The following is a 288358-nucleotide window of genomic DNA, read 5'->3' as shown; positions in this document are numbered from 1 at the left end:
GTAAATAAAGGCCTTCTGAAGTGAAATGATGCGTTTGTGTCAGAAAAATATCCATATTTAACAAATTATAAAGTAAAATATCTAGCATCCACCAGACCACCTTCCGTATTCTACTTACTTAGGAAGAAAGTGTAACACCTCTCGCTTTCGTATTCAACTTACGAAAAAAGCGTAACTGATGCGAAGAAAGTCAAATACACCTAGGATGGCTTGAAGGTGAGTAAATCTGGTGGTAATTTTCATTTCAAAGTGAACTAATCCTTTAAAGTCTGCTTGAAATGGAAGCTGCAATAGTCTTTTCTGCCTGTTGTGACATGCATATTCAAGTGAAACAACTTCTCAAAAAGAAAAAAAAACGTAGGCTGGGACTTGATATTGTCCATTGGGTTTTTATTGGATGGTTGTGGTTTGCTATTGCTGTGATCTCATGTGAATGACAGGTTGTCCTCACCCTCGCATCAGTAAACACGTCATCAGAGAAGAAGACAGTGTAAAACTGTTTGTAAAATAAAATTAACATGACATTCCATTGATTATTTGAGCTTTAGCTGAATAAAAATGCTCATTTTAATGTAATCCATGCTGTGAGAGTACCTGTTTGTACTGTGATAATTAAGCTATTCTAAATTTAAGGTATGTGAACCCAGGGTGAAAAACGTAGTGAAATTCCCTGTCTCATAGGGCCGCAGTGGCAGCTCGTGTGTACAGTGTGTCTTTGTGCCGACCTCAGGGTATTTCTCTTATGCCCCAGCTTAGCCATGGATTTGCCCCCTACAATGCACTATGGCGACAGTCTCTGACCCTGACACCAATGACTGCTGACACACTACACGCACACAGACTCACTGCCCTCGAAATAACCCTTTGGTCCAAGATGAAGTTTCATAAAATTAATTACTTTCAGAAAGGGTGTATTAACGTGTGTATTGTGTATTATGTAATGTGTGCTGATGACAGTTCCACCAGTACAAGAAAATACTCACCTCTCTGAGTTCTTGCACCAGGGCGTTGAGACGTTCGGTCTCCGCTTGGGAGTTGGAGGCCACAGAGCTGCTCAGTTTTAGCTGGGTTTGAAGGTCCACCAGACGTCCCATGTAATAGGCCTCTTTAGAGGCAGACTCCTGCAGCAACGTCTCTTCGTTTGTCTCACCATCCTCAGCTACTTTACGCTGGTTGGTGTATGCCTGACCGAACGCCTGGAGGAAAATCAATGACAGAGACAGGAAAAGAGGGACATCAGTGTTCAGTTTAAATAATGTCTACAAAAATTATGGGTATGTTAACAACAGCATACTACCATATTACTAGTACTATTTTTTCCCATATGCATACTACCATTCAAAAATTTGGAACCCGTCATTTTTTAAGAAAGAAACACTTTTTGTTATACTGGTTGAAACTCTCTTCACATCCTGATAGGAATCAATAATAGAAGTGGTCTAACATGTACATATATCTTCTGTGGAAGTCTCAGGACTAAAAAATGTTCATCCAATCATTGAATTCGGTCCAAATGCAATGATACAATGTCCTACATGCCTATCAACATATGCATTTCTATACCTCCGCTCACCCTGCTCGCGCAGACATCACACATCATCAGCCCGTTTCATGAGGCTATGCAGAGTTGTAGACAGACAGTCACCGAGCACCACAAACAAACAGCAGCCGCCTTTTACTGTTCCTCCTGAACCAAAACAATGAGCTTATGCTGTGTTCACGCCATGTTGTAACTGTAATTACGAGATGGCAACCCGTGACGTTCTACCTGGAGCCGACGTCCTCAGATTAGGATTTATGCGTTTCTGTGTCAACACTAGGGCTGGGCGATATATCGCATGCGATTGTCACGCGCATTTCGTCAGTAAAGCTGGTTCCCTGGTTCCCTGATTACCGCTAAATAGCCATCACTTGCTTTCAAATGGAGCGGCATTTAATAGACAGAACCGTAGATCACTGACAAGCTACGCAATATCACGTTCATTATCGCAGAGGAATCGCCTTCGATTGTGAACGCGATATTGCATAGCTTGTCAGTGAACTACGGCTGTGTCTATTAAATGCCGCTCCATTTGAAAGCAGGTGATGGCGATTTAGCGGTAATCAGGGAACCGGCTTTACTGACGAAATGCGCGTGACAATCGCATGCGATATATCGCCCAGCCCTAGTCAACACTATCAACGCTGAAATTAATCTGCAGCAGTCAGGTGGTACAAGTAAGAGCTCCATAAGTTGTTTACGTTCATTATTATTGCAATGTTATGTGCTTTGAAAAATGAGGTAATTTAATGCTGTCTCTCATCTCGTGACGCTTTTGTGTTCGTTCATGTGTTTTGGAGAAGGCGTGGCTTTGGAGGGTAGGATCTCATGCTTTCAAAGCTAGCATGCTATTGCTAGCCTCTCTGAAATTGCCTACCCTACCTTTTAAATAAATGCTGTTCTTTTGAACTTTCTACTCATTAAAGAATCATGAAAAACGTATCTACAAAAATATTAAGCATCAACTGTATTCAACATTGATAAATCTTGTTAGAATGATTTCTGAAGGATCATGTGACATTGAAGACTGGAGTAATGACTGCTGAAAATTTAGCTTTCCCAACACAGGAATAAATTACATTTAAAAAATATATTGAAATAGAAAAAAAAAGAAAGAAATTGTAATTTTCACATATTTCACAATACAAAAAGTCTACTATATTTGCCAGAAAGTGTTGTATAAAATCAGAGTCACAAGATACTACAATATATCCGACAATACAATGTGCTCAACTTAACCATTAAATATTATTATTGCAAAAGACCCAGAAGCAGTATCATTAAATTAAACAGATTTTTTTCAAAGACTCACATAATGAATTTGTGTAAACATTGTAGCAAATTACTCTTTGAAACATATCTCTGTATGCTGCACATATTTTTTAAATTAGTACACAGTATGCAGTTTGCTTTATACTAGTATTCCATTATGAAACTATTTCAGAAAAAAAACATAATTGGGAACTCTCAAATAGAAGATTTGCAGATAGTCTTTGCATATTTTAACATTGCATAAGAACATACTGAATTAAGACAAAATGATCAAACAATTAACACACTGATGGACATGTGCCATTAGCAAGTGTCATGAGCAATTAAGTGACTCTCTGAATAGACTAATATGCTAAATGACAGCAAATGAACAAAACCAATAATGTGATCTGATATGACAGACTTGATCTTGCTCAAATTTGACTGAGATGTCAGCACTCAAAAAAACTAAACAAAACAAAAAAAACCAACATAAACAGCAAGGTATGTCACAACATTATAGCTAGATGGTACAATATGTGATGCGTTTGTTAATGTAAGTTTAATTTCATTTGAATAATAATAAAAAAAATGCTTCCAATGTGAAAAGTGCCCACATTTCAACATCACCTCTTCGCTCACATCACCTGCCCAAGTTCTGCACTTCAAGGTAACAGAGATAATATTTCAGCTGCTCGCTCTGATCAATAGAAATAGTGTTCCGATTCCCCTGACACAGGTTTTCACACCATGCAGATCCGGCGTTTCATGACTTAAGCATCCTGTCTTGTTTGGAAGATGACAGTAGACGATAAACAGGAAGGAGGAATGAGCCAGGTATAAAAGTCTGTTTTGAAGAGTTATCATAAGGCTCTCACAACTCAATCAGTATAATGAGGGTTATTAAAAAAATGAGTAAATGATTAAATAATTAAATCCTCATTTTATGATTTCTTTACACTACATGTACATTAGCACATGTGCAGTACATTATGGTGCATTTTAAGCAATAAATCAATAAAGCACATCACAGATCATAATCTGTTGGTGCAGGTTATAAACTGTTTCTCTGTGATGTTCCCAATACCTGGATCCATTATGAGCAAAGCATAACTGGGATGAGTACCAGCAGAGACCTTCCATCAAAAGAGAAAATCAATTGAAGATGCACCAAAAATCAATTGAAGCACTGGTAGATGGCACCTTGCAGCAAATCTGACTGAAGAGTGGAGGTGGTTAAAAAATTGCTGACGTGGATTTTGAAAATACTGGAATTAAAGCACTTAATCAATTCCAGTCATTCCTAACTTACAACAACAGATTCACATGCATCCATGATCAAAAAACACTTTATCGCAGCATCACCTCTGTCTCCAAACTTCTTTCTGAGAGCCTACTCTGCTCTGATTGGTCAGATCTGTTGCCCTGTTGTGATTGGTCTACTGCCTACAGCATGTATTGGAAATAAAATAGCCGTTACATATCTGAATTTCTGCTTCCAGAGGCTTCCTTCAGCACTTGTATACTCATTGATATGAACAGTAACAATGGAATTGATTTTACCGTATCAATTTGAGCCAGAGTTCTGAACCTTTGGAAGTGCATGCAAAGTGGATTTGCTTTCACAGCACAGAAAACAGCATCTTCTCGAAATGTTGACAACACAAACCAAAGTCTTCCAGGCCTCAGCTACAACCACTGTGTTGAAGGGTGGGTCAAAGTGTACGTTGCTCGTGGGCAGCCAATGAAGTCCATAGGAGCATAGTCCATTATACAAATTTGTTACAAATCTGAGCAGGTTCGTGCAGGAAGTAATACTAGAATTACTGATTGAGACAGTTTAGAATTTGGTTTTTACTCTTTTTTTGGATGGGGTTGACAATAACTCCATTTGTCAAGCACTTTGGTAACTTTATTACAAATGTTTTAAGGATCAAAGTCAAAAAGGTAATATCTGAAAAAGCATAATAGGGGCACTTTAAGAAAGAAATATTTTAAGAAATACAATATTTCAAAAGGTTGTTTGGATAAATCCAAAAATGGAATTATATGTAAATATATGTACATTGCACGCATATATTTATAAATAAAACAGAATATAAAAACATAAAAAAAAAAATGTATTACAGTAAGGAGAATTTAGGTGGACAATGTTTTTAGTTGTCATGAAAATGTATAAACAAATGCACAATTAGTCATTATTTATCACATAAACAGTTTGGTCTTATGAGCAAATATTGCCCGCATATTAGAGTGTAAACAACATTTAGTAGAATTCTTTTTTGTAAGTGCCTTTGTAATGGATCAGTGTATTGTCTGTTGTGACCACAGGCCATTTATCATACTTGCCCATTTCATGAACATGAATAATGGAGATGTTCCTGCTACATAAATATTTTATTATTGTCAGGAATTTGATTTACGATGCACTTTCCTCAGGTTCTATTCAATAACCTGGCTTTAGTTGTTAACAACTCACTGCCACAAGATTATCAGTAAATAATGAATTGCATTTTGGTCTACTTCTTACTTAAAGCTACTGTATGGCTTCAGAAGACTAGTGAATATAGTGCAGAAGTTCTATGAATCATTTTTGGGTGTGCTACCCCTTTAACAACTTTTCAATTTTTTCTTTCCTTTTGATTGCTGAACTCAAGGCACAAAAGTAAATGGATACACCGCTTTCATTAATTCAGTGACAGAAGTGTGAATAAGCTCTCATTGTGATTTAAAATGAGGGCCTGTCAATGTCCCAGAATCCCTGCTGAAGGCCCTCTGCCTCCCAGCTGCACTCTGAGAGAGAACAAGAGAGAGAGATGTATAGGAGTCACGTGTAGGACGTTGCTAAGACCACAGAGACTGCTTCTTTGCTGTATAATGTAGGAGGCAGATGGTTTGTGGAGAAGTGTGTCCGCAAAGCCGACTTTCTCCATCTGGTTTCTTTTATTTAGAGTGGGGTGGTCAAAATATGATGCCCACTCAAGAACTAGTCTCTGAATTTAAAGTTTATGAGAGGATGCTTTTTTGATATATGACAGACATGTTTTTGACAAATTTTGTGACAATCATCCACTAATATTTATTTTTGTTGTTTAATTTTAGATTTACCTGCCACTAAACATCCCATTAAAAAAAAAAAAAAAGTCAATGATCACTTGATAATATCAATCGGATGACCCGTTACCATCTAAATGTTTTTTGGTTTTCATTTACATGCAAGCATTACTGTAACTGTGCCTGGGAACGGTATGCTTTACATTGGTTACAACAACAGGAAGCCTCTGAAAGCGCAAGTGTCAACAGCAACAGCCACGATAACATTAAACATCATCTGTATAAATTAATATGAATTCATTCACCACTTTCACATGAATGTACGTGTGCATGGGAAACAGAAAGAAAAGACAAGAGTGGGAGAAAGAGAGAGCTCAGAGCAGTCATCAGTCAGTGCTGTCAGTGATTTGTTCGAGACAGTCGTGGTCGCAGCATCTGCATGTCAGTGACAGCAGGACAGCAGTCTGTTTTGTAACACTGCCAGCACGATCCAGAAAATCCTTGTTGTTTTTCTATAACAGGGCCGCAGTCCAACCTTGCATCATGTCTCATTCATTCAAAGGTATTGGCGGTTAGTCTTGTGTATCTGAGTGTAAATAAAATATGCTATATGGTATCAGCTGAATTTGCAAGACCTTGCAAGATTATTGTATTTGAAAGTAAAAAAATGTATTAATCCAAGTATGGCAACAATATTTAACTGCATGCGACAACAAACCTTCAAGCAAATAAGAAATAGAGAAAATAATTGGCAAACCAAATTTCTGCACACTCCTCCTAACTAAGCTCATGACTCTTCTCAAAAATACACCAAAGATTATGTAAGCAAAAATGAATCTAAACATAAATCACACAGTGATTTGAATTCTGACATCAGCATATATGGCCAAAACAATGTCTTAAGCAAAGATTTAAGCAAAAGCAAACTCATCGCATTCATTTTCGTTGCTACATATATAGTAGCCCTACTGTAATGTGGGTGAGTTGTACAGTATGTGGGTGTACACTGACTTTTACTGCTCACAAAAGTTTCAGTTTTCTGTCTTTTTAACCTCCTAAGTCATCTACAGCTCAACCTGGCTAAGACTGAGCTTCTCGTTTTCCTTGCCAATCCGACTCTAAATTATGACTTCAGCATCCAGCTAGGTACATCCTCAATTACCCCATCAAATTCGGCCAGAAATCTTGGAGTAATCCTTGATGACCAACTGAACTTCAAGGACCACATTGCTAAGACAGCTCAGTCATGCAGATTTGCACTTTACAATATCAGGAAAATCAGGCCCTTCCTAACAGAGCATGCAACTCAACTTCTGGTCCAGGCCCTGGGCAGCGTTTCCTAAAAGCATCGTAAGCCTAAGTTGATCGTAGCTCCATTGGTTTCAATGGAGCTACGATCAACTTAAGCTTACGATGCTTTTGGGAAACGCAGCCCTGGTCATTTCTAGGCTTGATTACTGCAATGCTCTTCTGGCTGGACTGCCATCATGCACAATCAAGCCTCTACAAATGATTCAGAACGCTGCAGCACGTCTCGTCTTTAACGAGCCCAAAAGAGCCCACGTCACGCCTCTCTTCATCTCTCTGCACTGGCTACCACTTGCTGCTCGCATCAAATTCAAGGCGTTGACGCTTGCTTACAGATCTACCACAGGCTCAGCACCCTCCTACTTCCACTCACTCTTACAAGTCTACACTCCTACCAGAAGCCTGCGCTCATTAAAGGAGCTTGTGGTACCATCACAGTGAGGCACGAAATCACTCTCCAGAACATTCTCATTCACTGTTCCTTGCTGGTGGAACGATCTTCCTGCCTCCATCCGGAATGCAGAATCCTTGGCAATATTCAAAAGACAGCTGAAAACTCATCTTTTTCGTGAGCACTTAACCTCATCTTAAAAAAAAAAAAAAAAAAAACTTCTTATTCCTATCCTTTCACTTCCTCTAATCCTTCTCTATTGTAGTTTATGATACTCTGAGCACTGCCTAAACTTGTATTGTGAGCACTTCTTGTGTCTATTTGCCTCGTCATGACGACTTGCTTGTTGTGTTCCTCACTTGTAAGTCACTTTGGATAAAAGCGTCTGCCAAATGAATAAATGTAAAGTAAATGTAAGTGCATTTTTCCCAAGCACTTTATATTTGAGGATCTGGGATCTAGAATTGTAATGCCATTCTTTAGTGAGAAATGTGTATTGGAACCATTTCCAATATTTCAGTATCAATACATATCGAAAAATCTATATTTTTGACATATTTTTTGTATATATATTTTTTATACATATTATATACTATTACTTGTCAAAAATATTGATTTTTCGATACATATCGATAATAAAATATCTGAAAGTCCCAATATACATTTCCTACAATACCGATAAACTCTCTTCTGCTACATCAAGTTGACACACAAGCCTCTCACTCACTCATCTCATTCGCTCCAGTGTTACAGGACCTGAATTTGGGCGTATTTTTCTTATTCCCACAGGTTTTCTCATTCCGGCACACATAATGCCACCTCTCAAACAGCTCGGGGAGTTCTTTTTTGTGGCTTATTGCATTTAAACACAAAACGAAATTACGTCAATTATTCACGTAAACACAGAACAAAGAAAACACATGCAACAGTAAATTGGATCTGTGCATCAGCTCTTAAAGTGACAGCAGCCTAATAAACCTGCAGCTGCCTGTTAATCAAAGAACAAAAGAAAAAGAGGAAATCACTCACTGCACTTGACTGAATAACTTTCGTAACTTTAATTGTAAGAATCTGTATTTAATTTTTTACAATGTAGACTATCCAGTGCTATTTTAGATTTGATTACTTTATTCAATTTCTGTACTATTTCTTACATGAATACTACTTTTAGATCTACCTGACAAACTTTGTGCTACAACTTATTGTTTATTTTAAATTTGTTTACATTTCTTTTTTGTGAATTAATTCCAAAGTTTGAAATCAAACTTTCTTGTGCTACGTGAGCTATTGCAACAAAATTACCCCACAAAATGCATTGAATGAGCAAACATTTAGGTGTTATATTTGATCAATGTTTATATTGAATTAAAATCTGCTTATCATATAAAGTGATCGTGTCTCTTCAGAAGACTTGGATTAACCACTTGATTCATATGGATTACTGTTACGATGTGTCATACTTTAAAATGTGTCAAGCTTAAAAATATTGACTGACTAGAATTTCAATGGATGGACAAAAAATTATGAGGTATTAAATATGTGTCATGTGCTGGTGAGGATAAGCAACACACACAAACAAGGAATACAGTCTTTAATGATAAACACAGGAAGTACACAACAAATTACATAATGATAATAACCGACAGAGGACAAAACTGAACAGGGAGTATATAGGCAGGGATTAACAAGGAACTAAACACGACACAGCTGATAATTATAATTAACCAATAACCATGAGGAACTAATAGGGACATAATCAGAAACCAAGAAAACCAAAGTAGGGAAACAGGAACTAAGGGAAACAAAACACCATATTAAAATAAGAGTCCATAGAACTAAACATAATTATGACAATATGGCAGTATGGCATTTATCAAAAATTGTATTGAATATCGATAACTGTCAAGGTATCGTATCAAAGTTAGAAATTCCAGTTTGGTGACAAGACTAATACATATATACACACACATACACACACAAACATTTCCTGAATGTAATTTTGTAACTGCTCTTAAATCAGATTATTCTCTGACAGATTATCCATTTTTCAAAACCTCAACATAACCTCAATCATAGCCAGAGGTATTAGGAAAACAACTGCTGTACTGTAGCAATAGTCTCACCCTCATCTGTATCTTTAAAGACTAACATATTTGTCTGAATTACCTCAAGGCAAAGTCCTCAGAGGAAAAGACACAAGAGGGCTAGTGGTCATGCTGCCAGTTCAGAGATTCATCATCATGACTCAGACAGAGATAGTGTGGGTGTTTCACAGGCTTCCTGTCAATGTGAAGGAATATAAATGGAAGCAGATACATTAGCAAGCTAGCATTATGGAGGTCTCACACCACAATATATTTGCAATGGAGTCACATAGAAAACAGGAATCTCAAATAGTAAAAGCTTTGCAGTAAGGCATATTAAAGCAAAATTGCCATACCAACTGCATTGATATGTACTGCTTGACAAATACAACATTACTATGACAAAATAATGAATACTTTACTTTAACTGGCTTCAGTACTGGCCAACAGTACTGATGAGAACAGTAGCTACAGTTCACAATCAATGCAACAGCTACACCTGGGGCTTGTTGAGTTTTGGTGGGGATCTAATCGCATACGCAAGGTAATTTCCTGTTGTTTTTTTTTTATCAGGTACCACCAGGGTATGTTTTCAGGTTTCAGGAAAATAGGGCTGTTTTCACAGTCTCAGGTGGCTTATAAATCCAGGGTGGAGTCTGGCTAGAATGCTTTCCTTAGCAGTGAGAGAAAGTGAACAACACTACCTTCGTTCTAGAACTAAACCTTGCTGAAACACCAGCTTACACCTGCATAAACATCCATACTGGTAAATTCTGGATTGTTGCTGATCTAGCAGGTGGACCAGCACAGCCAACAGCAAAATTGAGGCCGGTTGACCAATTTCGACTAGTTTATAATGGTTTTGTATTTTAATTATTTTAAAATATAATTTATTCCTGTAATGGCAAAGCATATTTTCAGCAGTCATTACTCCAGTCTTTAGTGTCACATGATTCTTCAGAAATCATTCTAATAGGCTGATTTACTGCTCAAGAAACATTTCTTTCTGAAACAGAAGTAATTTGTCACATTATACATCTTTACCTTCATTTTTGAACAATTTAATGCATTCGTGCTGAATATGTAAAAAAATGTACTGATTTTGATCAACATTATAATATTTTATATATGTAAAAAGTAAAACATGTTATTATTGCATGATATTCAAAACTAAAAATTGATACAAGGCGACAATATTTAACTGAATACAACAAGAATTTTTTTTTTAATACGGGTACTACACACTGGAGAGTCGATGAGAACACGAATTTTTGCATGGTTCTAATGAAGCATATATAAACATTACATTCTCAAATGCTACATCATATTTTGTTAAGAATTAGCTATTAGCTATTTATTCCACATCATTACAGACCCATTTCAAATCTTACATTTATGCCTAAAATACTAGAAAATGTTGTCACTCAATTGTGCTTTTTCTTGAAAAAAATTATATCTATGAACATTTTCAGTCAGGATTCAGGCCCCATCATAGCACAGAAACTGTGCTTGTTAAAATTACAAATCACTTACTTCTAACTTCTGACTAAGGTTGCATCTCAGTACTAGATTTACTTGATCTTAGTGCTGCATTCAACACTTTAGATCATGACACTCTTAGATAGATTACAAAATTACACTGGTATTCAGGGACAGCGATTAGACGGTTTAGATCGTACCTATTTGACTATTACCATTTTGTTTATTTAAACGGGTAATTATCCAAGTTAATGTCAGTTAATCATGCAGTGCTGCATGGGTCTCTTTTAGGCCCTCTGCTATTTTCAATATACATGCTGCACCTTGGTAATATTATTAGAAAACATGGAAGTTGTTTCCACTGTTATGCTGATGATACTCAGTTATATATTTCATCACCACCAGATGAAATCTCTAAACTTATCCAAGTTGACAGAATGTGTTAAAGATATAAAATATTGGATGACCAGTATTATTTCTTATTTTACTTATTTGACCAAAAACCTACACAAAATCTCGAAGAATACAATTTGCATCTAGAAGGATGTACTGTTACTTCATCCTCTACAGTTAAAGACTGTTTACTTAGACAGCAACTTGTCTTTCGAAAATCATATTTCATATGTTACAAAAATAGCCTTCTTCCAACTCAGAAACATTGCTAAGCTATGGAAAATGTTTTCTGTTTCTGATGCAGAAAAGCTAGTTAATGCAATTCATGACCTCTAGACTGGATTACTGTAATGCATTATTAGCTGGTTGTCCTGCATCCTCAATAAACAAGCTACAGTTGTCCAAAATGCAGCTGCTTTCTTACCAGGTCGAAAGAATATGATCCTATAACACCAATTCTATCATCTCTGCATCTATAAAGTTATATATCGATTACAAAGTATTGCTACTGACCTATAAGGCCCTAAATGGTTTAGCTCCTGTGTATTTAACCAATCTTCTATCATTCTACAATCCATCATGCTTTTTAAGGTCACAAAACTCTGGACTTTTGGTAGTACCTAGGATATCAAAGTCCACTAAAGGAGGGAGAGCGTATTCACATTTGGCTCCTAAACTCGGGAAAAGCCTTCCTGATAATGTTTGGGACTAAGACACTCTACCAGTTTAAATCTAGATTAAAGACACGTCTCTTTAGCCAAGCACTAACATAATGCATCTCATATCCTTGTACTCCTATTATAACAGATTAAAAGAATATGACTTTGTATTACTTACTCTCAGAAAAATGGTACAAAAGCTGTCACTTGGACGATACCCTTTAAAAAAGTTCTAATATGTACCATTTAGGTACCAATATGTACCTTTGTGGTACTAATATGCACTCTTTAGGTACAAAGGTGTACCTTTTGAAAGGATACCGCCCCAGTGACAACTTTTGTACCTTTTTTTTTCTGAGAGTGTACCTTGGGATGCCCATCCCAAGGTAACTAGATTACACGAGCTCCAGTTTGGATCCAGACTCTTATGAAGATTTCAGATTAACCCAACACCTGTGAAGAGATGACAAAAACCCCTGCCAGGACTTCAGATGATGCCAAGTCTGAATCTACATGTACCACTGCCAAAATGTCTATATATTGCAATCATTACAATCACAACTTATAAGAATTGCTTTAGCTCATTGTTTCATGAATACATGATATTCGCTAACTGTAGAACTGTACATTTTTGACATATAGACATTACTTCGACAGTCACCTCTGATAACAGATTACTCTAAATTGTAATGTAGAAACCTGCATTTTCTTTAAAAATTCTTTGAAATATGTATTGTGAACAGCGCTATATAAATAAATGTGAATTGAACTGAATTACACACTAAACCAGAACTTCCTGGTGTTTGTATAAAGACGACGAAGGGAGGAGAAAACACAATTCTTCAGCTAAACACCTTTGCAGCAATGCAGCACTTCTAATTCTGCAACACATGTTCAGCTGATAATGGAATGCATGGCGAGAATAATAGAGGACTGTATTACTCCAAATCACCCTTTAGGGTAGAAGTTGCCTGGGAATTAGGAGCCTCAATAAGCAGGAAAGAGGCTTTTCTTATTCATTATACCTTTTTGAAAGAGATAGGCAGAATTTGATTATGTTTGAGACTGAAATTTACAGCATGCATAATAACAAAATAGACTATGAAAGAGCCTCATCTTTAGTTGAACAGAACCTCTTAAATTTTGTGTAAGCAGCATTAATTCATATGAGCACTGCGCGCTGCCAATAGGGTTGTCAGTTAATGTGTAAATTATCTGCAACTTGTATGGCAGTTCACTTCAATGATAAATGCATAGCTCATCATACTAATACAGCATTAAATAATAAACAATAAATTTGCTGCACTTCCCAGGGCAATGGAAAACAAGCCCATTCATCACATTTAAAACAGTATGAGCCAGTATGATATGGTATCTCTTTTGCTGTCTCTCCTTTTTGTCTCTTTTTCAGAGTGCACAGACTAGTCCAGGTCTGGAGTCTTTTAGGGCAGTAAATTGTCCTGTATAGGGAGGTTGTATTCCAGTCCTCTGCCTCAAGCATCTTATAACATCATCACTTAGTAGCTATCCTTTGAGAGTAAGCGTCCTATATACATGCTGGGAAGTGAACTGAGACAGGGCAGGGTCCCATTTAATTAGCACACAGGTCAGGAGTCATGGGCCACAACCACCTGAAAATACAAACACTGAAGGACAGGAAACTGTGCCACTGGGCATCATCCAAACAGGGTGTAATGGATGGCTGAGTCTGCTTTTAACATGCTGACATAGAAATAAAGTGGTGGTGGGGAAATGAGATTTAGCGGCGGATTATACTGATATAATCATACATGTCTGATGTCTAATGCTGTGTCTACACTGGAAGCATCCAAGGTGCATGTTGCCTTAGAATGTATATTTACCACAGATCAGCTGTGAATCAAGACTAGTGATGTCCCGATCACGTTTTTTTGGCCTCGAGTCCGAGTCCGAGTCATTTGATTTTGAGTATCTACCGATACCGATACCGAGTCCCGATCCGATACTGCTATAATACATAAAAAAGAATAAAGAAGAGCGAAAAAACAGATCCAGGATCCAGGAACAGTGCTTTTCAGGTTTTTCAGGTATCTAACAGTAGTTTTCACGTAGCCTACATAAAATGGATAAAGTAATCAAATATAAAATATCACTGCATATTATCTTTACTGTATAAAATAAATAAAGATGAATCATTATTGAAGTTACAAAAACTATTCAGTCAAGAGCAGTGAGTGATTTCTTTGTTATTTGTTGTTTGATTTAACATTAAAAACAGGCAGCAGGAATATTTTTTTTTCCCTATAAGACATGCACGATCCAGTACATATACTGTTACACATGTGCCTTTCTTTCTCGACTAATATACGTTCACTTAAGACATAACCGACTATGTTTGCTAGGATACTCGCTAAGACGGGCATGTTGACATAATTTTTGTATGAATTTGTCCGCTGAAGCGCAAGACTTGAAAGAGAACTCAGTATTTGCGCGCTGACTGAAATAAGCGTGTGCGCGCTTCGGATGAGCGCACACAAATCTTCTCACAGCGCGCGAGCTCTCTTTCGCGTTTTGTTCTTGAAGGTTTAAATCAGCAAGGCTTAAATGAGTTAGTTTAAACACAGATAGCAGCGTGTGCTGTTCAGGTCTCCCCTGCGCTCGTGCTATCAACGGCGATGACGGCGTAAATGACTGGACATTAGAGCATACGGCACTCGCAGTTAACAGTTTACAAAGAGTAACTGTTTTGTCCACGCTTTCTGATTATTGTTGTAACGTTTTGCGCATCCATCGACTGAAACATACATTATCTGAACTCTGTCTGTCTGTTTTCCACGTTGCATTTTAAACAAACCATATTAACCAATAGATGCGTCGTCATTCGAGATGGAGCGCTGTGCAAGTGCGTACCGAATTAAGTGGAGAACCGTACGGTTCGATTTTTTACAGAGAACCGTTGCACCCCAATACATATATATCCGAGTCCTGATCGGGAGGTAACGTCCGATTCCGATCGAGTCTGAAACCACGTGATCGGGCCCGATTTCCGATCGCGTGATCGGATCTGGACATCCCTAATCAAGACATCAAAATAAAAATCACATTTAGTTTTTTTACAGAAATAAATGGAAATTAAAAATGGATGGGTTAAAATGTTTGGCATTTTAGTAAAACAAATTCATGATGTATGGATGGATGGATGGATGGATGGATGTGTATTTGGGTTTCTCTCAATGATGAACTAGCAGTAATAAGTGAAAAACTCTACAAAGCAAAAGGAGTACAGAAAGTGTGTTGAACGTGATGCACTCTATCAGGCAGCAAATTGATTTGTCTTAGTGAGAGAACAATTGAGAGATATAGAGTCTATAGTCTACAACTGCCTGAAACATTCATAACTCCTCTGTAAGAGCAGATACTTTATTCATTTCATTGTCAGAGCCCACAGTTTCTTTTACTGCAAGCATTGAAGTTGCAGTCTAGAAAGCTAAAGTAAAGCAACAATCAATACACACACCCCTGGGTAAAGCAGACGGGCTCTTTCCCAAAGTCTCATTGCAGCAGAAATAAACACAGTGAAAAACTGTGCAGGGTTCTAGGCAGTTTCTTCACTGAGAGATGAAGAGGCACATGTCTTCATTGCTTGATAAAAAGGTACAGGCCCAAAGCCACACCAATTCTGTACAGCCACAACAGTTTGATATTTACAAATCCACTAGAACACTCAGTAAGACTAACTTACATTTTAAGGTCAAGCTTTCCAGTAGGGCTGGGCGATATATCGCATGCGATTGTCACACGCATTTCGTCAGTAAAGCCGGTTCCCTGATTACCGCTAAATCGCCATCACCTGCTTTCAAATGGAGCGGCATTTAATAAACAGAGCCGTAGTTCACTGATAAGCTACGCAATATCGCGTTGAACGCAGGGAACCGGCTTTACTGACGAAATGCGCGTGACAATTGCATGCGATATATCGCCCAGCCCTACTTTCCAGCCTTTCAAAGTATACTCTACTGATCACAAGACCATACAGACATACTTTTTTTGGACTGCTTTGTAATACTTCACCTGACCTGCAGTCAGAGGACAGCACACTCTTTCAAACTTGAGACCTCCTTGCATCTCAACTGTGGTCACTTCACTTTCATAATGGCAGAGTTTGAAATCGCGTATTTCTTTCGAACAAGTATTTTGCAACCATTAAAAAATATGTTCTAGATACTATATGACTGTGTGTAGTATGAATCCACACATACTACATTTGCCATGTTGTCATTGCAGTAAATTAATGTTTGTTCAAAATTATCTGTTCTTCAATAATTTCTCAAAACGTTAGCTCAAAAAAAAAAAAAAACTTTATATATTGCTCATGGAAAGTTTTTTCTTTTTTTCTGAAACATTTTAGATTGATTACTACTGTGTTTGTTTCAGAAAGTTTAGAGAACATTCAAAAGTAACGTTCCCATAATGTTTACAAAATGATAATGTTCCCTTAACTTTTGTATTACTACGGAAGATGATTAGGGCCAAGCAATAATAAAAAAATAAAACCATCTCGAGATTAAAGTTGTTAAATTTCGAGAAAAAACACGTTAAATTTCGAGAAAAAAGTCGAGATAAAATGTTGAGAATAAACTCGTTAAATTATGAGAAAAAACTTGTTAAATTTCGAGAAAAAAGTCGAGATAAAATGTTGAGAATAAACTCGTTAAATTATGAGAAAAAACTTGTTAAATTTCGAGAAAAAAGTCGAGATAATGTTGAGAATAAAGTCATTAAATTATGAGAAAAAAGTTGTTAAATTACGAGAACAAATTCGTTAAATTCTCGTAATTTAATGACTTTTTTCTCGTAATTTAATGAGTTTATTCTCAACATTTTATCTCGACTTTTTTCTCGTAATTTAATGATTTTTTTCTCATAATTTAATGACTTTATTCTCAACATTTTAACTCGACTTTTTCCCCGAAATTTAATGAGTTTTTTCTCGAAATTTAACAACTTTAATCTCAAGATGGTTTTATTTTTTTATTATTGCTTGGCCCTAATCCTCTTCTGTATATTACCAAGAAAACTCGTTTTTAAAACATTTTAAAAACTGTTCTGTTCAGAGAACATTCAGAAATAATATTTTTATAATTGGAACGTGAACGTTAGCAAAAAGCAAAATGTTATTAGAACATATTTTTGTTAGCTTGGATACTATTTTTTCACATACAGTTTTGTACTAGGTAGTAGTAAATTCAGATACAGACTTTCTGGTGTTTTTATTTTTATTCAGGTTTAAAATTATTCTTTGGCTAGTTCACTAAGTAGGCACATCAATTGGAGTCTACTCCAGCAGGGACTTATGACATTGATAGGTCACTGCTAGGGCTTTCTAGATGGTTGCTAAGTGGGTTTATTACTTGCCCAAGTCAAAAGACGATATCCCTATTTTATCGTTTATCATGTGAAAATTATCAACCAGCTCAACCAGATGCATAATCTGAGGTATCATCCATCTCTGAGTTATGCACCACCAAAGATTACATTTATACATTTGGCAGATCTTTTATCTAAATACCTAACCTTAAGGATGAGCAAAGAAATAGTGAATTCCGTAGCAAGCACCAATGATATATAATTAATTAAGTCTAATAGCACTGAAAATGCTGTTTATTGGTATTAATCTGGAGAATGGTGCTGGTGCACAATGCAACAATCATTTGCATCAGAGACTTAAATCAATATCTCTCACCTCTAGGGGATCTTGAGATGAGGTCCTTTGTGCCAAGAGGTTAGGCTATGGGGGCTGGGCAGAAAACTAGGGCCTGTCAACCATTCTTTATTGATTAGCTCCTTGAACCTCTGCTGATGCTGTGAGGGGGTGGTGAGGCTTCCTTTCTACCATGTCCTTCTGTCTGTCTCTTACTTCTCTTTTCTTTTTCTTCTTCAGTCTAGGGCAGGCAGATTTATGACTCCATATGGATAACCTAGAAATGCTCTATTCCCTTTTGTGAGTTAAAAGAGGTCTAGAGTCTAGACTTAAAGAGTTCATCAGATTTCCTACCATATTCCAACCCTACCTAACTCCACCTTTCGGTACTTACATTCTTTTCGTACATTCTTTGTTATATTCACTAGATGCTGCTTGTGTACTTAAAGTTGCCGAAGAACATGTTTTTAAAAGATGTAATATAAGTCTAAGGTGTCCCCTGAATGTGTCTGTGAAGTTTCAGCTCAAAATACCCCATAGTTGTTTTTTATTAATTTTTATAACTGCCTATTTTGGGGCATCATTAATAAATGCGCCGATTCAGGGTGTGCGGCCCCTTTAATTCTCGTGCTCCACGCCCCAAGAGCTCACGCTTGCCTTAAACAACATTAAAAAGTTCACACAGCTAATATAACCCTCAAAATGGATCTTTACAAAGTGTTCGTCATGCAGCATGTCTAATCGCGTAAGTATGGTATTTATTTGGATGTTTACATTTGATTCTGAATGAGTTTGATAGTGCTCTGTGGCTAACGGCTAATGCTACACTGTTGGAGAGATTTATAAAGAATGAAGTTGTGTTTATGAATTATACAGACTGAAAGTGTTTAAAAATGAAAATAGTGACGGCTCTCGTCTCCGTGAATACAGTAAGAAACGATGGTAACTTTAACCACATTTAACAGTACATTAGCAACATGCTAACGAAACATTTAGAAAGACAATTTACAAACACCACTAAAAATATCATGATATCATGGATCATGTCAGTTATTATTGCTCCATCTGCCATTTTTCACTGTTGTCCTTGCTTGCTTACCTAGTCTGATGATTCAGCTGTGCACAGCCAGACGTTCTGCCCTTGTGTAATGCTTTGAACATGAGCTGGCATATGCAAATATTGGGGGCGTACACCCCGACTGTTACCTAACAGTCGGTGTTATGTTGAGATTCGCCTGTTTTCTGGAGGTCTTTTAAACAAATGAGATTTATATAAGAAGGAGGAAACAATGGAGTTTGAGACTCACTGTATGTCATTTCCATGTACGGAACTCTTGTTATTCAACTATGCCAAGATAAATTCAATTTTTGAATCGAGGGCACCTTTAAACTTTATATTAGTCTAATTTGTTTATTTTATACTTTGACTATTTCATAATGCTTATTGTGATTTCTACACTCAACTGTTTATTTGAGCAAGATTTATTCTTTCTAAGAGTTTTTGGTTATATTTTATTTTATTTCCATTGTGCTTTTTGTATGTATTCCTGGTTTATCACCTGTATGAAAAGACAGAACGATGTTATCATCGCAAATTTTAAGGTGTTTCTCTCTATGACTATAAGTCATTGATAAGAAACTTCAAGATACAACCCCCTCTCTTAGCTCACAAGCAGGCAAAAGTGGTATGTGGATATATTTTCTGTTTATGATTTTAAAGGCTTATGTGTGTTTTCCATTTAACTGATTGTATGACTGATGCTTGTTTTATATGTCGATTAGTGCATTAAACATCTGTGAGAAAACAACCTCAGCCTTCACATTGTGACTACTTGTGTGTAGCATATTGAGTCCCTTGAGGATTATTTAAAGCCTAAAATGACATGGTATAGACCTTATGTAGCCCCGTCCCTTTTCAGCGCTGCGCTCGTTGTCTTTTGACTTCCGGCTTGTATTTCCACAGCGATCTTATGTATTTATGAATGAAGTCCACTTCACCAGCTAATTATTCTTCAACAACTATGCCATAGAAATATACAGGGCTACCGCTAAAACGGAAGTTCAAAGACAATATTCTAAAGATGGCAGCGCACTTGTTTCTCTGGAAAATAAGGTCTATAGTTTAAAAGCTAATTGCGCTAGAAAGGCCAAGGATATGGGTTTGATTCAGAGAATGCATTAACTAATCAAATGTTTAGTTTGAATGCATTATAAGTTGAAAATAGCATAGAATATAAACTTTCAGCTGCATATTAGATGTGCAGCATCTCCAAAAAAATGTAATTTCTCCTGTCTTATCATTGTCCTTTAGATCAAGTCAGATCAAGAGCATTTCAGTGGAAACAGAACTGCAGGGCACTACATTGTTCAAGTACACACAAACACCCTCCATTTGTAACCATAAAACACTCAACAGTCTGTGTCCTGACTCCTGAGGGACTGAAAAACATTTTGAGCTCTATTTGCTGTTTACCACAAGTAGATTAAAAAAACAAACGCAAAACAATGAATCATTTGAATTCTTTTGTGGATGAAGATTTATTAAAAAAAAAAAAACTAACAAGTTAACAAAAACTGCCTGTGAATAGAAAACATCTTACTATTGAACTTAAAGGGATTCTGCTAAAATTGAAATTTTTTCATCCGAATGTTTTTCTCTAGAACACAAAAGAAGAAATTTTGAAAAATATGTTTTTCTCAGTGTTTCTGGTCCATACAATGAAAGTCAGTGGGGTCTAACATCTAACATGAGGGCAAGTAAGTGATTTTCAATTTTAGGTGAACTATCCCTTTAAGCAGGGTTTTGGGTTAATACAGATAATACATTTAATAAACTAATGGTACTGGCCTGTTTTCCAATGGCTAAATTCTAATTATCTTGTTCTTTATGCTCCATTTAACAAGATAATCAATTAAGTGATGAGTTCTAATATCAATTCTGACTTTATGAATAGGAAAAATAACCAACCAACTGTGTGCTAACTAAAATATGGAGACAGGGATAGCTACAGGTCGGAGTAATGGGCGAGCCGAAAGGTGAATTGCAAAAACTAACACCTAACCTCACCCCACACCCTGACAGACAGCTTTCACGACCAATGATAAAGACCTTTATCCATACCCCAACCTTTCGCTATGCCCATTACTCCAACCTGCATATACCCACACTTGAAAATATGTGCATTTCATTCACTGTAGAAAAAAAAAAAAGTATACCCACAGTTATGCTTAACACACAAAAGAGGCAAATTACAGCAATAATTACAAATTGCAAAGTTCTTACTAGGATATATGGGAACAATAAAACATTGTTAATACAAATATATATATATATGCTTTTTTGCAGATCCGAGCATGACTGCCATGTTCATATATGCCTAAATGAACAGAACTAAGAGAGAAAATGCACCAGATTCCGAAACAAACAATCCAAATGAACCATGTGTGAAAATGACCTGAAATTGTCCTCAGAAATTGGTATATCTCATATGGTATTTCCTTCTCTTGCACATTCAGAGAATCTGATTTGCAAGTAAATTCTGGGAAAACTCTCAGAGGAATTGCCCAAAAGCAAATGGTGCAGTGTGGTCTTTTATATTCGGTTTAATATTCATTAAAATAAAGGAGGAACAGAGATAGATAAAGAGAAGAAAAAAAAAAACACCAAATACAGCAAGTCAATCCTTGAGACGAAATATCACCTCCAGCACTCGTGCCCTTCACAAGACTATCAGCCGCAGACAGACTCTATTATAAACAGCACAGATGCTTTGAACAGAAAGAGAGATAGAGATACTATTCGAAATCCAAGGACCCAAACAGATGTGCATTATTGATCGTATCATGAACCCTAAGATAAATCTGCATTTGAACTGTGTGGACTTTCTGTACTCAAAGCTTTCCTAAATAAAAAAGAAAATGCATTTTTTATTTTTCTGAAATTAAATCTGTATAGATAACACACATTTACCGCATTGCAAATAACTAACAGATGCTGCACAGTTCTATGCAATTCCAAACTAATTGATACAATGAAGGTAAATTATGACCCCAATTTTTGGCTGGCTTGGAAAGACAAGCTGTATCATGATTTGCATGATAGAGTTAATTAAAGACAAGCCCACGGGGCAGACTACAGTAGCCAGAGGGGGAGCTGCCACGAAAAAATGCAATTACTGACACAATTTCATGACAGTTATTCACTGCAAATGACTCACTGCTGTCAGTAAATAACTATAAATGTCTGAGATAAGCATTCATACACATTGTCAAACTAAACAAAGACCCATTAGTTATAGTCATTGCTTTACTTCAGGGGAATTTAGGGGTCATTAGGGTAACACAGTGACACTCATAAAATAATTAAGATTCATTCTTTGAAATAAAATGGGTCCAAATAACATCAAATGATATTTCTATGTGACTTTAAAAATGTGAATTTTTATTTGAGCTAGTCTTTATTTTTTATACTACACTGAAAACACCAATGAAGACAACCTAAACAAAGGTCAAAAGGTCAAGTTACTCTGCTTCAATGGCGGTCATCTTTTCCGTTCAGTTTATATAAGCAACAGACACTATTGTTTAAAAGTTTGGGGTCAATAAGAATTTTTTAAAAGAGATTAATACTTTAAATTGATCAAAAGGATCAGTAATGACTTTTATAAAGTGTTCTAAAGATTTATATTTCAAAGACATGCTATTTTTGAATGTTCAATTCAACAAAAAATCTTGAAAAAGCATCAAAATTTCCACAAAAATATTAAGCATCACAACCGTTTTCAACATTGGCATTAATGAAAAATGTTTCTTGAGCACCAAATCAACATATTAGACTGAAGGATCATGTGACACTGAAGGATGTTGTAATGATGCTTAAAATACAGCTTTGCCATCACAGGAATTACATTAAAATATATTCAAATAGATTATGTAATAATTGCAATAAAATTTCAAAATATTACTGTTATTATCAAATAAATACAGCCTTGGTGAGCAAAAGAGACTTCTTTCACAACATTTTCAAAACATTAAAAATCTTCCCAACCCCAAACCTTTGAACGGTACTGTAGTTAATACAACACATCACATGTATCCCTACCCCTCTTTGTCATCAGTCACACTGTGCAGCCACAGTCCCTGGATCACTGCAGCAGTAAGAAAATATCTTGTTCCATCTTTTTATTGTCATCAGTTTTCCTCTGTTTCTCTCCTTTCATCCCTATCTCTTCATCATTTCACTTCTCTAAAAGAGTCCATTTGTCCCAGATATGTTACAGTGTGGTCAGTTGAATACAGCAATGGGTGTCCACTTTAGATGGTTACCGTTCACTCCATTTGCCTCATTGTTCTTAACATTAAGGATGTAAGAAAACCAAACAATGAAAAAAAGCATGGACTGAGAGTGAATATGATGTTTTATAAATAGTTTTGAGAGAATTTTTATAATAATAAAAGTATATACAAATAGCTTCACACATGGCATCACACTTAATAAGCCAACAACATGCTATTGAGTAAACATATTGCTGGGATTCAGACAGAGATACACAAAAAGAAGACAAAATTTCCCAGCAGAGATAGACTTTATGGGCCAAAGATTCTTCATAAACCTATGAAACCAGAATCAATCCTCACTTGAGCAAGTCTACAATTTACCTACAGCACAGCAATGACTCAATTTCTTTCAACAATATTTCAAAACGTATAAAAATTGCTGGGTTAAATAGGGACAAACCCAGAGATTGGGTTGTTTTCAACCAGCCATTTTTTTCAACCAATTTTGGATTTATTTATTTTTTAAGCCAGCAATATAGTAATATAGTAAAAGGCATGTTTTTGCTCACCCCCAAATAGGGGCAAAATTTGTGGGGTATTTTAAGCAGAAACTTGACCAGACCATCTTGTGAAAGAGGGCATAATAGGTGCCCTTTAACCCAACCTGCTGGGTTTGTCCATATTTAACCCAACTTGGGTTGCCTTTAACCCAGCATTTTTTACTTACAAAACAATAGGCTACCATGAAAATTCTTTGGTACTGTTAGTGACAGGTTAAAATACATATCAAATATTATCATGAATCCTGTCATTTACAGACATTTATATTGTTCCAGACCTATACACATATACATAGCCTACATATCAGACCGTCGAAGCTATGTTTACCTCCTGCAGCTGCTCTAACTCCTGTTTGAGAGCCTCCTGCTCGGTCTCGAGCTCCGCGTACTGCTGCTTGAGCGTCTGGTTCTCCTCCAACACCACCAGACCGCATTCCGCAGCCCGAATCTTCTCCCGGTTCGCTTCTGCGAGCTCACGGGTCAGCCTTTCCACCTCTGCCCGGTACTGATCCACCGATTCCCCGCATCCTCCCCCGGCTGCCATCGCCTAATCTCTGCGTCCTCCGTTCCTGTCACTCGCGCGCTCTCAGAGAGGCGGAGGCTGATGAGGAGATTCAGGTGAATGCTGCAGTCCGTCCGTCCCGATGCGCCTCCTGTTTGCCGATGATTAAATGATGTTTAAACGAGTGACATGGGCTGGACTCGATTGTTTCATTGTAAGCAGTGCTGTGATAAACTGCACCATTGTTCTATCTATCAAAAACACATTTTTTACTTAAAATTTTATGAAGAAAACCGGCGCCATCTACCCGGAATGCAAAGTGTGCAGAAGTTGAATCTGTCTCTCAACATGTGACGTCACTCCCTCTCCCCGTCCCTCATCGTTTATTTTATTAGATATTAGTATCATTAGTAGCCTATATTGTTAGTAGTGGGCCTATATGTAGCCTATACAGTTCAGTCGAAGAGAGAGTGCAATTATAATAGAATTAGTAGTCTAATATGTAAATTATAATAATCAATTCTAATTCGACACATTAATTTAGCCTATTATTATTCAGTGGGGTATATAATGTACAGCAAATAGGCTAAATCTGATCCTCGGGGGGAAAAAAAAGTGATAATTTCTGAGATTTTCAGATTAGGGCTAACCTTACTAGAATGCTATTGTGATTGAGAACAAGAATCTTATTATTAAATACCATTCAGCCACCTGCTGGAGAAGAACGTACATTACACGCTTAAAGAGAAGTGGTTGAAATTATGAGCAAAAATACTAATAATATTAATAATGCTCAATTGCGCTTTTCTGGAATGGAAACACCATGGACCATTTCTAAAGTGACCATATTGTCTAATTATGCACAGCTCTAAAATATGTAATCAGCAAAATGCTCTTTGAAAGTGCTCTATCTCTTTAAATGATATTTAAAAATCCAGTCATCCAGAACGACTGGACAAGTCATGCAAATTCATTGTTCAAAATGAGTGGAAAGGTTGTAGAACTCATTATGTATCATAGCCATAATCTTGAGCATTGACTAGTTAGCCAACAACTTGAAGGCCACTGACATCACAATCTCATTTCCAAAAGAATGTGCTTTGAGTCTTAAAGCTGCTCTGAAGATCAAATTCATGGCTATAACTAATGATATAGTTGTGTAAGTGTAAATCACTGTGGATCTACTGCCAATGAAACAATTAATGCTTAATGTAACACTGAATGTGACACGTTCCAGATCCAGAGAGCACTAGAATGAAGCATGCCTAAGGACATTATATGAAGAAGAGAACAGGCTGAGAAAAAGACCTCATGACACACTGTACTTCCGGATGTCTGTTCTTCACCAGACTGCATGTGATTTCATTTTCTCATATACTGTGTGGCACAGGTTTCAACTTTTCAAATGTTAATTTGATTGGCCAGGAAATGGCAAGCACGTCATTATAAATAATAAGTGAAAAAGAGGGTGAAAGATCACATGTGTATTATCTGGAAAACTTCCTTGACTTTCATAATCATTAACTACAGGATGGCACAGTCAAAACAGTGAGATTCATTTCATCTGAGGAAAGTCCGTTAAGGTAAGTAAACGGCATGTTTAACATTATCTAATGATCTAATGAAAGAAATCTTCTCATGTTAACAAGAATCTCTAAATGGGCATCCAATTGGGTTGATTTGATGAGATAATGATTGGATGATTAGGTTTGTACTGTCACTATCTAAGATAAATCTGCAAAATGAGAGACATGTGATACATAGTTTTGGGAAGTCTTGCATTGGCTTGGTTGTGAGAGCTTTAATGTAAAACCTTTACAAGAAAGAAAGGGGATATTTTTCAGAGTTTACTCCAAAATGTTTATTTTTGAAAGTCAGGTTTTTATATATAGGCACATAAATTTAAGACTGAGCAAAAAATCTACTACTCAGGAAAAAAAAACCCAGTTCATTATGTTCACACGTTGTCATGCCATATGGGTTAAATTGGGAACCTGCCATCACATGAATACTGCCAGTATAGTATCACAGGTTTTAAAAATAAAATTAATATCAAATAATTGCTATAATATGAAGGATAAAAGCATCTGGCAAAATAATGAATGTAAACAAACTGCAGTGTAAGAAAATCTTGCAGGAAAACAATTTCAGCAAATCATGAACTTTATGTGAATAGAATAATATAAAATATTTGTAATGTGGATGTTTGGGTTATTTCATTTTTTAATTTATTGTTATACCCTATATATATATATATATATATATATATATATATATATATTATTGTATTTTTCATTTTAATTAGTGTTAATTAAATAAAATAATGAAAATGAGAAATGTTGCTCTAGCAACTGGCTGAAACAGAAAAGTTTACGGTTAACGTTTATGTTATTTTAAGTAACAAAAATGTAATGGTTTTTAGTTAACCCTGCTCCAACCTAGCAATCATTCAGCAACATAAAATGACCTTTGCTCTGAGAGATGTAATGTAAATTTTTTGCTATTGTTTTTGATTGAAAGAAAGATTTCCAAAGTGCATTGCATGGCGATTAACATGCATGCAAATGCATTGGTGCATATGCGCACATTTGTGTGTTTGTGTCAGTGTGTATTCTTAAGCCAGAAAGAACTCTGCTCCAGCAGCACGTGGCTCTGGTCAGCTGCCTGCAAGTTGTGGTGTAATTGAGTTCACATGAGCAGCTGATGGGTCCCATAGCATTTACAATCAGCAGCAGCATCCCCAAACCCAGTCCCGTGTCTCTGTTTTTTCCCCTCCTTTCTCCTCTCTCGTTTCTTCTTTATTATGCTGTCCTTAACTAGCTCTTGCCCTCTCTCTTATTAGAATTTCCATTGAGAATTCTATACTGCCTCCTGTCTCCACACTCATGGCTCCAGAGAAGACCAGTGATGGGCTGGACAACTATGCATTTACTGTGAGTAATTAATAAATTGTCCATTAATAGACAAGAGATTTGATGTAGAAGTACTCGATTCTTTCTTAAATTAGTCTTAGAGCTTCTAAAAATGGACAGATTGAATCCAGGGACATTGAAATTTGAATGTACTATGTAATCATGGGTCTTGTTTTCATTGCGTAAATCTACAACTTGCGTCAGACTGCAGTTATAAGATCCTTAAAATCACACAGTTGTAAAAATCTATGGTGTGTGGTAATTTCTTTTTATGACCGAAGATTCTAATCACCCAAGATGATTCAAACATTACTTATGTGTTTGTTATTGTGGTCATGCTCTGTGTTTTAGTGATTGGAATGTGTAACTGGAGCAATGTGTGTGTGTATCACTCAGCCCATATAATGCTTCGGTTTTGATATATAAAATCATTAAGTTATTATTTAGCATAAAGCACCAATTTATTTGATGCTTGTGTACATTTTGATGGAGATTGTTAGACATTGCAGTCAATTTTATTATAAAAAACAGCAATACAAAACCAAGAGACCCATCTCTCGGGAGCGAGGTGCATTGGTTTTTATTTACAAATCCAAATGAATGTAGAGGAAGTGAAAAAATATTTACATGTGCCATGTGATATTGACTGAATTAGGAAAGGTTGATGATTGACAACTGCTGGATCAGAAACTGTTTAATCTTTTTTGACTTTAGGTTGATGGTGTTGACCGCTTCTGTGAGTTACCAGAAAATATGAACGGAAGAGGTAGTTTTTCAGAGGAGGGAGACAGTAACAAGCTAGCATATTGTGTCACAGATATTCCACCATGGTACCTTTGCATCTTCTTGGGGATTCAGGTAAGCACTGTGCTCACGTATTTCTGTGAACACTGATTTATTGCATATCATTGGACTCACATAAATCAATTCAAATTTATCAATCTCAATTGGAGTATGCACTATGAACAGCACAGTATTCGTCAGTACCAATAAATATGTACAGTTCCAATATACAGTGTGGTCCAAAAATCTAAAACTACATTGACAATCTCTGAGATTTTCAATGCCTGCACATAAAGAGAAAGATCTTTACCCAAAGGTTATGACACAAAATGAGTAAGACATAATTAACCCTATAAAGCCTGACATATGAAAAAAGTCAGAAAAATCCTTTTATTTTTTTTAAGGAACAGTTTTGTGAGACAAAATATAAAAAAAAAGAAAATCTACAGAAAGTTTGATACACCTCAGTTTTATTCTGAGGCCCAAACTGAGCAAAAATATGCAATTTGGTGCAAATGTTATTTATATGGACAAAAAGTAAGGAAAATTCTGATTCATGTACCAAATATAATACTTTACAGGGTTAAGATTCAGCACTATTTTTAATTAAATAAGAAAATTTGTGACATTGATCATGAGAAGTCTTTTGTACAAATGGTCAAGTGTTTTTGGGGTCATTCTCAAATCATGCAGGAGAACAAGAGTTGTGCAGCTGACATTGAAGGACAGGAGGAACATAAAATCCATGCTAAAAAAAATTCCTATTCAACTTATATTGCTATGGTGACTATATAAACATGTTGCATTAAAGGGTTAGTTCACCCAAAAATGAAAATTCTGTCATAATTTATGTACCCTCATGTTGTTTCAAACACATAAGACTTTAGTTTATCTTTGAAACACAAACAAAGATATTGTAATGAAACATGAGAGATTTTTGTCCCTCCATTGACAGTCCATGTAATTACCACTTTAGCCGCTTTTCCATGAAATTACACGGAACAATTTGTCCCAGGAACTTTTTTCCAAGGAAATTTTCCCCCCAAACCTGTTGCTGTCTGCGTTTCCATCGCGGTCTAAAGTACCATGAAGATTAAGTCTGGTGATGGAGGACTGCGCGCGACTTTCCAGTTTCTGCTGGAATTCATCCTCCACATATAAGCTTAAAGGGTCATGAAACACCCCTGTTTTACCCTGGTCGTTCACACCTCAAAGCTCAGAAAAGTCAGTTAAAATGGGCGTGTGAAGCTCTGGAAAAGTGGAAGTGTAGAGGGGGGAGAAGAGGGGAGAGAACAACCAATGAAGCACAGACATACAACACACTCATTATACAGAATAATAAATATTAATATATGAGCACGGAGAAAATGACAACAAACTCCCAAGCACAAGGGAGAAATGCGAAATAATATTTAATAGGGCTAATAATAGTCTACTTTGATTACATTTACAAGCACTGCAGGGTCAAAATCAGTCTTTTGTCTATTAAAATAATCGTGTCGTCGCGTTCAGATGCTACACCACTGTATCAGTGTCCAGTTTGCACATATAATTCATTTGAAGAAGACTTGATGGAATATGTGCAGGAGAATGTGTGAAATAAAAACTTTAAACACAGATATGAGCTATGTGGCACGTGGCTAGTGTTGTTAAACACAACGCGAAGCTCCGCGCTGAAACCGATCATATGCGCGCTCCGCGTGTGTAGCATAACATATTTTTCATGTGTTCGTATTCAAACTCCAGTTCTGACTGCATCGCAAGCAAAATACAAACAACACTCACGTGCTTACTGTGCTGAGGGAAACATACACACGGCTCGCGTGTTTGAACGCAGCTAGAGCAGGCAGAGGTGAATGAGCCGCACTTTTGTGACATTTGAATTCTCCGCTGTAATGTGATCTCACGCGAACATATTTTCCATTTGTGCTGGTAGATTACAGCAAAACAATCCACATGCACACAAACCTCTGCTCTGGTCGCGTCTCAGGAAAACACATTGTGTTGTAGCACTGAGGAAACGAACACCAACGATATGTCTCTGAATGACAAGAGACCGAGGCGAGAGAAGTGATACTTCCTCATGCATAATACCGCAATTGTAATCTTATGCATACTACAGCGCAGTGATTGGATTAAATGAGCTTTATGTCATGAATATATGTCGAGAATCGCTCGAAACGGTCTACGTCAGCATATTCGACCATGCCCATACTTGGGCGAAAGTACACGAAGACGTCAGATTTTGTGACTTTGCTCTGACTCAGCTTTTCAAACCGGAAGACAGAAATAGCTCTGAAAAATGCAAAAATAACTATTTTTCACTTATGAATAACATTAATGAGTACCTTTAGTGTTTTCAATGATGTGCAGCCTAATCTGTTTACATCTAAAAAAAAAGTGTTTTGGGGTTTCATAATAAAGCCTGAACCTTGACGTTGGTCCATCAGTCGTATTTTTTAAACTTCAGACTTTTAAAAATGGTGGTTGAAATAAAATGCTGCGTGGAGTCAACCAATCAAAATGCTGCGTGAACTCAACCAATCTGCATGATTAGCGCTCAAGTCCCACCCCCAAATGTCCCTGAACTTTGAAAAAGTACTACCTCGTGAGCAGGGACTTTCTGAGGGAGAAATTTTTACTTAATTTAGACTCTGGTTCCAGCGGTCAAAACACACCGAGTACCACCCCTAGTTCCTAGGGAAAGTTCCTGTGGTGGAAACACAGCTTATGACGCTTCAAAAAGTTCATAAAGTGAGCATAAAACTAATCTATATCAATTGAGCGGTTTAGTCCAAATTTTGAAGAGACACAATCGCTATAATGAACAGATACAATTTAGGCTTTTATTCACACATTCATCAACACACACGTCAGATATGGTAAACGTAATCTCAAGTATGCTTGCTTGATGTGCGAGAACCACTGAGGTTCTTTGGTTAGGCAGCATGTTTGAGTTTACGCAAAAAAAAATTAGGTTTGTTCTCGCTCATCAGGCAAGTACGGTTGAGCTTCTAGTTATGTTTTCTGATCAATGTTGGTAGTTCTGTATACTGTCAATGGAGGGAAATAAATCTCTCAGATTTCTTTAAAAATATCTTCATTTGAGTTTTGAAGATGAACGAAAGTCTTAGGGGTTTGGAAAGACACAAGGGGGAGAAATTGATGACAATTTTTTTCTTTTTTTGGGGAGTGAACTAACACCTTTAAATTAATAAATTATGCAAAATAAAAGCATTTTCACTAGTGATCTCAGAATTTTAGACTTCACTGTACATAGAATGTGTTTAGTAGGTTACTGAAAGACACACATAACTATTTCTCTCCATCTCTCTGACAGCACTATCTTACAGCGTTTGGTGGCATCATAGCCATTCCTCTGATATTGTCTCAGGGTCTTTGTCTACAGCATGACGGCCTCACACAAAGTCACCTTAATCAGCACTATTTTCTTTGTGTCTGGGTTGTGCACCTTACTGCAGGTCACTTTTGGAGTGAGGTATGGTTCATTATATCACTCATGGCAACATCATATGTTTCACAGGGAAACCTCATGAAAAATTGCACAGCAGAATTCAAAATAGTGACAGAACCAAGGCCAAAGTCAGTGTACTGGGTGGGAAGTTAGATAATGATGTGTAAAGATTTTTTATAGATGAGGTGTTGGTTAAACAACGAAACACTGAGAGTGTTTTGATCATTGTCATAAATCAGTGTTGTGTTGTGGTTACTGAGACACAAGGGACTTTCTCTGTGAATTATTTAACCATGTGTGGTTAATTAATGAAAAGCTGTTTCTCTTATAGCAAATAACTGCAGATGCCTTTACACTTGGAGTGAATGTGTTCCTTGTTTAATTATAAGATTACCTGGATTTTGTGAGGTATGTTTATGATGCTATCCAATTTGCAGGGCATAAGTTTTTATGTATTTATTTTGACTGTTCTTCTGAAGACTCTGAAAAGTTACTTATGTTCCAGATAAACCAGCTCCTGAGGGCAACAATCCAAATATTCAGTCCAAGGGTTCATTGACCTAGGAAAGTGTGAATAATGTAGACTTAGCAATGTTTTCACAGTCTGATAAGCCTCTGCATGTTTTAGACTGAAATCCATTGTGTTCTTCTGCTAGGGCTGTTTTGCCTGAATAACAGGCCAAAGAAATCCTGCAATGCTAACTCTACACTACAGACCATAAGAACTTCGAGAGCATTAGCATTTATGCTAATCACACATGATGAATTTGTAAACAATCCATAACTGATGTTACAGCAGTTATAATATGTGGGACATTGGTCAGACTGCTTCCTGCAGTAGCTGAAAACCATAATAGGATTAGGAATTTTCCATCTTAGCATGAAGTTCAGCACATTTTAAATCCTCATTCCTCAGGCCTCTCAGCTGAGGAGCTCCCTTTTGTGTGAAGCAGTAGGATTGTTGTATAATTAGTTCAAGAAAATTTGTCTTAGCACCCCTAAAACTATCTAAATTACCTTTTGTAGGTGTAACTGATATTGTGAAAGCTTGCAGTATAAATGCATAAAATGGCTCTAGATGTTTACTTGTAGGAACGTTGTAAAATAAGTCATTATATAACATTTAATGAGATTTTTTTTTAGTTTTTTAGCTTGGTGAAATGGATTAATTAGGAATCAGTAAGGGTTATGAAACAGCATGAAACGGAAGTTGCAATAGTCTATTCTTCCCTATTGTGATATACATATCAGAATGTAGGACGGGACTTGATTTTGAACATTGGGAACTGATTGGATTGTTCACTATTTCTCTGCACTTTTTTAAAAAACAAAAATAACAATCAAAACCACAAGAGCTAGATTTTTGGTGACAAGGTTCTTCTCTTTCCTAATGCAAGGTTACCCATTCTCCAGGGTGGAACGTTTACGCTCCTTTCGCCCACCATGGCTTTGCTTTCAATGCCTGAATGGAGCTGTCCAGCCTGGACACAAAACGCCAGCCTGGTCAACACCACTTCACCCGAGTTCATAGAGGTTTGGCAAAGTCGAATGCAAGTGGTGAGTATCTCAGTAACTGATAGACCCCGCATATATGTACACTGCATTCCAAATTATTATGCAAGTGACATATCAGTAAGATTTCAGTAGAATAAACATTTAGATTTTAGTTTTTCTAAGAAAATGTTTGTTTGTTTATTTATCCATGTCTTTTTAGATAACTGGTATCAATCTCAGACAAAATAATTTGCCAGGTCTATGGAAACCCTACTTAGAGGTTGTTCCACATTATTAAGCAAGTCACAGTTCTCATGCAATATGGGGAGGAAGAAAGATCTTTCTGAAGATGAAAAGCATGAAATGGTGCAATGTTGTGCAAAAGGCATGAAAACAACTAATATGTTGTGAAAACTAAATGGAGATTATCAAATTATCATAAGATTTGTGAGTGATTAGAGCACAGCATAACTCGGTCAGATAAAGGCTTATTAATGAAAGTTCCTGTCAAAAAAATTAATTGTATTAAAAGGGCAGCTATAAAAAAGCCAGTGTTGAGCAGCATTTACAGTGGGTGTAGAAATACATGAAGACTCATTTTTAAATAGTTTGATTCACTGACTAATGCTGTACTACAATAGATGGTCTAAACGGATGGATTTCTGGATGGTTGGTGAATGGCCACCATGTTCCAACAAGACTGCGATGTCAGCAAGGAGCTGGCGGGTGATAATTTGGGCTGGAATATTGCGAAGTGAGATGGAAGGTCCCTTTAGGGTCTCTGAGGGTATTAAAATGACTTTTGCAAGATATGTGAAGTTCATAACTGTCCATTTTCAGCTATGATATAAAAAAAGAGGATAGTGCCTTCTGAAATACAATGCACTATGCACTATCCCATGCTGCAAAAAAACACCACAGCAATAAAACTGCTTTGAAAATGTATTTCTACCCATTGTAAATGTTTCTCTTTGTGAGCTTTGGTGTGGAGTGGCTGAAATGCATCTTTACGCACAACTGCCAGCCTGCATGGAGAGCTTCTTGAGACTCCAGAGACACCAGCAGCTTCAAATACCTGTTTGCTGCTCAACACTGGCTTTTTATAGCTGCCCTTTTAATACAATTAATTTTTTTTGACAGGAACTTTCATTAATAAGCCTTTATCTGAGTTCTGCTGTGCTCTAAATCACTCAGAAATCTTATGATAATTTGATAATCTCCATTCAGTTTCACAAAATATTAGTTGTTTTCATGCCTTTTGCACAACATTGGACCATTTCATGCTTTTCATCTTTAGAAAGATCTTTCTTCCTCTCCATATGGCATGAGAACTGTGACTTAAGTAGACCTGGCAAATTATTTTGTCTGAGATTGATACCAGTTATCTAAAAAGACATGGATAAATAAACAAACATACATTTTCTTAGAAAAACTAAAATCTGAATGTTTATTCTACTGAAATCTTACTGATATGTCACTTGCATAATAGTTTGGAACGCGGTGTAGAGTAGAGTAGTCCTAATTTTTATTTGCATAGTTAAAGAAGACATGAAATGGAAGTTGCGATAGTGTTTTTCTTCCCTATTTTGACATATATCTGAATGAAACGGCTTCCTGAACAAGATAAAATGTAGAGTGAGACTTGACTTTGTCTGTTGAGAATTGATTGGATGATTGTGGTTTGCTATTACTGTGATCTCATATGAGTGACAGGTTGTCCCGCCCTCGCCCCAGTAAACACGTCATCAGAAAAGTCATTATATTAGATTATATTAGAATCTGAAGCAAAAAATTGTCAAAATGACACTTTTTACATTTACAAATAAAATGGCTGTTAAAAAATGGACACTTTCTGGATGTCAAATTTGTAACATGTTCATAGTTAAAATGATGAAAATGATACACCTGTGGTCCTTGAGGGTCACCCCTGTGAACTTGAGGGAAACTCACTCCACTAAAGTGAGTACATTCACTAAAAATGACATCATTGCAAAAATAGTTAAATGTGAGAAAAGCATCGCTTGTTTGCAAGTTGCTTGATAACACGTGACTTAAGTAAGGAATAATTGACAACGGACCTTTGAATTCTTAGAAAATAATGTTGAATTCTTATTTTCTAAGAATTCAACGGCCCGTTGTCAATTATTTCGCTTATAAGTTACCACACCTCAAGTCACTGATCCGATGTTGTATTTCAAGACATTTGTCATGTTTTTGTCCTTAAAACACTCTTGTGTGTCGGACTAATTTCTTACGCATCTCATCCCAAGCCTCCGTTGCTAATTCCAAACGGTTCTGTATGAGTATGTGTCCGTACTACAGTATACAGTAGGCTACGTGTGTACGTTTGAAAGAGAGAGAGCGTGTGAGAGATTTTGCCCTTTCAGGACACAATAAAACGTATTTTGTGGCGAAAACCATGACAATTATTTGTCATTTTCATCCTGTTGTTTACTATATTTATTTGCTTGGTTATTAGCCGTGCATTTCCCTGAAAATAATTGCACTACTTAGAATGTTGGTCAACCAATCAGATTTGAGCATTCAACAGACCCGTAGTATAATATATAACCCAATGAAATTCATACTTTTTGGGCCACTGCATATTTAAATAGATGGAAAGGTAGAGGTAAAGATGTTATTTAACAGAAGATATACAAGATTATCTTGTTACAGCAACACAACATCAACACAATTCTGTTTCTGTTGTCTTCACAGCTCCAAGGCTCAATCATGGTGGGCTCCCTATTCCAAGTGCTGGTGGGATTCTCCGGTCTCATTGGCATCTTTATGCGTTTCATTGGCCCTTTGACCATCGCACCTACTATTTCACTAATCGGCCTATCGCTGTTTGACTCCGCTGGCATGAATGCAGGACACCATTGGGGCATCTCTTCCATGTGTGTACTAATTAATCATCATTAATCAAAATTTGAAGCAGGTACACTATAATCAATACTGTTTGGATTTTTTTTTTTGTCACTTACATGAAATGGTTACAGGTAATGCTCTTTTAAACTTAAAATGACACAGAGCCATAACACAGTCTTATTGTCCTCCACAGGACGACGTGTTTGATTGTGATATTCTCGCAGTACCTCCGTCATATTGCTATCCCTTTCCCCAAATACACCAAAGCCAAGAAATTTCACACCACCAAGATTTACATATTTCAGATTCTGCCGGTAAGTTTTATATCTGTTTTCTAAATATGAATGCTTCATAAAAACTCCTTCATAAGCAAGGTTTGTTTCCTCAGGTCCTGCTAGGAATCACTCTTTCTTGGTTGATTTGTTACCTGCTGACGATCTACGATGTCCTGCCCTCAGACCCTGACAAATATGGCTATCTAGCTCGGACTGACATTAAAGGAGACATTACCAGCAGGGCGCCTTGGTTCAGATTTCCTTATCCAGGTTTTACAACCAGCACAATTAAGACCAATAAAGTATTTTTAATGACCATTACTGTATCTTTACAGTAATCATAATGTATTATTGCTGTTGTATTATCACATAGGCTATTGACATCATCAATATAAGTTTTTATAGATATCTAATTCTTTTTCCAGGTCAATGGGGAGTGCCAACTGTTAGTCTGGCAGGGGTTTTTGGAATCTTGGCAGGAGTCATATCCTCAATGATTGAATCAGTGGGTGATTATCATGCCTGTGCCAGGCTATCTGGTGCCCCACCTCCACCTAGACATGCCATCAACAGGGGCATTGGCATTGAAGGCATTGGGTGTCTGCTGGCAGGTGCCTGGGGCACAGGCAACGGAACCACCTCCTACAGTGAGAACGTAGGAGCCTTGGGGATCACCAAGGTACAAAGTTTCACTTTTTTTTAATGATTGCAAAGGCTTACAACACTACTATCCACTATCTAACCCCCCCCACCACCCACCCAAAAAACAAAACAAAAAACAAATTAGATTGTGAGAGATTGTTTGGAATAATTTTCTGTGAACACTAACTGAGAGGAAACTTTCCTCTTTGCAGGTTGGTAGTCGCATGGTGATTGTGGCCAGTGGCTTTGTAATGATTATAATGGGAATGTTTGGGAAAATTGGAGCCATATTTACTACAATACCAACGCCTGTCATTGGAGGAATGTTTCTGGTCATGTTCGGGGTCATTATGGCTGCTGGTGTTTCAAGTCTACAGGTAAAAACCGATTTGTTAATGCAAAAGCTTCACATTAGGTGCTCATATTGTACCTACATACCAGTCAAAAGTTTGGGGTTAGCAAGAAATGTACAGTGGGTACGGAAAGTATTCAGACCCCCTTAAATTTTTCACTCTTTGTTATATTGCAGCCATTTGCTAAAATCATTTAAGTTCATTTTTTTCCTCATTAATGTACACACAGCACCCCATATTGACAGAAAAACACAGAATTGTTGACATTTTTGCAGATTTATTAAAAAAGAAAAACTGAAATATCACATGGTCCTAAGTATTCAGACCCTTTGCTGTGACACTCATATATTTAACTCAGGTGCTGTCCATTTCTTCTGATCATCCTTGAGATGGTTCTACACCTTCATTTGAGTCCAGCTGTGTTTGATTATACTGATTGGACTTGATTAGGAAAGCCACACACCTGTCTATATAAGACCTTACAGCTCACAGTGCATGTCAGAGCAAATGAGAATCGTGAGGTCAAAGGAACTGCCTGAAGAGCTCAGAGACAGAATTGTGGCAAGGCACAGATCTGGCCAAGGTTACAAAAAAATTCTGCTGCACTTAAGGTTCCTAAGAGCACAGTGGCCTCCATAATCCTTAAATGGAAGACGTTTGGGACGACCAGAACCCTTCCTAGAGCTGGCTGTCCGGCCAAACTGAGCTATTGGGGGAGAAGAGCCTTGGTGAGAGAGGTAAAGAAGAACCCAAAGATCACTGTGGCTGAGCTCCAGAGATGCAGTCGGGAGATGGGAGAAAGTTGTAGAAAGTCAACCATCACTGCAGCCCTCCACCAGTCGGGGCTGTATGGCAGAGTGGCCCGACGGAAGCCTTTCCTCAGTGCAAGACACATGAAAGCCCGCAGGGAGTTTGCCAAGATGGTGAGAAATATGATTCTCTGGTCTGATGAGACAAAGATAGAACTTTTTGGCCTTAATTCTAAGCGGTATGTGTGGAGAAAACCAGGCACTGCTCATCACCTGTCCAATACAGTCCCAACAGTGAAGCATGGTGGTGGCAGCATCATGCTGTGGGGGTGTTTTTCAGCTGCAGGGACAGGACGACTGGTTGCAATCGAGGGAAAGATGAATGCGGCCAAGTACAGGGATATCCTGGACGAAAACCTTCTCCAGAGTGCTCAGGACCTCAGACTGGGCCGAAGGTTTACCTTCCAACAAGACAATGACCCTAAGCACACAGCTAAAATAACGAAGGAGTGGCTTCACAACAACTCTGTGACTGTTCTTGAATGGCCCAGCCAGAGCCCTGACTTAAACCCAATTGAGCATCTCTGGAGAGACCTGAAAATGGCTGTCCACCAACGTTTACCATCCAACCTGACAGAACTGGAGAGGATCTGCAAGGAGGAATGGCAGAGGATCCCCAAATCCAGGTGTGAAAAACTTGTTGCATCTTTCCCAAAAAGACTCATGGCTGTATTAGATCAAAAGGGTGCTTCTACTAAATACTGAGCAAAGGGTCTGAATACTTAGGACCATGTGATATTTCAGTTTTTCTTTTTTAATAAATCTGCAAAAATGTCAACAATTCTGTGTTTTTCTGTCAATATGGGGTGCTGTGTGTACATTAATGAGGAAAAAAAATGAACTTAAATGATTTTAGCAAATGGCTGCAATATAACAAAGAGTGAAAAATTTAAGGGGGTCTGAATACTTTCCGTACCCACTGTATGTTCACCAAGGATGCATCAATTTGATAAACAAAAATAATAGTTAAAAATACAGTAAAAACAGTAATATTATAGAATATAATTACATACATAGTTGTTTTCTATTTTGACTTATTTTAAAATGTAATTTATTCCTGTGATGGCAGGAATCAGAATTTTCAGCATCCTTCATCCTTCTAATATACTGATTTGGTGCTCAAGAAACATTTCTTATTATTATTAATGTAAAAAACAGTTCTGTCATGACCACTCTCGGAGTGTTCGGCATATCAAGGGGTATGACAATGTTGATATGTTGGTCTTGGTGCTGCTGTAGGTTATTGCTGCTGCTGCTGCAGAGCAAGTACAAAACTTGATACTGTCAATTCATACATGACACGCTGCTGCTGTACAATATAGCGTACATGAATTTCCCGTAGCAGATCAATACAGGTGGAGCTGGGGAAGGTGGAGGGTTTCTGAAGCGCACTGCACTGCTAAGGCAAATGCTACCTAAGTATTTTAAGTTTGAGCAGTGAGCTCATTGGCTACTTATACAGCAGGAACTAATCAGCTGTGTCCTATAGATAACAATGTGATTACGAGTAGGTTGAGTTAATTGACCTATTAGCCTGCGCCATCTAGAGTTTCATGACAGAACTTTGTATTTGTGCTGCTTAATATTTTTCTGAAAAATATGATATTTTTTTATTCAAGGTTCTTTGATTATTAGAAAGTTTAAAAGAACAGATTTATTTGAAATGGAAATCTTTTGTAACATTATAAATGTCTTTACTGTCACTTTTGATAAATTGTATGCATCCTTGCTGAATAAAAGTATTATTTTTTTAATTTTCTTTCTTCATATGTTTAATATGATATATTGTTAACATGACTGATTTCTATTATTAATAGTATACAGACATGAATTCTTCACGGAACATCTTTATCTTTGGATTCTCCATGTTCACTGGGCTTACTATTCCTAACTGGATAATGAAAAACCCAACATCTATAGCAACAGGTATATAAACTTTGATCGGTACTGGAAAATCACATGCTACAAACTCTTTAGATAAAGACACATTTACAGTCAACATCCTGTATGTATTCCAATTACAAATATCTTGTGCTTTCTTTTTGTATTAGGAGTTGTTGAACTGGACCATGTACTTCTAGTGCTTCTGACAACCAGTATGTTTGTCGGAGGATTTTTTGGATTTCTGCTTGATAACACGATACCTGGTGAGTTCTGCTAATAATCTGCTTCAGTAACTGTACCAATTTTAACATCTGATTCATCAAGTAACTTGGCACCTTTGCAATAACAGTCTGTTTAATGTTCCCGCAGGAACGAAACGCGAACGGGCATTATTGCATGGAACAAGGCCCACCAAAATGAGTCAGACAACACCTTAGAAAGTGATGACGTGTATGGGCTTCCCTTTGGAATTACTACCTGCCTCTCTTCCTTCACATGGACCAAATATGTGCCTTCTGCCCTACACACAAAGTCACCACACAGGATGACCCACCATCCAGTCTGGATTCTTTGGACACCAAAGAGCCTAACAAAGATGATGCACACATCATAGCGGGGGTGGCATTATAGTCTATGATGGAGACATCCATCTTAAATCAGAGACAATTTAGTCTAAAGTAGAAAGGCTCCTAATTCTGTGATATAGTCATATTCAGAGTCATATTCAATTCTCTGTCATATTCAGAGGTATGGACTGAACTGGAAGGCAGCTACCCCCATATTCATAATTTAATATCTAATCTGAAGCAGTACTGTTCAAATATATCTCTCTATTTTTATCTTTATGAATTATCTGTAAACATAATGAGTAACACTTCACAATAAGGTCTTATTAGAAAATGTTAGTAAATTCATTAACTAACTTTATCTTACAATGAGCAATACATTTGTTACAGGATTTATTTTTTAATGTATTAGCAAATGTTGAAATTAACATTAAGATTAAAAAACGCTTTACCTTTTTTTTCATTGTTAGTTCATGTTAACTAATGAATTAATGTTAACTAATAGTACCTTATTGTAAAGTGTTACTGATTAATATTTTCTTTTCTTAATGGTGCTCTAGGGGTGATTTCAAATAAAGATGAGAAGTGCAAACATTTATTCATGTTTTGTTTCTTTTTAAAATGCTCATAATTTTAAATGGAATGATTATAGGCCTATTGCTGTCAAACTGTATTGTGTTTTGTACACGTTTTGTTTATAATTAAATAAAATCTTTATAAATATATCTTTATATATATATATATATATATATATATATATATATATATATATATATATATATATATATATACAGTACAGTTCAAAAGTTTGGAACCCACTAAGATTTTTAATGTTTTTAAAAGAAGTTTCGTCTGCTCACCAAGGCTACATTTATTTAATTAAAAATACAGTAAAAAACAGTAATATTGTGAAATATTATTACAATTTAAAATAACTGTTTTCTATTTGAATATATTTCACAAAGTAATTTATTCCTGTGATGGCAAAGCTGAATTTTCAGCATCATTACTCCAGTCTTCAGTGTCACATGATCCTTCAGAAATCATTCTAATATGCTGATCTGCTGCTCAAGAAACATTTAATGTGTACAATTGTACAAAATATTTGTGTACAATATTTTTTTTCAGGATTATTTGATGAATAGAAAGTTCAAAAGAACAGTGTTTATCTGAAATCTAATCTTTTGTAACATTATAAATGTCTTTACTGCCACTTTTGATTGATTTAATGCATCCTTGCTGAATAAAAGTATTCATTTCTTTAATTTCTTTTCAAAAAAATAAAAATAAAAATTCTTACTGACCCCAAACTTTTGAACGGTAGTGTATAATGCTACAGAAGCTTTGTATTTCAGATAAATGCTGTTCTTTTGAACTTTCTATTCATCAAGGAATCCTGAAAAAAAAAGTACACAACTGTTTTCAACATTGAAAATAATCATAAATGTTTATTGAGCAGCAAATCAGCATATTAGAATGATTTCTGAAGGATCATGTGACACTGAAGACTGGAGTAACGATGCTGAGAATTCAGCTTTGCATCACAGGAATAAATTACTTTGTCAAATATATTTAAATAGTACACAGTTATTTTAAATTGTAATAATATTTCACAATATTACTGTTTTTTTCTGTATTTTTAATTAAATAAATGTAGCCTTGGTGAGCAGACGAAACTTCTTTTAAAAACATTAAAAATCTTAGTGGTTCCAAACTTTTGGACTGTACTGTATATATATACATACAAACATAAATGATAGAGTACAAAATATATATTTTACAAAATAAACTTTTGGAATTCATGTGATGTCACTGAAGCTTTTTATTACGCTTAAAGGAACACACAATTTATAGATAATAAATCTGTTAACTGCTCTGTGGAGATCCTTAAAACACACCTGATGGACACATGCTGAAATATTGTCTGTATTTAAAGGGTCCTCAGAGACTCTAAACCCCAGATAATGAGGCCGTATAAAATATCTTGCCGTTGTAGTGTTGATTGACAGTGTTGAGGTGGCAGAGATAGTTCAGTAAAAGTTCCTAAAAAGATCCAAATACAAAATGAAACTGTAGCATGACAGTCAACAGGATTTAAAGTAACAAACGGTTTACAGTAAATAAGCTTTGCTGAGACAAGATTGTAGTAAGCTATTAGGCTGCAGTTTTTCTCAATTTCTAACACACAATTCATGAAACAATTCACCATTTTCTCAAACTATAAACACAATCTCAGAACTGCACACCAACTTGTACAAACCCCAAACTGTACCTGACTTTACCTACCATAGGCAGTAATTTCCTCAGTTTTTGCAAAAATACAGTGGGCTATGTGTAAAAAATGGCTACTAATTTAAAATCATGTGTTTGAGGGTGTACAACATGTGCTTTACTGTACATAGAATAGTGACATTTACTGTACTGTTACTGTGTATTATAATTATTCTGTGTAAGTAGTATAAAACCCTGTAGATGGTTCTTTCAGCTCTCTCACAGAGTCGCAGTGTTAGGATGCATTTTCTAAAGCACAATCACATTTATCCTGAGATTCTGATTGGTGTGCCATCAGTTTTGCCATAATGTTACTCATGGATAAGTGTGTGCTATTTCAGTTTACATTCTGCTGCTTAAATTAATTATATTATGTGTTTGTGTTTTATAAATGAGAAAAACTAAATGTTTTAATATCATTATTCTGCTTTTTTTCACTTGGCATGTGTTTTTTTTTAACCCACAAGATGGCGCTAAAGAACAACAGTTGACACACACTTCCTTTCAACACATTTTGGAGCTCCAATTTTCTCTATATACTACATTGTCAATGATCAGCTAAATTCATACCTTTGCAAATAGATTATGAACCATCATGGAAGCTCTTTGGTTAATCCAAAATCTTTTTTGCACTTTTGAGACCCCCTTTTTCCCCATTGAATCTGGCTATGGAGTTGCTGTAAGCATTTGCTATAAACGCATACCTACTTGTCTAATTGTCAAAATCAAGCCTAAGTGCATCAGCAGCAGATGTTCCTCTGCATTCCATTTGAAGGCGTTGCTGTTACAAATGCTCACATAAGTAATACAGTGTGAAACACACCCAAGGTGCATATGATTGATTTAGTGTTATGGAGCTTGGAGTGGAAAGCAGTGGTTTGTGAAAAACTGTGGTAGGTCTACTAAGTGCCTTATTATATATTGCATTTGAAAATCCTGGTCTGTTCTGTAGAAGAATCTGTGAAATACTGAGCACTCACATAAATCAAGGTCTCTTTCTACAGATGTAGAAAGAGTAAAAACCTGACATTATGTAAAGGTCAACATTCAGTGAATATATATATATATATATATATATATATATATATATATATATATACTGTATATTTTGTGTATATATATATATATATATATATATATGTATGTATTTTTATATACTGTATATTTTGTGTGTGTGTATATATATATATATATATATATATATATATATATATATATATATATATATATATATATATATATATATATATATATATACACATTTTTTAAACAATAAAAATAGCATCTCTATGTCAGTAACATTACCCTATCTGACGACCTGCATCTCATGTATTCAATTTATTATTTTCTTATTGTTTTTTATGCATCTGCTATTTATTTAAAATAGACATGCATATCTGTTATGCATTGGCCAATAACTTTAGTTTTAAACTGGTTTTGCACGATGACGTCTATCACTTCACAGGCGTGCTGAAAGGCAAAAAGGAATGAAAACCGCATTTTTTGTTCATCTTCCATCCTGCTGAGTGCATGATTCTTGGCACCTGTATATCAGTTTCCATTGAGAACAGAATCCTGTGGAAGCCATCTGTTGTAATCTCTCCATCCTCAGGCTTCTGGTCCAATGTTCCTCCCTTTCCCTAAATCACTAATACATGAGACTTTGTGATTAGGGCTGGTGAAGCTGATTGTCCTAACCACAACTAAGCTAACATACTCAGGCACGACCATCAAACTATTACCTCTCATAATCCGCCTGCAGATCACGCTAATCATCATCATCAAAGGGAGAAATAAATATTACAGGAAAGACTAAAGTACTTTCACTAAGAGCAAACCATTTTTTCACAGTAGAAGCATCTTGATATTGCAAAAACTAGCAATTGAGGGAATATTTTGGCATATATTTAAAATACTAGATTAAAAGTTGTGTGAAATAATGTTTAAATGACAATAAATTAGCTTTTTCATGCAGTTAAGCATGTTTTTGGCTATATTTTGTGACTGAGAAATAATATACAGTAATTAATTACTGATTTAACATTTTAAAAAAACACAGCTAAAATGCTGATGGTTCTGATTGGTTGCTAGGCTGTTGCTGGGAGTTTACTACTTAATAAGGTGTTCTTATTGGTTGCTAGATGGTTGCTGACTGGCCCAAGGCAACAGAAGCAACTGTGTATATAATAGTGTATTTCTATCTTGTTTTAAAGGCCATGCTGAACTTTTGCCATTTGTTATCTTAGCAAAAAATATTTTTGCAAAAATTTTGAAAACTTTAGCGATTTTTTTTTCTCTCTATGTCATAGTCAGGTAAGCTCTTATGTGTGAAATTATAACAAGTCATACAAATACAAATTGACTTTCTATGTAATAATTTTTACTTAGTATGTCAACTTCGAATTTTCATAAATATGACTTTCTCATGAATATGACTTATGACTTGAAAATCTCATAAATATGAATTTATGTCATAATTTTTTATGTTGCCTTTTTTCATAATTATGGTTTACTAAAACATGAGTTTATTTCTTGCATGGCAGTCTAATCAGTCAATATTCAAACAGCTAGTAAAGTAAAGGTTTCATCTCTACTTACCTTCATGGGAATAAAACCTTTTGATTTTGCAGATGATGCCTGAGAACTGCAGCATATTGTTTCCTCACTTCTGATATTCAGAGGCATCTGGGGCTTGTGATCGTGATCCCTGTGGAGAAGATGATTCTAGTAAAGTCTGCTGGACATCCTGGTCTCCTCACTCTGGCCTCAAGGCTTTGTCCCTGGAGTGTTTGATGAGGCAGCTCTGGTGCCAGACGACCCAGCCTGAATCTCTCTAAAGCAGACCTGAGACACAAGCATTCAATGTGGGCTTATAATCCTGCTTATCATCTCAGTCCAAAAAAGTGTTCTTCCAATGGAACCAGTTTTATGTTCACTCCCTTGCGTGTATAGAAGAGTATTGATGAATAGAAAAGAAGAGGTCACGAGTACAACAGGGTGTAGAAAGACCAAAAACATATGTATTTGAGAGTTGTCCAATAGTTCATCCTTTAAAAAGTGTCAGGATTGAGAAGGCAAGGCTTGTGCTGATAAGCAGCTGTCACAAACTGACACTGAACACATTGTAAACATATCCGTTAAAGTGAAGTCTGAGGTTACAGTAAGTTGAAACTGAAACCATTTGGAAAGTGTTTGGAGGCATGAACTTCGCTGATTTTAAGTGGCTATGAATGTCACTCATATCATTGTGTGCATGGGCTCACCCACAAAGGGGAGATAACAGGTAAAAGAGTTATATATTTTAACTATTTATTTACATTTATGTTTTTAGATTAAAGTCATGAAATAAATGCCCTCTTATCTTACTGAGAACACGTTTTTTTCCCATTCCGCTACTTTTCCATTGTTTTACAATGTAAACACATGTGAGACGGACATCTTTAACCGTTGTGCTCGCATCTTTCACAGCATTTTGTGCATAAAAATGCGGTGCTGCAGTTTATAAAAAATGTGTCCATAGACTTTTTGCGTTTTTTTCATTCCACCGAACTGTCTCGCATTTTTAAGAGCAAAAACGCATTCTGTGTGAACCGGTGTTGTTCTGAATTTTGACCCCCTGCCAAATTATTACCCCCCTAGTATTGGTAGGTTTAGGAAGTAGGTGTGGGGTTAAGATTAGGCAATTAGGTAGCGACTTTAACGAGGGGGGTAATAATTTGGCAGGGGGTTGAAATTCTACACAACATCTATAGGCTTACTCTTAAAAATAAAGGGTGTTTTTGCAGTGATGCCATAAAAGAACCTTTCAGTGAACAGTTCTTAAATGAACCATTTTTTTCTTGTGTGAAGCACATTTTAAAAGATAGTTAAAAGAACCTTTTCCCATTATTCAGAATCTTTTGTGCATTGGAAAGGTTCCAGGGATGTTAATTGTTCTTTATAAAACCATCCATCTTGTCTAAGAATGATACACTATTTTATTTTTCAGAGTATGTAAAATAATGTAAAATTTAAACAACTTTAGTTTTTTTTTTTTTTTTGGGTTAAAATATTCTTATTTTCAAACCCTCCCTATGATAATATTTGGCAAATTCTAAATGAATATATTCACATAACTGACTAGAAAGGACTTGATAACACCAAGGACTTCAGCAATATGGCATTATAAATGGAAACTGTGTTCCTTTATGACCACCTGTCATATAGAGTGCATTTTCACAATCAATTCTTTTGAATAAAATCGAAATCCACCATACATGTTTACTTGTTGAATATCCAGCTTTATTTAGAAATAGGCCTCATTACATGGCTTACACATACACTAACAAAAGTTCAAAAGTTTGAGGTCTGTACATTTTTTTTATGTTTTAGAAAGAAGTCTCTTAAGCTCACCAAGGTATTTATTTCATTAAAAAAAATAGTACAGTAATATTGCAAAAATAGTATTACTATTTAAAAGAACTGTTTTCAATTTTAATATATATATTTTTAAGATTTAACATATTCCTATGATGGCAAAGCTGAATTTTCAGCAGCAATTACTCCAGTCTTCACATGATCCTTCAGAAGTAATTCTGAATTTTTTGATGAATAGAAAGTTCAATAGAACTGCATTTATTGTAAAATAAAAGTCTTCTGTAACATTATAAATGTCTTTACTGTCACTTTTGAATTTAAAGGTGCCCTAGAACTTTTTTTTAAAAAGATGTAATATAAGTCTAAGGTGTCCCCTGAATGTGTCTGTGAAGTTTCAGCTCAAAATACCCCATAGATTTTTTTTTAATTCATTTTTTCACATGCCTATTTTGGGGCATAATTAGAAATGAGCCGATTCAGGGTGTGTGGCCCTTTAAATCTCGTGCTCCACGCCCCAAGAGCTCGTGCTTGCCTTAAACAACATAAAAAAAGTTCAAACAGCTAATATAACCCTCAAAATGGATCTTTACAAAGTGTTCGTCATGCAGCATGTCTAATCGCTTAAGTACAGTGTTTATTGTGATGTTTACATTGATTCTGAATGAGTTTGAGGCTGTGCTCCGTGGCTAACGGCTAATGCTATTGGAGAGATTTATAAAGAATGAAGTTGTGTTTATGCATTATACAGACTGCAAGTGTTTAAAAATGAAAATAGCGACGGCTCTTGTCTCTGTGAATACAGTAAGAAACGATGGTAACTTTAACTACATTTAACAGTACATTAGCAACATGCTAACGAAACATTTATAAAGACAATTTACAAATATCACTAAAAATATCATGATATCATGAATCATGTCAGTTATTATTGCTCCATCTGCCATGTTTCACTATTGTCCTTGCTTGCTTACCTAGTCTGTTGATTCGGCTGTGCACAGATCCAGACGTTCTGCCCTTGTCTAATGCCTTTCATAATGTTGGGAACATGGGCTGGCATATGCAAATATTGGGGGCATACATATTAATGATCCTGACTGTTACGTAACAGTCGGTGTTATGTTGAGATTCGCCTGTTCTTCGGAGGTCTTTTAAACAAATGAGATTTATATAAGAAGGAGGAAACAATGGAGTTTGAGACTCACGGTATGTCATTTCCATGTACTGAACTCTTGTTATTTAACTATGCTGAGGTAAATTCAATTTTTGAATCTAGGGCACCTTTAATGCATCCTTCTTGAATAAAAGTATATTCAAAGTTGCAAATAGACAACAATGTCAACGGCAAATACCCGCTTGCTACACTTTCCACCGTAGAGAGGCAGCTGATCTAAGGCCCAGCTTCAATATCTTTATTTGCCATTATTCTGTGATAGAAAGGTGCTGAGATTGACCACTCAGTTGGCTTTAAGGAAACAGCTCTTGTTCTGATTTTATCTCCTGCTGGGTTCCTGGCCACAGGCCCATCACCAGGCGCACTGACCTGAAAGGATATCCCTTATTTAACAGCCGCCTGGAGAACTATCACATAACACCGGGGCCAATACATTCAGCCACAGAACAGTCACACCTAACCAAGGGTCATCTGTCCCACAGAGCTTTGCATTCATTAGCACAATCTTCTTCCAAGGCATGTTGGTTTGCAAAACCTCTGCTCATAATTTTCCTTTCAGGTTAATCAGACAGGTTTCATATACTGATTATCAACCTTTGAATCTGTAAATGTATGTGTAATAATATGCAACATGAACACTAGCATACATCATGCTGTGGCGGTGATATCAGTGTCTAAACACTGTAATTAGTATTCAATGAACAGATTTGCATAGACATGTTGCATTCAGCTATGCATGACTACATACATACAATGAAGAAAGGAGTTCTGCTGTTTCCTTCCAAGAAATAAATGAAGGTAATGTGATGTTTTAGGTGTGTTTGAGCCGTTAACTGATTTGCATAATTATAATTCTGATGCTGAAACAAGCAGACAGTACATATTAAAATAAATAAAGCCATCACTCTTAGTAATATATATATAAACCAAACCACACACACAGTAGTATTAAACTCGAATTAGTATAATTTCTGTTACTGAATCTAAGTCTTTGCTGGCTTTACCTAGCAATAGCTTGATCTAATTTCTTAGTTAGGATTCAAATTAAGGTCAAGGAACTGCTGCCTAAAGCAGGCTGATTCAGAAGATTCAATCTTAAAGAAACTGGGCCATTAATTTCAGAGCAGATTATGGTTATACTGCACCATATTAGAATAAAGGGTAACACTTTAAAATTCAGTTCCGTCATTGATGAATAACTACACAGGAACAAATGAGTAAATTAATATTAACATCCTAACTATTAACTAACTAAATTAATTAGTAGGCCTAAGTACTAGCTAGGTAGTTCACTATTAGCCAATCAATAACAACTATTTTTTCATACCTCCCAGAGGACTAATAAGAACTACATAAAGGTTCATAATTAAAGTGAATAATGTATAATTAATTCTAAAGTGAAGATCATGGTAATGCATGATAAGCACAATAACTCTAGACCAGGGGTTTTCAACCTTTTAGTACACGTGCCCCCCTACATTTATCTAATTTCATAATTAGATCTAATTACATCATTCATATATAACTTGATGTGTTCAAACATCATTGCTATATGTAAGCAATAAGTGAAGGGCGTTGTTAGGCATGACGTGAAGCAACCCCTTCAGCTGTGACTTATTCACAATGCAGCACCAGCCTCGAGTACTTTATTGCTTTTATAAAATGGCTACCACACAAAAGAAATATTACAGCCAAAAAATATATGTATCAATGCAACTTTCATAAAGTAAAATCACTAAAAGCATTCCTTCCGCCAGAAAAAAATAGTCCCTGACTGTGAACTGCAACAGAAGTTATATTTTTACACCATAAGATGGCGGCAAAGAGTGTGTCAGGCTTTATGAGTGTGTCAGTCAGTAGAGAAGACTTTTATATTGAAAAGACTGAATTGTTGTGAACACGGAACAAGACACAACTGACAAATGCTTTGACTATTGCTGTCAGTCATGGGAAAACCCCTTAACTGTTAAAAGGACAAGATATTGCAGTTTACGGTCAGCGATTTTGTGCGTTGCATCACGCTGCTCATTAGTTAAAAACTGAAACATTAAAATATAAACAGCTTAAATGATTAGCTGGGAAAATAGCCCCCTCTAGTGGATGACTAAAGATTTGTTTGTAAAATCTCACATTTACAGCTGTTTCATTCGACTCGAGTGTATGGTTCTGAATTAACAGGTGCTGCCCCACAGTGAACTCCTGCTCTACAAGTCATTCACGTTTACTGTTTTTGTAAGGTTTTGGATAGTAATTGCTTCTGACGGATCTGGTATTAGTAGGTACGTACCGTGGTCTGTGCTTTAATTGTTCCAAATAATTAATAATTCCTTTAAAGTTTAACACTGTGTTACTATCCAAAACCTTATGAAATTAAAAGCTACAATGTAGTTACTGGGAGCTTATGCTTTGCTTTTCATAGAATAGCTGCTCCATTAGTAATTCTCATTTGTTCTTGAGTCTTGTTATAGGTCATTCTTGAATTAATTATACATTGTGCATTACTCTAATTAATTATGAACCTGTAAATAGTAGTTCTTAGTAGTCCTCTGGGATGTATTAAAAAAATAGTTTTTGATAAGCTGACAGTGAACTACACATTCAACTGATCGCTATTACGTATGAATTAATCAAAGTTTCGTGTTAGTTAATAGTAGTTACTGTTAATATTGCATTACTCATTTGTTCCTTATTCATTAATGACGGAACAGTAAAGTGTTACCAAATAAAGTGATAAGCTACTTGGGACTAGTGATTTACCAGGGTTAAGGGGTGTTCTTAGGCACAAGTGCTGTTATATAAAACGTTGGCAACAGCAATACGATAAAAGACCAAATTTATAATGATAAAAATCATAATAATTTTAATGGCAAGTAATATAGTTAATTAGGCTGTTTGTGGATGCCAAACAATGCAGCAGTAAAAATATCCAGTAAAAATATCTAAATATCCTAACAAAAAGGTAAATTTATTTGAGAGAAAAACTTGTAAAAGACATTAAGACTTTCATAGATTTTATCTTGAATATTAATTATTTTGTTTTACTGCTCTGGCAGATTTTTTCCGCTTGTTTTAAGTATAAACAAACTTATACATTTATATTTAAGTATAAATAAATGGGTCTTGTTTCAGGAATTTTGAGATATTATATTTGGAAAATAAAACAAATACAGGATTTGCAGTGCTGTATAAAGGACTTACATGCTGTAAAACAACCTTTTTGTGTCTGGTAATCTATTTTGAGTTGTATTATGATGTGTGAAACTGTTTTCAGGGTGCAAAACCATATCTTGACTGTATGCACTGAGTTTCACCCAACTGGCAAAGGTTTATCATATTATCTTTACTGGAAGAAAAGTAATTTTCATAGCAGACCTATTAATATTAATCTTTCTTTAGACAAGAAAATATGCTTACTGCACTCTAACTACAAGCCAATTGACTCTTTCTGTCCTGTGCACACTTGCAAGGTCTTTCATAACATCAGGACAGCATCTCAATGGTTCGCTCTTTCACCTCTTAGCTCCACTAGAACAGACCTTTCATCTGTCTATCTGGTTCGCTTCCAGGGAAATGCTGGCACAAATATACACACAATTTCACATACACTCACAAAGGAACATACATAAGCAGGTGTGAGAAATATGAAATGATTTTCTGCTGCAAATTGTGAAATCCACTTAAACAGACTGTTTTCACAGCTGTGTGATAGGCGCCAGTACTTAGGGCCAGACGAAGCAGCGCATTTAAAAAAAAAATAAAAAAATCAAGCCTTAGGGAAAGATACACTCTTGAAGAATGTTTTATATTGCAATGCTTCATTATGGTGGTTGAGACAGTGACCAGTGAGGAAGTGGCATGTTTTGTGGTGCATTTTTCCACTGCACTGGTTGTCCATAGCTATGTACAGTAAAATACACATAGCTCTTGTATACTTAAAGGATTAGCTCACTTTCAATTGAAAATTACCCCAAGCTTTACTCAGCCTCAAGCTATCCTAAGTGTATATGACTTTCTTCTTCTGATGAACACAATCTGTGATATATTAATATCCTGACGCATCCGAGCTTTATAAGGGCAGTGAACAGGGGTCACGAGTATGAAGATGAAGAAAGTGCCTCCATTCACATTCATCCAACATAAACATACTCCACATGGATCCGAGGGGTTAATAAAGGCCTTCTGAAGAGAAGCGATACGTTTCTGTAAAAAAATATCCATATTTAACAAGTTATGAAGTAAAATATCTAGCCTCCGCCAGACCACTTTCCATATTCAACTTACGAAGAAAGTGTAAAACTCTCGCAGTTCAAAACGCTTACACTACATCCTACACCTTTCCTGTTCAACTTATGGAAAAAGTGTAACTGACGCAACACCAGTTCCGTTTTTTTTGTAAGTTGAATTACAGAAGGAGTATTCATACTCATGACCCCTGTTCACTGACATTATGAAGCTCGGATGCGTCAGGATATTTATTAATATATCTCCGATTGTGTTCATCAGAAAGTCATATACACCTAAGCTTGGGGTAATTTGAAAGTGAACTAATCCTTTAACATGTTTGAAAGCTGAAGAGCTTCTGTGCTCCTATTGGTCAAAGAAACCTTTGTGGAGGACTGAAAAAAAGTAAACATGCTAGTCTTTGGCTGCATCTGTAATCACATACTTCCCTAATATATAGTAGGCAAAAAACAGTATGTGACAAAAGAAGTATATCCGAATTAACAGCACTCATAAAAGAGTACACAGTAAAAAGAATGGTTGGTTTAACTTAAAGGTCCCGTTTTTCGTGGTTTTTTGAAGCTTTGATTGTGTTTATAGTGTGCAATATAACGTGTTCATGTTTCACGTGTAAAAAAACACAGTATTTTTCAAATAATTTACTTATCTGTATACCGCTGTTTCCACTGTCATAAAAACGGGCTGATGACTTCCTTGTTCTATGAAGTCCCTCCTTCAGAAATACGTAACGAGTTCTGATTGTGCCAGCGATTCCTGTGTTGTGATTCGACAGCAGTTTAGCGCATCTTGCCCGGAAAGGTCACGCCTCTTACCATAACGTGGAGATGCACGCGCTCAGTGTTATTGTAAACATGTCTTTAATTTTACCCTATCAATTTGAGCCGGAATCAGACCCGGTGATTGGACTGCGGGATGAAAATAACAGCGTTTCGACGACATGGCGACAAACACACTCTACAAACGCAACTCTTGTGTATTCCTGTGGGCGGAGGTTAGTCAAAAAACTGTTTTAGTGACGTCATTAAAGAAGGAAGTAGAGGGATGTAGTCCAAACTGGCCGTTCGATGTAGGCGACTTCTGTTAAATAAAATATCTCGCTTGGCATTGAACTTTGAGCTTTAAAATTTTACAGATTTTATTTATACTCTAACAACAACATTACACACTAACTAAAGTTTGAAACATGGGATCACGAAGAACGGGACCTTTAAAAAAGTAAGTTACCTGGTTGCCTTTAAATTTTGAGTTCATTGAGATTAAAAATTTTAGTTAATACAATGAAGGCAATTGGTTTAATCAAAAGAAACTTAAAATATTATGTTATCTGAACCACATTAATTATTGATTTGAGAAAAGATAAAATGTTGTGATAACAAATCATGAATTTTTTTTTTTTTTTTTACAGTGTTGGCAAAAAGTTCCCAGATAACCTGGTACTTCTGGCAAGATTCTGAAGTGTCCATACGATGGACACTTTAATATCCCATGAGGCCATGGGAGAAGATTTGTGAATGGCAGTAAAGTGATGCAACCGATGCTGGTAGGTCACATGACAGTAACAACATGGCAGATGTAGTATGTCCAGATTACATTCATACTATACACTAAGTACCCACTCAAGAGAGTATGCGATTTCGGACACAGCCTTTCTGTCAGGACATCGTGAAACCTTAGATGTGGCATTTATTGTCCTCCAATATGACACTATACAAGATAAAATGATTGATTCTTGCGTCCCGAGGCCCTTTGTTATTTACAAATCACAACAACACTCAACGTCAAACAGATCATGTCATAATCGGGCTCATATCGTGTAGTCTGAAATGAAGAAGAAAGAAGCCGAGATTAGAGGTGTGTTCATTTCATGGCGTAATTACCGTAATTATGAGATTTCAACTTGTAAAAAGTGTTCAAGGCCTCGTAGAACTCGTAATTACAACTTGTTAGCTGGGAATTTTCTGAGAGCTCCTACTTGTACCACGTGACTGCTGTACCAAATGACCGTTTAGGCGTTGATAGAATTGCCAGAGATGGTCTTATTATTGGGAGATATGAGGCTCTACCAGTGTAGAACAGCTAACTTGGATCACGTTTGCCTTCATAACCAATCACATTACAGCCTTGACGTCATTGAATTTCGTTCAGAGTTGTGTGACAGTCAATCAATGTTTGTGGATTCCATTGAAATTAATGAAAAGTGCCGTAAACTGAATCGTGCAATTGTCTATGCATATATAAGAATCCTCTCCTCCAATGACATCCATTAAAAAAACAGTCTCTTGTCCAGTTCCTTGTGTACCGCAACAGCAGGCGTTGCGTTTTTTTTATTTTGGCTAAGGTTGCAGGGCTGCCTTCAAGTGGCTTTGGCATTACCATAGAAACGCATAATTCCCAGTCCGAGGACATGAACAGCTCTGAATAGAAGTTGTCATCTCGAAATTATGGTAATTATGACATGGTGTGAACACAGCAAAAGTCAAAATGAATTGGCTGACTATACTTTAAAGGGATAGTTCACCCAAAAATGAAAATTCTGTCATCATTTACTAACCCTCAAGCTGTTTCCAAAATAAAATGTTACTGTGCCAGTCAAGATGAGGGGACTGATTCACTCTTTCATTCACTCTGTGTCTGCTTGTGGTCCAGTCAACATGTCAGTGATGTCCAGGTTTACCGGCTGATTTAAGTCACAGTGTGGTCTGCCCCTGCTGACTCAGAGGGACAAAAGGGAAATAAATCATCAAAGCCACATCTTACAGTGCTGCCCACCCAGTAAGGAGAGGAGTTCAGATCTCAGACATAAGCATTCTGCAACAGCACTCCTCTCCCATGAGTCTCAGTGAGTTGTGCTGGGCAAAACCAATGTTTGGAATGAATAATTGGTTGGTTAGTCAAAGATCTTTCCTTTGGTCTGTACGAAGTTGAACTGTTTCTGTGTTTATTATATTCAGAAATGTTGTAAAGTGGAGGAAATGTTTATATTTTACATGTGGTTTGTTTTTCAATGCCACACACAAAATATGATAAATGAGAAAATTGTTTATTTAAAATAGTCTAGGCGTTAAACAGTACAGTCAGCCAGTCATTATCACAAAATACATCCTGACAGAGTTTATTTTGTAAAAATGTCTTACAGTATCCTGCTAATTTAATAGCTGGATACTTACCAAATAAATAAATACATGGACATAAAATATTCAGCAGAACTATATACACTACATATATTTCTCAAACTGTGCTAGAAGTATATACAGCGAAAGATATTTGACTTGTAACCAAGTTCATAGCTACACTGTAAAAAATTATTTTCATGATTTGTTATCACAACATTTTTTTCTTTTGTCAAATCAACTTCAATAATTAACGTGGTTCAGATAACATAATATTTTGAATTTCTGTTGATTAAACCAATCGCCTTCATTGTATTAACTCAAATTTTTAATTTCAATGAACTCAAAATTTTAAGGCAACCAGGTAACTTATGTTTTATGTTAAACAAATAATTTTTTTTAGTGTAAGAAAAAATATGTTCTAAGAACATTTTCCTAACATTCCCATTAATTTACAAAAACTCTATTTCTGGATTTTCTCAGAACATTCAAAATGTCTTTGCAAGTATTATGGGAATGTTACTTTTCAGTGTTCTCTGGTCTAAAATGTTTCAGAAAAATGTTCTATAAATATTGTATAAATATGCTAAAGTTTTGATAGCATAGCTGGGTTTTGCCATCTTCATTTCATTAAATGATTAAAGTACTTCACGAAATGTTTTGCAGTTCAGTTGGTTGAGCTTATTGTCCTGCAAACACATTCTAAAAAATAAAACATTGGTTCAACAAAAAAAAATATGTTAACGTTTTCCACTAGAATTTTTAACTTAAGCCAATTGGGAGGATTACATTAATTCAAAGCAATATTTTGAGTTGATCCAACATAATGTTTTAAGTAAGGTGAAGACGTTTTTTTTTGCCACAATAAAAACACATTTCTAAGTAACATTAACTTAATAATTGTCAACATGAATGCAACTATTTAAGTTGATCCAACATAATGTTTTAAGTAAGGTGAAGACATTTTTTTGCCACAATAAAACGCATTTCTAAGTAACATGAACTTACCAAGCATGCACCGCTTGTCACCATGATGGTAAATCTCCAAAAACCCACATTAACAAAAATTCTTCTAAATTAGCATAACAAAACAGTAATTACTGCTAAATCTCCCTTACCATTAATCTTGTGCAAAAAAACATTATATAACACTTAATTTTAGCATTTACTCTCCGTTTCAAGTGCCATGGGCAAAGCATGATGGGAAATATAAATCCCAGCCCAGTTTCACTTAACTTAAGTTCGTCTAAATTAAAAGAAGTGTTCATACAACTCAAAACAATGAAACACATTTACACGTCATCAGATTGTATTTTACATTAACAGAACTTAAAATTAAATACATTTTTGATTAATTGAAAATGTTAAACTATGACAAGTCATGATAGTATATCGAATCAATAGGCATAATTTGTGTGTCATCCAAGCTCAATAATATAACAATTACAAGTAAAAAGTCTAACAGTATTTTAGAACTTGATTTTTTATTTCACAACAATATATGTATATTTAAGTAATGACTAAAGGTCCCCTGAATTAGTTTTAGAGTGTACTAAGTGAGGAGCACTTTATTAGCAAAATCAATATGGAAATGTTTACTAATAACGGTATGTCCATACGTATTTTATGTGTCTGTATATGTTCTGGTGCTCGTGACACACATCTAAAATTGAGATCAGATGAAATGTAACACAGAACTATTATGGGTACTACTTTATTAAACTCAGACTGTACCCAAGCTTTATGAGGCTGACATCAAAATTTACACATTCGCAAACCTGACAAAGACTTTTCCATTGTCAGCACAGATCAGTGATGTCTGGAGATGATATAATGGGATGACATAATGGAGGCCTTCCATGAAGGGTGAAAACACCACAGCGAAGAACACTGAAACTTTCTGGTTCTGCACAGAGATGTGTGACAGGGTTTTTAAAGAAATAAACACCCATGACCATAAGTTTCTGAAAAGATGGTCTTTAGTTTTAATAAAACATCTGAGACGGAACAGTTCTTCCAGATGCATCAATGTTTTACTAAGTTTTCACACTCTGTAGGCCTTAAAAGTATATAAACCATTATAATTACTGTGCAGTTTAAAGGAAATGAATGTACTTAACAACACTTCATGAGAAACTAGAAATGTCCGCAGTTACCCTGAAAAAGACCATTCGTGTCCTGGATGAACTGGCAAATGCTAACAAGATTTCCCTCAATTTGAGGAAAATAACTCTTAAGTGCTTCTTGAAAGCTCTTCAAAGCTCTATGTTAGTTAGGCGATGTAAATAATGGATCCCAATTCTGAATGTTTTTGGGCTAAATGCCTCTGAGGGGAAAATGATGAAGGTTGAACTTTCCAAGTTCTTGAGAGACCAAAGGTTGTTATTCTTTCTTAGCTAAAATAAACGGAGTGTGTATTAATCACTTTATCCTTGGTTTTCATCATTAATACATGCCCTAAATACATTTGAATTAAACACACCAAAATTAAATTTAAACAGACTCACAGCAGGCATGAATTGGTATGCATGAAGAGCTCCAAGTGAACATTTGCAAGTTCTGATGAAGGAATATAGATGTACTAATGTTGTATATCTCTGAATCAAACGTTTTCTTATAAATAATCTTCAAATTTAATGCTGTCATGATCAACAGAAAATTGACAAAAAAGTTTAGTGCATCATTAATCGCACTTGGCCTGTTTTGTTAAAAAGACACAGTCTATAATAATAAGCATAATTACATTTGAAAGAGCGTTTTAGCTTAATTTGTGTTATGTTATGTAGCACATAGGTAAACTTGATTGTGGTTATACAGTAGTAAATAAACTACAGTTATTCTTTTTAAATTCTGTACACAAAAGGGCTTTTTACATTTGAAATAGTTAACCCTGCGTCATTCTAAACCCCTTATCTGCATATTTGCGGTGTCAGTGTCACTGACTGGACAAACGCAGCACGTGACCTGATTCTATAAAAGCTGCGTCCTCATATTACACATTGCTGACAGTAGCCTACCTAATATCAAGCTTTTTTCTGAGTTAACTTTTCGAACTATAAAGGTAAGAATGACGGTCTTTTCTTCACTCCAGTTGTCGCGTTTTCCATCGCCGTTTGACATTGACCTTATGTAGCCCCGCCCCTTTTCAGCGTTGCGCTCGTTGTCTTTTGACTTCCGGTTTGTATTTCCACAGCGATCTTACATTTATGAATGAACTGCTCGTTTTAAAATCCTCCGGGTCTACTGACATTTGTTAAGACATCTGCTTTAAATATAACAATGCTCATGATAACTTTCATTAACTCTACAACAAGTAAATCCACTTAACCAACTAATTATTCTTTGACAATGATGCCATAGAAATGTACAGAGCTACCGCAAAGCGGAAGTTCAAAGACAATTTTATAAAGATGGCGGCGCGCTTGTTTCTCTGGAAAATAAGGTCTATAGGCTGAAACGACTGTTTAAACATCGCGCGGTGTTTCCGTGACTTCCCAAAGCGCGTGAATATAGACCTTATGTAGCCCCGCCCCTTTTCAGCGTTGCGCTCGTTGTCTTTTGACTTCCAGTTTGTATTTCCACAGCGATATTACATTTATGAATGAACTGCTCGTTTTAAAGTCTTCCCGAACTACTGACATTTGTTAAGACATCTGCTTTAAACATAACAATGCTCATGATAACTTTCATTAACTCTACAACAAGTAAATCCACTTAAACAAATAATTATTCTTTGACAGCGATGCCATAGAAATGTACAGAGCTACCGCAAAACGGAAGTTCAAAGACAATTGTATAAAGATGGCGGCGCGCTTGTTTCTCTGGTAAATAAGGTCTATAAGGCAGGCGATTGGTTGTCGGTTGCTAAGCATCTCTATTTGTAACATTCCAACACCGCATCGTTTCACACTGTACAAGTTTGGCACCGCAATGCGGAGTTAACACCGCAAAAGACACATCAGACAGGGTTTCATAACCCCGGGTAAAAAGCGGTGGTAACACCGCATAATTACAAGTGTGAAACGCTCCTTTTCCCGGGGTTAAAAGCGGTGTTTAGAACGACGATAACCCGGGGTTAAGCACAGTGTGACAAGCCCTAAAAAATGTTTAGAAAATTAATCTAAAAAGCAATTCAACCAGTGTAATAACAGAGAAAAGTTGTTTCTCTCTTCTAAATAAGGTTACAGAAAATGTTTTGTATCTTTTTTGACATCTCTATCAGTCAAGTGCAGAGCCGGCCCCCCTATAAGCAAACTAAGCAGCTGCTTAGGGCCCCGCCGCCACCATGGGGCCCTCAAGAGCAAATAAAACATGCGCTTTTTCTGAGCGCGTACACCTGAAGCGCGTGCGCGCACACTAAAAGCCTTGATTGCACTAATACTGTCAAATACACACAAGGTTTACATAAACACAGTTGGTTATGTCTAAAGTGAAGGTAATCAGTTGAGAGAAAATCGGATGCGTGTCTGTATTTTAGATGTGTGCAGGTCTTAAAGTAACAGCCGCCTAATAGTAAACATGTTGCCCTTGTCCTTGAAGGGATAGTTCACCCAAAAATGAAAATTCTGTAATTATTTACGCACTCTCATGTTATTCCATACCTGTATCTTCTGCTGAACACAAAATAAGATATTTTGAAGAATGTGGGTAACCAAACCAAAGAGTTGGTGACCAGCAACCCACATTCTTCAAAATATCTTATTTTGTGTTCAGCAGAAGAAATAAATTCATTTAGGTTTAAAACAACTTGAGAGCGAGTAAATGATGAGAGAATTTTTATTTTTGGGTGAACTATTCCTTTAATGTTAATACATTTATTATTGTTATCTTCCTACAGGTCCATCTGAACTGTTAATTTATGTCATTATTTAAGTATTTAATTTATTTTGTACATTTTGTACATTTACATTTATTTTTTATATACTGTTTATCTTAAGTTATTTTAACCGAGGGGCCCCCAAATAAAATTCTGCCCCATAAAAGCTTGGGCCGGCCCTGGTCAAGGGAGTAGTGATTCTTCTTTCTTTAACCTAATAATCCAGCGGAGCTTTCATCCACTTAGTGGCATCATTTATTTTGCACTCATCAGTTGCACAAAGAGAGTGTCTTTTTGTAGTAAATTAGAAATACATCAAGACTAACTTTAAGTGAAATCCATCTTTATTTGATATTTACAGCATGACGCCAATCTAAATCTAATTTGCATCATGTGAACTCAGCCGCAGCGGGTGAAACATGAGTGAAGTGAAAGCCCCCTCTTTTTCTCCACACCTCACTGCATTTCTTGTATCCTGGGGTTGAACTTGTACACCTCTGTCCCACCAGCCTGCTTACACTCCCCAGACTCAGCAGGCTCCTGATAGCAGCACATTTATCTTCATTAAACAAACTATTACATTGCCAGCAGAGATCTGTACCCTTTAGGACCATCAGAGAGCCCATCAGAGATCAACAGAGAAGAGGAAATCTCCCTCTATTCATTTTAAATCAATTTATTTGAGGAACAATACAGTAAAATCAGTAATATTGTGAATAATCTCTTTAAAACAATTGTTTTCTATTTTAATATATTTTAAAATGTAATTTATTCTTGTGATGGCAAAGCTGAATTTTCAGTCTTCAGTGCCACATGATGCTTCAAGAATCATTATAATATGCTGATTTGGTGCTCAAGAAACATTTATTATTGTGGTTTATATTTATTTGTGGGTCAGTAAACTTTCTTTGGGGTCAGTAAACTTTCTTTTCAACTTTCTATTCATCAAAGAATCCTGAAAAAAAAACAAAAAAAAAACAAAAAAACCCATTGTTAATAATAAGAAATGTTTCTTGAGCAGCAAATCAGCATTTTAGAATGTCTGAAGGATCATGTAACACTGAGGACTGGAGTAATGGCTGCTGAACATTCAGCTTTGCCATCACAGGAATAAATTGCATTTTAAAATATATTCAAATATAAAACTTTTAAATTGTAAAAATATTACTGTTTTTACTGTGTTTAAATGCACATGAGCAGAAGATAATTCTTTTCTATTATATGTATTCTATTACCGATCTAAAAGTTTTGAACATATATATATACAGTCAAACCAAACTTTATTCAGACACCTTGAACATTTCATTCATTAATACAGTTTATTATAAGTAATAAGTCATATTAGAACCCATTTTCTCAGTGCTGTATGTCAGAAGTAGAGCTCAATATGTTAGTTGTAAAGTTTTACTGATTTTTCTCTGTTTTATTTGCAACATAAGTCTGTGTAACACATATGTCACCCCCTCACACATTATACACACATTCCAGTGACTTACTGGGAGTTATGACTACACCGTATTCCAGAATCTGGGAAGACCTCTATTTTTGGCCCAGCAGACTACAATGGAGATGGTTTCTGGTTTACGTTGAACACTTGTTAAAGTTGCTCAGATTCAGATTTTCCCCAGACCTTTTCAGAAGGTGTTTGATGACAGTGTCACTGCACAGGACAGTTTGATTTCATACGAGCAAACAGAGCTCATCTCACTGGAATGTATCACCTCATGTGTTTTACTGAGCATCGTGAATCTGACCCGTTTTGTCCTAGAAGAAAATCCAAAGAAAGTGCACAGCTTCATGCAGGGGAACCAGGTGGAAATGGTTCTCCTCGTCCACTTGCCAATGAGTAGAGTGAGCAGGGTTGCCAGATCTGGTCGACAATTACCAGCTCATTTAAACAAAGAAATTCCAAAACTTAAAAACACGTATAGCAGAAACAATGACAGCTTTTATTCAATCTAAAATTTAATTTACTGCAATGAATAAAATCTCTGCAGAAATGCATCTTTTCTTAACTGAACAGCAACATAGGATCAATACAATTAAACATAAATGCAACTTTAAAATTCTGTAATCGTTTACTCACCCTAGTGATTAAAATGGACAAAATACCATAAGTACCATAATTATGTGCAATATTTCAAATCTTCTGTAACCATGATAACTTATATAACAAAATGTATGTAGTTATTTGATTAAAATCGTCTTCTTAGCTGTAATTCTCAAATCTCTTTTGCATGCCACTTACCAAGCTAAAATGTTTTATATTAGTGTGGGAAAGGCTATTTGACATTAGGTAGTCACATAAATGTTTTTCCATGTGATCAAAAGTAGCCCATCTGGCATAAAACTGAGAGTGAGTGTTAAGTAATCAAGCTAACGCTTCCCACATTTTGTCTTTTATATGTTTCACGTTATATCTTCTTAATATGGTGCTCAAATTGTCTATATATATATATGCCATGCCAAGACCCAGCATGTATTTTCCCTTTTAAAATTCCCCAACCTTTTTGTTTTCCGAGTGTTTATGAGGTATGGAAAACCGTATACAGCGGTGGGGGACAAACATCTGTTGCAGTCAAACATCCCACTGGAGACATTTAATTTTGCACTGAATGGAGGGGCTTGGCAGAAAATTATAGCTTCTTATGGAGACAGGGACAAAATACCAATTTCCAATTTCGACCCAAACCACAAGCTGACAAGAAAAATACAGCAAACTCTGTGAATTTATAACTTTTAATGAGAGAGTTGCAGTTATATAGATAGAGTATGGGATTAATGGAAGCATTAGTATTGGCTTTGAGTTACACACTGTGCATATATCATACAAGGTCAATGGGGTTTGCATATCAACGCTCATCATATGCGTGAAATGTTGCCCTGTCTGTCTCCACTCTCTCCTTTTCTCTCTCTACCCAGCCAGCCAGCACAGCAGCTGTTTGTTCTGTGATGCCATCTGGACTTTGTCAAGGTGGAACCATAGAGAAACCGATAGAGAGACAAGGGCCAGAACACAGAGAACCAAGCAAGCTACTTTATCAAACTGTGCATGCCTGTATATTTATAGTAGACAAAGTGTTCAGAAGGATTAATGATCTGTGATGTTAGATTGTGGCAATATTCACACAATGCCTACCTTAGAAAGAACGTTAGCATTGTTCTGCATACAATACTGGAAAATAGTACACTGGCAGCAGATATTAATTGAGTAAATGGCTTGTATTCTCAAAATGGGCTAAAAGCCTCATGGGGTAAAAGACCATTTCGATTATAAAAGCCATAAAGCAACCAAAAACCACCATAGAACTTTCCTAAACAGCTGTTTTTTTTTTGTTGTACACTGTAAAATTACCCTGATTTGAGAGGTCAGGAGCACTGTAAACCCAAATAAGTTGGCAAAACTCAAATTTCAGGTAATCAGTTACATCAAATTTTTTAATACATTTAAAGTTCAAGTAATCAGAACTGGCAGATTTCAGTTTTGTACTCATATATTTTCATCATAGATTTTGAGATAAAAAAACAACAACAACTATTTCCTTGTTGTATCCCAACCCAGTCTCACGGCAGTTCATGACATAGTCACAAAATTTAATCTTTATTTAATTTAAAATTTTAAAGTTATCATTCTATTTGTCTGCAATTCATGCGTAAGTAATAATACCACTGAACGAATGTGATTTTACCACAGTAACTGTAGCTTGATCCTAAAGCCCAGTGACCTCAGCACTTTACATATATTTTACCATAGTAACTGTAGTTTTACTGTGGTATTTGTAGTTACAGTGGGTACGGAAAGTATTCAGACCCCCTTCAATTTTTCACTCTTTGTTATATTGCAGCCATTTGCTAAAATCATTCAAGTTAATTTCTTCATCATTTAAGTACACACAGCACCCCATATTGACAGAAAAACACAGAATTGTTGACATTTTTGCAGATTTATTAAAAAAGAAAAACTGAAATATCACATGGTCCTAAGTATTCAGACCCTTTGCTGTGACACTCATATATTTAACTCAGGTGCTGTCCATTTCTTCTGATCATCCTTGAGATGGTTCTACACCTTCATTTGAGTCCAGCTGTGTTTGATTATACTGATTGGACTTGATTAGGAAAGCCACACATCTGTCTATATAAGACCTTACAGCTCACAGTGCATGTCAGAGCAAATGAGAATCATGAGGTCAAAGGAACTGCCTGAAGAGCTCAGAGACAGAATTGTGGCAAGCCACAGATCTGGCCATGGTTACAAAAAAATTTCTGCTGCACTTAAGGTTCCTAAGAGCACAGTGGCCTCCATAATCCTTAAATGGAAGACGTTTGGGACGACCAGAACCCTTCCTAGAGCTGGCCGTCCGGCCAAACTGAGCTATCGGGGGAGAAGAGCCTTGGTGAGAGAGGTAAAGAAGAACCCAAAGATCACTGTGGCTGAGCTCCAGAGATGCAGTCGGGAGATGGGAGAAAGTTGTAGAAAGTCAACCATCACTGCAGCCCTCCACAAGTCGGGGCTTTATGGCAGAGTGGCCCGACGGAAGCCTTTCCTCAGTGCAAGACACATGAAAGCCCGCATGGAGTTTGCTAAAAAACACCTGAAGGACTCCAAGATGGCGAGAAATAAGATTCTCTGGTCTGATGAGACCAAGATAGAACTTTTTGGCCTTAATTCTAAGCAGTATGTGTGGAGAAAACCAGGCACTGCTCATCACCTGTCCAATACAGTCCCAAGAGTGAAGCATGGTGGTGGCAGCATCATGCTGTGGGGGTGTTTTTCAGCTGCAGGGACAGGACGACTGGTTGCAATCAAGGGAAATATGAATGTGGCCAAGTACAGGGATATCCTGGATGAAAACCTTCTCCAGAGTGCTCAGGACCTCAGACTGGGCTGAAGGTTTACCTTCCAACAAGACAATGACCCTAAGCACACAGCTAAAATAATGAAGGAGTGGCTTCAAAACAACTCTGTGACTGTTCTTGAATGGCCCAGCCAGAGCCCTGACTTAAACCCAATTGAGCATCTCTGGAGAGACCTAAAAATGGCTGTCCACCAACGTTTACCATCCAACCTGACAGAACTGGAGAGGATCTGCAAGGAGGAATGGCAGAGGATCCTCAAATCCAGGTGTGAAAAACTTGTTGCATCTTTCCCAAAAAGACTCATGGCTGTATTAGATCAAAAGGGTGCTTCTACTAAATACTGAGCAAAGGGTCTGAATACTTAGGACCATGTGATATTTCAGTTTTTCTTTTTTAATAAGTCTGCAAAAATGTCAACAATTCTGTGTTTTTCTGTCAATATGGGGTGCTGTGTGTACATTAATGAGGAAAAAAATTAACTTAAATGATTTTAGCAAATGGCTGCAATATAACAAAGAGTGAAAAATTTAAGGGGGTCTGAATACTTTCCGTACCCACTGTAAATAAGAGTAACACAACACCATGCTTTTAACACTGTGGTATCTGTACAACATTTACCATGCTGCAGAAACTGTGGTTTCACTGTGTACTATTTGTAAAGCACAGTAACACAACACGTACCATGGTATTATCACAGTTACTGTAGTTTTACTGTGGTATTTGTAGTTAAAGCACAGTACCACAACACTTGCCATGGTTTTACCATAGTAACCACAACACTTGCCATGCCATTAATACCATTTTGTAATGTAATTGTAATTTAATATTTTTTCTGTCTTGCAGTTACTTCAGATCACATACTCTTCCATCTCCAACTCCCACAGCAATCTTTATTCCAACAGCTCTTTTAAGAAGCCATCTCTTGCAAAAGCCTACTTACTGCCCGTCTGTCTGTATGTCTGTCTCTCTTGTCTCAAGTCTTGTTAAACCTGTCTTGTTTGTGGAGAGGGATGAGTTTGACTATCTTGTGCATTTACAGAGAAGACAAAAAGCTGTGAAGGCAAACCTTTCCAGTGGTATGTCTGTGTTGGTCTTTATGCTTTGAACGTTACTGCAGAAACATTTTGCACAGCATTTGATATTATGATATCTTTGACATATCCTGTTGTATGCTTGAAATTTGCAAATGCTCTGAGTTCTTAGTGGAAAGCAGTTTTATTTTATTACATGCTGTTTTATGCAAGAGATTATACCAGCGGGGTGGTTGACATTTCAAGACTGCACTGCTGCTGGGTTTTACAAATGTTTTAGACAAAGGCTTTTTTCATTAGCTGTCGAAAAGCTCTATCACTGGAGATGGCGACAACTGTAATTACAGTCACATAAAAAGCCATTATGTAATGCTCTGTTCCATATTATTAACTGCATGAGAAATAAATAGCATTTTTTTTTTTACCTCCGTGAGAGCTCTGTCACACTTTCAGCATGACAGGAAAACATACAATTAGACACAGCAAATCCAAATGATGATAAAATAATAAATGTACAGTTTAGTCATTTTTATTTACATGATTTTGACCTTTCAAAGCCTCCTCCCAAGACCATTTGCAGGTTAGTAAATGTATAAAAGTTTATAATAAAGTTTTCCTAGATCTGTTTAAAACTAATTAATGCTTTTGCACATAAATTAGCTTTTTGCATATGCCAACAGCATGACTGTATGTCTTCTAAAGAACATTTAAAAATTGCTTATCAAGTATTCATGCAATGCTATGCTGGATTCCCTTCTGTAAAGACTTTCTCTTTTTATTTCATTAAACAGTATAGCATAAAAGTCAAATGGATAAATTCAATGACTGAATGAAAAAAAGAAAGATTAAAAGCAGATTTATGACAATACAACAAAAGTGATGATTTTAGAGAACTGCCAGGAAATGATGAATGCAACATGAAAACATCACAAGATCTGATTGCATATCTTAAGAAACAGCACAACTGAGCAGTACTTTGCAAGAGTCTACTGCCTGGTGAGTTATTAATTTCATAAATTATTGATCATAGAGCCTTTGCTTCAGTCTGGAATACTGACTATGATAGCGGAGGATGGAGTGGCAATCTGGTGATTTATTCTTAAACCACAAAACTAATAAAACACACGAATATGTTTATAAAAGTAAAAAAGGTTAAAAAATATCAATACCTTGAAATGTCAATAACATTTCTATGTGCAAGGGAGATATTGAGGGTGAAGAGGATAGTAACAGCCTGTGTTGGTGGTAATGTGTTACAAGTAACTTGAGTTACGTAATCAGATTACTTTTTCAAGTAACTAGTAAAGTAACGCACATTACTTTTTTCAGTTTACAACAAAATATCTAAGTTACTTTTTTCAAATAAGTAACGCAAGTTACTTTTTCACATTTATTGACTGACACCTCTCCTGTCCCGATGTTGAGAGAAATAAAGTGCAGAGGTGTTGTGTGCTCTGTGTGGACATGATGGTTAATGTGAACATGCATTTACTCATCTCACTTGGAGGATAACATTCAGTATTCCTTAAAATGAATAAAAATAGTGAAAGGCAATCTTAGAATTTTATGCAAACCTGTAGTAATTAACTATATTAAATTACACAAATATACTTTATGTATTTAATCTCACTTTATTATCCAATGTCTTTGCTGTAGACCTTCAATGATCTAATTCAACCATACTAATAAGCAAAAATTACTTTAGATTTAGATATAATAGTGTTTAGATATAATAGAACTTCCTTCTCCTGTATCCTATTCTTCTTTAATCCAGAATGGCAGCACAGCTGAAAGGTTTGTTTGAGCTGCGCCCTCTACTGTACAGGTGTAAATGTGCATTTCCTTCAGCCTGAGGCTTATTCATTTCACTTTTTGTGTGAAAGGGCTGAAAAACTTTTGCCAAAAGTAGAACTTTTTTTGTTGTTATTAAAAATCAAATAAGCAAGCCCAGACCAGGTGAGAAAAAGTAACGCAAAAGTAATGACACGCATTACTTTTCATAAAAAGTAACTAAGTAACGCAATGAGTTACTTTTTTATGGAGTAACGCAATATTGTAATGCATTACTTTTAAAAGTAATGGTAACACTTTACTTGAAGGGGTGTGCATAAGACTGACATGACACCTTCATAATCTTGGCATGACACGTGTCATGAATATGAAGGAGGTTTTATGAATGTTTATGACAACTGTCATTAAGTGTCATTCGCTCAATTATGTCATTTTTAATGCAAAGATGACATTGTTTGAGATGTCTTTGTTACGACAATTTGACATAAACCAACACATCATAACCTGTCAGTGTCTTTGTCATGACAACGTGACATTAGCAAAACATCATAACCTGTCATAAACATGACATAACAGATTAATTATCAAACTTAAAAAACTACTTAGCTTTATGGGTTAACATTACATTACATTATTTTGGTAACATTTCAGTATAGGAAACACATATATAAACGATTAACTATGACTTTTCCCTCAATAAACTCTTAATTTACTGCTTATTATAGTTAATTGTTAGGTTTAGGTATTGGGTAGGATTAAGAATGTAGAATAAGATCATGCAGAATAAGGCATTAATATGTGCTTTATAAGTACTAATAAATAGCCAATATTTTAGCCATATGAATGCTAATAGTAATAAGCAACTAGTTAAAAGACTCTAAAATAAAGTGTTACCATTATTTTAACAGTGTCATCTTTTTTTTATGAAATTTGAAATTGTCTATTATCTGACCTTCTGTTGGAGGAAACTTAAAAAAAAAAAAAAAAAAAAAAAAACATGAAATGAAAAATAGTCATGACGCTGTTATAAAATTATTTGTCAGAGTATTGTCACTTAATGACATTTTAATGACAAGTTCAATTTGTACCACTGTACTTGAGCTCAAGATACATATTCATGACACTATTATAATGGCCTCATGACAGCCATTGTCAAAACCAACCACATGACAGTTTAATGCAATGTTAACCCATAAAGCTAAATGATGTCAAGTTGTCATGACAAAGACACTGACAGGTTATGATGTATTGGTTTATGTCAAGTTGTCATAACTCGGACATCTCAAACAATGTCATCTTTGCATTAAAAATGACATAATTGAGCGAATGACACTTAATGACAGTTGTCATAAACATTCATAAAACCTCCTTCATATTCATGACACGTGTCACGTCATGATTATGAAGGTGTCATGTCAGTCTTATGCACACTGTAAAAAATGACCGTGATTTTAACAGTAAAAGACTGTAAAAATGCTGCGGTGAAAAACCATCAATTGGTTTACAAGAAGGTTTCTGTACTATATACGGTGAATAACTGTAATAGATCTAACGGTACATTTAATGTAATTTTACGGTAAAATACCATTAAATTCACAGTTTTTGGAAGTGAAAAATAACAATTCATTGTAAAATTTACAGTGAAAAACCGTAAATTGACATTCCCACAATTCCCTGCGTGACACTTCACATTTGATATATTTTCGTTGAAATAACTCTGTTTCTTCTTAGTTTTTCTCATTTTTTTCTAATCAGTTATGTACATTAGGGTTTTATGTTACATCTAATGTTGTTAAATTAATGTTTATTGCATTTTTAAAATGTCATGTGTGTTACCATGATGGTGTTTAGTGTGTGTGTGAATGACACTGTGTGCTCCTTCTATATATTAGTGTTGTCCTTCTCAGCTTGAGGAAAATCTGCTTGTGATGAACTTTGATTCATCATGTGACTCTTATCACCACTGTGTTTGGTGACTGTCAGTGTATTATAAAGGTACAAAACAGATATTAGTACTTCATTAGGTTGGTAAATTAACATTATATCAGTTAATGAAATACGTTATTTTACCGTAAATTTAACTGGGATTTTTTTTTACAGTGTGTAACAATGATGTTAATATTACTGAAATCCAATGTTAAATATACATATTTAAAATGTAAAATTCACATGTAACTCCGCAAGTATGTTTACGGTTTGATGTCATTTTTACAGTATTGTTCTGGTAACCACAGCTGCTGGTATTTTTCCGTAGAAACAACGGGATTTTTTTTTACAGTGCACACCCCTTCAAGTAAAGTGTTACCAAAGTAATTTTCCTCAACACTGGTAACAGCATACAAGATAAACTACAAAGGATAAAGTTAATCATTTTTAAAGTTGCAATAATCACTTGAATAATACAAATTATTTACATTATAAGATGAAAACTCTGTGTATTATTGTTGGCAGTTTCAGGAACAAAACAATCTTTATGGGTTCTTCTTCAGTTGAAGGATACATTCTAGTGAGGCTCCATCTGTCCTAGAATGGGATGCCTTGCATTTCATAATAAAATTGGATGAGGCCAGTGCAGTGCTGATCCATGTGCTGGTTCCAAAAACTTGAGCATGTTTGAAATGCTCAAGAGAAGTTACTGATGAAGGAAGTGTGACTTTGAGCCACGAAACCTAAACAAGGATTCTGAAATATCTAACTAGAAAATGAAAGCATTTGAATATTATGAGTATGAAACTTGAAATGATTTCTAGAAGTGTGTAATGTCATTGTTCACACACCACATTCACAAGAACTTATAAATGTCACTTTTCAAGTCAAACTGGCATTGATTTTCAGACATTTAGCCTCCAAAAGGGTGATTTTTATGTCTTTAATAAAGAGCACATGACTTTAGCCATATGTACACCTCACATCTGTCCAAGATTCAACACTGCTAAAGTAAAAACCACTCTGCAACCTGTAGTTACAATAAACTCCTGTCTTACCATTTGAACTGTCCAGACTGAATGAGACACAGACTGCCTATCCTAACCGCTGAGCATTTGCAAAAAGGGCAGAGCCAAAGGACATACAGTATAGTCTCCTGTAGAATTAACTATATTTATATCCTCCTTAGGGTAACATTCCCATTTCCCATTACTTTTCCACCACACTGACTAGAAACATGTTGGCGGAATTTTCCACATTCTTGTTAGCATCCCAGTTTCTTTGGTCAAAACCCACAAATATTCTCATTTTGCCAGAAGGTTGTCTAGTCCTGTTTGAGCTTTATCCATATTTCTTTTTTCGCTCTTAAATTAAATGACTGTTTCTTGCTCTTAAAGGGACTGCGGTTGGAGGCTATGTATTCGTCACGTTTGGTTACCCAAATTAAATCCTTTGTGATGTTGTATATATTAAGATGACACTATGGTGATTTATTGAGAAGAAGCGTCATGTAGTCGCCAGGAAAAGCAGCCAAATGAAGGGGACCATGCTTGGGTGGGTTCCATAATTGAAAACAGACATCTCAGTGGCATACTGGAGACTTAAAAATGCCTTTTTTTAACAATTTTGTTTCTAGTCTTTTGTCCAGACAGTTTGGAATTACTTCTCAGGCAAGATTTACAGTAGCATCCAGAGTGCTGTCACTGAAACACGGTTGTGAAACCTCTTAAATCCTTGCTCATTCAAATTGAGGGACAAAGCATGCAAAAAAGAAAGAACAAATCAAGAGGCTGAGAACTAGTTAAAGGGTTAGTTCACCCAAAAATGAAAATTCTGTCATACTCACCCTCAAGTTGTTCCACACCCGTAAGACCTTTGTTCAAGTTTGGACCACAAATTAAGATATTTTTGATAAAATCCGATGGCTCAGTGAGGCCTCCATTGCTGGAAAGATAACTGACACTTTCAAATGCCCAGAAAGCTACTAAAGACTTTTTTTACACAGTTCATATGACTACAGTGGTTCAACCTTAATGTTATGAAGTGACAAGAATACTTTTGGTGCACCAGAAAAACAAAATTACGCCTTTATTCAACAATATCTTATGATGGGCGCTTTCAAAACACTGCTTCATGAAGCTTTGAAGCTTTACGAATCTTTTGTTTCGAATCAGTGGTTCGGAGCAGGTATCAAACTGCCAACGTGATCTCAGTAAACGAGGCTTTGTTACAGCATAAGTGTTTTGAAATTTCAATGGTTTACCACTGGGGGGCGTGACTTTGGCAGTTTGATATGCGCTCCGAACAACTGATTCGAAACAAAAGATTCGTAAAGCTTCTAAGCTTCATGAAGCAGTGTTTTGAAATCGCCCATTCTTGCTGGCAATGCAGGCCTCACTGAGCCATCGAATTTTATTAAAAATATCTTAATTTGTGTTATGAAGATGAACAAAGGTCTTATGGGTTTGGAACAACATGAGGGTGAGTAATTAATGACAGAATTTTCATTTTTGGGTGAACTAATCCTTTAAGATTCATATAACAAAATTGTAGTCTTCTTTACTTGATTCATTTCTACCACTCTCCATTGTCTACAGTGACACAAGTACACTTTATCTTTGATATAATAGTAAGTTTCAATGAAAAAATACAAAATTCCGATACAGAATTTTTGCTTTTATTTCGTTTGTACATTTTAAAATATACAAAAATATATTGGGAAATGACACTAATAATGGAATGTATTTGATGTGGACATGTAGGTTCATTTTAAATGATATTCTGAAATGTTATATTCTGAAAGGTTAATTTTTTTTCAAATATATGTCTTTCAACTATGATTTACAGTCAATTCAAGAATATATGTTCAAATATATATTAGCAAGACTTTATTATTATTGATTGATTGATTAATTGATTGATTGATTGATTGATTGATTGATTGATTCAGTTTTGGCTGAATGAGTAATCTTAATATATATTTAGTCAAAATATTTGTATTTTCTCCCACTTCATGCAAAGTAAATCAAGAACCAAGCCCAGGTGTTAAGAGTTAACTCCTAGAACTTATATCACAAGCACATTTTGTTCTATGGCTCAACTGCCCACTGTGAAACGCTCCTCTGCCAGGATAGATACATCTGGCAGCAAAAAACTGCATTGGATTAAAAGTTCAAAAGACTTACAGGCCTTATCCAGCTGCCTTTGCGGCCTTGTACATAGAGTAAGCACAGTCAAAACACATTGTTTCCATGATAAGGTAACTGACAGCAAGGTCAGAGCATGATAAATCTTGGCTGAGAAAATCTGCCGTAAACCTTTTGACTTGGCCTACTATGTTGCCCTATCTGCTTCATAGTATCTGGTTCTAATGTGGTGCGGTCACAGCTCTAAAGCACATGACATTGAACGAAGTTGAACAAGAGGTGAACTTTGATAAATATAAAAATTATGTTCACGCTACTGAATGAAAGCTTTATTTTCAGCCAAGGTTGTTTTTTATGAAACTGGTAACACTGAATTTCACCCTCAAAGCGACAGATCATTCTGAAGCCAAGCCAGAATCAGCAGACTTTTTTAATAGCCTTTTTTATAATTGTTAAATAATAATAATAATAATAATAATAATAATTATTAGTGAATAATTCCAATTGGACAGATCCAATTGAGATTTCTGCAGAGTCCTATGTATGGAGATTCCGTGTGAGCCTGATCACGCCCAAACTTTCCATAGCCAACATCCACCTCTCACTGCATATTTTATTGCAGGACCTCTCCATAAATATCATTACGTACATAAATATGCAAATAATTGTGTGTAAAACACATAGTAATAATAAATTGGTCTGAAAATAATCACTGAGCAAAGCCTTGAATAATTTAACAGAATCAAATAGGAAGTTTTTCCTCATTTTATTTGACTTTTATAGGGCTGTAAACATTTTTACTTTTGAGTTTAAAATATGTGTTGCAATGTGAAAGCCCTCTGGATTCCATAATTATGTAACACAATGTGTTTGGATTCTGTGGTAACCAAGAAGCTTGCGTTCTAAATGTTATTTTTCTTCCATTTATTTATTTACTTATAGAAATATAAGAAGGAACCATTTTCCTTAGGGCTTTGACATAATTTCCAGGAGTCAAGTTCCTTCCAGAAGGTTTCATGTGTATAAAAAGCAACATTCCCAGGCCAATTTAAAGCACACTTAATTTTAAAACATCACTGCATGACCAAAAGCAACATGAATGAGTATATAGAATATATAGAAGGTAGCAAACAAAGCATTGTGATAAAACCAAAGATAAAAAAAAATAAAAAATCTTGTAGGGGATTCATAACACATTATGGTTAGATGTAGTCGCTGTGGCCAAACTTGCATAAAAGTCAGATTTACCTTACATTTTATGGAGTATGAATAGCCAGGACCAGTCAGTGTGCTTGGTGCAGGTTAGTTGGTCATGTACGACTACTTCCAGGTCTTTTAGCATCTGAAGATAAACATGTGACCTTTCACTGAGATGGAAAAAGTGAACCGGCCAAAAGGACGAGAAGTCTTATTGGAGCTGAGCATGAAGCCATGAACTGCCATTTAAATGTCAGAGCATCCGTGATCTTAAAGGCTGAGAAAGTTATGAGTTTTGAGGATTACAACCACGCATTTACAAATAAAAACAGGAATGGGGTTTTCTACACCATATGGATTCAGTATAACTCCAGTCATTAATCACCTTATTGGAATGGCCACAGTATAAGGCTTTTATTTGCATTCAGTGTTGTGTGTGCAATGTCAGAGTTAAATGAATGCGACTTGATTGCGTCTGGTGCGTCCAGCGGCTTTATGGTCACGGTGGCCTTATGAGATCAATGGTGTAGCCAGCATGTTATGGGGTTTGAGGTGGACCATAAATGTGGCTGAAGCTTCCTCTTTCCCTGTTTCTTCCTTAATTGAGACAGCTGGATTAAATTATGCTTTTGAGAAGCAGAACTTTCTCAGCTGCCCCATGAACCTCACCATGTGAAGTAAAGCACACAACATAGAATAATCAACTTGACTGGCAAACAGGTAAGTACTCTGCGCATCGTTTGATCTATTTGACACATTGTAAAGGCCATAGATTGTCCCAAGATAATATGGCAATTAATAATTAAACTTCTCATGCATAACTGAATGTAAAGTGGATGTATTTTAAAAGCCAGAATTTGAAAAATCTGGTAAGGCTCTGTTTCAAGTCTGTAGCATGTCAGGGAGCGCTTGACAAATGGCCCCATTTCATTAATTATCCTTTCATAATCCCAGAGTTTCCCCATAATCTTATCCTGAATTCGTCCCAAAAAGGCTGGGCTTTCTTTTAGTTGGCATGGTGGGAGCACAGCTGCTCTGAGTGGAATGGCCACCAAAGAGCAATTACCATGACAAAAAAAAAAAAAAAAAAAAGACTCACAACCATTTTCCCATCAGTCCGTGCTGCTCAGACATCAAACAGCGCCATTAAGGTTCTTGTGAAAGTGAAGATTCATGTGCCGTTTAAAACCCGGTGAGTAATAAGTCTGCCATTTCTTTCTGTGAAAAGTTTTCTCTGGCCCTAAGGGGTGCCCCTCAGACAGGATATCCTGGGAGCAGGGCTCTCGAAATAGCCCATGGTTCCTCTCTCTGAAAATGAGTAGTTTTAACAGCACAAGTCATTAGGATGAATAATGAGGTAGATATGACAGCACTGGTGGTTCGACTCACCTACACTTATTTGCCCATAGGTTCTCATTGTGCGTTTCCACTGCACGGTCTACTCTGTGAACCGTTCAACTTCAAATCCGTATGGTCTGTTGTTTAAAGAAGCAGGTCTATACTTACCATCTTTTGACATTAAATTAATCCTCAATGAGACAATGACAAAAAGCCAAACCAAAAATTATTCAGACATTTTTGATATTTTTTTACAAGTGGGTGCAGGACACTATAGTTCATTTATGTAGATGAGGATAGCAAAATAAAGTAAACTGTGACATATTATACCCAAAAATTCTTCATACAGTGGACTATGAAAATTGAAAAAAAATTGATAAAAATCTGGAACCAAAAATTATTTAACCCTTAAATGCATACCTCGGGTCAACAATAATTGAATCTTTGATGACTGAATAAGTGCAATTCACCTTTATTCCACAAGGTGGAAATGTCTGATACACAACAATGAAGTGACGTTTCACTCATAGTTACTGCAGGCAGAAAACAAAAGAATAGGAATTATCATCAGCAAAACTTGAAATGGCTCAGCGATTTACTGCAGAGCAAGTACTGAAGCAATCAAATATTACTGTCACTGTCACTTGATGGTGGATCTGGTGAAGAAGCTGTCAGCGATCAAAATATTGATTTTGAAGATGTTGAAAATGATAGTTTGAGAATATGTTTGAGATCGTGAATATGAGCCAGATGCTGAATGTTCTGGGAAATGAGCTCTGACGATGACAGTGATGATGGTATAAAACATCTGCTCAAACTGAACCCTTCCAAGCTCCAAAAGGTAACACAATTTGCTTTATTTTATTCTTCTGTGATTGTTACTCTAATATCAGGAGAGTTTTATATTATCGCGACAAGCAGAGATCCATCCGTGTTAGATATAGATCCAGGTCGCTAAAGATCAGAATATGTAATAATGATTGGCGAAACATCCATGCATGTAAGGGTTAAATATATTTTGGTGAGAAAAATAACTGTTTTTGTTTGTTGTATTAGTCCTAAGACACATTCATTCATATGTGTAGATAAAATAGAGCTTTTTATTACAATATTTCCCCAGGCTGAACTTAATGGAGCACTACAACATCATCTAACCTCATTCCCACAAGTCTTTCCAACATTGGCTACGCCACTCTTCCATGCCATACATGCAAAAGTGCATTTCCTTTAGACTATTGCCACAGCTGCTACCGATTTCCTCCCTCTGGATTCTGCCAGCACAGTATCAGTCCCTCTGCCTGGCATGTTAGGAACTGGATTGGCTAAAAAGGTAATAAAGTGGAGAAAGCAACAGTTTAGCCAAATCAAACAGAAAAGGTAACAGAAAAATGGATTTTTGGAGAACTGCTGATTTACACACACAAGACTCCGTCTGTGAAAGCAAGCTTGCAGCAAATGTATTTAGGACAAATTTGCAGTCTTTTAAATGTGCACTCAGCTAGGGCTGAATATTAAAATACTCCAGCAAAACGCCCCAATGCAATCCCGCTGCTTTATTTGACTGTTTTGTTTCACCAGCTCTTTGAATCAACTGTATGCTGTTATCTGCACAACTTCTGAGTTTGCAAGTGCTGAATAGCTCATTAATCATTTAGATGAATCTATTATGCCCATTCTGATGGCACATGCTGGGGAGATGTCTATAAGCTGATTGACGTTTGAGGTCTCATGCCTTCACAGTGAGGTTTGTGGCTGAATTTAACCCTCTGAGTCCTCACACTGGTTCTTTGATGACTGGAGCTGGTGTGTTGTTGAGATCGTGTCATTACAGGCCCGCTGTGCCTCTGTACGAGACAGATGGCACTAATGCGGTTAACATCTGTGTGTGCCCAGTCCTGCTGTTGATCAGAGGGCTTTGAGAGATGGCGTTGTCCACAGTTGGTTTTTATTGCTGTGCTTGAACGTCTGTGAAGGCCATCAGGAATTTCTGTGGTATTAACATGATTTTAATTACATAGAAAAGTGGGTGGGCTGTCTTTAAGGACGGGCCATAATGCTACTCTGGTTTTCTACGCCAGAATCTGGGTATGCACAGTCAAGCAAAGACTCAAAACCAAGCATGCTACAAGTGTAAACAAGATTGTTGCAGTACTGTTTCCAAAAAATATAATTCTGTGGTATTGTGAAAATAAAACGTAAGACCTGAACATTTTATTTGAACAAACCCCTAATATTATGTATTAAATAGAAAAGAGATGTGGTGTTACTTTTCTAAGCAGTCAGACATTTTTTTGAATGAAATAAAAATAATGAAAAAAAAAAAATTGGGGACTTATCTAAAGTTATATCTAAATACTAAAATATTTTTGATACTTGGTGGTGGGCTCTTTTTACTTGAACCAGTAAGCAAACATCTAACACTATATTTACTGCATAGCAATGCCTTTAGTAACCACCAAAATTACCCCAGCAACCTCATAGCGATGCATGAAAACACTCAGAAAACCTTGGCAACCCATGCCCTGGTTAAAAATCTATAGCAACTGCAAAAAATATGTCTTATGAGTATTTTTGCATTCCAGTAAAATATTTAAATATATTTTAAACAAGATATGGATACATTTACATGCAATAAGTATGCCAATAATGGAGTGTCTATTTACACTAAGTGCAAATAGCGTCCCTTGTTGGCAAACGCTATTTACACTAGCTCCACCCACCAATGTCTGGTTGGGCCACTCAAGTTTTAAAAAATACACACAGAATTCAATGTCTTCAGTGGTGCAGTAGTAGTGAGTAAGGATCGTAAACTTGGCTTTTAACACGGTCGACGTGGGTTTCGAATCTGCCTTTTGCCGAGCTATTTTCACTTAGTGTAAATATTTGAATTTACACTAAGTATTTGCATTTGAAATGAGGATATATATTAGCATTTGTGTGTTTTGTAACCTCTTTTTTTGCACAGTATTATGTATTTTTGCTCACAGTATTGGTCTTTCGCCTACAATGATTTCATAAAATCTTCCATGAATCCATAAAAACCACTTGGCTGCGTTTGTTACCTCAGATATTTTAAGTTTCCATTTAGGATTGAATTGATCCCTCTTTGTTTGGTTTCACTGGATTGCTGGTCTTTGTTAAATGAAAAGATGACTGACAGCCCTGTCTTCACAAGTAGCTGGATGAAACCCACTCTTAAAGATCTTAAAACAATAAGCCACCAGTGGCTGAATGTGGTCCAATGTGAAGCCAATGGAGACCATTGGAAAACAACTTCAGTGCTATGAATGAAGCCTGAAACATGTTGCCTTCTCATCACAATAGCTGAGGAAAAGAACAGACTTGTCAACTAATGTTCCAACTGTCAATCAGCCTTGAGCAATGGCCTATGTACATTTCATGTCAGCTTCGCTCTAAATTATATTTTGTGCACAACAATATGTACAATTTGCTTACAATATGTTATTCTCAGTCCCATCATGCAACTCAGGAATCATATGCAGTCTTTACAATCTGGAATTGAATATCATGTGCCTCCTAAATTGACACTACACCTTTACACAATGTACATACTATTTCTACCATCATACTGACGCTATGTTGTCTTAATGCCCATACAGTAATGCCTGTATTATGTCTCATAACTTTATGGTGTTACTGTTTTTGTGTGTACTATGTATATTCATGTGCTGTACTCTGTTATTCAATACGTAACGTGTTTTGTGTGCATATCGAAACAACTGACTCATTCAAAAACATTGATTCATTCAGCAACGAAACAAGCGACTGTCTGTATGAGCAAGTCACTGAATCATTTACTTAACCGATTCATTCAAAAACAATTCATTCAGGAATGAAACACAAGAGACAATTGCTTGTTGTTAATCCTCACTTACTTTGAGATCCTTGAATAATTTGCATTTCATTGATATTTTGGCTGAAGTTGAAAGAGACTCATCACCTGTTCTCTTTACAGTTTGATGAAGATGATTTTCTACCTCTGATAATGACTGGGGGCAAATGTTGGCCCCTCCCTGCTGCATTGTGGACAAAAGCAAACATTGTTGTAAAATTTGAATATACATTCTGATTGGTGATCAGTTTAGTAATGAGAGGAAACTTATGCTGTTAATCTATTTTAATATTCTTGCAATGATTAAAGCTCATTTGGGTTTCCATGTTTTTAAATAAATAAATAAATAAAATGTATAATGAACTGAAGTCTAAATGCTGGAATTCTTATTCATATCAGTAGCAATGTCATTTGGATTTTTTTTTACCATAAACTTCACAATGAAATGCTGCTGCCTTTTAAGGGTAATTAAATGGGCAATAATGGGTAATGGTTTATCATTCTTAGTGGTCTTTCCAAAGAAATGTCACCAGTAGCAGTGAACGGAAGGTTATCTCCATCCAGCTGGCTAATAACGAAACTGATTTAGGCCATGCAAAAAGAAAACTCAACAAGCCCCAGAGGAACTATAACTTCATAAATGAGTTGATGTACTGGACTTGAAAGGCTTTTTACTACTCAACATTATTTTGCCTCCAAGTTTAGATGAGCAGAAAATGATGTGTGTTTGCATGCCATAAACCAAGACCGTTTAATAAGGCACTGAGTTGTTTATTGCTGTAAGAGAAAAAGAAAGACCCCAAACGCATTTGATGTGGATTTAATATGGCTTGGACCTAAAAGTCCAAGTTTCCCTAAAAATACTGTAACATTAATTACACTGTACACAAACATTCCTATTGAGTCATTCATACATTTTTCCTTTCGTCATTCCCGTCACAGTCAATGTCTAATTTTATGGTGCAAAACTCCTGGCGTTCCTTTTAAATACGGCACAGAAATCATTTAGCTGAGTTATTCATGACCCCTGACCTGTCCGGTGAGAGGAGATGGCACTGAGGCATGCTAAAACAGGATGTGAGCACATGAAGGAAATGAGCTGTGCTGGTTGCTCAAAAGCTTCTGGATTATGAAGCTCTCTGGTGACACTCTTCACAAAAAAATGCAATGAACACAACAACTTGTGATGAGAAAAAGGTTTATAGTGACCAATATAGGATTGTTCTATAAAGATTTTCAAACAGCCTACATAAACCAAACAGATATGAACTGCTGAAGGAAAGTTTAAAGGAATTGTTCACCCCAAAAATGAAGTCCTCATAATGCACTAGTTTCAAACCTGTATCAACTCTTCTGTGGAAGGGGAAGATTATCAGAAATATTCTGTAAAACATCTTTTTTTGCGTTATCAAACAGGTCGAAGGTTATTAGAGGATTAGTTCACTTCTGAATTAAAATTTCCTGATAATTTACTCACCCCCATGTCATCCAAGATGTTTATGTCTTTTTTCTTTGATGAAAAGAAATGAAGGTTTTTGAGGAAAACATTCCAGGATTTTTCTCCATATAGTGGACTTCAGTGGGGTATAACGGGTTGAAGGTCCAAATTGCAGTTTCAGTGCAGCTTCAAAGCGCTTTACATGATCCAAGATGGGTAATAAGGGTCTTATCTAGACCTGAAAAGATCATTATGGAGTCAAATTAATGCCTTAAAGTTTTGCACAAAAATAAATTTTTGCAAAACAAAAAAAAAGAATTGAGCAATAAAAAAATGTTTTGCAAACAAAAATAAAGAATTGCAAAGGAAAAATAAAGTATTGAGCAGAAAAAATAAGTTTTGCAAACAAAAATAATAAATTGCAAAATAAAATAAAGTAGTGCAAAAATAAAAATATAATCAGTTACAAAAATCAATGACAGCTGTAATCCTATTTTATCTTTGCCACATATTTTTCATGCTCAAACCTACTAAATCATTTGCAACGCTCATTTTATTCTGCGTTTCAGTCAAGCGTGCGCTCACGATACTGGTCTTCCTTTGCGCTGCACTTTTCTGTGCGGTTCTCTTTATGGCACTGGTTTGACATGGGGGTGGAGTCAAGAAACGAGGGCACGCCCCCCGCAAAACACGTCATCGGCAGGAGACGCAGATCGCAACAGAACAGGTCAAGCATAGAGACAGAGCGCATTTATTATAATCTGAAAACCACGCCCACCGGGGGGAAAACAATCCAACCGTCTCCATTGACTTAGTATTGCGTGAGGCAGCCTTCTTGTCTTTTCTGACTTATTACAAAAAACAGAACAATGCCTAAAAGCTGCTGTGTGACAATGCACAACTAACAAGCTAAAAAAAAAACAGAAATAAGTTTTTATAAGCTGTCAACCCCAAAAAACTAATGTTCAAGGATACAAAAGTGGATACAGGCAGTGAGACAGAGAGCAACGGGTCATATTACTATAAGAAATGCATTGGAGGGGACCGTAACTGGCGACAGGTGAAATAATTCTTTGACATGGTTAATAAATGCGCTCTGTCTCTATGCTTGATCTGTTCTGTTGCGATCTGCGTCTCCTGCCGATGACGTGTTTTGCGGGGGGCGTGCCCTCGTTTCTTGACTCCACCCCCATGTCAAACCAGTGCCATAAAGAGAACCGCGCAGAAAAGAGCAGCGCAAAGGAAAACCAGTATCGTGAGCGCACGCTTGACTGAAACGCAGAATAAAATGAGCGTTGCAAATGATTTAGTAGGTTTGAGCATGAAAAATATGTGGCAAAGATAAAATAGGATTACAGCTGTCATTGATTTTTGTAACTGATTATATTTTTATTTTTGCACTACTTTATTTTATTTTGCAATTTATTATTTTTGTTTGCAAAACTTATTTTTGTCCGCTCAATACTTTATTTTTGTTTGCAAAACATTTTTTTATTGCTCAATTCTTTTTTTTGTTTTGCAAAACTTTATTTTTGTGCAAAACTTTAAGGCATTAATTTGACTCCATAGATCGGTCATTTAAAAAAAAAAAAATTATACATTTTTTAACCAAAAATTCTCATCTTGCACAAGCTCTGCGATCTGTAATGCACGACGTAATCATGTTAGAACGGTCACGCGTGATGCATGTGAAAGTACATATTTAGTGTCTTCAAAGAGAATGTGCAAAGATTAAGTCAAATGCCCTTTACAAAAAAAAAGAAAAAAGGTAAAACAATGATATCGGCCGATTTTGAATTTGAAGGAGAAAATTAGATGGAGTTTTTCGCCCTACCGCGGTACTTCCGCCAACGTCATGAGTGACCTTTCTGGTGGATCGCAGAGCAGTGCATACAATTTTTTTTAGAAAATGACCAATCGTTTCGCTAGATAAGACCCTTATTCCTCGGCTGGGATTGTGTAGAGCCCTTTGAAGCTGCACTGAAACTGCAATTTGGACCTTCCACCCATTGAACCCCACTGAAGTCCACTATATGGAGAAAAATCCTGGAATGTTTTCCTCAAAAACCTTCATTTCTTTCTTCAGTTGAAGACAGAAACATCTTGGATGACATGGGGGTGAGTAAATCATCATGAAATTTTAATTCAGAAGTAAACTAATCCTTTAAATGATAGCTATTTTCATTTTTGGGTGAACCGTCCCTTTAAATACTATATTGAACATCAAAGTAAAGGACATTTAAAAAAAAAAAAAATCTCTGTTTTCTTTATATGTCCAGATAAAGCCCAACCTACAAAGACTTTAGTGCAGTTACTCTTTTTCGAGCCAGAAAGAGGCCACTGGCGTGCTTTACAGTTTCCTCATAAGTCTCTGTCATTCTTTTCATCTTCTCCCAATGCTTGGGCTCTATGACCTTACAGACTCGCAGGATGCAGATAAACACAGATGTGCGTGAAAGGACTGAGTCTCTTCTTGTTTTATTGTCAAAGCAGCATCCCATCTTTCAGACTGAAATAAACTTTGCCAAAAGAGACGAAGATAACAGATGTTTTCATTTCTTTCAAATAGAACACGCTTGTAAAAAAAAAAAAACCCAGACATACTCCATATATCTATGAAATTTTGGTGAAATGTGACCTCGCCTTAATGAAGTGACATTCATTCATTTTAAAATGTGGTCTAAATGCAAAATACTCTGCAAGGGGGTTAGGGGAGGGGGGGATTTTTTGGATTTCATTGTTATTCAACAATTTCAGCACCAAATTCATATATTCAGGTTCATGGTAGGATAAGACCAATGTGCGGTCAGGCAGATAAGACACACCTGAAGCTCTGGCAATGTCTCAGAAACCTATTCTAGAAAATGTGGCCATTTTAACATCCCCAGGTGCGTAAAGACCATTACAGAACGGAAATGCAACACAGCTCTGAGCTGCCATCTGAGGCCACTGATACAGAAATAACATTTTTCAGCTTTGGGAATACTAGGAATATTTAAAGACAGGTGCGCCAACCCTTTTAACTCGCAAAAACTCACGTAATTACAGACCTTAGTGTACTTTAATTATTCCTCAAATCCCAGAAGCACCATTTTCATTAAAATGCTAATTTGTACAAACAAATTAAAGTCTGGTGTAGTGCTGAGTAAAATGTTACATGCACTGGCAATACAGACAAGTCTTATACACCACTGTATGCTGTGCAATTTCATAGCTTGCAGTAAAAACAACACAAATTTAATGCAATGCAGATTTAAAGCACATGGGAAAGGGTGTAGTGTTAAGCAATAAAGGAGCTTGGGGAGGAATTTTACTTTTCAGAACACACACATCTTGCAACACAAACAATTATTCATAATTTAAAATGATGAATGTTGAATGGGCTGAAAATGATCATATTAAGTTTGATGTATGAATTATATCAACAGCCCATAGCAATGGATCCATAAAGCACAGATTAACAAGTCGAACTTTTATCAGCAAAAAAATACTCCACACACATTGTAAGTCTGATCTTCTGGCATCAGGGCAGCATTGGGGATACTTTAAAGAAATGTCTTTTACAGGGTGAAAAAGCATGTTGCAATTGGAATTTGACATGCTGAGTTAATGCATTTAGTTCAAGGGCTAAATCAGGAAACACAAGCGCTGTACAGAATTAAATGGAAACTATCCGCTGTCAAAGAGAGTCAGATCACTCTTAGTGGCCAGTGTCGGAGCCAATGAAAACATGTATCTCTGTCTCAGCTTGACTGTGAGACCACTGCTGTGGAAACCTGAGGAAAAACAATAGTACTCTGAAATTCATTATGTTGTGATCTGTCTCCATGGAATGGTGTGAAGTGCTCTGTGCTGCACAAAGGGATGTCAGTCAAACTCGTATAGCATTTGCCGCAAACGCAAAACATTATTATGGAGAATTAAACTGGTACTTAAAGGGATAGTTCACCAAAAAATGAAAATTCTGTAATTTATTGGTTCATGGTATTTCAACCCTCTCTTTTTTTCTGCAGAACACAAAAGATGACGTTTTGAAGAGCAACTGGTTTTGGACTGCAACTGGTTTTGGCAACCCAGGCTCATTGCTCATTGTGGCAATATTTAAAATGATTACTTTTATTTTTCGACACATTCAAAGTGAAATGTCCAGTGAGTGGTGCTAAAAGTGCATTAAGTTTTATCTGAAACAGATGAATGTGAGGCTGTGTGAATGTGAATGTGAATGTGAATGTGGAGTTTTTCCTCCATCATTTTTAAAAAGAAATCACATCCACACAAGCATGGATTTTAAAAAAATCTCTGTCCACATGAAAACACAAAAAAGCTTTAAAGCGCTGTCAGAAGCCATGTTGGAGAAGTCCGGTAGGCTAACAACATTGTCATTTTATTAAGCATTTTATTACTAACAACATTGTCATTTTATTAAGCATTTTATTACTATTATTATTAAAGGGACACTCCACTTTTTTTGAAAATAGGCTCATTTTCCAATTCCCCTAGAGTTAAACAGTTGAGTTTTACTGTTTTCGAATTCATTCAGCCGATCTCCAGGTCTGGCGGTACCACTTTTAGCATAGCTTAGCATAGTTCATTGAATCTGATTAGACCGTTAGCATCTCGCTCAAAAATGACCAAAGAGTTTTGATATTTTTCCTATTTAAAACTTGACTCTTCTCTATAGTTACATTGTGCGTAATATCATTGCGCCTGCTGCACCTATGGTACGGCAGCAAAGTTCCTTGATTATTACGCCGGAATGAGAGTATAGTTCCTAGCCATATTGGCCTAGAAAATCGCAACTTTTCATTTTCCGTCGGTCTTAGTACATGATTTAACTACAGAAGAGTCAAGTTTTAAATAGGAAAAATATCGAAACTCTTTGGTCATTTTTGAGCGAGATGCTAGTGGTCTCATCAGATTCAATGAACAATGCTAAGCTATGCTAAAAGTGCTACCGCCAGACCTGGAGATCGATTGAATGGATTTGCAAACTCAACAGTTTAACTCGAGGGGATTTGTAAAATGAGCCTATTTTCAAAAAAAAGTGGAGTGTTTCTTTAATAATAATTCCATAAACCAGAAGAATACAATGAGACATATTCATTTAAAGTAAATAAAAAACCAAAACCTGCGTAGTATTACATTCTGACGCCTCTGTTCTGCAATATAATTGGAGAACTGTGCATGTATCTGTATACATGTTATAAGTCCTGTTAGCACAGTTATTAGCAGCAACATTGGCTATGTCTTTCATTGCACAGACTCGCCTCATGTAAACAAAGGAGATAGCGGCACACAGTCTAACATCAAACAAAGGAGATAACAGCCAAAGTCCCTTTCAAGGAAAGCCTGTTCACTAGGCGGCCATATTTCCAAAGCCTCCAGGCAACTATTTCGGGCATCCAAGATCAAGTCCTATCTATTTGAGTGGGGAATCCTAAAATCTCAAAAACTGCTTGGCAAAATCACAATTAAATAACGTATTTCAAATCAGCAACAAAATCTGACATGAACCGTCCCATAAATGTTGTTTATATGCTCAAAAAGCGTAAAAAAAGCTTATTTTCAGCCTAGACTAGCCAAAGCGCATGTACAGTCCTAAGCGCGAGATTCAAGTTTCTATGGTAACCGGAGCTTCTAATGGCAGCTGTAGTGACGTCATGACATTATTAATCAGCCATTGGCTCTTTTACTTAGAAGGCGGGGTGTATTTCACCATAATGCGTGTTGCATTTTCTCCCTTTCATAACTAATAGGAGTGAGCCATCTTATCGCGCACTCCGATGTCACTGGCCAAAATATCTGGTTTCAACCTCTACACGACAACGCAGCAACCAGAGTTTCTAAAAATCTTCACCCTCGCAGGAGTTTTCAAAAAAGTTCGGTTTCAGTTACCGGATACTGCCTTTGCGTGTGGACGAATGGCCAAACCGCATAGAAAAAGGTGCGGTTTTGAAAATACCCGTGTTCGTGTGGACTGGGCCTGAATCTGGCAATTTATTAGGCTACGTTTGTTGTTGTACATATTGCGGCACTTCGAAAATGAAAATTGCTCTATCACGTTTAAAAATAACGTACACACCTAACCGCTAGTGTTAACAAAAGCAAAGTGACATAAAAATACATTTTCTTAAACAACCTAAACATTTTAGCTTGCTTCTACAAATCTTTGAGCTCTTTTATCGTGACTCATACCAGTCGTACCAGAGTGCTTCTCATTGCAGGTGTAATGCTGTACGTTTTTGGAGGTGTGCAAAAATGTAGGTAGAGGTACATTTTTCCAGTGAACCTATGTTGGGTTTTGACCACTGTGAAAGTCAATAGGGTCCAAAACATTGACTTTTATTGTATAGACAAAAAACACGAAGACATTTTTTCAAAATATCTTCATTAGGTTCATGGTCACTAGCTCATGCTAAGATTGTGAAATAAAATCTAACAAAACTCTTTGTAACAAGTGAATTGGAAGTACAGCTGAATCTTATCTAAATTTAAGCTTGATAAATAAAAACGGGGCTGATGCTGTCACTTCCAGTTCCCATCATATCTTATACATGTTTTATGCTCATTAAATGTATTCTTCCAGGCAAGCACAAATTTACAGTGTGCCTCCAGCTCCGAGAGAGATCATGTGGTAGCGGTGGTAGTGTTTCTTTATCTTAATGGATGCTCGGAACTAGGAGCAAACAAACCGCTATAGGACTGGATTTGCATAACTGGGTCATTAACTGTCAGCTGTTGTTCTCTCTTTGGGGAATAACTGTCAGTAGGCGGGAGAGCCTTCTTTTGCTGCCTTGCAAAGAGTGTGGGAAAGATAACTTAATTCTCAGTGAGGAAATAAGGCTTCTTTCTATTTCTGTTGTGACTGATAAAGCATTAAGGGAGACTGGGGCTTGTTGTCACATGGGGAAGTTGTCACAATAACAAGGTATAACTTATCTCAGCAACTATAAGGTTTTGAGTCTTAAAGGGCCAGTTCATATATATATATATATATATATATATATATATATATATATATATATATATATATATATATATATATATATATACATACAGTCAAACCAAAATTTATTCAGGCACCTTGAACATTTCATTCATTAATACAGTTTTTACACTATAGTTTAAAAAAAGGTAATAAAATACGACAAGATCTCAGAGTTAAACTGTGTCAGAAAAAAATAATCTTAATTATGTCAGTGTCTGAATATTTTTTGAGAATCACTTCATTGAGATTCCATACTTATTTAATACCTTTATCACTTTCTATCTTCTGCAGAAGACAAAAGAAGATATTTTGAAGAATGTTGTAACTGTTTTTGTCACAAAAATGAAAGGTGGTCTAAAATGGTCTTAAACAACACTGGACCCTACTGACGATCATTGTGTGGAAACAGAAAGTAATACAGGTTTGCAACAACATGAGGATGATTCTTTGTAGATCTGAACTTTTGACAGCTTACCCCAGCAACTTTATATTCACTGGAGTAACAAGTGTGTTTATTCTCCCCTATGTTTTTAATAAGAATCACATTTTCATTACAGCTTTATAAATGTATTCAGGATACATAATGACTACAAACTAAACATAAGGTCACATTTTCATTCAGGGAATTCAGAAGACTTCCTGTGTACACTCATAATAAGGTTGCAATATTCTCCAAAGTTACTTAATTGCACTGAACCAAAAAGCTTTGATATTGTAGTCTTGACCTGAAATACCACAGTTTGCCTGCCTTCTGATGCTTTTCATTCCAGCAAAAGCTGTTCCGCTGAACACTGACACACTGTAATAAATCAGAGTGATTTTGTTGTCAGAGCTGATGGCGAACTGGAAAGTAGTCAAGTCCTGCTATCAAAATTTTTCAGGATCATCCCATTAAGATCCATTTGTACAACAGTTTCCTTAATTTAAAAAAGGATCACAGACCTTTAGAGACTCATGCAGATGAAACTGTATATGTTGCACATCTGGAAACAGTGCGATAACAGTGATGCCCATTAGATTTCATTGGCACAGATTTGTAAAAAGATCATTCAGGCCAGGTGTAGTTTCCAATCAGTGGGACATTAGAACAGTTTAAACGACCTAAAACAAAAGATGACAGACAAAAAAGACCAAAGATCTTGGTTAAGTACTTAAAGGGGCTCTATGTAGGAATGACACCCAGTGGTCGAAATAGGTACTGCAGTCCAAATTAAAAATATTGTTTGCCCCGCCCCCTCCTTCAAAGACGCGGGTGGCCAGCTTGAGGACACGCAACAATAGGGAGCGCAATTGACAATGAAAGCTGAGGAGACTTACACACTGTAAACTGATGAGTTGATTTATCTGTGTTTTAATATGCTGTCATTCATAGAGATTTTTAGATAGATGCAGAGGCTTTTTAGGTCAGGAAGAATCTGCAATTCTCTGACCCAGTTTGTTTGTTGGTTTCCATGGCTGCAATACACGGTGTTTTCTGTGAACTGGCAACCTGTGATGTCGAAATACTATTGGATAAACTGGCAGCACACGGTTTCACATAGACCAAAACAAAGACAGACATTCCGACACGGAACACACATTTCAAAGTATATCTGGCTGTAGCATTGTTTTTCTGAGAAACAAGTAGGTGAACTTAATGTTTCCTAAATATCTGCAAACATATTTGGGTATTTTTATGCTTTATTAAAGTAAAAATCTTACATATAGTCCCTTAATTTCCCTCATTTTCACAGTGCAAGTGAAAGGCTACATGGATTTTTTTTTTTTTTAAATGAAATAAAATGAACTAACAGAATTCTAGATGATAGGCCGGACGACCGACCGACAGATGATGGATGGATGGATGGATGGATGGATGGATGGATGGATGGATGGATGGATGGATGGATGGATGGATGGATGGATGGATAGATAGATAGATAGATAGATAGATAGATCGGCGTCTTTAACAGACTAACTCTTACAGTATATTTCACTGCTATTCAACCACCCATGTATGGACTGACATTAGCCAAACCTTTCTTACAAAACACTTAGGAGTATGATTAATTTCACATCATTTCCTATGTTTTGAAATGTGTTAGTATAGTAGTGACTGACATGAAGACATTGACAAATGTAGTTACCTCGATCACTCGCTCCCATTTAATTTAACAATCTGTATTTATATCTGTATTTACGATCAGTCTGTACTTATAAATACATGTATGTAGAAATACACACTAGGGTCTATAAGTTTGAGACAGTGAAAATGATTCTTTTTTTTTTTCTAATTTAATAATAATCCCATTACAAAGTATGTTTTATGTGAATCAATCAATTTTCAGCATCTTCAGTGTCACATGATCCTTCAAAAATCTTTCCAATATGCTGATGTGCTGCTCAAGAAACATTTATTATTATTATTATTATCACTTTAAAAAAACAGCTGTGCTGCTTAATATTTTTTGTGTAAAATGTTTATTTTCTGGAGCTCAAATTCATCCCTATTTCTTACTACTTACATAATTAGTATCCTTATTAAATATTAGAATGACAGATGGAAATCCGGTATGAACCAGATTTAAAGTGACTTTTAGTGGTTTGTTGTTTTGATTTTGTGTGTCAGCATACAGTGCCAATTCCAGATTTAAAACTCACTGTGATGATTGGGCAGAATCCTCCGAGACTTCACTGCGGTTTGTGTCAGTTACCTCACCGCTATACATCAAGGCCAGCAGCCACATCCATAAAGCTTTATACATCCAATAATCTGCCAAAAAACTCACAGTGCTGATGAGTCACAGATTTGTATACAAAATTTCCACACTGTAGCATTATGGTACTTCAGCGATGCAATTTCAAAATAATCGGAGGCTTTTACGTTGTGATCTTATTTTCATGTGCCTGCTGCATATTTTGGTTATTCTGCTATTTCACTACAGATCTAGTGGATAATGCAAGCTTTATGAAGGTAAAAAGAAAGTAAGTTCAAGCAAAAAAATGTCTTGTCATTGTCATTGACCATTGTATATCCAATGACAAAAACTTTTTTGTCATGCTTCTTCAAACCATTTTTCTAAATGAACCTCGGCCTCTCCATGCAAATAACGACTCATTTAATTCTAGCTGTGAGCTGTTTTTTTAATATTTTACACAACCCCTCTGTGTTAATCATTCATCTTTACACACAGTGCACCTCTCAGCATTCTCTACCTTCAGGGTGTATACTCATACAAATGACTTTGGAAAATGAATAGCAATTACCTTAATCTGAAATAAATAATTTAACAACCCACTTCTCATCAAAAGTAGAGACAAGTATGTTCAATATTAAAGAGCCTTTATTTCTAGCAGCACAACTGTCCAAGTGCATTCAAGTCTTTTGTCATGACATACTAGCCAATCTTCTGATCTGTCATTTGTTGTATGCTTCATTTATACTGACATACCAACTAAAAATAATGAAAATAATAAAATATAAACTTGAAACACAATCAGTGCATAAATGACATAATTAGATTTAGTACATGTTAACAGTTTTTCTTCAGATGTTATACTCAGTCATCCTCTCAGAACAAAACATCCAGAGATTGTAAGTACTGTAAATATTTACTGACAGCTCAGTCTTTTGAATCTGCAGAAACACTGAGGCTTTGATGGTAAACATTTAAAAAAAAAACTTTAAAGCCATACTATATCTGCTTAAGAAGCTCTTGATATTTATCAAATGTTAGCCAAAAATGCAAACTATGCAAATAAATATGAGTGATATTGTGGGCTGATGATGCTTTTAGCAAATGGTGCCCACATGTTTCAGTCATTGTCAATAATGATCTACAAATGTGCCCTCCATGTGTGAAACACAAGAATTTGGCGTAATGGGGAGGTCTTGGCTTCATGGAACACAGATGTGTGTTTAGAGGGTCATTTGCTGTGGATGTAGTATTAACTGAAGTCTTCTAAGTAACTGACCTCATGATCATTTACAATTTTGTGACATCCCAGAAATGAGGACCATATATAATTAAGGAGAAACTTTAGTTCCAGTTGTAAACACATGTACAGATTATGTTATGGGCAGTTCAGAGGACACATAATTAACAATAAACAAAAAAACATAAATATTGAAATGTTTTTTGTGATACTGTCATACATTGAAGCCATTTACAATTACAAGCTTTTTCAAACAGAAAAAGATTCTCATTTTTGCCAGGACCAATTACATTTATTCATTTTGCAGATTGATTGATTGATTGATTGATTGTGGGGCTTAAAGTTAAAATTGTCTAGCTGGTATAACTGTCCAGCGATTGCATATTTCAGACTGCGTTATAATAGTCTATATGGTAACACTTTACAATAAGGTTCATTTGTTAAATGTTAATTTATGTATTTACTAACATCAACTAACCATGAGCAATACATTTGTTACTGTATGTACTAATCTTCCTTAACGTTAATGAAAATACAGTTGTTCATTGTTTGTTCATGTTAGTTCACAGTGCATTAACTAATGTTAACAAGATTTTAATAATGTATTAGTAAATGTTAAAATTAACATTAACAAAGATTAGTAAAAGTTGTATAAGTGCAGTTCATTATTAGTTCATGTTAACTAATGTAGTTAACTAATGAAACTTATTGTAGTGTTACCGTCTATATCGAATCTTTGGTAGCCTAACACCTTACAATAAGGTTCCATTTGTTAAAGGGGTACTTCACCAGTGGCAAAATGGGATTTCAATAAAAGTTGGCTGCCTATAAAGTAGAAAGGCATTTTTTTTATTTCTGAAATAAGTGCTAACTGACTAGAAAACAGAAAAAAGACCGTTGTGTTCCCTTTTACCAAACAGGTAAGAAAACTTCAACACTCATAATGCATTGGTCATGTTGCCATCAAAGGCCACTCCTACCAGTCTGCTATGGATACTCTTACCAGAGTCAAATATCGCCTTGCTTTAGTTGGAAATACTTCTTAGCAAACTTATAGACATAATGGTGTCAACTTGTATTGTTCGCAGGTGCAAGGATTCAAAGAGTAAACGTTTAGCGGGAATGAGTTACTTTTGGTTTCCAGTGAAGGAACCGGTGCATTGTAGGCAGCAGCTAAAGGCTGAAGGATGAATACGAACACAGTGGCTGCGTTTAACTCCACTTTTAGAAATACACTCGCAAACTTCCCTAAGCACTTCCCCTCAGTGCAATCCCCACTGCCATTTTGAAGTGTGTTCAACTTTGTCATGTGGACAGACCCTCAACCCTTTGAATTTGACAGAGGGGGCGAGTCTACTCAATATGTACACTTAAGGCAGATCCACTGACCACAATGCAACACAATTGTGATATCACAGCAGATCACGCTTATTTTACCCTCACCCCACACAACTCAAGTGTATGATATTGGAGTTATTTTGACATTTAACCTCATAATACTTATAGCAACCTTAATCTGGCTGTTTTTTTTACAAAGTTATAGTTTATTGTATTGTTATCATTTACATTTGTGTAATCTTTTATATTTTCTCCAACATCCCAAGCATACTTACAGGCCAATAGAATAGTGTGTAAAACAAATTCATAAGGAAAAAAAGTTTAAACATTTGTTTAAAGGTGCCATCGAACGTTTTTTTACAAGATGTAATATAAGTCTAAGGTGTCCCCTGAATGTGTCTGTGAAGTTTCAGCTCAAAATACCCCATAGATTTTTTTTTAAATTAATTTTTTTAACTGCCTATTTTGGGGCAGAATTAGAAATGCGCTGATTCATGCTGCAGCCCCTTTAAATGTTCGCGCTTTCCGCCCACGGAGCTCGCGCTTGCCTTAAACAGTGCATAAACAAAGTTTACACAGCTAATATAACCCTCAAAATGGATCTTTACAAAGTGTTCGTCATGCATACTGCATGCATGCGTCAGATTGTGTGAGTATTGTATTTATTTGGATGTTTACATATGAGTTTGAGGTTTTGCTCCGTGGCTACAGCTAACATTACACACTGTTGGAGAGATTTATAAAGAATGAAGTTGTGTTTGTGCATTATACAGACAGCAAGTGTTTAAAAAGTGTTTAAAAATGACCGTGAATACAGTAAGAAACAATGGTAACTTTAACCACATGTAACAGTACATTAGCAACATGCTAACGAAACATTTAGAAAGACAATTTACAAATATCATTAAAAATATCATGATATCATGGATCATGTCAGTTATTATCACTCCATCTGACATTTTTCGCTATTGTTCTCGCTTGCTTACCTAGTCTGATGATTCAGCTGTGCACACCCAGACGTTAATACTGGCTGCCCTTGTGTAATGCCTCGATCATGGGCTGGCATATGCAAATATTGGGGGCGTACATATTAATGATCCCGACTGTTACGTAACAGTCGGTGTTATGTTGAGTTTCACCTGTTCTTTGGAGGTCTTTTAAACAAATGAGATTTATATAAGAAGGAGGAAACAATGGAGTTTGAGACTCACTGTATGTCATTTCCATGTACTGAACTCTTGTTATTTAACTATGCCAATATAAATTCAATTTTTAATTCTAGGGCACCTTTAAACAAAACTTAAACACATTGCACAGGTTCCACCAGTAGTGGGCTTGTGCAACATGATGTATATCCGAGTGAACGAAATGGAGGGAAGTTAGTGAGGGAAGGGCACAAACACATCCATAGTTTTAGGCCAAACGGAAGAAAACTGGAAGAAACTGCCATTCTGTCGGTTCTGCCCAATCTCCCGAAGCAAAATGCCATCACGTACAGATACGAAAGCTCTTGCCATAGAGTTCCATTTTTACAAGAACGCTGTTAAAGAGTAGACATAGTACGGTACAATTTTCAGTGATAAAGGCTGTCCGTGGGTGGGGATACAGAAATGTGATGTATAAAATATGTAGTTAAATCATTAATGAGACCTCATTGTAAAGTGTTACCACATTTTTTATGCCAGATATAAATAAATAAATAATACAACATAAAAATGTTTTAAAATATTAATATTTGAAAAATGTGGTGTGGTGTAATCAGCTTACAGGAAGTCATTTTTGTTGTGACAAGAAAACCATAAAACACAGAAGACCTCATTAGATCATCACAACTACGTGTCAATGTTAAGGCAAAACACTACATGCAAAAATATATTTTTTTCATATACAGTTCAGTTGTGAGATTTTAGGCTATTTGGAATTTCACAACATGTCGTTTCAGGAAAGGAAACATCCAAAATACACATTTAAGTGTGTTTTTTTTATTGCACTTTATCTATTTGCATATTTTTCAAGGCAATGTTTTCTCAAAAGTAGTTTTTTTTTTCTCATGCACTGAGCCAGAAATCTCAACTTTATAGCACTTACATGCACCAAATGTTATTTCTATTTATATTCTGAAGTTTCTTACAAAAGTGTTTGTTCATATATCATTTTCCTGATTTTATACAATATTTTATTCCTAAAAATATGGTAAAAATTTATTTTTTTCTGTCTGTTGACAGTATTTTATGATTTATGGAGTGATAAAAAGATGTATCCAAAATCCCCTCTGTAAAACTCTTTACTCTTTAATATCAAGAGTTTTCAACCTAGCTTTATCCAATGTTCAAATTTTTGTTCTGGAAATAGATGCGAATCTAATGATTCAATGCTTCTGAAAACATGAAAAAAAAAAAGAAAAAAAAAATTGTTTGCAATTCTTAAATGTAATCAATCTCTTAGTTACATTTTACCCTATCCACCAGGATTATGTTGCTATTTTTTTTAAGACTTTTGTCATTTACATATTTATGATTTGCTATAATGCCATTGATTTTCATTAGAAGTATTTTTTTTATGAATGTGTGTAGGTGGGTGTTTCACCTGGTTTGTGTGAAGTCTTTGTACTCAGCCGTCTTACTGAGTTCTCAGAAGAACGAAAGGCTTTGATGTAGATCAAACCAGCCTGTATGACTTTATGTTCCCACAATGCTTTTTTCAGGTGTCAGATCTGGTACTTGACAATCACATTTCAAGTAAATGATTAGCCTACAAACAGAAACATCAAGGCTAATAAAGCACAGCAATTATTAGTATTAGCAGCATTAGAGTTCAAACCGGGTGTGTCTCATACGTCCTGAAAAGTGAAGCCGCGGGCTCTTTGATCGCCCCCTGGAGGCTGGATGCAGTACAGGTCATAAACCCCGCCCTCTCAATGCAGTCGAATGAGACTTCAGTGAAAACTTAAAAATAAATCTTTCAATATATATAAATATAATAAATCTTTCAAAAATAAAAACTTCAAATAAAACTTTCTGAAAGATGGTTTTGGTCATTTAAGGTAGTTGTTATCACGCTGATATATATTCAATTGTTCGTTTTTGTGATGATTTAGATTTTAGCTAGCAATTTGATGCTATAAAAACGGGGCGTGTCGTCGTGATTCGAAGTTGATTGACAGCTTGTCTGAGGACTGTCGGAGCTTCGAGGGGAGATTGAAGATGTATTAACTAACTGTTAATTTTCGATTTCTTTGTTATTTAACACCAACAAAATGAGTTGTTCAGCAGTAAACTGTACTAACTGACCTACAGGATCTGACGGATCACTGAACTTTTTTCTGTAACATTAAATGTGGGCGTTATAAGCTAATTAGTTAAGATAACACACCTAATGTTAACCATGTCGGGAAAAAGCAGGTGATCGTTATCTGGCAGTTACTTATTATTTTTATGGGTATAAAATAATAATTAGCAGGACAAAACTAATGATAGCTTACTCTAATTACAGCAATCGATCTCCTGTAACGTTAGTTGAACTTGATTTAAAATGGCAGGACCGTTTCTGGCGATTTAGAGTTGTTTCTAGTGGCATATTATATTGATTTTATCTACTGAATTTGCTGTTTCAAAAATATTATTGCTCTAGAAACAGAATAGCCTATTATTTTATAGGTAGACTTTTAAATTGTGTATAATTTTTATAGTCTATTTAAAATACATGAATGATGACGCAGTCGTCTGGGCGGAAGTTTGATATCGCGACTCCGCCTCCGGCTCCACGACGATTCCTTCTGCGCATGCCCAGGCTCCAAACTTTTTTTTTTTTGACGTATTGCGTAACGTGTCAGCGCCCATTCATCAGCCCATTTTGGCTTCAGTTCAATACAATGGAAGGAAGCGGCGTCGCGTCGTCCATCTTTTTTTACAGTCTATGGTTCAAACGAGCACATTCTTTGCCTTTTGAAAAAAAAAAAAAAAAAAAAAAACGACAACAGATTTAAAGAAAAACACTTCATTTAAACTCAAAACACCCCAAATTAAGAGTACCACATTGCACTCACCTTATATAGTAGTGCTAGCACATGCACAAGACTTTACCTTCTTTAATGTAATGCATACTAGAACAGGTTCAGACTGTTGACAGGAGCCATCACAGGAATATACTGCCTTTATTAAAACATGGCTGAGTGCTTCTGATGTTCAGCCATCACAGAAGGTGAAAAAAAGATTCCTGCTGTGCAAGCAAAACACGAGTTATATTTATACCTTCAAAACCTATGCAGAATTTATATGCGCTGTAATTCAATTGTGGACATAAAACATAGAACATATTTTTGCAGATATCATACTTCAGATGTCTTGTCTGTTATGAATTTCGCTACAGCTGCATAGACGTGGAATATTTCAGCATACATAATTCAAGAAGTCTGAGAATGTATTATTTGTGAAGACTGGTAAACAGATGACGCATATGCAGGTTTTACTTCATGTACTGACTAAATTCTGAGAAATCAATGACAGTGAGTTAAGCCATAACCTTATATTAAATTACTATATATATATATATATATATAAGTATATATAAAAGCCAGAGGTAGAAATTATCACTGAATTAATAAATTAACAAGTGTAAATGTTTAGAGTATCTGTGAATTTCATTAATCAAAGAGACCTGAAATTAAATATACAGTACATCATGTTGTTACATTGCTGTTTGGTTGCGAAATATGAATTTTGGATAACTTCTGTAGATATCTGGCTTGGTTGTCAGTTGCGATATGGAGAAACAAACCAGGGCTTCGTTTCTCAAAAGCATTGTGAGCTAAGTTGATCGTAGAAACCATTGGTGGCAATGGTTCTGTGACGTACTTAGGCTTAATGCTTTTGGGAAACACAGCCCATGCAAAGTGTGGCTTGACCAGTAGGTCAGATATTTGACAACTGCTATTAGTGGTTGGTTATATTTTATTGTGCTGCGGGGGCCAAGCATTAGCATGCACAAATGTGTGACTGTACTCTGAAAATACACCCCAAAAAATGAAATCCACACCAGACTGTATTTATAAGGTTTTTATGAAGGGGGAAAAAAGCCTGAAATCACTTATAAGTGGGCGACATCAATTATTCCTTTCCTCCTGTTACTTATTTAGGAATATTTTGAAGTGGCAAGTCAGGCTAGGTTGTTTGTCCTTACTGAAAGATCTGGCAACCTCTTCAGTAGAAGCATGAAGAATAATCTTTGGTAGGCTTATTTTATGACATTGAAAGCCCATTTAAGCGTACTGCCAATATGTGTGCCAAATACTTGATTGATGGGCATATGATTTTGGAATTCATGTTCTGGCCAAGGTCAGTACTGATCTCCAGGTTGTTGTTGCCTGCTTTGCTTATCTGCTCATTGTATGGGATCTTATTGTTATTGCTTATGTGAAATAATAGTTTTATATAAAAATATAATGAAGGTATGTAGTCTGTTGGTCTCCGAGACAATTTCGAGTTGGTTTGAATGGTTTGCATGATTCATAGTTAAATAGGTTCCTAATAGCCAACTGTATTTCCCAACCCAATAAAGAAAAATGGTTGGTTTTACATTGACAACTTAATGGTTACCTAAGGAGTAGAACACCAAATTTAAACTACATACTGTTTAATACGAGAAATAGACTCAAATATTATGTTTGCAAACACAAAGTTCCAATAGATACTCAGCTTACGTCCTAAAAAGATAGCATTTGAGAATAAATTGCAGTTTGGTGGGTTCATAAGTAGAAGAGAAATTTGGGACAAATTAAAAAAAAAAATCATCTTAATAAAGCTTCATAATTTGTCTGCATTAGCCAACACTAATTAATCTATGATGCATTCATCTTAGATTTAGTTTAACAGTAAAATGTCAATTACTGTAGGGTGAAAGTATTAAACTTGAGTAGATACATTTAATTAATTTAAAAATGTATTTTAAACAAAAACATATATTTGAAAAAGACCTCAAACAGTGCACAAGGAGTTGAATTAGTAACTATTATTTTTAAATGAACTAACTAAACAAAAACTGATTTACTTGAATATTTTTTTAACACTACATATAAAATAAAGGACAGTGTTTGAGTGAAGGGACTACAGATGAAAATGTTAGCTAGAATCTGGTGCATTTTTACATATTGTTATGTATTATTAGTGTGATATTGTCCCTGATTAAAAACAGAAAAACAAAAAAAACATTACTGCCTGAGCTTGCATGTGCGCAATACTAGTGTTTTGTCTTGCTAAAACACACCTTAAGCTGAATAATGATAATTAGCCTCTCCCCAACAGTGATAATATATTGATCTCAATGAATATACACTGCTCTTTGTGTGAGTTTGAATCATTGCTTAAATTTTCATCCAAAAGAATGTCACATCAGTGTTGAGCCCCAACTGTTGCTTCACATCTGAAGAAGTTCTGCACATTTTCACTGCTGTTAATGTTTAGAAAGCAAAACTTTTGGCAAATTAATCAAATGCTAATGTAACTGAAAGTCTATTATGTTTGAAACAAATGGCAAAATAACTTGTAGTTGAAAGCTTAGTCAAGTTTATGTCCAAACGATACATTTAAGAATCCAAAAAGGGGGAAAAAGATCCAAATAAAGCAGTCATGCATTATAATTTGAAGACACTTTAGTAGGGTTAGGGGTCAACAAGTTTGGCTCTTCTTTTTGTGTGCAATTTTTCTAATCCGTCTAAATCTCTGGGACAATATTCACTTTCATATCGGTCAGAAATGACCCTAAACCACCAACCTTCTAGAGCTTCTTGGTAGTCTTCCAAACCGCAAGTTTGAGTACCTTCCATTGGGATTCGTATCATAACTGTCAAAAACTTCAGAAACACACTGGCCCCCGTCTTTCTGAACCCATTTGTAAATAGGGTCCCAACCCCGAGCAGAGTATTGAATTACTGGAGCGAGCCTGCCAGGATGAAACCTACACAGGTCAGCTACTGCAGAGGACCTGTGTGTGCTGAGCAAAGCCAACAGTGTCAAAACAAGGTAAGACAAACCTCTCCAATATAGGTTCTGTCACGCCTATGCATCCACCCACCGGTGTCCCGTTTCCAACATTTGAATTTTTGTCCCCTATGAGCGTCCAAACCTATTAGCAACATTTTGCATTCCCTTTCGTCACGTCGCCGCAGATTCTGTGGGACTTGCCGAGGGTGCACACAGACTGCCAGTGCTCCAGTTTTGCATGATGGATGAATCCAGTGGCTGGCTGGGACAGATCGTCTGCTATAATGGTTCCCTAAGGACCCCAATCAGCAATGACTGGAGCTCAGTGGATAAATAATGAGCCACAGGGCCCCACTAGACCCACTCTGGGGGTCCAACAAGGTACCAGCAGCACCTTGTGGTACAGAGTCAGCAGTCTGTTTTCGGCAAGATGATATTCATTGCATTAGGGGAGGGAAAGTCAGTTATAAATACTCCAAACATATGCTTTCTTCTGGAAATAGAGGCCTACCTGTCATTCTGTACGCACTCAGCAGGTAGCAAAATCCATCCTGAAGGGTAGTGTAAGGTGTGTTGGCTCCACTTCAAACACCACATTGAAATTCTGATGGTTTGTGTGGCTCAAAAGGCATCTGAAGGCTCCAGTGAGACGTTTTTGTAAGGTAAGAATGCAGTTCTGTGGCATGAAGCTTTGAGTGATGTTGACATATTCCTTCAATATAGAAAAACAGGTGTTGGAAGGTAAAACCTGGAAAATACAGCCTAAAGTTGGCATGAAATGGAAATACACTTATTCACTCTTCTATTATCTATTCTAATATAAAGGTTTAGTTCATCCAAAAATGAAAATTCTGTCATTAATTACTCACCCTCATGTCATTCCAAACCCCTAAGACTTTCTTTTTTCATGAAATCTGAGAGTTTTCCGTCCATCCATAACTACCACTTCATAAAGAGATGGTAAAAATAATCCATATGAATTGAGTGGTTTAGTCCAAATTTACTGAAGAGACTTGATCTCTCTATATGATGAACAGATTTAATTTAGGATTTTATTCACATATAAACATTGATTAGCGAACATAATCAGAAGCTCAACTGTAACTGCTTGATGTGTGAGAGCAAACTTCTTGCGAAAGCTCAAATGTGCTGCGTAACACGTGAGAATGAACTTCATTGGTTCTTGCACACGTCAAGCAAACATGCTTGAGCTTCCGTTTACCACAACTGATGTGTGCGTTGATGAATGTTTAGATGTGAAATAAGCCTAAATTTAATCTGTTCATCACATAAACTGATCGAGTTTCTTCAGAAAAATTGCACTAAACCACTCAATTCATATGGATTAGTTTTCTGATCTCTTTATGAATTTTTTGAAGCATCAAAGTGGTGATTATGCAGCTGTCTATGGAGGGACAGAAAGCTCTCAGATTTCATCAAAAAGATCTTCATTTGTGTTCCAAAGATGAACAAAAGTCTTACGGGTTTGAAACGACATGAGGGTGAGTAATTAATGACAGAATTTTCATTTTTAGGTGAACTAACCCTTTAATGCTTCTTATTTATCTTATTGGGAATGATCCATCCATGCATGTGTTTACATTTTTTTTTTTTTTTTTTTTGATCTCCTTTAATCAAAAAACTAAAAACTGAAAAACAAAGACTTAAGCCTAGTCCCAGACTTTCTAATCAAATGCACCCTTGTATTCAGATCTGGCTCCATCTAATCAACAACCAATGAACTGAACCAAGTCTCATTCCTGCATTTTTTCTTTTTTTCGATAATCTATTTCATTCAGATTTACATCACAACCATCTTTCGATGGTTGCCGTGTTTTGAAAAATGGTAGCTGATGATTAGTTGGTCCAAACTGGTTCCAAAAACCAACTTGACCACCTGAAGCTGGTTAGATCAGCTGGTAGCTGCTTTCTTGCTAGTCCAGAATGGTCTACCAGCAACCATGTTCCAAAACACAGCTACCATCTTGAGCTGGATTTTCCAGCAGGGTAAACAAATTTTAAATGGAGTGAATGTGGCAAAAGGATGAATTTCATATTTACATTTGGTGTAAGCAGATTTCTTGTGGTCATTCAGGAAATGAGCCCGATTCCTATACATCTTGGCAAAAGATTCAATTATTACACTTAACAGATGGTTGGGAACGAAAAGAAACCAACAAAAGTGGCTGATGCCAGCATCCACATGCCAGTATATTTCTCCGAGCGAGGTTCCTGAAATGGAGCATGAAAATCAACAATATTTATGAGGAAAAGCACCGCTATGCATTCAGTTGGTGACATACAAAATGGAGCTAACTGCTAAGTGTTGAAATGCTAATGCTCTTATGCTCTCTGTTAATGAACAAAAGCTGTTACAGAGCAAAATGAATGACAAAAATTGTAGCTGTGTTGTTTTGTTAAACAAGATCTTGCATTAATCCATCTTTTCTCAAGGGTTGCTAATAGTGTTTCTGTCTGCAATTCATCGGAGACACTAAACATCACAGCGCAAGAAAAATTACTCTTCCTACCATCATTATTTTGGGGAGGCCTACATTTTACCATTAACTAAAGTGTATTTCATATTCACCATTTTTCATTTCATAAATGCACTCAAATTTAGACTCTATAAAGAATGTTTTGTTTCCTAACAAGCCTAACGCCCAGAGCTGAAGTCTTTCAGCTGCTACGCACTCAGAAAATTGCTAATAGTGCTTTACAGTGTGATCACATAAACAGTGATTACTCCTCGCTGAAGCATTCGCATGCATGTCAAAGGGATAAATAATGGTTTACTGCAATGTATTATAGGTCTCAGAGTGGGTGTACATTTAGACTGAGAATATGGGAATATTATGTAGAAATATGTGATGAGAAAAATCCTTTCTTGTCAAAAGTGGGACAGTTAAAGGTCAGGAGAATCATTATACCTTTTTGACACCTATATTTTCATATTTTATAGCATTCCATAATAAATCATTTTTAGTTATAGGAGACATAAGGTCATAGTTTTCTAGCTTATGCATGGTAACCTATAAATTGTTAATATTTATTCACAGTACTGTAATTCCAACCTCTCATTTCATATAGTTAAATGTCATTGTATAAAATTACAGTTTTACTGTATTTTTGATTAAATGAATTCAGCCTTGGTGAGAAAAAAAAAAAAAAGACCCCAAACTTTTGAACAATAGTGTGTAGGCCTATATTATTTTATTTTGTGAACAATAACTATTACACATTTTAATGCTAATGCAGTTACTTATACATATTTGTCACTATATCAAAAATATATTACATTATAACATAAAATAAACAGACTAATTCTCTTCCTTATTCTCATTTCTATATAATGCATCTCTAAGAGCAGGGACACATCTAACCTTGAAGAAAGGCACAGGTGGTACAGCTCTCTATTTTTATCTCATTTACTGTCAATACGCGTTGAAAACCTCATTATATTGTGCACTGAGTTCGGATTGAAAGGTTAATAAGCAGCGTGTGTCTGGGGACAAATCCATCTCAGCAGTGTCCCTGGACTTTATCCAATCCTTCTTTGAATTGATCTCCACCTGTCTTGTTGAGATATCTGCATCCATTTGTGGGCCTGTAACTAATTAAACCTGAATACACACAACATACCCACCTGCCCACACAAACACTGAGCTGAACAGATGCAAAGCATTCCAGCTGTGAGACTCAGAGACAACATGACACAGAAAGAGTGGGAGAATACAAACAGCAATTTAGTTTGACAGGGTTGTCAGGGATGTCCTTGTCCACTATATGTCAACTGATTATAACTTATTTAAAAAAGACTCTCCGGTTTTGGCAGAATGGCTTTTCCCCTATAATTTAGATGGACATTATGGGATGGCAGCGGTCTGGGTTATATCGCTCACTCCTCATTTCACACCCAGTGTGATTACACTCTCCAACACAATTCAGGCCTGCTGCCAGTGTGAGGCATTAAGATGTGACATATAGTCATTTCACCCTTGAGATAATCAGTCTGTTACCTTAATAGGGTGCTAGACACGACTTACAGACAGCTGAGACACGCTCTACAGCAATATCTCTCTGAGTCACCTGTGTGGTGCAACTTACTCATGTCCTGGCCACCATAACCATCACATAACATCTCATAAGTGTGTTAGGATTTAGAAATCAAGGCAGAATTTAAAGGGATAGGTCACCCAAAAATGAAAACGGTCATCATTTACTCTTTATGGAAGCTTGTTTCCATAACTCGCAATTCCACACAGTTGTGAGATGTAAACTCGCAAATCAGAATTTATTGAGTGAGATAAAAATTTGCAATTGAAAAAATTGCGAGATATACTCACACTTGTGAGTTATAAAGTCAGACACTTTATAATTCGGATTCAGGCTTTATAACTCGCAGTTGCAAGTTTAGTCTCAGTTGCGAAAATAAAGTCATAATGGCAAGATATAAAAAATTTGATTTGTGCGATAAAAAGTTGCAATTATCTTTTTACTATTCTATTGTGGAAACAAGCTGACATACTTCTTTCCAAATCTGTATCCTTTCTGTCCATATGAAAGTCAATGGGCTCCAAATAATGTCCTCCAAACATCTTCTTTTGTATTCCGCCAAAGAAAGTCATCCAAGTTTTGGAACAACATGGTAAATAAATGATGTCATAATGTTTTTTTTTTTTGGGGTGAACACTTTGGAAGGTTTTAAGTCATTTGGAAGATCATATTCAACCAAAGATTTCCAGTTTTTTACAAATAACATTAGAAACACCTGAGTCAATATTCTATTGGCCACCAAACTGGGCCATTATTGCCAAACTTTGTTTAATACATGGAGATTAGCTTGTATTCTTACGAAATACCCATGTGGATCAAGTTTATGATTAATATTGGCGCACAGGAAAAAACAGTGTGCATTATCATACAGTGGAATCAGATTAGAAGTACTGTGCTGTTGCTTGCTCAAATGTTGCATCATACATTCAGTTGGGAAGAAAAATTACATGCGCATCAAGATGTCAACTTGATGAATAGTAGGCCACTGGAACTGCTTAGGTAACTTATATGTAAAACATGCAACCAGTGGACAGAGAGTAATCTTTACACTTCTGACCTGAAAAAAATAAATGAAAAAGTCAATTACAAATGTAGAGATCAACAGAAAAACAAAAACATGCAATATTTGCTTTGCATATCCTGTGTTTGGATGACTAGTGTTAAATTATACTGTTATCCCAGTAATTATTATTGATTGCTCTGACAAGATGCACATCTTTGTGATTAGGATTTGAATTGATACAGCTGTCTTTTTTTCTTTTGCTGTACAGCTTTGAGTATTGATTGACAAAAGCAAATGTATACAAGATGATTTATTTACTACAGGAGGAGATTCAAGAAGTTCACAGAAGTGATTTATCTAATATGATTTAATTGTTGTAATTAGAACTTAATTCTCTCATGATCTCAACATAAGTTTTCTTGTGATTAAGCGCACAACTTATTTATATTAGAAGTCCTATTCATATAAATTATCTATCTATGCTTAAAATGCTTAACCAACTAAATATAGGGCATGTAAACAACTGAATCATTATTTAATAATTTTATTGAACATTGTTTAATCAATAATATAATACTAAATACAAATACTGAATAGTAAATGTAATAATACATATAAATACATATATAATAAATATAGAAATATATAATAGTTATAATTATTATTTTTTATCTGATGTGTTTTTTTGCACCACAAGGTTAAAAATATGTTCTAAATTGTCTTTATTTTTATAAATAAAATACTGAATAATAATATAATTACTACATGCTTTATACATTATATTATATTATTTGTAGGGTTGTCAAGCGATTAAAGCGATATTTAATCTAATTAATTATATGACATGCAGATTAATTAATTGAAATCAGACATCAATTTTGGCTGATAAATTATCGCCAAAAAATAGGCTAATTTGAAGTCATTATTGGAAAGCATCAAATTGACATTACAAAAAGTTGCTTCAGAAAGAAATATTTAATTTGATTCAACATAGAAATTTTTACACATGAACTTTTAGACAATGAGGTTTAGTAAATGATGACTTAATTTTCATTTTTGGGTAGGCTAAACTATACCTTTATTATTATTATTTTTTTTACCTTAATTGATTAGACTCTAAATAAGAAACTAAAACTGCCTGTAGGTGGTGGTAAATGTCTTGATGAAGTCGTTCATTCATTCATTCGATTCATTCAAATGGCTGGATTTGTTCAGCAGTGAAGTAAATAAATGGCTCTCTTCAGGCATCTTGAACTAGAAGCGACGCTACACAGACCGATGACATGTAAAAGTAGTAAAGTACCACAAGAGCGAATAGAGAGCAGACAGCTCCGTATGCTTTTGAATCGCTCTTGATGTACTTTGATATCATACACCGATCAGTATGTGTAGCGCCGCTTCAAGTTCAACAAATCAAGCATTCTGCATTAGTTCAGGCAGGCCTTGTAGTCAAGCTCCGCTATCAGCTGATTCGATAATTCCAACCCCACCCATATCAGCTGATCCGATTTCTATGGACTCTACTGGCAACTCTAAAATAAGGCGCATTACTTAAACGCAGCTTCCGACTCTCTGCTTGCTTGGCTGTTTCCACTGCACGCTGCTTGCAACCCACCTCCTCCCCAGCTCCTCCTTAAACTTGTGTCTAACTTAATCAGTGTCATTCTGTTGTCATTGATGCATGCTCTGTTCTCAATAGGGGGATTTTGTGCTGCTCTCCCAGTTAAAAAATGGAAGGTTGTCCCCAGAAGCTGCTGCTGTTCCCGGTCTTGGCTTTCATAGAGCTCATGAAAAGGAAGGGGAATTTAGAACAGAGCCATGCCGCCAAATGTAACTTTAGCAAAATATGCCAATAAAAAAATTGACTAAAGTTTGTCTCTTGTAATTTTTGACTTAAGTGGTCCTGACTGAAGTCTTTTATGAATGGTCCGCTGAATCATTGATTTCACTCGGTTCGTTCAAAACGCGGATTCAGAAATGAAACACTGCTGTGCATCGTGCGGAGACGAACAGTTCTGCTTTGTCATTTTCATTGGCAAAATTGAACAAAATAGACAATATTTTGTCTAAAATAACACAATATTAACTTTTTATTTTATTACTCGTTATATAGGATATGGGACAAAAACAGCACTTGTGTAATAGCATTCGTTATTGTGTGATATTGCTTAACTCATATGATCTAAATATGAGACAAAAACTCAAACGGGCATTTTTGCCCATTATCTTTAATTTTCTGACTGCATTCTATAGGTTTCGAACGCAGTGAGTTGTTGCCCTGCATCATATTCGTCATCAATCAACTGTATGAAATGTCAGATGAACTACATAGTTGTGGAGCGGGGCAAGTGCGTTAATTGTGTTAAAAATTTTAACGTGACAAAAAAACTAAATAACGACTTATTTAATGATGGCCGATTTCAAAACAATGCTTCAGGAAGCATCGGAGCACAGATGAATCAGTGTGTCGAATCAGCTGTTCAGAGCGCCAAAGTCACGTGATTTCAGCCGTTGGCAGTTTGACACGCGATCTGAATCATGATTCGATACACTGATTCATTTATGCTCTGATTCTTCATGAAGCAGTGTTTTGAAATCGGCCATCACTAAATAAGTCGTTTTTTTTTTTTTTGGCGCTCCAAAAATATCCTCGTTGCTTTATAATATTAATGTTGAACCAATGTACTTACATGAACCACTTTAAATATGTTTTTAGTACCTTTATGGATCTTGAGAGAGGAAGTGTCCATTGCTCCCTATGGAGGCCTCACGGAGCTATCGTATTTCAACTAAAATATCTTAATTTGTGTTCTGAAGATTAACGAAGGTCTTATGGGTGTGGAACGGCATGAGGGTAAGTAAAATTTCAGAATTTTCATTTTTGGGTGAACTAACCCGTTAAGCATCTTATGAATTAGACTGATCTTATATGTCAAGAAAATGTTTGTGATCATAGTCTTGAGATCTTGAGGAAAAAACCCTAACAGCAAGTATAAGCAATAATGGTAACATTTTATTTTACAGTGTTACACAAGTTACATGTACTATAGTAATAACAGTAAATTATGCATAATTTCACACAACTAACCCTAAATTAAACCCCAATCCTAACCATAACTCAATAGTAAGTACAGTACATGTTATGTTACTCGGTACTTAAATGTATAACTACACTGTAACAAGGACACCTTAAAATAAAGTGTAACCGCAATAATAATAGTGATGCTTGCTTCAGCTTTGTATCTCTTTTATGTATGTATGCATCCAGGTTCCAGTCTAATGCACAGTGAATAATTTTCTTGCATTATGAGACAGTGTGTTTACTATCAGTCACACCTTGACTCTTCCAATATACAGCACTGCAAGTGCATACCTGTCATCTCCAATCTAATTTCCTTCACGCTTCAGAAAACTCGATGAAAAGCCTGAAAGAGCCAATACCACATTGTTGAGTTTAGCATTTTGTGCACAATCCCTTACCTAATACCCCATCTGTCATGCAATAACATCAGCTACTGGGTTTAGAGGCAAAGTCTTCCATGCGTCACGCACCGTGTTGCCCTCAAAAGATACCGTGTCTGCCCGAGGCTGCTAGAACCGGCCAGCCAGATCAAAGGCCCAATAAGTTGTCTGCACATTCCTAACAATATTTGCTTGATAACAGCTGGCAGATTTTCTATATAACAACATAATAAGAAAAAGGCGCTCATAAGGAAACGGTAAGCTCCTCTCCTTTACCAAAGAGTTCTCTTTACGTAAAAGGCAATATTGTAATGATGAAGTGGGTCATGAAAACAAGAGACAGATGTTTTGATTTCCTCCATCGCTGAACATGGTGGATCTGAGACTTAATGCCTAATCAAAAAGATCAAAATGTGCACTTATTGATAAAGAGGCAGGAAATCATATCGCGTGTGATGGATGGATGCCTGTGTTGTATGAGATTTCTGGTGAGATTTATCACAATATTAAGATCGCTGAACTTTGGGTCAAGGCTATGAGCCAGATGAACTGTCAAAGCTGGTGAATGCTCGCAGTTGCACTTTCATATATAGGCGTTAATTTGGGAAAGGAGGGAATGTAGCACACAATCATATGTCTGTCTTCTATCTTAATCAATGTTAAAAAGAACTTGGAGTGAGATGTTAGTGAATTAAGCATTGAGCGCAATAGGATTATCTGTTAAAATTGCTCAAAGTGTACACTTAAGCATACTTTTAAAAAAGTAGTTGTTACGGAAATATACTAAAAAAAAACATGCTTAAGTGCAAATTTAATGTAATGTTTTTAGACACTTAACTTTGCAATTGCACTTAAATGAAAATGTATTATAGTTTAAATTAATTTTAAATTAAATTGCCTGAATTGAGTGCCTTATTTGACCCTCTTAAGTAGGACTTAAGTATCTTTATGTAATCTTTATCTTTAAATATAATATTGAATGACACACAACGGTTAAACTTATCAAATGCTTTACATGTGCTAAAAATAAGTGTACTTATTTAAAACACAAGATTATTAAAAATCAATTTAAAATGTACGTTAAAGTAAAGCAATATGACATTACAAAGTGCACTTTTTAAAAGTGTACTTAAGTGTGTTAAGAAATAGTCATGAATGTGTACCCTCTTTAAGTACACTTAAGTGGCCTTTTATTTCATTAATATATTATCCGCAAGCAATTTTTTTTTTAAACAAAGTTTTAAAGATTTAAAGTACACTATATAGGCACATTCAATACAATTAAGTGCACTTCTTTTTCACAAGGGTGTGCAAACATAAACCAAGAAAATGAAAGTCAGTTAATGCAGCGACGCATAATGCATACCATAAACAAACATATTCCAACTGTGTTCAAGGTTGCCGAAAACCTACTTGCTTTACATCTGTAACATTCCTACAGTTTATAAATAAGCGAGTAACTTATACATTTACATTGCAGAAGAAACAGTACCGCGCATACTTTTAAGAACAGAGGCTTGTTTTGGCTTAGAGCAGACACATTTATATTCATTTGTGTCATGAATATCACACAGACTTCCCTCTAATGAATCTTATTAGTACATTAATTGCAGCTGGATCATGGCTAATTATTACAATGATTAGTTGAGAAGGCACAGCTGCAAAACAAAGGCCTGCAGAGAAATTGTGGAAAGACAGAACACAATCCGCAAACCCTTTAAGTTGCTATTGAGAATAGCATACTAACAGTACATTCTGCAGAATATATCATACTACGCACAGAATGCAAATTTTCCTACTACAAATATCTGATGCTGAATGTGCAGTATACAACATAACACATTGCACTGCATACTGTATCCCACAATGCAATGCACGCAACCTTAAATTTTTTTTTTTTTTAAATATATTTTTAATATATTTTCATTATTTTTAAGTTACACTGCCCTCTAAAAGTTTGGAAACGCACTAGAAAAGTGGGGTTTTGGACAATATTGGCATGAATCCTTTTTAATTTGTGATAATTGCACTGATAAGGAACAACACAAACTACGAAAACATATTTTATTACATAAACAGTTTATACATAAAAAAAAAAAAAAAAAAAATTAATTAATCAAAATATCCACCATTAGCAGCTATCTGACCTAAACTGGGTTCTAATTGGTTCATTGTATTCTAAACTTAATTGGCAATCAATTGTTGAAGATATTAAGGTGTGCTGACCCAAAAATCTTTTATAAACCTGGGCCAAGTTTAAAGGTGCCCTAGATTATGTTTTTAAAAGATGTAATATAAGTCTAAGGTGTCCCCTGAATGTGTCTGTGAAGTTTCAGCTCAAAATACCCCATAGATTTTTTTTATTAATTTTTTTAACTGCCTATTTTGGGGCATCATTATAAACGCGCCGATTTTATGCTGCGGCCCCTTTAAATCCCGTGCTCTCCGCCCACAGAGCTCGCGCTTGCCTTGAACAGTGCCTTAACAAAGTTTACACAGCTAATATAACCCTCAAAATGGATCTTTACAAAGTGTTCGTCATGCATGCGGATTATGTGAGTATTGTATACTGTTATATTGTTTACTTCTGATTTTGAATGAGTTTGATAGTGCTCCGTGGCTAACGGGTAATGCTACACTGTTGGAGAGATTTATAAAGAATGAAGTTGTGTTTATGCATTATACAGACTGCAAGTGTTTAAAAATGAAAATAGCGACGGCTCTCTTGTCTCCGTGAATACAGTAATAACCGATGGTAACTTTAACCACATTTAACAGTACATTAGCAACATGCTAACGAAACATTTAGAAAGACAGTTTACAAATATTACTAAAAATATCATGTTATCATGAATCATGTCAGTTATTATTGCTCCATCTGCCATTTTTCGCTGTTGTTCTTGCTTGCTTACCTAGTCTGATGATTTGGTTGTGCACATCCAGACATTAATACTGGCTGCCCTTGTCTAATGCCTTTTATAATGTTGGAAAAGTGGGCTGGCATATGCAAATATTGGGGCGTACACCCCGACTGTTACGTAACAGTCGATGTTATGTTGAGATTCGCCTGTTCTTCTGAGGTCTTTTAAACAAATGAGATTTATATAAGAAGTAGGAAACAATGGAGTTTGAGACTCACTGTATGTCATTTCCATGTACTGAACTCTTGTTATTTAACTATGCCAAGATAAATTCAATTTTTCATTCAAGGGCACCTTTAAACCAGTAACCAGGCATCACAGCTGGCAAAGGGGCATGTCTGACTTTGACATGTATAAATTGCCATTATTATGTAATCAAAATGAAAATTATTATTGCTGGTCTTCAATGATAATGTCAAGTTACTTTAATGTATTTGCACCAAAAAATGATAAGGATTTATGCTGATATCGTCCAAAACCACACTTTGCCAGAAAAGTTTTGGAGGGCAGTGTATATTTATAGGCTTTTTGTGCCTTTATTCAGAGAGGAAAATAGAGAGCAGACAGGAAAGCATTGGGCGGAAATCGAACTCAGGTCGCTGTGAACGCATTTGCGCCATATGTTGGTGCACTAACCACTAGGCTATCGGTGCCGATACCTTTCATCTTGAGTGTGATTTTTAACATCTTTATATTGACTGCAATGAAAAAAATTGGTACAAACGATTTTCACTTAGAAATTGCTAGTAAATTTCACAAACAATTTACAAAGAAACAAGTAACACTGAATTAAATGTGAAATTTTGAGGAGGAAAAACTTGTATATACACTAGGTACACCTGTTAAACTGCTTGTTAATAAACTGCTAGCAACTCAATGCATTTAGGCATGCTGAAGTTCAAACTAAGCATTAAAATGGGAAATAAAGGTGATTTAAGTGACTTTGACTGTGGCATGGTTGTTGGTGCCAGACGGACTGGTCTGAATATTTCAGAAACTGCTGATCTACTGGGATTTTCATGGACAACTATCTCTAGGGTTTCAATACAGAAAGAATATACAGTGAGCAGCAGTTCTGTGGGCAAAAATGCCTTGTTGATGCCAGAGGCCAGAGGAGAATGGCCAAACTGGTTCAAGCTGATAGAAAGACAACAGTAACTTGAATAACCACTGGCCACTGTGTTGACGCACTCATTTGATTTGTCTGTGATTGGCTTCAAAGATCAACGCTTCAAAAACTTTTTGTTCAAAAACACTGAGCGCTAACACAGATGCACACGGGAGTGTTTGAAAGCAGTTGTCTATCGCGGACTAGTCCGCTTTCAAATTCAAACATTTCCGTGTGCTTTCAAACGCTCCCATGCATTGATCATTGTAGCCAATTACAGACATATCCGATGAGCGTGTGAACACAATAGCCAATCAGAGGTGTTTACGAATCCGCTCAACAGCTTAAATAGTCACATTTTTAAAAGATCAGTATCGACTGGTACCTAAGTCTGTACTTTTGACAACTCTAGGCCGGTGAGTATTACATATATTGCAAAATTATTAGTAGTATGCTATTCTGAACGTACACTGTAAACTCGAATAAGTTGGGCTAACTCAAAAAATTTGAGGTAATCAGTTACATCAAATTTAAGTTATGATGTTCTCAATTTTAAGTTTGTAGTACTCATGCATGTTAACTGTTCCTAACTTGAAGTACTGAGTTAGCCAACTCATACATTTTGATAGCAATTAGCATAAAATATTTAGTATGAAATGTAAATTAACTTTTATTTTAATTTCTTGCAAATCAGATAAGTTACTTACTTCACTGTAATGTGAAAATACAAGAAAATACAAATTTTCTAAGAAAATACAAAAAAATGCCAACTTGCTAATTTGCTAACATGTCAACAATTACATGGCATTGCTTTTACTGAATGAATACAGCAACCTGCTCTCATACTAAGCCGCATGCGCTACTTGTCACTATGATGGTAACTCTCCAAAAACCTATATTAACAGAAACTCTTCTAAATTAGCATAACAAAACCTTAATCACTACTAAATCTCCCTTACCATTAATCTTGTGCAAAAAACATTATATAACACTTTATTATAGCATTTTTATTATAGCACTTTATTATTAGCATTTACTCTCCCTTTCGAGTGCCATGGGCAAAGCATGCTGGGAAATAAAAATCCCAGCCCAGTTTCAGTTAAACTTAAGTTCGTCTAATTCATTCGAGTTCATACAACTCAAAACAATGAAATAGTTCCGTTTACTTGAAATATGTCAGTGTTATGAACTCAAAAGAAAAAGGAAGTTCTAAATACTCATAGCAGTTAATTTAACTGAACTAATTTGTTCAATTTATGTTTGTCCTACTCAAACGAATTAAGTATTTTGAGCATTAGGGTTTACAAAATTAAGGCTATAGCCTTAATTTTAAAATTTTAGGCTATACAACACAGAGCCTATTATATTGAGAACATAGAGCAAGACTGCTGAAGAACTGAGAGAATTTTGAAGTACCTCAAGGTATACATCAATGGCTTTCTGGAAAAATCCTCAAATCCTGGCTGGAAAGAAAAGCAATGGGTAAGAAAAAGAGTTGTGCAGTTCAAAGACTGTACTGTTTCAGTTGAAGCACTTTCACACCAGTTTTCTGTCTGACTGTCACTAGCTGAGATACAAGACACCTGTGTTTTGTAAAGGAGATGAGAAACATGTAGTGTAGACATGCACACAAACGCCTAACACATTTTAAATCAACAAGGCCCCATAGTGTGATCAGACGTGAGAAAGGGCCACGGAGAAGAACATGTGAGATACAACACATGGCTCAGTTTCTCGTTTCCATGGTGGACGGCTTCTGGCTGTCAACAGGATAGTGTGCATGGAAGAAGGGCGAAACACGCGTCCCAGATGTGAATGTGAATGTTTACATTAGATAGTTGTGCCGCGAGACCTAATGCTTAGACACGAATAACGCATTTAATACATTTGCAGGACAAACTTCTAACTAGATCTTTACATTTTCAAAAGGGTAATTGCAAAAATCTTGGGTCTATCATTCACTGTAAAAGTAAAATGTAAGTTTGAAGGCTTAGAAAAACAACAGTTAAATAAAGTTCTGAAGGAAACTCTAATGCTATAAGAGCAATAACAACAGTGAAATGTATGCAAACACCAAAAAAGTAGGAAAATAAGTGACAGTACAAGCTAAAAGCTTAATATTAAAAAGCTGTTGATTCATTTTTTTTGTAAGTACAGTACAAAAAACCCAGCAAAAACAGTAATATTGTGAACTATTATTACAATTTGTTTTCCATTTTAATATAGAATTTAAAATATAATTTATTCCTGTTGGCAAAGCTGAATGTTCAGCATCATTACTCCAGTCTTCAGTGTCACGTGATCCTTCAGAAATCATTCTAATATGCTGATTTGCTGCTCAAGAAACATTTATTATTATCAATGTTGAAAAGTTGTGCTGCTTTATATTTTTTAATATTTCAGAACAGCCTTTATTTGAAAAAGAAATATTTTGTATCATTCTAAACTCTTCTAAGCCTGTAAACCTTTACAATAAAGTTTGATAACATTTTAGTGCATTAATAAACTAACAATGAACTGTTTTTACAGTATTTATTAATGTAGGATAATGCAAATTTCTACATGTAACATTTCCAGTTGTATTAATTAAAGGTGCCCTAGATTATGTTTTTAAAAGATGTAATATAAGTCTAAGGTGTCCCCTGAATGTGTCTGTGAAGTTTCAGCTCAAAATACCCCATAGATTTTTTTTTTATTAATTTTTTTAACTGCCTATTTTGGGGCATCATTATAAAGGTGCCGATTTATGCTGTGGCCCCTTTAAATCTCGTGCTCTCCGCCCACAGAGCTCGCGCTTGCCTTAAACAGTGCCTTAACAAAGTTTACACAGCTAATATAACCCTCAAAATGGATCTTTACAAAGTGTTCGTCATACATGCGGCATGCATGCGTCGGATTATGTGAGTATTGTATACTGTTATATTGTTTACATTGATTCTGAATGAGTTTGAGGCTATGCTGCATGGCTAAAGCTAACATTACACACTGTTGGAGAGAGTACTACTCTGATGATTCAGCTCTGCACATCCAGACGTTCTGCCCTTGTCTAATTCCTTTCATAATGATAATGTTGGGAACGTGGGCTGGCATATGCAAATATTGGGGGCGTACATATTAATGATCCAGGCTGTTACGTAACAGTCGGTGTTATGTTGAGATTCGTCTGTTCTTCAGAGGTCTTTTAAACAAATGAGATTTATATAAGAAGGAGGAAACAATGGAGTTTGAGACTCACTGTATGTCATTTCCATGTACTGAACTCTTGTTATTCAACTATGCCAAGATAAATTCAATTTTTCATTCGAGGGCACCTTTAACATTAGTGAATATTGTAAGCAGACATGAAATAATCATCAAAATTATACTTATAAATTAACATGAACCTAGATTAATAAATGCTGTAAACTGTGATACCTAATGCATTAACTAAAAAAATAACCTTATTGTAAAGTGTTGCCAATAAATCTCCTACATGAAACACCCACTTGAAGACTGGTTTCTATGGAGACCATGATGTCTTGGTTCTGTTTTAAAGTGTTTATGTAACCCTAAAGATTTGCAGCTATAATATTCAGAACACTCAACGCTATCTGTTATAGTCATTGTTTAAAGCATCACCGGAGCACAACATTCAAGTTAAATGACGTTAAACAAAAACAAGATACAAGGGAATAGATCACAGACTGAAATGAAATGTTTGTATTCCAACGATATAGAGTCTGGAGAAGAGAGCAGAACACCGGATACTTTATTATGGAAAAAAACGTGACATTGGGAAAAGTCTTATCTGGCACATACGTCAGTCTTTATACAAAAACAGAAGAAAGGCTACAAATCTTGATAATTTATACAAATGCACTGTTCCAAAAAATATTTTTTTTTCTTTTATTAAGTAAACTCTTTCTCTGCTCTGAGAGCACCAACCTCGATATCACCACCTCTCAAAATCCCTGAGGAAAGACAAACACACTCACTCCTACGGGTGCAGGTGTCTTAGTCGTGTAAGTCTGCATTGTGTGAGCCGATGTGAAAACTCATCTTGACAGACACACTGGGTACAGCTAAAAACAGCACAGTATTGATGCAGTCACAACCAGTACCACTAGAAACTACTCAGTTAACTTACACTGTGGAGGACAGACAAGACAATCACTTTACGATCGAGACTGAATAAAATTACAAATGTTTACTATGGTAATTTGCTAACTATGAGGAATGCACATCCTTTGACAACATGGGAGGTTTGTTATTCCAATCTTATGCTACTGCAATCACAATGGTGTTTTTCTGCATATATATATATATATATATATATATATATATATATATATATATATATATATATATATATATATATATATATATATATATATATATATATATATATATATATATGTGTACACAGTGGGTACGGAAAGTATTCAGACCCCCTTAAATTTTTCACTCTTTGTTATATTGCAGCCATTTGCTAAAATCATTTAAGTTTTTTTCCTCATTAATGTACACACAGCACCCAATATTGACAGAAAAACACAGAATTGTTGACATTTTTGCAGATTTATTAAAAAAGAAAAACTGAAATATCACATGGTCCTAAGTATTCAGACCCTTTGCTGTGACACTCATATATTTAACTCAGGTGCTGTCCATTTCTTCTGATCATCCTTGAGATGGTTCTACACCTTCATTTGAGTCCAGCTGTGTTTGATTATACTGACTGGACTTGATTAGGAAAGCTACACACCTGTCTATATAAGACCTTACAGCTCACAGTGCATGTCAGAGCAAATGAGAATCATGAGGTCAAAGGAACTGCCTGAAGAGCTCAGAGACAGAACTGTGGCAAGGCACAGATCTGGCCAAGGTTACAACATTTTTTTTGCTGCACTTAAGGTTCCTAAGAGCACAGTGGCCTCCATAATCCTTAAATGGAAGACGTTTGGGACGACCAGAACCCTTCCTAGAGCTGGCCGTCCGGCCAAACTGAGCTATCGGGGGAGAATTCTAATTTAATTCTAAGCGGTATGTGTGGAGAAAACCAGGCACTGCTCATCACCTGTCCAATACAGTCCCAACAGTGAAGCATGGTGGTGGCAGCATCATGCTGTGGGGGTGTTTTTCAGCTGCAGGGACAGGACGACTGGTTGCAATCGAGGGAAAGATGAATGCGGCCAAGTACAGGGATATCCTGGACGAAAACCTTCTCCAGAGTGCTCAGGACCTCAGACTGGGCCGAAGGTTTACCTTCCAACAAGACAATGACCCTAAGCACACAGCTAAAATAACGAAGGAGTGGCTTCACAACAACTCCGTGACTGTTCTTGAATGGCCCAGCCAGAGCCCTGACTTAAACCCAATTGAGCATCTCTGGAGAGACCTGAAAATGGCTGTCCACCAACGTTTACCATCCAACCTGACAGAACTGGAGAGGATCTGCAAGAAGGAATGGCAGAGGATCCCCAAATCCAGGTGTGAAAAACTTGTTGCATCTTTCCCAAAAAGACTCATGGCTGTATTAGATCAAAAGGGTGCTTCTACTAAATACTGAGCAAAGGGTCTGAATACTTAGGACCATGTGATATTTCAGTTTTTCTTTTTAATAAGTCTGCAAAAATGTCAACAATTCTGTGTTTTTCTGTCAATATAGGGTGCTGTGTGTACATTAATGAGGAAAAAAATGAACAAATGATTTTAGCAAATGGCTGCAATATAACAAAGAGTGAAAAATTTAAGGGGGTCTGAATACTGTGTGTATATATATATATATATATATATATATATATATATATATATATATATATATATATATATATATATATATATAAAGGGATAATTAAACCCAAAATGACTATTCTTTATCATTTACTCACTCTCATGTTGATCCAAACATGATCCAATCATGTTGTTCTGTTAAAGAATCAATACAAAAATCATACAGATTTGGAATGACATGAGGGTGTGTAAATAATTACAGGATTTTAGCTTTTGGCTGAACTATACTTTTAATATACTTTATGATTACATGATAATGTCCAATACTTATATATATATAAAATCTGTCTAATATTCATTAATATTAGAAAGATCAGACTGCAATGACTATTATTTGCATTTGATTTCAGTAATTTTGGAAGGAAAAAGAAAACAACAGAAGTAAAGAAATGTGAAGAAACAAGATCATCTGAGAGACTGTCAAGACGAATGCATGACAGATTCTGGGTTTATTCCCTTTAAAATGCTTCCATTACACACGTCTCAATGAAACAATGGATGAATTAGTTCAGCGCAAAAATGTGTTTTAAAAAAAAGGGCATCTTGAATCAGAGATGTTTGACATATAACACAGAGCCAGCTGTTTTCTTCTTTTTACCCCCATCAAGACAACACAAAAAGGAATAAGTTAATACTGACTCAGCTGTCCGACATGGAATTTGTTAGGACTTTAAAGGGATAGTTCACCCCAAAATGAACATTCTGTTGTTTATTCACCCTCATGTCATTCCAAATACATGTGGTTGCTCATTTCCATGCAGTTGGATTCAATGGGAACTACAATAATAAAAGTGGTTTATATGACTTTCCTATATTTGTAACTGACAAAAAGCTATCATACAGCTTCAGAAGATAGTGCATGAGTTGTATGGACCACTTTTACGGTTCTTTTTTACAGATCTTTTTTTTTTTTAAGCTCCACTGTAATTGCATGGATTTTTTTTTGTTTTTCTTGAGTTCCACAGAAGAACGCAGGTCATGTGGGTTTGAGGGACAATAAAGACAGATTTTCATCTTTGTGTCAGAATTTACACTATTTCTTTAAAATATCACACAAATCCTTCATAAAAATAGTTGGGATCATCAAATAAGAGCACCAAGTTAAAGATCAGGAACAAACACGGAATAAAGACTATCATGAAACAAAGTAATCGCTGAATGAACTTGACATGTTTAAACAAATAATTCGCATATTGTGATTCTGGCTCATCGTTTTCTGTGTTTGAGCAACAACATCATACTGTGTAACGTGTCATTTTATATATTAGGCTCCATTTATACACTCAAACATAGAAGAAAAATATTAAACCAACATTACATATAAACAATCCCTTACAAAACTATGGCTGTATATTGTTAGATGAGTGCAGCAAGTAAAAGTATTTGGTTAGGAAAACTTTGCATTTCCAGTCTGTTTAACCAATTCGATCAAAAGGACATTAGCAGAAGAACTAATGTCCACGGTCCTAATGTTTAGATCTAATTAACACTACCGTTCAAAGGTTTGGGATTTTCTAAAATGTATTTTTTAAAGTCGTCACTTTGATCAAAAATACAGTAAAAACAGTAATACCATGAATATTATTACAATTTAAAATAAATATTATAAATTGTAATTTATTTTAAAATGTGATTTATTTTTGTGATGGCAAATGTCACATGATCCTTCAAAAATCATTCTACTATGCTGATTTGGTGCTCAAATTACTGTGAATAGAAAGTTCAAAAGAACAGCATTTATTTGATATCACTTGTAACATTATAAATGTCTTTACTGTCACTTTTGAAGAAAGAAAACGTACTTTCCACAAACTTTAGAATGGTTGTGTAACTGTGAATATACACACTCTGCTAAACGTGATATTCTAACAAATGAATTTAATTAGTAACGCAACAAGGAAATCAAATTCGCTGAATCTTTCTGTAACAGAACAGTTTTTTTGCAAAGTAAGGCAAAGCTTGCAAATTCAATTCGCTAATTTCCTTCAGGCTACATAGCTTATCGAATGTTCCTTTCCTGTCATTTTTGGCAAGATGCAGCAAATGGATCCAATTTCTTGATCCCCGAAGTTACCGACCGCTAGTTATCTTGTGTCGTGGGCGTGTCACGTCTGGACTGATAAAACGTTGACGGAACGTGTAAAAGCATACGCTAAAAATTCTGCATCCCAAACCAAACTTCACATATCATCTGTGCTCATATGTACAGTGTCATTAAGTCTACAACCTCACAAACCAATGATTTTGACACAATGGGTGTTTGTTTTTTTACAGTTAGAAAGACTTATGACATGTTTGGGCTAATTATTTTGATGATGTTTAGACGATATGAATTGTTTTTGCATCCACACGTTTCCATCAGCCATGATGTGCTCATTAAATATTAATGATTCCAATCATATGAATGGAGAGATGACATTTAAATGTACTGTACATGCAGAGTATAGCCTCATGGGGGTTGTAGCACTCTCAATTCCTTCTCAGTCTCAGGGCAAATATTGCCCTTCAAGACTTTTAAGCATTGACTAACTAATTAACATCTAATCTATCATGAGACTTCAAGTATGTATCTATGGGCCGCTTCAAGTTAAGGACTCCCGACACGTCTGAGGAGCTCCGCAGTTCTAGATTGTTCCATAATGTCTTCGTTTTACCAGACGAAGTCGCTCTCACGTTAAAGCGTCCCATGAGGTAACCCAGGTTTTGTAGACGTTCTTTGTCAGCCCTAGGATGTCGATTACCTCATTACTGAGAGCTCAGAGAGAACATCTTTACAACCTCAGAGAAGGTTCTCGATCAAATGTGTCCAAGTCAAGGAGCCAAGGTCCTTAAGCCCTGTTTTTCCATGATGTTCCACAGCTTTCGAAGGTTGGACTGAGTGATGGTGTCGTCCGGCTTCAGCTGCAAGGCTCGCAGGTAATTGGCCTCCGCTTCTTGGAGTTTGCCGTTGAGATGGAGAATAGCTCCAAGGTTCATGAGGGCTGCGGGATACTGTAGAAAAAAACACCACTTTAAGGAAAAATACCTTTTTGTTTGGCTAAATTTTGAAAGCAAAATCCAGTCATTCTAACAGGAATTTGTGCGATTGGGAGTTTTGTATGAGGATGAAAAATTTCACCACGCAGATTGCTTTCATGTGAATTTGCCACGTTGACCAACAGAAAGCTGCTTGGTTTGAAAGTGGCTCATGTGAGCTGTGCTTCATACATTTCTACGCTATTGACAAAGGATTTTTTTGGCATGCAAAACTAATGTGACTGCACCTTATGGAAGCAAATAATATTTGCATGCTTATTCTAAAACAAACCAACGTTATAGCAAATCTTTGGCATTTCTTTAATGTTTTCAGGTTCACATGTCCATAAATTTAACCAGAAACTCTGTTATTCTACAGTCTATAAATCTCCTGGATGCACATCATCTATTTTACTTATGTCAGGGTTACATGAGTAATGTTCAATGCATCAGGATTCAATGGAAACAATATGTTGTCTACGCTGATTCTTCTCACATAAGGAGATTTCAATAGATACATAAATCAAAATGAAGCAAAACTAAACATGGACATACCTTTTTTTTTTTAATGTCTAAAATATAATATAATTAAAAGAAGTTGATGTTATTTAATCCAAAACCATTTCTGAACATGCTTCACTTGCCACCTCTGAAGGGAAGGTGTTGTATATTATCCAACACTCATGAGAGTAAAACTTACACTAACTGACTCTTTAGGCCAGCTGCCATGGTTTCCCACATGGAAAAGTAGAAAGAGACGGTCGTTGTAAAATTACACAACGCGTAAGTAATATATTAGCACTATGTGACCCAACACATAGAAGTCAAACCTCAAAACAAGGCTGAGGGACAAATGAGCTGCAAACTGTGGCATTAACTGCACTCGGGTGACACATATACCTTCCTCTCAAAACCAAATATATTCAAAGACATATTCAGCAACTTTTTCACTAGCTCCAAGTATCCAAGTACACTATAATAATAATAATAATAATAATAATAATAATAATAAAAAAAATCTGTAGAAAAACAGAAAAGGTACTGGTAATTGTCTGCCAGGACATTTTCTGTTAAGTTTACAGACATTTCCTTTAACTATAAAACACAACACAATGTGTAATTTTAAAATACAGGTAATTCATCTGTGGAAAAAAAAAAAAAAAAAAAAAAAAAAAAAAAATGTTAACACTTTTATTTTAGTGTCACTGTTACACATTACATGTAATTACTAAAGTAATAACTATAAATTATGCACAATTACATGCAACTAACCCTAAAATCAAACCTAATCTAACCCTAACCCTATAGTAAGTACATGTACTGTAGTTAATTTAAGGTAATTAATTTTACTTATGCATAATTACACTGAAACAAAGACACCTTCAAATAAAGTGTAACCAAAAATTCCTCCATAATAACACTACATTTGGCTGGCTATTTTTACAGACCGTGTATGCACAGAAAATAGAGGTTTGATATGACCAAAAACTTGATTCATGGTATGATTAATGTTTATATAATAAATTAAAATAAACATACTTTGGTTTAAATTGTAATGGGATTATCCAGTTAATTAAACTCTATATAATGAAAGTTACTTATCTGATTTTACTATTTTATTTTAAACCAAAATTATTCATAATATTTTTTAAAGTAAAAAAAATTAAAATATTATTAATATTAATAATATATATATAAAAAAGTTGATTTGAAAAGATTTATATATATCCATAACAAATGGTAAGTCTGGCATCAGTGTAAAAACAGCTTCTTATTAGTGTAACAATTAAAAAAAATTTAATAATCAAAAACGTCCAAATTTTAGTTCACAAAATGGATTTAAAAGTCAAGCCAACTCACTTATTTGTGTGTGCATATTTGTGTTTGTATATTTTAAAGTAGGGTGTAATGTTTGACAGATGTTTGTAGAGACCCAACACTTCTGGAGACCTTTACCAGCCGAAAACTATGAATAACCATAACCACAACAACAGAGCCTTTCTAGATACTGTCAGGTGAGAGGAAGTGAGCAGTGGAGGGGAATCTGCCCCGCTGTGGCCTCCAGAAGTTTCCTGACCTCCCTCCTTCCTCTTCACCCTGCACTCTAACCACACAGTATCCCTCACAACACTACCATGGCATGCAGTCACAGCATCAGCAGTACCAGATGTGAAAAGGATCTCGGGACCTTTGTTGAAACAGCTGCTAAGGAGACAAACATCCCTGAAGACAGTGCAAAAAGTCCAGACACTGAACAATACTGAAATAAAGGCAGTATTTTCTTCAGGGGAAAAAAAGCAAGGTTTACTACTGGTAGGAAAGAGTTCAAGAAGAAATGTAGTTTGAGTGCTCTTCAAATTAAACATCACAGGAATAACAGTTCACTATATTTGACAATGGCTGAAACAAATCAAATATCCAGAATATTCATTTGGCCAAGTTTAAAACAAGTCATGTTTTTGTTCATATATTACCTCTAAATGCGTTTAAATACAATATCAACACTAGATCAAATTATAAGCATATAATTTGTAACTAATATAAGCATACATAACCATCACTCAGAGCTATTTTTATATAATAATAATTATATATTAATTTTTTTATAATTTAACTTGTTGACTGTATGAACTCATACCACCATTGTTTTAAAGGGTTAGTTCACCCAAAAATGAGAATTCTATCATTAATTACTCACCCTCATGTCGTTCCACACCCGTAAGACCTTCGTTCATCTTCTGAACACAAATTAAGATATTTTTGATAAAATCCGATGGCTCAGTGAGGCCTCCATTGCCAGCAAGTTAATTTACACTTTCAGATGCCCAGAAAGCTACTAAAGACATATTTTAAACCGTTCATGTCCAAACTTTTGTGCGCCAAAACAACAAAACAAATAACGACTTTATTCAACAATATCTAGTGATGGGCGATTTCAAAACACTGCTTCATGAAGCTTCGAAGCTTTACGAATCTTTTGTTTTGAATCAGTTGTTCGGAGCGCATATCAAACTGCCAAAGTCACGCCCCCCAGTGGTGAACCATTGACATTTCGAAACACTTTTGACCTAACGAAGCCTCCTTTACTGAAATCACATGACACTGGCAGTTTGATACATGCTCCGAACCACTGATTCAAAACAAAAGATTCATAAAGCTTCATGAAGCAGTGTTTTGAAATCGCCCATCACTAGATATTGTTGAATAAATTCTTGTCGCTTTATAACATTAAGGTTGAACCATCGTAGTCACATGAACTGTTTTAAATACATCTTTTGTAGCTTCCTGGGCATTTTAAAGTGTTAATTATCTTGCTGGCAATGCAGGCCTCACTGAGCCATTGGATTTTATCAAAAATATCTTAATTTGTGTTCCGAAGATGAACGAAGGTCTTACGGGTGTGGAACGACATGAGAGTGAGTAATTAAAGTCTTTGCTGCCATCGTAAAAAAAAAATAAAAAAAATAATCTCACCTAACAAGCTTAAGTCTCCCATCAGCCTTCCAAAATTTTTCTAATTTTTGTTACATTTTCATTTTACCATTTTACACTTCCGTTTGGTTTACAAGGCAACTTCCTTTTAGGCAGCTGCACACCAAACATCAAATACATTCACATATTCCAAAGAAATCAAACAACTGTGTGTTTTGCGAACCTCACTGTACAATTTTCTGACATACTGCGTCTCTTTAAAGTTTGAGATTGATGCTGTGAAAACAAACCCAAAAACCGCCAGCAGAGCTTGTACAGTTGGTCACTGATACAACTTATGGGGAGCAGTTGAGTCACAGCAATCAATTAAAGTCAACCACCGTGTGTGGATGGCACGTGTCCTATGTGCAGCACTGCTTGGGTACTTACATTAGGTCTCAGGCTGGCTGCTTGTCCGTAGTACTTCTCAGCGGCATCATTGAGGCTGGCTTGCCTAAAAGAGCAAATAAACATTGTGTGTTACTTCATCCTGCTGCACAAGTTTATCGCTGGCCATTAAACTGGGGACCATTTGTTGACTAACTTTAATGCCACAGAAAAGCTGAGCCAAATAGGGTTATAAAACTGCCCGACTTCACAATTTTTGAGCAGAGAAAAGTGCCCTTATTTCTTAGGTCGTGACCTACAACCTACTGGATGCTCTTTGAAGATCTTTAGCTTCTTTACAACCCAAAGTTTTTTTTTCTCCCCATGTAAAAGCACCCCAAATGCATCCTCTAGCTGCTTGTACCTGCTGGTAGCAATATCTTCTTTTTGAAGTGAGTTCAATATGGAGACAATGACCGTCGGCCAAGACAGGCTGGGTTGTAATAATGAAAGAGAGCCAAAGATTTATGATAGATGACCGCTTTCCTTATTCTGGCCGGTTTTATAGACCCTCCTTCATCCTCAACTAAATTTTCTTGGAGAAAAGAGCTAAGGTTAAATGTTTCAAGAAATAGCTTTTTATTAAGAGAAAATAGGATGTACTGTACTTAAATATTCAAGCAATGAGATGATGGATAAATTGTGTCTGTGGAAAACATTACAGTTTCTTAACCTTGACATGAGAGAGAAAGACGAATAAGGAAGAAGATAAATCAAGACATTGCATTTGTAATATACAATTGAGGAAGAAAATGTTGTGAGTTAAAAAGAACATTGTACATTGTATTTTTCATAAAGAGTCATTGTACAGCGAATCGGACACATGATCTGTTGCTCATGTGGCTTGCAACATTTCCGAATCCCATTCTCAACTCCTCTCATTTGAATTTTCCTGCCCTCACTCTGCTATACTATGAATAAAAAGCCAAAAATAAAATAAAGTGCTGAGTGGAAGAATGTATTGGGTCATGGTGAACTTTGAACAGCTAAACATGGTGTTGTCCTTCCCTCTGTACAGTGAGATATGGCACATTTAGGTTGAGCTGCTTTGTGAAATATCACATGTCATAGAAGTAGGTTGCATTGTCCTCATAGTTTATCTACTAAAAATAAAAAATAATAAATACTAATAAAGGGAAACTAATAAAAAGTAAAGAATCTAAGGTTGAAAGGTAATCCAAAATCCTAAAGTTTTATGATTCTAATCTAATTCTAATCTGTAACTTGATGTATATTCATGGTGTATTTTTTATATTATGTATATATACAAATTAGTGAAAACAGCCATATAGATCAGTGGTTTTTCAGTCTAGTGATGTCCAGTTGGCTTCTTTTTTTCTATTTTAAAGAAAAAAAAAAAGTTTATAAAATGTACCAAATAAACAAACAAAAAAAATTAAAATAATGTTGCTTTGAATTTTTTTAAATGAACAATTATTGAATTAATGACAATATTTTCTAATCATTTAAAATATTAAATTATTTAGTACACTGAACATTATAAAAGATGACTTTTTTGCATTGCCGTTATTTATTTTTTTCTTATGCAGTATAAATGAGTCTTAAAATATACAGCTGCCTTGATTTAAAAGTTTAAAGGTGCCCTACAATTAAAAATTGAATTTACCTTGGCATAGTTGAATAACAAGAGTTCAGTACATGGAAATGACATACAGTGAGTCTCAAACTCCATTGTTTCCTTCTTATATAAATCTCATTTGTTTAAAAGACCTCCGAAGAACAGGCGAATCTCAACATAACACTGTTACACAACAGTCGGGATCATTAATATGTACGCCCCCAATATTTGCATATGCCAGCTCATGTTCAAGGCATTAGACAAGGGCAGCCAGTATTAACATCTGGATCTGTGCACAGCTGAATCATCAGACTGTAAGCAAGCAAGGACAATAGCGAAAAACACAACTTCATTTTTTATAAATCACTCCAACAGTGTAGCATTAGCCAGGGGAGCACGAGAATTTAAAGGGGCCGCAGCCTGAATCGGCACATATTTAATGATGCCCCAAAATAGGCAGTTAAAAAAATGAATAAAAAAAAAATCTATGGGGTATTTTGAGCTGAAACTTCACAGACACATTCAGGGGACACCTTAGACTTATATTACATCTTTTGAAAACACGTTCTACGGCACCTTTAAAGATATATCCATTTTGAAAAATTTATGATTTATCTTCCTTCTTAAACCTTGAATTTTCCCTAACGGCCTGACCTTTCTTGAACATACAAGGGTAAAAATGATATGTTAACTTTAAAATCTAAAGACAAAAAAAAAAGTAACATAAAAATCTATGGGAATACTTATTCTTAACAGTGGACTTAAGCATTTAAGCAGAACCATGCTTTACTGTTCACAATCCACAATTCTGTTTTACAATCCTTTCCTCCTAAACGACGAGTCAGTGTAATTTTCACATTCACATGCATGCAATAAAACATGGCTTGATTGTCTGCAGGGACAAAGAATTCCCAGTTGAAAAGTGACCACCATTAACAAAGAGTAAAAACCCAACAGTATTAGGACTCGGTTGGTCTCCATGACCACAACTGCAATATATGGTGAAAATCTAAAAGACCGCATCAACTGGACCTCCCTATGTCAGATCTAAACCTTCAAAATACAATAACACAAATGTTTAATTTCTGGCAACCAAAACTGTTTCTCCATCCCACCGCATATAATATAAAATGCTCATTATATCATTCCAAAGTGGTCACCAACCTTCAGAGAAAAAGCATAAAATAATTCATGACTTGTTGATGTAACCATCTAAGACTGCATTACATGAGCGCTTCAATGGTATCTTTTTATTGTACAAAGCTATAAAAATCCTCACAAGCAAATGGAGAGCTATGGATTAAGGGAAATAATGGGAACAATGCTCACAGGAGGCAATTTGTCTGAAATCAGACAGAAAATTTATTGTGGAAGGAGGTAAACTTGTTACAGAAGCGGTGCTTTAAAGGAGATTAATTTAGAGAACGCAACTTGAAGGAGAGGGTTTTAGCATGCTGTGGACTGTTAAGACTGTCAGAAAGCTAAAGTCCTCTCCAAGAAGATACATTTATAAATGTTTTAAAGTATTGCAGCTAAAAACACTAAAAAAAGCATAAATAAATAAAACAAGTGCAGCATGTATAATGAATAGTCTTGACTAAATATGATACTTTCACAGACAAACAAACAACAATATGGAAAAACTTGTTCGGAAGTACAGTAGTAAATCTTCACGAAGAGTGGCAGTGACACAATTTGGCTGGGGTTTAGAATAACCAGCATTCCTTTGAAGAGGGCAAGGAAACTGATAGTAAGGAAGCAAACTTGTTGGTGCAGACGGGCCCCTGAGAGCCATAAGAAAACGCTGCACATCTGAAGCGGCCTCGTACTTCCCCACCCCACTCAATTTCGCCCCCCATCTGAGACCCTTCTGCATGTCCTTCCAAGACAAACACACTAGGAACCTGATCTTCAAATAAGTTGGACCGCAAGCCAGTATGAAGGCAGGGGATATGGTCTAAGACAGAAATTAACAACAAAGTGTTCATGTAGCATAAAGCCCCATGCAAAATCTGCTGAAGAGCTATAATACTTTTTAGGAAGTGTGTAACTATATACCATGTGAACTCCATGTAGTAATTATGAGAAGTGTATTCAACAGAAACCTCGAGGCAAGGGTATTAATGCAGGCTTTCCATTACATGTCCTGCGGTGCACTTGAATAGAAAGAAAGCATCTATACAAATGGGTAGGTGGAAGGAGTAAGAGAAAGAGAGACAGAGGGAGAAAGAGATAGAAAAAAACATCCTCTAATGCAGAGGTTCTCAACTGGTTTTGCTCCAGGATTCAAATTTTACATTGGACATCAAAGTGGCAACGCAACACAGTACCAATACTGTTCATCGTAAAAAACAGGGTTGTGCACCATTCACAATTAAATAGACTAGGCTCTTTAAACTCCAGTCCAATTTCTGGATTTGCACTGAATTATTATTATGGAAGTAAACAAATCAGAAGTGCAATTTAAATTTAGGAAGGTGCAATGTGTAAATTTTAGCAACATCTAACAGTGAGGTTGCGAATAGCAATATAGAGAAGCTACGGTGGTCAACACAGGACAAAAATGTCGTCGTCTGAGAAAGCAGAGAAGCCAGTCAAGCAAATGTGCTCTGTAGAGCAGATTGTCAATTTAGGGCTACTGTAGAAACATGCTGGCGCAAAATGGCGACTTAACATGTAAGGGGACCCATGGTGTATGTATGTAGATAGAAATGGCTCACTCTAAGGTAATAAAAACATAACGGTTCATTATGTAAGGTCTTTATACACCACTGAAAACATAGTTATGTATAATATATTGCATTTCTGTCAATAGATCCTCCTAAAATTTACACATTGCACCTTTAAAGAAAAAAAAAAAATGTATATGAATTTTAGTTAACTATAAATACTGTATAAAGTTTATCAAGACATGACAGAGCCTTGCTTGAACATTTTGGCTAGGTTTTCATTGACCTTGCAGAGAAACAGCTTTATGGCCATGGGTGGAAGAACATTTCCTTTAAATTACAATTCAGTAAATTCCGCTTCCTGTCATTCCAATTCAACCGAACCAACCAAACCAATATGACTGTTACAGGAAACTTTTATGCTTTGTCCAGCGTATTTAATCATAGTAAAAAAATTTTGTCTATATGGATTTAGCGTGTCCTTCTCACCTGAGCATGTGAGCTGCACTGAAAACCACATCAAATTCTTCACTGTCCAACTGGGCGGCTTTCTCCGCCATTTCGGCAGCCTCCAAAAGCCGCGACTCCTCCAGCAAGAACTGACCTGAGGAAGGAAAGGGGGAATTTCATTTTATATTTGCTTTTACTCCCTCAGAAAGACAAATGTGAAATATTTCCTTTGGCTGTGGAACGGATAGTTTGGTCTGCCCTCTCAATGATTCTGTGAAACATGAGATAGCAAGGGTGCCGCACGCCGCGCAAACCATCTGACAGGCCATTTGTCCAATTGAGATTTCTCCGATAGGCATGTTTCCGTGACAAATTAAACGCTTACTCCTGTAAGGTTGTGGAAAGGGGACCGACTGGGATCTAAAACCTCTGCAGTATCGTTGCTAGAGGCATCGGTCAAGACCGAAGTGGAATAAACAGCCTGTTGCTATTTGGCAAAGCGGCTCTCCACACTCCTGAACAAGCTGGGCCAAAACCAAACATTTTTTTCCCAAATAGCAATGGACCAAAGTAGAAACATAAGAAATTATGTTATGCAAAGGAAGAAAGCTTAAAGTGCCCCAATTATGCTTTTTATTGAATATTACCTTTTTATGTATTTAGGTAACTGTTTGTGAATGTAAAATGTCTGCAAAGTTTCAAAGATCAAAGTGTTACTTGTCTCCCAAAAGAAAGAACTGATTCTGAATTGCCTGAAACTAGCGGTTAGTAATTCCAATCTTACTTTCAGTAGGTTTGTAACAATTTTGGATAATGCCAGTCTATGGTTTTCATTGGCTGCCCGCAAACAACCTCAACCACATAGAAACGTCCTGCTCAAGTTGTGCTCTGTTTGATCAGCTACTGTTGGACTGATACGGTAAAACCGACGCCATTGTTACCGTTCGTATCACTTTGTATCCAAGTGTTAAGGAAGCCTTCAGAGCTGAAATTCAGATACAGTACTGGCCGTTTAATTTGCAACATGCGCTGTAAGCCTTAGAGCAATCACAACAAACTGGGCAACAGATCTGACCAATCAGAGCAGAGTACACTCTTGGAAGGGAGGGGTTTGGAGAGACTGAATCCTTTATTGAACAATTACTGAAACAACTGAAACAACAGATGATGCGGCAATGTATATTATGAGAAAACTAAAGAGTTTTTTGACTCTGGATGCATGTAAACCTATTGTAGGAGACCTCCAAAACAAAATTAGAGACATGTATAATCTCATATTAGGGGCACTTTAAACATTGTCATCAATTAAGGCATGTCAAATATTGCAAAAATATGGCATAAAGCAGCTCATTTCTAAGTATCTTTCTCTTTTATCTTTTCTGTGGTAAATGACAATGTTGTCTATTATGCAAAACGGAAAATACAAAGAAGAAGGCACGTTCTTCAGGATGGTGGTTATACACCAGAGAACAATAGAAGGAAATAGAAGATCATCCTTATGGCCTTTGGATAGTACGTGTTCAAAAGATGTCTGATCAGACACGTACTAAATAACATTACGCAGATGCCTTGGCAGCAATTGTGTGGAAAACACATTGTTGGGGTTAGCCAGTGATGCTGTGTTTTTCTGGACTAAATCCATACATGGGAGAATCCAGGGACAGGTTAACTATGGAAATCTAGGATTTGAAGGAAAACGACACTAGGAAGGCTCAAATGCCGAGATAAAACAAAAATGTATCCTATTATAATTAAACTTTTTTTAACATAAAATTTAAAACTACTTTAAATTTAAAACAAATACTGTTGATAAAACATTATAATCAACTAAAATGTCATTTCATTTCATTTTAATAACAGTAAAATGGACTGAAATTAATGAAAATTACAGGACAAAAATTTGATTAAAGGTGCCCTAGAATCAAAAATTGAATTTACCTTGGCATAGTTGAATAACAAGAGTTCAGTTCATGGAAATGACATACAGTGAGTCTCAAACACCATTGCTTCCTCCTTCTTGAGTAAATCTAATTTGTTTAAAAGACCTCCGAAAAACAGACAAATCTCAACATAACACCGACTGTTACGTAACAGTCGGGATCATTAATATGTACGCCCCCAATATTTGCATATGCCAGCTCATGTTCAAGGCATTACACAAGGGCAGCCAGTATTAACGTCTGGATCTGTGCACAGCTGAATCATCAGACTAGGTAAGCAAGCAAGAACAATAGAGAAAAATGGCAGATGGAGCGATAATAACTGACATGATCCACGATTACATGATATTTTTAGTGATATTTGTAAATTGTCTTTATAAATGTTTCGTTAGCATATTGCTAATGTACTGTTAAATGTGGTTAAAGTTACCAGCGTTTATTACTATATTCACAGAGACAAGAGAGCCATTGCTATTTTCATTTTTAAACACTTGCAGTCTGTATAATGCATAAAGACAACTTCATTCTTTATAAATCTCTCCAACAGTGTGTAACGTTAGCTTTAGCCATGAAGCATAGCCTCAAACTCATTCAGAATCAAATGTAAACATCCAAATAAATACTATACTCACATGATCCGACGCATACATGCAGTATGCATGACAAACATCTTGTAAAGATCCATTTGAGGGTTATATTAGCTGTGTGAACTTTGTTTATGCACTGTATTATAGTCGAGAGCTTGGGGGGCAGGAAGCGCGTGATTTAAAGGGGCCGCAGCCTGAATCAGTGCATAGTTAATGATGCTTTAAAATTAATTTAAAAAAATCTATGAGGTATTTTGAGCTGAAACTTCACAGACACATTCAGGGGACACCTTAGACTTGTATTACATCTTGTAAAAACTGGTTCCAGGGCACCTTTAAACATTTTCATCAAAAACTGGTTATATAAAAAATTAACACTAAAAATAAGGATGTGATGCACAGTAATAATTTCAGAAAGATGTTGAAATGAAACAAAAATATTGTAAAAGATAAAAAAACCCTAATAATTAAACTGAGCTCCAATAATCTGAGCCTTAGTTGGAGAAAATGGCTGTAGGCTATAATTTGGCTAAATCACATTCATGCAGACACACATGAACACTTGTATGCTTTTTCCTTAGAGAAATAAGGTCTCGTTATCTCTCTTTGCTCGCTGAGGCGTGGGTGGTTTCGTTTCCCATCTGTATACAAGGTACGCTTCAGATAACAGCTAAACAATGACTTCCTGAACAGTCACATCTATCTTGCTGTGAAAGAGCCTACAAACGTAACCTCAATTACAAGACTAATGTCAGCTAAAAAGCTAAACGTGAACAATTACGGCCAATACGGAGTTTAGTGAAACCGTACAAGGCGCTCCAAAGTATTTCACAAATTTCACTACATCAGCAAAGCTAGAGCAGATGCAATGTTTGAATTCATATGACCTCATTATTTTTGCATTACTGGATGACTAGCTAATGTCGTTTCAGCCCATGTGTGCACGTTTAGGAGAGATTAAAAGCATTACCAACCATAATGCATATAGCAGTTTCCTTTAGTAGGATCGAGCTCGATCGCCTTGAGAAAGAACTTCTCCGCTTCGGTTTTCTGACCCTGAAATAAAAACAAACAAATCATAATCAGGAATTTCTTCAGGGCGAGGTATTCATGGAATCTTTCATTTTTCATTTTTAACCTGATAATTTTTGACCTGATGTATAATGTTCACTGGAGCAACAGGAAATGTGTTTAGCAATTCCAGTGCCTGCTGCTATAATTGCACACTTTGACAGCATGAATAATTCCAAGAATTACCCTTATGTTAAATTTTAAAATTTAACAGACATCTTGCAAATACAATAATAATAAAAAAGCTAAAATATCACACAAAATAAAATAATATTTCATGGTTAATGCAATGGAATTTGCATGTATATAATTGTTCAACTTATTTAGCTACTTACCAAATAAATATGAAACAAACAAACATGAAATATTGATTTAAGAAATCATTTTACTAAGCATAAAGAAAGTAACTTTAGAATGATGTGAGATAAAATCGAGAGAATATTTTGAAGTCATTATACTAAACTATTTGACCAGAATCAAGTAGGCCTATTCCAGAGAATTGTGATAAAAAGTGAATAAACCTCCAATGCATCTTAAACCTTAAAAGGTTAGTTCACTTAAAAAAGAAAATTCTGTCAGTAATTACTCACCTTCATGACGTTCCAAACCCGTAAGGCCTTCGTTCATCTTCGGAACACAAATTAAGATATTTTTGATGAAATCCGAGAGATTTCTGATCCCCCATAGACAGAAATGCTATTACCACTTTCAAGGCCCAGAAAGGTAGACAATCATTAAAATAGTCTATAAGTGACGAGAATAGTTTTTGTGTGCAAAAAAATAAATTCGGATTTCATCAAAAATATATTAATTTGTGTTCCAAAGATGAATGAAGGTCTTACAGGTTAGGAATGAAATGAAGGCGAGTTATCAATGACAGAATTTTCATTTTTGGGTGAACTAACCCTTTAAACAATACTGATTTCAGTCTGAGGGGCGATATCATGGCACGCTCTCACGATTCACTTGATTAACAGTGCATGAAGTTATCTGCAGACCAGCTGCAAAACAGTGATATATTTTTTATTTACACTGTATAATTTAAATCCCCAAAGCAGAGATGTGTAACTTTAAATCAATGTATTGCACTCACATTGATGCCTACACTATATACAGCCAGTGCTGTTTAATGTTAGACATGGATGTTTGTGAACTTACACCATATCGAGAGTGTGAAAGAAATAAAGGAAACAGTCACTTGGGACACTTGACTTTTATAGTTTATGCAATGGGTAAAAAAAAAGGGTTAGAGCAGTGGTGCAGAATAAAGTACATGTTATTCCTGTGATGGCAAAACTGAATTTTCAGCAGGAGGAAATCATTCTAATATGCTGATTTGCTCAAGATACATTTCTTCATCTTCTTCTTCATTATTTTTGAAAATCGTTGTGCTTCTTAATTTCCGCAACAGAGTTAAATTCGTTAAAGCGGACATAAGGCCGTCAAATATGACTTACTGCTCTAACGAAAGCCAAATTATGAGCACTTTTTACTGTATCAGTCTTTTTTATGGACGCTTAAACTTGGCGAAATGGACAATTCACACAGCTATATTGCGCCATCAGTACATTTCACAACGCGCTTTCTTGGCCGCCACAGAAAATGCGTTAAAGCGGACATAAGGCTGTCATATTAGAGATATACTGCCCTAACGAAAGCCAAAATTGAGCAAATAATTCATGCACATCCATACTCTCGTTTTCTTCATAGTAAAATGGCAGTGATGAACAAAGGAAATAGATTATAGTACACATAAACCAGAAATTGTAACACATGAGCACACAAAAACTTCCCGTGCACATACGAATGTGCGCACATGAAAGTCTGTACATTTTTTTTTTTGCAAAGGTCCCTTTAGGGGATGTGTATTATTGAATTGTATACTGATGAGCCAAAACAATATGACCAGTCACCAGTCAAAATCATTGATCATCATCTAACAAGGCCACATATTAAAGGTGCCCTCGAATGAAAAATTGAATTTATCTTGGCATAGTCAAATAACAAGAGTTCAGTACATGTAAATGACATACAGTGAGTCTCAAACTCCATTGTTTCCTCCTTCTTATATAAATCTCATTTGTTTAAAAGACCTCCGAAGAACAGGCGAATCTCAACATAACACCGACTGTTACGTAACAGTCGGGGTGTACGCCCCCAATATTTGCATATGCCAGCCCATGTTCCCAACATTATGAAAGGCATTAGACAAGGGCAGCCAGTTAACGTCTGGATCTGTGCACAGGTGAATCAGACTAGGTAAGCAAGCAAGAACAATAACAAAAAACGGCAGATGGAGCAATAATAAATGACATGATCCATGATAACATGATATTTTTAGTGATATTTGTAAATTGTCTTTCTAAATGTTTTGTTAGCATGTTGCTAATGTACTGTTAAATGTGGTTAAAGTTACCATCAATTATTACTGTATTCACGGAGACAAGAGCCGTCGCTATTTTCATTTTTAAACACTTGCAGTCTGTATAATGCATAAACACAACTTCATTCTTTATAAATCTCTCCAACAGTGTAGCATTAGCCGTTAGCCACGGAACACAGCCTCAAATCCATTCAGAATCAATGTAAACAATATAACAGTATACAATACTCACATAATCCGAAGCATGCATGCCGCATGCATGACGAACACTTTGTAAAGATCCATTTGAGGGTTATATTAGCTGTGTAAACTTTGTTTATGCACTGTTCAAGGCAAGCGCGAGCTCCGTGGGCGTGGAGCAGGAGAATTAAAGGGCCAGTAGCCCTGAATCAGCTCATTTATAATGATGCCCCAAAATAGGCAGTTAAAAAAATGAATAAAAAAAAATGAATAAAAAAAAAATCTATGGGGTATTTTGAGCTGAAAGTTCACAGACACATTCAGGGGACACCTCAGACTTACATTACATCTTTTTAAAAAAAGTTCTAGGGCACCTTTAAGGTCTGGGTAGATTAGATGGTAAACAAACAATCGGTTCTCGTAATCAACATGTTGGATGCAGGAGAAATGTCAGGAATAAAGATTTGAGTGACTTTGACAGGGGCCAAATTGTTATGGCAAGGCGACTGGGTCAGAGAATCTCTGAAACAGCAAGGCTTGTGGGTTGCTCCCAGTCAGCATTGGTGAGAATTTACCAAGAGTGGTCTAAGAAGGCAACAGGGTGTTGGGCACCCAAGGCTCATCGATGCATGAAGGCAAACAAAGGCTATCACACAAGTCTCAGAACTGGACCTTGGTGGACCAGTGGAAGAAAGGTCACCTTTTCTAATGAATCCCGTTTTCTTTTACATCACATGAATAGATGTGTACGTTTACGCCGTTTACCTGGAGAAGCGATGGTACCAGGAAACGTTCTGCAGGGAAAGTCCGGCCATTCATGCGGATGTAAAATTGACATGTGCCACCTACCTAAACATTTTTGCAGACCAGGTACACCCCCCTTTCATGGAAATCGTGTTCCCTGGTGGAAGTGGCCTCTGGTGTTGACTTGGCCTCCAAATTCCCCAGATCTAAATCTAAGTGAGCATCTGTAGGATTTGCTGGATCAACAAGTTTGATCCACAGCGGCTCCACCTCGCAACCTACAGGACTTGAAGGATCTGCTGTTTAAAGGTCAGGGCTATTTTGGCAACACACCAACAGCATATTAGGCAGGTGGTCAAAATGTTTTGGCTCATTGGTAAACATATGATCGGTTTCATATGAAAAAGACGCATGTCCTTATTTGAATAAGTAAGGATATGAATCAAGATGTGCTTAATCAAGTTCCTGACAAACACATGTCAGTGTCACCCGCCGAGCTCGTGTTATCACTCTAAAGCAATATCCTGCTTCACCCCCTTTCCTCTGAACATACACACGCCCCTCTCAGCTGGACCCCCTGACCCCTTAATCTGAGCATGACATCAGAGACACAACAGACACACTGCTGTTCCAACGTCTCAGAGGTGTTCTCGAACGGATTCTGAGCCTGATTAGCGACGGAAATGAGAGAATCCAATAACGCAGCTGAAGCACTCATAACACACACACACACACGTGCGGATCCCTGGGGTTGGGCTCTTTGACCCGGTGAGTTTGTGAAGGGAGGTCAGGGAAGGTCAGCACAGCAGGGGAAAGGACTGAGTTTCATGTCTCCTCCTTTCGACCCCTGACAGTGAAGATTTCCCTGTCCCCACCTGGAAATGGTGTCTGGGACAATGTGATGCTGACTGAATGAACAATTCCTTATCGTTAAATGTACATTTTTAGATTAATTAATGACGTTAAGAAGATTGACAAAAGTAACAGTTTTACATTATTACAAAAAATTCTATTTCAAATAAATGCTGTTCTTTTGAATATTCCATCCATTCACAAAAACATTTCACAAAAATCAGCACTGTTTTAGGAATTGATAACAAGAAATGTTTCTTGAATGCTAAATTCACACAGAATGATTTCTGAAGGATCATGTGACACTGAATACTGGAGTAATGATGCTGAAAATTCAGCTTTGCATTACAGGAATAAATAACATTTTAAAATATATTAAAATAGTAAATATAAATGTAATAATTTTTCAAATATTACTGTTTTTAAGAAGACCGAAAGCACTGGGGATATGAATATGTTGTATTATCTAAACCCATTTTAAAGGGCTATTACAAATTTAAGGCTACCAATTTAATGCTTTAATTTAGTGTAATTAATTAAAAAGCTATAAATTAAAGCAATGACTTATAATTCATTCCAATTGTATCTATAGGAAATCATCAGAGTAGTTCAAGCTTGTATTACTTTCATTTCTGATATATGCATTTAATTTAATGAATTTGCATATCACATAATTAAATCAATTCCAACTTTAATTTAATTGACAACCCAAGTAATAATAAATGTTGCCATTTAAAATTACAAAAAGTTGCACTTACAAAACCACAATATGTACATAAGGGGAACCAACAAACAAAGACTGAATGTATTGCCCTCTCAACTATTCAAGTTTGTTCAAGGTCAGTGAACTGATCGAATCACAGCCCAGGTTCCCCTCACCCCTGAGAAAGCTTTATTTTCAACCGAAGGATTATGGGTACTCATGTTTTACTCTGCTTCTGCATCAAGCAAGCAGAAACCGCAAAGACCTGAAAGCTTTGAGTCAAAAACTTTGTTCAAAATCAATACGGCTCTAAAGTCAAGACAACACCTTTTGAATTTGCTTTCACTCGAGTGAGTTTCATCACAGCAGTGCGGTTCTGTGATGGATTGACTGTCTCTGGTGGACTGACTTTGTTCTGGCCTCTCCAAATGGCTTCATTCAGAAAGTTTGTGTAGTTTACTTGCTTTCTTTGGTTAAAGTTTGAGTTAAGGATGGATGCACGGGATGGATTTTTCAGTCCCGCCCCTGCAAAAATATGTTACCTTCTCCCACCCGCAACATTCATTTTTTCCTTCTCCTGCCCGCAAAAGCCCGCAGGTAAAAGTATACATAGATATTTTCAGGATGTCCATGAAATTTCTATGAAATATTTTCAAGTTAGCCCACCTAGCATAAACACTCCTGATAAATTATTTGTTATTAAAGCATCTACATTCACAAACCACAGTTATTTAAACAGAAAAGCAAGTATAGGCTACTGCATGCGTGATTTGGTATGGGAGAAAGCGAGCAAAGAGCACTCCCTTTATAATCACTAAAAAGCTATCACTCATTTTAGTTAAAGGTGCTACAGAGGATCTTTTCGTCGACTGAGAAACCAAAGACTGTTAGTGAGTTTTTGAAATGAGCGCATGCGTAAGAACAGCCCCCCTCCTTCACAGCTCATTTCGAGGGAACGCCTCCCAAAACTCGTGCACGAGTACTGGAACACGAATGTTTACCACCGGCATTCGCTGTGTCGTGTTAGCGGATTCATTATGTCGGACTCACCGCAGGTAACTCATAATCTGCAGTTGTTACTCCTGTCTCCTGACAAAAACATTGCATGCGGCGCCTGTAGAGTGTGGAAAGTTACTGGAGCGCGCAGCCGCGCACGTCTCTCACAAGGAACGTCATGGCAGTGATTGACAAGCCAGAGGGCCAATCGTTTACGCGATGATCGCGTAAACGATTGGCTGATGTTTTTAAGGCCCTACCTCGTGCACAGATGATGTATATTAACAGGCCCGGCTCCAGATATGAGATGAAAGGTGGGCCAAATGATATTCCAGGTGGGCCGGTCGGATTGGTGGGGGGCTTTAATGCTTTAATCTCACATGTCTATTGATATAGATAAGGCAATTGTTAGGGTTGTTTGTTATTGTTATTGTTATAAACTATTATACTATTTTGAAAAATCACATTCGGTGTTTTGAGAGATGAGTGGATTCTAACTTAAACACCTCTGATTGGCCATTGAGTTTAAGAAATCAACAGACCTGTCTATGATTGGCTACATTGCTCAACTCTGCAAAAAAATGTGTAAATGGAAACCATAGCGCCAACACAGATACGCGCTGGATCGCTTGCCAATTCTGTTTCGCCCATATGCTATTATTATGGACAAAACTGGACCTAGACCAGCAGTTATGGGCAGTTTTTCCCTGTAAAAGTAATCCGAAGCAACAGCAGGCTTGCCCAGCTTTACACACTCTCCGCCTATGGTTGCACATGTAAATCATTTTTATTTTACTTTAATTGCTCTTGTGCAATAGACAAATAACAATTTATTTGTTTTTGGATATTTTATTTTTAGATATTTCCCGCAAATCATTTTAATCTCCCGCAACCTGCACACACAAGTGTTTTACTGCCCGCACTCGCCCATCAAATCTTGTCCCGCGCACACTCTGTTGCATCTGGTCCCGCGGGAGTGCAGGCCTCTAGTGTTAGTCCCTGGATTGGGATGTGTGAGGACAGATTGTCTTGGGGGTTTTAGTCAGCTGACAAAGAAAGGGATGTCAAAGAGGGAGAGTGGGACAGAAAGACAGAGCCCTTTGATCTCACATCATTTATTCTTGGCTATGTGAAATGATGCAACTGACAGAAATGTTTGGTTAACCTAAATTGTTTATGGAGTTTTATAAAAATAACTTTAACCAAAAGGTTTTTTTTTTTTTTTTTAACCCATATTTGAAAAGTCAGTTTTGGTACAAGCTATCTATTCAGAATATATTCTGATCCTGCTATGTATTTAAATAAAGTATATAGACATTTTAGCTTCACCGTCAGCCTTTTTGCCTCATTTTAGTGAAAGAAGACAGAGGACAGGAAAAATGTAGAGAGGGACCCTTGTGGACACAACGCAGGCTTGATTTGAACCAACATTTCCAAAATGAGCACCACAGCTTAACATGCCTGGAACATGTTCAACTGCTATTCAAGTGTGTTGACTTTAAACAACACGACTAAGCAGTGGAGATTCCATCACATTTCTCATTTGATTTTCTTGCCATCCTAGCCTAATTGTGAAGCTCCATTTCTGCTAGAACCCCTCAGCACCAATCCCTCTTTCAAAAACACACTGCTTTCCTTGTACTGTCTGCTGAGCTTTCAAAGATGGTAAATTAAGACAGCCTGTATTTTCTTTACATAATCAGCTGGTGGTGGCCTCGTGGATGAAAAAGGCCTGAAGTGGACCATATGGCCAGAGTAGAAATGAAAGGAGACAGACACAGGTAAACTCTCAGAACAATTGCCTCCCCTCAGCCCTTTTTAACACATCTTCTCTCATATCTGTCCACACGGATTTCTGCTGAGTGAATTCAGAACCAGGGCATATGTGCGAGTAATCCGGTCCTCTGTTTTTTTTAGCTAAATCAGTTTTTCGGTTTTAAGTTTTAAGATGAGAGAGAAAGAAAGAATGCCTTTGGTCTTAAGGGACTTCATCTCAGTTTAGATTTATAGATGAAAAAGGTTTCTTTATATAGTGGTATATTCTCTTACAGAAAGTCAATGTGTGCTCAAGCTCAATGCCTAAAGGGTATTTAACGTTTAATGAGAGAATTGTGTCTTCCAGATAAGGATGTTTATTGAGTTACTCATTGGTCATTTATCTGATGTCTCAGTGTTTTTTGTCTTGGTTAAATGTTGTTTGGGAACCCTTTGACTTATTATATGGACAAAAACAGTTATTCAAAATTTCTCCTCATGTTCCACAGTTTAATTAATGTCATACAGAACAAAATGAGGGATAGTAAATAATGACAGAATTGGTCCCACTTTATATTAAGTGGCCTTAACTACTATGTACTTACATTTAAATTAATAATTTGATACAATGCACTTATTGTGTACATACATGTTTTTACATTGTACTTATATTTGAAAAACACCTGCATGTAATTACATCTGTAATTAATTTCTGCAATTACATTTATAATTACACTGTTGACCCATCCCTTAACCCTTACCCCTACCCTTAAACCTACCCATACCACCAAAGCTTTCCCTAACCTTACCCGTATCCCACTTCAATAGCAGAAAAAGTGTTTTGCAATTCGATATGAACCCAATAAGTACATTGTACTTATTTTTTGATGTAAGTACATAGTAGTTAAGGCCACTTAATATAAAGTGGGACCACATAATTTTCATTTTTGGATAAACTATCAGCATTCATTTTACGTTTAACTTTCTTGAGTATATATAATGTTGCTGTTTGAGCATGAAAAAGTTACAAAGCACAAAGTCCACTCTATATCAGTCAGCACAGTTTCTTGAGTTTTTTCCGGGAACGTACATGTCACAGTATTCCTCATGTAAATAATTCCAACTTGCTTTAGTAGTGTGTTGTTGACATGTCTAAGTGTTAGTGTTTACACTTGAGAAGTTGAAACTTGCAGTCAATGTAAGGGACATGACATTTCTGAAACACGTGAAGCAGTTGACCACCCACAACACTGGTTCAGCCAACCAATCAGAGCACACTGTGTTTTTCAGAAGGAGGGGCTTCACAGAGACAGAAGCTAAACAAAGTGTTACAGACAGTCTGGGTAGAGAGGTGCTGCAATAATATAAAATATGTGGAAAAAAATGTGTTTTTTTGAACATTCAAGCATGAAAACCTACTCTAGTAGACCCCAAAAACAAAATCAAGACTTTGCAAAAGGGCATAATATGACCTCTTTAATAACTAGGTAACTCAACCCCTTATTCGTTTGGTGTTCATTAGAGTGTGAGATTTACCGTCATAGCCAGGAGCTTGCCGTAAGTGAGGTGTGCAGGTATATGGTCTGGTTTGGATCGGAGAGATTCCTTATACCAGTGTTCTGCCTCTGTCAGTTTGTTCAGCCTCATGTAGGCCTCTCCTGTGAAGGGAGGAGACAGAGGTCAGGTCAACATGTCAGAAGTTAAGGAAGCACATAACCACCCCCCCTCGCAGTGGTTTATCCCATAGCGAATATAGAGGCAGTCAACTGAAAACGACCCACAAAAAGTCTGACACTCGATGAAATGTGATACTTGAGCCATTGTCCGTTTATATAAAATGTGCCCCGAGTGAAACCAACATTAAGCCGGTGATTGTAGGGCCCTACAGTATATCCGTTTTATTTTTTCCCATATTCCGTTTTATTTTTTCCTAAAATTCCATTTTAATTTTTCTGGATTTCCGTTTTTTCTGTTTTATTTATTTTTTGACTCCATTTTAATTGTTCAATTAAATTTTAGTAATCAAAAAGCATGTCTAATTAATTGAAATAATGAATCTTGTCCAATTTACCAACAATTTAATAAATTCTTTCCCCTCAAAAAAAAATTTTTATGGCCCTATGATAAACGTTTTATTCTTTCCCCTCAAATTTTAATGGTTTAATTCCATTTTAATAATCAAATAGCATGTCTACTAAAATTGAATTCTTAAAAACAACAATATTTATTAATTAAAAATATACATTCAAATGAACGCATACCATTTAATTTATCTTTTAATCATGAAATTAAACTTTTTGTCAAACAAACAATGTTCTGCACAACAGAGCTTTACTGTTAAAATTAAAACATGGAAGAAACACTGAGATTGTTTAAAAATATATTTTAATAATTTATTGTTAAATTAATTTATCTAAATTCTACTGTACAACAGTAATATGTTTCTGTCAAGTTAAATCGAACTTTTATTTTGACGGTTTGCCTAGAGCTTTGAGTTTCTCTGTGTTTATGACGGTAGTTTTCTCAAACGAAGCGGTTAACGTTAAATGCTGATGAAGTGACTTTCAGAGCAGCTCTGGAGACGAATTCGTGCGTTCATATAGTGAGGCGACAGAGGACGAAAACACCGCGAGCGTCGCATGTGCTTCAGCGTGCTTGCGCCCGCGCGAGTGTGTGTGTGAGGCGGTGTGAGGTAAATGAAACTGCGCTTCCGCATCATTCATTTCAGAGACACACAGGCATGCAGGATTCATGTTTAAATAGTCTTTTTGCGGTTTAATATTCACACACACTAGTCTATATCGCGAATTTCAATTTAAGTGTACTGACCTGCTTTTAATTCATTCATCAACAATTTGACAAATTCCATGACATTCCGCGTGATATAGTAAATTCCGTTTTTATGAATGGATTCCACGATTCCGTTTGCGATTCCGTGATCACGGAAATTATAGGGCCCTATGATTGTTTACTGACCAGCAGATATTTAAATATTTATTAGATTACATTAGATTATTTATATTAGATAATTTGAGAAATTATTTGAATATGTTTCATGACCTAATATGATGCATGATGAATAGAAAGTTAAAAAAGAAACGAAAGACAACTTTTGTATAGACCTTATATAGCCCCGCCCCTTTTCAGCGTTGCGCTCGTTGTCTTTTGACTTCCGGTTTGTATTTCCACAGCGATATTACATTTATGAATGAACTGCTCATTTTAAAATCTTCCCGATCTACTGACATTTGTTAAGACATCTGCTTTAAACATAACAATGCTCATGATAACTTTCATTAACTCTACAACAAGTAAATCCACTTAAACAAATAATTATTCTTTGACAGTGATCCCATAGAAATGAACAGAGCTACCGCAAAACGGAAGTTCAAAGACAATTTTATAAAGATGGCGGCGCGCTTGTTTCTCTGGTAAATAAGGTCTATAAAATACAAATATTTACTTGCACTAGGTTCTTCATCAGTGTTAATTTTGGACAGAGCAGAAAAAGCTATATAAAAATTGTACATACATAATGAGCAAAACAAATTAAAGCATGCTTTAAAAATGTAAATAGATCAATTAAAGGATTAACAATTAATTTCAAATAAAAAAACACTATGTGTAAAAAAATAAATAAAATAAATAAATACTATGCGTACTACTCTAAAAATACTGTGCCTCTCTGGTCTTCAGCTCAGCAACTCAAAGCTATGCCTGTCTTAGCGCCAACACCTACTCTTATAAATCTAGAGGTAAAAGCCGACTCCTTCTGACACAAGTATAAACACACACTCCTATCCTTTAAACATCATCTAATACCTCAGCCAGCCTCAAGCTCCCACCCATCTGCAATAACACACACGCTCCTCTCAGACAGATTATTACAGAAGAGTGAATCACAGCTACTTTACTGAGATAACACAGCCTAAACATTGTTAATGTAATGTAATTGGAGCAAAAATAACATAAGCAAGGGTACGTGACTACACTGGGGTTTCACATGACCCGCCAGTCTGAATACAAGTCTGTCTGTGTCGTGTTGGTGTCAAATATAGGACACGTGGGTCATTAAAACAGCCTCAAGTCAAATATCTCTGGAATTTTCAGTTATTATTGTTAAAAAAAACTCCACGACATCACTAATCACAGTTCAGAATTATATCATCACACTAAACTCTCGACATGTTTGTAAATTAACATGAATATTGCTTTGGAAAACCCTTATGATTTTGAAAAAACACAACTCGTTACTCATTTAGCAAATCTTACACAAACACAATTACTCATTCGTCACTCCAATCATTTGTTTTGTGCAATAGAAATATTGTTTCTAAAGAGTCCTAACAGCTTTGCAATGACAGGAATAAATTACATTTCAAATATATATATATATATATATATATATATATATATATATATATATATATATATATATATATATATATATATATTAAAACAGAAAAGAGGTATTTTAAATTGTAATAAATATTTCACAATGTTACTGTTTTACTGTATTTTTGATCAAATAAATGCTGCCTTGCTCAGCATAAGAGAGTTCTTCCCAAAAACGAAAAAAGTTATCTACCCCTATTTTGAATGAAAACAAAATAGAAAAAAACAAAAACAAAAAACATGTTGGTCTATTTAGCCATTTAAAAGGATTGTTTAACATTTCGCCACAATCTGATTTCCTGAATCCAGTTGTATTTGGCTTAGTTGGTCAGAAAAGACAGCTGACGATTTTGGCTGTTAAAATGAGCTCGATATAGTTGAAACAGTGCAAAACAAACACAAGAACACAAAAAAGACAAGTGAACATAAATGAGCTTGGGGAGAAACAAACAGGGAAAGGAAAAAAAAATACAGTTATGAGAAGATAATTGTGAGAAAATGAGATGGGAGGGAAAGACTGCAAGCTGTGGGTTGGTAAATGTGTTGCATAAGATATTAAAATCCAACAGTTTGCTCCCATGCTTTAAATAAAATGGCAAAATTATTCTCACGCTCTCTTTGTCGTAGCTTCTAACTTATCTTGTTTGTGAAGCTGTTGACTCAAGCTGACGGAATCAATTTTATAGATCAAAGAAAGCTTTGGAAATGGGTTCATGAGAAAAAGCACCAATACAATTACAGACCCACTGTTGTGAGACAAGATAGAAACACAATATGGAGTTACAGTATTGTCAGGGATAATGTACAGCCAAGTCAAGTCTTTATCACAAAATAAACCAGACACTGAGGGTTTGTATCACCCTGAAGGGGTTTATTTTGCAATAATGACCTGCTGACTGTACATTATCCAACTTACTACATAAATGCTTACCAAATAAATACTGTATATGGACATGAAATACTGATTTGCATTGAAATATATTTAAATATCTTGTTGACAGCTTAACTAGCTTATCTTGTATATTTTATTATTTTGTAGATATCTTAAAGTCTTACAACACAGAAAACAATCAACCTAGAAACAAGACACTGCAACAATATTACATTCACTTATTTTTTATATATATATTTTTAAAGAAATTAATAGTTTTATTCAGTAAGGATGCATTAAAATAATCAAAAGTGACAGTAAAGATGTGTAATGTTACAAAAGATTTCTATTTTCAAATAAAATGCAGTTATTTTGTACTTTCTATTAATCAAAGAATCCTGAAAAAAAAAGTATGCGATTGCGGTCAAAAACTACGGAAGAGGATTAGGGCCAAGCGAATAATAAAAAAATAAAACCATCTCGAGATTAAAGTTGTTAAATTTCGAGAAAAAAGTCGAGATAAAATGTTGAGAATAAAGTCATTAAATTACGAGAAAAAAGTCGTTAAATTTCAAGAAAAAAGTCGAGATAAAATGTTGAGAATAAACTCATTAAATTACGAGAAAAAAGTCGTTAAATTTCAAGAAAAAAGTCAAGATAAAATGTTGAGAATAAACTCGTTAAATTACAAGAAAAAAACTCGTTAAATTTCGAGAAAAAAAGTCGAGATAAAATGTTGAGAATAAAGGCATTAAATTACGAGAAAAAAGTCATTAAATTACGAGAACAAATTCGTTAAATTATGAGAAAAATGTCGTTAAATTTCGAGAAAAAAGTCGAGATAAAATGTTGAGAATAAACTCATTAAATTACGAGAACAAATTCGTTAAATTACGAGAAAAAAGTCGTTAAATTACGAGAAAAAAGTCGAGATAAAATGTTGAGAATAAACTCATTAAATTATGAGAAAAAAGTCGTTAAATTACGAGAACAAATTTGTTAAATTACGACTTTTTTCTCGTAATTTAATGAATTTAATGACTTTATTCTCATAATTTAATGAGTTTATTCTCATAATTTAATGAGTTTATTCTCAACATTTTATCTCGACTTTTTTCTCGAAATTTAACGACATTTTTTCTCATAATTTAACGAATTTATTCTCGTAATTTAACGACTTTTTTCTCGTAATTTAATGACTTTATTCTCAACATTTTATCTCAACTTTTTTCTTGTAATTTAACGACTTTTTTCTCGTAATTTAATGACTTTATTCTCAACATTTTATCTCGACTTTTTTCTCGAAATTTAACGACTTTTTTCTCGTAATTTAATGACTTTATTCTCAACATTTTATCTCGACTTTTTTCTCGAAATTTAACGACTTTTTTCTCTTAATTTAATGACTTTATTCTCAACATTTTATCTCGACTTTTTTCTCGAAATTTAACGACTTTTTTCTCGTAATTTAATGACTTTATTCTCAACTTTTTATCTCAACTTTTTTCTCGAAATTTAACGACTTTATTCTCAACATTTTATCTCAACTTTTTTCTTGTAATTTAACGACTTTTTTCTCGTAATTTAATGACTTTATTCTCAACATTTTATCTCGACTTTTTTCTCGAAATTTAACGACTTTTTTCTCGTAATTTAATGACTTTATTCTCAACATTTTATCTCGACTTTTTTCTCGAAATTTAACGACTTTTTTCTCGTAATTTAATGACTTTATTCTCAACTTTTTATTCGACTTTTTTCTCGAAATTTAACGACTTTATTCTCAACATTTTTCTCGACTTTTTTCTCGAAATTTAACGACTTTTTTCTCGTAATTTAATGACTTTATTCTCAACATTTTATCTCGACTTTTTTCTCGAAATTTAACGACTTTTTTCTCGACTTTTTTCTCGAAATTTAACGACTCAACATTTTTTTATCTCGACTTTTTTCTCGAAATTTAACGACTTTTTTCTCGAAAATTTAACGACTTTATTCTCAACATTTTATCTCGACTTTTTTCTCGAAATTTAACTTTATCTCGACTTTTTTCTCGACTTTTTTCTCGAATTTAATGACTTTATTCTCAACATTTTATCTCGACTTTTTTCTCGAAATTTAACGACTTTTTTCTCGTAATTTAATGACTTTATTCTCAACATTTTATCTCGACTTTTTTCTCGAAATTTAACGACTTTTTTCTCGTAATTTAATGACTTTATTCTCAACATTTTATCTCGTAAAAAACAAACAAACAAAAAAAAAACATTAATTAATTTTTTCTCGTAATTTAATGACTTTATTCTCAACATTTTATCTCGACTTTTTTCTCGAAATTTAACGACTTTTTAAAATTTTTATTATGAAAGACTTTATTCTCAACATTTTATCTTTCAAAAACATTTTAAAAAATCTTACTGACCACAAACATTTAACGACTTTTTTCTCGTAATTTAATGACTTTATTCTCAACATTTTATCTCGACTTTTTTCTCGAAATTTAACGACTTTTTTCTCGTAATTTAATGACTTTATTCTCAACATTTTATCTCGACTTTTTTCTCGAAATTTAACGACTTTTTTCTCGTAATTTAATGACTTTATTCTCAACATTTTATCTCGACTTTTTTCTCGAAATTTAACGACTTTTTTCTCGTAATTTAATGACATTCTCAACATTTTATCTCGACTTTTTTCTCGACTTTTTTCTCGTATTTAATGACTTTATTCTCAACTTTTATCTCAACTTTTTTCTCGAAATTTAACGACTTTATTCTCAACATTTTATCTCAACTTTTTTCTTGTAATTTAACGACTTTTTTCTCGTAATTTAATGACTTTATTCTCAACATTTTATCTCGACTTTTTTCTCGAAATTTAACGACTTTTTTCTCGTAATTTAATGACTTTATTCTCAACATTTTATCTCGACTTTTTTCTCGAAATTTAACGACTTTTTTCTCGTAATTTAATGACTTTATTCTCAACTTTTTATCTCGACTTTTTTCTCGAAATTTAACGACTTTATTCTCAACATTTTATCTCGACTTTTTTCTCGAAATTTAACGACTTTTTTCTCGTAATTTAATGACTTTATTCTCAACATTTTATCTCGACTTTTTTCTCGAAATTTAACGACTTTTTTCTCATAATTTAATGACTTTATTCTCAACATTTTTTCTCGACTTTTTTCTCGAAATTTAACGACTTTATTCTCAACATTTTATCTCGACTTTTTTCTCGAAATTTAACGACTTTTTTCTCGTAATTTAATGACTTTATTCTCAACATTTTATCTCGACTTTTTTCTCGAAATTTAACGACTTTTTTCTCATAATTTAATGACTTTATTCTCAACATTTTTTCTCGACTTTTTTCTCGAAATTTAACGACTTTATTCTCAACATTTTATCTCGACTTTTTCCTCGAAATTTAACGACTTTTTTCTCGTAACTTACCCATCATATTATAAAGACTTTATTCTCAACATTTTATCTCGACTTTTTTCTCGAAATTTAACGACTTTTTTCTCGTAATTTAATGACTTTATTCTCAAACTTTTATCTCGACTTTTTTCTCGAAATTTAACGACTTTTTTCTCGTAATTTAATGACTTTATTCTCAACATTTTATCTCGACTTTTTTCTCGAAATTTAACGCTTCTTTATATACCAACATTTTATCTCGATATGGCTTTATTCTCTCCTAAAAATGGATTACACCATTAATTCAATAAAAAGCCACAACTATTAGCATAAGGAAGCATTCAAACTAAAAGCCTATACATTCTGTCATTTTAATATTTCTTTACACAGAGTCTGAAATTCAGGGTTACTTTTTTTGTGTGTGTCCTGGGAAACCTGTTTGAAAAAGTTCAGAAATCAAACACTTATCATTAAAAGCATTGGTCTGAAAATGAAAAACTGTGGTGCAAAAATGGGTCAAGACTTTACACTTCCATGTAATTTCATTCTATCAGATTTGGTGTGTTTGTTTGCTTGTTTGTTTGTTGCCATGCCAGCTTCTGTGGTTATTTTTATGGTGAGAAAAATTGATGGTAAAAATATATCAGGTTCACAAAGGAAGATATTTGGTAAAGAATGTCAGTAACCAAACAGATCTCGCCCCCCATTGACTACCATAGTAGTAGGAAAAATAAGTACTATGGTTGTCAATGGGGGGGCGAGATCTGTTTGGTTTTTGACATTCTACCAAATATCTTTCTTTGTGTTCATTAGAACAAAAAAATTCACACAGGTTTGCAACTACTTGAGGGTGAATAAATGATGACAGAATTTTCATTTTTAGGTGAATTATTCCTTTATCGTGCCAAGATCAACTCACCTCTTGGTGACCCTGTTCATGAAGAAGCTTTCCGAGGTTATACAGGCAGCTGGTGACTGAGCTCTTGTGTGCATGAGGATCCTTCAGGTTTTCATCTGGGATATCGGCACAAGTGACAAAAGTTCGCTTGGCCTCCTCTAGACGGCCCTGGTTCATCAGGACAATTCCTGTGTTCAAGTAGGCGGCTGAATGAGAGAGGAAAAAAAGGTGAATATCGGTGCAAAAGGTAATGAGGCTTATTGAGGCTCAAAGAAAGACCTCCACTGGGGCTAGTGGAATGAACTAGTTGATTTATGCAGATCAGCGGCCTGCAGTCTAGTCGATAAGGTGCCAATACATATTCACTATCCTCCCAGCCAGAATCAACTCTAAGTCAGCAGGGGAATATCCACTCCAGCTGCAGGCTTAATTCTGATGCTCTTAATAGACCATATATACACACAGAACCACAGATACAAATGAGTTTACAGCACAGGACGGGACAATCCATCATGCCTCATGCAGCAAGGAATCAGGAAAAGTAGACATCCATCACTCTACTGAAGGCTCTGATCTCACACTATTACATATCTATTACAGACGTCTCACAAACTAGCCTAAATATACACTGGCTGACCAGTTAGTTCATTCTGAAAAAAGGTAGTCTTAAATGTTGCACAAAATGTCTCATTCTTTTGTAAAGCAAAACTTCTACTTAAAAATCCCAAGGCCCCTCTGCACGTCATAATGATTTTCTCCCTGGCCAATCTACTAATTTAAGCAGAGCAGCAATAATTTCCTCCCATGACACTAAAAACCACATGGGAAATTCTATGAGAAACCTTAAAATTGGACAAAAATAGCATATTCATTTCATTTGGATATGGGCCAACCAAATGCATCATATTTGCCAGATAGAATGAAAGGATTGATTTTTTTCCCCCCTGTTGAAATCAAATCAAATGTCTATCATTCCTTGACAAGAGTGGAAACAGAGAAACTGTTTAGGCGTGTGAATAATCAATACTTATTTAATGCTGGATTTCATCCGAGCACGAACATGCACACACACACAGGTCCACACAGACCTTTCAATTTGTAGTTGCCTGGACACGGTAAAGACTGAGAAGGCTTGAAATTGTTAATAAAAAGAGGAGCTGTACTTACAAGCCAGCGTTGGCCTGCTTCCAATGGCCAGCTTATAGTAGTGGAGAGCCTCTGAGAATCTATTGTTTTCTTGGAGCAACAGACCCCTGCATACAAGGGAAAAAAAACAAAACAAGAACAGTGTCAAAGTATGGGCAACACAATTAAAGGGTTATTTCACTCAAAAATGAAAATTCTGTCATTAATTACTCACCCTTGTGTCGTTCCAAACCTGTAAGATCTTCGTTCATCTTTGGAACACAATTTAAGATATTTTTGATGAAATCCGAGAACTTTCTGACCTCCAATAGACTGCAACATTATTACCTCTTTCAAGGCCCAGAAAGGTAGTAAAGACATTGTTAAAATAGTCTAAGTGACTACAGTGGTTCAACCAGTGGTTATGAAGCAACGAGAAAACAAAAATAACGACTTTATTCAACAAACACAGTGTAAACAAAAAAATAACGAGTCGGCGTTCGGACGTAGAACACGGAAGCACTGCACTGTGTTTACTACGTTAACAGTGTAGGAGACTGACATGGCAGAGAAGAAATTGTTGAATAAAGTCGTTATTTTTGTTTGATTTTTTTGTACACAAGAGGTATTTTAGTCACTTCATAACATTAAAGGTGCCGCAGAACGTCTTAACTGCCTATTTTGGGGCATCATTAAATATGAGCCGATTTAGGCTGCGGCCCCTTTAAATGCTCACGCTCCCCGCCCACGGAGCTCGCTCTTGCCTTTAACAGCATAAATAAAGTTCACACAGCTAATATAACCCTCAAAATTGTTCTTTACAAAGTATTCGTCATGCAGCATGTCTAATCGCATAAGTATGGCATTTATTTGGATGTTTACATTTGATTCTGAATGAGCTTTGAGGCTGTGCTCCGTGGCTAAAGCTAACATTACACACTGTTGGAGAGATTTATAAAGAATGAAGTTGTGTTTATGCATTATACAGACTGCAAGTGTTTAAAAACTGAAGTAGCGACGGCTCTTGTCTCCTGAATACAGTAAGAAACAATGGTAACTTTAATCCACATTTAACAGTACATTAGCAACATGCTAACGAAACATTTAGAAAGAACAATTTACAAATATCACTAAAAATATCATGTAATCATCGATCATGTCAGTTATTATTGCTCCATCTGCCATTTTTCGCTATTGTCCTTGCTTGCTTACCTAGTCTGATGATTCAGCTGTGCACAGATCCAGACGTTAATACTGGCTGCCCTTGTCTAATGCCTTGAACATGAGCTGGCATATGCAAATATTGGGGGCGTACATATTGATGATCCCGACTGTTACGTAACAGTCTGTGTTATGTTGAGATTCGCCTGTTCGTCTGGAGGTCTTTTAAACAAATTAGATTTATATAAGAAGGAGGAAACAACAGTGTTTGACTGTATGTCATTTCCATGTACTGAACTCTTGTTATTTAACTATACCAAGATAAATTCAATTTTTAATTCTAGGGCACCTTTAAGGTTGAACCACTGTAGTCACATGGACTATTTTAATGATGTCTTAACTACCTTTTTGGGCCTTGAAAACCACTTAGACTTGCAGTCTATCGGAAGCCAGAGAGCTCACAGATCAAAAATATCTTAATTTGTGTTCCAAAGACGAACGAAGGTCTTATGGGTTTGGAACAACATGAGAGTGAGTAATTAATGACATCATTTTCATTTTTGGGTGAACTAAACCTTCAATTAAAATTGACAAAAAAGGAAAAAGGTCATGGAAACCATTATAGTCACTTCAATTATACATATAGTTTGTTCAATGATATGTGAGTTACATGACTATGAAATCAACTTTCAGAGAATAAAAACTAACATTTGAGGAGGCTGGAGGAAAACCCAAATGCCCTATGATGGATTTTCAAATGATTCTTTTTATAAATAAAATTAGAAATCAGAATATAAAACGTTTTAAATTATTAATAATTAATATTTACTTTCTTATTTTATTGATAATCAATAATATAAATAATATAACACTGTTTATTGTAAAAGCATTTGCAGGAAAACGTCCCATGCAGTGGGACGCAGTGTGCAAAACCCGTCACGCTAATCTCAAGCATGTACGTATGCGCTTGTTGAAAAATTGAGATGCATCAAGAATCGGTTTGTAATCACATCACGACTCTCTGAATTAAAGCCAAATCGAATTGTGAGGTGCCTAAGGATTCCCATTCTCACTGATTTATATGGATAACTGAATAGCCCAAACGTGTGCGGTGTATGAATTATGTATTAAGTGCCTTCATGCCCTGACTATGGGGGTTAATGTGTCTTGGGGGTCCCTGTCACCATCCTCTGGAAGGCTGATGAATCTGGGGACAGTCTTAGTTGCTGGCCTCTCAGGAGATTTCCTCAGGTTTAATAGGACAGATCGATAGAGTCTGCCGCGAGGAGGAAGTTTTCTCACTCACAGGTTATACAACATGTCAGCCATGTTCCTCCGGTAGTACAGAGCATTCCTGTAGGCTCGCTCGGCCTCCGCCACTTTTCCCTGGTTCTTGAGGACATTTCCCAAGTTACCCCAGGCTGAGGAAGGAGAATAAAACCAATTTAAATTAATAGAATAAAAAAATGAGTCTACACATATCTGAAATCAATGGACAAACAACCTACAAAATACTAAAAACACTAGTTTTTTCCCCTCGGAAAAAAAAGACTAGGTAAGTATGCAATAACAAAAAAAAACCCTTAAACTTAAAATAATTGAATAATAATAATATATTTTTTATTTGTATATCTTTTGTTTTATTGATTATAAAAAGATGTTTTAACATAAAATCGCACCAGGGAGGCATTTCCACATTTTTTACACAACATTTTAATATGGTTCTATAAAAAACGTATTTAGATAACATGCATGTTACAGTGTGGTACATTTTTTTCAGGTAATCCATGTAAATCACATGTAATTTCTTTGTTAGATTATTGGTTTAATCTTTGATGTGGTCTCCAGACTGTTGCATTTTGGTCACGGTTAGGTTATAGTGCAACATTGTGAAATTTTATGAAAATGTTTTGTGCTTCCAAGGCACAAATGCAGTGATCTGAATACAGAAATTGAAATTCACAAAAAGGTTAATACTGCTTACAAGAGGCACAAACAAGGGGGGAAAAAGTAAATTACATTAAAATAATTCAATCTTAGATGCTACCCATGCATAGTATCTGTGCCATGAAAAGGGATGAGAGTGCCATAGCCTGTAAAATTGGATCACGGGGAGGTAATTACAAAGTCATATTGATGCAGACTGCCTTGATAAATGATTTAAATGAAATTGTAATAATCAATTTGAGAGATTTAGCAAATAAAGATAACGGGCTGTCGGTAATAGATTAATTCAATCAGAGAGAATGATAATTTAACAGTTCAGTGGTTCTCCTCCACACACAAAATGAATTTGATGCATGAATCCATGTGATTGATAAACTGAGGGAACTTCTAAATGATTCTAATGTATTAGATCTCTTGCTCATAATAAAATAAGTAATGTTAATGGAAATTAGCACTTTAAAAGGCATTCGTGGTTTTGTTTTTTTACACTTCGTAAATGCCAATATCACTTAGTTAAAAAAATATAAATGCATGTTTTATATTTAAATTAAAATCTTTGAGAAATAGACCACTAAACTCTAAAAGTAGTACAGAAATGAAGAGATGCTTAAAAAACCTCAAACCTCAAAACTTTTTATGATGAACAACTGCCATTTTTGGTTTGCAGTAGCATTTATTTATTTTGGGGAAATAAATGATTGCAACACATCCTGCTTTCACCCCGTCAAGAAACACTTACAGTCTCCTGGTTGTTGTACAGTTGATGGATGAGAACTTGACTATGGGTAACTAAATACTGCAACATGGCTGAATAAACTAGAATTATGGTCTGAACGGAGCAGGGTTATTATAGTCAACTAAAATTAAAACCATAAAAAACATTTTTGTTACACAAAATAAAATATTAGTCTATTGAAATATAATAAAAATATATTTAAAAAAGTAAACTTATTGTATTTTAGCTAGTGACCATGGCAAAATTGCTCATGTTCATTTAGTTTAACTTTAGTTTATGTACTAAAATAACTACAGCTAAAATAAAAATTAATAAAAACAAAAAATTACTAGATAATGGGATATATATATATAAAAAACGAATTCAAAATTTTAATACAAACTATAATCTCAATGATACTAAAATAACACTGGAATAGAGAACAATTTCGAAAGCTTCTGATAGTGATAATATCATCTTTGAATAATTATAATATTAGGGATGCACCGATAGGATTTTTTTGGGCCGATACCGATTTTAACAAACAATTATTGGCCGATTCCGATACCGATATTTGTCACTTGCTCTCTTATTTGAAGTTTTGTCATTAAAATAAATAGTGTTTTGATCATATTTTAAATTAGCAAAGTTCACAATCACATGCTACTTGCTAGTTTATTGCTGCATGATCAAATAATTTCTAATGAACATGGATTGGATCCATTTAACATTCAGCAGGCCAACATAAATACACCAGAACAAATATACATATTAAATAAGTGCTTTTTAGGTAGGTTTAACAGTAGTTTTTAGGTAAACAAATGTAAAATAATGCATATTCTTCACTGTATAAGTTAAATACATATTAATCCTTAATAAAGTTATTTAGTCAAGAACAGTAAGCGATTTTTTGTCTTTTGTTGTTTGATTAACATTAAAGGGTTAGTTCACCCAAAAATGAAATTTGTTATTAAGTACTCACCCTCATGTCATTCCAAACCTGCAAGACCTTCGTTCATCTTCAGAACACAAATTAAGATATTTTTGATGAAATCCCAGAGTTTTTTTTTTTTAATCATCTACGATGTCTTTACTACTTTTCTGAACCTTAAACGTAGTAATTTTTTTGCGTTCTATGGGAGATAAAAAAAAAAAAAATCTTATCAAAAATATCTTAATTTGTGTTCTGAAGATGAATGGTTTTTGGGTGAACTAACTCTTTAAAATGCAGGCAGCAGGAATATTAGGCTGCTGTCACTTTAAGAGTTGCACGGATCCAATATACTGTTATACAAGCGACAGTGATAGTTTTGCTCAGTTCAATTGTCCCAAGCGTGATTCACGCTGACCCTGGGAGGTCCTTATTGAAGAGCCCTGCCGTATTTTGCACAGATTTCATTTTGTTCTGGCAAGTATTTAGTTAGCCATAGAAAACCGTTGGATTTTGCCAACAGACTTTTTACGACTCAGATTTATTGACTCAGTTAATAAAACCATTGGTTTGTTATATCAGCCTTTTTCATGTTATAGCCAATATGCTGATGGTATATTATATATATATATATATATATATATATATATATATATATATATATATATATATATATATATATATATATATATATGGTAAAAGTAGAGAACAAAAGCTAGGTAGAAAAAACATGAAACTGGACTATACTTGGACTATATTAAAATTACCTTTAGCAGGGTTCACAGATATTCCTGACTTGTATAGCATCTCCTCGTTCTGCCAGTCACGGTTCCTCAACACTGTCTTAATCCCAAAGAGAAGGACCAGGGCAGCAGAGCAGCCTAGAACCAAAGTTCTAGAGGACTTTCTCCTCAATCGAATGTATAAAGCTCTCATCCCCACTGCTACCAACAGGCAGAAGCCCATACTAGGGATGTACAGTACTCGTTCTGCCACCACGAAGCCCACATAGAAGAACAGGTTGGTGGCAGGCAGAAAGGGAATGGCCAGTAGACCCAATGAGAAGACCACCAAACTCTCTGTGGTGGGTAAAGATGACGAATAGTGTTTTGCAGTGCCGTTTGTTCCATTCACGTGCACTGAGTTTGAGTAAAAAGTCGAGTTTTCATAATCAGAGCTACAACTGTGTCCGTTCGTGGACTTCCCGTTTGCTACATTATGGGCTTTTCCGTTGGTCTCCTTACTTTTGGTTGGGTTTGGCGAAGACCAAACCACGCCAGCGTCAGAAGCGAGACGTAGAAGGCAACGGTGTGGAGGTTTCGCCAATCTGCAATGCTCCTCAGAAGAGGCAGGGCATCCATTGACCAATCAAAACTTAGCATGTCAGGGCACAGGAGGAGCCAAACGTTCATGGCGGGAAGGAAAAAGAACGTTAGCGTTCTAGTCAGGAAACAGGGACAATCTGCTGCAGGGTTGTCCGAGTTGGAGAAGTTTGGAGGTTTGTTGCCCATCCAGTAAAGACGGCAAGCCAGAAGGATGATGCCCCAGAAGCCCAGCAGGAACACGCTCAACAGCAGGTGCAGGTTCTTCTTCTGAGAGACAAAAACAGACAAAACAACCTAGATGAGTGCACAAAATTACATTCAATTGATTAAATAAATCATAGGAGGCAATTTCTGCAGGGAAAACAAAAAATAGATGTGAACAAACTGACTGGAACATTTCAAAAAGGACCCTGCAGAATCTTTTTTTTTTTTCTGTATGACTTCAAACCCTTGAGCTCAAGTCTGGACAAGGTCTTGTTAGTAAATCAACACCAAGAGTGACCAATAAGTCAAATCTTTCCAACGGCATTAAATATGAAATAAAAATTAAGAAAAAAAGCAGCAGATCCAACAGTAAGTAAATTGAGATTGGAAAAATAAACACTGCAGTGCAATCTGGAAGACAAGCAACCCTTATGAGCAATTTGTTGGAGTTTTAAGTGTTATTCAATACATACTGTACCGCATGCACACGCTACGGTTTCATCGTGACATCAATCCTTGCGAGGCCTGTGATGGTTAACAAGAATCAGACCTTTGCATCTCCAGTCACTGCAAACAATTTAAAACTGTTGGCCAAATCTAGACACACATTTTCCACATTTTTCAGAGAGGCCAGAATAATAAACGTAGCGTCACTGACTGCTGGTCAGCGAGTACAGCTTGACGTCACAGCACAAGGCAGCGCCGCATTTATCTCTGTCTCGTACAGCCGGCTTTTACAGACTTTATAAAATAAACAAGATATGGCCTCATAAAGGTGCCAATCCATCATACCGCAGTGCTGATATTAAACACTCCAGCATGAAAATGATTTCAGAGTATTTATGGAGTGTTTGAATATTTTACACGTTAAGTAAAAGGGGGGATAATATTGTATGGTTCCCAGTAGAGCAGCTGCAGAGTTCAGTACGCCTTCTTTTTCATGTTGATTTTGGATCGAGGACACCCTCAAGCAATTTTATGACTTCCTCTAAACACGGAACTCATTCGACATGGAAGGCAAACAAACACACAAATGATCACTTCAAGGCCTCGTCAATCGCCATTAAAGGGATAGTTCACCCAAAAATGAATGTTTACGCACTCTCGTGTCGTTCCAAACCTGACTTTCTTTCTTCTGCAGAACACAAACGGAAATGTTGGGCAGGATGTTAACACTGTTAATTCCAATACAATGAAAGTGAATGAGAACAGACACAGTTGAATCACAGATATCATATGACTTGTAAGTCAAATTCAAAGCTAAATGAAACCATATGAAAATTTGAGAGAATATTTTAGTCGTTATTTGCTGAAAATCTTCACTTTTGGTATCAATGATGACAAATGCATGTTTCATAAGTTAAACAATGCAACACAGAACTGCAAATGATTTTTGAGCTCTTTTTCAGCTGGCAATATGCTATATGTGACTCTGGACCACAAAACCAATCATAAGTCGCACAGGTATATTTGTAGCAATAGCCAAAAATACATTGTATGGGTCAAAATTAGGGTATTAAGAAAAGATCATGTTCCATGGAGATATTTTGCAAATTTCTATTGTAAATGTATCAAAACTTATTTTTGTCAGTGGATATGCATTGCTAAGGACTTCATTTGGACAACTTTAAAGGCCATTTTCTCAGTATTTAGATTTTTTTGCACCCTCAGATTTCAGATTTTCAAATAGTTGTATCTCGGCCAAATATTGTCCTATCCTAACAAACCATACATCAATATTTATTCAGCTTTCGTGTGATGTATAAATCTCAGTTTCAAAATATTGAGCCTTATGAGCCTATTTTAAATATATAGCCTATTTTTATACTAGTTTTATAGTACTTTTTTTTTTTGTCAGTTTTAGAACTTACTAGCATTTGCCTCCATTCACTTTCAATATATGGAAAACACCAGTATAAATCTCCTTTTGTATTCCATAGAGTTGGAACAATGCGAGCAAATGGCAGATTTTTCATTTTCATCGCAGTTAAAAGATGTTATGTACAGTACATCTGGAAAATGCTTATATTAAAGATTAACTTGGGAAGTATTAACAAAGCATTCCCCCTAAAGGTTATTTGTGAAGAATTTTGTCAGTCCAAGACACCATTTATTGTAACTTAGAGAATTTTTTTCCTCCCTGCTGACTCACTAACAGAATGATATGAGAGTATATGTTCAGCATTAATGTCCAGCTGTTCTATACAATATTGATTTTTTTTGTCCTGTTTTTGGTCATCTCTGCTTTAGACAAAGATCACATTATTAGTCACAGGGGAAACGTCTGTAACAGGCTCATGTAATCATGTTATGTAGCGCAGATGTATAGAGCATATCCCAAATGACGTAACTTTTACCATAAGTCCTGACAGGCTCTGAATGTGTGACCACATGCCATCAGAGAGGCTTAAAAAATAAATTAAAAATACAATAACTAGTCTTTTTAGAAATGTACTTTCAGGTGTGACAGAATAAGTAAATAAATCAAATGAATAAATAAAAAGAAAGAAAAACCTTGCAGCAAAATTTTTTAGCTCTTTTATTTTGCAGTACAGTCTCAATGTCTGTAAGATATCAATCTGTCACCAATTAAAGCCCGGGACAACATCAAGTTAACCACCTGTGTCTCTTAGTTCCTGTGACATCTGTTTAAGTTTACTGACCGAAGGCATGATGTGTGCATTAATGATCCCGAAAGATGAATAAGCAGTACAACTAACTACAACAATAGCTTGAACATGTATAAAATGATTAAGGTATTACACACAAGAAACATTTACAGGATTAAAAATGGTTAACATGATAAAATATCGATAAGATCTGAAGGTGTTTTGATTTCATGCATACAGTATGGCTGGCTGTTTCAGGTGGAACGCACATATCCCAGCGGAGTGAACTGTAGGCTGAAGGGAAGAGGTCGTAAACGGGAGGTCCCACAGGGGTCTTGAAGCGGCAGGCTACAGAGGCCAAGCGGAACTGTCTGACTGAAGAGAAATACAGAACTGTATCCAGGTTCTGCAGCTTAGAACCCAAACTGCAGTGGTATGAAGGTTACAACTGCCCACATCATTAAAAAAAAAAAAAAAAAAAAAAAGAAGAATATACTGTAGACAGATTACTAGAAAAAATTAGAAGAACAAACTACTGCAGTAAGTAGAGTTTGGCCAAAAAATAGCAGTTTTTAGAAATCATTTTCATTTAAACATTTTAGTATCGATTCATAAATAACCAAATCAATCTTTCAATCCATGTCTTTTTCAGCGGTGTGCGTCAACACATATGATACTTTTTTTTCCACAAAAAAAAAGTGAAATAAATAATATAATAATAAATCTAATAATATAAAAATATCTAAATATTTATAAAAATCAAAAGCTAAATCTAATGATGTTTTGGGCACTATTGTTGACGCTAAATCCATTGGAAATCGGTGAAAATACCCAGCTCTAGCAATTTTATGCATGTAATTAAAATATTTTTACCAAAAAAAAAAAAAAAAAAAAAAAAGAGCAAAAAAATAATAAGAGCATACCTAACACTGAAATGATCTACAAAATAAAATTTAAATAAAGTCTGTATGTTCAGCATAAAGTGATCATATGTCTATTTAAAGGTGCCCTAGATTATGTTTTTAAAAGATGTAATATAAGTCTAAGGTGTCCCCTGAATGTGTCTGTGAAGTTTCAGCTCAAAATACTCCATAGATTTTTTTTATTAATTTTTTTAACTGCCTATTTTGGGGCATCATTATAAACGCGCCGATTTTATGCTGCGGCCCCTTTAAATCCCGTGCTCTCTGCCCACAGAGCTCGCGCTTGCCTTAAACAGTGCTTTAACAAAGTTTACACAGCTAATATAACCCTCAAAATGGATCTTTACAAAGTGTTCGTCATGCATGCGGCATGCATGCGTCGGATTATGTGAGTATTGTATACTGTTATATTGTTTACTTCTGATTTTGAATGAGTTTGAGGCTGTGCTCCGTGGCTAACGGCTAATGCTACACTGTTGGAGAGATTTATAAAGAATGAAGTTGTGTTTATGAATTATACAGACTGCAAGTGTTTAAAAATGAAAATAGCGACGGCTCTCTTGTCTCCGTGAATACAGTAATAACCGATGGTAACTTTAACCACATTTAACAGTACATTAGTAACATGCTAATGAAACATTTAGAAAGACAGTTTACAAATATCACAAAAAATATCATGTTATCATGGATCATGTCAGTTATTATTGCTCCATCTGCCATTTTTCGCTATTGTTCTTGCTTGCTTACCTAGTCTGATGATTTGGTTGTGCACATCCAGACGTTAATACTGGCTGCCCTTGTGTAATGCCTCGATCATGGGCTGGCATATGCAAATATTGGGGGCGTACACCCCGACTGTTACGTAACAGTTGGTGTTATGTTGAGATTCGCCTGTTCTTCGGAGGTCTTTTAAACAAATGAGATTTATATAAGAAGGAGGAAACAATGGAGTTTGAGATTCACTGTATGTCATTTCCATGTACTGAACCCTTGTTATTTAACTATGCCAAGATAAACTAAAGTTTTCATTCGAGGGCACCTTTAAACTTTGTTTTATAGATAATTTTTTTATAATAAGTCTTGCTTTTTTATATGGTTTTTATAAACTTTATACCTTAAAATCTAAAAAAATGTCCCATTTACATTCCCATAAAAGCATTCAAAATTTAACTAAGTGATGAGGTCACTGTAATATTTGCACATATTTGCATAGAACTTCTTTTCTTATACCTCTTCAGATATCTGTAGTTCACTATGTGAAGACAATTAGTTGCTTCTCGGGAACAGCTGACTGAAAACAAGATGCTTGCCGAGTTTCATGATAACAAGATGTTTGCTGACAGTCATGATAACATCAACGGCGGTTTTGATGTGGCATTTTATTTATGCCAAAAATCAAAGTCGTAAAACTGGATATAACTCTAGCTACATTTTTTGCTGCCTTGCAAGTACTGGTATTTCCTTGGTTACACTTGCAAGTCCTCACATACTTCACCACATCTCAGAGGCAGTTCATGTCCCTAATTAATGAACTACACAAGAGAGCGACAATCACACAGCATATAGACATAATTACATTCTTGGAGTCAAAGAATTCATTGCAGGCAAAGGCTTTCAAAATGTCTTCACATCTAATGACACTTCTCTCCTGAATGTTGATACGGGATTTTTATAGGGGCCGGGAGAGCTTTGGGTTGATGTATTACCATCTTCATCTAGCACTGAAGGACTGTGAATTCAAACAGATGAAAGTATGAGAGAAATTCATACTTTTCAACAGGTATAAATCACTGCAAATAAGTATGGTGATGGGGACGCATCTGTCATTTTAGTGCACGTACATGCGAATTACTGAACTCCATATAACCCTGTCAGCCAACCTCACGAAAAGCCTGTAAATATAATTTCTTGCACGCATACATATAAATATATAAAAACTCAACTCTATACATATTAGCTGTGGTCTAACGGAGCTTAAGCCCAGTGGGGGTGAGATGGAGAGAGTGAGACAGATTGTGGAGCTCTAGCGGAGGCTGAAGATGTGTCAGTGAGGTCACGGGGGAGTGTGAATGCTTGCACACAGGATTCTCGCTGGATTTATGAGGCGGCTGCAGGTTTGGGACTGCGCAGGCTCTCAAGAACCAGCATGGGTTTTAGCACTTGCAGGTTCAGAGCCAAAACACATAGACCCTGGGATTTGCGTAGGTTTGAATCTTTCTCTCTGTTTGTGTGTGTACTGTTTAAGTTTAAGTTACATACATGCATACATACATACATACTGTACATAAATAATAAAAACAGGCACAAACAAAAGTACTAAGAATTTAATACAATAACACTGGTTCCTGGTCTTGTGTATAATTCATCGGAGCACATTATTGTGAGGAAAAATAGTTTAATTTTTTTTTTTATATACAATATTTCATGCAAACGTAATCACTTTCTCACACTTTCTGTATAACTTAATACCTTTCTGACATCTTTTATGCTGACACAATTTTTGCTGAAAAAAGTATAAAACCAAGTTCCGGCCAAAATTATTTCTTGCTCAATATGCCGTTTTGCTTTAATATACGTATAATGATGGATGCGGAATGTATTAACCCCCAGGGGTCTGAGGATTTTTGGGGCCCTGGAGAAGTTTTGACATGCCCTGACATTTGTGCTTTTTTCAGTTGTTCATAAACATATTAATGACAAAAGTGTCATTACACTGTATTCAGCACAAATTAGGCTACAATAATATGTGAGGAACATGTATGTACATGTTTGTATTTTTGAAGGAATAATGTTTATGCGTGGTTATTGAAAAAACAAAAAACTTAAGTCACTGAAATAAGGCCAAAAAAAATATATATTAAATCTGTGTTCAAAAGACTTCTGGGTATTGGAGGTTGTAGACTAGAGTTTTTGCTTCAGAATGAAGTAAAAATTATCCTTCCTACTCCTTCATATAAAACAATAGACAGATTTACATTTTCTACGACACTTTTTGTCAAGAAACACAGTATGCATGGAGGCGTGAATAGTCATGAATAATGGGTGATTCTCACCTGAGAAGACAAAAGAATCGCATAATAATGACCTGAAATGACTTGCATATTAATGAGCTCTTTCAGTCAGGTAGGCTGTGAAAAAAACCCTCTGTGATCATGCTGATAACAGGATTAAAGTCCACTCAGGACAAAAAAAAAAAAAAAAACAACATGATTTTTGTGATCTCATGCATGCCAAAATTAAATCAAAATGGAACCAGTTTACATTTTAAACACACAGATCTTACTGAACACGAGCAGTACATTATTCCTAAGAAAAGCAAACTTAATTTCCATTTCCCTTTCCTTTATTCATTCATGTGATAATGCCAGCACAAACTACAGGATAACGTTAACCAATTTATAGCTATATATGCATTGTTTTAGAAAACCTGCACTTGAGTCTAAAGCCCACTTTCCATGAATCCCAATTAATTCAGTCATACACTCTTAAAACTCTTTTGAACCCTGAGTGTATCCCAAAGGATAAAAACAAGTTCCGTACCTTTTTTCTCATTAAATATCCTGTCACTCTGAAATATCCTGACACTCTGTGCATTAAACTATTTTAATGCACGACACAGAGGCAAAGAACCACCCGACGGGAGGCAGAGTGCTTTCAAACCGCTTAATGTACAGCTAGCCGTGGATTATCTTGCTTATACCATGATCATTTGCCAGCATTGACAAGTTAAAGGGCTAGTTCACCCAAAAATGAAAATTCTGTCATTTATTACTTACCCTCATGCCATTCCACACCCATAAGACCTTCGTTAATCTTCGGAACACAAATTAAGATATTTTAGTTGAAATCCGATGGCTCTGTGAGGCCTCCATAGGGAGCAATGACATTTCCTGTCTCAAGATCCATAAAGGTACTAAACACATATTTAAATTGGTTCATGTGAGTACAGTGGCTCAATATTAATATTATAAAGCGACGAGAATATTTTTGTTGCGGCAAAAAAACAAAATAACGATTATTTAGTGATGGCCGATTTCAAAACACTGCTTCATAAAGCATCGGAGCATAAATTAATCAGTGTATCGAATCAGCTGTTCGGAGCGCCAAAGTCACGTGATTTCAGCCATTGGCAGTTTGACACACGATCCGAATCATGATTCGATACACTGATTCATTTGTGCTCCAGTGTTTTGAAATCGGCCATCACTAAATAAGTTGTTATTTTGGTTTTTTTTGGTGCTCCAAAAATATTTTCGTCGCCTTATAATATTAATATTGAACCGCTGCACTCACATGAACCGATTTAAATATGTTTTTAGTACCTTTATGGATTTTGAGAGAGGAAGTGTCATTGCTCCCTATGCAGGCCTCACAGAGCCATCGGATTTGAACTAAAATATCTTAATTTGGGTTCCAAAGATTAACGAAGGTCTTACGGTTGTGGAACCGCATGAGGGTAAGTAATAAATGACAGAATTTTCATTTTTGGGTGAACTAACCCTTTAAAGCTGTCATTGATATTTTCAGTGTTAAATTTAAAATGCTTTAAAATTTATATTTTTTGTCAGCTTCCATTCATTAGAACTAGCATTCTGTCTGCTTTAAATCAGTCACAGAGATAAAGTAGTGTGGTAAGGTTACATTTATTTGATTTTATTATAGCATATATTTGAATGAATTAGCCTATCGAGAGAGAGAGAGAGAGAAAGAGAGAGAGATGTGTGTCTGTGTGAATTAACTGTGCAGCGTTTCTACAAGCAATGAAGCTGTGAGTTTAATTACTTCAAATACAGTGATGTTACAACCACCTTGCTGAGTAATATAATGTAGCCATTCAGTAGTGAAGTTAATAGGAAAGTGACAAGATTCTGTGCTCCTGTTCTGTGTGTGCAGCATGATCTCTGCTTCAATGAGAGTAGCAATCTTAGAGTAGCAATTAAGACGGAATAGTGATTAAACTGACTTGGAACTACCTGTGCATTAAACGGTTTTATTGCACACCTTCCAACCAATCAGAATCAAGTATTCAGACAAACCATGGTATAAGTCATATTACTAAAGTAAAATTTCATGTTGACTTTTCCTGTTGGGAAAAAAATCTCTCCAATTCTCACAACAAGACACTTTATTTGAGAGAGCAGGAATGCATTTCCCTTTTTCCAACTGATGCACAATGCTGGGCTAAATGTGGCTGTGTTTAACTAAGCGAAAACATCCTCAGGCTGTGTGGAAAAATCAGAAAAGAGAGTTTAAGAACACAAACACATAGTAAAACTCTTATTCACACTACCTGTCCATCTGACAAACAGCAATTGTCACTTCTAGTCTGGCTAGTATCTAGCACTGCGTAACACACAGCAGTCCTAACCGCATCCATATGTGCACGCTGAAGGCGTTGCTATTTACATGTCTATGCAGAGACGTGTCACCATAAAATAATGGACTTGAAGCACTATCAAATAGTACAAAAAAAAATAAAAAATCAATTCTATGCACACAATGTTCATTTCCCTGTAACGTCATTTAATTCTCTAGAGATGAGATTGAACAGGGGAATAGAATAAGACAGGAAGGCAGAAAACCATCTATAAAGGCAGAACAAAATCTGATAACACTAGACCCTTAGAGAACGACCACCAGTTATAGACGGAGAGGGATTTTAGTGCTTGGCTCTATCTCCATCATCTCCCACATAAACAAATGCATAAAAGTGTCCATCTTCATAATGCAGACCCTGTTTTCAATGTCAGGCCTTCTCCAGCCCAATGTGGAATTTAGCTTTTGTCTTTTTTTTTCTTTTTTTCTCTCTAATCCAGTTTGTCTTGAAATAAGTGGTTTAACACTGCCCGGTAGGAGGGATGCAGGCTTTCTCCCTTCCTCCTATTGTCAGTTTCTCTCCATCAGTTTGAAATTAAACTACTAGAAACAGGCATATGAGGATAACATCCATGGAGATAAAGCACACAACAGACCAATTCAAAAGAAAAGTGAACAAAAGAGAATAATTTTTGGCAGCAATTTTTCCAGGACATTTGGGATAAAAAGCAGCTTGCCAAAAATTCAGTAAGCTCTGGGTTCTGCCGCGAAAATGCATTTTTTCTATTTTCTGAGATTTATTGAATGAGAAAGGTAAAAAGAAAAAAAAAAAAGAAAAAAAACTTTTTACTCTTTTTTTTTCTCAACTATGTGTGTAGTCAAAACTAACTAACTAAATAATAATAAAAAAAAAATGGTCAATAACAATTAGCCAGTAATTATTTTTGTTATTACTTTTTTCATGGCTGCTACTAAAATTATATACAGTACTAGAAATAATAAAACAAAAACATTAAAAAAATAATTTAAAATTAATGCTAAAATGTGCATTTAAAATAGATTTTTTTGTTAATAAATAAATAAAAATGTACAATATAAATAAGAATGCACAATTAATTACTTAATACTGATTACTTGAAAAATATACTACTACTACTACTAATAATATCTGCTGGTAAGAGATCTTAATGTGGATTAAGTTTAAGTCCTTAAGCACATTATAACAACGATTCATGATTTTTTTTTTTTTTTTTTTTGCGTTTCCAATGTATTTATATAGATTTAATATTCAAAAGCCAAGCAATATGCCTTGATGTAGCTCTTAAAATATGCAATGAAAAAAAAATTCAGGGTCCCACTTTATATTAAGTGGCCTTAACTACTATGTACTTACATCAAAAAATAAGTACAATGTACTTATTGGGTTCATATTGAATTGCAAAACACTTTTGCTGCTATTGAGGTGGATACGGGTAAGGTTAGGGAAAGGTTTGGTGGTATGGGTAGGTTTAAGGGTAGGGGTAAGGGTTAAGGGATGGGTCAACAGTGTAATTATGAATGTAATTACAGAAATTAATTACAGATATAATTACATGCAGGTGTTTTTAAAATATAAGTACAATGTAAAAACATGTATGTACACAATAAGTGCATTGTATCAAATGATTAATTTAAATGTAAGTACATAGTAGTTAAGGCCACTTAATATAAAGTGGGACCAAATTCAGTAAGGAAATTATTAATACATGCTTGGAGGTTTTAAATGCCGATAACACCATAACTATAAAATAAATTAAAAAATAAATAAATGAATTAGAATGCTTATTAACTCCATTCACAGGTATGCTACAACCTAAATCAAAGTCCTCCAATGCCCAGCCTCTCAAACAAATAAAATGCACATGACTGGAAAACATCTAAGCCATTCTCTCAGCGCGAACACCCCGTGAGATTTGTAATTCAACTTCAACAAGCTGAATATTTACTGCTTTGAGCACAGTTATAAACGGATCAAGAAAAAACAGCCCATCAGCCAAGATGCCATATGAGGATTTAGCTTTTAAAATTCACTTAAACCAACAAGCCGCTCTCATATTATGTCCAGACTGCACTTCTAGCAGTGTATTTTGAGCTTTCCTCAAAGTTTCAGAGTAAGGAATTTTTCTGAAAATCTGTCAGTGTTTCCAGTTCCCGAGTGCTAACGCATGCCTCATCACTCTTGGATTTAGCCTACATGATTGATAGAATTGGGAAGTGTTAAATATTTGATTTTCCTTCATGAGTAAATTGGCTGTAACCAAGAGGGATTTGGTGAGAGCAGTCTCAATGGATAAAAGCCATCGGGATCCGCACTTAATAATCCACTGTTCTTAATGAGACTTTTCACATGAATCTGCAACTTTGGGCCTGAAGACAAGTGTAGAGCTACAGAAGATGATTTACTTAGCTCAGCCTCAGACAACAAACCTCCAAGCACCTCCATTAAAAATTTATGAAGCCATTGTCCGACCCTACGGCATACTTTAATACATGAAACTGTTCTATGTGTAACATTCATAATCTTAAGGTAAAATATCTTGAAAATTATAGATTTGAGACAGAAAAGAGTGACAGAAAATGACTATATTCTGCATGAGAGCTATGGGTCAAAATCAGGAGGATAAGACTAAGTGACCAAATTAAATAAAAAGGTTTTCTAATAAAGTTGTAAGTTGTAATAAAGACCCCAGGATAGGACAAAAAATTCATGGGAACTCATAGCGAGCACATGAGCACTGTGGCTCAACATACTGTCCAACAAGAAAAGCAGCAGCAAATGGACACTGGAATTACACTCAGATAAACTGTGACATTTATTAAAGCAGAAGCTGAGATAAGATAAATAAATTAAACTGAGGGATTGAAATGTCACACAACATGAGATTACACACAACAAAGAAAGACAGGCTGAAATTGAGATACCATGTACCGTTTGAAATCATACCACAGACAACCAATAACGATTGCATCGTTTTGTCTAATGAAAAATATGATGGGAAAAACATCTTTGGAATTATCTTTAAGCACAAAGAGCAGGTGATATGATGCCAGAGCCTTATTATGTCTCAGAAAATTCTCCATGAGCCACAACTATCAGCAGAGGAACTTGGAAAGGAACCTTATTCGGAAAGGCACGGATAATGGCTTCAAAACGAATAACGAAATTTACCAAATAATAGGAAAAATATTCGGCAGACTCAGTCATTCCTCGTGTTTACTGGATAATGGCTGAGCATAGGCTGAGGATGGCACAGCACGGTATTATACATAAAACTATGCAATGAGTGTGTGAAGTGAATGAGTGTGAAAGAAATGAACGAAATGAACACATAAATGCAAATAATAGCCGCATCGCCATCTCTGTGTGTCTCTAGGAAATCAGAGCTTGCCATGAGTAATATCAACAAAATACTGCATAATACATATTTTCTACTACTTGACATGTCTATTTATGTTTTAAATCTTTGTACGATATACATGAAGTTTCCCTGTCTCACTCTCTCCCTGAAACAGCAAGAATTCATGTAATCTTTAGGCCCATAATTTGTTCAGATTTGAATTTTGTATGTACAATTAAAGATGCTTTATCAATTTTCAACTACTGAATATTTTCTTTCTACTTCCACTTTCTCTAATCAGCTATTTTAGAGTGCTCTTATTTAAGGTTTAAGATGATTGTCCTGTCATAACAGAGGTTCTCATACACAAAGTTCCTCTGGAAAAAAAAAAAAAAAAAAAAAGATTTTTTCCCCTTTCATTTATACGGAAGAGGATTGGGGGCAAACAATAATAAAAAAATAAAACCATCTTGAGATTAAAGTTGTTAAATTTCGAGAAAAAAGTCGAAATAAAATGTTGAGAATAAACTCATTAAATTACGAGAAAAAAAAAAAAAAAAAATCGAGATAAAATGTTGAGAATAAACTCGTTAAATTACGAGAAAAAAACTCGTAAAATTTTGAGAAAAAAAAATCGAGATAAAATGTTGAGAATAAACTCGTTAAATTACGAGAAAAAACGTGTTAAATTTCAAGAAAAAAGTTGAAATAAAATGTTGAGAATAAACTTATTAAATTACGAGAAAAAACTTGTTAAATTTCGAGAAAAAAAAAAAAATTCGAGATAAAATGTTGAGAATAAACTCGTTAAATTACGAGAAAAAACTTGTTAAATTTCGAGAAAAAAAAAAAAAAAAAAAAAAAAAAAAAAAAAAAAAGAATAAACTCGAGAAAATTACGAGAAAAAACGTGAAAAAAAAACAAAAATGAAGATAAAATGTTGAGAATAAACTCGTTAAATTACGAGAAAAAACTTGTTAAATTTAGAGAAAAAAGTCGAGATAAAATGTTGAGAATAAACTCGTTAAATTACGAGAAAAAACTCGTTAAATTTTGAGAAAAAAAAATCGAAATAAAATGTTGAGAATAAACTCGTTAAATTACGAGAAAAAACTCGTTAAATTTCAAGAAAAAAGTCGAAATAAAATGTTGAGAATAAACTCATTAAATTACGAGAAAAAACTCGTTAAATTTCGAGAAAAAAGTCGAGATAAAATGTTGAGAATAAAGTCATTAAATTACGAGAAAAAAGTTGTTAGATTATGAGAACAAATTCGTTAAATTATGAGAATAAAGTCATTAAATTACGAGAAAAAAGTTGTTAAATTATGAGAACAAATTCGTAATTTAACGAATTTGTTCTTGTAATTTAACGACTTTTTTCCTCATAATTTAATGAGTTTATTCTCAACATTTTATCTCGACTTTTTTCTCGAAATTTAACAACATTTTTCTCATAATTTAACAAATTTGTTCTCGTAATTTAATGACTTTATTCTCAACATTTTATCTCGACTTTTTTCTTGAAATTTAACAAGTTTTTTCTCGTAATTTAACAAGTTTATTCTCAACATTTTATTTCGACATTTTTCTCGGAATTTAATGAGTTTTTTCTCGTAATTTAACAAGTTTAATCTCAAGATGGTTTTATTTTTTTATTATTGCTTGGCCCTAATCCTCTTCCATAGATTCAACATTTAATATTATTGTTTTAATCAGAAAATATTTCAAGTCCCCCTGTGGTGAAAATCAAGTTTTTAATGTTGTTTATGTGTCTATGTGGTGTTTTAATATGCTTTAAGACAAACCATGTGCAAATTCATAAACTCAACACCATTGCTGAATATTTTCTCTTTAAAACTGCAGTGATTTAAACAGTTTCAAAAACATGGTTTGAAATCACTGGCGTTTCTGACATCACACACTACCATGTAACCAATCACGTCAACGTTTCAGCTTTAGCATATCATTAACTATGACCGATCTGAAGCAGGAGAGTCTTAAGAGAAGCTTATTCTGGTATATATTTTTCTGTTGATATGAAAAATCGGGTAGATTTAACAATATGGCGGGTGTATGATGTAAATTACAATGTTATGATGAACTATATGCCTTTCTCCACTGCCGTTCTAAGGTGTTCAAAGGTTCTAAAGATACTTATTTTTATAAGATAGCTGTCCGACTCGCAAGCGGGAAATATGGTTAGCAACACATTCTTAGCTTTTTGATAACGTATTAGCAAAAGGCTAATCATATTAATTACCGTTATGTGTCCGACGTTGTAGAAGGCGATACAATTGTGTTGTGTTTACCTCAGTAAGTTGACCGAGTGGATCTCTGAGCTCGTGTGAGTAGAGGTGGGGCTAATTAGCATATTCATAGATCCGCGTATACTAAATGAAGCAAGGGTTTAGAGTTACATTCAAACTACTTTAAGGCATGAAGAATTTTTTTTTTCACAAGAAAAAACACGTCATTTTGGTGATCAAAGATGAGTTTTAAGGGATAAAAATATTAACTACAGGGGGACTTTAATATTTATTTATTAGGAAAGATCTCTGAAGCGGGACTCAAACTCAGGTCGCCTGAAGCACAAACGTGCTACATGTCGGAGCTATTATGTTTAAATGATAACTATAAAAGGAACAGAATTACAATTAAAATGGGCTTCTAAAGTAATTTTACAAAAATATAAATATATATATAACAATGTTTGGCCTTGGTTAGTTGGACGTTTGAAGATTTCCAAACCTGAAGATGTGCCAATGTTCCAGATGGTCATAGTCCTACAGTAATCATTTCAGCTCAAAAAGGAATGTGCTCAGATAAGCTGGCACTACTGATATGCCAAGCGTAACAAACTTCATAAATAAATTGATAACAGATTTCTAAATTCTCAAGGTGAATATATGGGTTCATTTTTGCCTTGCATTGGATGGCTAAGCAGAAAAGAAATGCAGTACTTGCAAAAGAATGAGAAAATAATAATGGATGATTAGGATATGAAAAACATTTATCATGAGAAAGTAATAATCTTTGGATTGCAGGTATAGACTCACACAGAGCTCTACCTCGAGCTGATGTGAAAATGAAACTTTATATTTAACAAATAAAGAGAGACATTTATTACCTAGCAAGGCCATAACTGTGAAAAACACAAAGGGGATCAGAAACTTGAAGATGAAATGAGTTTGGCCTTGGGTTTGCTTGCTTTCTAAACTGCTCTCTGTATTTCAGCCAGGTCAGCAGTCCGTTTCGATCACAGACAGGGAAGAATGACATTTGATGGATTTTTAGGCCTACACGCCAATGTATTAGAGCTTTCCAAGGTAGCCAAAAGAAATGCCTTGCAGCTATGCATCACCATTCGCCAAAAATATGAAGCTCGACCACAAAAGAGGAAAATCTGAAACGTAAATAAAGTGATGAGATTGAGAAAACCTCAATCCATTCAAACTCAAAATTGCTCCCTGTGAAAAATTTATTGAGTGCAGCCACAGAGAGACCTCCTAGCATAAACTTCTGCTTCCTAAATCGCTGCTGTTTATTTAGCCTGAACGGTTCGGTGAGCCTGTGCGTGTCCACAATCCTCCGCGGCAGTTACAAGATACTGATTCATCCCTTTTAGAGGTCACTAAGGTCAAGGAGAATTTTCTGCAAAAAACTTTGCCACTTAAATTTCCACTCTCTACCATATTAAGCCATATATCCAGACTGGACTAGGTTTTAAAACAGCACTTGAGTTAAAATATACCACTTTCTTCTGTAGAATACAAAAGAGTTTCCGTTTCTGTTCATACAATGAAAGTCATTGGGGTCCAGTGTTGCTTTGGACCTCTTAAACTTTCGATATATCTTCTATTACGTTCCACACAAGAAAGAAAGTCATACAGGTGTGGAATAACATTGAGTAAATGAGATGAAAGAATTTGAATTTTTAGGAGAACTATTTTTTTTTCAAAGTTAAATTTAAGAAAGATCACATACTCTGTGCATGAATGTGATTTAATATAATTAAAACATTACGTATTTAATTAAAAGAAGGAATTAATTAAGGTGAGGAACAACAAAGGTCAAAATAAATGAGAAGTGTACAAAATATTTATAGCACAATCACAGACATTCCAATCTGGATCAAATTAGATTTCTCAGAGGAACAGAGTAAGATGAAACACAGCCCAAAATAAAGAGAAAACTAAGAAATAAGTATAAGAAACATCAGTTTAACTAAACTTATCTCCTCTGGTAAAACTACTTTCAGGGTTTTTGCAGCTTTTGCAGTTTCACAACTTGTCACTTTCACCATGGCAGAGTTTGGATGGGCTGTGGTGCCGAGTGAGACCTCCGGTGCACCGTCAGCACTGCTCTCCGAAACTAATAATCTGAAACGAACATGACTTGTGATTCTGCTGGGTAGGTTACAATGTTTGAACTTGCTGAGTTTCCAGCCTTCCATCCTTGTTGCTGCATCAACATATAGCAAATCCAGGGCATGTTTGCATTGGCTGCGCTTGACCAAAGAAAACACGATGGACGTGATTGAGTGCCATTCGACAAGCTGTGGTATATGGCAGCCTGTTTGTGTACATGTATGTGGCCACCTTGAGGTCATACTGTGTTCTATGCTTCCAGCAAATGTTTCTCAGCACTAAGTACATATAACGAACCTGAATCTTTGAAGAAAATGCTATAAGTTCCCATAAGACATTGCTTTAAAAGCCTTTCTAAGGAAATTATGGATTCCTGAACACCACACTCCATCTTCAGCCAGACCAGCGCTGGACCGGAGGGGACAGGCAACAATAAATTAACCAGTCAGCAACTACAACCCAAACAAAGGCTTACTTCGGCCCACAGTTTACATTAGGGCTTACAGTACAAAGACTCCTGCCTCTGAGACTCCTTTGAGACACAAAAAGAGACTTAATCTGACAATTTTCTCATTATTAACCATTTACGACTGCCTTTTTCAAATACAATTGAAGTATATGGAGACCACAGGCAGCTGTGTTCACCGTTTACATTCACTAATATGGGAAAAAAAAAGCAGGTCATATAGGTTTGGAACAGCATGGGGGTGAGTAAATGACAAAATATTCATTTTTGTGAACTATCTTTCACTAACTAGTATTTTGTATAGAAATTAAGGGTCAATATATAACTTCAGATATGTAAATTGCACTTCTAACTATTTTAAATGGGCCATGAAACCACTGAAATAACATGATTCAATTATAACATTACTGTATTTAATAATGGAAAGGGATTCATTAATGTGAGAATCATTACCCAGAAAACTGGCAAAAATCTCTAAATCAATAATGAATCTGCAACCAAAAAAATAATTATTTGAAAAGGATCATCTATGTCTCATTAAAAAATATATAATAGAGAAACTAAAGGTGTTCCTATGAAGAAGAAGGGGTAACATGAGGACTCCTGAATGAACCAAAATGTGACTCTGTCACATTTACCTAGGACTGTGTGAGAGATAAAAAAAACAAAACAAAACACTAACAGCCATGTTTGATTCGTACAGGATTAAAATCATTGCGTACAACTGTGCAACACAAATGTACCTAAAATCCTCAGGAGACAACTAATCCCAACTAGTCCCTGCCTGCACTGAAAAAACACTATATTTGGAAATTAAAATCAGTGAGAAGAAAAAAGAGATCCTGCTTCTGTGGGCAAATGTCTGCCAAAAAGATACAGAGAGAAACAAACAGAGAAAAAAAAGAGGGAGAAAGTATTATTGGAAGTAGAGTGTGGGAATATTACGAACTTTTACAGCTTTTTTTGGTTGTTGGTGTTTTCCTGTATTCTTGGCTTTTCTCTAAGCATCTTATCTTGTTAGGGGTTTTGTTACATTTAAACTATTAAGAAAAAATACAAAAGCTGAGCACTTTCCATTGAGGGTTGTGTTATCTATTTCTTTGACTTCTGTATGTGTTCAGGCTTCTAAGAAACAATATTCATCTCACATTCTTCTCATTTTGTTGTATGTACCACAATGCAGCTGAATTATAGCTAAATCAAAATGACAGCTCTTCAGTACAAAACAACATCACAGTGCTGAAGCACTGCTGAAGTGGCAACCAACTCTGACATTATTGAAAAATGGAGCCGTTCCACTCTAAACAATATTAGCATTCATGTCATGAGTATGCTTCATGGTTCTGCAGCAGCATTTAATAATTCCAATGTGGTACAACAAAGAAATGGACCAAGATTTCTCACAAAATACAGAAAAATACTCTGTAAAAAGGAAATGTTGCAATGCAAACTGAGATTGAGTGCTCCCAGCAAATTTCTAAAGGGGACCTATTATGCCTTGATTTTGTATTTGGGGTCTACGAGAATAGGTTTTCATGCTTGAATGTTCAAAATAAAATATATATTTGTAACATATTTAACTTTGTTGCAGCACCTCTCTTCCGAGTCTGTCAGTAATTCTCTATGAAGCTCCTTCCGAAAAGTGCGATGTGCTCTGATTGGTCGGTTGGACCAGTGTGTTTTGCGATTGGTCAACCGTGTTCGAGCGTGTTTCGGTAATGTAACTCGACCAGGCCTCACTTTTTTTTGCGTATGCCTTTGTGGGAATTATTTAAATGAGGAATTGTGTGATGTATGCTCCCAGAAGAAAACTCAAGACTATAATCAGGCCTTTCAGGGAGTTCAGAAACAGTGCTTACTGATATAGTGAATAACTCCCTTTGGACTGGACTTTGTAACTTTGCAGACCTTTTTTCATGCTCAAACAGCAACATTATGTAGTAAAGAAAGCTGTAAAAAAAACAAAAACATAATAGGACCCCTTAATAGGATAGGACCCAGCCAATCTGAATTTGTTGACTTAAAGGTGCCCAAGAATGCTTTTTCACAAGATGTAATATAAGTCTAAGGTGTCCCCTGAATGTGTCTGAAGTTTCAGCTCAAAATACCCCATAGATTTTTTTAAATTAATTTTTTTAACTGCCTATTTTGGGGCATCATTAACTATGCACTGATTTTTTCAGCGCGCCACCCCTTTAATTCGCGTGCTCCCTGCCACACGAGCTCTCAATTATATTACAGCACATTTACAAAGTTCACACAGCTAATATAACCCTCAAATGGATCTTTACAAGATGTTCGTCATGCATGCTTCGAATTATGTGAGTAAAGTATTTATTTTGATGTTTATATTTGATTCTCTATGAGTTTGAGGCTGTGCTCCGTGGCTAACGGCTAATGCTACACTGTTGGAGAGATTTATAAAGAATGAAGTTGTGTTTATGAATTATACAGACTGCAAGTGTTTAAAAATGAAAATCGGCTCTCTTGTCTCCGTGAATACAGTAAGAAACGATGGTAACTTTAACCAAATTTAACAGTACATTAGCAACATGCTAACGAAACATTTAGATAGACAATTTACAAATATCACTAAAAATATCATGCTATCATGGATCATGTCAGTTATTATTGCTCCATCTGCCATTTTCGCTGTTGTTCTTGCTTACCTAGTCTGTTGATTCACCTGTGCAGATCCAGACGTTACTGGCTGCCCTTGTCTAATGCCTTTCATAATGTTGGGAACATGGGCTGGCATATGCAAATATTGGGGCGTACACCCCGACTGTTACGTAACAGTCGGTGTTATGTTGAGATCCGTGTGTTTTCCGGAAGTCTTTTAAACAAATGAGATTTACATAAGAAAGAGAAAGCAATGGAGTTTGAAACTCAATGTATGTCTTTTCCATGAACTGAACTCTTGTTATTCAACTATGCCAAGGTAAATTCAAATTTTGAATCTAGGGCACTTAATATGAGATGTTTACGGCTGCGATTGAATCGAGTCAGCTGAACTTCATAACTGAATCAGTCCAATTCGTAAAAAAAGAAAAAGATGCTTCCTCTTTTAGATACGTCCTTGTTGTAAACGTTAATATAGTGCTACAAATGCAAGCCATCATCCACATTGTAAATGGACACAAAACTAAGACTGTAATAATGCTGTGAGAACTAGAGAAAATAAAAGAATTGGTTAAAGAAGATTAGAAAAAACAGCTGTACAGCATCATGCAAATAAATAAAATATACACATGTGAAATGAGAAAGTGGAGTTACCCCGCAGACGCCCCTGAGATTATTAATCACACTGCTTAAACTGCCTCTTTGTTATGATAATTAACATGAATTCATATTTCTCGTCTCCCTCTTGGTTTTATAGAAATTAGTGAGAAGCCTATAGCACAGAGATCGGTGGAGAAAGAGTCCTACAGTATGTACCAACCACCTAAGAGATCTCACTCCAAACCTTTAGAAATTATTCAGTGAAACATTTCCATTTACATATTCATCATTCTCTTAAGTTAGAACATAGATGGTTTCAGAAATTTACAGAGAGCTCATTTCTGCTGCAGTGATGAGGGTCTTTGTAATAAAGGGTGACATCAAATAAAGGGATTTATTTTTCTCCATTTGAAATAAAATAGTTCCATTTACTATGTAGATATACTCTAACTTACAGAATCTACACTTCCTCCTCACCCAGATGATTTTATGGAAATTAAGCCACACAAAATGGTAATTTATAATTCATCATGGTTGATTTCTACTAACTACAGAATTAATCAATTATTAAGCTAATGAGTGTCTGTTTGGCCAATTAACAATGTGCCAATTACAATTACAGTATGAATGTCCAATTTATATATATATATATATATATATATATATATATATATATATATATATATATATATATATATATATATATATATATCACCAATTTATACATCATCCATTTGTCTTAAAGGGTTAGTTTTTTGGGTGAACTAACCCTTTAAAGGTAAGGTAGAAATTGTCATGTAAAACAACATTATGGTTTTAGTTGTGTAAGAACCTGGACTAACATTATAAGTGTATTTCAGGGAAAAAAAAAATAAATAAAATGATACAAAAATGCAGCATATTAGCAAATTCCTAAAAGCAGCAAACAAAAGTGCCATCTCTGAACGTTTCCCTTGAATGCAGCCAAATGGATGCATGGTTCAATGATCGTGCCATTTAGCTGAAGCAAGAAATGCAAAATGGCAGCACTCTCTAGAGTACGATGCATCTTCAGGCGCACGAGGAAGACGCTCCGTATGGGAGCTGGCCTTTAAAGGACCAACACTATTTGCGGAGCATGCAGAAACAGACAGAAACATTCCTTAGCAAACATCACATCAACATACATAGCCTTGATTCATTGCAAGTTTTCAGAGGTAGGATGCAAATCTAATTTTGACCTCCAGATGCTCTGCTCGATGAATGAGTAATTACATGAGTGGGTGAATCGGCTGAGCATAATGCTAATTGATAATTAGGGAGTGAGAAATTACGAGCAGAAACAATAAAGTGAGCTAATCTGCAAGTAATTTATTTGCTGTCATTAGATTAATAAAATACTCTTCCGATAAGAGATAAAAAGCTGTAGCTCATTATGTTTTTCTTTAGTCTTCACTGCAAACCTTAGGTGTGGATATCTCTCTCTCTATTATATATATATATATTTTAACAGATGAGCTCAAGTCTCTGTTACTTATTCTAAAATGTCACTTTATTTTTAATTTTTTTTGTGTTGTTTTCAATAAAACGTCACTTTAGAACTAGCAACGAAGGAACACCGAGTTGGTTCATTGAAAGTTATTGTATTATGTAGAGTAGAGTATTATGAAGGAGAGATAGGCCAAGTGAGTGTATTACCTGCATCTGATATAGAATTTATTCTTCAGGTCAATCTTATATTCATGATAAAAATCAGTTTGAATGAGTAAAGCGATATCTTTGTCTTAGTATACAGTTAAGATATTTTAGTTCAAATCCGATGGCTCCGTGAGGCCTTCATAGGGAGCAATGACATTTCCTCTCTCAAGATCCATAAAGGTACTAAAAACATATTTAAATCGGTTCATGTGAGTACAGTGGCTCAATATTAATATTATAAAGCGACAAAAATATTTTTGGAGCACCAAAAAAAACCAAAATAACGACTTATTTAGTGATGGCCGATTTCAAAACACTGCTTCAGGAAGCTTCGGAGCACAAATGAATCAGTGTATCGAATCATGATTCGGATTGTGTGTCAAACTGCCAACGGCTGAAATCACGTGACTTTGGCGCTCCGAACAGCAGATTCGATACACTGATTAATTTATGCTCCGATGCTTCATGAAGCAGTGTTTTGAAATCGGCCATCACTAAATAATCGTTATTTTGTTTTTTTGCCGCAACAAAAATATTCTCGTCACTTTATAATATTAATATTGAGCCACTGTACTCACATGAACCAATTTAAATATGTGTTTAGTACCTTTATGGATCTTGAGACAGGAAATGTCATTGCTCCCTATGGAGGCCTCACAGAGCCATCGGATTTCAACTAAAACTTGACATATGATTTGTGGCTTATAAAGGTGTTGTTTAACACCTTATAAGTAAAAGTAAATAAAAGCTTAAGTAAAAAATAATGTCCTTGTTTACAACATTGTTTCAGACCCTTTTAATATAAAAGTCTTTGCTTCTGACTCACTCATAAATACAGTCTTTGCCACTACCTAATGGCTTAATAATGTAACTTTCACTGAAATCGAAATCAGTCACTAGCAGACCCTTTAGACAAAAGCAGCGCTCTAGTTAGGACAGGATTTAAGTTAAATAAAAATATAAAGTTATGAAACTTAGCTTTGCCTTTAACCAAATCGATTTGGTCTGGAACATGTAATAGATTAATAAGATTAAAGACTGTAATTTGATATACCAAAAATGAATTATATCCCTTATCTAGTACATAAGAGCCAGCGGCAAATTCCTGAAGCACTGGCCGCGATAAAGCTGTTCTCAGCGAGTATGAGCGCCGAACGGCTGCTGACGGTCTGGAGCTCACATGTCCGAAAACGTCTAAACAAAATTTCAAATAGTCCCCATGTTTAAATAAATTGCATATTTGAGGTATAAATAACTACATTCTCACCTAAAAAAAAATCTTAAAACTACATTCCGTGACACAATAACAGTAGTATTTGTAAAATTATCATTGGTTTTCGGGCAGGAACAAGCGGAGTGACACGAATTGTGAAATGGTTACCATGTGATATTAGTGGAATATCACATGGAAAAGGCTCTCAACCAAACAGATTCGAGAACCAGAACTAATTAAAATCTTGGGTTTGCAAACACTGGATTTTGATTATTTAGTTTTTTTATAATACAAAAACCTAAACAAAGATATTCCAAAACAAATTGCTTGTATACTGTGTGTTTATTGCAACACTAAATGAGTTCATTCAAAGGTGAAGCAAGCATGTCAGATATCTAGGTCAGCCAAAACCAATCAACTTCACATGATCATCTTCATCATACCAGATATCTCCAAATTATCAGTGGATCATCACCGCTGCTGTGTGGCTGTGTGGGAGAGTGAGTCTCGTGTTTCCAGGCTGCATTAACTCAAGTCTGAGGGTAGACAGCAGAGGAGAGACCCGCGCACACACACTAACCACAGAGCACTATATATAGAGGATGCATGACAGATCATTGGATCTAAGCTCTCTTATGTATAACTCTGGGAAAAACAAAACCCTGAAGCCTTGAAACACTTCACACACCTCTCCGCGAAGCTGAGAACACATAAATTAAATCAGACAAGGAAAAGGCAATGATACAGGATACATTTTCACATGCACAAAAGAAATACTTTTTGTACTATCTCAAAACCTTCTGTTTACACCATAAGATCTTTTTTTGAGCAGGGGTTTGAGCAATTTTTAACTGAAATGTATTGAACTGCTTTGTCTGACTCATATTTTTGAATACATTTTCTAAAGCTCTATATTTTTCAATACTTTTTCAATAAAAAAAGGAATATTATATAAACATTTTGGCTGTGTATTGCAAAGAATCTGGTGACACGATATTAAAAAAATATTTTTTGTGAACTTAAAATGTATTGAAAGAAAGAAAGAAAGAAAGAAAGAAAGAAAGAAAGAAAGAAAGAAAGAAAGAAAGAAAGAAAGAAAGAAAGAAAGAAAGAAAGAAAGAAAGAAAGAAAGAAAGAAAGAAAGAAAGAAAGAAAGAAAGAAAGAAAGAAAGAAAGAAAGAAAGAAAGAAAGAAAGAAATTTTGTTTAAAACAAAACAATTAACTAAAATATTTTTTATTTAAATAAGATATTTTTATCCATCCATCCATCCATCCATCCATCCATCCATCCATCCATCCATCCATCCATCCATCCATCCATCCATCCATCCATCCATCCATCTAACAAATATTTTAGATTATTGTTTTTTTTTTAAAAAAATCTTTCAATTTTTTCTTTCTTTCACTTTTTCTTTCTTTCACTTTCTCTCTCTTTCTCCTTTCTTTTTCTTTCTATCTATCACTTTCTCTAGATAGATAGATAGATAGATAGATATGCCACTGTTAACAAAAACCAAAGTACTCTCTTACCAAAAAACAATTGATGTTCATTAAAATAGAGTTATTAAAAATAAACTGATGTTTAATTTCTTGTACAGATGAGTCCAAACAATGTGAAGCGGGCACAAGGTGGCACTGGAGAGCAAAATGCCCCCTGTAGTCTTAGACTCCACCCTTTTATGCAGATCTGTTTCCTGTGTGTTAGAGAAACCAAAATGGATTTGGGTCCTTCACACATTGTGTTCATCTCTGAATTACTATCTCTGAAATGTCACGGATATTGCTGTGCTCTTTTAAAAGAAGTAAGAAAGAGCGAGGGCAAAGGGTGATATGCTCGAATGCACAGCAGGGTCACCGCTTGCGCTGACCTCAACGACACAGCAGATTCTTTTAATTCATAGAGAGAGCTTAGCATCTTCCTTAATTCAAATTCCCATCTATTGTGAAAAGAGACCAGAAAAAAAGACAACAATAGGAAAAAGAATTCAGTTTGCAGCCATTTTGATTCTTGAAGCAGCAATATAGTGATATAAATGTGCTCCTGGTGGGCAGGTGTTCTTGTATGGGGTCATGCCTACAAGGCATCACTTCATCATACACTAACAGAAGGCATTAGAGCATACACATGCCATCTGTGTGAGTGTGCATACGTGACCGTGTGTACACACAAAGCCATGTAATAAATTCACACCTGTTCCTTTAAACACAGCCACCCACACCCAGAGCTGAACTTAACACATGCTTCATTGACATACCAGGGCTTCCTCCGAACTCAACCACCCACTCAGTAAAACCACTCGACTTATCGAATACCACATTGCTCTTATAGGAAAACGATGGTAAAAACATGCTGCATTAAAGCACAACTCTCGTGGCTTTTACTTTGGGTACCGAAGTCAAAATGTTCATTGATGTTTTTAGTGGTTTTAGAATCTCTTTTCAATAAAAACATGTATATTGTGGTATATATGTAGTTAGACATATTTTTTCCTATGCATTATGGAAGCCCATTTCTGACACATAAGAAAAAAGCATGGTTGATAAATCATAGAGATATGAAGCCAAAATTATAAGATACTAAAGTCAAAATAATAACAAAAAGTCAATTATAAAAAAAAAAAAATAAAGTAATAATTCTGAATTTTCGTGTCATATCATGATTGCGATTTACTACTATTTCTTGTGCGGTGGAAATGGAATTTTTAATGTTTGTTTATATCACCCATTATTTCACATACTGCCAATGCATACTTTATTTATGGGTCATTGATGAATAAGTTTTTTTATAGTGTAAAAAACATAATGGAAATGTAATTAATTTTGAAGTTTTATTAAGTGTTAACAATGAGATTGTGGTTTTTATAATTAATTAACAGTGCTTTTGTCATTTTTTACAAGATGGACAAAATTTGTCACCAAAAAAGTCATTCGGTTTAACCAAAAATTCGGTTTTACCGAATGACACTTTTGGTTATACCGAATGACGATATCTTCAAACAATGCTAACAGGCTGATATCTATCTAGCTAGCAAAAGGACAATCAAACATTTTATATTTAGTACAAGTTTTTAAAATATTACAACATTTTCCATGTTTTATAGCGGTTGTACCGAATGACCTGATGTTTCGGGACATGCGTATGAGCAAGTGAAAACATGAATTATTCAAATATATAAAAGAGAGTTAGTTACTTTTCTTTGCAGGTGTCTGAATGATGTCACATCCTGTCACATGATATTGACCGCATGACTTGATCGAAAAAAGGTCCCTTAATATTGGTTACTCCGAATGAAATCAATGAAATTATTGACATTAATTAATTTTCATAATTTGGGACATTCTACACATAATTTTAATACCATGTTGATATATGATGTTATAAAATCATGCCAGAATAAAAAATATATACATTTATTACATTTTAAAATATTTTAATCACAAATGAAATGGCTGTATTGGCATTTGGACGGTTAAACGAATTAACTTTTGACACTTCAAAATCTTTCAAATACCTTACTATATAGCAAAATATAATTAAAACTTTTTGGATTCAATAAAATAGGTCTAGTTGTACTACCTTACATACTTTGGAGATTATATCTTTGTTTTTTATTATTATTAAGGCCTTTGGACAAAAAAATGACCCGCCACGTCATTTACCCTTATATAAATAACACTTATTTACTACTGTCTAGATTGTTATTGAATTGATGTCCTAATTAATCTTAAATAAAATGATAAACAACTGATAAACAACTTTTCCCTTGTACAGCACAAAGCCATGCAAAATTCTGTCACAAAACACATTTACCTTATTAGCTTACCAACAATGCGGTTTGTATTGTGGAAAAACAGTAAAATTGCCAAGTCCTCAGGAAAGACATTTTACAGCTTAATGCTGATGAATAAACATTGTGATCTCATTCTGAAAGGTGTGTATGCCAAACGTGCTGTGCTAATTGTATCTAACTTCAGTATCTGTAACTGAAAATGAGCCTATTAACTTGTTCCAGAAAATGAGCTAATAAAACGGCATTTTCCACATAAAGATAAACTGATTACACCATAAACGCAATATCAGCCAGTGCCAACAATGTTATACGTGAGAGCTAGATTTTAAAAACCTACATTCATAGTAATGCAGATTTGACCTGCTCTAAAAAATTCATTTCGTTTTAGACTAAGGGTTACAGATAAAGTTTGAAAATCTGCGTCAATCTGTGAGTATAAAATGTAAAACATCTCAGCAAGCACACTTTGATTGCCTGTGAGCATGGAGGGTTTTTTTTAAAAGGGTGAGCAATGACCAAAAGCATCCTAGAGCTCTACCAGGACTCTTAATAAAAATCCCCCAAGAGCTTTGGTGGGAGACGCTGCCAAAGGCGCTTAAAGCGCAGCTCCCTGTTAACTCAACATGTGCTTATGCACTTAACTCATTCCCTCTCCTTCTCATGTTCATATGCATGTGCAAACTATAGTGAACTGCCTACCTAAACTGCATTTTAGGCATCACAGGTTTCAAAATGTACACAGCCTGATCATATGCTGCCTCTTAAAGTCTGCATGAAACGGAAGTTGCGATTAGTCTTTTATTCCCTATTGTGAAGTATTTGAAACAGCGAGTGCAAACTGCTTCTTGAACAAGAAAAAAAAAATGTAGGGTGGGACTTGATTTTGTCCTTTGGGAATTGATTAGGTGGTTGATGTTGCTGTGATCTCATGTGAGTGACAGGTTGCCCCGTCATCAGAGAAGAGAAGAGATGTCGCTGCAAGAGGGAGGTGAAGTATTATGACTGAATCTATAATCTATAATAATCTATAATAATAATGTGCAAGGATAAATAATTTATAATAAATACTGCAATTTTCCATTTAAAAAAAAACAAGAATTGTCCATTTTCATTTCATGATGAATTTAAGATTTTAGACAAATTCTAGCATTCTAATGCACTGCGAAAAGTACTGATTACACGTTTGATAATACACTTATTTTTACAACACTGCAAAGTATTCAATAAAATAGTTCAGCATAAATAAAATTGAATTGTTTAACTCAACATACATTGTCTAACTCTTTTGGAATCAATTGTTTGAGCCAAATATCCCACATGGAGCACTAAATGGGTGCCACACGGATGTGCTGCAGATGTAGAAAGTGTACAAATCGCTCACTCGATGTTAAAGGTAACCTATTATGCAAAATCCACTTTTACAAGGTGTTTGGATATAAATGTGTGTTGGCAGTGTGTGAACACAACCACCCTACAATGATAAAAATCCATCCACTGCTTTTTTTTTTAAACCCCATTAAACCAAAGCATCTCATTAGATGACGTCACATTACTCATGCCCCGCCCACGCCCACTGACTGACAGTACTGTATTACTATAGTTTCCGCCCTCAGCGAGTTGTACGCTGTCCGCCATTTTCTCCACGCTCAAGCAACTGTAGTGACAACGATATCTGGTAAGTAATTGAGATGTTTTGTTGTTGGATGTAAGAGTGAACATAACAGTCTTCACTTACTGACATCTGAGCGAACGCAATGGATTAGTATTATTTTTGACGGGAATGTGCCACAGATCTAATATACACATACGATTTCTGTAACATTGAAATCACTGTAACACTGTAACATCATAGACAGGGGGCGGGGCACAGCAGCTGAATCATCAGACTTTGGCAGAGAAACTGAGGGCAGGACCTAAGCAGGGGGCGGGGCAGCAAGCATTTAAAGGTGCCTTAGATTCAATAATTTACCTTGCAAAAAAACAAGAGTGTCAGAAAAGACATGGAGCAATATTGTTTCCTCCTTATATAAATCTATTTGTTTAAAAGACCTCCGAAGAACAGGCGAATCTCAACATAACACCGATTCATGATAATATGATATGCCAGCCCATTCAAGGCATTACACAAGGGCAGCCAGTATTAACGCCTGGATGTGCACAGCTTTGTGAAGCAAGCAAGGACAATAGCAAAAAATGGCAGATGGAGCAATAATAACTACATGATTCTAAATGTTTCGTTAGCATGTTGCTAATGTACTGTTAAATGTGGTTAAAGTTACCATCGTTTCTTACTGTATTCATGGAGACAAGAGCCGTCGCTATTTTCATTTTTAAACACTTGCAGTCTGTGTAATTCATAAACACACATTCTTTATAAATCTCTCCAACAGTGTAGCATTAGCCGTTAGCCACGGAGCACTATCAAACTCATTCAGAATCAATGTAAACATCAAAATAAACACTGTACTTACGCGATTAGACATGCTGCATGACGAACACTTTGTAAAGATCCATTTTGAGGGTTATATTATCTGTTTGAATTTTTTTATGTTGTTTAAGGCAAGCGCGAGCTCTTGGGGCGTGGAGCACGAGAATTAAAGGGCCACACACCCTGAATCAACTCATTCCTAATTATGCCCCAAAATAGGCAGTTAAAAAAATGAATTAAAAAAAATCTATGGGGTATTTTGAGCTGAAACTTCACAGACACATTCAGGGGACACCTTAGACTTATATTACATCTTTTAAAAAAAAAAGTTCTAGGGCACCTTTAAAGGCACATGCGCGAAAACAGCCTGTTCTTGACTGTAGTCAGAAATTCACTTGAACGTGGTGTTTGGACATAAATGTGTGTTGGCAGTGTGTGAACACAACCACCCCACAATGATAAAAATACACTTCATTACAAGATGACAACATAACTTATAAACTAAACTATACCTGTTCTGTCTCCATATATATATAGCAGCATATATTCTCTGGCTCTGTAGGCATCATTGTCTGACTCCGGTTCCAAATGAACACCATTATTGACAGTTTTGGACATTTTCAGTGCTTGACATTGTCCTGTTTGTTTGTTGCATGAGCTCTTGAAGCTCCAGCCTCTTCTTGAAAGTGGGCTGGTAGCAGCAGCTCATTTGCATTTAAAGGGACACACACAAAACGGCTAGTTTTTGCTCACCGCCCAAAACTGGCAATTTTAACATGCTATAAAAAATGATCTGTTTGGTATTTTGAACTAAAACTCACATACACACTCTGGAGACATCAGAGACTTATTTTACATCTTGTAAAAAGGGGCATAATAGGTGCCTTTTAAATTACATGCCCGTAGTGTAGAAGTAAAATGCGACCCAAGACATGTCTTGATTTCCTTGAGCATGATTTTTCTCAACAACAAAACCATAATACAGCCACAAAAACAGAAAAGCGCAACTGTTTTCAGGGGTAATGGAATCACAGCTCTAATGGAAAGAGAGAAAAAGCTCATTATGCATTCACAGCTGATACGTCTGTCTGGCTATCATTACAGCAATGAGACAGCAGAGGTGTGAGGAATGTGCAGCCAGACCATTACACTCTGATTTAGGCAAAAGAGCATTAGTATGTGAATGATTACAACGATATGGAAAAAGACTTTGTGACATGGGTTACATGTTAAGGGGATAAAAAATTATATTAGAAGTTATAAGCTTGGAAGTCTATTTTGATTGCCATTTTTGAATTTGCAGAAGAAAAATAGCCATGCCAGTGTTACCAAATCCAGCTCAGGTAATACATCTCTCAAAATTATTTCACAAGAGCCAGGTGAATTTCAAAGCTGGAAATGTGCATAATTTAGGGATAGAGATGCATGATATGTCAGTACCATATCAGTACCACATCGGTTCTTAATATTTTTCTCATTTATTTATATTGGTCACTTTTGGATGAACATGTATTTGCTGATGTTGAATAGTTCATTTATTGCTGTCATTAACCTGCTGTCATTGACACCCTCTTACATCTAATCTTAAAAAACACTAAAACACTACAGACAGTACCACATATTAAACGGACTGAATTTATGTTCCTTTTAGCCTTATTTTTACTCGCATCAAATTAAATGTGGCATCCATTTCGACTAAACCATACTAATGCGTAATAAGCACATCAAAACACTGCGGTTTTTACTCGTATAACATAACTACAAATTCAAGTTAGAGAAGATTGGAAATAAATTGAGTATCCTGAACAGTCCAGAGAGATTCTAAAAAACACTTTAATGCAGTTTAGAAGCCTCACAATGACCAGACCCTCTTAAACTTGAGATGATTGAATTTAATGCATTTCCATAAGTGATCGCCCTGAGTCCAGACCAGCTGCCCAGGAAGCATTTACTTATACCAGACATCCTGATTTAGCATCGATATAAAGCTATGAGATGATGTCATAAACTGCATACCGCAATCAGATAAGTATCCCAAATTTACGATCACGTCGCTATTCCCATACACGCCTGCACATTTATTATGGACGGACGATGAACGGCCATTAATATTTCTCTGTGCCTCTCACATTAACCAAGCCCACAGACATATCACACCAAAAGTGCAACGCAGAGAAAATTATAGACGTGTTTATTCTGCCACACTGACGGATGCGCTTGAACATCTAAACGTTGGTGTTTTTGAGTTTACTCCCTCATATTTAGTTTATCGTCTCATTATGTCAAATGAGTCTTCGGGCCCTTGGATGTAGGAAGCAGTTTGTCTCCTCACTAAAACCCATCCAGCTTTCATCTCTGGAATTATTGCCGCACTGCAGCCTGGCAGATGAGAGGTATTTGTCCTTGGGCTTGCGGATCGTAGACGCCTTGATGCGTGTGTGTTTACAAAGTAATTCTGGCTTCCCCTTCGACTCTACTTTATGTTAAGCTGTCATAAGTCAGAGTGACACGGTCTCTCCTCAAAGAAGAAAATCTGGAATTATTTGCCGCTGACAACATGCTAAGACTGTTGAACCAGATGACAGCAATGTGAAAACACAGCCGGGGCCTGATGCGGGAAGGATATTCGAAGCACATGGCTTCGCGGACGAGCGAATGCTCTCCTGGCACACTGCAGAGCATTTCTACTGTATGGCTTAATATAGTTAAAAAATGACACAGCTGGGCTAATAGAAGAGCTGATGATTGATGGGGAGATGGTCAAGAGCTGTCAGATATGAGAGATCATGCTCTTTTGTCACCTATAGGCCAGGCTTCCCGGGCTGATGTGATGTGCCATGCCATTAGAGGGCCTGTCTGCTGTAGTCTATGAATAAGCCAAAGGCAGACAGCATCACAGCTCTTTGAGATGTCACAAGCCATTGTGATGAAAAGCCATGCTGGTCCAAAATACACTTATGAACACAAATGATACAAACATGTACATCATTGTTAGAAATAAACTTTTTAAGGGCTTAATTTGCCTCTTTTTTTCAGTATGACCACATTTTTCTCAAACACAATATTACGTTAAAGGTGCCCTAGATTCAAAAAATGAATTTATATTGGCATAGTTAAATAACAAGAGTTCAGTACATGGAAATGACATACAGTGAGTCTCAAACTCCATTGTTTCCTCCTTCTTATATAAATCTCATTTGTTTAAAAGACCTCCGAAGAACAGGCGAATCTCAACATAACACCGACTGTTACGTAACAGTCGGGGTGTACACCCCCAATATTTGCATATGCCAGCCCATGTTCCCAACATTATGAAAGGGATTACACATCTGGATCTCTGCACAGCCGAATCATCAGACTAGGTAAGCAAGCAAGGACAATAGCGAAAAATGGCAGATGGAGCAATAATAACTGACATGATCCATGATAACATGATATTTTTAGTGATAATTGTAAATTGTCTTTCTAAATGTTTCGTTAGCATGTTGCTAATGTACTGTTAAATGTGGTTAAAGTTACCATCTAAGTCTGTATAATGCATAAACACAACTTCATTCTTTATAAATCTCGCCAACAGTGTAGCATTAGCCGTTAGCCACGGAGGACAGCCTCAAACTCATTCAGAATCAATGTAAACATCAAAATAAACACTGTACTTACGCGATTAGACATGCTGCATGACGAACACTCTGTAAAGATCCATTTTGAGGGTTATATTAGCTGTTTGAACTTTTTTTTATGTTGTTTAAGGCAAGCGCGAGCTCCGTGGGCGGGGAGCGTCAGCATTTAAAGGGCCACACACCCTGAATCGGCTCATTTATAATGATGCCCCAAAATAGGCAGTTAAAAAAATGAATTAAAAAAAATCTATGGGGTATTTTGAGCTGAAACTTCACAGACACATTCAGGGGACACCTTAGACTTATATTACATCTTTTAAAAAAAAAGTTCTAGGGCACCTTTAAATGCATTTGAACTGAATAAGCTAATTGAAATAAATTCTCTATCTAAACTGTTAGCCATAGGTCATGGAAGTTGATGGAAACATCCATTTAATATACAGACGCACAATTTTATAAGTGGATGAGAGGGGGTATGCAAAAGAATGTGAAATGCCTCAGGTGGTATGCCACTCTAAAAATTTTGGGAACCTGACTGCACTACGGAATAGGGGTATAATGATACCCTCATGTCACGATTCGATACTTATCACGATACTGAACTCACAATACAATATTATGGCAATACTCCAAAACATATGGTAAAAGGTACACTCCTAATTTATCTGTATCTGATTTACGAGCAGAAATCTGTAAGAAATGTTACAATCCATAGATAAAATAACTGCTGAAAGTGAGCTGTTATGTCAGATCACTCTTTCAAAAGGAAAAAATATCCCACCTTTAAAAGTCAAGTAAATTTACAGTACAAACCTTGTAAGTGAACTATGGAAAAAAAACCCAGAAACAAAATAATCGTTCATTAATCGTAATCAAGGTAAAATGTTCAATTAACCCTTAAATGCATACATTGGGTCTTTAGTGACCCGGGACGTCATTCACTACCCTCCTCCTCGTTCATTTTTTAAAGTTAGACATCAACCTTCTTGGTATTCCTCAATCAATTCATTATAAAGAATACAACAAAGAAAAAATCATAAAATTGTAAAAGAATGCCTATTAAAATTGTATAGGGTCACAATTCGCCTTTATTCCACAAGGTGGCAATGTCTGAAACACAATGCTGAAGTGACGACTCATTTAGACAGAAAACGAAATAATAAGAGAAACATGAAATGGTCTCATTGATTTACTGCAGAGCAAGTACTAAACGCAATCAAACATGACTGTAACTGTCACTGGATTGATCTGGTGAAGCTGTTAGCGATCGAAATATTGATTTTGAAAATGTTGAAAATTATATAGTTCTGAGAATATGTCTGAGATCGCGAATGGGCTCATATTCGTGACCTCAAACATAAAACTAGCCCATTATTTGCTGAATTTACTGGGAAATGAGCTCTGACGAGGACAGTGATGATGGCAATAAACATCTGCTCAAACGGAGCCCTTTCAAGCTCCAAAAGGTAACAAAATACGATTTATTTTATTCTTCTGTAATTGTTACTCTAATATCAGAGGAGTTTTGTATTATCACGACAGGTAGAGATCCTTCCCTGTTAGATATAGATCTGGGTCGATAAAGACCCGAATATGTAAGAATGACTGGCGAAACAGTCATGCATTTAAGGATTAATTGAGGTTTTGATTTTAGGCTATTAATCGTCCAGCCCTAGAAGATCAATTATTATTTTCATGTTATGGATGATAAACGATAAATGGCAGACATTTGAATTTCTATACTATTTTAGATATAAAAATAGTAGTAGATATAATAGATAAAAAAAAAAATATCACTAAAAATTACACGCAAAAGAATTTAGGTATGAAAAATGTATATTTATGTTGAGATCTGCTAAAGATTACATTTAACAGTGTTATTTAAAGGTGCTAAAGAGGATGTTTTGTTATATACATTTTTGCAATATTACTTGAAACTGTCTTTACTAACTGATAAAAGACTATTTATTAGGTGCACTGAAAGTAATAATATTAATATACATCATCTGTGCACGAGGTAGGGCCTTAAAAACATCAGCCAATTGGCCCTCTGGCTTGTCAATCACTGCCGTGACGTTCCTTGTGAGAGACGAGCGAGGCTGCGCGCTCCAGTAACTTTCCACACTCCACAGGCGCCGCATGCAATGTTTTTGTCAGGAGACAGGAGTAACAACTGCAGATTATGAGTTACCTGCGGTGAGTCCGACATAATGAATCCAAAAAACACAACACAGTGAATGCCGGTGGTAAACACTCATGTTCCAACACTCGTGCACGAGTTTTGGGAGGCGTTCTCTTGAAATGTGAAGGAGGGGGTTGTTCTTACGCATGCGCTCATTTCAAAAACTCAGTAACAGTCTTTGGATTCTCAGTCGACGAAAAAATCCTCTCTATCACCTTTAAGTAAGCGGTAAATGATGACAATGGTAATCTAAATGTAAAAAAAATATAGGAAATAAGCACGGACAATTAAATATATCCAAAATCAACCAACATATCAACTATCAACAGTTGCAAAAAAAAAATCTGTAATATCACCAATAATCAATGTGGTACTTATTGTGACCAAATATTTTAAATATCTGATGAATTTCCATCCTTTTTTTATTTCTGATAAACATGGATGCATGAATGAACATTTAGGGGAAAAAATCTACAGTCTGGCATGAGAGTTCAATGGGTCTCTAATTCCTAGTCACATTTGTGCACACGTCAATATAGTTTTGCACTGATTGGCTGGGGGTTACGAATGTCACTGCATTCTGACAGTTGACGGTAAATCCTTTTGACAAGCCAGGGTTGAGGAAAAGTCGACCTGATAGTCGGGTGCTTGAAGAACAGAGATCTGCACTAAGGAGCAGGGCACTGTTGTGTGCAATCCTTCTAATATCATCGATTTCCCTGTCCAGCTTTCTCTGCCATACCTCGTTACGCACACACTCTGACTTCTACTGTTTATGAGCGATCACTGCGCTAATTACCATTCTCATGTAAACACAATACATCCACATCATTAGACGTCATTAAAGGAGCATTCGTTACGATTTCACTCTGACCGTTAATAAAACAATTTCAGAACGTAAGCCAGGTCTTTCCGGCCTCACTTGAAAATTTTCCAATTATAAAGGGTTCATTAAAAACAGGAGTTTACAGGGGACTGACTTCACCCGTGTCGGGTTCAGATGAACGGTAGTTTGAGAAAGCAGAACGGGTCATTGAAATTTAAAGAGCTAGCTTTCAGCAAACTCCAAATCAGGGCAGTGAACATAGATTCAATAAGGTAACCGAAATTTGATGTGGTGCAGAAACGTTTTAGTGTAATTACAGATCGTCATGTGCTGCCAAGTGAAAACACAAACATCTCTGGCCAGATGCATGTATGTAAATACACCAAACAAACACCAATTTTCCTTTGATTGCCCTTGGCTCTTGCATTTTTCTAGTCCATTATGAAGAAGGAAAAAAAAAAAACACCGTACAGTTTGTTACGGTTCACTCGGTTGAACATACATGCCAAAATGTTTTCCAAATTTTATCCTGATGGAAAGCAAACACTACACATGAATGTTTATACAAATTATCCACCAGCACACACATGCACTATCCACAGTTCGCCGGGCCACTGCAAGAGTTTAGGAAATCAAATAGATGCATAAAAAAAAAAAAGAAAAAAGAAAAACACACAGCTGGTTTTCTAAATGGCAGATAAAGGCTGTTTACCTTCTGGAAGAGAGCAGGAACCTGCTGCAGCTTAAACCTGTGGAAGACAAACACATCATACATGGCAGCCACAGCCAGCACCGTCACGCCTTGTTCCTTCCAGAGCATGCTGAAGGAAGCACATGCCAAGGTGCCCAAGAACCACGTCCAGCTTCGCCCGTGGGCTCCGCTCGTCCTCGGGGTACAGTGGCATATGTAGCAGCGCAGGGCCAGAAGGAAGAAGAGGGCGGCTCCCACGTCGGCTCGGCCCACGATGCCCGCCACGGCCTCGGTATGGATGGGGTGAGCGGCAAAGAGAAGCCCAGCCAGCAGGCTCCAGCAACCCGACCCCAGCAGCAGGCTTGAGAGGCTAGAGAACAGGGCAGTCGTCGCGCAGTGTAGAACCACATTGACCAGGTGGTAACCCCAGGGATCTAAGGCACCCAGGGCATAGTTGAGTCGAAAGGAGAGCGTGCAGAGTGGGCGATAGGACTTATGGCTACCGCTGTGGGTGAGAAGTGTTCCCCAGAAGTCATCGTAGAAGATGTTGATCCAAGGCGTTTCAGGGAGAAGGTCCTGGTTGGTCTTGATAGCACGGCTGTGTGAGGAAAAAGAAAGAGTCGGTGATACAAATACAGTCAAAAGACATTAACAGAATTATTATCAAACCTGTCAATTAATTCGCTACAGCGCACTTAAGGACATTGGTTTGAAGAGTGAAGGTTGAGTTAGTCCTCATGCCACATCGCTTGTTCTGTTATTGTATGAGCTCCTTCACTTGCTAAAGGCCTTGAGTCCTAACACAGCAGTCTTCTTGACAAAAGATCACGAGCGGGAATGACTAAAACACACACATCACAGGCGTGAGACAATGTGTGAAAATAGAACTCTGCATGTAAGCCCTGCATGTAATCTTTCAAAAAGTCATTTGTCATATAGCAAACTGCTGCTTCTGTCTTTGTGTATAGATTTACTGCCAATTTTTATAATGAACAATAAAACCATAATCACATTTTTAAGAGTCAAAAAGAAAAAAACATTAAAAACTATTTTATAACAATTGATTTATGCAGTTTTATAGGGCTGCCCCCTGATAGTCAACGAGAAGAGGCTCAGTCGACCAAAATTGGTATTAGTCAGGTTAGTCGCAGAAAATAAAACCTCCACAGGAAGTGGCGAAATCACGCAGTCCGTGAGGGACAGATCAATAAATCCAAACATTCATCTATCATTCATAAATATGACTTATCACTTGAAACATTTAAGTAGTAGCAACTTTACATGTCCGCTCGCTCTAACATTAAAGGGTTAGTTCACCCAAAAATGAAAATTATGTCATTAATGACTCACCCTCATGTCGTTCCAAACCCGTAAGACCTCCGTTCATCTTCAGAACACAGTTTAAGATATTTTAGATTTAGTCCGAGAGCTTTCTGTCCCTCCATTGAAAATGTATGTACGGTATACTGTCCATGTCCAGAAAGGTAATAAAAACACCATCAAAGTAGTCCATGTGACATCAGTGGGTTAGTTAGAAGTTTTTGAAGCATCGAAAATACATTTTGGTCCAAAAACTTTCCTGTTTTACGGCGGTTGGCATCCAACTTATTGGTGCATTACCGCTCCCTTCTGCTCCGGACAGTGACGCTGATGACGTGTTATCTAGTGCGCCTGAGCTTCGTTTACAGTCTGAGGGAGACGCACGCTGTATTCAAGCTATTCTACATTGTTTGTATTTTGGTATTGCTATATTTTTTAAAATGGTGCGTAGGTGTGCATGTCGCGAATGTCCTAATCATGTCACTGTCCGGGGCAGAAGGGGGCGGTAATGCACCAATAAGCTGGATGCCAACCGCCGTAAAACAAGAAAGAAGCAAGCAGCAGTGTCACTGTGGAGTGAAGGCGGATATACAACAGACCCGGAAGAGAATACAATGCTGAATAAAGTCATAGTTTTTGTTAATTTTGGTACCAAAATGTATTTTAGATGCTTCAAAAACTTCTAACTAACCCAACTGATGTCACATGGACTACTTTGATGATGTTTTTATTACCTTTCTGGACATGGACAGTATACCGTACATACATTTTCAATGGAGGGACAGAAAGCTCTCGGACTAAATCTAAAATATCTTAAACTGTGTTCCGAAGATGAACGGAGGTCTTACGGGTTTGGAATGACATGAGGGTGAGTCATTAATGACATAATTTTCATTTTTGGGTGAACTAACCCTTTAACTTAGATAAACGTGTGCTATTATTTGAAATATATCCAACTGTTTGTGTGGAGAGCACGCTTACTGCATGAGGCACTTGCATTTATCTTAAAATACTCTGCCATTTTTGGCCATACAGATAAGAATATTCCAACATTCGAAACTGTAAATGGTTTGCTTTTATTTCTGTAAACTCACAATAACAACAAAACGTGTAAAACGTATAAAAGTGTTGTGATTTTGTAAAATAATGAAAGCAAACAGGAAGAGCTTTCTACCATCTCGATCTCAAGTGAACTTGAGTGCGTCACAAAAACTAACAAACTCAGCATATACTTGGCCTCACAGACATGAGAACTATATCTATGGAAGGCTTGAAATGTCTACTTTTAAATTAACCAACTCAAATCTAAAACAAATATTCAGCATTGTTGACCATCTCTGCAGTTGAAAACACACAAAACACTAGTTTATCAATAAATTATTAAAATGTTCACACAGTCTCAGTCTGTTCACGCCACATTCATAATCATTATGTTTGCCGGTACACTGTGATAAGCTTTATGCATGTGTATTGGCGACTAAAGGCTCATTATTATGATTTATATGGGTTATTAATATTTACGCGCAATTAGTCGACTAATCTCTTAAATGAACGACTACTGATATGATTTAACTGTTCGTGGGGATCATAAAGAACCCTAGAAACTGCAAATCAATGTGTGAGAATACCTTACATTGAGTTCTGACTTTCCTCAGTTTAGAAACTGAGGAACATGTACTGCACCCTTGACCAAAAATAAATAAATGATCAATAGATAAACAGGGACCTCCATTTAGCCATAAGCAAGCATGAAGTGGTACCAAATGTCTGTCAATCAAACAATCCGACTGTGCCAGAAAGAAACTCTAAGACAAAAAGAAACGAAAAAGCTTAGGGGAATGAAAAATGCAAGAAAAGAGTGACTGGAAGGAGAAATGTTCCATTTACTCCCTGGGAGAAGGCTTTGGGACTCTAAATATGTCTGAAGAAGGCCTCATAAAAGAGTAGAGTTTTGCAGGGAACAGGAGGAGGCAGGGCGGGATATGCTCTGGAGGCCATAGACGCATATTGTGCCCACGTTGTCTGCCTGCGTCGCACCGCCCAACAAGACTGAGAGAGCCCTCAAGGAAACAAACAACACAAACACGTGTAAACAAAGCAACTAGGCAGTTACGTTATTCCATATGCACTCATCCGTGCCAAAATCCATGTCATTCAAACCCTAGGCGGTGGTATCTTGCTGTGAAACAAACACCCTCTACCCCCTGTGATCGTGAATATACGGCTGCACACATGAAGATGGTGTTGAACTGTCGAGTGTAATTAGTCTCCTTAGAGAGCGCAAGCAATGACATAAGCTGTAATTAAAACATGCAACGGGAAATAAGTGTGATAACGGACCGTCTAAGCGACAGAATAATCAGTCTTCAGAGCAATGGCGCCAAGAACGTGTAATTAACACAGGATGGAGACAAAAGGTTTAATGGAAACATGTTTACAAGAGAAAGATATGACGCAAAAAGAGCAATGGATCCCTGGCTGTAGAGCCAAAGTCTTTTATCATTTGCTACTAGCTAGCACACTTGCACAGTTGCCAGCAGCAAACACCCGTCTACTCCTTGCCCATGAGAACAGATGGAAGTAAGAAAAGTGAGAAGATGTTATAAAAGACTAAACTGCCAAAAAGAAGTAGTTCAAGACATGTTTCAGCTTCTTTGAAGTCTTGGGGGAAATTTTTGACAAGACGCGCTTGAAATTGCGGCCATTACTTTGTAAGAGTCCACAAGAAAAACAGATGCATCGAGAACTACATTTCTCCATGAGATAAAGCTCTCCATCATCAGACACATTTAAAATCTCTGCCTTGACTTCGAATAATTCATTGTCTTGGCAGACTTTCCTGATCCCTCCCCCTTCCCCAAGGTATACCTTCTTTATTTTCTACAAACCATTCATCAAATTAGATCGTCATCCTTCCAAACAAAGGGGTACACGAGAGCCACTGTGGTTCAATTACACCTCTGAATCAATTGGAAGGAGTTGCCAATTTACTGGATACTTTGGCAAGCCAGAGAAAACAAACACCATGGCCTGAAGACTCGACACCAAGCAGCTCAGACAAGACAACAGACTCTGCCAGAGGCAGCAGGCAGGGGCTTCGGAGATCGGATTTCGCATTAAGTGTGAATCAGAAAGGAACACTTGGAGCTCTAGTGCTGGATTGGAACTGAAGATCAGGAACAGCGGAGGCTCTCGGATTGTATGACGAAGTACATGAATTCTTGAGCCACTGCCTGATTTGGCTTGACAGCACCCCGAGGAAGTCTGACTCCCTAGAATGATTCTAATTGGTGTTAGTGAGACAAATAACGTGAAAGTTAATCTCTGGCATGGGTTGATACTTCTTGCCTGTAGAGGATGTAGACAGGGATAGGAGTTCAGTAGAAGCTTTTTTATATGCAGGAGCACATTCTTACTCTAGACAACTCTCAGGGGACCAGTGGTATCACGCGATCCCGAAACTGGCCACTTTGCTTCATCTAGAGTCCAATCAGCATGCCGGGGATACTGTGACCACATCTGTCAAAGCATGTTTGCTTATCACTCTATCCTTGCCGTGACTGGTACGTTGTTACGTTTTAGATGACCGCAGCTTTAATGAGAAGTGAAATCCAAAATAAGTCCTGTGTAATCTAGAACCCAGTTCCCTCAGACTGGGAGCAAGATTTAGCTCTGCGGCCATGAGAGGAACTTAAATGCTGCAGTGTCGATAGCAGGCTGTGACCTCAATGTTTTCGGACAAGTACAGCTTTGCTAGATCCAAAACAAAGGCTGATAATTCGAGCCAAAAGCAAAACAAACCATACAAAGTGTCTGGTCTCTGGAATCAAAAGCAAGAAGTGACTAACTACAGTGCAATTATATTCCGTGGATTGTCGGACGGATACTTCGTCTCGACGCATGATTTGCTTAGAGCACATGGTAAATTCTTTCTGCCAAAGTGCATGAATGTCAACAAGTGTTCTTATAACACAAGTACATCCAGGGTCTATACTTTTTAACTTAAAGCTCCCTAAACAACTTCTCTGAAAGTCAAAAAATGGTTTTAGATATTCTTCTGAAAGTTTTAGACAATGCACAATTGTTTTCTATTTGTGCCAGCAAGTGAAAAGTGGGGGGGAAAGACACAGGCAGTAGGGAGATGTGTTTTTCGGTCTGCCAAGTATGTGTCATCACCCGGCTTCAGTGTCTGAAAGGGCCGCAGTCATATTTTGAGTGTGCCTACAGAGAGGCTGTCCGGTCTGTCCACTCTGCTCTCCTGCCTGGGCTTTTGTCTAAGGTTTCTTCCCATGAGAATGCCTGCAGGTCAATAACAGAATACCTTCCCCTTATGTGGTGCTTATGCGAGAAGAGCTCTCAGGGACAGCAGCCTTGTTCCTTTGTGTAGTTTCATGAAGAAAAGCTGTATAGGCTATAAAGAGAGGAAAATCAATTAATTTGTCAGAATAAAGGACTGAACTGTTGAGGAAACACCTTCCATGCCGGGTAACTCAAAAAGTACAAATGTCTTTCATTCTTTAACCCTCTCTTTCTTTCAGTCTCTCTTTCATGTAGGGCTGGGCGATATGACTTAAAAAAAAAATCTCCGATTTTTTCACACCAAACCCGATTTTCGATTTTAATCGATTTTTTTTTTCTATTTAAAAACAAACAACAACCGACAAAGAAATTGCTCAAAACAAATGTACTCTTTATTTTGTTCAGATTTTCGCTTATGCAGTTTATGATGACCACAAACATTACTTGTCCATCCTTCTGAGATTGTCCCCATTGTAAAACCGATCGTTTAAAAATATAGTAAATTCATCATTTGATAGAAAACACTTATTTAAAAATAAAAAAGACAATATTACCACTTTAACCAGCAGGTGGCGGCAAAGTACCTCTAATCGTTTTTCACTTTGTTTTTGACTAAATGTTAAACATTATAAAGTAACTAGGTTTACAAATATATTTTGTCAATGTGAAGTATGAAATACTTACAAAACTTAAGAAAAACAATAACTTTTATGGTGAATTAATTAAACAGGAAGTGATACCGCACTTTTACCTTGTAATCACAGCAGCTGTCAGTCAATGCAGCGCAAGATCAATGATTTCAGCACTCTTATAAAAACACATTTTATTAAATGAATCTAACTAAAGTGTACAATAAATATTTAATTTTTGAAGCTTTTTTTTTCACATAAAAGTGTGAAAACTGATGGTCGAATTGAATTTAGCCGAGGAGGAATACTGAGGTACGTCCTTATTTATTTATTTTGTATGCGTGTTATGTTTGAATAACTAAATTGATGCTATGCCTATTTAAGTGACTATAATCTGATTATAAACTAAGTATTACACTACTGATGCTCAACACACCAGCAAATGACATCTCACCGGAAGTTTTCGAGCTGGCTTATATTAATGCGGAAGTTCTAAAGAACGCTCCGTGCATATAGTCCATTCCAAACAACGGATGAAACGGTGCCTTTCTTTGGAAGGAGCTCTGCGCTGTTACCTGCCATGTTGTCTGTGTGCGGCTGACTGTAAGGTAAGCGGGGGGAGGGCGAGCCCACTCTGAACTACGGAAGCCTAAGGGGAGAGCCGGTGGTGGAAGTTAAAGAGAAAACCGATTTTCATTAAAAACAAATCGCCCTTAACGTCAAATTCGAGTTAATCGATAAAATCGATTTATCGCCCAGCCCTACTTTCATGCATTCTTTCTTTTGGTCAATCTTTCATTATAATAAAATTATCATTTTCTTTGGTCAGTCTTACTTTCTTTATGTCAATCTTTCTTAAGATCAACCTGAAATAACGCCATCACAGCTTCCGAGAAACTGGGGACATAAAATCTATTTGCATAAATAATTTATACATGGCAGATTATGGAGGTGAAAAGATATTTCACCAGGCTAATCTTATAAACGCTGGCATTACAAATTAATTCATATGCCTGGAAAGAAAAATAAACTATTGACATTTCAAAGTCACAAAATGCATTTACGTGCTAAAAAATGTCGAGGAATGAGTGAGGTACAAAGTGCTCTCTTGAGATATTAACTAATAGATTTGACACTTTGAACTTCGTTGTTAAACAACACAAAATCGATACCATGGTAAACTAAGTCAATTTATTTCAATATGTCAGTCTGGCAAGTTAGTCAAAATGTCAGCTGGTGTATTATTGAATTAGGGTCAGACAGAGTGGGTTCAACAAATAGTGAAGCAGACATACACTGAAAGGGTCGGGGGCTCTGCAGACAGAACAAACCATCTCGGGTCACCATGAAATCAACATGGTCATGGCTGGACATTGTTGATCTAAATGCCACAATAGCCACATTATCTGGTTTACAACCATGCCAGAGCAAAAAGAGAATGGGTGTGGACTTTTCCCTCTTGTGAAAAAAAAAAAAAAAAAAAAAAAAAAAAAAATCACCCGTCAAATAAAAAAAAAAAAAAAATATATTATACATTTCAAGCATTATTCATTTTATGACACTTTCAAAAGGTACTGTAGCTTTGAACCATTTTCAAAAAAATAATATGCACACATCAGCACCCACTTTAACTTTTTCATGGGCATGAATGAATCAATTGTCCACTAATGGCAAATCAATGAAAGCGCCATTTCCATTTAGGCCTTATTGACAACAACAAAAAAAAAAAAAAAAAAAAAGAGGGGAAAAAAGCACACTCAGCACATGGTTCTGTGAACCTCTCACTAAATTAGCATGGCGAAAAAGCGACCACCATATTTCATTATATCATGCCACCCCTCTTGAGAAAAACAGCTTTAAAAGACTCACTATTACAATAGAGGAATATTATGCTGCAATTGAACTCTTGTAATTAGATAACAGCAAATTATTATATTATATTATATTATATAAACAACTAATTAGATATGCACTAAATGGATTCTTATATTTACACTAGTATTAATAAGAACTAGGGCTGTCAAACGATTAATCGCGATTAATCGCATACAAAATAAAAGTTTGAGTTTGCCTAATAAATGTGGGTGTACTATGTGTAATTACTATGTTTATATAAATACAAACACGTTCATGTATATATTTGAGAAATATTTACAAGAATATTTATTTATTTATATTTTTATATAATTTATATTATATTATATTTATTATATAAACAACTAATTAGATATGCATTTCCTGAAAGAAAAATATCAGTGCATGCAAGACAACAAAAAGAACACGGTTCAAGTCAAAATTAAACTTGTGTTTCAGTTGAAAAACAAATGTGTAATTGTAGAATAACGTACAAAAATACAAAATACTGCAGAAAATAAAGAAGAAAAAGGAGAAGAGCCATTCCTTTCTCCACTTCCTGTGTGCAGAATATCTGCTGTAAATAGCACACAACTATATACAAAGTATGAGCAGCTTTGGTAAAAAGCGATCAGAGAAAATAAGTTACACCCTACACATCTGCTCTATAACACTTTCATGGATGGTAACAGACTTTCCAGAAGGACTTTCAGTGGAACATCTGTAGGAAGATGCTCTATTAAACCCAAAAGAAATGTCTGGACACAAGGGGGGAAAAAAGAAGAGCATTTTAGGGGTCAGCGCTTATCACAAGGCGGCATGAAAGCCAATTTAAGAACACGCCTGTATTTTAAAGTCTTGTAAATCCGAGGGCATACGATAGGACCAACTGTGCAGTTTTAATTTTTGAACTGCTAAAGGGCCAAAAGTCACATAATGTATCTTTAAAAGAAATAGGAAAAGGCTAAACTGCTCAAAATGTGACTTGTGCCCTACATGGCAAACCACTAAATGGATTCTTATATTTACACTAGTATTAATAAGAACTAGGGCTGTCAAACGATTAATCGCGATTAATCGCATACAAAAAAAAGTTTGAGTTTGCCTAATAAATGTGGGTGTACTGTGTGTAATTACTATGTTTATATAAATACAAACACGTTCATGTATATATTTGAGAAATATTTACAAGAATATTTATTTATTTATATTTTTATATAATTTATATTATATATAACTAAAAATATTTTGTACATAAATAACATATTTCTCTTAAATATATACATTAATTTGTGTGTATTTCTATATACATATTAATTACACACAGTACTCACACATATATTAGGCAAACCCAAACTTTTATTTTGTATGCGATTAATCGCGATTAGTCATTTGACAGCCCTAACAAAAGCCAAAATAGACCAAAAAAAAAAAAAAAAAAAGTATTTGAGCCAGAGTTTAAGCAATATCATGCAAGATCTTGCACGAACCATTGTTCACAGAGGTGTGCAAGCTTTGTACTGTATCAGGTAAAAACTTTGGAGCTTAGTTCATTTCCTGTGGATCATAAAGCGGCAAGTGCAGTCCTCCCGGTCAGCACTTCAGACTGCAAACTAAGCCACCTGTTTGGCATCAGTGTTGACACAAGATACATCTTGCATAAAGGTTACAAATGTGCTGAACAGAGATTTTCGGAATAGTCATCAAATAGATTGTTAAAACAAATGTACTGTTGAACTACATGAGAGACTCGCACACATGCTGCCGACCTGCAGTTGAAATCTTTTAATTTCAGGGTTTATTGCATACGGCACCTGGTCCTTAAACCTTAGAAAATACAAAAAAAAAAAACTCCTATGCCACTCTTTAATAATGGATCACCCTCAACCTGTGTTATCAAAAATTCTTTGAAAATGTAATTCGCCAAGCTACTCATCATTCCTTATAGTTAAACTCCAGTAAAGCCATTCATTTGAAAATGTAGGTAGGTAGCTAAACAGTAAACTACACTTAAGCCACTAAATGGGTCAATATTTTTTCAATTCACATTATTTACAGGGCTATCAATCCTTTAAACTAGTATAATTGAGATTTGATTATGATCTATACTTGTCAAACTGCATCAAAATACAGTGAAATTTCTGTAATAATAATAATAAATGAAATATTCAAAAATGCATAAAAATAAAAATATATCAAACAAAATAACAAAAAAATATTGCTACTGCAATGTTTTGAAAACAGATGAGCTACTGTAGACTGCTACTACATATTTTAGTTACTCCCCAACAATGATAACCAGTTTTTCAAATCCCTCAGGATAAGCTTTGTCAAATACTACTTAGCTGCAACAATGGATACAAAATGTCATCCATCCAATATCAATTAGCCTAATCTGCCAAATGTGTCATGCTCTATGAATCCCCTGGTAAATGAAAGAGCCTTTGTTTTATCCAGAGTTTGACCCAGGTCTGAATACTCATCCCACTCTCTGGCCACGGTACACAGGCCTCTCAACAGGAGGCTGTTTGTCACGGCTCGAGTCCCTCTGGCCGGAGTGCAATAAATTAGCTGGACTTTGTTCCTGCATGTTTGTGGAGCTTCTTTGTCTTCCCATGGAGCGAGAGAGTGGGCGGCCTGCTCGTTGTGTTTGACTGCAAGGCCCATCCCGACCACCGATGGGATGGGTTTATCATTCGTGCGGCTCTCGTTGACCCACAGGAGCACGTGGGAAGGAAAATGAGGAGAATGACATTGGATGGATGAGAACCAGCTGAAAGAATGCAGAGAGGAACATGTGCTACAGGGATGGGAATGTATACCCGAGGAGATCCACACACAAAAACTCTTCAGATGGGAGCGAATATATTGCGACCACTGAGCAGGCTTTTATTTTCCCTTTTCTTCCTAAGAATTTTTTCCCCCTTTCATTTCTGGACTGGTGTGTGCCAGCAACATTCTCTGTTGTTGCCTTGTCAGCGGGGTATCTTGGCTTTCTATGTGCAATAGTCTGGCAAATGTCTGAAATTTTCAAAAAGAACATCTGCATTGTAGACAATAATCATCAGAAATACTTTGAGAAAGGAATAAAATGAATTGCCATTTGCATTTTGACTTGGCTTTGCTTCTTCCACTGGAGCGCACAGACTCCTGGTCTACGGACACGTGGCGGATGTTCTGCAGTTGTGGGTTGGAGTGCCTGCTTGTATGTGATGCAGTCCTGTTTTATGAGGCATACCAGCAAACGAGCTGTGCCAGGCCATGGCACGCTATTGGTTAGCCAAGACTCACTACAGTTAAGAGCACAGCACAACGACCGTGAATGCCAGCAACTCAACCGACCAAATCTGAGCATCTTCAGTAAAATATTGGCAGCCAAAACCACTTTGCCACCCACACACAGCTCCCAATGGCTTCAGACCATAATACTTTTTTTTTGCCTGCTGCATATGGCTATTCCAGGTCTACTACTCTATCGTGACCCCAAAAACCTTTGTTCATCATATGTCTGATCTGCTGGAAGGGATACTGATTACCTCGGCCTTTTGGAGGACAACAGGTAATCTATCACCTAGAGGCCATGATCGCAAATCAATCTAGGAGGCGGCTGACTACAGCTCAAAGACCTCTAGGGTGATCTGTGATGTGCATGATTTATACTTTCATTTTTTTCCCTCAAGAATGAATGGTATTTCAGAGGTTTTTTTTTTTTTTTTTTTTGGAAAATCAGTAGTCCATGAATGAAAGAAAAGTTACCAAAAAAAAAAAAAAAAAAAAAAAAACACTTATGCTGCAAGTTTAATTTGGTGCAACAGTTCCTGACAATGTTTGTTTGTTTGTTGACAACGTTAGAAGTTAATTTTAATGCATGCAATCAAATTAAAACTAAAATAAAGGATACTTAATACCTTACAAGTTGCCGTTTTTCTCCAGACGAACCATTTAAAATGATCAGTCTATCTTAAAACAGTCTAAAATGGGACGAATTCAATGGTAAAAATAATTCATAAACATTTTAAAATTGGCCAAACACATGCAAATACATGATAAACTTTTTGTCAGTTCTTTCAACTGTCCCGATGCCATCGTGCCTTCCTGTCGAGCCCTATATTGTACTGTAAATTTCTTGGTGCTTTTCTATGCATGGTTTACAAATGTGAAATTTATCCAATTTATCCCTTTTTTCCCCATTCTCACAGACTTTGACATTTTTAAACGTTTTATAAAACATGCAGCAATTGTACGTTAATAAAGATAGGGTAGGAAATGCTTTTTATAAACACTTTTTGTTATACTGGTTAAAAATCTCTTCATGTCCTGAAAGCAATCAATGATAGAAGTGGTCTAAATATATAAAAATATGTACATATATCTTCTGTGGAAGTCTCAGGGCCAAAAAATGTTCGTCCAATCATTCCATTTGGCCCGAATGCAATAATAGGATGTCTTACATGCCAGTCAACCTATGTATTTGCATCCGTCCGCACACCCTGCTCGCGCAGACATCACACGTCATCAGCGCGTTCTGTGAGGCTATGCAGAGTTGTACATGGTCACTGAGCGCTGTAAACAAACAGCAGCCGCCTTTAACAGCTCCTCCTGGAACCAAAGCAACAAGCTTTTGCTGCGTCCAACACCAAAAGTATCATAAATAAGAGACGGCATCCTATGAAGTTCGTACTTGGAGCTGTTCTCATTCTCTGAGAATTATGCATTTCTACGGCAACACCATCAACGCCAAAATGAATCTGCAGCAGTCAGGTGGTACATAGTCTCAGCCTCAGACGTAACGCCCACGAGGACCTCTGACTGATCATCTGATGCATATGGCACACTTAACTGGAAACACGTTAGGATTTTCAAAGTCGTCATCTGGTTGGTTGATTTCTACAGGATGTCCGGGAGACCTGTGTGTCGCTAACAGTCTGTCTGGAAACAAATGCCGTCACGCCAAACCCCATCGTGGAAGAAAGCCGTCGTATTTAAAAAAAAAAAACTATTTCGTCAACGAAATTAACACTGCCAAATTCATGAATAATCTTCTTAATTACAATGCATCCCAACAACTATCTCAATTCCACTGTCCTGCAACCATACAACAATTCCCTTTGTTAATGAGCTCAGTGGAGCACAAAGCACACTTCCATGCATGATTCCACATGTTCCACATTAATTATAGACAATCACAGAGGATTGTTCATGGTGGCGCACAGTGTGATCTCATTAGACACAATCACACTGTTATCACAGATGCCACTTGTTCAATTGCACAAGTTATTAGCTGCACATCAGGGGGCTTGCTCATAATTGAAGGTACATATGTTGACTGTCCTGTGTGTGTGTCCTGTAAATGAAATCACAGATGACCCCCCACAGCACATACATGATGAGACCTTGACTTTGACCCCACCCCCTTCCTGCAACGGACGGAACGCATTATCCTCTCTGTATGTCCATTAATGCATTCTGTGCAAAACATAAGACATAACAGCTATGTTCCAAAACTTAGTGAGCTGCCTTGCTACCTACATAGGCATTATCTTAACAGTCATGCAACCTTAAAAGTGAGGGATCTACAATGCTCTACATAAGCAAAAACAAATAGGCTCGACGAATTCAATAGAATTTTATGATAGCATGCTGCTAAACTAACATAGTGATACTTTATACGTGATACCATTATATTACCACAAATATTGGGTAATATAATCCTTTTTTATCTATATATATATATATATATATATATATATATATATATATATATATATATATATATATATATATATATATATATATATATATATATATATATATATATATATATATATATTCTATTTATCTATATATATATATATATATATATATATATTATATATATATATATATATATATTTTTTTTTATATTTTACATATTTAAAAATAGAATTTATCATTTAAAGGTGATTCTCATTTAAAGAATTTATCACAAAGGCTGAAATATAATTTAATGATGTTAATGACATTGATTTAATGATGTAATTAACTTTTTTAAATATTTCCCAGTTTTATTATATAATAATAATGATAATAATGTCTTTCAATAATACTAATACTAATACTAATACACTATTAAATATTAAATCTTATAGAAGCAGGAAATATTCAAAAAGTTAAATATATCACCATTAAATTATTTTCTCACACAAGAGCGAAAAGCAAGAATCCCTGATGAAGCATCCGGAAAACTAATCCAAATCACTTCATTCAACGCAGACTGGCCTTTGACTTTTTAAACAAACTAAGAATTTTCTTAAATTAGTGGCTGGAAGGAAAATGAGGGGTGGAAAAGTTTGCAATAAAATGAAATACAACAAAATCTTTCCCCTTAAGGCGTGACATTAATTCGAAAGTTACCAAAATATATTTAGCGGTGCTATTGCGTGAGACGAAAGCGTCTGGTGATCCCGTAAACATTCTTAAAAGGAACCCAACCAGCCACTTAACTGTTTTTAAATGCTTTGTCTTCCACATGGTGTCAATTTGCATTTTTGTAAAGGAGCTCATTTACGCATTTTAGACTTTATAGTCACAAAATCACAGAAACCACACCACCATCCTGGTAAGCAATTCTGTTTTACAGCCTTTTGATTTCGCAATTGACTTTTCAATCATCGTTGGACTGCAAAGGAAAGACATCAGTTCAAGTCCAAGCATCACTAAACTTCAAGCTTGAGTTACCAATTACCACCCAAGACTTATTAATTCTAAATCATTTAAAAAATAGCTAGCAGATTTCACAGCTTGGGATGCTTTCAAAAATATTTGGTTCATCATATGGTTTCAATGAATCAGAACCCCAGAGATCTTCAGTGCACGTCTGAAGCCGACCACGCCGAGGGAAAACCCATCAGAAAAAAGCTAAAATTTCATGTACCCTGCCCTCCTCCTCACTGCCTGAGACAGAGAAACAGAGGAATACTCAGAGTACAATCCATCAGTCAATACCATTCTGAGCCAAAACTCCACCGTCTTCTGGAATCAAATCCAAACAGACAGGCTATAGCAAATACCTCACCTTGAATGAGGCCAGTGGCACACCACGCACTCGTCATTATAACTGCATTATACTGTCGTTAATGTGGAAAAAGACCTAATACACAATACATTACTGACCCACAAGGAGCTAAAACACACGCCACAGCTATGGCTAAAATGTGCATGATTGACTTTGCTAAAATTATGATGACAGAAACCATTTGTTTAAAATAAAACTGAGGTATTGGGGAAGTCAGCACTTCAGATGAGGCCTTCTTGACAAATCGCTTACTACATTCCTCCAGATGACAGGACGTACGAGCATGAACCTAAAGCTGAAAGTGCGTTCCAGAGGTGTTTTCATTTCCTCTGCAAAGAGGCACAAACATTCGTCAGGAGGAGGCCATTTCCCCATTGTCAAATGTGCGTCTTTGAAGTCTTCAAACAAAATGTATTTCCTGATTAGCAACAGCCTTGTGCATGAGAAGAGGTTTTCTGTGCTGCTTATGCGTGAGATTATTTTGAAAAAGTTCATAAAAGAGGTCTTTCATAAACATCCTAATCAGTGACTGTTTACACGCACAGATTGTCATCAATCCAAATTAAAGTGACAGTGTCAATTCTGTACTACCAGCAGCACCAAATGGAATCGTAAAAACATGAAATATGTTTCCCCAAACACTACCTCCGTCTGCAATTTTTCACGCAAACAGTTAGTCACGCCCCCAAACTCAAGCCAATTATTGCGCCGGAAGGGACTCTCAACCAAAGCAAAGTTTTGAAATCATCACAGCCATCTGTTTATACTTTTGAGGGAAATCAACCTGAAAATGGATTACTTTCATAACTCCAGAAAACTTTCAATACATCCGTTAATATTTCTGTTGATGCAGGCCAGCAAACAAGTAATAAAACTTTTGCACTAATAAAAACTGCATGTTTACTAGACAATGCATAAATTCAAGTCAGTTGTTGTTAAGTTTGCACAAAATTTATAAAAACGTGACTTGTGTGAACTTTACAGATGCGGAAAATAGCAACTAGGTCCACAGTCGTTAAAGACATTACTACAGACCCCAACGATGCGAGACAAGAGAAGGAATTTGCCAACACGTCAAACGGCTCTTTGTTTTAACCAGAAAATGACCTTCACATGTATGAGGAATTATGATTGAAACACAAGTCAGGAAAAAAATATGAAACTAAGTGGTGTATATTATGTTGCAGAACAGCAGATGTGATTATGGCAACCATCTGAAGAAGGTCGGGCTCCTTTCATTACACATAAACACTGAAAATATAGCTCCGGGACTGACCTACACTTGATGCATCATTATGCACTTCTGTAGTCAATTGACATTGGGAATTGAGAAAATGTTCTCCCTGTCCTACAAAAGCTCTCCCGCTGCTGAATCTTCAGAGCCACAGCTAAAGAAAATCGTTTTTTAGCAAGTTTTGGATGCGAGTTTGCTGTCTGCGATACAATAAAAAAAATAATAAATGGCAAAATAATGCCAAGAAGCATGATTCTATGGAGTACACTTACATACAAAATGTCTTATGAGTCGCTCTTTTTAATGAATTCAAAAGATTCAATGTAATATTATTAGATAATTCTTTCAATGAATAGTTCAAAACGATGAGTTACCAATTTCAGTAAAACATTTTTTTTTCTACAGAAGCAAAATAGGACATTATAACTTTATACTCATTTCAACATTTCAACAATCCACTTAGAAATTCAGATAAAAAAATGTATAACTAAAAAAAATTTAAATTTTAAATTACAGTTATGTATTTGGCATACGCTTTCAACCAAAGCACCTTGCATTGAATTCAGTGTATAAATTTGATGAGTTTATGCATTCTCTGGGAATTACACTATGACCTTGCCATTGCTGTTTAAGCAATAGAAATGCTTGAGCTCCAATGGTTGTACATAATATATAAGAATGCTACGCGTCAAGGCTTTACAAAGAGAAAGATAAAATTTCAGACTGCAGACAACTCTCAGACATGAGACGAAACCTTGAGCGTCAATGTCTAAAATTAAAATGCCTACTTTTCACTGCTCAATCAGGGCAAACGAAAACCAACAAAAGGGAACTAACATTCATGGCATGTCTGAGATGCTTGCTAGTGGTCTATTGTTGGATTGTAGATGGAGAGCAGAAAGATTAGGGGAGGGGGTTGAGGGAGGGTCCTCCCAACGTTAAGGACAAAGAACCAGGCTCAGCTCTGCCCAATACACCAACCCTATGAATGGATGACACAAAGAAACAACTGAGGCTCTCAACTGGCGGCGGAGAGTGAGAACAAGGGAGAGGCGGAGAAGGAGAGGTGCTCCTCTGCCCACACTTGAAGGCACGGCAATAGAGGAACAGTGCGAGCTTCGATCATGTGTGGTCCATTACTCAACCAATAACAGCTTGACTATTCCCCATGCCTACGAGACAACGGAAGCTCCCTCGGTGGGTAAATAGGGCATATAACTAAGAAAAGCCCTGAGAAACAATAGTTAAGCCCATTCATCGTCACTGAGGAGGCTATTGAATGCGTCGCAATATGCAGGCACTTCAAAATACCTCAGGGGAGAGGAAAGCGGTTCCAGGTGGCAACATGGAGAATGGAGAGAGAAAACGGGAATAGACTATCATAGGGCTAGCAAAACTAATCATTTTTACTAGTTGACTAGAGTCTACCAGTAAACCAGTCAGAGTTTGCCTTATGTAAATGACACATGAAATATAGTGAGAAGGTAGAGACAGATAACATTCGCCAAAATGCATTACTTGGTGAATTAAATTTTCTGTGGGGTGTGGCTAATTCACATTCATCAATTAAATGGGAGCCAATTCTTCAATTATGACTTTTGTACAACCCTGGTGAACCCTCCAAACAAAACTCAAACCATCACAGATTACCATACAAATATAGAAGAGCAACTAAACAGATCCATTTGACTAGCCAGAACAAGTACTGAAAATCTGAAATGTGTTCCTTTCTGTTGGAAGTAATGGCAAATATAATGTTTTCTTTTTTTATGTAAGAGAAATCGAAACAAATCTAAATTTTAAGAAATGCCTGTCAGAAAGCACTGCTCAAACACGTTAAGCTTCTAGTGTTACACCGTTTGAGGTCAGAGGACCTTTGTGGCTGCTCAACAGTTACTTCTGCCAAAACTTTCCTGCATTAAATAATATTATTTGGGGCTTAAAGAGGTTCAAAAGGTGCGAACTCAAGTCAGTTCTCATTTGAATCAGTTTCTGATGAATGCAGCTGACATTTTGTTAAAAGGGGTGGTTGATTACGATTTCACTTTTTTAACTTTTGTTAGTGTGTAATGTTGCTGTTATAAACAACCTCTACAAAGTTAGGACTCTCAAAGTTCAATGTGAAGGGAAATATTTTCTTTTAAAGAATTCTCTGTTTAAGCAAAGTCCCTTTAAGACAAGTCATTTCACTCGGCGGCCATCTTTGAAACGTCTCTCGGGCATCCTGGGCATCATGCAATCTGTTTGAATGGGGAAACATCAAATTCTCCAAAACTGTTCACCAACCTTATGATTAAATTTCATATTTGAAATCACCAATGAAATCGAACAACAACCGGCTCATAAATTTAGTTTCTAAACGCTCGAATCATGACAAAAAAAAATTATTTTTTATTTTATTTTTCAGGCTGGATCAAGCTAATGCGCATGCGCAGACCTAAATGAGCGTCTCTTCGGAGGCACGCATCTGACTGTTTCTATAGAAACTGGTGATTCTAACGGCCGCTGAAGTGACGCGATGACTTTACCAGTCGGCGATTGGCTCTTATTTAGAAGGAGGGACTTATTCCACCATATTGCGTGTTACACTTTCTCCCATTCAAAACAATACAAGTGACGCGTCTTGTGTTATTCTATAGTCTTTGGTTTAAGGACTACAACAAATGGCTGGTAGGGACTACAACAAGCTTCTTCCTGGGTTAGTGACATCGCTGTTGCGTGTTCTCGGGGGCAGGGTTTATGTAAATTTTAGGGTTAGTGATGTCACTAACCATAAAATTTACATAAACCCTGCCCCCAAGAACACACAACAAAGGGGGCAAGGCCATGTTGGGCTGCTTTAGAGAAGAGGAAGATTTGTTGTAGTAGAGTGTTGTTACAATGCCGTCATTTTACGCCACACTGCTTCACAAAAAGATGGTCAATTCAACGCTGGATTTGCACAAAAGATTAACATGATGCCACATGCTAGTCAATGAGTTGAATCGACTCCACAGCAACTACATAAATAAATCCACTAGTCTCTCCATCAGTGTCCGACTCCGGTTTGAACAATGTAAGGCTGAACACCGTTACTGACAATTGTCATTTTGGCTGCGTGAGATTCTCCAGCTTTGTTGTTGTTGAGCAACCGAAGCGTGAGCTGTTAAAGCTCCGCCCTCTTCTGGAAAGCAGCTGGGAGCAGCAGCTCATTTGCATTTAAAGGGACACACACAAAAACAGCGTGTTTTATCTCACACCCAAATAGAGGCAAATTTGACAAGCTATAATAAATGATCTGTAAGGGTATTTTGAGCTGAAACCTCACAGACACCTTCTGGAGAAACCAGAGACTTATATTAAAGCAAAATAAAACAGATTTGGTCTGAATTGGCTCAGACCAAACATCTTCAAACACGTTCTTAACAGCTGCATCAGTGTACGTCAGGCTGTCGCTGCTTTTCCCATCCTGGCCATGCGCAGAATAAGGTCACAAGGCACAACCCAGGAAAGCTCCTCTTGAAGAATTAGGGTCAAAGTGTTAGTGCGTGTGCATGTCAGCGGCAGAGGATGAAGTGTCATGCAGGAAGGAAGGTGTGAAGGATGGTGACTAAACTAGCTCTGAGATAACAGCCTTGCACTTCCTCTTGAACGCCGTTCGCAGTCAACTATACGTGCAACAGGCAGTACTGTGAACATAAACAGACGTACACAGATGTCATCAGCCCGTTACCACCGCTGACAGAAGACCATGTGTCTGGGGTGTTTACTAGCATGGAGACCAGCTTGAGGGCATTTGTTCTGAATGTGGGAAATACAAGCAGCCCATCCCATTCTGCAATAAAATGGTGGTGAAAATATAGAAGCAGTAGTGTTTATTTGTCAACGGATTGTATATTATTCACTTTTAAACCAATATATATATATATATATATATATATATATATATATATATATATATATATATATATATATATATAGATATATATATATAGATATAGATATAGATATAGATATAGATATATATATATAGTATTAATATTAGTATCATCATAGCAGGTGCAAATTGAAAATTGATAGTCCATTGCTTACAAAACAAGTACATCTCAAGGCGAGCTAGTCAAATTTCTCGTTAAATGCCATTACACTAATTAAACAAGTACAAAACATGTACATCTCAAGGCGAACAAGCTGAGGCATATAGTAGAACAATTAGTGCTGGACAAATTATGAACCAAAATGTAAAACTTGGGGTGAGGAGTCTGTTCTAAACCCCTATAATCATAAATATAGCACTAATAATACTAGCCTTGACAAACACCACTAACAAAAAAAATTACAAAAACAAAAGAAACTAAAGAAACTGAAAGGGAATTATGAACTTAACCAGATTTATCACTCCAGGGATACAAATGTTCAGCACGAAGACAATTAGTGTTGACAGCCACATCTAACCACTGCACAATCTATTGCTTAAGCTGTCTAAACATTAGATTATCTTATCTGAGAGCTCAGGCAAAGAAACGTTCGAGCTGAGCCAAGCTACAGTGAAACATCATGAAACATTACCTCTTCTTATTAGAGAGCTTAAAGCGCTTGGATAAGAAAGGCTTATTTAATCTTCCCAGCACTTTATAACTTCAGCAGGAATTTTGTTTAGTAAAGAATTCAGATAACCTGCAGAAGCAATGCTCTGATCAGGAATTCATAAACATCTTGGTACAAGGAGGATTGTGATTGGGGGAACATCATTCCACAACACGGTCTGTGAAAAGTTATCTGTATAGGTTGATAAATGCATTCTGTGCAAGTCAAGTAAAAATGCAAGATAATATATTTATGTACCGAGACCTCATGGGAGAAAAGGTCATGTTATTCAAAAGGTATAATCTCCAGTTAATAAAATTACTGGGATGAAAATAAATCAAGTGGTTCACAAAAAACAACAGAAGATGTAGAAAAACAATATATATCAAATATGAACTTTTTTATTAAGTGAAATATTAAAAACATACCATTCATGAAACACTGAAGAAAAAAAAAAAAAAAAACACTGGAAAATATATACTATACACCTCTGTCTATTATCGCTTAAAAGGCTGTATCGCCCAGCTTGAGAGCATACTAACGCTAGTACGTAGTTAACAAAATGTTCCTAAATGATCTTTAATTCAGGCTAATTGTTCATCGTGGATTCTAATTGCTTAGCAACTGAGAAAGAGGTGTGTTTCTGGGTCAAGCTGCTGAGATTGATGCCTGCTTTTGGGGGGTTGAGTGGGCTTGGCCAACTAGACAAGAAAAAACCCTACTGGCACATTTTGCCCATCCCCCCTCTAGGTTAACCCTCTTTTTTTAAAAACACAGGAGAGCAAGAACAACAAATGACACAGTGACCTAGAAAGCACCACCAGAAACAATTCAAAGGCTCTCAGCGATAAAAGGCTTTCCAGGGTGCCACATGAACGGGCCTTTTAAAGAAGCACTACATGGGTGAAGTGACATCATAGGCTCGTAATTATTTTATGAGAAGGAGAGACAGACAAAGAAGCAAGCTAGTCAAATTTCTCGTTAAATGCCATTACAATAATTAAACTAAACCATTCTCCCCCCCAAAAAATAAAATAAAATAAAAATAAAAAGCATAGTATGACAGGAATTTTAGGGTATGTTTACATAATGTACTAAAAACAGAATTTTTTACTGTTTTTTTTTTTCCACGTACAGACGACAACACTGTCAAAACAATCCTCGTTCACACAGATCCGTAAAAACAACTAAAAACACTGTATTACGCATGACAGGCCAGTAGTTGGCGATGTCACTTTGTAAAGTAACAGCACCTACAAACTGAACACGTAATACGCATTCACATGACATCGCCGTTTGCACAAATTTGCGTTTTTTTTGTTTTGTTTTTTTACTTACATGGGAACGATAATGGTATTGTTTTTATAAATTTGCACTTTAAAACCCATTTTCAAAAGCTTGCATTTTCAGGCCCCCAAAAAGCTGTTGTCATGTAAATGAACAGACAAAAATCATTAAAAGTTTTCCATATTCAGTTGAAAACGCTGTCATGTAAACGGCCCCTTAAAGGGCTAGTTCTTCCAAAAAGCCGCAGTTCAGACGTAAACATGGAAGTGCTGCACTGCTTTCACTGCGTCAACTGTGTACGAGACTGACAGGGTAGAAAAGAAATTGTTGAATAAAGTCGTTATTTTTGTTTTATGTTTTTCGCACAAAAAGTATTCTCATCACTTCATAACATTAAAGGGATAGTTCACCCAAAAATGAAAATTTGATGTTTATCTGCTTACCCCCAGAGCATCCAAGATGTAGGTGTCTTTGTTTCTTCAGTAGAACACAAATGATGATTTTTAACTGCAACCGCTGCCGTCTGTCAGTGGTATAATGCAGGTCAGCGGGAACTTGGACTATAAGAGTAAATAAAACACGACAGACAAATTCCAAATTAAACCCTGCGGCTCGAGACGACACATTGATGTCCTTAGACACGAAACGATCGGTTTGTGCGAGAAACCGAACAGTATTTATATCATTTTTTACCTCTAAAACACCACTATGTCCAACGGCATTCATCACTCGATTCGTGAGGTCTGATCGCGCTCTGACAACGGCAGTGATGTCTCGCTCTCATTGAAGTATATGCGCGAGACATCACTGTCGGTGTCAGAGCGCGATCAGACCTCACGAATCGAGTGATGAATGCCATTGGACATAGTGGTGTATTAGAGGTAAAAAATTATATAAATACTGTTCGGTTTCTTGCACAAACCGATCGTTTTGTGTCTTAGGACATCAATGTGTCGTCACGAGCCGCAGGGTTTCATTTGGAGTTGTCTATGCAAATTTTATTTACTCTTACAGTAGAAGTTCCCATCCACTAGCATTATTTATCTGACAGACGGCAACGGTTGGAGTTAAAAATCATTATTTGTGTTCTACTGAAGAAACAAAGACACCTACATCTTGGATGCGCTGGGGGTAAATTTTCATTTTTGGGTGAACTATCCCTTTAAGTTTGATCCATTGTAGTCACGTTGACTATTTTAACAATGTCTTTACTTACTTTTCTGGACCTTGAATGATGGTAATTATGTTGCTTTTTATGGAGGATAAAAAAACCTTGGATTTCATCAAAAATATCTTAATATGTGTTCTGAAGATGAACAAAGGTCTTACGGGTGTGGAACAACATGAGGGTGAGTAGTTTTTGGGTGAACTAACCCTGTAAGAAAAAGGTAAGCTTCACTATCACTATTGTTCATATTTAAAGTATGGTTAAAGACTTTCCAAAAAGCAACCACCTAGCAACAATCCATAACACCCTGGCAACCACATTAGGTTTGGAAATGCCATGTGAACCAAATGCACTGCATTCCTGAAAAAAAAACATAATGAGCAGCATCCATTGGCACTGCATATAAAAAGCACATCACTGCAAAAATCAGCGTTTCCAAAATAACAGGCATTGAGACGACTGCCAGCTTGAAAGAGTGACTTATCGAAAAGTTTCTAACAGTGCACTGACAACTAACTGCAACCCAGCGGTGCTTTCATGTGGATACGTTTACCACATTTTAAATCAAAATGACATGAGGGGCCAAGTTTAAAGAGCAAAGAGCACAAGAATTTCTTGCTGTTGAAGTTCTGGAACCACATCAAGGCACAAACATACACCAGACTCCTTATTTGATGGAAATGTGCCTGTCATTTCCTCAAAATTCACTTTACTCACTCTCAAAATATCCCTTGTATAGTTTGTTATATAACCAACTGATAAGGATTTGATACTCAACATACCAGTGAAAACCAATATATGAAGGTTTACGAAGTGCTTCTTAAAGGGTTAGTTCACCCAAAAATCGTTTTGTATTACGTATTACTCGTCCTCATGTTGTTCCACACCCGTAAGACCTTCGTTCATCTTCGGAACACAAATTAAGAGATTTTTGATAAAATCCAATGGCTCAGTGAGGCCTTCATTGACAGCAAGTTAATTTACACTTTCAAACACCCAGAAAGGTACTAAAGATAAATTTAAAACGGTTCATGTGACCATAGTGGTTCAACCAACTACATTTTGTGTGCCAAAAAGACAAAATAATGACTTTATTCAACAATATCTAGTGATGGGAGATTTCAAAACATTGCTTCATGAAGCTTCGAGCTTTACGAATCTTTTGTTTCGAATCAGTGGTTCGGAGCGCATTGAAATTGAACCATTGAAATTTCGAAACACTTATGATGTAACGAAGCCTCGTTTACTAAAATCACGTGACTTTCACGATCCGAACCACTGATTCGAAACAAAACATTCGTAAAGCTTCGAAGCTTCATGAAGCAGTGTTTTGAAATCGCCCCTCACTAGATATTGTTGAATAAAGTCGTTATTTTGTTTTTTTGGCGCATAAAAAGTATTCTCGTCGCTTCATAACATTAAGGTTGAACCACTGTAGTCACATGAACCGTTTTAAATATGTCTTTAGTAGCTTTCTGGGCATTGAAAGTGTAAATTAACTTGCTGTCAATAGAGGCCTTACTGAGCCACCAGATTTTATGAAAAATATCTTACTTTGTGTTCCGAAGATGAACAAAGGTCCTACGGGTGTGGAACGACATGAGGGTGAGTAATTAATAACCCTTTAAATGTTAGTGTTGAAAGAAAAAAAAAAAAAATCTATGGATTTGGTCATTTTCTCTCTCACTTCTCATAAAATAAGCCAAAGCACAAGAAAAAAAAAATGCTACAGCTTCTCGTACCAGACGTTATTTCACTGCGTGATGGCATGAACGCTGTACGCTGAGCCTTGGAAAGCTGGACAGCCAACTACTGGTAGCAATTAAAAGTGTTTTTATGAATGTCCGTCTTCCAGCTGTACTGTAGATGAGAGCCTTGTGTAAAAACAAAGCATGCAATTTAAAACACCTTACATCTACTGAAGTATACAGTATTATGATCGTTATCAGGAAGCACTTCTGATGCAGTAAAATCTCGACGGGGTAAAGCAATAGTAGAGGAAGAATTTTACACAACTGTCAGAGCTAATAAATTTGTTTAAAACAATACAGTTTGTGACTTCCAGACCACCTGTATGAAGCACCCCTATTAAACATGGACTGGGAGGTCTGGGACTAGGGCTGGGAAGCGGGCCTGTTCACCCTCTAGGAATCTGTCGCAGTAAATTCTCTCCGGGACATTACAGATGCAAACTCATAAAGTAAGGACATAAACTACACAGTGGGGTGGCTTCCCAAATGCAGAAAAAAAAGAGAACAAACCTCCCAGAAAAAACTTCCATATGACAAAAAGTGTCACTGATATGTTCAACTTGCGCGAAAAAAGCAACTTGAATTCAAGATGTGTTTTTGTTTGTTTGTGCATACATTGCTAGACTTCAGCACAGACCTAATCGTCATGTCACCACAAAGGCACGTTCTCATCACAACGAACAAATGAATAAAACACATCATGTGCTCTGCGCCTAGTTTGGGTTTGGTTCGAGCTCTTTTTATAGGCACATAACATTGCACAGTCTTGTCAGGTCGGGTAAAAGTCTGTTTTATAGGCACACGTTGTTTGCGAGTCTGGGAAACAGATAGCGTCTGCGAGTAATCTCCTGCAGGTTACCGCATCAAAGCCTTTCTGGAGATCCTCTGCACATTTCCGTCACTGCCGATGATAATTACACACAACTTCCTCTCATTAGGGACACAGGATAAGACTCTCACCTGTCAGCCTTGTCCTTGCATTTAACACCACGCTCCTGCACTTACATCACCTTTAATGCGTCTGCGTTATGCATTGATATTAAATTCTGAATGATATTTTTTAAGCAATAAATTATTTTATGACCCATAAATGATAAATGGCATAATTAAAATGATATTTGATTTTGTCTAAAATAAATAAAATACTAAAATCAGTTGTTTTAAATGCTGAATCTAGGAAACAAAACATAGTAAACAGTAGATTTGTTAGCAGAATTATAAAATTATTGAAGTTTTGAACATTAACTTTACATGTTATTTATTTATTTAAAGTCGAAATGAAATCAAATGTGACAAATCAGTATTTTGCAGTGACACTTGCAGTGACATCTCTTCTCTAATGATGTGTTTTTTGGGCAAACGATCCAGTCAATTCTCGATGGACAAAATCAAGTCCTGCCCTACTTTTTTCTTGTTCAAGAAGATGTTTCACTCAGATCACATCACAATAGGGAAGAAGAAAAGACATTAATTTCTCAACTTTCCTTTCATGCTGACTTCAATATCCCACCTACGTCTAAATAACCTAAATGTGACCCTGGACCACAAAACCAGTCATAAGTCGCACTGGTATATTTGTAGCAATAGCCAACAATACATTGTATGGGTCAAAACTATTGACTTTTTTATGCCATTAGGATATTATTAAGTAAAGATTATGTTCCATGAAGACATTTGTAAATTTCCTACCATAAATATATAATTTAATATAATTTTTGTGAGTGGATATGCATTGCTAAGGACTTCGTTTGAACAACTTTAAAGTTGTTCAACTTTAAAGTTGTTGAACAACTTTAAAGTTTCTCAATATTTTGATTTTTCTGTGCCCTTAAGATTCTAGATTTTCAAATAGTTGTATCTCGAGCAAATATCATCCTATCAAACCATACATCAATGGAAAACTTATTTATTCAGCTTTCAGGTGATGTATACATCTCAATTTCCAAAACGTGACCCTTATGACTGGTTTTGTGGTCCAGGGACACAAATGTAGAAATATGAGGGAAATGAGCAAGCACAATTAAGTATCCAATACCAACTGATACCAGTAAATTCTAAAATTCTCATTATAAAACCAGAAAATATAGGGTGATAAACTGTTAGCAATATATTGTGCATCCTGTTTAGATTCTTCATAAGTAACTTATTTCTATAAGTCATAAGTAATTTATTTCTATTAAATAATAATAATAAAATAAATAATTCAGAACTGTAGCAAACTTGCTCCAGTGGATTTCCTCCTGTCAAAAAGACCACTGCTGTATGTTGAGCCCAGAGACAGACAAAACGTTATTAAATATTAAGATAGACTAATGTAGAAGATTTTTCTTCCTAATATGTCACTGTCAACCCAGCTTTTCCAGCATATACTTATATCCAAGGCCAATACAAAATCTAGGCATGCAAAATGACAAATAAAAGATGTAAAGACTTTTGGATTGGAACACCTGTCAAGCAAAGTTTTCACCCAAAATTAGTGCCAAGAAATGCAAAAAACAAAACAAAAAACTTAATCATACCTATAAAAATCTTTCCAAGAAATCTTGACAGTTCTTTAAAGCAAAATGCAGAAACATATATACGATAGCAAGCCAACACTTAATCGAAAGGACAGAATTAAATATATAAAATGAAAGAAATAGACACCCGAAGGACTAACATGTCAAAGAGATGTTTGGAAGATGGTGACGTTCAGATGTTTGCAATGCAAATCAAAGCATGTCAAGCATAATTTAGTGTGTGTCAATCAGTCCAATGAGGTCAATATGTGACTGGATGAGTGTTTATTATTGCTCAGTGTGATCTGATTTGAGGGGTTAAGCTCAGGTCAAAGAAAACCCTCTCAACCAGACTTATCAAGGTTAATTAGACAATAAATGGAAAGAATGACTGCTTAACCAAATATGTAAAGCCACCAGTATGGATAAAATGGAGATCATAAAGATGACAACTAAGTCAAAAGTCTGGGGGAGAAAAAAAGGAAGAAAATTCACCTACTTAATGTAAAAGATCTATAGACTATATAGATGTCCTCAAGTAAAAGCAGACAAGGAACCAAACAACTCAACCCAGGACTTGAACCCAATATTTCTTATTGCTTCTGCCTTTCTAGATTGTTCAAATTTGAATGGAAAGTTTAAAGGTCATCTTAAAGTTCAAATGAGGAAAACAGAGTGAACTGAGCGGTCCAAACCTGAGCTTTATGAACCAAACTCTGACGTCAAACAGACTCGGCACTAAAACCTTGCCTAAAAGAATAGAAAAGAACACAAATCGTGACAACTGACACACAGATGACATTAAGTCTGAGAGTCAGGCAAAGAGATTTACCGGTTCAATGTCGAATGTCTTTACACTGTGTTGCATCACACAGCTTAACAAAGAGTCTTGATCTATGTGCAGATCACCCAATGCGACACTCTCTCTAGGTACAGAGGTTAAGCCTCCCTCAGCAGGATGTGTGGAGGCACTTCAGTGCCTTCCACAGCGCTCTGTCAGGTTAATCGGGATAATCCCATATGGGTCTTGTGATCAAGAATGATCACAGATACAGCTGAGGGAACAATGACGATAGTGGTTGAAAAAACATTTAGAATACATTCAAGAATGTTACATTAATTATACAGCCCTGCATTTGAAAAAAATTCTGTTGATTTGCAAGAAGGCCTTTGATGAAGCAGAGTTCAAAAAATAGCAACAAATCTTTCCATCAAGTAGCCTACAGCTTTTTCACAAAATAAGAACAAAGAATTTTCAAATTACACCAACATATCTGCAAAGGAGTGGGAAATATGTTCAAACACTCAATTTAAAGGTGCCCTAGAATTAAAAATTGAATTTATCTTGGCATAGTTAAATAACAAGAGTTCAGTACATGGAAATGACATACAGTGAATTTCAGACTCCATTGTTTCCTCCTTCTTATATAAATCTCATTTGTTTAAAAGACCTCCGAAGAACAGGCGAATCTCAACATAACACCGACTGTTACGTAACAGTCGGGGTGTACGCCCCCAATATTTGCATATGCCAGCCCATGTTTCCAACATTATGAAATGCATTAGACAAGGGCAGGCAGTAACGTCTGGAGCAGCACAGCCGAATCAACAGACTAGGTAAGCAAGCAAGAACAAGAGCGAAAAATGGCAGATGGAGCGATAATAACTGACATGATCCATGATTACATGATATTTTTAGTGATATTTGTAAATTGTCTCGTAAATGTTTCGGTAACATGTTGCTAATGTACTGTTAAATGTGGTTAAAGTTACCATTGTTTCTTACTGTATTCACGGAGACAAGAGCCGTCGCTATTTTCATTATTAAACACTTGCAGTCTGTATAATTCATAAACACAACTTCATTCTTTATAAATCTCTCCAACAGTGTAGCATTAGCCGTTAGTCACGGAGCACAGCCTCAAATTCATTCAGAATCAAATGTAAACAATATAACAGTATACAATACTCACATAATCCGACGCATACATTTGAGGGTTATATTAGCTGTGTAAACTTTGTTTATGCTCTGTTCAAGGCAAGCGCGAGCTCCGTGGGTGGAGAGCACGAGAATTAAAGGCCCGTGCAGAATAAATCGGCTCATATTTAATGATGCCCCAAAATAGGCAGTTAAAAAAATGAATAAAAAAAAAATCTATGGGGTATTTTGAGCTGAAACTTCACAGACACATTCAGGGTACACCTTAGACTTATATTACATCTTGTAAAAAAATGTTCGATGGCACCTTTAATGTAAAAGAACTTTACATAAACACAAGTTTATAAATAATGAAGCTTTTTTTGGACAAAATCTATAATTTTTGTCAGTACTTGGATGTAGTAAAACACCAACAGATGTAGCAGAATCCATGGTTATGTTTGTATTTTCTTGTCACTGGCCATAGTTCTAATATTGAAATCAGGATTAGGCATAAAATAATGACAAACATGTAAAAAATGGCTGAGAATTGAACAAATAGTTGTAACCTGGCTTAGAGGAAGACAGGAATCATGCCTTTGTGGCAGTTCTTCTGGTGATTAAGGGATGATACAAGACTTCTTCACCTTACAAATGGTTGTCGAAAGCAAAAATGCTATATAAGGCGCATCATATTTTGGGAAAAAAGTGTTATGTGATAGAGCAAAACAGACACTGTTTTGGAATCAGAACACCAAAATTAGTAAGAAACAAATACTGGATTTCATTCAGCAAATATGATGCAGGGCAATTTTATTTAAAAGCTGCAAAGAGCCTCACCATGTACTAAACAAGATTATATCTTTTTTTTTTTTTTTTCCAAGAGACTAGTCGAGAGAATAGCTTCCGTGGTCTAACTACACTCCACCCGTACTGCAAAAATAAACAAGTTCAGATTAAGACATATAAAGAGCACAGATACACTCTTTTAGAAGCATGACATCTGTTGCCACCCATGTATTCTATTCCATTAATGCACTGAATGAAATAAATCAGCACTTCAGCATATGGGGTGTTTCCCCCATGCCTCTGTAGAATGATTAAATAAGAGAGGGGAAAGAGAAAGAGAAAGAGAAAACAGAAGCAAGACCAGGGGAGTCCGATCGAGTGTGCGCATTCCTAGAGCTTAACTCTTATTAAATATTCAAGTCACGCAAAGTGGGTTAAAACCTCACACAGTACGCACATTCAGCTCTGCTCAGCGGCCACAAGCATTTGGGATTTGTGGCCGAATGCAGCTAATCTCAGCACATAATGTCCTGCATCGCTCTGTCTTCCTGCCAAAGTCTGGGCTATGGCAACAGCAGAGGTAAAACATACCCAAAACTCTCTGTTTTCACTCTACCACAGTAAAAGAACTGCTAAAAGATGGTGCTTAAGTCAAAATCAGATTGATAAAGTCAAGCTGAAATGGTGTTGCTAACATAATTTGGTTTTTGCAGCAAGGAATCTTATCCATCCTCATAAAGTTATACACTAAAAGGTGATGGAAGCCCTGAAAAATTAGACTGGTTTCAGGTTCATCTGAACCAACTTGGATGACTTTTAGGTGTTTAACAAATAGCTAGGTTGAGCACATTCGAATGGTACAAAATGCAGTGGTGTCAAGACGCAAGTAAAAATGTATGCAAAAAAAACCCAAGGACGTTTATGGCTATAACGGTGGTGATTTAAATAGGTTGAAGACGCTATAAATATGTTTTCCTACAGTTTTACCATGTAAACTGACAACTTTCAGCACACTAATAAAAACATCACCATTAAACGTGATAAAACGCTAAAAAAGGAAAGTAAGTGGGTCAATGACATGATTAATTTTTTTTTTGTCCAAATAATAATAAAAAACAAAGATATGACATCCAAAAGTATGTAAGGAAGTACAACTATTGAATCCAAAAGGTTTTAATTATATTTTGCTACATATAAAGGTATTTTAAAGTTTTTGAAGTGTCAAAAGATCATTCGGTTTAACCGTCCAAAGGCTAATACAGCCATTTCATTTGTGATTAAAATATCTTAAAATGTAATAAATGTATATATTTTTTAACCTGGCATGATTTTATAACATCATATATCAACATAGTGCAAAATGGTATTAAAATTATGTGTAGACGTCATTGCTTTGTTATGAGAAAAAATGTCCAGAAAAATGAATTTCATTGATGTCATTCGGAGTAACCAAAATAAAGGGACTATTTTGGATCAAGTCATGCGGTCAATATCATATGACATCATTCAGACACCTACAAAGGACCACACGGTTGTGAAGCAAAGTATTTACCTCTCTTCTAACCATTTTAAAAATTCATGTTTTCACTTGCTTGTACGCATGTCCCAAAACATCAGGTCATTCGGTACAACCGCTATAAAACATGGAAAATGTAGTAATATTTTAAAAACTTGATCTAAATATAAAATGTTTGATAGTCCTTTTGCTAGCTAGATATCAGCCTGTTAGCATTGTTTGAAAATATCATCATTCGGTATAACCAAAATTCGGTAAAACCGAAATTTTAGTTAAACCGAATGACTTTTTTGGTGACAAATTTTGCCCATCTTGTAAACCTTATTCGTCAATGACCCAAGTACTAAATAGCAATAAATACGAATATTAAACAATACAATATTCATTTGTAACATTTTTTATGTTTTTAAATACCATTTAAAAACTCTTGCACATTTTCATTTCGTGGCATCAGCTGTGGTAGTCATTTTCCCATTATACACAGCTGTCTTATATAGTGCGTTTTTAATTGTTATTAGTTTCTGTTTATAATAGCCGTTTTGCAGATGTTTCTGTCCTTAATTTCAATTGATGTTCTTGTTACTGTTATTTGACTTTTTTTATTGCTTACTGATTAGATCCCCGTTTGTATTGATGGCTTAGGGGCTATTCCATTCATTACGTAAGTGTAATGTATACGTGTTTAATTGAACAAATAATGTTCTGTTTGTTCAAAAGCTGATTTTGCATCAACATTGACCCACAACCTGCCACAAAATAAATATCAAGTTAATAAGCAAGTCACATGTTAATTCAGTACCCAGTACCCAACTAGTTACTGATTATAACTGACAACTCTGTTTGTTTCTACATGCATACAGCCAAGACAACACTATTTTGTCTTTTTATCCAATCATATTTAACTTAAACTGAGTAATTCTGCATAGTAAATTAAACTCTTTCTAAAGTTTTCCATGAAAGTTCCCTTTTAATACTCCAATGGGCATCCTGACCAACAAACAGGTGTTTTTACTTTAATAGGTGGTGAAGAGCTGCGAGCGTGTGGAAGATTTGTGCTCCTCTCGTAAGTCTTTATCACTTCAAACAACACTCAGAGCAGATGAGTGAGCTAGAATTGTGGATAACCCTACTTCACATGCAAGCTCCATTCTTTATGAGGTGCAAAGCAGAGTATTATTTCTACTTCCTCGTCCCCTCTCATCTCTTCTCCTCCCTTTCCCTGGCTCAGGACTTCTTAAACCCAAAGAATAATACACATATAGAGATTTTATGATTTGAAAAGTGTAGGTGCAATTGACCAAACCCTGTTTTGGCTGTGAGTGTTATTGCTGGAAGGCGACGTTGCCAGGTATGGTAAGGCTCAGTGCGTGAAAACATAGGATTTGGATCGGTTTTGTTCCAAGAAAGCAGCTGCTTTAACAGTTCCTTATTTTAGTCTACTTAAGAATAAAACCCTTAAACACTCAGAAATACCTCACACTTGACAACTATCTTGACTGTTATAGACTCTTCTCCTGGAAAACCAGCTACTTTACAAGATTAGCTTTGAGTAGAATGAAAATTCAAAGTGACATGCTGTTTTCATGCATCTTCAGGAGAAGCATATTCTCCACCTAGCAATGCTCAAACCACCACCAAGACTATGTACAAGTTTGGTCATGACTGCAAACAGTTATAAAGTACACTGCACTTATGGTTACAAAAAGCAAATTGGCTGTGCAGATACTGTATATGGACTCTCCAGTTGTAACACTAGCCACCGTGTGAAAGCACTTTATCCACCAGCTTCAGATCATTTTCAATACTGTCAGCTTTCAGAAACTATCATATCACTTATGAAACACAGCCATCAAATCGCATACAGAGGGACCACCACTGTTTGCGGTGACCCATGCATTTTACTTAAAGCAGCAAACAGCATAAGCCGCCTTTGCAAAAAGGATCAAAAGAATGAACAACATTCAGTTGGGATTGCATTTATGCTGAATAGAGAAATACAAAGTGACAAATTTGAGAAAAAGATAACTTAAACATAAAAAAAAATTCAATTAGAAACAGAAACGTCCCAAAAACATGACTAGCATGTTTTTCATTATAATTTACATGATCACACAACTATTAAAATAAAATCTCATGATATGATATTTTATATATGTGACCCGCGCTGGCAAAATGAGTCACAAAGAGCAAATTTTCAAAAAGGAAAAAAGGTGTAGCTCAGTAACTGAAGTCAGCAGAGTCAATTTTGAGAAACTTCGAGTTTAAGTTTTCTGAAGGTTCCAAAACAAAATAAGCTAGCAACCTACCTTAAAATCCCTGGTAATACCACCAAATTTGGCACAAACCAAGTCAAAACCCATATCTATAGGAAAAATATATATTTATACATATTCAACTTTTTTCCATGATTCCACAATTGTTTGATTAACATTAATGAAACAGACAGCCTTATATTAAGATCTACTGTACCAAACGGATCTAATATAAGATGTTACACATCGGATGTTTTTTCCCCAAAAGTTTACCAAACGTTCACTTAAGATAATATTTGTGTAAATACTCGCCAAGGCAGTTTTTTTTTTTTTTGAAATACTGTAATTCTGTGTATATCGGGATTGCGTGCTGTCTGAGATGCTGAAATCTTCGAATCTATCACTCAACGCGAGTAAGACCGTTTTGCTTACATCAGCATGAGTTTGAAAATCACATTTCATTGGTTCAGACTCATGTCATTGAGAATGCGCTATGAATATTCACAAAGTTGGAATGCTGCGCTTTACAATGATACCAAATTTTTGCTGAGTGAAGCGCCAGTTGTCGAGAAGAGAGAAAAGAAAAATGCCATTTTTCATGGAGAAGGGAAAGGTACTCCTCTCAGAAAATTGTACAAATAAAGATACTTTTAGATGTTTAATTGTTATTTGGAGCATTGGGATCACTACACGAGAGCTTAATGAACTCATTTTTGTGAAAACCTCAATTTTGACTGAAATTGACATTTTTCACTTGTTTTGCCTGTAGCTCGAAATTAGATAGAAGATATAATATAGAAGATATTTTAAAGGTGCTCTAAGTGATGTCACACGTTTTTAGGCCAACACATTTTTTGTCACATACAGCAAACATCTCCTCACTATCCGCTAGCTGCCTGTCCCCTGAACACACTATAAAAAAAACGCAGTCTCTGTAGTCGCCACAAGCTCCAAAAATGGCAATAAAAACAAACTGGTGCAGCCTGGACCACGAAACATAATAAACATGCTCCAGCCAATAACTGACAAGAATGATTTTAAATGCGCGTTCATGACTGTTTCAGGAAGCACAGAGGGGAGGGGGAGGAGGAGGAGGAGGAGGACGAGGAGGGAAGGTCTAGCTAGCCTCTGTTTTGTTTGACAACACTTCGAACGTCAACAGGAAGTTACACCCACCCAGGATCACTCAGAGCACCTTTAAAGAATTTTGGTAGCCAGACAGTTGACGGTAGCCATTGACTCCCATAATATGAACAAAAAAATACGTCAACTGTCTGGTTACCAACACTCTTCAAAGCATCTTCTTTTGTGTTCAACAGAAGAAAGAAACTCATACAAGTTTGGAACAACTTGATAGAAAAAAGATGACAGAATTTAAATTTTTGGGTGAACTATCCGTTTAAGTCGTTTACGTTCATTATTATTAAAATATTATGTGCTTTGAGACATGAGGTAATTTAACGAGTGCCGACTCAAGTTTCAGGCTTCTCAAGGCTTCACAAACTTCAAAAACTCACAAACTACAAATTGTGGCATGTTATAAAGCATTCCCAACTCTTTTGTTTTTATTTTTGCCCTGAAATTAGTTCATTAATTACAAAATTGCAAACCTGAAATGACCCATATATGTCCCAAAACCCGACAGTTTGTAGACCTCCACATTGAACATGCAAAAAACGGATGTGTCATTTAGCTGCCATTAAAAGCTCAGTTGGATCCACTACAGCGATCCTTTGTAATTACCAGCCCTGTCCTCAGCATTGCTGTCGGCCTGTTGGACAAATAGGGATGTTGTCCTTCAACATTCATTTGAAAGTGTTTTTGTGTCTTTGAGAAACACTCTCTCTGAAGGCCGGCCAGGAGATGGTTTGCCCCAGGCAGGCCAATCACAGTTAAAGTGGGTTAGAACACAGACAGCGCCTTAATTATTCTGCTGCATTGATGGCCTCTGCATCCGTCACCTCACGCACAATCAGAGCCAATACCGGCAGAACGGACAGGAACTAATCTGGCCGATTTCAGCTCCGCTGCCATTGATTCATCCTATCCAATTAGGTAATGGAGGACAATGGACAGAATGCCCGAGTCCAAGCGTTTATTGGGAACAGTGATGGCGATGACCTCCTTTGATCAATATAGAGTGCAAAGGCCTAAAGGACCGCTCACCACTGGCTACCGTCCAAGTCAGCAACTAATGGATGTACTTTTCCTCAGCAATGACCTAGTAGCGGCCAAAATGCACCATTTAGCCACATGAATCATCCCTAGAAAAGGCACATACTTTGAAACAATAGACATTTTTACCACTGATCCAATAAAATGACACAAAGAATCTAAACAGCTTTGAATCAACCAAAATAAACAGTCTTTTGAATTCTCGCAGCGGATGTGAATGCACAGGATGGACACTTTGCGGTTTGTCTCAACATACCGATTTGAGTCAAAATAATCCCCATCCCAAGAAAAAGCACAATCTAGAAACTTTAGAAATCAGCACATTTTGCAGTTTATAGCTAGCTAAAAGTTGGGAATCAATGTTGAGGCAAATAGCTGTTTGACATGAAAGTAGCATTGGTTTTATTGGTTGGTCGAGTCAATGTTCCATGCCAAGCTCTCACCACAAACACATCCTAATGGGTCCAACGATCCTTCTTATGTTACAACTGCACAATAATGCCACTTTTCGGGGACTGCTTATTTAGAACGTATGAACATGCAATTGAAAATGTCTCTACAAACCATAAATAAGTATGCAGAATCAAGACTTGGCACAATACTTTGTTAGATGCTCAAGACGTTTATCAGTGCTCTTCTGAAATGACAATGACTGGCTTATATTACACTTTTGAACCACTGACTGTGAATAACCATAAATCCGCTCAGAGCTGAAGGCGTAATAGCAAAGGAGAGCTGAAAGATGGTGTCAAAAATATATTTTTCCCTACAACTACCTATTATCGACATGATAGGATTGCCAAACCCCGTAATTCCCCATACAAAATACTATCTTCATACAATAGTGACAAGCCACAAAACTACCTCAAATGTGCAGTTAAATGAAAGAGTTAACATCAAATAAATCTGGACACAGAGATAGTTTGGAAATTACAGCAACTAGCCAGTAGTCTAAAAAAATCAGTCACAGACAGGCCATTTTTATTTGAAAATAAAAAGGAATCAAAAGGACTTCCATGTTTTCCAATGTCACTTCAGATGCACCACTGCAGCAGTGCAGCAGGGCTTGAAATACTACTGTTGTCATGATGATCAGCATGTATTATTTTAGATTACATTTATGCAATCTCAATACGACACACTGCTCACAGACAATACTCCAAAAGAAGGGTTTAGGTCAGAAGAAATATTTTTTCAAATTTGTTTTCCTAAAAACACCAAATTTTGTGTCACTAAGGAACCAGAATGATCAAGTGGAAGAGGGATCAAAACCAGAGTCTTTAAATTCCGTATGATTCCTATCCCTAGTAACTAAGGGTGCGTTCACACTTGTCATGTTTGGTTCGATTAAAACGAACCCTGGTGCGATTGCTCGGTTAGTGCGGTTCATTTGAACATATGTGAATGCTGCCATCCGAACCCTGGTGCGCACCAAACAAGCGGACCGAGACCGCTGAAAAGATGGGTCTTGGTCCGCTTCCAAACGAACCTGGTGCGGTTCGAATGATATATGAACTCAACACGGACCAAAGACATGTAAACGAACCAAAAACAGGAAGACGAGACCCTAAAATTTAAAGAATCCTCATGCATGTCGGTTTTTCTCGTCATAGACGCGAGTTTGCCCATCACAGGCATCAGACGCGCGTCTCCACGCAGCAGATCATTTGCGTGTATTACAGATGGATTCCCGCCGCTGTTTTGACCACTTTGCACATTTTATAAGCTCTTCACGAGTTTCCAGCTGGCCAAAATACCATCACATGCAGGCTATGCCCCGCTACGTACACACAACAAGCGCATTTACCTCAGAAAACAGCATTGTTTTGGATGTTCGGTAAGTTCCGTCTCAAAATAGACAATACGTCATAAAATCCGACCAATCACGTTGTGAATGTATCCCTATGCCTTAAGGTTCGGTATCTTTTGGTTCGGTGATAAAATTGCCAATCTGAACGCTAATCGGACCAGGACTAAATGTTTTTTTTTTTTCTTCTTTGGTCCGGACCAAATGAACCAAACGAACCGAACAACAAGTGTGAACGCACCCTAAGTTGCAAACAAATGAAGGTGTCCATTTCAAAGTCAGCCAGAGGTCAAGCTCTGTCAATCAACATCTACATCAACATCATCCTCCTCCCATTTGTCTCAGTAGGACTATAAATGCAGACACCAAGCCAGTAGCCACCTACTATCTAATCTAGAGCACTCTAGCAGAGCTTTCTGAGAGTGCTAAAGGTCTGAGCTTATTAGACTGCTTCAACTTTGAGTTTGTCAGAATTTCTGCATATAATCCCTGATGCTCTCTGTAGATGGACACTAAATGACTTCAAACAGTGGGAGGGAAAGAGAAACAAAAGAAAGAGTAGGATTGTAAGTGAAGGACTCAAATAGTGACCAGGGAATTTCAAGGCAAGATGCAGAACTTTCATGGAAGGGGCTTGTCAACCTTACATTCATTTCTCACAGCTGGAAAAGCTTGTCCTGGTCTGACTAAATCCAATAGCTCTTCTCAATATACCCCTGGAGAAAGACAGTATTAGCCTTTGCAAAACTGTAGGAATGTTTCATTTTTCTCCTTCACGTTTATTGCGATCTCAGAATTCAGGCCAGTTGATAATACCCAGAATATCAAAATCAACTGAAGGCGGCAGATCCTTTTCCTATTTAGCACCTAAACTCTGGAACAATCTTCCTAGCATTGTTCGGGAAGCAGACACACTCTGTCAGTTTAAATCTAGACTAAAAACACATCTCTTTGCTCTTGCATACACATAACACATTATCAATACATTAACATTTTTCAAATCCGTTAAAGGATTGTTACGCTGCAATAATTAGGTCGGCCGGAACCGAGAACATTTCCTATAACACTAGATATACCTGTACATCAGAATAAGAATGGCATCTACGCTAATATCTGTCTCTCTGCTTATCCCGAGGTTTTCCGGGTGCTGGATCCAGGCCGTATCCAGATCAGATGGAGAACCTGTGTCTGGACCTGACTACAACGCAGCCCAGGAGACAATGGGCCTACAGATCCAGTTCTGGCTGCATAGATTTTTAAATCCCCGTATCCGCTTACAAATATATATATATAATCTATTGTTAATCTCTATAATAAAAATGTATAATTCAGATTTTGATCTCCATATCCATTTACATATATTATATATATCTTCCAAGGGGTTTTTTCCCTCCTAGGACTTTTCTCCCACGCTGGGTTTTCTCCTAGGGGGTTTTTTCCACCCCTGGGAGTCAGCCGACATTGGCTTAATGTAGCACCATCTTGTATATGTTACATATTACCACGCTTGTTTGTACAGCTTATTTTTAACCACTTCCCTTTTTTTTTCTGTGCTTCTAATATGTAAAGCTGCTTTGAAACAATTACCAATTGTAAAAGCGCTATATAAATAAATTTGACTTGACTTGACTTGACTTCTCACAAAAGCTACAACTTATAAAATCACATATTGATTACTGACCAATAATATCATGAACATCAAAACGTATAACAGTGTTTTGTAGCGATGTAGTTTCAGTACTTTGGTATTCAAGATGCCATGAAAAACAGGTCATAATTAATTTATTAAAGAGTGAAAGTAAAAGCAAGAGCGAAAGAATGACCATTTCAATGGCAATTTTTGGTATAAAAACTGGAGAGAATCATACAACTTCTTTGGGAAAGGTATAGTGACATTTCAGTATTTGTGACAACCCAAATTACATTTAACTTTAAGCTATAAGCTATATTATATATAAGCTATATGCATATATGCCACACTATATGTTCATGACACATTCCCATCTCAAGCCAGCATCTTCATGCAGGATTTCAAGCTCAACAAGAAGTTTTAATTTCAACAAATATGTTTCCAAGCAACATTCTCCTGTGAATGTAATAGCATTACACAACAGGTTTCAGTTATAGTTCAGCCTGTTCCAACAGACAGAACCCTGTGGCAAAGATAATCAAGATGTTTCTCGTGTTGTTTTTCTCCCATTATAAACACAATTATGAAACGTAAGCCCTCCATGGTGTGCGAGCGTAAAAAAAAAAATCACAGGAGAGATTGAAGGTTTTTTCAGTCTCAGACAAGTTGCCACTATGGGGATTTAACCTTTAATCTGGTTTATCGTTAAAGTCTGAGCCCGTAACAGCTGCCGCTATTTCACTACTGCTTATTAAGCACTCCCCAAAATTACATTTAGATGTTGTTGCCTTCATTTACTTGCAAATTAAAGAAACAATTTGGGAACTGAAATGTATACACCATGTATATATTGGTAAATTTGTTCTAAATAATATTTTTTTTCTCACTTACATTGATTGGTCCCTGACAGGACCTTTGCAAAAATAAAAATAAAAATAAAAATATACAGACTTACACACAACAGTTTCTTGTGAGCATGCAAAAAGCTTCTCATGCGCATGCACATGTTCGTATGTTTTTATTTTTATTTTTGCAAAGGTCCCTTCGGGGCTCCATAGATGTGCTGGTATTACATGTTTTCCATTATGTAAAGGGTGAATCCTTTTGGTTAAAGTACCTTCAGTTTGAAAGTACAATTTGAAAGAACAGCAAAATATTACTTAAGCCAAATCAACCTGAGTAGATGCCAAGTAGCCCTGTCAAGACCAGACCCAAAAGAAAGACAATCCTGACCAATGGATGATTAAAGCATTTAAACAGAGCTTAAACTGTGATATTAACCAACGACAACCATTACATGAGCTGAAACCAAACCCTATGAAAAGCCAAGCGCCTCCGTGGGTTCTGAGGTTATAGATTTCAGAGGGAACTGCTATTTCAAATGGATCTTTCCGCTATAAATCAGATACGGTCTAAGTAAGACAAATAATTCTTGAGTGCACTTTATGCTGCGCAGACACTATCCAATTTAACTTGCGATACTTCAAAGTGAATGGAACGTCGACTTGAACGTGCCCACTTGGGTGAAAGAAAGAATGGAAAAATGTGCAGCCAGCCACAGTGCCGGACAAGCCATCAGCGTGACTCCGGCAGTAAGAAACGGAGGGTTTGTATTGTTCTCTCAAATGTAAATATTCTATTCATACAAAGCAAGATAATCTTTGTTTAATGGCTGCTTTCCAGATTAGATCATGTTTAACCAGACTAATGCAACGGATGTCTGAATGCAGAACTGATAGATAATTACCAGAATTAATTTATAATGGAGCTGATAACGTGCGTTTAGACACTGTGCGGCAGCTCTGGAAGATTAATTTTAACATTGGCTGTGAAATGAACATTCAACCCAAGAAGGCAAGATTAATGTAATAATTATAGTTGAATGCATTGAATGACAAGCTAGAAATAGGGTGGCTTAAAAAAACAAATATAAGAAGCCTGAATAGTGTCAAAATGTGTGAAGTGCAAAGTAATTTTAGGATTAAGATAACATATTAGCTTTTTAAACTCTGACTATGACCTAAACCCAAATTCAGTGCTCTAAACTCAAAAATGGACCTTCTGGTATGTTATTCGAAAGAATAATGAAACCATTTTCTATTTTGTCAATGTTACAAACCATATGGCACCATTCAGTTAGTGAACTACTAGCTTTCACTATCCATTTGATTTCAATTGGATAAAATCCACATTTTCCTATAGCTGAATACATTTTGGTCTTGAACAACTGTGTTTGAAAGAATCTGTTGAGTGAATCAATCACTCTTAAAGGGATAGTTGACCCAAAAATGAAAATTCTCATGATTTACTCACCCTCAAGCCATCTTCTTTCAGACGAACACAAGATATATTTAAAAATATCCTGGTTCTCCCAAGATTTATAATGGTAGTGAACAGGGGCATGTTTTGAAGCCCAAAATAAATGCATCCATCCATCATAAAAATAATCCATTATGGCTCCAGGGGTTTAATAAAGGACTTCTGAATCAAATTGATGGGTTTTTGTAAGAAAAATATCCATATTTAAAACTGTATAAAGTAAAATAACTAGCTTTCGGCAATGGCCGTATGTATTGATTTGAAGTGGAAAAGTGAACTCTGACCCGATGCATGATGCAATGACAAACGCGGAAGCGCGGAGGATAGAGCAAAGCAAAACACCGGTCATAAATTAGAAGTCTAAAACGAGAAATTTTAAAGAGAAATGTCAGAGGATTTCAATATAATAGAAGAAGAGCTTCAGTTTGTTGCCCAGCCCTATTTGTTTAAATCACGAGAGGCGTCTAAGCTTACGATACTCCTACATCCTGCGTCATACATCACATGAGGGTTACTCATTTGCCGCAAGTCAACTTGCGCAGTATGCGTACGGTCGTCTGACGGAAGCTAGTTAAATTAGAATTAGTTTTAAATATGGATATTTTTTTTACAAAAAGAAAGCCTTTATTAACCCCCTGGAGTCGTATGGATTATTGTTTTATGATGGATGGATGCATTTAATTTTGGTTTCAAAACACGCCCCCCCCCCCATTCACTACCATTATAATGGTTGCAAAGGCAAGGATATTTTTAAATACATTTCCGATTGAGTTCGTCTGAAAGAAGATAGTCATATACACCTAGGATGGCTTGAGGGTGAGTAAATCATGGAATAACTTTAATTTTTGGGTGAACTCTCCCTTTAATACTCAAAAAGATACTAACGCGTCATTACCTAGCAATGTAATAATGTAACCTACAGAAAGATTCACGGATTAAATTAGCAAACAGCGAACAATTCTTTTTGGTGAACTGACATAAAAGATTTAATGCAATGATTAAAAAATTCCCTATTTAATGCTCTTCTAGAACTCAGTAGGTTGGAAAAAAAGCAATAGACTCATTCACCACGCAGAGCTGTTAGGCCCTTCATTGGACATTTCAGAATGAAAGAATCCATTTTTGGGAGGAATTGACTCATTGCCCTCAAGAAGAAAAAAAGCAACAAAAAAAAAAAAATTCTGAAAACACCATTTTGTTGCCTCTTGATGACATCAGCAGAAGATACAGGGGATGCAACTGGGATAAACTGATGAATTCAAGGTCAGTGTAATGTGGTCGGAAAGAAACCACCCAGTTCTTAAGCTCCATTTGAGCATGGGCATCACTAAGCAACGCCCAATGGAAACATGTCGTCTTAGGCTTGCGAGACCAAATTGGTCTTTCTTTTCTTAACAAAACCTATTTTTTGGCTAATTGCCTTATGAAGCTAGGAACAAGATGTGATTACATTTCAATCTAAGTTCATGATTACCAGAGATCTCTTTTTTTCATTTCAGGCCATTACTGTGCAATTAAATATAGATTTCGCCAACAAACATTTGAGGGCAGGAGCCTGCCAATTCATCTTACTACAGACAACCATTATTAATCACAGAGACAATTAACACACCCACATGCATACACAAACACAAACCGTTCCCCAGACACAGTGCGCGGGAAAGATGCCTTTCCCAGACACATTACGTTTATATATCATTTAGGGCTGGAAAGTAGATGCTACAACCAACAGATGATGTCATTTTATTTCATCTACAAACAATGCTTACATAAAAATCTGAATCTGCCGAGCTTTTCATCAATGCTTCTTGTAATAAATGTGAAAAGTGCTTTTGCAGTCCATGCATGGGTTTGCTATGAACTGGTAATGCTGTAATATGACACAAAATGCTTTAAGATGTGACTCGAGACACATCCAGTTCTGTCCATCACAGACAAACTGCATTACCAGGAAGCCACATCTCATCTTGACAGAGTGACTTCCATTACTGCATTAGATGTTTGGATTTCTGACCTTTAGAAACATGAGCGAGCCAGAGCTGTAGCTTAGTGGTGTGCAGATGAAATAAGTTCAGAACCTGATTTCAAAACATTTTGACCCTGTTCCCCCATCTTCTTCAAAATAAAATAAAATACAAAAAAATAAAATAATGGGGGAAAAAGTATTGCATTGAAAAATCTATACAAATCTAACACATATATATATGTGGTTTAGCCTTTATACTAAAACATTTGGATTATTTGCATGTTCAAACAGAAGGATCATGGGAAATCTTTCAAAAAAAAAAAAAAAAAAAAAAAAAAAACCTTGTGTAATGTTGAACCTTACCACAAGGTTCAACAAAATCAATCACAGACAGTGACAGGCCAGTACAATTGAGAGTTTCCAAACAGTTCCTCTATTTAAGCCCTTGATGAGAAGATGGAAACTTTAAAGTTATTGTGTTTGTCTCTCTGATGAGAACCATTGACATGGGCCTCAAACTTTTATAGCAGTCAATCACGCAAAAGCAAACATCTTCGATTAGCTGAAGAGGGTCCGCATCATTTGTAATGGTTTTAATTAGACATGTTGACATTTTCAACATGTTGGCAGTGAAGCTGGTGGGCTACATCTGGTGGTCCAGACTCCTTATGAGGATCTACTTATTGATTATGTAAAAAATCCCCACCAAGTCATCAAGGGCGTTTCTTCAGCTCTAAGTTTGTTATTCTTTGAACACTTAAATCTAAACACACTTTTAGACTGAGCTAGAGTCTTTGACCAATAATGCTTCCAGAGTCTTTTCTAGACTACAAAAGGCTTTTTTCAAATCTGAGATATATTTAGAAGAAGCAAGAATGTTGAATTACACTTACTTTTGTGGCAGGATCAGTGGCCAACCTGTCAAAAAGACATATGTATTCTCTCAAAAGCTAAATTTCCTTTGAGACCCAAAAATAAACCTCCACTAACTCCCCCATCCAGGAAAGGAAGACCCCACTCTGCCTGATGTCCCACTGGGCAAACTAAACAGTGCGTGAGTTCAAGAGCAAGGGAAAACTTCCCGTAGTTCCGTTTACTCAAGATCAATGCCCTGCAACATACACAATACACAAAAGCATTTCTTTATCTAGAGGAATGCCTGACTGGACATCTTTTCACAGTAAAGCATTGTGGATACACAACATGACAGATTTCCATTTGGTTTTAAGACTGGTATTATCACTAATACTATTATTTTTAGTGTGAGAAGTATAAAAATTGGCAGGATAAACCTGAAATAGGCCTTTTATTCAGAGTTCAGCACAAACAGTGGATGTTGGAATAGTATCCGGTCTAAGAATGTCAAAAGTTAGTTGACACTAAAATAATAAAAATGTAATGATCAACGGTCAAGCAAGTCTGAATGGTTTGAATATGTAAGGTCAAGCTAAGCACAATGCAAATAATGGTGTGCATCTATTATATACAGTAGCAATAGTATTGCAAAATATTATATTACAATAATCTCCAGAAAGATAGCAGGACTTCCTGAAAAATCAACTTCAATCACGGTTTACGTCATTTTTTTTTATCTTTGTTCCATTGTTTTCCATTGTTTGAAATTTGTGTCTCTGATCTTTACTGTATTATTGGCAGCACAATTGTTTTCAACACTTAGAAAAGAAATGTTTCTTGGGCACCAATTTGGAATATTAGAAATATTTCTGAAGGATCATTTGACATTGAAGACTGAAGTAATGGCTGCTGAAAACTCAGCTTCAAAAGGGGAAAATGCATTTTAAAATACATTAAAACAGAAAACACATATCTTATTATTGTAATAATATTTGAATGTTTTTAATGTAAATTTCAATCAAATAAATGCAACATTGGTTTGCAAAAGAATTTAAAATCTTACGGACCTCAAACTTTTGACCAGTAGTGTATATATTTTAACCCTCTTACATTGGTATAGAGGCAATTTCACTTGTATTGGTATTGACTACTAAAATTACAGTGTTCTGACAACCCAAATCCATTCTATCCCATAAACTACTCTACAAATGCCCTTCCCTGCCATATTGCTGCCGATGTCAGAGCTAGAGATGTTTATATGCATTACAGTGATGACAGAAGAGATAACTTGGACGTAAGACAACATGAACGTTGTTCGAAAAGCAATGACTCAACCTCCAAGATGTTCTATGCGATCACTCACAGCCAAAGGAAGCCTCAGTGACTGCTGCTGCTGGGTTTGATTTGCTCCCTCCTCTCATTTCTACTGAAAATGTAACAAAACTAAAAAAAAAAAAAAGCAGTGCAGGCTGTCTTGGTCTCCTCAGAGACTGATATCGGTATCACAGATAACAGAAGTTTGATGTCAGATGGATGTTGAAAGACAAAACTGATGACAAACAGCAAGTGCTGCATTAAACATTCAGACACGTCCTCCATGGGGCCAATTAACAACTTCTCAGTGTCAAACTGAGAGACCATATGCAGACAGCAATGTGAAGGCACACAAACTACTCTCTATAAGCTTTACATTTGGACTGTCATCAGTTATATACATCATGCTGACATACACTTTAAAAGGAAATTATTACAGACATAGAAACACAAACTAAATTAATTTAAATGAATTATTCACCAATAAAATGGCAATTTCATCATCATTCACTCACCAAATCTTTCCCTCTGCCACAGCTCTCAAATCCCATTCATCAGTGACATCAAACTTCACAGGTTCTCGCATATTTCATGACCGTCATGGCAAATTTGAATCAAATGCCAATGAGATTTGAGAACTGCTGCTTCACGCAAAGCTGTCATATTGAATCAGAGGACATGTTATTTTATGACACTTTCAGCATGGTTTTATTGTTCATCAGTAACCACTGACTTTCAAAAGAGCAGCTAAACATTTGTGACAAAACGTTTTTTTCCATTGAAGAAAGAAAGTCATACAAGTTTGCAAAGACATGAAGGTGGGCAAAAAAATGACAGCATCCTTTGATTTTTCCTGTACAGATGACACCATTGTCAAAATCAAGATCCCCATCCACATGGATCCACAAAAGCAACTAAAAACACTGTAGTATGCACGCCAGGCCAGTAGTTGGCGATGTCACTTTGTAAAGAAACACTACGCGCCTATAGACGGAACAGTTAACACGCACGGGCATGACATCACCATTTTCAAATTTGCATTTTTGTAGTTTACAGAGGCGATAATGTTATCATTTTCAAAAACGTGCACTTTGAAACCCATTTTCAAAGTTTGCGTTTTCAGGCCCTCAAAACTTCATAAACGGCCAAAACGCATTTTTTAAATGTTTTTTAATTGAAAACACTGTCACGTAAACACCCCTCAATTTGGGGGTGAATTAAACCACAAATTATGTTATTTTAAATAAAACACCTGTCTACTAGAGATACAGAAAACCAGAGTGTGCCTGTACACAAGAACGTCCCATGCTAATCATACTATTTGGACTTTACATCATATTCTAAAGCCTTTATTAATAAATACCAGAAACTAATCCTCCTATCTCCCTGATCTCTGTAAGAAACCAAATGGGCACTGCCCATCTGGCATGATGTCAGATATGGAAAGCAGACGGCTCACATGCCCTAGTTTGCTTACATGAGGTTGGCAAAGTCATCTCTGGCTTGCAAAGCCGGCCACAGGATTGCTGAATCAAAGGTAATCTCAATGATAAGATCAGTGTATAAAAGGAACTGTGGAACAGAAACCTTAGAGAAATGAAAACTTTACTGAGCCTGAGCCAAAAACAACATCATCTGTTGACTTTGCATAAATGCATTACAAGATTTGTGCAAATATTTAAAGATCTATAAAAAGACATAAAGAGGGAATACTTTTTGAATTACTGAAAGGCCCCGTAAAATGATTTACAATTCACTGCTTCTTATACAAAGCAGTAAATGCAACAATTAAAAAAATAATATGGTAATATGATCTAATACTGGTATGATCTTTAATAATTCAATGTATTTTAAATAAATGTGCATGTTGTATGTGTGCGTATAAGTCTGAATATATAGATACAAATTTTAATATATTAATGAATTTGGGTCAATGACATGACGGGTCATTTTTCTGTCCAAAGGCCTTAAATTAATAATAATAAAAAACAAAGATATGACATCCATAGTATGCAAGGTAGTACAACCAGATCTCTTTTATTGAATCCAAAAGGTTTTAATTATATTTTGTTAAATATAAAGGTATTTTAAAGATTTTGAAGTGTCAAAAGGTCATTCGGTTTAACCATCCAATGTCCAGTACAGCCCTTTTTTGAGATTAAAATATATGTTAAAATTTAATAAAATGTATATATTTTTTTTTATATAACATCATATATCAACATAGTGCAAAATGGTATTAAAAATGGTAGAAATCATTGCTTTGTTATGAGAAATAATGTCCAGAAAAATGAATTTCACTGATGTCACTCGGAGTAACCAACATAAAGGTACCATTTTGGATCAAGTCATGCAGTCAATATCATGTGACAGGATGTGACATCATTCAGACACCTGCAAATGGCCACATGGTCATGAAGCAAAGTTACAGACTCTCTCTTAACTATTTGAAAAATGCATGTTTTTACTTGCTCATATAAATCCTGAAACATCAGGTCATTCAGTACAACCGCTATAAAATATGGAAAATGTTTAAATATTTTAAAAACATACTAAATATAAAATGTTTGACTGTCCTTTTGCTAGATAGCTATAAGCCTGTTAGCGTTGTTTGAAAATATTGTCATTCGGTATAACCAAAAGTGTTGTTCGGTAAATCTTAAATTTTGATTAAAACGAATGACTTTTTTGGTGACAGATCCATCTTGTAAAAACAAACAACAACAAAAAAAAAAAAAAACACGGGCAGTGTTAACTGATTATAAAAACCACATAATCTCATTGTTAACACTTAATAAAACTTAAAAAGTAATTATATCTCCATTATGTTTTATTTACACTTTTAAAAACCTTATTCGTTAATGACCCATATATAGTTACAACTATATAGGCCTATTTGCATTTATAACTATATATATTCAGATTTGTATCTATATATTCAGGCTTATAACTATATATTCAGATTTACATATTCAGATTTCATATAATTATTTCCAATTCCAATTAATCCAATAAACGAAGTAAAAAAAGCTGACTATACCCTATACAGTAAAAAAAAAAAACAGAAAAAAACTAAATAATGCTCTGGTCTTCAGCGGAAGATGTGTGTCCTGGCACGTACACGTTTGCAGGGATGATCAGATCATTTCTGACAGGTTGATACACAAAGGCAATGCATCCATTCCCTGTTCCAAGAAGAAAAAAAAAAAAAAAAAAAAAAGCAAGCACTTCATTGTTCATTTGAGCCAACAGGCAACACAACTGAGGCTTATTTCTCATCATTGAGCGCTAATGGTGTGCACAGGCAGAAGAGTGAATAGAGACCACACAGCTCTCCACAAAGCACAAAAGCTTCTTGGCCAGGTCATGTCCCAGCTTCCTCTGCAGGCACAGACGCTGCACAGGAGACACTAGAAGGTAGACCAAAGAAAAGAGAGGCTTGCTTTATTTTTTTAAGTGCACTATAGCATCCTCCATAGACGCTAGCAACAGGGGGGGTTTTGTGCTTCAAATGGATCAGATGCTTTACTGACACAGCACCCCCCCCACAATCCACAGGGCACTGCTAATCCTATTAAAATGAAGGCAGGCCGGCACAGGACAGGAACATGGCATTAGATGCATCAAGAACATTAGCTCTAAATCAAAGCTCTTGTCTCCGTCTATTACCAATCTAGTGAAATTAAAGGAAATTATTTGAGATCTGTGTGTAATGATCAGGAGGTAAAATTACATCAACATTTTGTGGAATTGCTTCCATCTAAGTATCCCCTGAAGCATGAGCACAATAATTCACAAATAAAATTGTGGTTTATTCTTTTGCAAGTTCATTCTCGTCTCTAATGTGTGACTTTGACTTGAACCGTGATATGATATTATATTTCTGCTGCTCAGACACAGCCTGAAAAAAACAAAAATACAGCTCTTATATTGAAAGGTACACAAAAACTATGAAAGAGTAAAACAGAACTAAAGTGTCTTTGTATTTACATTGTTTATGAACTTTGCTGAAAGTGAAGTTTTGCTTCACTTTAGTTGTGACTTCCGTACTTTTTTTAAATTAATTTATTTAACTGTCAATTTTGACATTACTTACGAACGGCTGAACAGCCGCTGACGGCCTGGAGCTCGCATCTCCGAAAACGTCTTAACAAATTGTAAAGTAGTCGCTATGATTAAATATGAGTCACATATTTCAGGTGTAAACAACTACATTATCACCTAAAAAAAAAGTTTGTGGTACTACAAGTGTAGTATTTGTAAAAAAAAAAAAAAAAAAATACAGTGGATTTGCTTGGCCGCCATGACAGTCACTTCAAGTGGAGAGATACAAACGGTAAAAAGTAGTGCTGTTATCACTGGAATAATCGCACGGCTCTCAGCCAATCAGATTCGAGAACCAGAAAGAACTGTTGTGAGTGTATGTAAGCAATAAGGTATCAGAGGCTGTGCTGTATCGTGAATAAGTCACGGCTGAAGGGCGTTGTTTGGTGCGACGCTGTCTTTATGAGTGTGTCAGTCAGTAGCGAAGACTTTTACATTGAAATGACTGAATTGTTGTGAACACGGAACAAGACGCAACTGACAAATGCTTTGACTAGCACTGTCAGTCACGGGAAAACCCCTCAACTGTTAAAAGGACAAGATAAGACATCGGACATTTAAACAGATTTTTTATTATGATTACATGGGTCTGACCTGATTAGGAAAATGGGCGATAAATCTAAATGCAGGTAATAAACTCACTCACTCGATCTCTTTCGTCAGTAATAGCTGGTTCCCTAGTTACCGCTACAATAATACAGTAAGCTTTCAAATGGGGCTGCAATAATAGACAGAGCCGTAGATCACAAACAAGTTTACGTTGCTAAGAGTCGCGTTGCATTATCGAAGGTGATTCATGTAGTGATACACAGTAGCACTGGGTGAAGCGGTCATATATATTATATATATATATATATATAAAAGCGGAACATTCAAAATAATAATAATAATAATAATGTATCCGTGGTATTCTTTGTTATTATTATTATTTTATTTTTTTTGTAACCCTTGGACAAAGGTGAGAACAGGACTCTAGTCATTTGCGTACAGTTTATAAGTAGGCTTAATGCTAACTTAATTAGTGGCTAACGTGATTAGTTCAATAATTGAAGGGGGCAGAAAGGCGGCAGCCAAAATAATGAATCTAGACAGATAATCTGTTAGGTTTTAATTAAATGACAGCCACAAAGACGCAGCACGATTGCGGAGGTAGCCATGCGATCCTACAGCATGTCCAATAAAGTTAATCTGCACTGCAGTCTTCTACTGTGCAGTAAACCTGCCGTACATATGGCCTCCCTCTTTCAGCCCTGATTACGGCCTGTCCAGGCCTGTCTGATTTAGAAGGCCTGAAAGGCCATCAGCTGTGACCAACAGCCCTTTTTAGAGCCCCATGGGCAGCGATGGGTCAGGCCGCACTGGCCTGCAGTTCATTTCGGCTCGCACATCACAAATGACAATCATCTGCCCTGGCAATCACAGAGAGAAGCTCCCTCAGAGAGCCAATGGAGTGGGATGACGGCCATCCAATTTCAGTCTGTTCTGACAAAGCTTCACTTCAGTAATCAAGCTGGAGGGAGAGCCCCCCTCTGCTGCTTACCAAGACGATTGAGTAGAGAGGGGAAAAACCTCGGCTTGCTCCCAATCCCGACGTTTCAGTCTAGACGCCATCTGGACAATGGACATGGTTATCAAGAGGCACCTGCATGATTTAAGTATTTTAGCTGTTGCTTTAAAAAAAAATACAAGATAATAGTTTTCTCTAATGTTTGATGTCTATAAAGAAGTAATTTGCAAATTATTAATCATAGTAAAGCATAATTTTGAGGAAGGAATACAGAGCTTTGATCAGATGCTTAATAGCTATGCACTGTAAAATTTAATGTTAAGTTTTGAAGTATGTTTTCCAACAACAACAAAAAAAATCTAATTTACAAGAAAACATTATTTACTAAATTTTTAAGTCTTTCAACTTTAACCCACTGGGATCAGTGTTGGCGCCATCACTTGCATTTTTGTATACCATGCATTTGTACAGTACATTTCATGTTTAATTCAATGTGTTACTTGTCATTTCTTTGTAATTATTTGTGAAATTTACTAGCAATTTCTGAGGCATATATTCTAGTAAACCATGTACAAATACTGAAAACTGCTTTTGTTCCAATTCCAACTTCATCCCAGATTTTTAAAAAGGGTGAAGATACCAATTCATCAAAAAATATATTTGTTGCAAAATATATCACTGATACTTTGGATCCCTACATTGACATTTTGTTATATCTCATATATTTCAAGTAGAAGGTCATCTACAAAGTTGTTTCTATGCACAAAAGTGTGAGAGAGATTGAAGGTGATTCCTCAAATTCACTCTGATTGTGATACTGTGATGTAGCTGGAGATACCAGTCCTAATTTTCAGGCTGCATGCCTTTACAGAACATTTCAGAATACACATCTGCACTGGTATTTCTATCCAAGACATACAGAATGGTGTTTTTCAGTCAGTTTAAACCACAGCAGGACTGCAGTAAATTGGAGAAATGGTTGGTCTGAGGTTACAGCCCTGAGAAGGTCGACCTTACGAGGTCATGGCCGTAGTAATTGTTAGTCAGATTACTCAGCGAGAGACACTGAAACCCCACAACTACAGTAGAGCGGGTTGTGTTTAATAGTGTTTGTGGTTTGTCAGAAGGCCGCTGACCCAGAACTCAGAGGTTAGAATACGTCACAGAGAGAATGGTCAAGAGGATCCTCTCAGAGAACAAAAACTCCTATACAATCCACAACTATTAGTCTACAATCCTGTGCAAATCCAGGTGTTTCTGAGGGCAGTAACAACACTGTTTTCCAGTCTAGCAATACACTAATTTACACTTTTGCAATATACTAATAAAATGTATAACTTCAAGGCTTTGGAAACCTTTTGTGCAATGGAAAGGTTCTATGGATGTTAAATGTTCTTCATGGAACCATCAATACCAGTGAAGAACCTTTATTTTTAAAGGTGCCATCGAACGTTTTTTTACAAGATGTAATATAAGTCTAAGGTGTCCCCTGAATGCGTCTGTGAAGTTTCAGCTCAAAATACCCTATAGATTTTTTTTAAATTATTTTTTTATAAGCCTATTTTGGGGCATAATTATAAATGCGCCGATTCAGGCTGCGGCCCCTTTAATTGCTCACGCTCTCCGCCCCCTCCCGAGCTCTCGACTCTATCATTGCATAAACAAAGTTCACACTGCTAATATAACCATCAAAATGGATCTTTACAAAGTGTTTGTCATGCATGCTGCATGCATACATCGGATTATGTGAGTATTGTATTTATTTAGATGTTTACATTTGATTCTGAATGAGTTTGATAGTGCTCCGTGGCTAACGGCTAATGCTACACTGTTGGAGAGATTTATAAAGAATGAAGTTGTGTTTATGAATTATACAGACTGCAAGTGTTTAATAATGAAAATAATGACGGCTCTTGTCTCCGTGAATACAGTAAGAAACGACGGTAACTTTAACCACATTTAACAGTACATTAGCAACATGCTAACGAAACATTTAGAAAGACAGTTTACAAATATCACTAAAAATATCATGATATCATGGATCATGTCAGTTATTATTGCTCCATCTGCCATTTTTCGCTATTGTCCTTGCTTGCTTACCTAGTCTGATGATTCAGCTGTGCACAGATCCAGACGTTAATACTGGCTGCCCTTGTCTAATGCCTTGAACATGGGCTGGCATATGCAAATATTGGGGGCATACATATTAATGATCCCAACTGTTACGTAACAGTCGGTGTTATGTTGAAATTCACCTGTTCTTCAGAGGTCTTTTAAACAAATGAGATTTATATAAGGAGGAGGAAACAATGGTGTTTGAGACTCACTGTATGTCATTTCCATGTACTGAACTTTTGTTATTCAACTATGCCAAGATAAATTCAATTTTTAATTCTAGGGCACCTTTAAGAGTGAAATATAATATATATTATATTTATATAAAAAAATTAGCTGTTTTTTCCTTTAAATATTTGTGACGATCGAAATATCAGATGTTTTACCGAGAAAAAAGCAAATACTATAAAACATTTTTCTTTTAAATCGACATTAAATCTTGCTAAATTAATTCCACCGAGATTGTCATAAAACACATGCGTCACAGATCTTTTCTTTAGTAGACAGTTTGTATGTCAGAGTCGATTCACGCATGTCATGACTTACACCAGTTATGTAGCGGTTCCTAATAAAGTTACAAGCCAACTGGTTACAGGTTGCTGACCAAACCCAATTTAACTAGCATTTGCCTCTATGACCGTGTTAACTTTGGGCTCCGATTCCATCTATACACCCATGCAATGGCAGACCACTGTCACGCCATTATGAACTTAAAGCAAAAATATTTATAATGCTGTGAAAGCGAATGCAGCTGTTTCACATGCAGCTTTAAGTGAAATGGCACAGGTGGCTGTTCAATCTGGTGTTTTATTTTATGACATCTCTACTCAAACCAAAAGATGAGGCAATACGTTTCCCTCATTTTGGATGTGCCAAAATACTCCCTGAAGTTATATGACTTAACCCACAGCTTGAAGTCTCTTAAACTCGCAAGCCACTGGCACGCACTTGGTGTAGTTTTGCACTGTCTGTGCATAAAAATTGATGAGCCTTAGTTTTAATCTTATCCCAAAAGTTCTTAGCATAGAAGTCAACCATTTACAAGTCTCGCAAGGAAACACATTGCACTAATTAATAAAGAGCAATGCAGCAAACACAACAGACTAACGAACAAAGAGTCTCTACAGTGTCTGACTGAAGTACGAACAGACACATCGCACTTGACCACAATACGCCAATGATCCGAGCGCGTTCTCGCAAGGGACTCTTTGAGTCAATGGCATAATTGTAGTCATCTGGAATGCTGATGTCTACATCAAACTCCCCATGAATCCTTCTAAAACAAAAGTACAGAAGAGGAGTAACAAAAAAATAAAAAAAAAGAGAAACACCCACAATGCTTTGCAAACATGACCATCTGGACTGAGCTGTTGGAGGATTAAAAGGGGGCCATGTAGGGGTGGTGTGAGCTGTAGTGTGTCTCTAGCTCTAATTTTTCTCTCTCCGATATAATTACAGGGTACCGCTGGGATGGACGGATTGAGGAGAGAGATGCTCCGAGTCTGGGTTGCCGCCCTTGGATCTCGACATCACCACAGAGCCAAAGTGTGCGGTCGGATCCACAGGGTGGACACTCCAGCAGCGCCTGAGGAGAACAGAGCCAGACAGCACCACAAAACCCAAACCAACAGCGCAGACTATTTAAAGCGCACAACAGCTCATCCCTGCAGCCTCAGCTAAACAGGCTTGGTAACTAAACTACCAGCAGAACCATTCGGAAAACTGCTTAATGGAGAGTCAGTGGCGAGGTTTAATATGACATTTAGTTCTTACCGCATAAAGATAAAAGCACCAAAGAAATGCTTTTTTTTTTTTTTTGAAGCACACTTTTAAAACAATATTTTGTATTGTTAATCGATTAAAAAATAATTAATCACAATCACATTTTTCAGTAATTATATCACATCTAAAAAAAATAAATAATGTAGAAACAAAATAAGAAACAACAAAGACAGTATGTTTTATGTATTCGTTTCATCTTTTTACTAAGTACTATGAATGAAAGCAAGTATCACCAATACCAATACTGCTACTGATGTTTCTATTTAAATTGATCTTTTTACAAATTCTGATGAAATTAATAATTATAGCCAATTCATCATTACAGTATAATTGCATGCCATCATTTTTAACATTTAAAAGGCTTTTTTTTTTTTAAAAAAGAACAGAATTTAAGTGAACTTAATATACACAAACCCATTATAATAAATGTCACATAGCTATGTACCTTTACAGTGTTGAATATAGTATTGCAATATATAATGCTGTTTCTGTCAATATTAAATCTCTGTCTGAATGAGAGCTGTCAGTTCATTTTTAGCATTAATCAAGTAAATTACTAGTTTAAACATCTGGTATCAATATTTTAGATCATCTCGATACAAGGTCAGTCTCGCAAGTATTTATACATATACTGTATGGGTCATTGACGAATAAGGTTTTTAAAAGTGTAAAAAAAGCAATGGAGATATAATTAATTTTGAAGTTTTATTAAGTGTTAGCAATGAAATTATGTGGTTTTTATAATCAATTAACACTGCTTTTGACATTTTTTTACAAGATGAACAAATTTGTCGTCAAAAAAAGTCCAAAACTTCGGTTTTACCGAATGACACTTTTGGTTATACCGAATGACAGTATTTTCAAACAATGCTAACAGGCTGATATCTAGCTAGCTAACATAAGGACAATCAAACATTTTACATTTAGTACAAGTTTTTACAATATTACAACATTTTCCATGTTTTACAGCGGTTGTACCGAATGACCTGATGTTTCGGGACATGCGTATGAGCAAGTGAAAACATGAATTTTTCAAATAGTTAAAAGAGAGTTAGTTACTTTGCTTCATGACCATTTGCAAGTGTCTGAATGATGTAACATGATACTGACCGCATGACTTGACTCCGAATGACATCAATGAAATTCATTTTTTTCCGGACATTCATTCTCATAATGCAACAACTTCTACACATAATGCAAAATGGTATAAAAATCATGCCAGAATAAAAAATATATACATTTATTACATTTTAAGTTATTTTAATCATGTATGAAGTGGCTGTATTGGCCTTTGGACGGTTAAACCGAATGACCTTTTGACATTTCAAAATCTTTAAAATACCTTTATATGTAGCAAAACATAATTAAAACCTTTTGGATTCAATAAAAGAGATCTGGTTGTGCTACCTTACACACTTTGGATGTCATATCTTTGTTTTCATTATTAAGGCCTTTGGACAAAAAAAAAAAATTACCCGTCACGTCATTGACCCATATACATACAAAATTTAAATAAATAATAATGCTTACACAGCCAAGGATGCACAGAAAGGGTAAAAATATTATTAACCAATATCATAGTCTACCATTGTCCACTTTTCACGGTCCAAACAAATCCCATTCTACATTATTTTCAGCTCCACATTCTTTTAAAGTGAAAAACGTCACATTATAGAAGATAAATACATTGCAAATGTCATTTCATGCTGTCTTCAGAAGTACTTATGGAGGAAGTAGTCAAAACTTATCCGATGCTATATGACATGAAAGAGGAAAAAAGAAAAATTTGCCATTTTAGGAACTCCATCCAATTCAAAGCCTTCTCCTTTCCAAAACCACAAACCCCAAATAAATACAGCCTGCAAGAACTTGAAACGGCAATGGGTTTGCCCTCAATTTCAGGTGAATGACGACGATTCCTCATGCGAGTTCATCTATCAGGCCTCTGGACAGGTTCACAGCAGGCCACGGAGATGAGGCCATAACTCAGCCCTGGCATCTATCCACTCTTTTCTCCATCTCTGCTCTGGGTGTGGGGATTATGGCATCACCGATATGAGCTCCACAAGTTATGGCCTCCACTCAGCGGCGCAGGTGTCAGGGTCGAGTGTGATTTGGAGACAGAGACCAGATACGGAGAGCTCCGTGGGGAACGCTGGGACACACAGCACTAAAGTCTTGCTTACTGAACGTCTAATAGACCTGAGTGATGGTATGTCACTACAGTGCAAACAGTTCACGGATAACGGTGGAGGAAGCAGCTGAAGTTTTTAATGAGGAAGCAATAGAAAATGTAGTAGTTATTTCTCATATTATTAGATGGACAATTTCCATTTAGATTTACAGCAACTTTGTCTTTTCAGAAATGGATTTAACAGTGCATGCATCATATACAAAGCCACAATACAAAGAGACACAGACGCACTTTTAAAAGTCAACTTATTTAAATCAGGAGTGAAATGTTTTTTCACTTAGAATTCTGTTATAATCCTTAAGACAATAATTCCTGTTAAAAACGTCTTCCAACACGAAACAGCCGTGAGTTGCCTGAAAATGGAGCTACATGTCATGCCTAAAAAGTGACCAGACATATAATTCATGCTGCCTTTGCCATCAAAATTTCACATTTTTCAGCTTTTTAGCCAGCATTTTGAAGCGAGTGTTTTGTGCATTACTCTGGTTGCAATATATATGTGCAGAACCACTTTGCTAAGTGCTCCGTTTCCTGCCTCCACATTAAAAATCATAACCTCCATTCCTCAACGCTTTTATTATGCTCCAAAATCAAATGCCAACCTCCCGTATTTAATAAAGCCCTTATACGACTAGGGATATCTGATAGTGCTCTCTTAAATGTTACCAATGCTGGTCCTCACAAGCCTGTGGTTCAATAACAGAGGTCAGTGCAGTGATTTAGGAGACGGTTCTCGTTTACATACGTGATATCAGAATTCAAAAAAAGGCTCCAACATGTCACATCTGCTCTTTCTCAGCGCAAATTAAACGATAACTAGCACAGGGTGTGTAACACTGCCCAGGACCGGCCTGACACTTATTTCTGTGCTCTTTCCACCTCAGGGAACGCTGTGAGATAAAATGTCATTTTAGTTTTTAAATGATGCCTGCTACTAATTATAAACATGAGGCATTTTAAAAAACACTGCTTGAAAAATCTGCGCAGACTGCACCTTACACAACAATACCTATATACAGTGCACAATCTGCATACTGCTACACAAGTAGTAACTGGTACTTTGGTATTATTGCCCAGAGGACTGTACTTGCTCAGCTATGTTATGAGTAAAAAGAATTAGAAATGCATGTCTTGGCGACCTGAGGAAAACGATGGACCCCATTTTTAAAGATTTCACACATTTCTGAGACAGTCATGTGCGCTAAGAAAGAAAAACACGGTTAGCCTATGGTTCGTATAGCATAAGAAAGCTGTTATGCGTCTAATTAAATGATTTAGTCACTGTAAATTTAGGAATCTAACCCTGGAGACACATTAATTTCACAATTGGAGACAGTTAACGTGTTCATCGCTTGATTGCTCTCTGGATTATTGCTTCTCAACTGTGCGTAACTGTCGTGCAGCTCTAGGTTTCTTTAATGTTATTATAACTTGCCCTAACGCTACTTAGGAAAATAAATGTGTCATCCCCATGGGGTGCAAGGGTGAATAGATTATGAAGAGCTACTGTTCTCCCTATGTGAGTTTATGGATATTTGGCTTTGCCACTCATAAAAAACAAGTGGCTGGACCAAATGTTGAGTTATTTGTTTAACAATACATATTTAATATTACTAGGTTTGGGAAGTGGAAACAGATATTTATGATATTTTCATGACGTTCTGGTTCATAAGTCGGTTCTTCTTAATGAATCAAAAACATGCCTTGCGACCGGTCTTACGTCGAAGTCTGTCCCCCCTGTTTCCCATAGGTTAGGCTACTGGTATGGGGTCAGAATTAGTGTTAGTTTTAGACAGTCCATAGGAAACATAGGGGAGCAGACTTCGACACAACACCGGTACAGTCCAATTCCCAAACAAATAATGAGTCGGCTCCTTTTAGGGAATCAAAAACACGTAAGAATCAGTCGGAGTGGTTACTGAATTAATCTGACTCGCTCACTGATATCCTACGTTCGTAATGTCTGAAACTGTACTTATGGCTTGTGAGACTTAAGGTTTTTGATATGACAATGTGTAAACAGTTGTATTTTATGAATGAACGAAATATGTTGTCACATATTTGTTTTAGTAGGCTAATATCATTTAATATAGCCTATAAATTTAGTTCTAACTGATCGCAATTGTCCCATTTCTTAAAAAAAAGTAATTGAAAAGTCACTAAAAGTGACACTTTTTATTTTTATTTCGCATTTGTTATAGCCTATCTGTTTTGTAGAAATCTGAAATCATCGTATCAATTTGGTAAAAGAATGCAGTAAGCACGCGCCAAGGATCGCATGCAATAAGAATTGAAATTTAGGCTATTTCTTCCTCAAAAGTATTAAAAGGATCATAAACGGAACCGGACGTATAATTCCCATTCCTAAATATCACCGTCTGACTCTAATCCTAAATTACGAGGATCAGTCCCCTCGGGCGGACAATTTCCCAGTTATAAATTAACGAGCAGATTGTGATATTCTCGGGCAGCATTACTTTCCCCACAAACACAAATAGATAGCACGTGATTCGCGTCCTTGAGCACATTGCAAAAAAAAAAACAGCACAACACTGAGTGTTTCAAACTTGCAAGACTGGCTCTGTTTATCTGCTGACAGTTGTCATGCTCGCGCCGCCATTCCCTGCGTTGTCGCAACATGTAACAGAATCAAAAGAACAAAAGCGCCGCTACTACATTCGGCTCAACCTTCTCCGGTTGCTATGAAACCGCTGAACTCACTAGGATGATCAAGAACGTGCAGATGTATCCGATTCATTCATTGGCATACCTGTCATCGTAGCAGAAATCGGCGTCCAGTGTGTTGACATACAGGAGCAGTGCCACGGCGCTGCACACCAACTCTGCGATCATCTCTCAAAAAGAAAAGAAGGAAAGGAAATGAAAGAGTAGAGGGATGATATTAAAGCCCTTCTTTGATTTCTCTCTTCGTCTTTGTCAAAATGCCTCTGCCAAAAAACAATATCCGAGTCCCCATCCTTGCAAAGTGTTGAAATGAATTATCCAGACATCCTCCTCTTAACCCATGTTATTTGCGGAAAGAATCCTGTAAGGTAGAGTGGATGGGGCACGTGTAGTATTTACAGTACGGTCTACTGTGTTTGGGCGTCCTTACACCGAGAGTGTTGAGATGATGCATAGTGGACGCCGAATAAATGTCGTGATTGAGCCGCGTGTGGTTACTGGCTCCAGTGCGCGTGCGCAGAACCCCTCCTCCTGGGTATGTGTATACACACACACACACACACACACACACACACACACACGGTCTGACTTAACCCTCTATTGCGCGCATTATAAAATGTTTACACAATGTTTGAGTCACTTTTCTAGCATAAAATGAACCTATTTAGTGAAATTAAACATTTTGAACAATACTATTTGGGGGTGTTGATTTTTAAGTACCATAATTCAGTTCCATTATTGAAATAAATCAGCCATTTCGTGCAATACAAATGGCCTTTGGCGCCTTTAGCACTCTTCACTGTATTAAAGGGATAGTTCACCCGAAAAAGTAATATTTTGTCATCACTTGCTCACCCTCAAGTTGTTCCAAACCTGTATGAGTTTCTGTCGTCTGTTGAACACCAAAGAAGATATTTTAAGTAATGTTGGTAACCAGACAGTTGACGGTAGCCATTGACTTGCATAGTGTTTTTTTTCCTACTATAGAAGTCAAAACTGTTTGATTTCCAAAATTCTTTAAAATATCTTCTTTGGTAATAAGTAAGAGTAAATGATGAAAAAATTGGGTTATACTTCATTTTAAAGTGTCTTTGTTACACTGTAATTGTACTGAGTAATATTAAGTAACTACATGTACTTATAGGGTTAGGATTGGGGTTTGGTTTACAGTTATTTGCATGTAATTATGCATAATTTATAGTTATTACTATAGTAACTGCATGTAACATATGTAACAATGACACTGTAAAATAAAGTGTTACCCAAAATTGTAATTTTTGGATGAACTCCCTTTGAAGACCTTTAAAAAAAGTAAAATGTCTGATGAATATCAATATTCATCTTGTCATCTGTGTTATATTTGCTCATATTTTTCATTTAATGCATTTTATGTTGTTTATTGCATTATTATGGTGTAGTGTTGTTTGTTACTCTGGTGGTGTTTGTCGTGTACATGCACTTTTTATTTGTATGGGTGATGGTTTATGGCAAGAGACAGGATGAACTTTGATTCATCATGTTCATAATACACCACCTCTATTATTATGGTGCTTATCAGTATGTTTTCAGGTTCGAAGTAGATTTCAGTTGATAAGGTTTGCTATGATGTCAGTTAATGATAGAAGTGATGAACTGTAAAATATAAAAGCACCAAATGCCGGAAACATTGTCACCATCATTTTTTACAGTGATTTTCTGGCAACCACAACTGAGTTTTTCGTACTTAAAATTTAACAGGATTTTTTTTTTTACAGTAAAATAAAAGCATGACAGTAAGAGCTTTGCATGTAACATAATTGCTCGTGTCTCAGTTTTAATTTGCTATGGTGTTAACAGCAATTAATGATAAATATAGCAGTGTAAATTTAAAATGTGCTAAAAGTGCATCCTAGACAAGAGTGAAAATTCAAAAGGGAGTCATTTTGTCATTATGCAGATCTCATTATTTCAGACATCTGGTGAGAGCTGAGAAATCAGCAGATCATTAAGGCACAAAATGAAATGGATATTTTGACACATTGTCACACTTGAACGTGAAGCAAATGTGTCCAGTTGAAAGAATTGAAATCTATTATTTTAGATCTGCAACCATAATGATTTGAGTTTATAGCACTCAGCTCTTCAGTTGATTAATTTATTTTATAGCACTCAGCTTTTGTCAAAACCAGGTCAGTTATTTGTAGATTGGGGTAAGATGCCCCCCTGGGAAAGATCTCATCTCAGCACTTTTGATGAATGGATACGCTATTTTTAATTTTGTCATTTCATCTGAATATCAACATTTGTGAGATTTAGTCAGTCGAAACAGTTTTGAGGTTAACTGATCTAATTTTGTGTCTCTGGAAAATAGTGATCTACGACATTGTATTATGTTGATTTTGAAAGTTTTTTGTGTCTATTTGTTAATGAGGGATTTGGGAACACATCAGTGTTTTTGGAGTAAAAGTTGTAGTTTTTATTTTGAAGTAAAATTATAAAAATAGACCCTTGGGGTAAGATCCACATTGTTCTTCCCTCATTATAAAATATAACAACAGACATAATGATGATAACAACTACTACCAATAGTATAGTACTAACAGTACTACTAATAGTAATACATGGGAGTCTATCAAGTCTGTATACTTGCAATCCTAAATGAGGTGAATTTTAAAACATCCAGTAGAGGGCCCACATTCAGAACACATGCCATTGTCTTTGGCAAAAGTGGAGAAACACTGTCATTGCAAATGTATCGCTCCTATAATCAGGTCTTCCACCTACATACATTTTTCATTTAGCAGCAGCCATACAGTTTAAGCAGGCTTTATTGGTAATATGTACTGCTTTCTTCAAACAGCAGGGAGTATTTGGATTCCTTTGAAGACTTGAGAAATTGAAGAAAAGAAACAGAGGAAGAGAGAAAGAATCAATCTTGTACTTGCGAAGGACACAAAGAGTGCTCTATGGTCCAGTGAATATTGATGTAATTCTAGTTCAATAGCAAGACCCAGGCTACCTAGACAGGCTTCAATGTGGCCATTCACAGAACAGCAGGACACTATGATGTAATCTATTACAGAACTGATGGAATCACAGGAACTGACCCTTTGTAACTCATACATTTGGTGGATTTTCACTGAAATTGTCTTGTAGAAATGGGTGTGCCACTAGACAACCATTTGTTTTTTTTCTGAGACTATAATTACCATTGACTCCTTCCTGACCACATGGCTTAATTTGAGATAATTCTGTGCACACAGCACTAAAAGAGTATTTTATATTTATAATGCTAACTATATTGTATTTCATTTTCACAAACGAAAAGTTTTCATAAGCATTACAGTGTATAATTTAGTATTTTTACAATGTTTCAAAATTAGAAGGTTGTACGTTTCCCAAATTCCCAGATCCTATACACAATCAGATCTGCTAACAATTTTTGTTTGCCTCCCATACACGGAAACCTCAGAATTCCTGTCACTGTGATAATTCTACGTCGATAAGAGCAGTAGTTAAACTAAGACCTACAAATTTAAGCAAAGTCTCAAATCCCACAATCTCTTTTAGATCAGAAAAAGTAAGCTTAAAGTACATGGCCCCTCAAATTTATATGCAGAGCAGTGGCAGCAGCAAATTACATGGCAAACTTCACATTTGAAGGTATAAATGGATTGAGTACACAATAAAGAGCTCAAAAGCCTAAGTACATATCTGTTTGCTTATGGATAACAATTCAAGATTATGAAGACTTATAGACCATGTAAATTTGATGTGGGTTTTATAGCATGCTGAAATGTCATTACCTAAAGTATAATATCAAATTCCTGTATATGAAATAGGTGTAATCCCTCTTGTACATGTATTATTTGTGCATGTCATTTGTCAATGTCAAATTTGTATGATTTTCTAATAATCTGTTTCCTGTGTGGGAAAAACCTCCATTACTCTAAAGTGAACATAAAGCCTGCTATTTACATATGGGTTTTAAACTCATTTGCCTATAGCTACTTACATTTACAACCAGCACTTTTTAACACATTATATGCTTCATAAATATGTTCCAAAATTTAAAGAAATTAGCCTTTGTTTAATAGATAAAGAAATTTTCAGTTCAGAAAGTTTTTTTTAAGTCCCCCTGTTGTGAAAATCAAGTTTTTAATGTTGTTTATATGTCTATGTGGTGTTTTTAATATGCTTTAAGACAAACCATGTGCAAATTCACAAGTCAACACCATAACTGAGTATTTTCTGTTTAAAACTGCAGTGAAAAAACCTGCGGTTTGAAATCGCTGTTGTTTCTGACGTCATAAACTACAGTGGGTACGGAAAGTATTCAGACCCCCTTAAATTTTTCACTCTTTGTTATATTGCAGCCATTTGCTAAAATCATTTAAGTTCATTTTTTTCCCCTCATTAATGTACACACAGAACCCCATATTGACAGAAAAACACAGAATTGTTGACATTTTTGCAGATTTATTAAAAAAGAAAAACTGAAATATCACATGGTCCTAAGTATTCAGACCCTTTGCTCAGTATTTAGTAGAAGCACCCTTTTGATCTAATACAGCCATGAGTCTTTTTGGGAAAGATGCAACAAGTTTTTCACACCTGGATTTGGGGATCCTCTGCCATTCCTCTTTGCAGATCCTCTCCAGTTCTGTCAGGTTAGATGGTAAACGTTGGTGGACAGCCATTTTTAGGTCTCTCCAGAGATGCTCAATTGGGTTTAAGTCAGGGCTCTGGCTGGGCCATTCAAGAACAGTCACGGAGTTGTTGTGAAGCCACTTATTTTAGCTGCGTGCTTAGAGTCATTGTCTTGTTGGAAGGTAAACCTTCGGCCCAGTCTGAGGTCCTGAGCACTCTGGAGAAGGTTTTCATCCAGGATATCCCTGTACTTGGCCGCATTCATCTTTCCCTCGATTGCAACCAGTCATCCTGTCCCTGCAGCTGAACCCCCACAGCATGATGCTGCCACCACCATGCTTCACTGTTGGGACTGTATTGGACAGGTGATGAGCAGTGCCTGGTTTTCTCCACACATACCGTTTAGAATTAAGGCCAAAAAGTTCTATCTTGGTCTCATCACACCAGAGAATCTTAATTCTCACCATCTTGGAGTCCTTCAGGTGTTTTTTAGCAAACTCCATGCGGGCTTTCATGTGTCTTGCACTGAGGAGAGGCTTCCGTCGGGCCACTCTGCCATAAAGCCCCGACTTGTGGAGGGCTGCAGTGATGGTTGACTTTCTACAACTTTCTCCCATCTCCTGACTGCATCTCTGGAGCTCAGCCACAGTGATCTTTGGGTTCTTCTTTACCTCTCTCACCAAGGCTCTTCTCCCCCGATAGCTCAGTTTGGCCGGATGGCCAGCTCTAGGAATGGTTCTGGTCGTCCCAAACGTCTTCCATTTAAGGATTATGGAGGCCACTGTGCTCTTAGGAACCTTAAGTGCAGCAGAAACTTTTTTGTAACCTTGGCCAGATCTGTGCCTTGCCACAATTCTGTCTCTGAGCTCTTCAGGCAGTTCCTTTGACCTCATGATTCTCATTTGCTCTGGCATGCACTGTGAGCTGTAAGGTCTTATATAGACAGGTGTGTGGCTTTCCTAATCAAGTCCAATCAGTATAATCAAACACAGCTGGACTCAAATGAAGGTGTAGAACCATCTCAAGGATGATCAGAAGAAATGGACAGATATGTATGTAAATATATATAAATATATGAGTGTCACAGCAAAGGGTCTGAATACTTAGGACCATGTGATATTTCAGTTTTTCTTTTTTAATAAATCTGCAAAAATGTCAACAATTCTGTGTTTTTCTGTCAATATGGGGTGTGTGTACATTAATGAGGAAAAAAATGAACTTAAATGATTTTAGCAAATGGCTGCAATATAACAAAGAGTGAAAAATTTAAGGGGGTCTGAATACGTTCCATACCCACTGTACCTTGTAACCAATCATGTCAACGTTCTGGCAGGCTTTAGCATATCGTTAACCATGACCGCTCTGAAGCAGGAGAGTCTAGAGAATATATCTCGATATATTTTTTCTGTTGATATAAAAAATCGGATAGATTTGGCAATATAGTGGGTGTATGATGTATATAACGACGTTATGATGAACTATATGCCTTTCTCCACTGCCGTTAAGGTGTTCAAAGCGTTTCTAAGGATACTGATTGTTAGAAGGCAGCTGTCTGACTCACGAACAGGAACACAGTTTGTGTAACATTAGCAACACATTATTAGCTGTTTGATAATGTGGATTAGCAAAAGGCTAATCATATTAATTACCGTTATGTGTCTGGCATTGTAAAAAGCGAAATTGTGCAGCATTTACCTCAATAAGTGAGCATGTGTGAGTGATTGGAGGCGGGGCTAATTAGCATATTCATAGACCCATGTATAATAAATGAGACAAAGGTGTAGAGTTACATTCAAGCTATTTTAAAGGTAGGAACACACCAAGCCAACGCCAACGAACTAGTGGCGACGAAGGCAGACTGTGGGGTTGGCTCACGTCGGCAGCGTCTGGGTCTAAAGTTGCCCTGACACACCAAACCGACGCTCCACAGCCGACGGCCAAGTAGCACATCCGTTCTGCGCCTGCGTAAGATGAAATGCCTTTCCGTACCAGCAGGTGGCAGTAGCTGAACAGCCAATCATAATAATCAGATGGCCCAATATTGCTTTAATTTATAATTTAAAGAAAGAAGCTGTTAATACTGAGTGCGTCTCAGACACAGTTATGTCACAGGCACAAAATTACAGCAGAATAAATCATTGTGAATCTCCAAGAAACACAATATAAGTGCTTTGTTGAATAAAGCAATTGATGTTTTCGAAGCAATTGATGGTAAAATTTTGGAAGAAACAGTACAGCACCTTAAAATATCAACCTGCGCCCTTGACACACTTCCCACATCTTTTTTCAAAAGTGTGTTTAACTGTTTAGAAGCAGATCTCCTAGAAGTGGTAAATGCCTCACTTCTCTCTGGGACTTTTCCAAAATCCCTGAAAACTGCAGTTGTCAAGCCCCTCCTGAAAAAGAGCAATCTGGATAACACCATATTGAGCAACTACAGGCCAATCTCAAATCTTCCTTTCATGGGCAAGATCATTGAAAAAGTTGTTTTCAATCAGCTGAACAAGTTCTTAAGCTTGAATGGATACTTTGACAACTTTCAATCTGGTTTCCGACCGCATCACAGCACAGAGACAGCACTCATAAAGATACTAAATGATATTCGCCTTAACAGATTCAGGTAAATTATCAGTGCTGGTTCTACTCGATCTCAGTGCTGCGTTTGACACTGTCGATCACAACATTCTTCTTGACAGGCTGGAAAACTGGGTTGGGCTTTCTGGGATGGTCCTTAAATGGTTCAGGTCATACTTAGAAGGGAGAGGTTATTATGTGAGTATCGGTGACCATAAGTCTGAGTGGACATCCATGACATGCGGAGTCCCTCAAGGTTCAATTCTTGCACCCCTCCTGTTCAACCTATATATGCTGCCACTGAGCCAAATAATGAGAAAGAACCAAATTGCATATCACAGCTATGCAGATGACACCAGATTTACCTAGCCCTATCACCTAACGACTACAGCCCCATTGACTCCCTGTGCCAATGCATTGATGAAATTAAAAATTGGATGTGTCTAAACTTGTACCTTCACTCTAGGGGTCAAACAACTAAAAATCAAGTCAGGAATCTTGGTGTGATTTTGGAGTCAGACCTGAGTTTCAGTAGCCATGTAAAGACAATAACTAAATCAGCATATTATCATCTCAAAAATATTGCAAGAATTAGATGCTTTGTCTCCAGTCAAGACTTAGAGAAACTTGTTCATGCTTTCATCACCAGCCGGGTGGATTATTGTAATGGGCTCCTCACTGGTCTTCCCAAAAAGACCATAAGACAGCTGCAGCTCGTACAGAACGCTGCTGCCAGGATTCTGAGCAGAACCCGAAAATATGAACACATCACACCAGTCCTCAGGTCCTTGCACTGGCTTCCAGTTGCATTTAGAATTGATTTTAAAGTACTGTTACTTGTTTATAAATCACTCAATGGTCTAGGACCTCAATACATTACAGATATGCTCATAGAATATAAACCTAACAGATCACTCAGATCATCAGGATCAAGTCATTTAGAAATACCAAGGGTTCACTCAAAGCAAGGAGAGTCTGCTTTTAGCTGTTACGCCAGCCGCAGCTGGAACCAGCTTCCAGAAGAGATCAGGTGTGCTCCAACAGTAGCCACATTCAAATCCAGACTCAAAACACATCTTTTTATCTATGCATTTGCTGATTGAGCACTGTGCTATGTCCGAACTGTTTGCACTTTATTTTATACGTATTATCTTTTTATTCTTTTAATTCCTTTTCCTGTTTTTATTTTCATTTTTAATGTATTTTATATCTTTTATGTATCATCTTGTTATTCTGACTTTTAATGCATTTTAAATATTGCTGTCTGGTTGAAAGAGCTGGGAGAATTAGGAAGAAAGTGATTAGGTTAAAATTTGGTAAATTTGGATAAGAGGACAAACCATGGGAAATTTAAGCTGTAGTGCATGGTTAAGATATCTCTGGATTACAGTCAGGACACTTTCCAAAGGGGGAAATTTCCAAAGGGGAAATTTGAACTGCGTTGCATAGATAAGATATCTCCGGAAGGGGGATTAGGGCTGTGTGGTGCAGTTTGAGGTGCCTTGGCAAAAGGGGAGATTGAAACTGTGTTTATCAGTTTGAAATGCCTTAACAGGTAGCAGTCCTGTAGTGTGAGGAAGATCCATTCTGATCTGCTCTGATGGATAGATCCGTTTAGATCCACTCTGATGGACAACAACAACAACAACAACAACAAACTCCCTGAGACTTCCTAGCTCTTCCATCCAGATAGCAAAATTCTCTGTTTTTACTGTTATTTCTATTCCTTATGTTCTATTTTTATTATTCTTTTTTATGTAAAGCACTTTGAATTACTATTGTGTATGAAATGTGCTATACAAATAAAATTGCCTTGCTTTGCCTAAACTCAGTTGACAGAATGGTTCAATTATTCACCCCAAAACTGAAATTAATCTGTTGGGTGAATAATTCAGTGATACAATATAATCAAATCAGAGGACTAAATGTATGAATTTACGACTACAACATATTCTTAGTTATTTATTTTTAAATATAATGTATTGGATTATTTTAAAGGGGTGGTTCACAGTTTTTTTTCTAAACTTGATTGTGTTTATGGGGCGTAGTTTAACTTAACTTTAGTCTTTATGCTTTGTTGAAAAAAAAAAAAAAAAACGCTGTATTTTTCAAATATTTTACCTTTATTCTACACCGCTGTTTCCATTGTCATTTGAACGGCCAGTTTGACTTCCTGATTCTACTCCCTCCAAAATATGCAATGTGCTCAGATTGGTTAGCTGGCCCAATGTATTGTGATTCGCTGAAGCGTCCGGAAACGTCACGCCCCTTACCATTAGTTGTTACATGTGCTTCGGTGGAAATGTAAATAATGGCGTCTATATTGTCATATCAAATTGAGCCCAAATCAGACCCAGATAGCAGTAATGATGAAGAGGGTCAAGCAGAACCTCTACAAGCATGGTTTTTAAAGGACGTTTATGAATGGTAAGTATTTCCGTTTGTATTTGTGTCAAAGTGTTTAGATATGCTGTCACCTGTGAATGTTACTGCTGTTTGTTAGCTTTTAATATACAGTTTTATCCTGATTGAAGCTTTACTGTAGCTAAATACATGACTGAGTAGTAGCCTTTTTGTAAAGGTATCATTTAATTTATAGCATGAACAACTGTTTGTCTATGAACATAGACGTTTGTTGGTGTTTGTTGGAGAAGTATGCAATAGAATTTAGCTAACTGGCTAGCGAAGTAAAAACGCATTGGTCTTTGTTTACGTCCTTGATGCAACCAAAAAAAATAGCAACATAATACATTTAAAAGACATATACAAACAATAAAACAAACTGCTTCATCTTTCAGTAATAGCCTTGGTGCAAATCCAGCATTGAACTCGTGTAGATTCTAGAAGCTGTCTTCCACGCCGCATCCAGTGTAGACAATATCACTGATTATAATGGGTTCTATTATCTATTGATAGTTCTCATGTGACGTCACGCTCTGAGGGGAACGCCTCCCTGGTGGGCAAAGCAATGCTTTCCTCCATTGCCTGCCAGTAGTTTTTACCAGGTTTGTAGTAAGATCTAATGCAGTAAGATAGAGATATTAAAAGACCAAATTCAATATACACCTTATTGATTATGCATACTTTGTACAGGCAAACAACTGAACACAGAATATTAATGTAACACAAAGTTTCTCGTTAAGCATTTTTTCCCATCGAAAACCATTATAAAGAAAAAGTGTTGCGTTCATATTCTGGGCTCCTGTATATAGTATGCTTCATCAAAAAGGGTTCAACTGAATTTGATCTTTTAATATCAATGTTTTATTACATTAAGGCACTTTAAGAGTGGGTTCAACTAGGATTCTTTAGCCTGGTGTCGGTTCACCCTCTGCCTATGCTGCTTGATCAGCCCTTTAACCCTTAAATGCATACCTAGGGTCTTTAGTGACCCGGGACGTCATTGACTACCCTCCTCCTCGTTCATTTTTTTAAAGTTAGACATCCACCTTCTTGGTATTCCTCAATCAATTCATTATAAAGAATATAACAAGAAAAAAATCATAAAATTATAAAAGAATGCCTATTTTTGTATTAATTTTTTGTAAAAATTGTATAGGGTCGCAAAGGACCCGAGGTGTGTGTGAGTGTACATATATTTTTTCTGCACAACAATAATTGAATCTTAGATGACAGAATAAGTGCAATTCACCTTTATTCCACAAGGTGGCAATGTTTGATGCACAATGTGATGACTCATTTAGACAGAAAACGAAATAATAAGAAAAACATTAAATGGCTCAGCGATTTACTGCAGAGCAAGTACTGAACGCAATCAAATATGACTGTAACTGTTACTGGATGGATCTGGTGAAGCTGTTCGAAAGAGATCGAAATATTGATTTTGAAGATGATGAAAATGATATAGTTCTGAGAATATGTTTGAGATCGCAAATGGGCTCATATTCATGATCTCAAACATAAAACTAGCCCATTATTTGCTGAATTTACTGGGAAATGAGCTCTGACGAGGACAGTGGTGATGGCATAAAACATCTCCTCAAACGGAGCCCTTTCAAGCTCCAAAAGGTAACAAAATATGATTTATTTTATTCTTCTGTAATTGTTACTTTAATATCAGAGGAGTTTTATATTATCACGACAGGTAGAGATCCTTCCGTGTTATATATAGATCCGGGTCGATAAAGACCCGAATATGTAAGAATGATTGGCGAAACAGTCATGCATTTAAGGGTTAATTCTGATGGTCTTTCTGCATAATTAATCTGTGTTTAAAATTAAGTGGTGCAACACAACTCGATTTAAAATAAAACCCAGATCAACAAATCCTTGTATTAGTGTTAAACTTTGCTTAATTTAATCCTTATTGGTGCAACCCACCCTAGTGTTTTTCACGTTAGCTTTTTTTAAAAAATCGTCCCGCTGTTTTTAGTGATTGAAATCACTGCAGGTGCTGTATATTGATCACAAGTGCCCAAAACTTGCATCTTGTTCACATATTTTTGTTTTGAAGATGGAAAATTGACAGACTTGTGCTGCAGTACAAGGCTGTTTTGCCCACTTCCATAATGCTGCGCGACATGGCCGCGCCCACTTTGTTGTTTGTTCCCATGGGCAGGGTTTATGTTAATTGCAGGATTTATGATGTCACCAACCCGGAAAGAAGCTTGTTGAAGTCCAAACCGGTCGTAATTGTAGGCATTAAACTGCCATAACCTTATAAGACATTGAACCATATGCATTGAACTTTCAGCGCTGTAACTTTGCAGATATTGTTTATGCTCAAGCAGCAACATTACACACTAACTAAAGTTAAAAAAAAGTGAAACCATCCCTTTACGGTTTGTACTCTCTTTGGACTTTATATCCTCCTCTTTTCAAAGCTTCACCCCCTCTGTACCCATGCAACTGTTATATTTAATAGATAACAGCCACGAGGAAGACCACAAGATCACATGTCTACAGTTAAAAACAGTTTCTTAACTTAGCCTTCAGCCACATAAGTGAAATTAGCGTGCCATTTCATTTCAAGGCAGAATGATTTCATGTAGGAACATGTGGTGATGGATTGGAGAACCTGGGTGGTGTTTTTGTCACTATGAGATTAGAAAGAGTGACATTTGTGATTGATAACATTTACTCCTTCATTACTCATTTATGGTTGAAGGCTTGGTAAGCTTGGAACCATGGGCTGTAAGTGTCTTAATTTCATATATTTTTTTTTTATTATTAACTTCCCATCAATGTTTAGAGATATAGAGTTTTCCCTGGCCAAAAAATAAGCAGACCTTTAGCAAGACCATTTTTAAAACTCAGAAGATAATGCTGAATTCAGTAGAGTAGCATTAAAAAAATTTCAATAACAGACTAATTATGGAGAAGGGTTCTGCATAATTAAAAAATGTCATTAGTGAGGCATTTATATGAAAGTGAAAGTCATTCATGCGCAAGAAGGTTGTAAGTCAACAGGCCGTAAACAGCCAATACCACGAAAATGGACATATAGTACCTTATATAGCTAATCATTTTACATTTTGATTTCAAACATCATGCATACCCAATAATAATGAACTCAAGTGAATAATTGCATTGCGACCTCCAACAAGTTGGAAAACTGAGGCCTTTTGGATGTCTTTCAATGATTAAACTCAAGATTGACTTTGACAAATCTGGACTGAATGAGTCACGGATGAATAACTTTAACATTTCCAGTCACATGATTTTGACTTTGGTAACCTTATCTGGGCAAAAAAAGAAGTTGTTTTGCAAGTTCCCTACTGAGCATCTATGGTCTCGAAGACGTGTGATGTGAAGTATGAATGAATTCTGTATTTGGAAAAGATCCACTAGTCTATATTATGCGAGTTGGCGTAAGTGTTTCATGCCCATAAAGCACAAAGTATCAGTATTTTACGCTTGAGTACCTGCACCTGCACATATTCACAGCACATCAGAAGTAGTTAAGGTTATTTCCAGCAGAGATGGAAATCTCAGATTACTCACAGAAGTGCGATAAAGAATGAACGGATGAACGGCATGAGCAACAGAAGAACGTAATACAAAATCTAACCCAGAACATCAGTGGAATAACAACAGAAGATTAGAGATAACCTTTCTCCAGGCTCATGTCTACATGAATTTATGTGTAAGGACATTCCAGGGCGTAAATGATTGCTTCCTCATGGTATCAGGTAAAAGATCCTACCTTTTGCAGGAGAATATCTTCAATTTCCCATCTGTTTATCCTGTATGAATGTAGGAATGTATGCATTTTTGTGGCTTTACTCTCAAACAGTCTTAGACAGAAGGGGGTCAATGACTGTCATTAAGAGGCTTGGATGGAGGCCTGTTCCCCACAACAGGCCAGTTCCAGCCGCCCACCATAGTTTCTCTCCGCATCCAATGGCTTTCCCACATCTGATTTACATAATCAAATAACCACGTTGCACAGTTTTTCCACACTCAAAACTCTCAAATCACTCAAATAAACCTTTCTTCCATACCCTCACATATTTTTTCCTCACATATCAGTCAAATATCCAAGTAGAGCATGTTTTCAAAGTCAACTGGCATTCACAACCCATTTTACTTCACAATGTGATACATTTCCGACTTAAACAGGACGTTCAATGAGAAAAAGTAAGGTGGGACTTGATTTAAACTGTCGGGAAATTATGGATCTTGAAAAGTGGATTTTACATACATGAATGATGGTTTGATTGAAAAATAAGAGGGATTGGTGATGTCAGCTGAAAAGGAAAGTTGTTTTCAGCCCAACAAACTGTCAAAAGTTTTTATGTTTTTTTTCTTTGGAATAATGTCCAGTGATGAATTGTGCACAGTAAGACCAGGAACATGTATATATGTAAGTAAATAAAGTATTTTTTTTGTTTTTAACATTGATGAGAGTATCTTCAGTCCATGCACTATGATGGTCTCCAAATGTATGGTTTAAGCAATTCTCTCTAATCCATCACACTTTAAAAATTTCCCCAGGTGTGATTCAGAAGGCATGCTGACATTTGACCTATCCATGTGCGCAGATGGCGCGCTGCAGAATGCCTTTCAGTCATTGGCCAGGCGCTCCTTCTGGTATCTAAAAGTGGGTCAACAGACTCACTGGTGTTGACCTTCAAGTCTAGGACCGAGAGAGGGTGGCTGCAAGACATTTGGAATAATTAAGTTATCTAAATTTCTATTTATAGGCTAGCATGGTTTATAGGTCGTTGTTTGTGGGAAAAATCAAACAGTTACAAAGCCATGAAATAGAAATGGGAGTTTTGTAGCTTTTACAGATTTTCAACTAGATTTGTATTGTTACAGTGTCGGTAGTATATGTAAATGAACAATGAGAACTCTATCTCTGTGTTGCCTGCACCCAGATATCCCTGTTTATTTTTCAGCAAACGTCTGCCAGATGATGCAAAATGCATAATCTTGTGTCACCTGCTGGATTTTGACAGCTCCAGGGCTTTTGTTAAACCTACAGAACGAACTACCACATTTTTGTATTCACACTCATGGACTGTCAGAACAACAGAGAGGTGGTGCCAAAATCAAAAGTGAATTATGTTAGTCAAAGTTTTTGGCAAAAAAGGAACACCATAGCTCTTCTGTTTTCCCTTGTCATGTAGCACCAATTTCAGATTTTAATATCTGTAAGGTTTGATCAACATATATGCTATTATATGGCTAAAATGAGAAAATATACACATTTATATTGTTCAGTATTTCTATTCTGGAAACAAAATATGCATATTAGCAATACATTCTGACAAACAATAAATAAGACAAGCACTTGCCCTTCAAACCAGTTCATGACACCATTTTATGTGGTCCTTAAAGTGGGCATGAAATGAAAATTCACCCTGTGTATTTTCTTAATGCATGTTAATGATCTTATTGTGAACAATTCATCTGTTTCATTTAAAAATAAATAATTTTTTTTGACCTCGCAATGCTTAATTCTTGTGAAAAAGACAGGTTTCTCTCTGGTGACATATGATTTATATTTTAAAATGTTTAAAATGTTTTAAAATGTTTTAAACTTTTTTTTGGGGGGGGGGGGGGGGGTTGGTTATGCAAATTTTAAGGGAACATTCCTTTTTATAATTTTCCAAACATTATGGGAAAAAATATTTTCAGAATGTTCATAGAGCCTTCATAAGTATAACATTTAAACAATAGAACAACATAAACGTCCAACTAATACATTGCAGGAAAAACATTTAGCTGAGCCTCATTAAATTAATTGATATTACAGCAATACACCTTTATGCAAATATATGTTAAGCTCCTCCTTTCCATAGAAAAAGCATTAACTTAATTAATGTACAGTTGTTTATTGGTGATGACAGGATCATTTCAAGCATGTTAATGGTGAACAATTGTCAACATTTCATAATACTCTCGTAGCCAAAAAACTTTTTTGATGATAAAAAATGATTGACAGCTTTGGTTGCTGCACATACCGCTCAGCAACAAGGATCAATCAAACCTTCCCATCAATCATTCCAGCATATCCAGGCTTTGGCCCCCTTTGAACTGTCGCTGACAACATGACAGACTCTTCAACAGAGCGTCTACAGAGGTATGAGGGATGTTTCTAGACTCAACCCCTTTTGATGAAGGTTTTTACAACCAGCAGTGGAGCAGCGCTGGTTCTGATGAGCAGCATGCCATCATAAAGCCAAGAAGCATGTGATGAGATTCCCAGCAGATTGAAGCTAATGTGTCTGGCAGAGGATCCACATGGAAAGCTGAATCATCCTCTAGACCACAGACAGAGCATTCAGGCGTACTACTGCTCTTTGTACGACACACGCACACTTGTCCGGACACAACTGATAGCAGAGCATATTTTGTTGGAACGCTTTACAGGATAAGATATAAACACTGACAGAAAACAAACAAGTCTGAAAGAATGTTAATTGAAAAATAAAAATCTGTCATCATTTACTCACTCTCATGTCATTTTAAACCCATATTAGAATCTTTCTTCTGTCAGACTCCCACATTAATTTCTGTTATTATTCCTATACTTTTAGTTTTTGATTATTGAATAAGGATTTTAAACAAACATTCTCCTTCAAACAGGCTTCACAAATGAATCATTCAGATATGAACCGGTTTGACCAAATTCATTATAAAAGAACTGACTCAAAAGAATTGGCTCATGAATCTATAATCACTATCCGGTTGTTAAGTCTGACGTCACGCGGCAGCGCTTCCGGGTCCTAACGTATCCCATACCACAAGAAAACAACAAATGATGCTAATATACATACATGATGTGGTGTAATACTACAAAAAATATATAATTATAACCTTTATCTCCATACCAAAATTCCAGATGGCCAGACAATGATTCATCTTTTATAAATTGTTAAAATATTAATATCTGTGACGCTGTGAGCATGGAGACTGTTGTGTACACTGTAAGAATTTAAAATGTTTAACTTTTTTTAAATGATTGATGTTTAAAATGAATAAATAGCACTCATAAACGGACGTCGATGGCATTCTCAAGTGAAACAGTAGAGGGTTGGACCCGGAAACGGCGTTCCTTACGTCACGACTTAACAAGCGGATAGCAAGCAAGTTTTACTCTACAGAAGAATATTTAGTTGCATAACTATGGGCATTCACTTTCGAAAAAAAAAAAAGAAAAAAGGAAAAAAAAAGGCTTTTCCATATCTTGAAGAGTGCTTTTCAATACATTTTAAATTGGATGGTGAATCGCACTAATATGCTCCAATAGGTAGTGATGGGCTGTTCATGAATATTTTTTTCATCGCATGTGTCACGTGACAACTTGAAGTCTCATTTATGGTTTTCATAATTTATCTGTAACTTTATAATGATTTCCTAATTTGGAATATGATCAAAGATTGCATATTTGGATGTGTTAGGGGAATTTGGCTGCTGCAAAAATTGTAGCTCAAATGAACAAAAAAAAACATTAATAAATATTTAATTTGCTAAACAAGATCCAAAGATTGAGTCTGTAAAACCCGATTAAAATGGTAACAACTCAAGTCAGCAAGAAATTGCGTAGTGAAGTATACACAACACAAATTATACGTAAGTTTAAAATATTCTGTCTGAGCCCCCAGCGTGAGTTTTTTTTTAAGGCGACCGTTATTTAGAACGTGTCACTTTATGGTTTCCATGGTGACGCCTCATTGTTTGTTACACCGCAGCACTGTATGAATGATGATCTGCTTTCATTTAATTTTTCCTTTTTTATTCAAAATATTTACAAATTTGTTAACTATAGCATGAAATATCTAATATTCCGATTGCCAAATATGTGCAAGTGGATGTGTTTTGGTGTTTAAACACCTTTATAACGAGCCATATGCGCTATGGGCGCCGCAACAGAGAATCGGATCTGTTGGATTTACAACCCGTGAATTTATCCACTTCTTCCGAAATACATGAAACTAAGTGAGTCGGTGAACTGGGGAAGAATAAAGTAAGCTATAAAGTTACTTTCACAATGTGTATCTGATATGAATAAAACGTGTCGTCTAATTATAATAGACTTCTATAGACATCATTGTGTATTTTACAACCTCTAAATATATTGTTTTGTTAGTACTCATGTGTATTTAAATGTCTGAAACCTAAAATAAACATTATTTGGTTGAAAACACTGCATATATGTAATATATGAAAAGTGCTGCGCGCGTCCGTCTCTGGTTTAGCGCCAGCCAAAGCGCGCACGCACATTCGAATTTGGCAGTTGATCACGCGATGCACTTAACGTTCTAATCACACCGGTGTGATCGTACGCTCCTGGGGCCAGCCAAGACTGATCACACCGGTGTGATCGTACCACAGTCTATGGATCTTACGCGTCAAAGGGTTAACGAGATCTTGTTTTATGTAGCAGATGGGTACCAACCATTATAATCACTGTCCCAGATCTTTTTTTGGATCTTTGAGAGAACAAAGACAATGTGATTCAAATCGTTCAGGAACTAAATTGCATACTTCCTAGTTCCTACAATATAGTAGACAAAAAAATAATATGTGAAAAGAGTAGTATTTCACATTATTCATAAAACACAAGACCTTGATGACCTACTACTTCCGGAAAGATTCTGAAGTGCGCAACCGATAGGCACTTTACTATCCCATGAAGCCACAGGAAAGGATTTGTGATGCTGGTAGGTCACATGACAATGAAAACATGGCAAATGTAGTGTGTCCGGATTACACACATTCATACAATATAGAATCATAGTGTACTTTTTTAATTGTCAAAAAGTAATTACTTAATCAAAAGAAGTACAGGCTCAGACAGTGTGCAATTTCAGACACAGCCGTAATGTTCTGTGACGAACAACAATTTGGCCTCCTTATCACCATCTGTGGTTGAAGCATAAAACTGCAAAAACACGAAACTACAGGTAACTTGCAATTACATTCAGAGTAATAATTTAGGCAACAAGGAAAAGTTCAGTAACTTCTACTTCAAAAGCAAACAAAAAAGCTTCATATCACAGAAGATATCACAGAATCAGAAAAGATTCAATGTATTAAACTTTGATGACTAGAGATCGATATTAACTGCAAGACACCCAGATATCTGGCTGTGAAAGTGAAATAGTGAAAGTAGTTTTGTTGTATTCAGTACACGGCTAATAAAGATGTGTTTGGGGAGTTTTTTAAAGGGCAAAAAGATAATGCATTATGCATTAGAGTGAATGTGGACTGAACTTTCATGGGGTAAAGAGTCCGGGAAGAGAGAGACAGCAGGTGTTGGCAGGTAATGGTGTGTTCTGTGAGCCGAGACCTTGAGATTAACCAGCCTGTGACGCTACAGCGACTTACAATGAAGTGCACAAATCACATGAATGGCAATTATCTGTCATGGAAATAGCCATTAACATGATTTGTGCACTTTATTTTAAGTCACTTTGGTCAGAAAGCATCTGCTAAGAACATAAATGTAAACTCATGCTGACCTCGCTGTATGTATAAAAGAAAGAAAAAGAGTGCCTAAAATTGCTTTTAGAAAACACATTATTGCACATTAAGGCTCTGTTTGCTGTCAACACTGATGCCTGAGATATAAGACAGCTCTTCACAGAGATGCTCAGGGTGTTTTTTTGGTTTTTTTTTTGGCAGTTTATCATGAAGAAATACAAGTCTAATGCAGAATTTAGCACCTCACAGAATTGCCTTTGGTAACTTACAACTTCCCGTCCTAAGACCCATTACATTAAAAGCATTACATGAGGAATAGTTTGCCAAGGGCATGTAGCATTTAAAAGCTTCCCTTTCCCACATAGGAAATAAAATCAGCCTTTTCCGAATACTTTCAGATAGTCATTTACGAGCTTTAAAATAACCAAACACCTGCACATCTGTAGTTTGCAGGTTGACTATTAATGATTTAAAGGTGCACTAAGTACTTTTTTGTTTATGCTTTGTTGGCCGAGTGAGAATTATACCTATTTTCAGGCATATTTGTCACCCCTTATGTTTTATTTATTCTGGCTGGTACCAAAAGTGTCTGATAAAAGGGAGGCTATTGAGATCAAATAAGTAGTATTCAGCTAATTATTTCAGGTCAATATTTGAGCTGCAACGAATGTTGCAGACAGTGCAAACCTGTGCTAAATTCAGAGTTTATTCATTAGATCTGTGATAACTAGGTTTTGTAAAGTTAGAAATTCATTTATAGTGTACAGGCAGACATGTAGAAAGCAAGAAAACTGTCTGAATTGTAATGAGTCCAGTCCTGAATACTAATGTGAGGAGTGACTCTGTTTTCTGCTGCAAGGCACCAACAATAGAACTGGCCCAGTTTACTGACTGCTGATTTACCACTGAGTGTGGACAAAATATACTCTCTCTCTCCTTCTCCTACTCTCTTTTTCTGTCTTTGCTCCCTTGATTCTCCGTCTTAAATATAAAAGCTTAAATGATACATTTTTACAACACAAAAATTGTGAGAAAATACTGCCAAACATGCTAAACTTTGCTGAATATAGTACAAGAAATAATTACGGCTTTCATAAGACATGCTCAGCTACAGTTTGGTTGGAAACTTGCGGACCAAGCACCATTACTATGACAACAATTGCCACATTCGCACTGTAGTAAAATGCTCCATATACATCTCCATATAGCTACAGAGAGGACTGTATTACTTGTGACCAGGGGCGAAGCACCAAATGTTGAGCCCCTGGGCACAGAATTATGTTCAGGTCCCCTAACCTATAGTTTGGGGGTGATTTATTTATGTTTATCAGTCCGGAAAAAAAAAATTCATGTGATTCATACCTTCATATTCCACATATTGCAAAAATATACAGAGCCTCATAAAATTTGGAGTTGCAAAAAATAAAGATATAAGAAACTGCAACATTACCCATTGTTTTAGCTGGATTGTAAGAATGATAATGTAAGCGATATATACAATACACACGCAAGTGAAAAATGAATGGCGTATAATGGTCTTGTGGTCAACTTCTTAACATACTACTTGGATAACAATGCATTTGGAAAGATTTGAATGGAAACAATATGATGAAAAACTGAATCTCTGGTTCAGATTTTTTTATCTGAGTCATGAAACATGAAAGAGTCCAACTGTGGCCTGCATATTTTCCCTGCATGCAAAAAATAAAACCTAAGGCACCACATGGACAATGTCTTCAACTCCAGAGGAGCTGCGTTTGTGCGCCGCTTGAGGTGCTTTAATTACATCCCACTGGTTACAGCACTGTCTGAGATTATAGAACCTCTCTGAGCCGTGGGTTCAGTATTGAGTCTGGGAAGTGATCTGTTTGTGTGTCGTGGGCTTTTATCTGGACGTCGGGTCAGCACAGTAGGCATATCAGCATAACACAGAGAGAGACAGATGTACAATGTGGGAGAAAAATATTTAGATTGGTCATATTGATTGATAATATTTTGACAGTCATCCAAAACACAATCTCTTTTTCCATAACCCAGAGCCATGTCTGTTTCCACTCAGCTGGACTAAAACATAAAGACCACTTTGAATTCTATACGGTAAACATCGCTGAAATATGCTTTTAGGTTACTTTGTGTTTGGGTTGCCACACAAACTATGCACACTGGCCACAAATTACATTTCACCGGTTACTTTTGACAAAAATATTGCACTGCTCTGACCACACCTTTGATAAGAAACCATTTTCAAATCTCGCTAAAATAAAGCCAAGAAACCATACTTGCACATGTGTAAACAAACCTGACCATCACAGTCAAACATGATACCCTGAACTTACAAACATTACACACAAACCATCAAATGTTATCGTTGTCTCATACATAAACTGCTAGCAATGAAAACAGGATGGAAAATGATTGGTTATCTGCATGTGAGAGGGACAAACAGCAGCGACTGAGCTGGAAATGGTTTTTCCATTGAGAGGTCACCCTGCTAGGCCACAGTTCACACCCTGTTAAAGAGGAAGATAAAGGTTTTACTTGACATATTTACACCAAGAACAGTTCTTTGCAAACTGGTTTTCCATGCATAATATCCTCAAACTGACTCCTGACCAATTCTAATGGTGTTGAACTGAAGTTAGATATGCATATTACATATTACATACACATTCCTCATTGTTGTTCCACAATTATTGACCTGTATAGACTTTATTTGACATTAGCTGATAAAGGGTACTGATGCTTTTATTATGTATGCAAGGATAAAAGTATGCAAGGATAAAAAAATTTCCTCTACTATCTGTACATGTTAGGGTGTGTTCACACTTGGCAGGTTTGGTTTGATAAAAGCGAACTTTGGTGCGATTGCTCTGTTAGTGCGGTTCATTTGAATAAGTGTGAACGGTGCCATTCGAACCTTGGTGCGCACCAAACAAGTGAACTCAAGACCCACCTTTTTCAAACTAATGGACCAAAGACATCTAAATGAACCAAAAACAGAATGTGATATCACAAGATGCAACCCTAAAAAGGACAAAATGCTCAAACATACCTAAGTTCTTCATGCAAAAGCTATGTTGCCCATTACAGTTCAGTACAGGCGTCGGAACCGCTGTGTATTTGCAGCACATCTTCATTTGTGTGTACAATGGATGAATTTAATGAGTATATTTACAAGCTTATTTAGCCCAGCACACAGTATTGTTTCAGTAAGTTCTGTCACAAAATATAAGTCATAAAAGCTGTTTTTTTTTTAATTTTTTATTATTGTATATCTTTAGGTTTACTGTTAAAAATGACAGTGTGACCGCTAAGCAAACCAGGACTAAAGGCCTGTTCACACCAAGAACAATAACTATAAAAGATAACGATAAAGATATAGTTCTAAAAATCATTCTAAATTTAAAGAATAGCACTGTCCCGATACAGAGAAACGTTATCTTTGGGATCACTTTCAGAACAATTTTTTCCAGTTGTTGAACAATAAAACACTGACAGCCAATCAGAATCCATTCTAATTTAAGGGCTCGAGCATTTAAAATGGCAGACACATTGCAGAGAAGTTAATTGACCCTACACAGTTATGGAGTTTGATTGACAAGCGATCTAACCAATCATAACGCCGAATCCTCCATTTTGTCCGACAAAGCAGTCAGGAGTTAGAAGATTATAGGACTTCACGCGGCCTCGTAATTCTTGTAGTTACGAGATTCTAGCTTGTAAAAAGCATTCACGTCCTCGTAGAGCTCGTAATTACAGCTTGTAAGCTGGGAGTTTTCTGAAAGCTCCCACATGTACCACGTGGCCACTGTACCACCTGACTGCTGTAGATTAATTTAGGCGTTGATAGTGGTGCCATGGAAACGCATAATTCCCAGTCCAAAGACCAAAAGGACGTGAACAGCTCCGAATATAACGTCACGTGTTGTCATTTCAAGAATCCGGTAAATATGAGGTGACGTGAACGCAGCATAACCTCAATGGACTTGAACTAGAAAAATGGTGTGTATTTAAATCTTTCCGCGTTTGAAACAACATTCCTACTCATGTTCATTCATGTTTATTTGATGCAATAAATTAACTAGTAGGAAGCGATGATCAGGTTCACAAGCCAGTTTGAGCTGAGGCACTATAGCAATCTGTCACGACACATTGAATTTCTTAAAAAAAAATACATAATTTGAAAGCTGGGACTTTGTTTAATATCATAAGCAACCTGCTCTGTCTTGTCTGTTGACGTGTTGTCAGTGTCCGTATTTTTCACTGCGTGTGGGTGACAGCGCAATGGCTTGTCAGGACAAAGCAACAGTATCTAAGGGGGGTGGGTCTTTGCGAAGGGTCAATTGCCGAGGTCCAGAAAAAGCTACCACAATATTGACTTTGTCAGCTAAATTCACTTTTAGAGTAGATCGATTACGCTAGCTATTCACTCGAAACATAGCATGCTGAGGACATCTGCTGGTTAAAGCTGTGTAAATGCAACAAGAACAGCAAAAACATGTTGTACACACTTTGAAACCACAGATAAACAGACCGTTATCATTCTTTGGTGAGTGGACACAATATAGTTATCGTTATAGTTATCTTTATAATTATCGATCTAGGAGTGAACGGGCCTTAAAGGTGCTACAGAGGATGTTTTGTTTTATACTTTTTTGCAATATTACTTGAAATTGTCTTTACTAACTGGTAAAACACTATTTATTAGGTGCACTGAAAGGAATAATATTAATATACATCATCTGTGGACAAGGTAGGGCCTTAAAAACATAAGCCAATCGATTGACCCTCTGGCTTGTCAATCACTGCCATGATGTTCCTTGTGACAGACGAGCGCGGCTGCGCGCTCCAGTAACTTTCCACACTCCACAGGCGCCGCATGCAATGTTTTTGTCAGGAGACAGGAGTAACAACTGCAGATTATGAGTTACTGCGGTGAGTCCGACATAATGAATCCACTAACACGACACAGCAAATGCCGGTGGTAAACACTCGTGTTCCAATACTCGTGCACGAGTTTTGGGAGGCGTTCCCTCGAAATGAGCTGTGAAGGAGGGGGGTTGTTCTTACGCATGCGCTCATTTCAAAAACTCACTAACAGTCTTTGGTTTCTCAGTCGATGAAAAGATCCTCTGTAGCACCTTTAAATGCATGCAATCTTTTTTGGTCCAGACAAAAACTAGCTATGAATAAACTCTTAGACTGCAAGTGTTTTGTGTATCAAAAACACCATGTAATAGCAAAATAACCTATGTAAGTGAATCAAACAGAATGTTTGAAGACTTGAATCACTATTGACTCTAATATAATCAGTGGTTATTGTTAACTAAACTATTAAAATAGTTTTCATTAATTGAAATAAAGGTGAAATAAATAAAATATAAATACTAGATGAAAAACAAACTTTAAAAAAAAACATTGTTTCAAACTTTTAAGTTTAATTTGAAGTACTAAATTGACTAAAACTGAAATAAAAAAATAAAATAAATTAAAGCAAAATAGAAAGATTAAAAAAAAAAAAAAAAAAAATGTGAAGCACATGGAAAAATCACTGAAAACTGCTAAATTAAAATATTAATAAATACTATAATAGTATATAAATAATGCTAAAATGCTGCTAAGCTAATGACAATATATGCAGTGTTGTCATATAAATTGTCAAATAAAGAATACAAAGACCACAGAAATATTGGGTCAAATGAGTAAATAATGACAGAACTTAAAGGTGCTACAGAGGATCTTTTCGTCGACTGAGAAACCAAAGACTGTTACTGAGTTTTTGAAATGAGCGTATGCATAAGAACAACCCCCTCCTTCACAGCTCATTTCGAGGGAACGCCTCCCAAAACTCGTGCACGAGTATTGGAACATGAAGTGTTTACCACCGGCATTTGCTGTGTCGTGTTAGTGGATTCATTATGTCGGACTCACCGCAGGTAACTCATAATCTGCAAGTTGTTACTCCTGTCTCCTGACAAAAACATTGCATGCGGTGCCTGTGGAGTGTGGAAAGTTACTGGAGCGCGCAGCCGTGCACGTCTCTCACAAGGAACGTAATGGCAGTGATTGACAAGCCAGTGATTGACAAGCCAGAGGGCCAATCGTTTACGCGATGATCGCGTAGCCACAGATGGTGATAGAGAAGCCAAAGTACTGTAGTGCGCCTTTAAATTTGAAAGTGCGAATTTATTAAAACCAATCATGAAGGACAAGAGATAAAAGCAAGATGAAAACATGACAAAACACCAGAGTATCTTTTCGCTGCTTCTTTTCGTATCCATCTGTTTCATCTTCATCTGTATGTATAGGCTATGTCTTAAAACTTAAGTAATGGAATGAATAATTGAACATATTGTATTTAATTATAAGCTATTCTCCTCATGATAAGCTTGTCCGTCATTCTGTATCACACAGCTAAGATAAATTTTAAAATATCCTACGTAAATGGATTCCCGAAAGCCTTTGAAGGCTGAATGGATGTGTCGTTTCAGTAAGTGGTAATTGTAGGCACTTACTGTACCGTATTTCCAGCATCTATAGTGTGCTGTCAGCATAGCGGACTGTTGACAGACAGGCTTAAAAATGAGACAGACATACTAATGTTAAAAAAAAGCAGAACTGAACTCTGTACTCTCTCCACACAGTGGTCTTTTTTACAAACAAATGCACATGCACACTAACCAAGAAACATAAACACAGGAATTGTCTTCTAATGAAACAGTTTAAGCAGTAGCAAAACAAAATCCCAGACAGCACCATAAGAGCCAACTTATAAAGCCATGGTGGCCTGGGTATCAGAACTCTGGGCTCCAGTCCCAGCTAGCACAACTATGCTGTAAAAACAAAAAAAAAGTTTTTTAAAGATTACAATAATAATAATAATACTAATGTCTTTTTTCATATGCAGTTCCAGTATTTTTTTTTTCTATAAGAAAAGTAATAAAATACATGTTATCATAGAAGTTGTTTATAAATTTTCATTCAAAATGTCTCCCATTCTGAAAGGTTCTCTTAGGGGCTGTTTACACGAATCCATTTGCAACTAAAAACAGGAAAACTTTTTATGCGTTTTGGCCATTCATTTACACAAAAACTGGCGTTTTGGTGGTCTGAAAACGCAAACTTTTGAAAACGGGTTTCAAAGTGCAAGTTTTTGAAAACGGTCTCCATGTAAACAACAAAAACGCAAATCTGTGAAAGCGATGACATCATGCACATGCGCATCACACGTTCAGTCTGTAGTGTTTCATCGCCATCTAATGGCCTGCCAGCAGAATACAGTCAGAATATATAGTCATTTTCACGGAACCGTGTGAATGGGGATCATTAGACAATGGTGTCGTATGTACGCGGAAAACTCAAAGGAAAAACTTCTCTGTTTTAAGCATATCATTGTCGTGTAAACGTACCCTAAAATTTCATATTGTCACAGATTTTTGAACTAAGTCTGTTTGGCTTTGTTTTAAGTTAAGATAATGGTCCACAAATGATATGTTGCGGTGAAAAACTGTTAATTGGTTTACAGAAAGTTTCCGTACTATATACGGTGAATAACTGTAATAGATCTAACGGTACATTTAATGTAATTTTACGGTAAAATACCGTTAAATTCACAGTTTTTGAAAGTGAAAAATAACAATTCATTGTAAAATTTACAGTGAAAAACCGTAAATTGACATTCCCACAATTCCCTGCGTGACACTTCACATTTGATATATTTTTGTTGAAATAACTCTGTTTCTTCTTAGTTTTTCTCATTTTTTTCTAATCAGTTATGTACATTAGGGTTTTATGTTACATCTAATGTTGTTAAATTAATGTTTATTGCATTTTTAAAATTTCATGCATGTTACCATGATGGTGTTTAGTGTGTGTGTGAATGACACTGTGTGCTCCTTCTATATATTAGTATTGTCCTCCTCAGCTTGTGGAAAAGCTGCTTGTGATGAACTTTGATTCATCATGTGACTCTTATCACCACTGTGTTTGGTGATTGTCAGTGTATTATAAAGATACAAAACAGATATTAGTACTTCATTAGGTTGGTAAATTAACATTATATCAGTTAATGAAATATGTTATTTTACCGTAAATTTTACTGGGATTTTTTTTACAGTGTACTGAAATCCAATGTTAAATATACATATTTAAAATGTAAAATTCACATGTAACTCCGTAAGTATGTTTACGGTTTGATGTCATTTTTACAGTATTGTTCTGGTAACCACAGCTGCCGGTATTTTTCCGTAGAAACAACGGGATTTTTTTTACAGTGTAGGGGTGTAACGGTACTTGTATTCATCCCAAACCATCATTGTACGGACATCACAGTTCGATGCATACAGTCAGATGACGAATACAGTCAGTCACAGGTGATCCACACTCCAATCCATAAGGGGGCATGTGCGCACAGTAATGCAATGCTGTTTGCTAACCGCCACAACAGGAAAAAGAGCAGAAGAAGAAGAGACGATCTATGCACCAACCCAAAACAAGAGTTCAGATGGCTAACAAGAGCTTGCTATTAGCTTTGCTGAGTTTCAATTAATTTTTGTGACGCGCTCCACTGACTTCACAGAAAGGAATGAAACCGGAATGGCAGAAAGCAACATCCTGTTTGTTTTCTTTATTTTTCAAAAGCATACAAAACAAAAAAAAAATAGATGCTTTATAATTTCGAAAGATGTCTTACTCTTATCTTAAATTATTTTTTAAGTTGTTTTCCGCTGTTATAATAGGACAAAATCATTGGAATTTGTGCCAATTTGTGTGGTGGAAGACTCACTACTACAGTCCAGTAATGAAATATTCGTATCCTGGAAATAGGAAGACTCAGGTGCCTCTTCACTCACTGTCCCCACTTGGAAAGGTGAAGTAGGTTCTTTTTCTCCTTCTTGCTCATCTTTTTCCATGATTTCTTGAAAAAATGTAATATTGAACTTTGTGCATCTGCCATTGTCACAGCATGTTAAAGAAAATTAATCTCTGCACAAGCATAGCATTGGGCATTTGTTGCTGTTGTACCGAACTCGTATCGAACCGTGACCCTAAAACCGAGGTACGTACTGAACTATGACTTCTTTGTACCATTGCACCCCTACTATCTATCTATCTATCTATCTATCTATCTATCTATCTATCTATCTATCTATCTATCTATCTATCTATCTATCTATCTATATATATATATATATATATATATATATATATATATATATATATATATATGGTTGTAGTTAGTATATATGTATATAGCCATTGCCTAACTACAGCCAAAATGCAACATGTTGTAAAAACATTCAGACAAAAAACATTGTTGCTTGCTTGGATCAGTGAAATGTGCATGTGCATAAAATTAACAATTCAAATTCAATTAGGTTTCATCTGGTCAGCAGTCTAACGTCTTAGTCACATTTTTTAATGTTTATTTTCCACTCTTTCTCCTATCCAGCATTAAGATTCACTCAAAAAATGAATCACTGAGCGTCGTCTGAGAAGTGTCCCAAGGCTAAAGATTTTTAATTAGCTTTGTGTATTTATCCTTCCCATATAATAGTTATGGGAAACAATGTTTATTTATTGAGTGACACATAAAGGCACAATGAAAACAACACAGCTCTGTTTACTGAATGGAGCATAATGCATGTGGTTTTGTGCGAGGTGTGCACGCAAGGACCCGGCAAACGGACGCAACAACAACGGAAGAGCGGAACAGTCTCTCTCTCACTGTTTGCCTAAAAAAGTACACGCACACATCTTGAATTGCTTAATCTCATCAGTGCAGTTTTATTTGTGTTGCGGTGTGCTCTGAAGTGGTGGGCTTCCTGGCTCCTGCCTGTTCCACCCATACATAATAAAGGGCAGCCAGATGAGGACAGAGGTTGCCAGAGTCCAATTAGTGTGCCGTTCATTATGGCTGATCTGGAGGCTCTCAGTGTGCTTACTGATTAAGAGCCATATCTACCAACCACCAAGCTTGACTTTCCACTTAACCCTAGAATACAGCATGGATTATTGTAAAGATGTTTTCCAAAACCTATAGCTGCCTCATGCCTACTGTCTACAAGAATATCAATGATATCACTGTATGAGTAATGATGCTGAAAATTAAGCTTTTACGTCACAGGAATAAATTTTAAATTACAATATTTCACAATATTACATGTATTTTTGATCAAATAAATGCAGCCTTTGTGAGCACAAGATTTAAAAAAAAATGCCATAATAAATAAAAGTAATGATACAATTTAGCCAAAAAGCATCAAATATTAAAATATGTTTACAATAAAAAATGTGAACAAGCCAAACTGCAGTGTTTGTGGAATGTTTTTTTAATGTTTTAAACGAGACAGGGTCATCGTATAGGGAAAACAACCAAATAGAATCATAGAGTTACAATATTTGTGGAATGTTACATTTGAAGATGTTTAAGTCAATAATTTTTATAATAAACAGATAATGACAACTTGAGACTTACAAAAGTATAAAAAAAATCGCTATTTAATCGCTGGAAGGGTGAAAGAGTTCATTGGTTACATAAACACTATAAAACTGAACAGTGAAATTACATGAAATGAGTTCATTTCACTCAAATAATAATGAAAGTTTGATTGTAGTAGGCGGAACTTATTATGATTGAGTTGCAGCAGATTTCTAATTCCCAGCATGCTTTATGTTAGACTGTATAAGGAAAATAAATGTTGAAATTAAGTGTTGTTTTGTGTGTTTTTGATTAACATAGAGAGACATACTGTAAGTTAGTGTTTAATGTTGTGTTATGTTGGGATTTACAGAGGGTTCTGTTATGTTAGTTTTGTAGGGTTACCATTGTGGTGAAGAGTAGAGCCTGTGGTTAGGTTGAGGATGGGCTGCAAAACTTTTAAGACTATACTGTACACTGTATGTTGTTTTTATTGATTATATACATGCAAGTTGCAAGTAGGACAGTCTCTTTGATAGTTATAATAGCATGTGCTATTTATAACATTTAACCAAGATCTGAATGTGATGTTTAGGTAAATGAACTGTATGTAATTAATAATATGATATTTACTTATATAAACATTATGATGTTTATTTGTTTACTTAAATGTTTTGATGTAATAAGTTTCCTCAGATGTTTTGAGTATTTTGAACTTATTGAGTTTGACAGTGCAGTAGTTTAAAGGGTTAGTTCACCCAAAAAGACGTATTTAAAACAGTTCATGTGACTACAGTGGTTCAACCTTAAAGGGTTAGTTCACCCAAAAATGAAAATTATGTCATTAATGACTCACCCTCACGTCGTTCCAAACCTATAAGACCTCCGTTCATCTTCGGAACACAGTTTAAGATATTTTAGATTTAGTCTGAGAGCTTTCTGTCCCTCCATTGAAAATGTATGTACGGTATACTGTCCATGTCCAGAAAGGTAATAAAAACATCATCAAAGTAGTCCATGTGACATCAGTGGGTTAGTTAGAATTTGTTGAAGCATCGAAAATACATATTGGTCCAAAAAAAAACAAAAACTACGACTTTATTCAGCATTGTCTTCTCATCCGGGTCTGTTGTCAATCCGCATTCACGACTCCGCAGTGACGCTGCTTGTGACAGCGGTTGCTGCTGTGTAGGAGCTTCTTCCATCGCTCTTAATTCTTCGTCCGTGTACTCGGGTTCAAATAAATATGGCTGAGCCAAAAAATGCAAGTCTTCCTCTGTGTCAAAATCCTTAGACATGTTTGCGAAGGTTGTTTTGTTTACAGCGTGCGTCTCCCTCAGACTGTAAACGAAGCTTGGGCGCACCAGATAACATGTCAGCAGCGTCACTGCGGAGTCGTGAACGCGGATTGACAATGGACCCGGAAGAGAAGAAAATGCTGAATAAACATTTACATTTACATTTAGTCATTTAGCAGATGCTTTTATCCAAAGCGACTTACAAATGAGAATAGTAGAATCAATCAAATCAACATGAGAACAACAGTACATAAGTGCTGAGTGAAGTCACAGTTATGACAGTAGTGCTCGTAGCAAGGAATTTTTTTTTTTTTTTTTTTTTTTTTTAAATCACAATACACAAATAGATGGAAGGAAAATAGAGTAGGAGAATAAAGTCAAAATGTATTTTCGATGCTTCAACAAATTCTAACTGACCCTCTGATGTCACATGGACTACTTTGATGATGTTTTTATTACCTTTCTGGACATGGACAGTATACCGTACAAACATTTTCAATGGAGGGACAGAAAGCTCTCGGACTAAATCTAAAATATCTTAAACTGTGTTCCGAAGATGAACGGAGGTCTTACGGGTTTGGAACAACATGAGGGTGAGTCATTAATAACATAATTTCCATTTTTGGGTGAACTAACCCTTTAATGTTATGAAGCGACAAGGATACTTTTTGTGCGCCAAACAAAACAAAATAACGACTTTATTCAACAATATCTACTGATTGGCGATTTCAAAACACCGCTTCATGAAGCTTCGAAGCTTTACGAATCTTTTGTTTCAAATCAGTGGTTCAGAGGGTGTATCAACAGAGCGTGTATCAAACTGCCAAAGTCATGCGATTTCAGTAAACGAGGCTTCATTACGTCATAAGTGTTTAAAAATTTCAATGGTTCACCACTGGGGGGCGTGACTTTGGCAGTTTGATATGCACTCCGAACCACTGATTTGAAAAAAAAAGATTCGTAAAGCTTCGAAGCTTCATGAAGCAGTGTTTTGAAATCGCCCATCATTAGATATTGTTGAATAAAGTCTTTTTTTTGGTGCACAAAAAGTATTTTTGTCACTTCATAACATTAAGGTTAAATGTTTTAAATACGTCTTTAGCTTTCTGGCCTTTGAAAGTGTTAATTGTCTTGCTGTCAATGCAGGCCATACTGAGCCATCAGATTTTATGAAAAATATCTTAATTTGTGTTCTGAAGATGAATGAAGGTACGGGTGTGGAACAACATGAGGGTGAGTAATTGGTAACAAAATTTTTGGGTGAACCAACCCTTTAAGCTTAATAGATAGAAGCAAATGTTCTGACAAATATTGTCACATCCTACAGCATAAACTAGCAGGAGTGTTGATATTATATTGATAAGTTTTCTGTATAATCCATTTCAGATAACCCTGCCCCTAAATTAAATATCAAAACAAACCAGAATATATGCTACAATAAGGACCAGCCTATTGCTTCAAGTGAAAAGTCTGACTACGTGAGAAGCATAAATCTCTCATCTTCTGCAGTAGACCTGTTTATTAGGACAGACCCAGCAGCCAACAGCATGTCCTCCTACCTATTGTGCTCTGAGAGGTTCTTCAGACCACGTATGGAGCAGGCAATTAACATGGGGCCCAGGCATACGTCTGCCGCCCATATCAAAAGGGAAGCATGTGGCTCTCACAGAGAGCTCTCATCCCACACGTTCACATTACAAAGCCACTGTTGGTCTGTAATACATTTCACGGCATCTGGAGCCAATCTCGGCACGCTGACATACGAGCCCCTCTCAGGCACTGACCTGACTGTCATCCGTGTACTCAGCCTTTGTGTTTTATATCACTCCTAATGCATAGAGGAAAAGATTTAGCGTGGAGGCAGAATGTTGGAGAGGAGTGAGCTCGGACATAGAGATACTTCTCCCTAAAGGAGTGATTTTGGTACCTTAATGAGCTGGTGAGCTCAAATATGCCAAAACTGAGTTACAGTGGTTTACAGGAAATAGGGGACCATGTCTTAACTTTGTAACCTAAAAGCAAGACTTGCATGGACCTTCATCGCAACCTAAAAACCTGGGAAAGCTACAGTATTCTAATATGCTGATTTGGTGCTCAAGAAACATTTCTTATTATCAACGTTTCATATTTTT

At 36.2% G+C, this 288358-nt stretch overlaps 3 protein-coding genes across 3 annotated transcripts in view; 1 reads left to right on the top strand and 2 right to left on the bottom strand.

Annotated features, from left to right (window-relative positions):
* bicd1a (bicaudal D homolog 1a) overlaps positions 1 to 24530 on the bottom strand; it is a 50077-nt gene extending 25547 nt beyond the window's left edge. The window contains 4 exon segments of the mRNA XM_048168763.1: positions 984 to 1196; positions 24005 to 24181; positions 24184 to 24329; positions 24486 to 24530. Of these exon segments, the coding sequence (XP_048024720.1) occupies positions 984 to 1196; positions 24005 to 24181; positions 24184 to 24329; positions 24486 to 24528 (579 nt within the window). The 5' untranslated portion in view covers positions 24529 to 24530.
* Positions 24531 to 26885: 2355 nt separating this feature from the next.
* On the top strand, positions 26886 to 40683 carry slc23a4 (solute carrier family 23 member 4). Its single transcript, XM_048168764.1, is given in 14 exon segments — positions 26886 to 27111; positions 27805 to 27948; positions 31214 to 31303; positions 31305 to 31372; positions 32746 to 32905; positions 35561 to 35742; positions 35907 to 36027; positions 36102 to 36258; positions 36414 to 36667; positions 36843 to 37007; positions 39610 to 39718; positions 39844 to 39939; positions 40046 to 40066; positions 40069 to 40683. Coding segments are annotated over 14 exon segments (1836 nt in total). The 5' UTR covers positions 26886 to 27063; the 3' UTR covers positions 40290 to 40683.
* Positions 40684 to 119991: 79308 nt separating this feature from the next.
* tmtc2b (transmembrane O-mannosyltransferase targeting cadherins 2b) lies at positions 119992 to 255911 on the bottom strand. The gene is given in 14 exon segments (XM_048168300.1): positions 119992 to 121319; positions 125205 to 125268; positions 129939 to 130053; positions 133401 to 133482; positions 142647 to 142768; positions 149835 to 149876; positions 150003 to 150069; positions 150721 to 150905; positions 151867 to 151952; positions 154292 to 154406; positions 157346 to 157828; positions 157831 to 158170; positions 194841 to 195417; positions 255493 to 255911. Coding segments are annotated over 14 exon segments (2541 nt in total). The 5' UTR covers positions 255576 to 255911; the 3' UTR covers positions 119992 to 121139.
* Between the last annotated feature and the right edge of the window lie 32447 nt (positions 255912 to 288358).

Source organism: Megalobrama amblycephala, linkage group LG19, assembly GCF_018812025.1.
Source record: "Megalobrama amblycephala isolate DHTTF-2021 linkage group LG19, ASM1881202v1, whole genome shotgun sequence".
Taxonomy (NCBI): domain Eukaryota; kingdom Metazoa; phylum Chordata; class Actinopteri; order Cypriniformes; family Xenocyprididae; genus Megalobrama; species Megalobrama amblycephala.
Note: the sequence above shows the minus strand (reverse complement) of the source record. Positions and strands in the feature narration are given on the sequence as shown.